The following is a 234,000-nucleotide window of genomic DNA, read 5'->3' as shown; positions in this document are numbered from 1 at the left end:
AAAATTAAATTTAAAAAGAATTATATTTAAATATTATTATTTATAAAATTTAATTTTATATTTATATAATATAATAAAAATAAATAAATATTATATTTTATTTAAAAATTATTTTATATTTATTATATATACTAATTAAATTTAAAAAAGTTAAAATAATAATATATAAAAAATAAATTTTAATTTTTTTAAATTTACGTAAAAAAAGTTAATTTATTTTATTTTTATATATAATATTTTATAATTTACGTAATATTAATATTTTATATTTTTTTAATTTAATTAATATTATTTTTAATACGTAAATTATAAAATTATAAAAATATATATAAAAAGTTATTTTTTTTATTTTTTTATAATAAATTATTTTAATATCTTTTTAATAAATATATTAATTTTAAATATAAATTATTTTTATTATAAATATATTTATAATATTTAAAATTTTAAAAAGATTATATTATTTATATATATAATAATATTAAATTTAATAAATCAATTTAAATAATTATAAATATATTTAAATATTTAAAACTTTAATATTAATATTTAATTTAATATTAAATATAATATATATATTTAAAAATATATTAAAATAATTTATTATAAATAAACTCTTTTATATATTACTTTTATAATTTTATAATTTATATATTAATATGTTTAATTATAATTTTATTATTTTAATTATAATTTTATATTTAAATTTAATATATAAAATTAAAAAATTAAAAAATTAATTTTTAAAATTATTAATTTATTTATTTAATAATTTTATAATTTTATAATAATATATTAATTATAATTATATTTCAATTAAAAAAATATTAATATATATTAATTTATTATATATTATTAATTATTAAATTATTATTTTATTATTAAAAAATGTGCGCGTCTTTATTTTTTATAACGATTGCGGGGAATTCTCTTTCTCGGATAAGCTTATGCTGGCCCAAGACACCAAGCCCTTGGCACAGTATGTATATAATGACAGGTTTGCCACCGCTCTAGCTCACTAGGAGAACGACATGGCCCCCCCTTACCATTCCGTCTGGTGTGATCATCCAACCTATCTCTGATTAAACGTCGTTACGCAACGCGGAAATGGAAGGAAAACGCACCGACGATCAATGCATCCAAGGATCCAAACAAAAACGGATCGAAGAGCTTGAGAACTCGACACCACTCGACACCGTTCGCAACGATGAAGCAATTCGAGTGCTAACTACCTATCAAGGCGACCAGACATGGACCGAACTGGAGGAGAAGAAGCTCGTACGAAAGATAGACCGCAGGCTTCTTTCTATAGTTGTGACAACGTACGGTCTTCAGTATTACGATAAGGCCATGCTTTCACAGGCTGTAAGTCGGGCCGTTTCATGAAGCTCGATATGATGAACTGATGCATGTAGGCTTTGTTCGGCTTAATTGAGGATTTGCATCTCAACACTGGAATACGATACTCGTTTTCCTCAGCCATCTTCTACCTTGGGTTCATTTGCGGTGCGTACCCAGCAATCTTAATGGCACAGCGATATCCAATCGAGAGAGTAATGTTCGGTATTGTTTGTCTCTGGGGAGTTTGTCTCCTGACCACAGCCGGCTGTGCAACGTACCAGGGCCTATACACGCAGCGATTCTTCCTTGGCATGTTGGAGAGTGGTGTTAGCCCGGCCTGGATGTTAGTCGTTGGAAGGTATATATTTTGCAACAGACCGCCATTCTCAATACTGACCGGTAATTAGCTGGTATAAAAAGCAGGAGCAGGCGTTTCGAATGGGGTGAGTACTATCTTAGGCACCTGGCAGTTTTTATCACGCTGAATTATATTTCAGAGCTTGGTATTGCGCAACCGGCTACGTGTCGATTATTTCGCCTGTGATTAACTACGGCCTGGGACATATCACCGGATCACTATCTCCCTGGAGGTATATGTATCTTGTAGCTGGCCTGATTACAATCGCTTGGTCGTTCGTCATTCTGTTTCTGATGCCTCCAGAACCGGTTCGTGCGAAGCGTTTCTCAGATCGCGTAGGTCTACATTCAAAACCCTACTTCCTCATGCCTCAAGCAAGACTGACACTTCCGTTACTAATAGGAACGCTACATCGCCGTGGCACGAATGCGAAGTAATAACTCTGGCATCCGCAATACCCATTTCAAGCGCCAGCAGCTCTTGGAGCTCGTTTCCGATGCTAAATTCTGGCTCATCTTTGCAATAGCATTTCTGGTCTTGGTTGCCAATGGACCAGTCTCGACTTTCACGCCGATTATTATATCTGACTTAGGGTTCTCTGGGCTTAACTCACTTCTCCTTGTCATGCCTGCTGGGGCGATTATTGGCACAATCGAGCTCATGGTGCCATTCGTTACGATGAAGTTCCCCGGCTCTCGTTGCTATTTAGTAGCTGTCACGGTATCATTGACGCTGTTAGCAAGCCTTTTGCTATGGCAGCTTCCAACATCCGCTGTTGGTGGCCGACTCTTTGCAGTGTATATCTTAGCAAGCTATGGAGGCGGTTATGCAGTTTTAATGGGTCTCCAAATCGCGAATACAGCTGGGTGAGAATTTACAGAGCTATGGTGCATCAAGTAAGATGCATGCTGACTGTTATAGCTATACTAAACGTTCGCTTGGGTCAAGTGGAATATTTGTGGGTTACTGTCTAGGTATTATACGTGTGGTCAAATTGTACCACGAAACGCTAATTGTAGTGGTAGGTAACTTTCTCGGTCCGCTTGTTTTCAAGGCGGAGGAGGCGCCGCACTACACCACAGGCTGGATCACTACTATTGCAACTTCTGCTGTAGCTGTTGTGCTGACCTTCGTGTACCGATGCTTGTGCGCGTGGGAGAATCGACGTCGCGATAAGACCGGGGAAATGGAAGCGTTCCAGCACGCTTATAACGACGACTTAACGGACAAAAGGAATCCACAGTTTAGGTATACCCTTTGAGAACACCTACTCTGATATGCGCCTTTTCTTCTGTGCTTAGTTGAAACTTTAGCATTACAGTATGGCTTGTCCGCCAGGTTGCTACATTCTTCGTACCACGTATGACGGCACACTATTAGCGGGGTTTTCAAATAGGATGCGAAATTTCCCAACTGTAGCCGTCTTTGTGAATGAAGTCTTTGGTGCAATAGGCTTGTCTTGAAAATTTAGAGGGCTTGTGCGAAGTTGAGCTGTTCTTATTTAAAGGACCCGGCGTTATCTTTATTCGAACATAGGTTGGACAACCTGACTTCGTAAAAACGATGCGCTATCAACCTATGCTGAACACCAGGACTGGGAAAGTTTCACAGATTTCCCTGCGGGCAAGTTACGTTCAGCGATGCGAGTCTGGCTTCTAGACCAATTAAACCACCCAAGCCGCCGAAACTAGGGCCGGCATCTTCGTCAAGCAGTGAGTCACCTGAATAACTGCCATGCCCATTTGCTTCCAAGGCGGAGAATATCCTGATTAGCTGCCCTGCATCATACAAACCCTCGTGCTTGCCTCTCATCCGTCGGAGCAAGGCCATCGCCCTTCGCCTAGTATTGCGATCGCCGCTGCCATAGAGGATAACATACAAGGCAATAAGTGGTCCATTGTCGAGCGTGATGGCTGGGTGCCCTCCAGAGTCCAAGCGAGGACGAACTTTATTCTTCGGTTCATCGCCTGACGGATAACCAAGCAGATCAACAAGTTCTTCTGCGAGTCTAAGAATCTCGTGAAATTCTGCCTCAAATATTTGCAGTTGCCGTCTGGTGTACGTCTCCGGCATGGCCTGGACAATAAGAAACGTGCCCCTGGCATGCATCTGGTCTAACAGCCCAGATATATAGTCCACCCTATTGATCTCGCGTCGTGGAGCCTTTGGGCCGGTCATGAATTGATCTGTAACCTCTAGGATGCGCCGTCCGCGATATAGAACGTTCAGGTGTGCCTGGACCTGTTCTGGCCGAGACCAGTATTCTTTGTCACCTCGGTGGTGGAAATTTTCCCATACTCGCGCACAAAGGTGACCAGCCCATCTCAAAAACTCCGCATGGCAGTCAGGCAGGCTTTGATAGCCGTCTAAAGGAACAATTCTATCCGGAGTGATCTCATAAAGCCGCAGGGAAAGAGCAGGTTTCAGAGGTGCCCCAACCTGCCGGCCCATTTCAAGATCATTGTAGCAGCCTAGCAGCTGGCGCATCTCTGACCTTGAAATCCTCCGCTCGAATCCATCAGGGTCTGGCATTTTCTCCGACATAACATGGACGAGCATCGGCGTCGGAAGGGGCTCAAGTATCTGAACGCCCTTCTTATAATGCAAGACAACGCCCTCACGGTTCTGACGCATCGCTCAAGACAGATAAAGATGAGACAGCAGATTAGTTTAATCTCAAGTTTATCTTGAGTTGAATCCGATGAAATATGCCGATTAAGTGGCTGAATTGCCTTGACATATTGTTGCAGTGTGAACACTTGTGATGTCGTATTAATCAGGCTGGGAGGCGATGATTCCTCGTGGACCTGCAGCAGATAAGCAGATCCAAGAGCCACCAATGTATCATTAACCGCGTCATTGTAATGGACGAATCTAGGAACCAGAAACTCCCAGAATGAGCCGAGATTGGCAGTGTGTAGTGCAAGGCCCTTAAAGGCCTCTGCGCGGAAGCGATGGAAGCACTGCTGCTCAGCCGCTGGACCTTGGATATCCGGACTAGGCTGCAGTGGTAGAGGATGGTGACAGAGAGCGAGTACTGAAGCTTCGGCACGGCTTGACTAGACCTTGAGACGGCATACTTCTTAGGCAGGCCTGTAGCCGTGACATAGCCGTCGCATTTCCGTCCCGTGGAAGTGCAACGAACACAGAAGGGTCTATATTCGTCACATTTGATGCGTCGAATCCTATATTCAGGCGCGTTTCACGTGAATTCTTGGTCTTGTATCCGAGAGCTTTCCCGCTTACTTGCTATATGGTCGAGGTCAGAATTTCATAGAGCACGCAAGCGGTGTAACTTGTTCCGGCTTACCAAGTTATGCAGCCAGTTTTGACCCGTGGCTTGCGAGTCATAGCCCGCCGCTCCTCGGCGCTAAGCATGTAGTCTGCTGTGATCGGTCAGTTCAATCAGTTTCGGTGCCGCTTGATTGCGGCTTCCTTACTGTATATTTAGCAGGATACGAGCACCGGCAAGATCTGTCATCACGACGAGGAGACAATCGGTCACGTGATGATTCTCTAAGCCACAAAAGACGTAACCCACACCCTTTCTCTATATTTCCGCAGCACTTGGTATTAAAGCTTAGGATTCTAAGTGCTGACCACCTCCAATTAGCTGAAAGCACATTCATATTCCTGACTATACAGCCTTGGAGACTCGGAAATCAAACGGGGTCTGCGGGTCTAGGCTGTTTGTTGGGCCCTGAGGTGGAGACCGGGCTGGGCATCTGACAGGCTCCATAGAAAGTCGGACCCGACGGTAGTTAGTATAAGTCACGGTACTGGCAGATTTCCCAAGACGGTAGCTAAGTCTGCTCAGCCCCTGCACAGAATAGCATACGTGCAATCAAGACGCACGCCTGCAGCACAAGCCCAAGGAGATACGAGTTCAGAGGTTTCAGTAAATATGGCTTCGGCGAATCTGGGAGCAGGGCTGTAGCTAGCAAGTGTGAGAATGGGGGATGCACGCACCTAGCCATATCTTGACTTGGTCGAGTAAGGACGGCTCTGATCTTCCGGGGTTGTTAGCTGGGAAGCACTGTGTCTCGCTTGTTTCCTTCTCTTCGCTCGTCTGTCTTGCCTTCTCGGTTCATTTGTATCCTTTCTCACATTCTTCTACACCCTCGAGGGGCAAGCAGTGATCTTGAACCAACATCAAGCTCTCGCGAATAGTCTCGTTCGCCCGCACCGCTTTTGAGGCATTTCCATCAGTAGAGAACCACCTTTGTGGTATGGTGCACCCAAAACTACTCCAGAACGCGCAACGCTGTTCTTGTGAGAACGTTTCCCGGTTTTAAGCCGACTCAAGAAAGGCTGACCTTCGTAGTACCGCCACGAACGGCGTATGCATGTGGCGATCCAATTTCCCGGCCTTCCGAGTAGAAAGTCCAATATAGAATGCTGGCCCAACGATTGATATTGACTCCACGGACCATTGAGATCATCTCCAGGGATCATCACCCGGACTGTTGTTTAGACGCCCTGGTCGAAGGTGTAAATGGGAAGCTTGTCTGTGTTGATGTTTACCGTCGGTAATATGGAACATGAAGCCCTGCCATGAATCACGGATGAAACTACCGACGGGTCAACAGTCCTGAAGCCTTGGTCGTGGAGGAACGCCTGAACCTCGCCGCCGCCCCCCATCCCCCAAAAAATGATTCTGATTGGCAGACCAGATGCCCTAAAGTAATGGGATCATATTGTTGGGCGCCATAGTGTTCGTCCGGTGCTGAACGATGACATCTACAGGCTGTGAAGCAATGGTAGAAGTTCGAACTAAGAAGTAGGACGGAGTTTGTTGTCTGCAGACAGAAGCCGGAGTTCAGGTATGCCGACTCTATTAAACACTAATCAGTCAACCAAAGGAGACTTAAAATCGACGAGACTGTACGTATGGAAATTCAGAAGCCTGCACCTGCGTAATTGTATTCCATACAGTATTATACCTTCAAACGCGGAGGCCAAGTGAATAGATAGACTTCAGTATCCGGGTGCATGAAATTCAAAAGCTAGCAAATATATGAAAATCAGTCCGCCTCAACTCATCTAATATTGATCGTTCGCCGACACTTCAATGAGGCTGACATTACTAGCATTCTCCACCGTTGGTGAGCCCGAAACATCAAGGCCTAAACCTGGATCCTGTAACCCAATTTTTTCAGCTTAGCGACCACTTCAACTGGATGGGAATAGCGCGGCTTCCTAGAAAATCTAGATTAAAGCCTAGCAGGCCAAGAAATTCGACCCATGTCATGCTAGAACCATTTGAAGGACTGTCGGCAAGCTGGCTTGACCTGGCAGCTACTGTCTCCTGTAATAACTCATAACAGTCCTTAATTGTGTCCAACAATGCATCCAACACCACATTCCGAGGACTGTGAGAGTTAGATTCGGTAGCATCAATTTTTGCTAGCATCGCGGAGAGGATGATGTAGCGTTTACAGCTCGGTCTACCGAGGGCGATGATCTGTCGGAGCTGGACACGGATGTGCCTCAGGCGATGAATAAGTGGGTGTCTGTTTGCCCTTAACAGTTCGACAAGAGGATCGACTGAAGCCTCAGTAGGTCCCCCAAGTCACCACCGAGAGGTAGACGCTCTTCTTCCTGCCAGGTGGAGATCTCTAGCCCGAGGGTGAGAACAACGTCCTGGCTAAGTGGACCTTTGAACAGGCCACTCCCTCGTACAGCAAGCAGCAAAAATCGTCCTTGACAGGAGATGGGGGACTAAAATCATCTGCCTGGGACGCAATGATCTGACAGCATTCCAGACAGGCTTTTTGCGCGAAAGAAAGCGAGGGTCTTCCCTGGCTTGGAGTGCGAACGATCGATAAACGAACAAGGAGTATCTCCGGATGTATGAGTCCATGAATCTGAAACTGAAGGTTCCTGTCGTCGAGTTTCTCACGCACATAGTCTGAAAGAAACTAGAGATTCCTCAGCAATGTGCTGTTGGTTCGCTTCCAAGTCCCGCCGTCTCTTGATGTGACAGCAAAGGGCCAACATTGTTCAATTTCCGGACTGCAATCAGGCGACAGCGCAGGAACCTTTGCAGTAAGCGCGAAATTGAGCAATTCGTAAACTCGGAATCTGGTTGAGACTCAGGCATGGCTTCGATATCGGGGTAGACGTCCTCGTCATCAAGGTTGGACGGATATCTACAATTGAAATCATCTGGTGTTATAAGAAGCGGAAGTGTTGAGTCTAAAGTTGCCATAGTCACTATCTCTAGAACTGTCCACCAAAGTTGTCGTCGCATCTCGCGCTGAAGGATCGAGAATGAAGGAAATGTGTCTGGGTCTATATGCAACCCTACTGTAAATGCAAGTTTGATAAAAGATTCGGTGTTTATAGAGGTGCAACCACCACTGAACTACATGCACCCAGCTCTTGGCCAGATCACGAATGTGCTCGGACTCTCCTCTAGGATGATGGAAAATCGAACCAATGGCCAGAACCATAGTGATTTTCCAGTCCAGACTTCCCAGCACTCTCCCGAAGATGTGCACGTCCCATCTCCAGCTTGCAAGGCGCTGGGTAGGAAGGGCCGTGCTCGCTGTACGCAGACTTCCCAAGGGCCTAAGTGATGGAGAACTCAGACAAGAGTTCAGTCAATCCTACTGGGGAAATTGTGCCGAAGACCAATAAAGGGTTGATTGATGTTCACTCAAGCACAGCACCGCGCGGGGCGTCAGACCAAGAATTTACAGATATAATTACAGTCATAGGTGGCAAGAGAATATGAGGTGCAATGGAATTCATTGTCATTCAAATATTGTGCGAGACGAGGTCTTCACTAAACAAGGTGGGTGATCGCTTCTATAACTACGAACAGATCCACTAAAGCGTACCTTGTTTATGGCACGACTTCTAGGCTGTTGCAGTATGTGGAGGAAGACGCCACACACTGAGAGGTTTCTAATCCCTGCTGCGAGCTTTGTTTTAATGGCATGAACGTAGTAGTTATCGCCCGCCGCGTGAATGAGATTAGGGACATGATGGGCAAGAGGACGACTTGACTGTCCTGTTTTCCGGCACGAGGGAAACCTCTCTATATCCAATGAAGGGTTACTCACCTATTATTTTATAGCTGCGTATGTAAACGAAACATATAAAAAGCTGAGTGTTGGTTCTTCCAAGTATCCTTAGTTCCAAGGGAGAAATCTTCAATCCATCAAGATCAAAATACTTCTCTATTTCGTGAAAGGCCCTGAGAGCAGAGACACGGACCAAAGTATGCACCAGTCGACGAGCATAATATCCTTACGTGGGCGAAGCTGGCTATGATACCGGAAGATGTGCCATCGCGAGTGACGACGCAAGGGAGATGCTTTCGCTGGAGTGCGGACTTTTCGGGGTAATAAGCCGGCAGCTAGATGTTGGGATAAGAACCGCCTGAGCTACAGCAATGGGGTAGACGGCCGGCAGCAGTTCACCAAGAGGATTTGAGCATCTCTGCTGTAGAGAAGCATGAAGAAGACATAGGTCGACTCTAACATCTCCCTTTCACCAACTGGAACGGGTTACTGGCTTTTATTGTGCCTCGCCACCCCTGCTTCGACCTCCGCTTTCCTTCATCATTCACCATTGGGCAGGGCTAAATCGGGATGTTAAGATGTCGGCATTTGATGGATCAGGCTCCACCCCGTGGAGTAGGGTCTGGTGGTCGAGTGGCCCACTCAACTGGTTAGACTGGAGTAACACATGCAACACAAACACCTGGTCCGGTATCAGCTGTTCAGCAGGTTACTTTCCCAGATGTATAGATAGATCACACGAAAGGTTCGTGCCCCGGAGTCGCCTGGGTCTTTCCACTTAGATGTGATCAATTCTTCTCGCTATGACTCGCGTCGTTATCCAAAGCTCTATTGAAAATGACGTTTCTTATGGCCCAACATTACTCCTGAGTCCTATATCCGAGCTCGATGTGTGAGCCGATATGTCGTCCTCGGTCGATCGTCTATACTGAATATCCTCACCCGATAGTGTGGGGTGTCCATCCACTGTCTGTGTTACAACAGTTGTCTTTTGGATCCCGTTCAAGGTTTCTAACTGCTGCCCGTGTTCCCGTTTGAGGTCTAGGTTCTCATGGCTACCGAGTTCTATATGTGTCGTGTGATGGCCTCTATAGGGGAGGTTTGCCCCACGTGTGATATTCGCGATGAAATTGTTGTGGTTCTGCGCCGGTGCGCTGCTATGGCTGCCCTTGGTCCTGCCTCCGGTCGACGACCTGTGGCCAATGCCGGAGGACTGCGGCTGGGTGCTGATGTTCGAGGCTCGTACAACCTTCTTGATCAGGTCGGCCATGTTCATCTCGATATGGAGCTTCCCGGCGTACGCAACTGATTGAAACTGAAGGTATCTGGTAGATTTATGAGTGTTGGCTCCAGACGAGTTGATAGGTTACACTCACAATAAGTCATTTGGCATAGACATCATGCCGATCAGAACCACCTAGCAAGGTGTGTTAGATATATTTAATCGACTTGCAGGCCAAGGTGGGGTAGACTGACATCCAAGCCAACTGATATCCCTATCATCGCCATGTTAAACTTGTATAATGGTACATATTTGGTAAGGCCATTGGCGATTAGTCGATGTCGGACCAGGTGGATGAAGTAGAAGTTCAGCGATGCATCGACGAGCAGGAAGATGCATTTCTCGATGCGGTCCCAGATGGAGTTGATGTGGATCCATGTGTCGTTGATTTCGAGCCGAGCCGGTATCCAGATGATGAAAACGCTGACATTGATGGCAGCCATAATGGCAAAGACTGACCACTTCAACATTTGGGCGTGACTCTTCACCAATATTAATAGCGATAAGCGATTGACGATGATTTGCACAATTAGTTGCGACTGGAACACCCAGAGAACCACTGTCTCGCCTGTTAGCTGGCACTGGCCATATGTGAAGCGGGAGCGAACGTTGCCATTCCATTTGACGTGGAAGAGGCTATCATCGAGACTCACAAATGAAAAACCATAACCAGAAACTATCAGAGCACACATTAGCTATCATATTGGCCAACACGAAAATACCAATATATCTGACGGCCTACCTGGCTTCGATTATATCCCGAAGGTAGAGAAAGCTGATCAGACCAAAAGTATTGTTGGCAAGCCAGTGCCCCCAGATCATGATCACATAAATGGTTGCTCGGTGGGATCGTTTCCAGCACTGCAAACACTGTCGGGCCGCCGTCCCCGCGGAGCAGACGGCCATCGCGATCGTGAAGCCGAAGAATAGACTCGCAATCATGACGGAGTGCTCCGACATGTCCTGCTTGTGGAAATGGTCCGGCACGAGAAAGCCGCCCATGTTTGCAGTTGTGTGTTGTTCGTATGCACGGTAGTAGTGATCGAAAGGGTTGAGTCGACGAGCGAGTTGCCAGACACTCCGGTCGGAGGGCACAAAAAGTCGACGCGAGCTGGTTTACATCGACCAAGTTGAGCATGAGGTCGCCGGCCGGGAAGGAGAACGCTCAGTCGGTAGTTACATGGTCGACGTAGGATAGTCCATAGGCATCTCCAGTATATGATGAGTCTAACAGAGGTCACACAAGAGGACGTGCGACTCAGATATCTGGGTTCCTTTCCTCCATAGTCATGGCGCAGCGGACTAACTGCCCGCGCGGTCATGAGACTAGTCGCGGTCGACAAAAGTTTAGGCCCTTTGATTGTCAATTTGTCAAAGGGACGTTTGTTCAAGGGCCAGCATAATTAAGTTTGGCGGACTGGTGATCTTCCATGCCGTTTTGGCGTCTGCGAGTCATGACTCAACGCCCATACCAGAATCCTGTTGGGGAGCAAGCCGCTAGCGAGGCTCTAAGCTCTATTCAGAGACGGTCCAGGGGAGCACGACCACACACTTGCCAGGGGCCTCAAACCAAGCCTGACTTTCCCAGCTCTGGGACCATTTCCCCAGGGTTCTACTCACGCCGTAGCCTTTAATCTCCCCTCACGGTGTTGGGCTGTCACTGCCCGATCCTTGAAACGGGTTGTCCTAAGGCGACCTACGTTTGCCTCTTTTAAGCTAACGAGGCGGCAAAGTACCGTACATAGTAACTACAGAGTGGTAAGTCCTCAGCTACCCTCCCTCTCAACTTTACTAGAGTTCCCGCCGCCTCGGAACCAGGAGCCACCACAATCCGATCTCCGAATCGGAGAATAATCCGATTTAAAGTCATGGAACAAACTTAGTAGCATAAAGTACTTGACCTTGTGTTTAGAATAGAGCACCTCCAACACTGGCTGTACATGGCACGACAAATTGTTAGTTATCAAGTATCCTTCTGGCTGGAGCCCGAACGATGAGTCCAGCTTGCGAAAAAAGTGCCGCTTTTCGGAGGGCTGCAGCTCTCGGACCCCTAGGGATGCCAATAGCTAGTGTAAAGCTCCTGGTTACCAGGGGTAGTCTGCAAAAATTTAGCTAGCGCATCCATGCATGGGACAAAAGTCCCTTATCATAACACACAGAAGCAAAAAGGAGCCAACTGATTTTCCTGAAGTCCCATCAAGCACAGGGAGTCTTGTGTCGGAGTCGCGGACAAGAAAATGTAACTCTCGCGCGGAGTTCCTACAGTATACCAACTTACAGTACAGATCGGCATTTAGCGATTATACCGCTCACTAGGCACCGCCGCTTGGAGACAACCCGTCAGATTAAGGTTGCGAAGCGGGTTGTGGGTGAACGCGTTCCCCTACTTCGGGACCCTTAGCCTGGCCTCTAGTCTAGGACTAGTTTCTGATTTCGGGACAGTTCCGACACGCTTTAGTGGTCGCCGAACTGGGTTCAGCTCGCCGAATGGAAAATGGGCAGTCCCGTCTGGGGAAGGGGGAGCCTTGAGTTCTCACTTAGTGACAATTCTTTCTTTTTTTTTTTCCCAACGGCGGAAATACTCGAGTGACCTCCCAGGGCATCTACTGGCAAGCCAGGCAAGCCAGGATGGTATTCTGGCGGCGAAGATCTAGTCATGTTCAAATCACATGTGAGACTCAGATCTAGATGTGGCTGGCGGCAAGTATATTCTGAGTGAAGCATAGTGCTGCAGAGGACTAGTGGCAGTTCCGTTCTCGTGGTTGCCACAGGCATTCAGGTATCCGTATCGGTGATTCCCTCAGGTACTATCCGCCGGCCCTCGATACCAACCCGAACACGCATGTAGTAGAGGTTTGGGGTCCCGTCTCTGCATAACCAGCTGTGCCATAGCTCCCTAGCACAATTCCAAGGCCGCAGAAGCTAGCAATCCACAGTCTCCTGGCGTTCTTCCCCCAACGCCTCCTCACTTGTTATCGCACACACCAGTCGTTAGGCAACAGCAATTGTAGGTCTGTAGTATAGGGTACTTCCATCTATCCCGCGTCAGATCTTGCATGAAGCAGGTACTACCGCTACCGTACCTGGGGACCTACGATGCTTAGGTCGAGTCTCTAAGCATGCGAACCTCGGCCTTGTAACGGTGCTCTATCTCGAAAGCTATGTAGACTTGCGCAAGCTTATTGTGTTGATATACCATCCAATATAAACGTCCTGTCACGTAGGTAGAGGTTGTTGGAGTCGATGTGCTTAACTTGGTGCGCCTCACTGGAGACGTCGACGACTCATGAGGGCGACTCGGGCGTGTTGCCGGAGAGCCAGAATTGCCCAAGGAGGCTGAAGAGGAGGAAGGGTGCCCGGTAGTACTCGCCCATCTGGGACTCGAGCTCTTCGACGCTGAACTCCCAGAGGTGCGATGACACCGGCGTTTTTCATCATCAAATTCAGCCGCCCGCTAGAGGCACGCAGTAACCTGGTCACAGGCACACGAACGCTCTGCAGATGGAAAAACCTGAATTGAAGTAGCTGTGCCTTGAACGGAAGTATGCCTGCGTGCACGCGCACGGCCTCCTCGAAACCACGCAACCCTAGGAAAAGGCTGGCGCATGTAAAGGCAAGTGCACGTGTTCTCTCCAGGCCCACTTCCCACGAGTTGGCTTTTCGGTAAGACGACCTTACCCTCGTAAGTGCTCTCGGCACCATAAATCTTCAAAGCGTGCAAGATGGTCGGGCCGCTGTCGCCCGGACCCTTCCGTTCTCCGGCTTGCAGGTGTCGGCATATGAAGACTGACCATGGACATTGGGTGTCATGTTGGCCAACATACGATTATGCGCTGCTGCACCCTGGAGAGGCACGGCATAGCAATACGTTGATATCGACGAGGTGTTTGAACCCAGGATTGGGCAACTTTCTGATCCATCATGCATGCTGTGCAACCGGGTAATGGTATTGCTGACGCCAAGTTCCGCGTGGGGCCCGCAACACGGATCACGCAGATGGCCTCGGGAGTCAATACATACATGTCGTTTTCCGTCTATTTCGATATTGCTTCGGTGGCCTTCACTCTTTGTCGATGAAAATTGGCTGGAAGCTCTCTTGGAGGAGGAAAGGTTTCCGCTGCTCTAGGTCCAAGATCATCTGTCCGAATAAACCATTGGCCCATGTGAACCTATGACTTGTCAGCTCCATACTTTCCTATAACTGCGGCAAAGGCCGCCACATACCATTGTCTAGTCCATCTGCTGGCACTGAAGCTATCGACGCTCTCGTGGATCAGACCCAGGCCGTCGGTGCTCTGCACCAACTCTTTCAAACTCCTGATGATCTCGCCATCGTTATCAGTGGTCATGATGGCCATGATGGCCGCCATCGGCCAGGCGGCGCCTGGTCTGATGTGTGGACTGCCAACCGTGTTGATGACAGGGCCGGAGCAATACCAAGGATTCTTCCGGCTCAGCACAAACTCCCTCGTGTTTTTGTAGATCTCATCGTCCTTCTCCAGGAAGCCAAGGAACGGCGCAGACAGGAGCGAGGGGATATTGGCGTCGTCCATGAGGATCCTTCCTCCGAAGCCGTCGACCTCGTACGCGTACATTCTCTTTCCGTGCGGCCCAGTGACGATACCATAGTCCTTGATTGCTTCCCGCACCTCATCGGCCATGTCTCGCATCTGCTGGGCCAGTCCTTTGGGCGCGTTGGGGAGCCGTTCCATGATGTCCGCCGTCGAGTTGAGATACCGCGCCATCATCATGTTTCCCGGAATTAGTAGATCGAAAGTGGCCGAGTCATCACTTGGCCGAAAGGGTGATCGGATGAGGCCGGTATCGTTTATGGGATTGCCCATGCCATTGTTCCCCAGCGTCCCGAATGCCGACATGGTCTGGGACTGGAACGTGTACGCTGGCTTGAGCCATTCACCACCTGGCCCATAGCTAGGCTGCCTCATGGCTTCCGACGCAGCCATGATAGACTGAATGGCGTAGATCCATTGAAACTTGCCGAAGAAGCTCACGTCACCGGTCGCAGTGTAGTAGTCATGAGACAGCTGCAAGAAACCCCCGAAGTCGTCCAACTCAAAGTTGCAGGTAAAGCTAGCCGACCAATGTTGGCATCAGACACGATTTGAGAACGGCGTAGATTATTGGATATATATGAACTTACACGAACTTGCGATCGTATGGGGGTGTGACGCTGTAAACGCCGCCACTGCCGCCGGCCGGCATATTGGCCTCGACTGGGGGGTGAAAGGCGTTGCAATACGGACTGACGACCAGATACCGAGCCTGGAGGTTGATGACGCCACGGAATACGGATGCGATGTCATCAGACGCACTCTTCATTACGGCCTTGTACGGTGCAATCTGATTCGCGCTATCTCTCACCCACATGGCGTTGATGTCGCCGGTAATCACGAAGCAGAGCTCTTCCTCGGTGTTGTTGGCGGCGACGCCCCTCCACTTGATGGCCGTGTCGAGGGTGTTGGGGAACGTGTTCTCAAAGAGCCGGAACAGGTCGGGGTCCCAAATTTGGCCCTTGAGCCGCTGGATCGCATCTTCGACGCCGGTCGAGTTGAAGGTCCGGCACGCCGGTTCCGGCCGCATGGAGCTCAGCCGGAACGCGCCTTCGGAGGCCGGCTCATGGTACGTTCTCGAGTAGTCGGCGTAGTTGGGGCATGATGCGGCGGCCGATGTGGCGGCGAGACACGCTGCAGCCGCAAACAGCGATTTGGCATAGCTCCGGGGCATTGGTTCGGTTCGCATCGAGTTCCGCGGCTGGAGCCCTGCAGGTGAGGCTGATCGCAGGCGATGCCCGAGCTCTTCCACGAGCCTCGGGTTGTTGGAGAAGCCTGCAGTTGGTCCTCGTCGCAGCTTCGGGATCTTTGAGGGTCGAGATCGTGGCCTTTACGGATAACCATGTGCCGCATCCTCGGGGTTGCAGTCGACAAGCGCGTCGGACCCCTTGGAAAATAGGCTTAATCGGGGAGTAGTTGCTTGGCATAGGGGGCCAGCGGCTTCTCCAGCACGGTCTAACTACAACTTCTCGAGGCGTTAAGGCGCATACGTCCAATCCGATGGTACTGTAGGACCCTTGGCCCCTGGTTGATTCGCGCAGGGGTGTTGCCGTGTTCAGTGCCGTCACTACCTAGGACCAATCATGGACAGCCTTGAAGTCCTCCTGGGCAAGCTTGGGGAAGACCGGCAAGAAACTTGTAGTTTAGGTACAGGCCGAGTTGAACAACGGCATTGACTGCAGTGGGCACATTTAGCCAGTTATCGGGAATGATGATTCTTGTCCATAACCAGCAGGCCGGATGCAGCCTTGTGGCGCTCTTAGCAGGCGCAGACTTGACACGGCCGAGCGTGGCATGGTCTACGCAGCAAGTCGGATCCAAGCGGCCTTGGAGACAAGAAGGCCGACGTGAGAGATGCTACAGCAACGAACTAAACATGGCCGGGTTGAACAAGGTCCCACCATGGTAGAGAAACATGGGCCAAGTTAGGCTTGTTGGCAGCAGATGACCTGGCTCGATAGGTGCCTATAGCACATTGGATCCCGGTAAAGGGAAGTAGATACCTTTCCACAAACGTCGAGTCCAGTGACGATGAGTCTGTTTACGATGGTGAGTTATCTGTCCATTGACGGAAGCCGGAAGCGCAATTCCGACTGCGATCATGGCCAGATGAGCGACATGATCCGGGTACGGCTGGCGTACGGCCGCCTAGTCACGTTTGTGTAGAGAGGAAAGGGTCCGAACCAGTCCACTTATAACACTACCTTATGCCTGCATCGGTGAACTTGAACTTGCATGGAATGAGGCTGCTCAGGGCGAGGATGCGTTATGGTAGCACAACACGGATTGGTTTGCCGGTACGCAAAGCTCGTTCACCTGGAGTCCACGGAGTACTACTAGGGAGACGCAGACGTTGTTGCTCTGCCCCTCTCTAGATCTGGACTCCTCGACGGGACGCACCTCTGAAACTGATGCTGGAGCTTGCATTGTGCCCCTGGCATACACCGACGAGGTTGAGAATTCACGGCGATCGAATTGGAGCAGGTACCTAGGTAGACCGGAGCACTGAAACGGGAATAAAAAGACGCGCCCCCCCCCCCCCCCCCCCCGTCGTCGTGCATCGTGATTCGCGATTCCGAGCTTCTGGGCGAGTGGACAGGGGAGGGGGCCCTGGCAGCCCCGGTAGCCCCGGTAGCCCCGGTAGCCCTGCCCCGTCAGGCCAGTTAGCGGGGGGTGGTAAGCTGCCGGCTGCCCCTCAAGACCCCATGGCGAACGTCATAGGCAGGCTTATCGGCCTGATCGGGGCGGGTCTCGTCTCTCTTATCGAGGCTGTAGCGCTGTTTTCCCCCCCATAACTTATTGGATGGGATGTGCATGAGGGATTTGAAGGAAACGAGTCTCCGCCGCCCAGCGCCCGGATCCTCGGATGCGCGCACTCGGCGAGTCAGAAAAATAAGTGCGTCGAGGTAAACACCACTCCAGCCTCTGCTCTGTCGCGGGCCTGCATCCAATCCCTTCGACTGGTGCTGAGGCCTAAGGCTTGAGGCTGTGGAGAAGCTGCAAAACTCTGTTCTTCCCCATCTCACTCCTGCTTTTCTCGCCCTCGCCCTCGCATTGCGCAGTGGGATATTCGCTTCTTCTCGCCGGCCATATCCTCCTGCCGCGCCTGATCTGATCCAATGCGAAGTCTCCGGTCGCCTGCCACTGCTTCTGCTTGAGACACCGCAGCTTCCGTGCCACCAGCCAGCCAGCCGCCTCGGGTATTGATAGGTATAGGTATAGGTATAGGTATAGGTATAGGCACAGAGGAAGACAAGACAACGAGCGCCGCCGCCTGTCCGCAGAGAGCCCGTCGAGCTCCTGAGCTCTTCGCCGTCCACGCACCAAACGAACACCCACACACACACACACACACACATACACACAACCATGACCATCTTCGACGCCCACGACCTGATCGTCCGCGACCTCGCCGCCAATGGCGACAATGCTACCGACTACGTGATAGGCAATGTCCACTTCAACCTCACCACCCTGAACCACTGGAACTACACCATCTTTGGCAATGGCACCATCTCCAACGGTTCCTGGTGCTTTCTCACCTTTGAGCCCTACGTCCCACAGCTCCTGTACCCCAACGGCACCTTCATCAACGGCACCTGGTGCTATACGCCCGTCAAGCACATTGGCGTGCGAGGCGGCGTCGGCGTGGCCTTTGCCTGCCTGTTCGGCCTGTCCCTCGTCCCGACCTTGATCAACCTGGCCAAGCATGGCAAGCTGTACCTGCCCGCCGAAAAGAGGTTCTACCCCATTGGCAGGCGTTGGCAATGGTACTGGGCCATCCTCGTCGCCGTCGCCGCCATGATTGGCTTGTTCACCGGCATCGACGTGGACCGTTACTACATCGCCTCGCTGCCCATCGTCCTCAACAGCTTCTTCTGGTTCCTCCTGCAGATGGGCGCCATGGCCCTGGTCTGGGAATCTGTTCGCCACTGGGGAAGCTGGATGGAGAGGCAGTACATCGACCCCAACCCCTTTGTGCTGCAGCAGACCGACAGGAGGGGCATGTTCGAGCTCTGGCTGCCCATCGTCTTCTACATGTGGCTGTGGCTCAATTTTTTCCTCATTGTGCCGCGCAACTGGGGGAACCTCGAGCTCCAACGCGACCCTGACCAGTCCGCCATGTTTGCCGAGCCGACCGCGACGGATTCCCGGTTCAAGGCCGCCACCTTCTGTCTGCTTGCTTGCTGGCTGACCACGCTCGTGTCGCTGTGGCACTCTATTCGCCACTACGAAGAGCGCAGTCGCGGGCTCTTCAACCGCGTTATTGGTGGCCTTGGCTACATGCCGTTTCGTTTTGTCCTCATGCTGCCCATCGCTTTGGGCCTCGTGGCTTACCAGGGCCTGGCAGCCTGGGATTTCTCCGTCTCCCCCCTGAAGCAGGACACCAACTTCGTGGCCATGTATGTGGGTGGCTACGTGCCAGCCTTGCTGCTCATTATTATCCTCAACGTCTCCGGCTTTATGCGCCCCAACGAGGACAAGGCCCTGATCCAGCAGCGCAGGGAGCGTGGCGCCGCCATCGATGCCGAGATGGGCATTGCACGCAAGCCAGCGTGGTGGAGGCGCGTCAATGGCGATCGGGGAGCCAGCAACATGAGAGACCTCATCATGCGCAATGTTCGGGAGGTGGGTGGCAGGAATACCAACGACCAGAACGTCGATGCAGTAGTCGACAGGAGGGCTCGCGAAGCAGACACAACCGCCAGCCCTGCCCCGATCGAGATGAACGAAATGAGACGCGCCAACAGCGGCACCAGCAGCATCAGGACCGCTCGCGCTCCTCCCCCGTACACCCCCTATACCGGTAAATCCGAAGCGCGGAGGACGGAGGTTGCCATGCAAGCTGCCGCTGGATTCTTGTTCCCCAATGCGGCACCGCCGCCCTCCTTCTCGGAATCTGTCACCACAGATGAGCCTAGAGGCCGCACTTCCAGTCAAGCACGCGCATCGAATGTGCGACCTGGTACGAGCGAGCGTAGCAACAGCACGCAAAGTAGCCAGTCGTTAAACGGGCAGCCTCAGCAGGTCCGGAGCATGTTGGATATTTAATGGCGAAGGCCTGAGCGCGGGCTTATTGCTGGCCACAGACCACTGACTGGTCTGATTATGACAGAATATCCTCTTACGCATTATGAATTTACATTGCATATGGAGTTACGGCTATCGGCAGATCTATTTGAAGGAACATAAAGCATGGCTTGGTCTTGGGACTTAAAGTCAAATGGCGGTAATCTACCATAGTGTTAAATAGTTAAAACATGAAGAATTTACTACTCCGAAATTGAAGCCGTACTTCGTTGAAGGGGATAGTTCTCAAGCAGGGGGGAAGAGGTTTCATTCGAGCGTACGAGAAGCTGGATGATGACTATGCAGAAGTATGCTGCGCTTCGTGTCGAAGCAGGTCTTTGTAACGTGGCAAACAGGCAAGTTGTCCCGTTCAACAATGCCACGCCGGTGAGACAAGTGGAGGTCATGTTTTGTAATAAAGAGCTCTCTCCTTGCATCCATACTATGCCATAGACGCCCTTTCTTCCATCTCTACGCCTACCTCGGGTACCTCAGACCCAAAGGAGATATCAGCCTTGTCTGATCTCACCAAGTCGTGAACAATGGCATTGACCCAGATCTTGGCCAACAGAACTGATGTACTTAATGGCAACGTTGTTCCACTAATTCTTGACTCGTCAAGTTCCCAGAGCCATAATTACCAGCACACTACCAACCTACACAGGCGATTCCATGAAAGATACAATGGCAGCCCTAGAACCCCTTTTCACACGTGAGGCCATCCAGACACTCGAGGAAGAGCTGGACCGCAACGGCTCGGATATCCTGATGCCGCGTTGCCGCGACGGCACTCGCGCCCGGCAGCGTAACGAGTGTCGCGGCCCAGTCAACCAGGACCCAGCGCCTGGTGAGGTGTTGAAAAGCAACAACATTCGGTTCCGCGGCGAGCGTGAATTCGAGAAGCTGAGCGGCGAGAATCGAGAGGGTGAGTACCGCTGCGTGCATCTCACCACCGTCACGCGCGAAGGCCCGGTCCTGTCCCAGGCCGAGTCGACGGCGTACCTCGCCGCATGCTTCGCCAGCTACTACCAGACGCCCGAGTTCGCGTGGGTCCGCGCCGCGCTGACGGCGCGCCACAACCAACTCCGCGATGTCGACAAGATCGTGTGCTTTGGGCTCGGCCGGCTGGACCAGACCGTAGGCGAGGATGAAGTGGTGGTGGAGATGGATTCAGATGACGAGTCGCTGGCGTACCCCAGCAACCCCATGCGCCAGCACGCCGCAGCCGTGGCTGTGGCCGAGCATCTCGAGGCGCTCAGGGGCGACGGGCACCAGGTAAGAGTGTACGCCCAGGACCCGCTGTACACCAGCACGGACAAGCACGTGGTGCCCGGTGCGGGAATAAGCATAGTCTCCGGGTTCGGGGGCAGAGCCCTCCTGCTGGTCGACGAGAATACGATCGTGATGGCGCGGCAGCCGGCGTTCCCGATCCGCGAAGTCGTGGCCGATCTTGCGCGGCCTGCGGCCATGTTCTGGACATCGATGGACGTGGGCGGCTTCAGGGACCCGCGCTCGGTCCGCACGGATCTGATGCGCGAGGACTACGACGAACAAGTGATTGAAGACGCCCGTGTGTTTACCCACACCACATTGTACATGTACAAGGCTCCTCCGCAGGCGGCTGATGACACGCTGACGCCGGGCCCGGCCGACGAGACGGCCAATGGGCCAGAACCCATGACACCCTCTGACGGCGTCTCTGATGATGCTGAGCCGGATGACTGGGATAATCTCGCCTCTGAAAACGAGCTCAGAGAGATAGATCCGGATGAGAATGAGTTCGACTTCCTTTTGGATAACTACCTTCCTGATGATGCCGAGATAGATGCGTGGAATATGGTCCGTAAGAACGAATTAAACTAGAGTTCCATTTTGTCAGTCTGAAAGGACATGACCCTCAGGCCGGTCGCAGTTTTGTAGCTGCAACAGGAGCAGTCGGCTCGACGTGATTTGCGGCTCTCTCACTTCCCGAAACTCGTCGCCCTTGTTCCGATTCCACTTTGACTTGAAATAGTAGTGCCCTCTTCATTAAAGAAGACGAGAGAAATCTTTCGTCTCTATAGGTTTCTATAGGACAGAAGACACGATTAGCGTTGTTACATTCATATACATAACATTTTGTAATTGTTCTCGATGCTGTTGACGTTGTTCCGTGTCCTAATTTTTTTTTATTTTTTTTGCTTAATCATTCTTCGACAGACTGCTCTCCGTGGATCCCGCCTACTCAAATGAGTCGATAGAGGTGTCCATATCGACCCAAGGCGTGGGGCGGTCCGATAATATACAGTGATAAGATTGATGACATGACTTCTCTTTCACGGTCCCCCGACGTCCCCTCATATTTTGAGTGGGATTACAGTTGGCCGTCCGCATGGTGGTGATCAGTGCATCTGGATGTCGAAGGCAGGCTTATGAGCAAGCCAACATAGCATACCGTTTGCCAGCATTTGTGTCGCCTGATTTCGAAACGAACAAGTGTAGCGGCCACTACACATCACGGATCATTGCTGACCCTTCAACTGTAGCCCGTCATCTCCCATGATGGCACGTCACAGAACTCCCCGGCAGCACGCCCATTACTAGATCATGATCATAACTCCCACATATAAGTTTCCGCGAAAGAATTGTTCTATTAGTATAGTGCTCGTACACTGTACCGACAAAGGCACTACACCACCCCACCGTACTGCCTCAAAATAATATAGTGCCTCCTTCAATCTACTACCGGGTACTTACGCCGCCAATTGATGTCGCAAAACTAATTCGTTCTCATTTTATAGTAGCGGGATTTGTTTCAAGTAATCTTGAACCTCGGAAAGATTTTGATTTTCTATCTACAAAAGGCAATGATTTGATATGTGAAGCTGACAAATGAATGAGGGAATGAGGTTGCAAGCAATCCCAAACGCCGCGAGCGGCTACATGATTACGCGAACGCGTCGTGGGAGAATTCACTTGAGTCACAATTTGCTCTTGTTGGCATACGCAACTTTGGATGGAGTTGGGAGGAAGATACAAGTACAGAAAAATCAGGCTTTGCCGTTGGTTGTAATGCTAACGAGAAGTACGACAGCACCCAGAAGGCATAATCAGTATCAAACAGTCCACCTCACAATGCACGCCGAGAGTAGTAGTTGCCCTCACTTCTTCGGTTGCCATTTCTCTATTGCTTTTTTTCATGAGCCGCCAACGAATTCCTCGTCATTTAAACGGCAACTGGGCCATCAGTGTGCGAACTTGAGTGGTTTTCACCCCCTACACCGTGCCTAGTAGTCGACTAATTGCCCTTCATCTGCTTGCCAGCACAGGGGCACCATTCAGATACACAGCTTTACGATGTTGTCGCCTACCTCGTCTAGTTTATTCTCCAGTATAGTCGGTGCAATGACAACTGAAGCGCTCGCGAAACCCAAAAGCCCAGCCCAAAGAGCCTCGGCTAATATTCCGCGTCCATGTTCTTCATTGACGGCAACATCTGCTACTATTCCTATCTGATCTCCGGGTATCGCCGGTCATGTCTTAGCGAAGTAGGAGGGTTCCCGCCTTGAGTCGAACTAAGGCCATAACCAAGCGACTTGTGTTGTTATTTGCTGACCATTTCATACTTTGAAAAAGGGTATCATTGCTTGTTGTGTATATGCACTTTGAAAATAAAATCAAGGCGCAATTCACGTTTCACGTTGAACTCGATTCGCGTTGGAAGACTTTATTAGAACGAAAGCTACTCATCTATCAGCTACTCATCTCCAACTAACTTGCATCTGCGATCATCTCCAACTAAATAAACAACGTAACCGTGTACCAGATTCCAACGATTGCGTGAAGCCAGAATGAAAACATAAAACGTCGGGTATCAAAGTTCCACCAGCATCCATCCATCAATCCATCCAGTCATCATCGTAGCAAAAATCCGTGGCAGGCTCTGTACAGTCTGCCAAGAGGGGAGTAGAAAGCATCGTAGTCACGTCCTCATGGGCAAGCCCGCAAGTGCAAACATGACATAATGTAGCCCGCGACCCTGTAGCCAAGTCGGGCTGTGTACCAGAGACTTTTGCCGACGAAAACCCAGGCCACCACTCATTACATTCCGCCCATCCTTGTGAACCCTTATCATCTTAGAATGAAGGGGTATCTGTTGTTGTCGTTCAGTCATCAAAAAGGAAAATCGTATATCAGCGGCTCGACCGCCCCTGTAGTATCTAGATGTCGAGGGGAAAGCCAACAGCAGCGCCACCCGAGATATACCATGAACCCATATCGATCGTAAAGGGAATTCGTGAGGTGAGATGTCCGATCCATGCAGCGAATGTATATGGCGGCGGGTATCTTCAAAAACCCACAAAAACCCAACCGAGAAATGCAAACCTGAACGCCAGCGCAATAAAGCATCATGTCCAAGCAAATGCAAAAGTCATGCCATAGAAAATCGTGGGTAACAAGACGTCAAATACGAAAAAAGAGAGGAAAAAGAAAAGGACCCAAATAAACCGGCGATCATATATCATGAGGGTTGAGTCGAGTTGACCCGGGAAAGTCGTAACAGCATGCATGTAGAATGACCGAATTGTGATCACCCTCGAAAGAAGAGTCCGGACGTAGGCGGTTGACGTAAGGGTGGGTTGCTGAGACTTAGTATGCGGTGGTTGCGTTATTCTCGCTTGTGGCCACTGCAACTAGAGCTTCGAGACGGAGCATATTATCTCTGTCTGTGCCAGTTTGCGCTTGAGGTGGAGGCTGCTGCGGTAGAGAACCCTCGTTTCGGGCGGGAAAGCCGGGGAATTGGCTGATGTTAGGATGAACCATCCTCTCTACCCGTGCCATCTTCTCCGGACGTGCTTCGCTGTGTACAGTCACAGGACCATGGTACCATCCGTGCCTCTTGTTCTCCCTGTGAGTAATCAACGGGGCCGACATGGTATGCTGGTGAAACGACCGACTGGGCGGCGCACTTGACGCACTAGTTTGCACGACGACATGGTCGTTGAAACGAACTGTTGGCGGGTTGAGCCTGACTCTATCAGCTTCGGCCTCGACGGCTCTCTGCGCCTCCTGAGCCCAGTTACTGGCACCATCTCTCGGTGGCGTGGTGTTGGAGGTGATATCAAGCCGGGTGAGGCCACGATGAAGCCCCATATCCCAATTGGCCGTACTTGGACGCTCTTCAGATACGTTCTCAGCAACGGGCTGCAGAGCCGAGTGGTGTGCGGACTCTGGGTCAATCATCATTGGCGACACATTGCGCCGTGGTGGAGATGCGGCTGGTCGGTGAGGTATCGGATCGAAAGACTCGATGCCGGGTAACCTGACAGAAGTGCTCTGGGAAGCTGGATTGGCAATAGGCAGCGGACCAGAGACCGGGCTCTGGAACTGGGATGGCGTAAGAACGTTACTCAGGCGACTACTGGCGTTGGCAGCGGCGAAATTGCTCGAGTCCGGATGCCACGTACGACGGCGCCAGGCCTCATCGGCAGCGCTCGTGATAGAGTCCCGGCGCGAGAAGATTGACGACGTAGGCGAGGCCATGACGCTGGTAGCAGGAGAAAGAGCACCGGGGTTGGAACTATTCATCGCACCCGGTCCGAAGAGTGGTCGTCCTACGTTGGCACCGTGAGGAGACTGGAAGGGATTACCAGAGGGCACACTGAGGCGACGGCCAGGAGTGCGCGATCCGGCATACATGCTATGCGAGCGTGCGTGGCCTGACGTTGGCGAGGCAATGCCAGATCCCCATTTCGGGCTGCTCTGTCCAGTCGAGAAGGTCGCGGATGTCGGGGTGCTAAAGTCGCTCGGCGACACGGGTCGGTACGAGTACTGGCTGTCTGCACCGCTGTGGTAAGACTCAAACGAAAGCCTCGAGCGAGGGTCAGCCATGACGAGGGGCGGAGGACGCCGCCGTACATCGTCACGGACGCTGAAGTTGGAGGTAATGGAGCCGATGCTGGACGTCGACAGCGATTTTCCATGGCCCCGGGCCGCGCCACCCATGCTACCGGCCGTCGAGGCGCGCGCCCTACCCGGTTGCCGCACTCGATCAGTCCTAATCTGGCGTTGGAACCTGGTGCCAGTGGCAGCCAAGGAATCCACAGGGATGTCCTCGTTTACATGGACGGTCTGCGCATGTTGGCGTAGGTTGTCCAGGCGAGAGAAGCGGCGGGAGCAGTGGCATTGGAAAGGCCGTTCTCCCGTGTGTTTTCTGTCTTAAGTCAGCGCCACTGCCCTGATGTACGACCTCTATCTAGCGAGGCGGCGTATGGCAAGCGGACATACCTGATATGCCGGGCGAGGTGCTCGCTCCGGGTGAAGCTCAGGTTGCATGGGGGGTAGTCGGTACAGTAGAACCTCTGAGACTTCTTCTTCTTGTTCGACTTGGACCCATCGGCGTTCACGCTTTCGTCGTCCGAGCCACCGTCGTCGCCATGCCCCTCGCCGTCCGAGTCATCCATGTCGACATCCTCCGAGTCACCTCTCGACCTTTTCGAGCGCTGCGAGTCCTCCCGGTGCGGGACTTTGTTCTCGTCTATACTCTCGGGGATCTGCACTGCTTGCGGGAATGGCGACGTGGGCAGCGGTCGCTGGTGGTTCTGACTGAAGGTGGCCTTGGTCGGGGTCGGGGTCGTTGGCGACGGTGGCCTTGCTGCCATCGGATCCTCCTTCTTCACCTCGATGTTGACGGGCCTGAATGTTGCCGCCATGTTGTGCTGTCAGGGATTGCTGGTCGCGAGACGGACCAGACTGCTGCGCGGGGTGCGATGGTCGAGCTGAGCGCTTTAAGTAGCCACAGCCTCACCGAACGCGCAACCAGGTGTCACTGGTGCGGACCACGTAAGGGATCTGTCTGAGACAGGGTGGGAAGAGAGAGAAGGGCGGAGGCAGGAGAGGTATGAGAAGCAGAAGGAGAAGGAGGGGGGAAAATATCAGTGTGCCGTTTCAGCTCATCCGCAGGCCTGTTCCACGCAGATAGATGCCCTGGCCCTGTCTTTCCTTTTTTTTTTTTTTTTTTCGATGGAGACTGACGAGGAAGATGGAGTTGGGACGTGATGGGCGAACGGCGCTATGGCTCCGGGACACTCGGTGGGGGGTTTCGAGGGCGCGGGCTGGCGCTTACGCTGAAGCTGGAGCTGGAGCTGGAACTGTGCAGTGCCCGAGAGGGTAGAAGAAAGCCACTTTCTACTTGAAGGGGCGGCACAGGTCAGTACGTGCGAGACGAGACGGCGGGTGAAATCTCGACGTCCAGGCGAGGCGAGATCATGGAAGAAGGCCGCGAATGTAATTATCCAAGTTGTTGGCCGGTGGGTTGACATTAGCGTCCGGACCTATTCATATCGCGGGCAAATCGTGCCTGGCAGCAAGCAGGTAAGCGGGCGATGACCAACCACCGCGAAGGCTGGGGGGGACGGGGACGGAGACCCAGATGCGGGCGGGCACTGACTGCACTGGGACGATCCAGTCGCAGCTAAGCAAATGACGACAAGCCAGCCAGCCTATTGTGTGCCGGCCGTCGAGAGAATAAATCGTACAGCGGGCGAGCCGATATTGGCAGGACAGAGAGAGATCACGAAATCGTTTCAACGGTGTTCGTCCCGAGTAGTATGGGACAAGATGGTTTGTCTGTCCGTCAGCCAGGTTTTGCAGGTGCAGGTGGCAACAAGAGTGAGGAGAAGTTGAGAGTTGCGATTGCGGTTGCGGTTGCGGAATGGGGGCGAAGTAATGGGCGCCGGAGTAGGCAGGATGATGAGATGGAACAAAATGGGATGGGATGGGATGGGATGGATGGATGGATTGGTGGATGCGGGATGGGACGGGCTGTCTTGTCAGTCCTGTCAATGATGATGACTTATTGCTTTGCTCTCTCTCCCTCTCCCTCTCTCCTCTGCCCTTGGTTGGGCCTGGCCTTAGCTGCTGTAAAGTCCGAGTGCAGTTACCTCGACAGGGGCACGACAACGCCGCTTGGCAGGAGGAGGATGGGTGGATGAGTGGATGGATGGGGTTACGGATGGTGTGTGCGTGTGTGTGTGTGTGTGTGTGTGTGTGTGTGGCCGTGCGTGTGGTGTGTCTATGTGCGTATGGAGTAAGTTATTAACTTATTAGTCTTGTAATCCTTACAGAGGGACCCGCCGCTGGGGGCGTGTGTGAGTAGCAAGTGTCAAGGAACTACAAAAGTGTGCCTGGCAGGCATGGTGCGCATAGCACAGCATGGATAGCCACCGGGCGGCTGCTGCTCCTCGCTCGTCTTCTCACGTCGCCGTTGAGGCAGTCTGGGCTGTGAGCCCTGCACTTCTTTCTCAGACCGACCTCGATGATGATGAAAATGCTTTGCTAGCTGTAGCCACGGCCGAAAGTCTCCGCCCTCGCTGAACTCACAAAGTGCAATCCACGAAGCCTTCGTGTTGATAGACTTTGAAGCCAGAGAAAGCCCACGCAAAGGCTCCAGGGGCCGTGACAGGCCGAGCCTTGTCGAGGCCAAACTCAGAAAACCACCCCAAGGGCGCTGAGGCCCCAGGCCCCAGGCCCCTCCCCCGATATACCCAGCAGCTGTACTATGTAGGCCCGAAGACGAGCCATGGCATGAGGACCTTTCGTCCATCCGGTGACTCCGCCGCCGTCATCTGCGTGGCTGGAGATGGCTGGTTGGGGCACGTCTAGAAGGGCGGCCGGCGAGTAGGCTGCTCGCTTTTCCCATCCCCGGGAGGCTGGCAGACGGTCCTCTGCTCAGCCGCGCCTCTCACGGCGCTAGGCCGATTCCTAAGCAACTGAGAATCACCCGCGCGACGCTAGCAACGCCTTCAGCAGGGGGCTTCCCTTACAGAAATGCGCCATTGGCCCTGCGACAGGGTGCCTGGCCCGACCACGGCCGCCCTGTCGCTCTGATGGATCTTGCTGGGTCGGGCACGGCATGGGCCTGCGAGCCTCGAGGTTCGCGCGCATGGATGGGAGCCAGCCCACACCCAGGGCCAAGGGGCCACCGCCGCTGGTCTATTGCCAGTGCGGCGCCCAGGGTAACTAACTTATCAGGACAACGGGCAAAGCGAAGTGGAGGGGGCTGAGAAGGAGGGGCAATCGATCAAATGTCAGCCCGCAGCAAGGCACCACGACATCATCGACATCACCCCGCCGCCGTGAATTCATATCATATGCCTTGCATTTTGGTCTCCGCTGCGCATGTTGGGATAGCGTTCACGAGCAGGTGTCATGGGAAGTTCCAACACTCCCCGCAGCCACCGAACACACTCGCTAGGTAGGTAAACTTGGGTAGCCCGTGGCCCAGTGTCTCCGTAGCAGATCAAGAGAATGGTGAATGGATATCCTTCTCTACCTAGTAGTAGTCTATTTTCAGACACCGCCCAGGCATAAATGACATGGCTCTCCTTGAAGCTTACGGGTCCGGTCCCTTGACTTGAGTTCCCAAAGGATGGCTTGTGAAACAAGATCAGACAGGCATTGTCTGCCGCAAGATGATACCGCTTTTTCCTGCTGATATGTCAGATGTCGCCGCTGGGTCGTCTCTGACCAATACCTCGACTGGTTACCTAGGTAGCAACCGGGAGGGCCATCGGGCTCTTGCGGCGGAGGATCGGCCGTGTCTCCGGAGCTATATGGCTGCATGGCGATGGAAATGCGACTCATGTTCTGGAATGTTGATTGCCCGTCCTATCCGCCCTCGTACCGTACTGTACACAGATATGGAATGCGGGCGGGAGGCTATCATGGCGCAGAGGATCTGCTAACGATCTGCGAGGCTTGGCGGCTCTGACGCAACTGCGCGGACCATTCCTGGTCGATCGGATCTAAAAATTGACACTGGCCTGGCCGTCCCCACCGCGGGGTACACTTGGTACGCTATCACGCGTGGAATTTCTAGACGGCCACCATCGCACCAAGATTTGATCCGTCCATGGACCTGGACATGGAGGTGAGCAACTTGGACGTCCCGGAGCAGCGACTGGCTGACTGTGCACACGCAAGTCACTCCCAGCCTCTCAGCCGCCTCTGCGATTCCTCGCCATATCCGACCATACCCCATCACAGTGTGCTCTTGTCCCGACTTGCCTGACTGCACACAAGCGTTCCGCTGGGGAAAACGGACTCCTCAGCCTCTTGCTCCTTGTGCGAGCGGTTGGAAATCTTGGAAACCTTCTGCATACGGCTAAAAGCACCCCCTAGCGCTGCCCGGCAGCCCAAGACCTCATGAATGCGCACCTGGCGGCACACCTGCTTCGTTCGGGACCCAGTCCCTGAGCTGCTGCAGTCCACCATCAAGCGCTAGCAGCCAACTGCAGCTCGCGCTGATGTTGGCCTGCATTAATAAGGCACAGAAGGCGTCCAGCTGACGACGAGGGACACCCACCTCGCCCACAAGCTTTCCATCCTCAGGTACTATGGTACTAGATACCCATGTCTGAGCGAGCATGTTCTCAGCCTTCGGCACTCCTGGCTGCCCCGTGATCGTATCGTCAAGCTACTTCTCGGCTTGTTCTGGTCGTGGCAGATAGGCGAGGCAGCCATTGTCGATATCGGAACCCCAACTACAGTATATCCATGCGTGAGTAGGTATCGTCAGGATCGCCGTTGCGGTCCCAGATGGTCGCGACTATAAATTCCGAGCCAACCTTCCTCCTCATCGTGCTCGCTCGCCTGGCGTCTCCACAGCATGACTAGCTTTTCGTATCTTCTGTACCTGGTGAGCAGTCACTCAACCCCGGGAGAACCTTTTCTCGCCTGCACGTGGTTGGCTGCTGTGCATGTACGTGAGCAGTACGTGTCCCGAGCCAGTCAGTGACCACTCTCAGCCCTTCCGACAGTACCACGTAAGAAAGATGAAACGGTATGGAGTGATCCCATCAAGGGACCCTGAGGAGCGGTCCTGCCAGTCAGGTCGCTGCAACTCATGGCACGTTTCTCGACGATTTCTCCGCGTGCGTACAGAATGGGCTGGGCGCCGATGCAATCCGGAAGCCCACGACCCACGTCCTCATTATGCCTACCTAGGAATGGAATATGCCGACCGACCTGTTCCGTGCTCCTCATTTTCTCGAAGCAGACTTAGTAGATCCAATCACAGTGCAATACAGCGAGGTTTCAGGTTTACGATGCCACAGGACTAGGCATGCAATACTGCTTGCCGAGACCGCGGGATCGATAATCGAGGAACCCGGCGTCTTACGGGGCGACAGGTCCCAGCTGCGAACCCCTCATTCCACTCCTCCTCTGAGCCGATTGGTATCGATCAGTGACTTACAGTAGTATGTATGTAGATGCACCGGCAGCGAAAAGCGGCGGGCTCCACTGTTCCGCGCCATTGCGTCCAGTCTCGCACATGCATTGATTGAATGGAAACAGCTCGCCACAGCTTGAACGAGACATAATGCCGCAAGATTCCAGGTTGCCTTCGAGCCGGCAGGGCAGGTCATATGGGCAACAGGCTTCCATCCAATGAGACTCTGAAACAGTCATCATGTCTCTGCATGCCCGCTCACGAAAGGATCTTGGAGACTTGCATCGTGGTTCCTCCCCGTGGTTGCGATATGCAGCCTCGTCGGGACCGACGTCAAGGCGGCTCTGCATCCTCTCCTCCTGTCGGTGCTAAGTATGGAAGGTTGGCTCCGTTACACAGTAGATCATAACTACCAGCATCACCAAAATTGCATATTGCCCGTGAATCATTTCCTGAACTGCCACAGCCAGAAAAAAATCTTGCAGCCCTTCGACCAGTCCACCATACATACCTAGGTAGCCTTCCATGTCCCGGTATGCCTCCCTATTCTGGGAAGTGCCTTGCATTTACTTGTGTTCCCCAGTTCTAATCGCCAGGATGGGCCGCTAACCCCCAACTCTATTGAATGCAAGGCACAGACAACATTGCGCTAGAACCCGTATGTGCGCCATTCCACGTTGCCTATTCCCCCGCTTATCACCAATTGCATCGGACTATGGGTTTCGTCTGGTCTCGTGCATGCGACGGTTTGCATACTCGAGGCAAGGGTGCGTCGAACCTCCACTCACTCCGACGAGCCCGTGTCTTCGCTTGTAGATGATGGATGTCTGTTCTGGTGCCTCATACTGGGATGGGAGACTCTTGACAGGAAAACCTTCTCCACAAACGCTGTCTCTTACAGTTTACTTTTGCATCTCACCAGTCGAACAATTTGGCTTCGCCCACACCGCTCTTTTTCCGATGACTCAACCTGTGCCTCACCTCAGCCCCCAAGGTTGACGCTAGAAGTTCCCCCATTGCTGGCCACGTTTTCCAAGTATTAGATTTTGCCCGAGAACGTCGCCCCTTGCCCTCGAGGCCTGGACAGCAGACCAGGCTCGAGGGTGCGCACCTCATCCCTGACAAGTGCTTGCGTTCACCAGCGCTAACCAAACGTCCGTAGTAAGTGCCGTGCAGCGCCACGGTTATTTCCTGAGCCAATACGAGCCATGCAAGCCCGAGGGTGCTTCCCAACTCAGCAACATGCATTCCTGCTAGCTACATATGTAACCACTTCGTAATCAAGCATCACCGAAACTTCAAGCTTCGGCTGCGTTACGGCTGGTGACTGTTCATGTACGATTGATTCCGAAAGGTTCAAGGTGCCACATGCTACGGAGTCGTTAATATATGATAAGTGTGTGTTGATGCTGTGGCGGGTCCATACTATTGCAGTAGGTGACCCGTGTGCCGATGATAGTTCTGTCGATGTCGCGTGTTCGGCCTTGTCAGACGCAAACAGGTAATAGGGCACATAGAAATATTCAGGGTAGCAATTATACTGTTTATAACATATACTAGATACAATATGTACTATGTAACCCAGAAAGGGGCCACTTGCTTCGTATGGTCTGACGTACGGTGTATCCAGCACTAAGCTGGAAACCACATCAGTCTCGTAGATCGCGTTGATGGCAGCAACATTCCTATGCATAATTACTGTTGGTATTTTCTACGAGGTGTATTTGTTACATGAAGCATTATATGTCATACCCACCTTACTCCATCAATAAGAAAATCCATGCTGTTATCATGGCCAGTAATGTTTGGAATGCATTGGGTCCGTTTATAACTAAGCTGGAAGAACCCAGCCCCCACAGTGAGCTCAATCGTTGCCAGAATCTTGGGTTCCGAGTAAGGGAAGATATGGTCGTTTGCAAGGGGTGTTGCCTCGAGCTGGATTGTGAAGTCAACAGCTTTGATCAGTCACCTGGGAAACTGGCGTCGGCCAGGGAGTGGAAGATGGGATCATGCGTGCACAGGGCAGTGGAATGAGACCAAGAACAGACGATGCTGTTCAACACAGTTTCAAATCCAAGGTTGGAATTTTCTCAGTTGTGCGCGAGGCCGGGGGAGGTGGTGGTGCAACCCGTGCGTGAGATGTTTGGAAAATTTCGAGCGAACTTGACATCTCGGGCACACGACACAGCAGGCGCGACTTCCTGCGAAACTCCACCACGGGCCCAGACTGATCACATTGGACACAGAAAATCTCCCGTCATCGAGATTGTTCGACTCCCCGTCCTGGGACGCCATTCATCCATACTCGTGGTGAGCCCGAAGGCCGTTTGAAGCCCATCTTACCCATCATGGAGCCACATACGGGCGATGTGCCTGGTACTCACCATGCGATTCTTTACCAGGACGGTGGCCACGCGCAGAGAGAGGCGCCTAAGTATGGACCTGAACTTCCGGTGAGTTCGCGACCCACCGACGTAGGCTCTCGGAACACACCGCTGTAGCTTGTCGGTAGCTGGGGATTCTCTGAATGAAGGCGAAGGAGATCTGATCTCGATGGTCTGAACGCAGTTTTGAAAGTACTGATAGGTTCTGCAGGAGATTTGCTGGCTAGAAGCAAAGTCAGGTGGTAAATCCATCCCACGTGCTGAGATCACAGCACCCGACGATGCTGTTAGATCACTGCTGTCGGACGCCAAGCACGAGCTCAAACACACGAGATATTTTCTTCGATCATCGGTATCCAGTTCATCTGCCCCCCAGTCGACCCGAGCTACGAAGAGAAACAGACCCAAGAAACAAGCCATGGTGATTGAACTCAAGCCAATCCGAGACGTCAAGAACAGGGTTTCCAAGAAGAAGGGAAAGGATAAGGAACACGAGTCAAGGCGCGTTCGCATTCTAGCAGGCTTAGCCAAGAGCCAGCTCGAGCGGACTTCAAACGACGCCTGCGAGGCCGGCAGTATCGACAAACCCGATGTAGAAGCATCTTGTTATCCTCGTATCAAGGTCAACGACCTCGTGGGAGCGGCCGAACACGCAGCGAGACTGATGAACCCTGAATACTCCTCGTCAGTACCTCGACTCGTCTTCTGGGCTGACGGGTCCTGGAAGTCAGTCAACTATCCGCTCTCAGGGGCTGGTGTTGCATACAAACGCTATCTCGAGCCTGAATCTCCTTGGATTTTTAACGCCTATGGCATGTACGGCTTGTGCAGCCCCAAGGATGCGGAGCTATTCGCAATCGAGCGGGCGCTACGAATCGCCTTCCAGGAGGCACAACTATGCTGCAGACCAGCTGCTGAGGGAGACCATAGCGGAGAAGAGTTATTTCCCACTGTCTTTGTCCTCACCGATTCACAGCCATCGCTTCGCGGGATAGACGAAGGTACCCGGGGTGCTAAACGGCCTAGTTGCCTCGTCAACAGCATTCTTGACGGCATGCAACAGCTGGGCAAGCTGGGTGTCCTGGTCGAACTCCATTGGGTCCCTGGCCACACCAACGTTGAGCATCTTCTTGGAAATAAATACGCGGACCAGCTGGCTCTACTTGGAAGACAGTGCGTGTTGGAGTGGCAACCCGAGATGGCGTACGAACACCGCGGGAAATTCCTTGAGGCCTTTCGGACACCAGTACCTTTTGGACTACAACTTGAGACCGGTGCTGTCAGGATTAAGCAGACGAAGAGGATGATATCATCGAATGGTTTGCCACTATCGCAAGAGACATCATTACCGAAACAACTGGCATCGTCACGTATAGTCGAGCCCGAGAACCTGGGTCCCTGCCTCATCGGTGCGGACCTGGGAGGCGAGCCCATATATCACCGTGGGCCGGGGCTAGATGTGAATGATAGCGTCACAGATGATGAGTTGGAAATCGTGATGTGACCCTTCCGTGGAGAAAAACTCGGCGGGCCATCCCGATCTCGGAATACGCTTGGACTTGCCAAGAAGGAGTTGGAACAACTAGGACGCAATAAAAGGGGATTAGGTATCAAAAAGGGACAGAGTTCAGACTCAACACCGTTGGATGCGCATCAAGTGCTCCAACGTTGGTACTACTAGCATTGGTCTGCGTCCCTTGAAGGCACCTCCGTAGAGTGTCGCGTATCAGCCTGAATTTTGACCCTCAAAGAAACAAACGATGTCCACTTACACAAGTAGCTCAGGACCTTTTGCTCTTCACAGGCAAATCCGTCTTGGGGGAAAAAAAAGCCACTAGATATGATGGGCATAATCGCTTAAAGAGCAGCCATTGATATACTGGAGCATGGCTACGCGGACTGTCAAACGCCAATTGAGAGTGTGTTGATTCCTGGGCTTGGCAAAGACATAAACACCATAGTCGAACGTATATTGTCAATCAGGCTTGGTATGAGGAACCTTCCAACATCATGACGGCATCTTCAATCAGCCAGTTTGCGACCTTTCCTGTCGTGAGATTAAAAAAAAGAAATAATGATACACACCGCTAAATTGGAGAGTGTCACTTGCACATTACAATAAGCGGTAATGAAGAAATGTTAGCAGCACCATTGCTTTTGTTTTTATACGGAAATGTGATACTAAATATTGAGTACTCAGGGGCAGGTGCGGCATTATGTCCAATACAACCAGACAACTGGATTCTACAATTTTCAAGTGACCACAGTGCCAGAGAGGTAGTGGGAACACCAACATAGGATCGGAGCTGTCTCAGAACAATAAGGCACAAGACAGTAATGAGTCATTTCACTTTAGCAGGGAAGCCATTTGATGATTTCAAGCTGCAATTTCGTTGCTTGAATGCTGGGACGAAATGCACAAAGCTCCTCGATGTCAGGAAACGCTGTGAATTGTGAAAATGTGCTGTTAAATCCAAGGCCATTTTTTGGGTCCAAAGAGGAAGATCAGTTACTTATCCAACGCATCTGATCCACTCGATGGACAGTCTGGCCAATTATCATACCACTTGTAAATGGTATAACTCCGTGCAGACATCAGATTGAACAGGCTAGTATATTGCGTCCCCACAGAAAGTGTGATGAGCGCCTAGAATTACTACGACCCAATAGATCATAGGTCTGTCTAAAATAAATATTCTTTGTATCAGCCAATGGTCCACTACCTGCTGCGGCGACTGGGTGAAGCGGCAAGTTAGGCACTCTCGGCACTTTGCCAGTGAGGGTGCAAGTACATCATGAGCGAAAAACATTTGCCGGAGATCTCGCAATCACGTGGGATATTTGCCGCGCACAGATACAGCCCATGCCCATACGGCATTGGTAATTCAATCTCCTTGTATCGCTGGATAATAACCCGGATAATTTCCTCACAAGCTGATTCGCAGGGGACCTGGGATATCTTGTACCCGTTCATCATCTGCTTCTCGATGTCGCCATGTTTAAATTGAAGAGAACACTAGTATGCTACGTAGGCCTTGGGAGAGCTGGGGAAGTCGGTGCAGCACGTCAAGGGAGACTTCATCTTAAAAGGGGTCGTGGGCCCTCTTTTGATGTGCTATTTTACTCGTTTCGATGAATTGTTAGACACCCACCACGATTACTGTAGTAATACCACATAATCAAAATGAGGTGGCTCTACGCATCCATCGCCCTCGTCGCGCCAGCTTGGGCTGGCCTGCGTTTTCAGTGCTCGACTTTGACTTACCAACGCCTCGACCCGGTTGTCCAACCAGGATCAAATCCATCAGCCCATGTTCACCATATTGTCGGCGGCAATGCTTTCAATGCTAGCATGACAGGCGACGTCAGCACGAGAGCTACGTGTACTACCTGCCAGATGTCAGAGGACTTCTCCAACTACTGGACTGCTGTGCTGTACTTCAAGCATCCTACGAATGGGTCTTACCACCGTGTATCAACCATCCCTGTAGTTCCAGGTACAAGCGGCACACAGGGTGGGCTTACGGTCTATTATACCCAGTTCGACTTGAGCAGGGATAATATAAAGCAGCAACCCGTGAAGTCTTTCCAACCAGTAATCCCACCTCCTGTGATTTCGTCGATGCGTGTCAGAATCTAAAGACTATACAGGGTTTCCGTATGACGGTCGGTAGCCCAAGTGTGACTTCACGTCCCCACGTCGGCCTTCGTTATCAGTGCTTGCAAAGCAACGGGAATAGAGGAGCAGAGATGCCTGACCTACCTACCAAGCCATGTCCGGGTGGCATATTTGTTACACACCATTTCCCTGCGTTAGTAACTTCTGCACTATAAAAGCCGGTTTAAACTTGCTCTAACTGGGTTTAGGTGTTGGGATGGCAAGAATCTCGATAGCCCAGACCACCAGTCTCATATGTATAACACGATCAGCTCTGATGGTTTCCCGAATGCGCCCGCATGCCCATCATCTCACCCTGTCCGTATGCCACAAGTTACATACGAAACCGTATGGGATACTGCGAAGTTTAACAGCATGTGGACATCAGGGGCTCCGAACCCCTTTGTGTGGAGCTTCGAAGGTACCGGTGGTGGAACCCATGCAGATTACATGTTCGGCTGGAAAGGTGATGCGCTCCAGCGCGCTATGAACAAGTCAGAATGCTTTTATGATGGGTGTGGCTCCATCACAAAGCAGGCAATGAATACGGCCAACCAGTGCACTGTTAAAGACATGGTTGGTGAAGAAACCGTCGGATGTAAGTTTCGAAGCGTCTATTCGCTAGCTATATATACTGACATGTAATAGGGTTCAAATCACTTCCAGGCATGGGGAGTTCGAGCTAGGTTGGGAAAGGCTCTTTCATAGTGCAGCTCTCAGATACTTCCGTAAAGCTTTAACGGGCACAGTCATAATTTGCAGCTCATGAATTAGAAAAACAACATTCTCAATCTCGCGCAGCCACTTTAATTTGCCATTTTCTGTAGATCATCCAAAACAAGTACAATTATGAGTATCCCCAATTCTCATTTAGCCAGTCCATCGCAAAGATATCATCTACTACCCCTCCTCCTCGTCCGACCATGGAACGGTGCTATACTGTTCCCATTCCTTCGGTATCTGAATAACGGCAGACCTCATGTATATATGCTTGCCGCCTTTCCAGTCAAGCCCCTCAATGCAGCCCCCTTTCACACTGACTGTTGGCCGGGGCTTGCCATCTTTCCCAATGATGCGGTGGAACATTCTGGATCCGCAATCAGGGCAGAAATAGCAGTCCATAGTACCCCCGCCATCGGTCGGTCGTGTGAACACCTTCAACTTTGATTTGAGCTCGGACGTTAAAGGAAACAAGCCCTCCGCAGGATAGATAGCTGAGGTGCCGTATGCGCTAGCTGACTGCTTCTGACATTCCGTGCAGTGACAGTGGAACAAGTCAATGTACTGGGCTGATGGTGTTGTAAAGCTGATGCTTCCACATTGACAACGGACTCTCAGTGGCTTGCTTTGCGTCGACATGTTGAAAACAATCGTGCGATGTGGATTATCACGGAGCGATAGTCCTGAACGACAATGCCGAGTAGTCAAGGCGCGCTTAGAAAGGTAAAGCAACGCGACGGAACTCCCTGTCACCTGACCTGTCGCGCGCTGGGCAGGTCGGGTACAGAATGGTGCTTGGTACGCCTCACTCGAAAATCGACAGGCTTTCTGCGTATGTCGTAGTGCGAGCCTTGTGGGTTGAATTAGCCTTATCGTGCCCATGGTGGGTGACAAGGCGTAGCCGCGTAGGTGAGGAGTCGACGTGGCGCTGAGGTCCTGCAGGTCTAAGACTACAGTACTGTAGGACGTCTGGTTCTGCACTGTACATTTTTGCGCAATTAGTCCAACTACCCAAGCGACGGAAAAGTCGCTGCAAGCTTATTAGACAGCTGCATTCCTGTTTGATATCAGCTCGCTCCATTCACAATCGGTTATCAATCTCCGTTACTATACGCTGGAAGGTCGCCTTGTTAAGGATTTTGCACGTGGATCATCGCGATGCTTCCCCTTCTGCTGCCTCGGGGATATTCGGTTTGGGTATCGAATGGGGCTGAGCATCAGGCTGCGTCAACTAGCGGGATGTAGTGCAACCACACTTGAAAAGGTTGGTGACTGCTTATTTAGGGAGAATATCTGCAGAGCTCACAGGATACATGATTCACCCGTACCCCTCTGATATTGTCTCAAAAGAAACTCGGGTTGTTCGAATAGTAACATCGAATCTCTTCTGCGTCGCTACTGTTTCGATTGCCTCGTGGCCATGGCGGATCCCTTTTCTATCAGCGCCAGCATTGCAGGACTTATTGGACTTGCCGATGTCATATTTATCAAAACATTGCAATGCCGAAAGCACTTGAAGCTAGCCAAGAATGCTGATGACGACGTGAAAAGGATAGCAGATCAAATCAGTGCAATCGCTGGGACCTTGAAAAGGCTAGAGCTTCTTGCCCAGGTTCTTGACGACGAACCGTTCGACGAAACCCCGAGTCTTGGTGTGGTCATCGCCTGCGACCGCACGTTGAGTCTTATTCAAGGAAAACTTAGAAAAGCTGAGAAAGGCCTTAATAGTCCGAATAAATTCAGCCAGTGGAAGGGAAAGCTCTTGTGGCCATTCTCGGTTGAGGAAACGAAAGACCTACTTGCCGACCTATCGCGACACCAGAACCATCTGCAATTGGCTATATCAGCCGATTCAATGAACGGTCTTCTTCTCTGTCTTTCCAGACAGGAGTTTCTGGGGAGGGCCATGGCTAAGATGGAAGGCCAAGTTGAGCGCATAAGCGATATCGTCGTTAGGGTAGAGATCTCCACCAAGCGGCAAAAAGTTCGCGACTTTTCCCTGAAAGTAAACCCCCAAGAGGCTCTGGAGACAAACTTGCGACTCCGTTATCCTATGACAGGCATATGGATCCGGAACTTGGCCAGCTATCAACGGTGGCTCGATAGTTTACATTGCCGACTGTGGCTCTCTGGTATTCCAGGAGCTGGGAAGTCGGTTCTAGCCGGGACTCTCATTGAAGACGCTTTACAGAGAAGCGGGACCGATACTGCTGTTGCTTACTTCTTTTGCGATTATCAAAATCAAGAAACTCTGGCCACCCTCAACATACTAAGCACGATCATTGCCCAAATCTCTCTGCAAAGTCCACGGGCCTTTGACATCGTTGAAGAATATTATGATGAACTGCATCCCCCCCAGAGTTTGGAGAAGGGGCCGCATATCGTGGGCCTCCAGCGTATCTTGCAGGAAACATCCTACGAGTTTGAGAGAGTCTTGATTGTGGTGGATGGAATCGACGAGGCTAATGGCCTAATAACCGAGCTTCTTCCATCCCTCTTGGAAATATTGACATGCGAAAAGATTTCCCTAGCCTTGATCAGTCGTGACGAAGTCGCTACAGATTTCTCCGAGATTTCTGTTGCAGCGACCGGCGACGATATGAAGCGATATGTGACGGGTGAAATCGAAACACGGGTGCGCTCGAGAAGGCTGCGAAACATCGGAATTCAAATGAAAGAGGAGATACTTGAGTGCCTACTGGAAGGTGCCTGTGGCATGTACGTGCTTACCGGGCACTACTAAGCTATGAAACCCACTCACTAACTCAACCTCAGGTTTCGATGGGTCGCGTGTCAGATGGATTACCTTTGCGAGTTCACCACTGATAAAAGGCGCCGCGAAGCATTGCAGAATTTACCGCGAGATCTTCCAGAGAGTTACCATCGCATCATTGAGAGAGTCCCCAAGTCAAATGAAGACATGGTTATTACAACCTTAAGTTTCATTGCCTACGCGCGACAGCCGCTAAATATCGAGCAACTTCGTGAGGTGGTATCCGTGCCCCCACTGGGTGAGCGGCTGGAAGTCCAGGACTATGAACCTACCGATGAAATTTTGCGCGCTTGTAGCAGCCTGATCCGCAAGTCGCCAGATGGAAAACGGCTTACCTTTGCACATGCTTCCGTTCGACAGTACTTGGAGAGTGGGGAGTTACTAAGAACGTCCCTCAACCAGTATCATCTCAATCCTTCGAACGTGTCCAGAATCATGGCCACACGATGTCTTCGGCTACTGCAGGTCGACAATTTCGTACGCCCGGCTCTTGGATGGGAATCAGAGCTGCAAGAGGTGCTCCAAAGGCATAAAAAGTTCACATTCTACGAGCATGCCTCTGCCTGGTGGCCAGAATATGCATATGAACACATGAGACATTCCGACGTTAAAGAACTCTCCATAAATCTACTCCGCGACGGTGGAGATGGTGCATACACTGCCTGGATGACTTCGTTTTCACTCCGAGCTGGGCTGTGGGCGGGGACAGTGCTCTCTGACTACGGCGGCAACAGGTTCATCAATCCCACTCGCGCGTTGACCGCCAGGTTCCTCGCACCGACTTTCACGCCACTGCACATGGCTGCGCTCCTGGGAATGTCTGACTTGTGTCGACAACTAGTAACCGGTATTGAGATTCAATCGTCGACTCAACTTTCGCCTCTCGACTGCGCCGTTATGGGGCCACAGCTATTTGCATCACAGTTGTTCTTTGCTGAGGACAATGTGGACATCGACGCGGATCTGGAACTATGGGGCGGCTGGAATAATTTCTGGTTATAAATGCCCCTAGTGGAAATACAGAAAACCGTTCAGGTGCTTTTGGGCACAGAAAGGACAGTCGGAGAATTGACAACGACTCGAATCGATCACTTACTAGCAACAGTGGTTAACAGGGCATCTTTTGAGCACGCAATAGTTCTCGGTGTCCTCCCTGATATCATTACCACACTTGGAGAGGCTGCCTTCAAAGTCTTGAAATCCGGAGCCAAATTATCCGCTGCTATTCATCAATGCTGGAAACTAGAACCTTGGCTGTTCTGCGACATAAAGGACATGCAAACAACAGAGGATTCCTTCCGCCGCCTTATTGAGTTATTGAATTCCTTTAGTGAACCGCACAGTATCGCAACTCAGCTGTGTACGCTTGTGTGGGAATCTGCTCTGGCTTGGAACCTTACTTTCGCGCGTGATCCATTCTTCGTGAAGTCAACCATCTCATTCACTGTGGAGGCATTGGTCACATCTACGTTTACAGGTGTTGAACAAGACAGGTTGGCATTTGTCCAATCTGCAATAAAAGACCCCCGGATAGACCCCACCAGTGTTATCTCAAACTCTCTTTCGTTGCTTGAGGTTGCTGTGGAGTATGCGTCTCTCAATATGGTCCAGCTGCTAGTGGAAGCTGGTTGCAGCGCTGCTCCACGCCCAGACCAGACCTCTGGCCCAATGCACATGTGGGCATTACGAGGAAAATTCATCAATAAGTCTGAATGTGAGCTCATTCTTCGTCTACTGCTACGTCACGGCGCTTCTACTTTGGAACAAGACGATGACGGGGACACTGCGTGGCATATTGCCTGTGATAGCCCTTCTGCTCTGGAGGCATTGTTCGCAATTGAGGATGAAGATATAATCACCAAAGCTATGTCGACTGAAAATAATAACCGCCGCACCGTCCTCGCCCATGCACTGGAGGGACAGAATGAACCATGCGTTCTTCTGATCATTTCCCATATCACCAATGACCCGGAATAGTTCCACCATTCGGAAGACTTGCTTTCAACTCTAGCTGCCAAGATGGGGAGCCATAGAGTCATTAATAGCCTTTTGGCTCTGGGATTTGACCTTCATCCCCACCAGGAAGGAACTCCATGTCCTTTGCTTCATGTTGGGACGGCATCGACCACGGAAGCTGTCAAATTACTCGGGTATTGCTGTGATAACTTGTGTCGGCTGCGAAATTCTAAACAAACCCCAATCGTTAACTTTGTCAGACGGTGCCTCTTGCATAAAGAGGGCGATGAATACCTGCCAGTCACGCCTTCGGAATCAATACTATGTGAGCTCCTAGAAATACACGCATCAGACACGGAACCTCGAGGAGCAGTGTATATCTGGCAATCTCTATGTTCCATGTTTAAGAATGATTTGCACTCCGTTTCGTTTCCCATTGCAGCTCTTGAATCTGCCGTGGAGGCTACGGTTATGAGCCTGATAAAGCTTGGACTACTGCAACAATACGAGGCTTTAACAGACCAGTGCAGCCTGGATCCTCTGTTGTCTACCTTTGGCTTGGCATGTACTACTTGGGAGCCTAGGTTTGTTCAAAGAAGAGCTCAGGTTCTCTACAAAACGTTCCCGATGCCGCCAGTGCTAATACTGCACATTTTGAAAGCTTCAACCCGGCGATCTGCCTCCAAGGACTCGACAGCATTTACAGCACTCTTAGCTATGGCCTTGTTGCAAAGTCCTTGGACTAAAAGTTTCCATGTTCTGGCAGATTATCTCATTGACCAAGGCGTTGATATTCAGGGTGGGGCTGGTAGATTCTCGCCCCTGGAATATGTCTGTATGCAGAGAGAATTCCAGCCTGAAGTCTTTGGAAAGATTTTAGACCGTGCAGACTGTACACGTCTAAATGAGCTCAACTCTTTCGACCATGTCGCACTCATTCACAGAATCGTCGCGGCCTGGGGACCGCAATCTAAGGCAAAGCGGAAAGAATTGGTAGATCATGGTGCCAACCCAGATGTTCGTCAGGGTAATGGATCACGCGTGACCGCGCTTGGCCAAAGTCTTTGTGTGCTAAATGTTGAAGCAGCATGCGCCCTTCTAGACTTTGGAGCCGACCCAACAGCAAAGGACGGCTTCGACTTCGATGCTCTTGGGGAAGCAGTCGGCCAAGGTTGTGTAGGCTTTCTGGAGAAGTTAGTTGCGTGGGATAGCGAACATACAGATCGATCGATCAATTGGCAACGGCATTACACCATCGCCTGTCGTCAGGATCGGTAATATCGATACCATTTGAATGTCTTACACCTTGCCTGCAGAAGTGGTAGTAAGGCGGTCATTGAATTCTTCCTGAGTAGGGGAATTTTTGGCATCGACTGTGCTACTCCTTCTTATGGTGCTACATGCATGCATTTTGCAGCCATCAGTTCTGACGATTGCGATACTCTGCAGATCCTGGCTGAGCTTGGGGCATCCATTGACGTCCCGGATGTAGACGGAGATACGCCTTTACACTGGGCTGTGAGTTTTGGAAAACCCTGCAATGCTGAAGGTCTTTTGAAGCTCGGATCGTCCCAGTCCAAGAATTCAAAGGGGCAGACTCCATTCCACCTGGCATTGTACATAAATAACACGAGGCTTATTCAGGTCTTTGAGGACCCCAACCGCGAACGCATTGAGGAAGCCACCGAGGCCGCTAAAATAAGTGCCTCTTCCGGCAAACTTTTGCTTGAAGATGCCATCACGGAGGGCTCACTGGAGAGGTGCCACCTGTTAATTGACACGCTCAAGCTCTCTCTCTGCTGTCTCCTCATGCCTTCCCGCGCGACACCTTTGCAACTTGCCGTCACTTGCGGCCAACGAGATATTACCGAATGGCTGCTTCGGAAGGGCGCATCAGTACTTAAAGACCAAGATCCACCGGCTCTTCTACGTCTGGCCATTGAATCTGTACGAGGCAACCCAGCACTGGCTCTCTTGCTAGATGCGTATATCGAATCAGGATACAGCGTGCTAAACCATCTACAAGGGTTACTTTCATTTGCAGTCCGCAAAGGAGATCTAGTGGCCATGGAAAGCATCATCAATCATGTCAGAGTCCATGCTAAAAGATACGAGTTAGTGGTCCTCCTTGCAAATTCGATCTCGTTTGCACTGCGCCTTTTGCTAATGCTAATGTTTCGTGTTAGATACCTCCTGAGACTTCATCCCTCTACTGCTCTTGCCGCTCTTCTAAATGACAGAAGTATAAAAGGGGAAGGATATGTTCCACTTCATCTAACAGCAAGTGACGGGTTGCTGCATGAAACCCAAGTTCTCGTACAGAGTGGCGCGGATATAAACATCAGAGATTGGCACTATCGAACGCCGCTTATCGCAGCTAGCTTGTCAACCAGACCAGGTACAGTAGAAGTTGTTAGGTACCTGCTTGATCATGGAGCCTTAATCGAACCACAGGATAAACTAGGAGGAACCGCGATTTTGTGGAGTGCAGGTACATCTTCGGAGAAGCTTAGATTGCTCCTCAAATATGGAGCTTCGACTTCGAAGAAGTTCTACAGTGGAGCCACTGTCTTGCACAGGCTGGCTTTGCCTCTGACAGAATTTAAGGGCAGCTGTGAATTGTTTGTCGATCTCGTCGCACATGGGATGAACCCTTATTCACCGAATGACTTTGACATTACTCCATTGCACATCGCAATGTGCAACAATCACTTCAAGAGTCTTCTTCTTAACGGCGACTTTTCAATTCAAGGACTGGTCAGTATTCAGCGCTGCAGCAACTATGGGAGAGCTCGAAGTGGTCAACAATCTTATTGAATGCGGTTATGATATCGACCGAGAAGATTGCCCCCAAGGCACTGTCCTCATGGCTGCCTGTGGTGCTGGACATATTTCCGTGGTCAAAACGTTGGTTCGTCATGGAGCAAAGTTGCGCTACAGAGACAAGAAAGGGGAGAAATCTGGGTTGCAGCTCTCATTATCTGGTCAGTATAGAGATATTGTTGACTGGATTCTAGTTGGCCAGCATAACGAGCAACTTCGACTGGAACGCAAGCCGGATACAGACGAGGGACTCGATAAAGAGCAAGTGTGGACGTGGAGTGGGCCCGTCAAAAAGCTGATGATCACCTTTGATTGCTATCGTAGGCCGGATGAGTCAACCAAGGACTACCTGTTCAGATTGGTGGACATTAGGAAATCAATGATAGGGCAAGTTCTCTTAGACACACCCATACGACGGGGAGACCTTGGCTGCTGTTGGACAGGAGACATCGAAGTTCAGAATTTTGATGCTCATATTCAGATGAACCTAAAAGGTTGAGATGAAATTCAATTTGTCACAAGATTTCAAGCACCTTCACTCTATGTTCAGCCGAGGAATGAACAGTCTGAAGCAAATGATTCAACATTAGTAGTAATCTCTGAGGGTACCCGAAACTTACGACAAACCCGCCGCCACATCCCGTGACACAACTACGAGCTTGATGACGCGTATATGGGCTTCACCGCAATCTATAGCTTTCAATGGAATGGGAAACGGTCCCTGGGCGCTCAAGCTCTAAGCCATTGGCCCGTCTCCGTTCCCAATGCAGAAAGGTGGTTGAATCAAGTAGACGCTAACCTTGGCGGCTAAATTCGTGCTCTGCTATATTGGCAAGGCATGTTATTGACCCCACAGTGCCCAGCCGGGAAACCAGGGGTTAGCATATCGTGAGCCCCTACCGAAGCGTAATAATCTCCATAAACCCAGACGAAACTATCAGGGACACCATGTACCTGGATCATATCGAAGCACTGGGTGCGGCGGAACCACATGATTCGCACAATATCCCGGGCGAAAGATCGTCCTTGGGCTTTTCCGTACGCCCTTGTGGCCACCGCGGTGCGGAATGTACTTAAATGTAGTGTTCTCGTCTCACTACGTGGTACGACAGCGACTGATCATTCGAGGGTCTGCAGGGGACGAAAGAAAACTTTCACGATGCTACTCAACTCATTAGTCCTCTCTCTATCTGTGGCGCTCGGGGCCTTAGCCGTGAGTGTACCAAGCCCTATTGAGGTCATTCGACGTGCCCATACAACTGGTGCTGTGATCACGAAGTGTTCCAAGCCAGGAGTGCTGGCTCTAGCTTTCGACGATGGCCCCTATACCTGTAAGCCCTGAAAAATCTTTGCTATAAATGTTTGAGACTCACATCTGGGTAGTCACATCATCGTTGGTAGACAAATTGGACGCTGCTGGGGCCAAGGGAACGTTCTTCTTCACTGGCACGCTCTATGGTTAGTGCGAAGATGAACACAAGAGTTCTCGAGTCTAATCCGTTCAAAGGTTGCATATATAACCAGAAGGCCGCCGTCAAAAAGGCATATGACAATGGTCATCAAATTGCCTCGCATACATGGTAAGACCCAGCACCGTTGCGGAGTAGAGCGGCGGATATGGATAGAGACTCTGACTTTCAGAAAATAGGACACACGCCAACCTGGCCAACCTGGGCACGTCGCAGATCCAGACCGAGATGACAAAGGTGGAGCAGGCGTTCGTTAACATCTTCGGCAAGAAGCCGGCGTATATGCGGCCGCCGAACCTGGCAACCAGCAGTAGCATGCTGTCGGTCATGAAGCAGATGGGCTACGTAGTCATCACGGACGACATTGACGCCGGCGATTGGAACCACCAGACAGCGCAGCAGAGCGAGCAGAAGTTCACGGCGGCCGGTGCCAGCGGCAATGGCCACATCCCCCTCATGCACGAGACTTACGATTCAACTGTCAATACCCTGGTGCCGTGGCTGATCAACTGGGCCAAGAGTAACAATCTCAAGATCGTCACTGTCGGTAAGTGGAACTCTCCCCTATGCACAAATCAATTCGTCTTAGGAGCTACGGTTGCTGATTACTTGTAATGCAGCCGAGTGCCTAGATGATGCTGCCAACATGTACCAGCCCGGCAACTTCACTGGAAACGGGGCATCGAGTTGCTAGGGCTGGTGGACATAATGCTTGGGACTTGGGTACTGCGAAATTTACTTGAAGCATCAGGCCATAGATGGAAACTTCTTCATGCATTGGTATGATTGGCGTCAACGTGAAATGGGAGAAATTTTTCGCTGCCAAGAGTATAAATCCCAAGGAATCCCTCTCGGAAGATGTCCATGGAGAGGCTACCTGCCACAGTTTCTGAAAGACTTTGCCAACAGTAATACCGAGTCTCTTCGAGTTGCGTGATTACGATGTGGCCTTGTTCAAGCCTGATCCAGAGGCGTCGTACTACGACACTCAGCCAATTCAATCCTCGATGACCTGTGTCTAGGGCGAAAGTCAGACGTGCTACTATTGCTAATATCAGTCGCTGGAGACGAAGTCTGCTTTTGAGCCACCGAACTCGATAATCCTCTCAAGTTCCACAGTCCGCGTCATTCTTCCTAACATATGTCCGGTCCCAGCTACTTCTTAGCCTCAAGGCGAGATGCTCTTGCATCGGCTACGCTGGCAATTTGGGCATGTGCCTTCACAGACATAACCCTTGGGCTGTCGTTCATCGTGAGGTACATGATCAGTGACTCTTGTGGTTCTTGTGCAGAACCCTCCAACCTGCGGAATAGACGACGTGTGATGGCAGCTTCTTTGCAATCATGACACAATCCAGCCTCACCGATCCTGTAGTGAGCGAAACTGTTGCATGGGGATAGAGTGGCTTGGAGAGTGTCAAAGACATTGGCAAGGGACTTGGGTAGATGGACATCCTCCAGCCATTTGTCGATGTTGCGCTGGTGTGAACGGTTGCAGAAGCCAAGATCGTGCACGCAAACGCCTTGGCTGACCTTGTCGGGGGTAGCTGTGGAACTGCCGGCACGGGCCCGATCTCGGGCAGTATAGAAGTGAGAGGCTACAAACGCGATGTATGCGCTTCGACAGAAGAGCGTATGATCTTGGAAAGCGTCAACTGTGATCCATGTGCGGCTTGATGCTGCTCTTACCGATAATGTCCGTGGGCAAAAGCTCCTCTGCGTCTGCGCTGATCTTTGGCATCTCAGCACCTGAGATGCAGTAGCTCAGTCGATATGCTGCCTGTCGAAATGTTATTGAGAAGCCAAGGAAACAGGCAACGGCAAGATATTCCCACTCGTTGAGACAGTGAGACGAGTGAAAGACCTCCTGTGATATGATCATTTTCCTCCTGTCCATTTTCGTCTGGAGCAGTTCCTGTAGATTGTGCTGTTGACAATGCCTCGCAAGCCAAATTAATAAATGGGTGTGATCAGGCTTGTCCAGGTCATCCAAGCCAGAGTCGACATCAAGTAAGAACTTGAATTTCTCGTGGTTGGCGATTGGAAGGTGTACGACGCCCAGCGCGCCTTGCGGCTTCACAGCGGAAGCTTGAGTGACGGCCTGCGCCCAGGCAGGAAACCAAGTGGTGAGGGTTTTTGACGAGACAATGTATGCTCGTTCGTCTATCTTGGGGCGTTTGCGGCGCTGTTCTTGGGTAAGGACCTCCCCGGGGGCCAGCTGGAATACGGGGAGGTCGAGATGGTCTCCAAACGCGAAGATCTCCGTGGCACCGTGGACCTCCTCTGTTTATAGGTCAGCTGCAGTCGCGCCAAATCGAAATTGCATCCAAGGTATCCTTCCTGTCTTGCAGCTGAGCCGGTGCGATGATGGGGAAATTCATGGCGGCTGAGGTATGCTTAGAAAAGGGTGAGCTGCAAGAAGGCCGCAGTAAAAGTACGAGGTGGAGGAGTCTCGTCACAAAAGCCAATGTAGAAGTGGAACAATCGAACGCGGATGACATTATTCTAACGGTACTACCTAGTCACACTCGCGCACCATGCCTCAAAATTTCATGGCCAATCCCGTGCCACATTCCGCTTTGAACTCCATACCGACCGCAATGTGATTGGGAATAAGGCCAAGTCTTCCCCAAGGGATGATGAAGCGGCCGTTGTGCTTCAGCCCGATCTCAGGCGAAAGCCCAGCAAAGATCTCGGTGTGCGCGCCTGCCTCAACGCCCTTGGATATCACACCCTAGTGAGGTCAGCTCAAGACCTGATTATTGATGCCCAGAGATCTTTCGATTTACTTACGATGACATTTTGAAAAACTGGGGGGAAATTCTTCTGTAGATATGTTTTCAGTATACCAGGATACGCAGGCTGTGTGCATCAGATCAGCACTGCGGTTCTGGCGTTTGGTGTCCCGAGAAGCATAGCTCACCACGCAGGTGATACCCTCCGAACCAAGGCGCTTGACATCTTGGTAGGCGAGGAACACCATGCCCGACTTGGACTGCATGTAATTGTCAAGTGTGTTCTCCAGCAACGTTGGTTGATTGTCGTGCTTGTGCCAGACCACACCTCCTTTGGGCGTGGCCAACCCGATCATGGATGAGACCCAGACGACTCGCACGCTGCCTAGCGCCGACTTTCTCGACGTGCTGATCAAGGTGGATGTTGGCCAAGTTGTGCTGGCGTCGACAGTCATGGCCGAATCACGGCCGGCACCCGTGGGAGGCGGCCGAGTGCTGGCTTGTCCGGACCAGCGACATGTTTGCAATCATTCTTCGGACGCGGCAGGCGAAACACCGTACACTATATTATTCTATGGGGCTATCATGCTGAAGCATGTCCGGCTACAAGACGGCCAGGACGATGTGGTTCGGCCGGGCCAGGTTGATATACAATCAAATAAAGCCGAGTGGGTTCCCCGCCACTCGACCGGGCGGCCTTTGGGTTCTGTCTCCGAGGCCGTGTGTGCCTGGCCGACATCATCTCTATATTGTCTGACCACGAAGGAGGCGCACAGGCCTGTGTAGGCCAGAAAATCGCCATGGATATGTATGAGGCCTGCTTGGTTCCTGGAAATGTTGATCGATGGTTTACAAGGGGACGATTGTGTGATTAGCCATAGGTCGGTCGGTATGTCTTTGAAGACCAATTGACACCGGCAAGTCCAGTAAGTCCAGTGAGTCCAGCGGCAGGACAAGTCGCCAAAGGGTGCCTTTATACTGCGCCACCCGAGTTGAGCAAGTCAAACTTGCACAAGTGCAGTGCCGTGCGGTGTCAGCCACAGCCAAACCCGGGCGCCCCCGCCCCCCCCCACATAAAATGAAAAGCGGGGTATGGGGGCTACGCTGACTGGTCCACGGGGTCGCTCTGGTCTGTCTGTCTGGTGCAGCCGCCCGGTTTGGATTCCCACTCAAAAACCCAAGCCAGAAGATCCGAATCTATACCGACCCGAAGACAAGCCGTGACCGCGAATCCAGACCCAGAGGCGCAACGGGCAGACGGCCATCATGTCGGCGCCCGACGACCTTCAGCCCTCCTATCCCGACCCCGGCCTGGTCGCTGCTGACACCGACGCGCAACAACAACATCAACAGCAGCAGCAGCAGCAGCAGCAGCTGGAGCAGGACCAGGTCGCCCAGCTTGCCGACGACCAGCATCAGCACCAGCAGCACCAGCAATCTCACCATCCCTCGCAGCTCCCGCCCGACCACGAGCACGACCACCAGCAACACCACCACCATCATCATCATCACCATGACCAACAGCATCTTGACCAGCAGCAGCAGCAGCAGCAAGGAGACGAGGACCCGTCCCTGCAGTATGATGGCATCCCGTCGCTGGCTGCCGCCACCGCCGTCGCCCACCATGGCCTGCAGGCCTTAGAAGCTGCCACCGCCGCCCTGCCCGGCGAGCCCAACGCCCTCGTCCAACAGTATGCCCAGTCGGCCTCCATGCATGTGGCCGACGACCAGCAGCAGTATGCCCCCGTCGTCGCCCAGCACCAGCATCCGCACCAGCAGCAGCACCAGCAGTCCATGATCAATGGCGCATCCCCTTCGCCGGCCACCCCTACGAATCAGCAGAAGGTCACCAGGCTGCGACGCGCCTGTGATATGTGCAGCCAGCGCAAGGTCAAGGTAGGAGGCCCTCCCCCCCATCCCCCCAAATCCGCCCCAGAAAGTGCTCCTCCATGGAAACTGACCTTCTGACGCTCGACCTCTAGTGCGACGAGAGCGGCCCGCCCTGCAAGCCATGTCGCGACCTCCACGTCGAGTGCACCTTCTCGCGCGAGATGAAGCGCCGCGGCCCCCCGAACAAGCACGCCGAAGCGGCCAAGGCGGCCAAGCGAGCACGACTGGAACAGGGTCTGGAGACCGGCCTCTCGCCCACTCCCCAGCACGCCGCCGAGGCCCTGGTCTCCATCGGGGGCAGCAGCTTCTTGGACGCCGAGACCATTGCCCCCTGGCCCGTCTTGTCCCTCCTCATAGACGACTTCTTCACCTACATCCACCCGCTCATGCCCTTCCCCCACGAGCCTACCTTCCGCCAGGCCTTCAACGCCCGCACCGACAGAACGAGCCGCGAGTTCCTCGCCCTCCTCGCCAGTATGATCGGCGCCCTGGTCGCCTCCTTCCCGCGGAGCGCCAGGGCTCAGCTCAAGTCCAGCCACAGCACGACCCTCTTCCCGACCGCCGTCACCATGATCGAGCGTTGTCGCCTGGTTGCCATGGATGCGCGAGGGTGCACGTACATGGCCAAGGACGAGTTGACGGTCGACGATGCCGCCACGAGCTACTTCTTGGCCATCGCCGCTGCGTACACGCTGCAGTGGAAGCCCTGCAAGAGATACATGGCCGAGACAATGACCTTCTGCCGAGAGCTCTCGGCACAGCGCCGCGCCGAGGCTCCTTCCAACATCGCCGAGATTGCTGCCGCCCTCACCGGGGCCAACAAACCCGTCGATCATGTGCGGGATCAGATCAGCAAGCGCATCTTCTGGGTGGTGGTCGCTGGCCTCAGGTCCATGACACAGCTGGGCACTTCAATCAATGAGATCCCCCTGCCCCCCCCTACGAATCAGGAGCCCTACCCGGACCTGCCCGTCGAGGTCGACGATGAGTACATCTACGCAGACCAGATCCTAGCGCAGCCTGCAGGCACCCCGTCCTTGATCACCGGCTTCAACCACAACGTAAACACGTACATGGCCATGAACGAGCTCGTGGGCGTCGACATGTGCTATGGCATCAACTTTTTCGAGTGGTCTGCACAGAAGTCCATGCTCAGCAATGCCTTGTCGTCGACAAAGGCTCATCTAGGACGGCTGCCCGACTCCCTGCAGGTCAAGGTCGACCTCGGCCAGATCGAAAACGGCGGTGGAGCTGTCGCTGACGATCCTGCTTTGCAGTACTGCCCGCCCGCATTCCCCGACACCCAACCCGTCAACGACGTGCGGCACACTCTGGCTGAGGACCCGCTCAGGCGGCGACGACTGCAGCTGGAGATACAAAAGGCCAACATCTACGCATCGCAGCTTGCGACGCGCTCCTACTTTGTGGAGCGTTACCTCAACCTGCGCGATTCCCATCGAGGACAGGCGGCTCTAGCAGAGGACGGCGAGGCCAAGGCTGACGGCGACGACGTCAAGGATGAGATAGACGAGATGGTCTACCAGGAGCGGGAGGACATCGTGGAGAACCTCCTGACGGTTCTGACATCCATCACGCAGCGCAATATGGAGCCGAACGGTGTTTCCCTGGTCAACAAGATCCGACAGATCGCGAGTACCCTGTTGAATGATGCCCCTGAGCGCAAGGGGCCCGTGGCCATGAAGGCTGAAGAATATCTCCACAAGTTTCTCGAGATTCTGATGAAGCTTGAGAGAACCGGTGCCAGTACGGCAACCGGAACAGGGCACATGACCCCTCAAGACGAGGAACAGGAGTTGCAACACTGGGCAAGTCTACGAGACTACCAGATCCAGTTTGTTGCCAACGGTGGTTTTCTAGGGTCAGACTACTGATTGGCAGATTGATCATGACAATCAATCAATCTTCTGTACGTAACATTGTGTATATTAGCTTTCTATGACGAGCCTACGTTATGCTCAGGCCCAGACGAAAGAAGTCTACAAGCCACATGGACAAAATCATGGAAGCCTCAAGCATTTAGCCGGAGCATCTAGCCCCTAGCCATCGAGGAGACTTTTGCCAGGCAGCTCTCTAGGAATATGCGATACCCCACAAAGACACTCGATAGAGCATCCCTGTTAGATGATGATCCATCTGTTGACCATCGCGATATGGCGCAGCTCTGCTTGGTGAATCTGTCTCGAGTTGAAGTAATGAATAACTTGATACAGAACCCTCATGCCGCCTCACCATGAATCACCAACGCGAAGCCTCTCACATCGTAGGTCTGACAAGCTGCCAAAAAAAAAAAAAGAAAAAAAGAAACCATATTTTCTACAAGATGTTTCTACTGTTTGTCTCTCGATGTTCATTGCCAAAACATAATGGAGCTTTTGACACACTGCAAACCGGCCACAGTCATAAGAAGCACATGAGAGGAAGCACCACAAACACAAACCCCGGCTCCGACGTAGTCACTCACATCTCGGTACCAACTTTCCGCTCTCTTCAAAGAGCTCAAAAAGCCAGTCCGGTCCTTGTAAAGCCTCGAAAATGGACACAAACTTCCCCATATTCCTAGGAGTCGCCTACAAAGGCTACATCTATATCACTGAGACCCTCGGGCCTGTATTACAATACTACGACGACTATATCAGAGCACCACATCGCAGCTCTCCGGTGATCACTGTCGTGCCGATGCCTAGACCCGACAATATGGCTTCCGACGCCTGGGCCGACCAGTACTGGCGGCCGGGCCTGCGGGCAGACCGACGCAGGTCCGAGAACGCGCGCCGCGTCTGGATCGAGCGGCTGCAGGCGGACCTGAGGAGGCAGCGTGACCGCGAGGAGACCAGGCAGTACATGGAGGAGATGGTGCGGCAGGCTGTGGAAGAAGTTGGACAGCCGACGGACGATGAAGCGGAAGAGGAAGGAGGCTTAGATGGAGTTCAACAGGACGAATTGCAGCCAGAACAGGGAGATAGAGGCCGTAACGGTGGTTCACAGAGAGAAGCTACTAGAGATGGTGGATCACCTCGTGTTGGAGATGGGCTGGTGCCAAGTCTCTTAGGTGAGGACTGGGTCCTCCTAGATTGAGTACGTGCTTGGAGACTCGGAATGCCCACAATATTATGGTAACATAATGTTAAATAACGTAGAAGCAATGGACTGCATTTCACACTAGATATACCCTTGCTTTGGTGTAGCTCACCAATCAACTGCAGTCATCCTTGTTCTTAGGTTCGCCACTCAGTGAACAAAGGCAGACTGGCGCCGGAACCGGCCAACCGTACCTCTGGAAACAAGGCAATCCATTTCAATGAAGCCAAATTCTGGACACCCGTGTCTCCCAATACTTGGGACTCGCGCGGTTTCAAAAACATATTCCCCTAGGAGGAGTTGCGAGAGGCTTCTCTCCAAAACTCAACACTAATCGCGATGAGCAACACTGTATATCCGAGGCCGGGACCCCATGCTTGGGACAACCAAGTTCCTTTATCACCATGGGCTTTGCGTTTTGGCAATAGCAGCGATGCGTATTTCTTATACGGTGCAGACGGGCTTCGTCATTCCGGATTGGCACCGTATGTCCCCCTTCTCGACCCAAGGTTCTACTATGACCTCGATTACATGCGACAACAAGGTCTCGGCTTGTTCCCGACGTACGAGCAGATGGACAACTTGTTCCGTAGCGAGCGTATGCAACAAGATAATCTGTCTGGTCTCAAGATCAGGCAGGCTGGTGCGTTGAACCAATTTGTGTACCCCCTAGAAGCGATGGGAGGGCATTCAACCCGATGGGATATCACAAGAGGTCATACAATGCTTTTGAGTCACCTCATCAGGAGAGATCCATCGAATTGGCTCCCTTGCTTTGACCGGAGTCGGTGGTGGACGCCAGCAGAGGTTCAGACGGCGTACAGAAGAACAACAAACTGGACTGTGGACAACAACAAGATATGGGAGAACCTCGCGGTATCGCTTGAGCTCGTGAACAGGATCCTGAAATTGTTATTCAAAGAGCAGAATGGATGGTGAGTTGTCGACTTCAAGGTGAATCAGACATGGCTTCATCCCTCCCGTCATATGCAACTGACGTAGTTTGGTACTGACCGATCATAGGCTCGATGCAGTCATGTGGGGAGATCGCCTTGAGGCAACACTACCTGGTGTAGGATCAGCTTCCCGAGACCCCATACTAACGCCTTATCCACCCGGGCAGTCGCCCAAACATGACGATGCTGTCGGGCTCAAGCAACGGCCAAAGGCCCAACGACCCTCGCCAGCGGAATACGTGCGCAGGTTCAATGAATTGTCGGAATCTCTCATTCTTACTTTCAAAGACGAATTCTCTGAGGACAACGAAGGCCAGCGGATGGAAGCACTGACTTGCTCAGTCCCTTGGGTAACTTTGAAAGGGTCTACAACCTCACCAATGCTGCTTGCAATCAACACAAGATTTCTAAGGGGCCTTGTAGATGGGGGTTTATCAACAGCCGAGTCATGCATGTATTGGTTCAGGCTAGCTGTTCTTGTGAGGGTCTAGAAAACAACATGGGGGACTTCAAAGACGCTGACTTCTCACAGATTTTGCATGAAACAATAGTTTGTCTTCGCGGTGTGCCTGCCGCCGTGGTGCAAATTCCGATAAGTACTGACATTTGTCGAGTATAGCATGCAATATGGCAATGCCGTTGGCCTCCCGTGGGATCACCGCGCACAAGAGAACCAGTATGTTGCCCTCTCTCTCTCTCTTCTCTCCTGTTTTAGTGCAATTTCTATATGGACCTAGATTCATGCATGCGTAATATACGACGAGACCAAAAGCTTACTCTGTGACGCCAAGTTTATGGAAGGCGAGTTCGCATCCGAGCTAGGCATATCCTTCGAAAACGAAATCTTTGGCGGAAAGGTGAGCTTCACCGGTAATTCGCGGAGGGCTGGGTTCTGGTACGCCCAAGGGCAGCTTGGCATTGTCTTTACCCCGTGGCCGGATCCGCAAGCGTCTTTCCGCTACAACGAGACAATTCAGTCGAATTCCCGAGTCACCGCTGGTGCGTCTGAAGATTACATGGTAAATAAAGAACAACGAACAGCCTACCACGTCCCCGTCTACTGGGTTTCAACTCTTCTGAACGAGGAAAGCTGGAACTGGATTGATGATTCGCTCGGGAGCCAGGCCCTCCGTATCCCTAAAATTCTATTTGCAAACTCGACACAAGTGGTGAATTATTCATTCAATCGGCAGTTCTCTTTGCGTTTGCTTAATGTCGCTGCTGAGGGAGACACTATGACCCGGAGACTGGTGGATATTTGCAAGAGGCTCAGGGAATGGGAGCGCCAATCCATCACTTCTAGTGGGTGGTATCCGCAAGGGTACCTACGGTGGCAGGAAAGCCCTTGGAGCTGGCAATACGCCCGACAAAGAATCGAGGACTTTCGCATTCATCACAGCCAACGAAATTTCGCGGGTGCTACATATTGCGCTCGCCGACTTTTGATGATTGCCGGCAACCTTGTGTGGAATCCCCAGCTGGGACATGAGTATGAGACTTTTTGGATATTTGAAGCGATTGCAAGGCTGATGTTTGCATCAATGCCATTTGCTACTTCCTACCCAATGGGTCAACCTGCGTCAACGTGGAACAGGGTGCACTTCCCGAGTGACGCGGCTAAACGCAGATATCCACAGTGGACGAACGAGACTTTTACTTTTCCCTCCATCATTGTAGCGACCCCTAACCACATACCCAAGATAAATGGAAATACAGTACAGTCACCTTGTGACTGGGTTGAGTCGGCGAAAGATACTATCCAGCACTTTGACCAACAACAGAGCTACGCGGCGATTCGCTGGGTCCGACAGGTCTGGGACGTTCTGTTGGATCTAAGAGAGATGCGATGTAATAGGAGGATTTCGGATACTGAGTGGGGGGAATTCAGCTTCCGAGTGCCGGATTACGATCCCGTTCACTGGGCTACGGCCTCTGGCCCATTGACATGGTATAGGCAATCAGTTTCGAAATACCAGGCCGAAAACCTGAGGGCTCTACAACTTGACGGAAGGGTCAACCTGACAGGCTACATGAAAAGCCCGAAGATCCAGAACGTTTCATTCAGGATGTCATCATCCAAGGCCGAAACTCGGTTTGAAGATAGTATGTCGACTAAATTCTTTCACATCGCAGAGGCAGCAGACAAGCACTGGATCGTGGAACCTAACGAAGATGGGACTTTAGATGTTTTTGACATCAAGGGTTAAGATGAAGCCTATATGAAAGACGGTTGAACCATGGTACTAACATGATGCAGGAATACTGAAGCAATTGCAGCATAAAGACCTCGAATTTGCCGAACTAGTTTCTTGTGGTAAGCAAGGGTATCGGTTGTATGATAGTGGCATTGCGCGTGAACTTCGCGCCTCGATCAAAACCCGGAAGCCCCGAGGCAAGCTTCTTCAATGGATAAGGCCAGAGGAAGTGGCGGAATTCAATGGCGCCAACGAGATGCCGACTTTTGTCTCATTTGGAGGAGACGTCTTTGACATCACGGGTATGATCTCGGCCAATAATTAAGATAAGTTGCTTTGACTAATAACCGGGAGACTTCCAATATGCTTCCATGAAAGAGAAAGAGCTGCTTCACATGAGGCCAGGTGGCGTGATCACCTTCGGTCGAGACTATGGCCAAGACGCGATAGTCGAACTGCTGCTCCGTTTGAAACCTTACCGATGTGGCCTTCTCATGCCAAGGGATCCTGCGCCCAGAAAATATCAGGATCTAAAACTCCTAACGCCAAATACGCTTCGCTTACACGACAATCCAAGCGATGGTATATATACCGCTATAGACGGTGTGGTATATGATCTTAGCGGTACGCATGTGTAATTTATCTCGCCTTCGAAAGAATACTAACCGTTCTGATCTGCGTAGGTTATGTCGATTTTCATCCAGGTGGGCGAAACATTTTGAAGGGAATATCAGGACGCGACGGAACATCAGAGTTCTACAAGTGTCATAACTCAGACCTTCTCTCAAGCCCCGAGTACGCAGGATTGAAGGTTGGTCGCGTTATCACTGAACGAAGCCCTGGCCAGATTCATGAGAATGAGATGGTCCTCCATGGACTGGTGTTCAATGTTCAAGGTAAATTATATTACGTGCGAAATTGGCATGGGATGCTAACATTGGCATCAGATCTCTCCAATGAAGACCAATTCTTGCATAACGCAATTTTGCCACTGTTCGGATCGGACGCAACTGAAAAGTTGGTCAGCGAAGTTGCCTCAGACAGTCAGATTTCCACTCGCCTAGCGCACTTCTACGATCTACAGCGTGGGCGAGTGGTCGCCAAGATCCAAGCACCCAGAGAGCTTGGAGAAGTGTCAACTGACGACTTGGCGAGGCACGCTGACCCTGCCACGTGGGATGGTGCATGGGTGGCAGTTGGGAATCAAATTTTTGACGTTACTTGTAAGTTACGCGAACCGGCTTGTTGAGCGTGAACATGGTCCTGATCATTGATAGCTCTTCTGAGGCACAGGGGTTGGTTGCAGACCACCTCGGCGCTGACAGAGAAACACGCCGGGAAGGAGGTTACGTATAAGCCACTGATGGAATGGCTTGTCAAGGAACAAAGCCACCGCATTATTGCGACGCTTCGGGCTTCGAAGGAGAGGGTACATGAGGATGTGCCTGACTATCGTTTATAACATGTCAAACCACCAATGAAAGTGCGCAGTTGTCAATAGTCCTGTCGATTTGGGGGTTCATCTCATGCAGTCACTACATGTTTCAGCACGGGACTTAGTATTGTATGCGATGTCGTTGGCTGCCTATGTAGTTCTAGTTGAGATGTGGCCCTAAACATTCAAGCTCCCAGATTCATGACCTCTATATCGTCCAAGATGCTTGCGACTCATGGGTCCCCTGTTGGTCTGGTCCCATGAATTCCCCTCTCCTGATTGTCTCATAGACTATCAGCGGGCAATTTGTCTGACGAGCCGGCTAGCAGGTTGGTGGTCTTGTATTTTCCACATTGTGACCAAGGCGGAAGCTCAAGCGGCGTCCTGTTTTACCACCACGGCTGCCATCGCGCCGCCGCCTCCCCGAGCATTGGCGATTGGAATTTCGCGTTGCCCTTCGAGGAGCATCACGCACTTTGGCATCCGTTCGAGATAATTCTCTCCAATTGGATCGACGTCGTTCGTCTGGGTGAGGTTATGGCCTCGCCGGATGCACCATCCCTATACGGCCACGAGAAGGTTCGGTCGTGGTGACGATGCCTTTACGGCGAGGTTCAGCTCGCCTGCCGAATAGGTACATGGGATCGGCTGTGTGACGCCGTCGAGATGCACGTCTCGCTGCTGCTGCCGGTCAGTACTGCCACCAATGCTGTCCAACCGGAGCCACTTCTCACGGCTGCCGCTCTAGACGCAGCCTCGGTGCTGGCGGTATGACGTGCGACTCATGCGGCATTCTGGTCGAGTAACGCTTTTTCGGCGGCTGGCGCGAGATTATTGACAAAGACACTTGGTCATTGTTGACACCTCCAGAGAGGCCAATTCGAGGCACTAGAGGGAGTATATCATTTCCCCGACGTGGTAATCCAGTAGAGTCTTTCCACAGCCGTAGGAAATATGTTGCCTGACTGTCTCTTCATTAAGTCTCGCCGTCGCTGCTGTGGTAGCGCATTGTTCTGGAATACGGCCGTTTTGTTCGAGCAGGGTTTGTAGAGAGGCTTCAGCACAAAAGATGAGTTACTAGGCAGTTGGGGCACAACGGAGTGGTATGGTAATGGGTTCGAGTGCTTTGGTCTCTTAATGCCGAGCTGTGCTCGATAAGTTCCACATACTACGAGTAGAAAACCGTTTGGGGGATGTAGTCGTCGACCTAACACACAACGAGACCATTAACTAGTGCGGCGACTACTACCTCATCAGGGCTCGCGACGACTGTCCTACCTTCCACCAGCGTTTCGGCCTAGACTTGGACCAGTTGTAGGATTATAACACGTGCTTGAATGGTGATTATCGAAATTTTAGGTCAAATATGGCATTTGAGTTGCCCTGCAGTGAACGAGACGGTGTCGATAGACGTGACTTGCACGGCCGGTGTGACATGCATGGGGAGTGACTTGGGTGACTGCTGCTCGCACCACGACTGGAAAGTGGGTGTCGCATATTCAGATTGCGTCAGCACTAGCGGCACGGAAATGAAGGACGGTAGCTGCATTTATTCACCCCTAGGTACTGAAGTTAGGACCGGGGAGTACGGTGGTGTAAGATAGCAGCTGTCGTCCGACCCACGAAAGAAGGACCTGTACAAGTATCTCAGTTTGGGAGATGCAGCACGTCCAACTATTGCGGCAGCAGTAGTGACTTCTATGGCGCTGGAACTGCTACTCGGAAGGCTGTTGATACGGAGAACGAAGGATCATCGTCAACTGATAGCGAGCGCGGGCCAAAATTTACTGGAAGCGAGACATCTGTCTATCTGTGCGGGCACCCAGTTCGGCGAGTGCTACTCGTCGTGTGGCTTTTTTATGAGCTCTAGCGACTATGGTTCTAGATCTGGCTGCCATAATGGCTGGCGTCTGGTCATCTTATTTGGTATGACTAATAATAGATATGAAAGGAAAGTGGAAAGGGTGAAAAAAAGAAGGAAAGAACTGCGCGTGGCGTGTTCGAACCCGCGACTTCTAGCAACTGAAAGTGGCAAAAGTTCAGGAGGAATCGTCCCTATGAAAACCCCCCTTCTGACCCAACCATCTTCAGAGCACCCCAACCCGTTTGCAGGTTGCCAGCCCCGTGCTGGAGTGCTCTGACAATGGTGGGATCGTCAGGTTTGGTGTAGGATTTTAGCCTTAATGATGCGAGGCACCCCAAGAGACACCGGCAGGTGCCACTACAAGGGATGTGGGTTGTTCCATAGCCCACGTTAACCGCTCGACCACTAACCGTTGGGGAAATATCAACCTAATGGGATTGATAAGGTCTCGAGTGTGCCAGCACCGTTTCTGCCTCAGGTCCAAACCATGCCTGGTTACAGTGGCCCAGCGACAGTGCGGACGACCCCTTACGGCGCCTCAGCGTCTGTGTAGTCCCTGAGTAGCCATCAATGCACCGCCCAACACACGGCAAGCCCCTGAAGGCCACTGATTTCTGACCTACTCTACCAAGGGCTTTGGCTTTTGTCGCCACGCAGCACCAGTCTGGGTTGCTTGCCGCACGACGGTCTTGCACTGCCAGTACAAGCTTAGGCCAAGCGACAACCTCACATGCGAGGATATTATTTCAAATGCGCCGAGAGTTCGCCATCAGGGGCAGGCATTGATGGCCAAGACTCAACAAGTTCCACTGGCAGTAGGTCGTACATGATAATGACCAACGATGCATCATACCGCATCGCCTGGGTCACCTTAGCGAGCCGATGGAGACCCATGGACTTTAACAGGCACTTCGCTGCGTGGCGCTCGTTCAAAGAGCTGCAGACGGCTCAATGGTGGTACACGGTTGTTCTTGTCTCAAAAATTTCCCGCAATGACAGACCTACCAATTGGGAGATGGCGACACGCCTCCTTGGCCATATTCTGGGTAGTAGTATCCGCCGGCGCAGGCAGCGACGATTATGGCGATAGACCGACCTGAGCGAGAACTCTGACGTATTGTTGGAGAAATGTGCCTGAGCCATCGCCACTTCCACAAGGCCAGTCCAGAACAGGTGGGCGAAGCTTCCAATAAGGAGTTTAGCGTCGTAAGGCCTTCCTCGGATTCGAGCGTCTTCTTCCATTCCAGCGGCAGTAGCGTCTTTCTGGGCTATGTTTAGCGAGATACTATTGGGAAGGGCATACTACAAACCAGGGCATTGCGCTCATTTCGGCGAGCGGAATTTAGAGTTGAAGATGGAAGAAGAGTCAGGCAGTTGGGAGTATACTGCTTCGTTACCCCTATTTTTCTCCAGATTACAACTGGCTGACACCCAGTGGTGTGGGAGCATACTTAACCTACAGTAACCCGTACGTGCCGCGGGACGAAGTTGGATTAAGGTTTGGCCCCTTAATTACCCCTGACCTGACGCCCCACAGCCAACGGGCACTAGGGTAGCACATACATACCACCGTGAGGTCCAAAAGCAAGCCGACCCGCGCCCATAGACAGTACCTAGGTAAGTAGTTCCCACGTCATGCTGGAAATGGACGCGTCTTTCTGACTTTTCCTTCTTGTCTGATTCCGGGACTTCATAACTCGTGTAAAACAAGAGACCATTTGTTTAGCAGCCATCCAGAAAGGCTGCTACACGCGAATATATATCACGTTACCTAAAAAGTCCACTCTCTGATATTCGAAATGCCCAAAAGTCGCGAAGGGGTGCGTGTATTGAGGAGCGTGTGTTGTTGATTGTTTCTTGCTGATGCGTGCAATTGCAGGCGTCCCGACCCGCATTAGAGGACGTTAGCGGTCGTGCCAACCAGTCTCCTGCCCTAACTCGCAGACATGCCACGAGCCAACTCTGCCCATCACGGCGACGAGAACCAGGTTGCTGGCAGCAAGCGCAAGGCGTCGGAGAATGATGATGAGCTCGACGAAACGAACAACCAGCGGCGGGCTGAAGACCTGACCAGTGCGGTCTTGCGTAAAGTCAAGGAAAAGAAAGCCCCCGCTCGCATGGCCAAATTGGAGGCGGTCACCCAGGGAAAGGACACCGAGGCCAAAGCAATGACACATACTGGCGAATCGTCAACAGCGCCATCAGCAGATACTACCGCCCCTCCCGTGCCGGCAAGCAAGAAGAGAAAGTCAGCCAAGAGTCTTGAGGAGGACATTGTAGAGTACAAGCAGAACTTGGATCACATCAATGTTGACGGCATGTATGTCGACCTCAACTGCAACTAGGTTCGCAGCAGAATCAACAAGTTGCTTGACAATGGCATCATGAAGAAAGGGGAGTTCTGCAGTGTTATTGGAAGTAGAAACAACTCTGTCAACAAGTTCCTGAAGAAGACTGGCCCATCGGAGGGTGCCAAGAGTGATGTATTCAGGACTGCCTGGGTCTGATTCAAGCGACGGGAGATCGCCGGACTCAAGAGGCCTGATGTGAAGAAAGGCAGAGGCTTGAGGCGTCGAATGGCACTGTTGCTGGTGGCTCTGGGGCGACCTCCAAGTCTACAACAATTCCTGACATAAGCAACATCTACATTGAAGGGGAGGATTCTGACGAGGTGCCCAGTTTCGACACTTGTGACGAGATCCGCAAGACGACCGACGCTTATCTCAAGACGCCAGGTCTGACGCAAGCCCAGTTCTGCCGTGATTTGTACGCGCAGTTGCGATGCCCGACGGTCGCAGCCATCCAGAGCAAGTCGCTCAATGACTTTCGCGGCAAGAAAGGTGCTCGAGCTGGATGCCCATCTACCATCTTCTACGCTGCGTATGTCTATTTCGAGAAGTTCAGGTTCGCATAGGGCAAGCCGAAGAGCAAAGCACCGACTCGAGACGGAGGACATATGGGCTTACGAGGGTGGTTTCGAGAGGGACAGCCGACGGGAGAGGAGGGCAAGACTGGCGTTTCCTTCTCATATGCAGCAACAGTCAAGTGATTTATTTTGCGAATATTCAGCAGCTTCGTGGTGTCGGCGGACGCCCGGCCGGTAATGGATCAGTACGGTCGAGTTTATGGATTTTAGTTCATCACCAGCATGGGCATCTTCAGCTAACTACATAAATTCTCTCTGTTTTGCTGCTGTACTATCGGGAAGGAAGAAATCAAGGGCCACGGCAAGGCTAAGGTCGGAACAATCAAGGCTCACGGTTCACATTACAGGTGATCTGTGACAACTCCCAAGAAAAATGACTTACGGCGTATCTGATCAGAAGTATCAGGAGATGCATGTGTCCTGATCAAATGCGCTGCCCACAATTCTCAGCACTTGTATTTACACGTATATTACGTCCTAGGAGAGTCTGTCATCATAGGCTTCATATCTGGGCTTACATGTCCCTTATCTCCAAATCACTAGTGTCTTTCACACGTTTTGCTCCCACTTGTCATCTGTAATCCCTCTGCTTTGGCATCTGCAGATCGTATGCCTCACTATGCACGCTTTGAGGGACTCATATTCGCCCTCCTCTTTCTGATCATGTCGTCTCTGAAGTCTTCATTCTCGCGCATCAGGACTTCGAGTGCTTTGGTCAGAACAGGGTCCCCATGTGGTCTCGCTCGAAGCATGGAGGAAAGCTGGGCGCGGATAACGCAATCTCGGTCTTCCGAGGTGTTTTCGAAAAAATCACCAATTGATTCCACGAATGTCTCCCAGTAGAATTAGCAGGCGTCCTTATCAACATGGGTCCCGAAATCTAGAATCTCTTCCGCAATGAGGAAGAAACGTTCGAGTGCGATGAGCCTCACAGTAGGGGTATTGAAATTGTTACCCGTCACGTACAAACGGATTGCGTGGAGAGGCTGACAATAAGGCATTCCCGGAACATATGAGGATCTTTCCAGCCATGCTCAATCGCCTTTCGCATAGCCACTCCGTAATTTCTGTCCAGATAATTAGGTAGGCCTGGAGATAATCGAGGCTGAACCGGATCCTTCGTTTGTTGATCTGTTTCAAGTGATGAAAAACAATTCACCCCGCTTTGGAAGACGGAAACCAGCGGTATGTAAGCAAAAGTTCAAGATTAACGATTTCAGTGGTGGTGTGCTCTGAGTTGGAAGACCAGAAGCAAAAGTGAATGAGGAAGCCTCAAAAGATGTACACAAAAGTTGTCCGCAGGGACGTCCAAGTGAGAAGAAATAGGAAGTTTTATTAATCGCGTCGAATGCCTCAATGTACGCCTCTATGACGAGATCTATGAATTGAAGCGTGGGCGATGGACCTCTATCTACACACGTATTGAGAATAGCAGTTTGTAACCCCAACAGAGTCTATCGACCACTTTCGCGTATAGTAATCGTTTATCTATCACTCCTGTCGCTTAACCCACCCGTGATTCTCTGCATGTATCATTAGTTTGCTGGAGAAATCTAAATCATCCTCGCTCAGCAACTTTCATGTAACTTGCTTGGGAAGATGACATATTCCATGACGACGGCCGTCAGAATCTACACCTCCGTCAACCTGAAGATAGTGCTAAGTAAGGGTTCTGAAAGATAGATTTGTTTCCTTTTACCTTTTGGCATTGAGACAGTGCGACAGGGCGAACATCCAATGAGAAAATATGGATAGCAAACCATTGCGCATGGCTGTGTGTACCTATTATTTAGTCACATTCCAAATGTTTCACTTTCTCGGCCACATTGGTCCTCTGGTCGTAGTTCGACACCAGGTGGTGGCAGGAAGTCGACATCCAAAGCAAAGCTCCTTTTGGTCACTCTGGCGATGGACCAGCCTCATTTCAGGACATGTTACCTTCCGTTCATTTGTAGGCTCCACACCGTGTCGCAAACGTCAGAAATGGAGGAGCTATTATTTGCAGGATTGCGTTCTCGCCTCGCGTGAATAGTCGACTCAGAACCGCTCTCACTGTCCGAGATCTCCATCACCTCTCGTAGGATCTCATCGACTGTTCACGTGTTATTCCAGTATTAGGCGCCTCACAGATAATCTGTCAAGGCCACGAGACAATAGCAGGGGCGATGGCTTAGGCCGTATATCTTCCGCGCTGGTTGGGCTTGTTTCGCCTCGGTTGTTTTCGCATATTAGTGTGGAGTCCAAGTGCGTACGCCAGTAATATGGCTAGCTGTGAAATAGTGACCATCAACAGCTTGTCCTTCTCATAGTGATGAGACTACGACGCGAAAGTTATTACGAATCCGTAACGATCCCTCGACTAGTGGCTTATGCCTCGCCAGTTACTTGAGCGCATAAAAGAGTTACCGAATCATCTAGCTTCGCCTCGAGTCCTGTACCAGACTGGAGACTGTTTAGGCCTAAGGTCCTCCTGGGGGGTGTTGCGCTTTCGTACAATGGCTGAGCGCATGCAAAGTTTCTTCAAGCGGTGGCATCTGAGACAATGCGCAGCGTGTTCAGCTGAGCAATGGGGAGTAGGGCAGTCATAACAGTACAGTACCTTTCATAGCCTGTAACCCCAGCCTGGTAGAAGCATTTGGTAGCACGTGCTGCACAGGCTTGTCCGCAAGGTGCGGGGCTGCACGACGCGAGCCAAGACGACTCGGGTGATGTCTCCGACGCCATATCAGAGAACCCTTCAACCCTGCCTAGTAAAAGCCCCGCTGGAACACTCGAGGAAAGCCGTGGGAGGGTTCAGATCTCAACCCCGCGGGCTCCCGCCGCGGTGGGGAAAGGGAATGTTGACTACGCACACATACCGCAGCTGATTAGTCTCACCCAGGTCGCGTCCCACACTTAGCCCCTTTCTATAGCGAAGTTTAAATCCATTGGACAAGTCCGTATCTACCCCTGGACTTAGTCAGGAAGCTGGACATATCCACAGTTCAAAACCTTATTTTTGATTTGAAACCGAGTGCCGGACGCAGTGATCTGGCCTCGGACCAACATCAACCGAACGTTCATTGCCTTCTATTGGGGCTATCTGGACATATCATTGCACAAGGTCTTGGAGCATCTTCCATCTGAACATGTCCGGGCGGCAAAGAAGTTTCTGGCCAGGTCCATAATATCCAGTCTGATGGCAGCTAAGTGATATTGAACTTTGTTTCAGAAGCGTCTACCGCGGAGCCCCTGAAACCTTGTCGGATCCGAGTCAAACGTCGATCCATCCACCTACATGGACTTTGTCACGAATGCCTGGGAAGATATATTGCACCTGTGCCAGTGATTTTGACTGACGGTAGTCCCATGAATTATGAATAACAGGAAGTTAGCCTACCCAATCCGCACTTTGGCCTTTGGCCTTTGGTTCAAGTTCCTTTCCTTCATGAAGCTGGCGTCTCTTCTTTCGCACCTCTCTGACAGTACATCGGTACCACTATTTTTCACGCTGGCGATCGGTGTGACAAGCTGCGATGCCTTTGGACCCGTAGGCAGCCTAGATAAGCCCCCACCACAAGCGCAATGGCGGCCATTGCCTGATACAACATTAGGTGCACCCCTGACCACCCCTGTTTCGCCAAGACATGCTCCGGCCCGCAAGTGCCAGTCACCTGGTGTAGTTCATCCAGCGGGCATTCCTCGTTGACCTCAACCGAGTTCCCAGGATTGGGAAACTTGACGCAGTTGCCCTGGTTCATGGTCCAGCATCCGTTTCCGTTGTTTGCTTCAAATACTAACGGTGCTGCGTGGAATTTCTCGAGCCGGACTGACTCTGGAACATCGGGTTCCTGAGGTCCTCCCAGCACCATGATCGGGGCGCAATTCATGAACATTTCGGGTACACTCCACCTCCCGTACCATGTCCAGGCCATGATCACAGGGCCGATAGGGACCCAGTTCGGTACCGTGAAGTTATATATGCTGGGAAGCAATACTGTCGGTGACTCGCCATAGTTTACCTCAGTCAAGTTTCTGATGGGGCAGCCGCCTTCGATCGAATGGATGACCCTCCACTGGCTTTGACGATTAGGCTTGGGGTCGAGCGTGATCGAGATCTGACAAGACCCTCCCCCATGGGTTGCGCCTCCCATTGCTCTGAAATTGGTCAGTAAACGTGATTAAAAGAGAACTATCGCTCTTCGACTTCATACTGCAGATACTGTTGAGAACCTCGTTTCCAGACGTTCGCAATCCCAGCACGATCGTATTCTGTGTCGCCTGAGCACGGCCAATTTGACCCGTCTTTTGCCACTGGTCCGTTGTCTAAATATTGGCTCGGAAAGGGCACCGGATTCTGCATGAATGTATGGCCGTGGGCAATGGGTATTTTCAGTCCTATCATCGCTGCTAGCAGCCTCATTGAAATCGCCATTTTGGGCTTGCCGGCAGTTTGACAATCAACCTGAGTACTAGGAATATGTGAGAAAAGGACAGTGTGAGAAATGAGATGGCAGGAATCAAGTTTACCTGCAAGGCAACTCACTGAAGTAGTTTGCGTGTTGGGCAACGGTCAGGGCCACGCTATATGCTGGCCCCACCACTTGTAGATCTAGGCCCTATTCTGTTAAACTTCCCATAAGGTCTGGGCCGTTTTGTGTCGTATCGCATGTTTCTTCTTGATAGCTTGCTACCTGTCCTTTTCTGTAGCAGTAAAGTTTAATTCATGCGGGTCTGAGGCCAGGACTGGCATCGTCGACAAACAGGGGTCATCAAACTCGACCCCTAACCAGATTACGAATCTGGCTCATTCGTAACATTTTCTGGGACGGAAAAGCATCACACACTTTCTGCATCGACATCGACAGAATCTTTCGAGGGTCTTGCAGTGCGACATGGTGTCAGCGTTGGGCTTTCGAGCTCAAGTTGGCTGCTTGGTCCTTGGGGGATCGCTTCTCACATTCATGACGATGCAAGTATTACATTTCAAAGTACCGCACCATCCCGTCGAACACGTTTTGTGGTCATTTTCTTTTCTTTTCATGCTAAACTATACGTGGACTGTATTTCGATGGGCTACGTATGCGCCGTTGCTGGGAATCAAGGACCGCGAGCTACTGCCACACATCAGTGTACTCATTCCCGTATACAATGAGTCACACTTTATTCGAAAGTCGATAGAATCAGTCATCGGCTCCGACTATTCGAAGGAAAAAATCCAGTTGGTAGTTGTCGATGATGGATCGACGGACGATTCATACCTTCACATTACGGAGTCTTCAGCCGCTGCCATTGGGTCTTCAATCGACTGCACCGTGGTGCGCCACAAACACAACAGTGGAAAGCGTGAGGCTCTAATCACGGCATTCAGACATAGCAAACATGAGATTGTCGTGACTCTTGATTCCGACAGCATACTTCGTCCAGGGACGCTTCGCAATCTCGTCACTCCATTGATTCTCAGCAGCACCGTTGGAGGTGTAGCTGGACATATTTCGGTACTGAATGTAGCTTCTGATGGAACTCACATCCTCAAAACACTGGTTCCTCGTCTCCTGGACATCCTGTTTGAGTATGGTGGCAACATACCAAGATCAGCCCAAACGAAGCATGGCTTCGTCACTATCCTTCCAGGAGCTATTTCCGCGTACCGACGTTCAGCTATTGCACCCCATATAGAAGATATGGCCACAAGGACGTTCCTCGGTCACCCCTTACGTCACGGAGAGGACATAGAGCTCACGATGAATGTCCTCAGGGATGGCTGGCAAACTATTTATCAGAGAAATGCTGTCGTACACACTACAATGCCCAGCTCGATTAGAGGCGCAATTCTGACGTATATCAGATGGGAGAGAAGCAGTTACACCTACTTGCTCTTGGGCTACTTGCAATTAGCAATTACGGAGGCCTGCAAATCAGCACTTGGGGCGTTCCCGGGACGGTTTCAGGAGAAAATGCTAGAATCTGGGGACAGAGAGATGGGCAATACGCATCAAATTGAACGCTCTGCTCGTGTTGGAGACATGTACCCGGTGCTTAGTCTCACATGTACCGCGTTGTCAAGTATCTTTGGCATTGGGACGATCATCTTTCGCCTAGTAGCATTGTCCACAGACCCATGGATAGTCGTGACGGATTTTTTCTGTCTGATTATCTTTTCGGTCTGGGGCAGCCTTCTCTTTGTCCCAGATGCAATGCAGGAGGAACTGGATTCTGCGGAGGCAGATTTGTATCGCATGTCAAACCACGATGATCCCGGTTGTTGTGACGGGCTCTCGCGGCTTTTCTGGAAACTACTATACGCACCCTTGGCCTGCATTTTCCAGACATGCTTCGTGAGTTGGTCATCCGTTGCTGGACTTGTGACGCTAAAAAGTCAGAGTTGGTTGACTAGATAGTCAAGCGACCAAATGTTAGATGGACTCAGAACATGCAACGAAGCGGCTGAAGCCATTAATACTCCGACGTCTAGCGTACTTGTGGCTATCCTCCGCCCGCCAAATCATGACACATACCCTACAAGTAGCTTCGAAGAGCGTGTGTTGGCTGTCCTGGCACCCCCAAGGATATCCGCTTTCCATCCGGCTTCACCAATTGAGAACGGCAGTATACCAAGAGCAGTTACAGAGTTGGAATCTTGTGCGTCAGTAGCGGGAATGATCACATAAAATTTTGTTTGGGGGCTCAGAAAGAGCTTTGCGTTGCTGTTAATGTACAATGACTTTTTGACAAGTCCTATCGAACTGAAGCGATCTTGGCAAGCGAGAGAGACGTCTTCTGGTGATGGTGCATATGGAAAAGGGGAAGGCGAGCTCAGTCTAGAGGTTGATGCAAGAAGAGAGAATTGGAAAAAAGAAAAAAAAAAAAAAAAAAAAGTCCAAACAATGAAGTGAAAGACTCTCGTACGTGGCTATTGCCAGGATTTTGCTCGGGGAACCTTGGGGCAAAAGTCCGTAGTGAATGAATTTCCGGCGACCAGAGTAAACCGTCGAGATCATTAGTATGCATAAAATCATCCTATCCACCGGGTAACTAGCCCGCTGAGATGGTTACCGACTCTTATTTGTTTATGCGAGGCAACCCGAATTGCAGGCATGTAGAAGAGCTGTGATGATTTCTTAGGTGGAAATTGGTCCATCTGCCAGCTTGAAGCTGTAGTTCATTCGCATTCGCAATCAAGTATGATTAGATAATCGGGTCTCGTCGTCAATATATGGGTGCATATTTGTAGCCCCCTTGGCTCCTGGAAGCACCTCAAGACTAGGGCCGCTAGGGGCCGCTTCAGTAGCATCATGGAGTGGATGCACGGTAGTAATCAAACGATGCGCCTATAAATACCTCCAACCGCAAGTGATGTCAAAGTAAGAATATCGAAAGCTAGGAACCGTGTGGCATTGCTGTCGTTGGATGCGGAAGAATACATGATTACTTCGTAGTTAGGTCTCATAGCTGCAACCACTAGGGCCAGCAATAGCACCAACTTCCATGCATACTTATGAAATGTGTTCCTAAACTGACAGGAGATGCAGCATTCTCCATCCCGCTTCATACTACCACAGCTTTGGTGTGCTGGCTGAGACTACTGATAAATGATTCTACAAATGATGGCATATACCTAGTCGGAAAGTCACATCTGATGATCCATGGTGGTGTCTCCCCTTTAACATTCCTATGCTGTCGCTGATATCATATCAGCAGAATTGAGGAATTTGTGATACTAAACAATGGCTACTGGAGGTGGCTAATGGTGATCATATATACAGAGTACGTGACTAACTGCAAAAGCTTGCTACTAATCTTCGAAGGTGCGAAGATGAGTTTTGCAATTGTCGAGCAAGTCATGGAATCGAGTCAGATGGGGTCGTACGGGCAACAGTTTGGCGAGTGACAGCCATGAAGTAACCGTGGTCGCGATTTGAAACCCTATTCCTAACCCGAAGATAGGTACTTACCTTCCTATTTATTATGTCCCAAGCCGAAAGTTAGGTTTCTCAATGGGTTATCATCCGTGACAACGACTAGGATGCTAGGGCTGAAATGATATCTACACAGCCTTTCATACATGGAATTATTGCATAGAGCTTTGCATTACCGATCGAAATATGATCGTAGACAAATAGTTTCACTAATATGCGTTCGGGGTCGCACATTACTGGTGCTGGGGGCTATACTAAAAAAAATGCTGATAGATGCGGCATTCCCCCCAATGGGTCGATGCTAGACCCACTTTTACGCAGCCCGATTGACGATGGCGAGCCGTAAACGTCACTCCTACCACTTAGTGCTAGATACTAATACGTCATGACTACAATGGTGAGCCAGTAGATCAGATGTGCTATGAAATCATCCTAGGCATCTATAGTAGAGTGCTGAGGAGAAAAAGCCTGACAAGAACCGTGATCTGTCTGATGTAAAGACCCGATCGAGCTCCATACATTCCCAAATAGGACGACCACCATGGCCCCATCTGAGAATATGGACTTCAAGTGTGCGCTTGTTACCGGAGGCGGCGGCGGCATCGGGAAAGCCATGTCACAGTACTTCATCTCGCAAGGCAAGAAGGTCATCATCGCTGGACGGACGGAGTCGAAGCTGCAACAGACAGCGAAGGAGATCGGTGCAGCTGGGTATTATGTGCTGGACACAGGAGCTGTGTCGGCGATTCCGGAATGTATCCAGAATATTGTCAAGGAACACCCGGAGCTGGATTGCCTGGTGAACAACGCCGGTGTGCAGCGTCCGCTGGAGGTGTTGAAGCAGGACCCAAGCGACTTCTTGCAGAAGGCAGACCAGGAGATTGACATCAACATCAGGGGTCCGATGCATCTTGCGTTAGGATTGCTGGAGCACTTCAGGCGCAAGCCACATGCGCTCATAGTCAACGTTTCGAGTGTGCTGGGCTTCATCCCATTCTCAACGGTCAACCCAGTGTATAATGGAACCAAGGCGTGGCTGCACTTCTGGAGCATGGCATTGCGGTGAGTTCTCTTCTGTGAAACACGAATTGTACAAGCCATTTCAGAGGTTAATTTTAATGCAGGACTCAACTCAGAGGTACAGACGTGAGGGTTGTCGAGATTGTGCCCCCGACAGTAGCTACCGATCTGCATCGGGAGCGTGACAACCCGGATGACAACAAGAAGGAAAACAACCCTAACGCGCTCACCGTGGATGAGTTTATGGAGGAGGTAGCTAAGAAACTTCAGAGTGGCGATGATACGATCGGTGCGGGTATGGGCGCGGGCATCGTGGAGGACTGGTATAAAGCGTTTGGCGCAAAGTACGACGAGATGGCGTGAGCAATAGAACGTATAAACAGAATGACTTTGTACGACTCAATCACTAGTCCATGGACGCGGTTTGTGAGCCACCGGGAGTAGGCGAAAACTCTATTTCTCTCACTGTAAGGCAAATTCTGACCAGAAAACACCTGGGCAAATGAAGTCATGTGCGTAGGATGTAGGTAGCCTTCCTAGTGCCTGGTGCAACCGAGCTGGCCACAACCAAACATCGAATCGGGTTATAGATTCCTACATGTTACGTAGTAATAATAATAATAATTAGAAATACGCTAAAGCGTGCATGCTTATCCCTCTTTCACAAGAACTCGAACGGATTCAATACTTACATTTACGTAGTGACGCAATGCGGTATAAGACTGCAACTCTCAAGTCTCAGGTCTCAGTAGTGACTCGGCGGGCCTAAGGGATGAGCTAGTTAACTTGCAGCGCAGTCGAAGCCGACACGATTGACAGGCTTGACGGGAACCCAGGTGCCGCTGACGGAGTGCACAGCCACACCCCACCAGCAACCCATTCCGTGAAGTTCCGCTGACGTACGACCCGTCCGAGTGCATGCCATCAACCCCAGGCACCAGTGAGTTTATCTGTATCAATCCATTTATCCACTTACAGAGTTGAACAGCCTGCGATGATGAGCATCCGTGGGTTTCTACACATCTGCGCGGCTCTGTGCACGCTTCTCCACTCAGACACGGTCAACGCCGCCCCAGCTGACAGTGCCAGCAAGAAGCCGGTGAAGCAAGTAGCCATCATTGGTAAGCTCTATCACTTACACATTACACCCACCCTCGCACATTGGGCCATGAGATAGATACACCTATGGAAATACGAGACATGGGGAGATCCGGGGCCAGAGGAACGTGTAAGAAGTGGGATTGAGATTAACAGTTGCTAGGCGCTGGGGCTGCAGGCTCGTCAACTGCCTACCATATCCGCAAATATGCCAATGAAGAGGGCATTGCGGTCAACATTACCCTATTTGAGAAGACAAGTCGGATAGGCGGCCGCACCCTAACAGTGAACGCCTACGATGATGTCGCGCAACCCGTCGAGCTTGGGGCGTCCATCTTTGTAGATGTCAACCACATCCTGTGCAACGCGACTAGAGACTTCAACCTTCCCGTCATAAGCCCCGGAGCCGACGAGGCTGGCCTCCTCGGGATCTGGGACGGCGACAAGTTTGTCTACCAGCAAGACTCAGAGTCGTGGGAATGGTGGAGCCTCGCGAAGCTGTTCTGGAAGTACGGCACAGCGCCCTATTACACCCGAAAGCTGGTGCATGAGACGGTAGCCACTTTCTTGAAGCTCTACCAGGAGCCGTATTTCCCATTTCGATCACTTACCACTAGAGCATATGAACTTGGACTGGCTAAGATTACAGGCGTCACCGGTCAGCAGTTCCTGGCGCAGAACAAGGCAAGCTGTTCCATCTATCCGACCAGAGCCGCCTCACTGACTCTCTGGTCTTTCTTTAGCTTGACGGTCTTTTCGCGCAACACATCGTGCAGACTAGCACACGAGTCAACTATGCATCCAATCTTGCTTACATCCATGGCTTGAGTACCATGGTGCGTGTCCCCTCCACGTCGATCAGCACCTACGCGGGCTGATATCTTCTAGGTCTCCATGGCCCCCGAAGGAGCCATGGCCGTCGCTGGAGGTAACTGGCAGATCTTCTCCAACATGGTCCTCGAATCTGGGGCTCATGTGTACTTGAACTCGTCTGTGGCTTCCATCAAGAGGACCGACGGCAAAAGCCCGGGCTCCACGGCTTCCAAGTACATGATCCAGACGACAGACGCCGCTGCGGTCGACGCTGAACCGGTGGGACAAGGCGTCGAGTTCGATGACGTTGTGATCGCTACGCCATACCAGTTCAGTAACATTGCCCATGAGGACGATTTGATACAGCACCCGATCGACAAGATCCCGTATGCAACCCTCCACGTGACTCTTTTCGCGTCGCCGTTCCGTTTCAGCCCGGCGTTCTTCAACCAAGAGCCCGCGACAGAGGTGCCGATCTCGGTCCTGACTACGCTTGGCGAGGGGGAAGAGCCACGCCCGGGGTCTGAGGGTGCGGGCAAGGCAGGCTTCTTCTCAGCAACGCTGGTGAAGGTAGTCATGAACCCGAAGACGCAGCGCAAGGAGTGGGTCTACAAGATCTTCTCGCCTGAGGCAGTCACACCTGAGTTTCTCTCTTCGCTTCTGGGGGTTCAGATCCCGGATGCTTTTGTCCGTGCGACCGATGTCGAGGACGAAGAAGAGTACGATGTGGTCGAACCGATTTCGTGGTACCACGCTGTTGTTTTCCACCCGTACCCGCAGGAGCTCCCACGCGTCACGTTCCAGGACCCCATTCTCCGGGAGGGTCTCTACTACACGTCGGGGATCGAGAGCTTCATCTCGACAATGGAGACGAGCGCTCTGATGGGGATGAACGTCGCCAGACTCATCGTGGATGACTACTTGGGACAGGCTGGCGCGAGAGAGAAGGACAAGGCTTCAATCTACGCGGACCAGGAGCGGGAGCAGAAGGTGCTGCAGGGGCATCAAAGTGGGGCGACGGCAGTGGGTGGTGAGCTCTGAATGAGGACGGGACGGACTGCCAGTGCAAAGCGCACAAGACTACTACTTGCTTCTATTAGATTGGATACCCATGAAATGTATTTAGACTGTGTATTTTTTAACGGTGCAACAAGTCAACTTGGTCATATCGACAGCGACGGAGTACCCGAATACCTGAATACCCCAGACCGCTCGATGTCCTCCTCAAGGAGTGACTCGCTCGCATTAAGGGGGGAATTATGTAACTACGATACCTACCGTACCTAGGTGCAGTACATGCTAGCAGTCGATAGCGCAATCTGCAGCTGACGGCCGCCATCTGTCGGCCCGCCTAGCGAACACAACCCCCCTTTGCCCCCTTAAGTTACACTGGACCCTAGTTACTCCTACCCCGACCTGCGCCCGACCGCCGACAAGGCTGCGCCGAAAAAAAGTTCGAGGCAAAGCTCCTGGAATTCGACAGCAGCGCCTGACGTCTGCACCACGACCTCGTCCACGACCACCGACAAACGAGACAACGCACTTCGGCAGCGCAACCCAACCTCGCACGACTCCGAAGCCCTGTCGACTCACCATGTCTGCCGCACAGCTTTTGAACCCGAAAGCCGAGTCCCGGGTACGTACGCGAGAGAACCGTCGGGAGGTGGGGTCCTCAGCTAATCTCGTCGCAGCGGAGGGGTGAAGCTCTGAAGGTAAACATCACCGCCGGCGAGGGCCTCCAGGATGTCTTGAAGTCCAACCTGGGTCCCCTGGGCACCCTCAAGATGTGCGTGCAAACAAAACCCCCATCCTCTCCTGCTTGCTGCTCGGCTTTGGATGCCAGCCAGCCCTCCCGTTTCTACCCCCCCTCTACCCCCAGGACCCGCAGCTAACCCGGGCCAAGGTTGGTGGATGGCGCTGGACAGATCAAGCTCACCAAGGACGGCAACGTCCTCCTGCGCGAGATGCAGATCCAGAACCCGACCGCCGTCATGATCGCGCGCGCCGCCACCGCCCAGGATGACATCTGCGGCGACGGGACCACCTCGGTCGTGCTGCTGGTCGGCGAGCTCCTGAAGCAGGCGGACAGATACATCTCCGAGGGGCTGCACCCGAGAATCATCACCGAAGGCTTCGAGATCGCCAAGAACGAGTCCCTGAAATTCCTCGACTCCTTCAAGCTGGCCAAGGAGGTCGACCGCGAACTGCTCCTGTCCGTCGCCCGGACGTCGCTCGCCACAAAGCTGAACGCCACCCTGGCCGCCAACCTGACCCCCGATATCGTCGATGCCGTCCTGGCCATCTACCAGGCCCCCGCCAAGCCCGACTTGCACATGGTCGAGATCATGAAGATGCAGCACAGAACCGCCTCGGATACCCAGCTGATCCGCGGCCTGGCCCTGGACCACGGCCCCAGACACCCCGACATGCCCAAGCGCGTCGAGAACGCCCACATCCTGACCCTCAACGTCAGTCTGGAGTACGAGAAGTCCGAGATCAACTCCAGCTTCTTCTACTCGAGCGCCGAGCAGCGCGACAAGCTGGTCGAGAGCGAGCGGAGGTTCGTGGACGCCAAGCTGAAGAAGATTGTCGAGCTGAAGAAGGAGGTGTGCGGAAACGACCCCAAGAAGAGCTTTGTCATCGTCAACCAGAAGGGCATTGACCCGCTGTCGCTTGACGTCCTGGCCAAGAACGGCATCTTCGCCCTGCGAAGGGCCAAGAGAAGAAACATGGAGCGCCTGCAGCTGATCTGCGGCGGTATTGCGCAGAACAGCGTCGAGGATCTCTCGCCCGACATCCTGGGCTGGGCAGGACAGGTGTACGAGCAGCAGCTGGGCGAGGAGAAGTACACCTTTATCGAGGATGTGAAGGAGCCCAAGTCGGTAACCCTGCTGATCAAGGGGCCGAACCAACACACCATTGCACAGATCTCTGACGCCGTCAGAGACGGCCTGCGCAGTGTCTACAACATGATCGTCGACAAGAGCGTTGTACCGGGTGCGGGTGCTTTCCAGGTTGCCTGCGCTACTCACCTGAAGAGCGATGCCTTCAAGAGAACCGTCAGGGGCAAGGCCAAGTGGGGTGTGGATGCCTTCGCAGATGCCCTGCTCATCATTCCCAAGACGCTTGCCGCCAACGCCGGTCATGATATCCAGGATGCCCGTGAGTATCGCCCAGAAGCCCTCGGCCAGTCATTTACTAACCTTGTCCAGTTGCGGCACTCCAGGATGAGCACGTTGACGGCAACGTTGTCGGATTGGACCTGATCACGGGCGAGCCCATGGACCCCACCCTAGAGGGCGTCTTTGATTCCTTCAGAGTACTTCGCAACTGCGTTGCATCATCATCAAGTATCGCGGCGAACCTGCTCTTGTGCGACGAGCTGCTCAAGGCACGACAGATGGGTAGACAAGGCGGCCCCGGCCCCGGCATGGACGGGCCTGAGGAATAGAGATGCGGATCACTTGCTGTACCTTAGACGCGACAGAAAAAAGGCGTTCGCGATAGACGTTATGAGATCAACTCTCCATGGAGGGATATGACCAAGTATGAGTAATCCGAATAAATTTCTACGCCCACCAAGTGCTCTAGCTGGGCTGAAAACGCCTTTCTACATGCCCTTTCTGGCCTGCCTCCGACTACCTGCACTCTGTACTCCCCGACTCTTGGGCGAAGGGTATACGGATCCTGCTCGTAGGCGAAGACTCTGGCATCTCCGCACATACATTTGGATCAGTCCAACCGCCGGCGGTTGCAGTTCCATCGTGCTCCCCGAACCCTCCAACAAAAAAAAAAAAAAAAAAAAGACTTGGCCATGTGCTCTCTAAGCACCGAGTACTCTTCTGTCTAGGTGATAATGTAATTTACAGTCTGGAAGGTGTCAGTAACCGATCACTATACTTGGCAATGGGAGTGGACCAACCTTCCACCGTCTAACACCATGCTAGATACTAATGGCCCCCGGCCCGTCGCCTTCCTGCCCTATTTTCCGAAGCCTGGTGTCGTGTTAGCATCATCGGAATTTGCAATGCACTGCGAGGCGTTCCCCTTACTTGGGTCAATGGGCGGGTTAGGCTTTGGCGGCTTTGGCTTTGAAGCGCTGCGGAAGTTGGAGCGCCCCTTGAGGTCTGTCATGGCGAAAATCATTGTTCGTATGGTTGTTTGGCTAGGTTGTCTGATCCCGAGTCGATATGGTGGAACACATGGCACCTATCTCGTCTCGACACGACAGGATGATTGCCATATATATACACCTTAAGAACGAGGCCATTTTCGCTGCCTTCAGAGGTGCCTCCTTGAGGCGCAATTGCGACTTGACTTTCTCACCGGGGCCCCGTATGTCGCGGGTGACTCAATTTTCGACTTCCCACCAGCGAGGCACACAGAGCACTGCCCTGTGCGCAACTAGAAATATACCAACACGGCCTCGCAGCAAGATCGCGCTGCGACTCGGGAGCGTCATTGCGCACAGTTGTGTGGGCAGGCAATCCGGCACGTTCGGTGGTCCTGCGCATTTGCGCTGGAGCTGGACTGGTGCCTGCGTGCGCGCGCGGTGGTGTCTGGGACAGAGGGCACACAGTAAATACACTTACTGGTCACTGTACTCGAGAAGGTTGCCTGTCGTATCAAGCCTCCAGTTCATCACCTTGTGCCAGGTTTGACTCCCGAAACTTTGGGGATGGCTCCATTTCAAGATTGATTGCATTCAAGAATGGAGATTTCCACACGTCCTACGCGACGCAGTGTCAAGCGCGTCTCGACCTCACATGATCTCGGCCTGCAACCCCCGCCCAACGAACCCCCAGGGGCATGCATAGCAACGCCATGCAGACCACATGCATCCCGTGGCCCCCCGATGGAAATTCCATCCGGCTGGACAGGTAATCACCACGCTGCAGTTCGATATTGGCTGCGATTTCACGCATCTGCGAGGGCTCCATGCTCACCCACGCTACCCTATTGGCCCCCCAGGCTGGGTGGTGATGCACCACGATGCAGCCATGGCCAATCCCGCAGGACTGCGTTGCAATCCGCTTCCCTTCCCGGCCTAGCCATACGCCAGACCACAGCCTTGTGCCATGATGTTGCACGCAGTTGCGTGAGATCGCAGACGGTACGCGATAGCCCTACCTTCGGGAGGAAGGTCGGTCAACATGGCTAGGGAAATCTGTCCAAGATGGAAGGCTTCCGTATATCCACCAATTTAAATCGTCCCATATCACTGCAAATCTCCTTGGTGTGTTCTCATATGTTCTAGCTCCAGAAACCGCTCCAGAAACCCATCTCAATGTCTTCTGGTTGCCAGATCTGGTGCAAGTACAATGTCAGGGCCCTTCTTGTCATTTACGTCTCACGGAAGAAGCAGCCCAGTGAACCATCTCAGGGCTACTATGACAAAACCGTCGAAAGAGCTTCCACTGCAACGCTTCCTTCACAGGCCTAAGTCGCCCGCTATCGACGAAGGAACAGAGGCTTACGACGGGAGAACGACGCGGTCAAATACACCCTCGTTGACGTACGAATCAACACAATCAGGATCGCCTTCTCTGAAGGAGGACCACTTCTTGGGATCGCCCCACACGGACAGTTGCGATATACCTGATTCTTATCCAGCACGGACAGGTGATTTCTGGTCTGCAACTGAAGCCCAGCAGGGTAGCTGTTTTGCGAATTCGGGTTATCGGGCCGCCCAGGAAACCTACCCCAGTGACAGCGAGACAGAAAGTGACGACGAAAGCTCTGGTAGCGACGATTGGAGCGGGCAAGAGGACGATATTGAGCCCATGGTGCTGGCAGCTGTTGGGAACGATCTGAAGCTGGCAGCATACCTGATTCCCATTATCTACCAAGAAATGTCGGCCGATGCGTCAAGACGCATCAATCGCAAGGTTGGCCACTGGCAGTCAATGGTAGCTTCTCATGGCGGCCAGTTTCCGCCGCAGTCAGATGCCCTCGGAAATGGAGCTCCCGCGCAGACAAACTCCGGCTCATTCAATCAGCAATCAAGGGGAAACCCACTGAAAAGAGCGAGAAGGTCAAGCTCAAGCGACTGTGGCAAGGACGTAGACGAGGAGGACGGAGATGGTGACGAGAAAGAAGACGGTGATGGTGACAGACAAGGCGATGGACCACCAGGAAAGTCTGCACAGCTGCCACGGTTGGCTTGCCCTTTCCACAAGCTCAACCCCCAGAAATATGCCATCCAGCATGAGGTTCAGGAGAGCCAACATTACAAGTCATGCAGTGGCCCGGGTTTCAAGAGCATCCAGCGACTCAAGTATGTTTACCTTGTGCTACGATTCTCTACTGGAGTCTAATAACGCATCCCGCAGGGAGCATCTGAAACGAAAACATTATCCCGTGCAGTGCGATAGATGCTATGAGATCTTCCGTGGGTCTGACAGATCAGTCTGCATGTCTCTCCTGGAAGATCATCGCCAGAAGGCCACTCCATGCGAGAGAGGCGACTCGACTCTCAGGGAGGGCATCAGTGATGCGCAGTGGGCAAAGCTGGACGGCAAGAGGGGCAACAAGAACTCCCAAGAGAAGCATCGCGTACAAAAGTGGTTCGAGATCTGGGTTGTCCTGTTTCCTGACGAGGAAAGGCCGGGCTCTCCTTGTATGTCGCATCTTCGAACCATACTGATGCTCGCTAACTGATTTCAGGGTATGAAGGGACCGTAGGCCAGCATGGAATTAAGGCCTCCAAGTCGCCGCAGAGCTCTGATTTTATGAGACTCTTCAATGCTATCCTGAACCACAAGGTTCAGCAAAAAGACATCATTTTCCCTGAAAATCTCAGGGAACGCATTGAAGCAGTGGCAGAATCAGCATTCAGCACATGGCTGGGTACTTCTTACCAAAGGGCCTCTACTGACTCCAGTTCGAGTCTGACTCGTAGTTACTTGTACCCTTCGATGGTCGGTGGGTCGTCCACCCATTTATCAGGCCAGCTCGGAGATTCTCGCTATTACCACTCGCAGCCAAGCTCACACAGCCGTAGAAGCCATGCATCTTCTGGTAGCTTTGGCTATCGTCCAGCGCCTCTAATGCTGAACCAAACTACGTCCCAAACGGTAGCACCCCCGCAGTTCAATATGGAATGGGTTGCTCCCATGACACCATCTTCACCAGAATACGTTCTCAACAACATCGCATCAATGCAGGGACGAGCATCGTCTTTCCAGCCTTTTGGAATAGGTACTAGGCACCCACCTGAAATAAGTGAGCCGATGTTCGCAAGCAGTGGCTTGCAGCCCTGGAACCAACCGCAGAGTGGTTACACCGATCAAAACGCCTTCCCAATGCCAGGCTCGGCGTTCGCTGTTCCCGTGTCCAATGACCCTCTTAGCCCAACACTCATGGAGGAGTCGATGGATAACCTCCGAGATATGAACGGAAATCTCTCATTCGAACGGGGCATGTGAGAAGTTAGATGCCCATATCCCACTAACGTGGATCTAGCCTACTTTTCTCCCTCTTTGTTTTCTTGAACATGTGGAATTGTTCGTTCCTTTTGGCTAGTCGAAAAGTCAAGGTGCAGTATCGCTATGAAGTCGCCGCGAGGACCCTCAAGTGAAATTGAACGGTTCCCAGCGTCGTCGCACCGAATACTGCCGGGTTGGAACAGCTGGAATGCGTCACCTTGACATTATACTATGCCTACCTGCCGCGACACGGGACGTTTTTCCTTGAGTGTCTTTCATCGTGATCTGGTTAGCAACAAAGAGATTTCTCGATTCCAATTCATTTAGAGCTCGGTTGTATGTCAGTGCTATCTGGTTCGCGGGATACCATTCTAGCGGCAGTTTGTTTCTTGTTTTCTTTTCCTTATTTTTGGCTTTTGAAACTGGGCACCTAGTTCTAGCGATTTTTTTTGCGGAGCAATGGAAAATGGCGTTGGGTGAAATATGTTTGTAGCTGTATGGGAGCTCAAGATTTGTCCACCCTGCGGACTCCTTTGCTTGGAGTATTGCGGGATAAGCGAAGAGGTAGTATTGCGTTCTCGCGTCCACTCTTTTACAATTTTCATCTCGCAGACAGACAAACATAAAACTATCCTTTATTCCTATCTCTGAGCTCTTTCATCACTCTCTCCTCACTCATACATACCCAGGCAAACGGACTTTAGTGACTTTAACACGAGTTGTGTATTGTTATACACATATCTGATGCTGTCTCTAAAACAATAGAATTTGAAATTCTATGGCATAAACTCTCTAAATTCAAAACGTGTTACCTGCTGTATGGAAATCTCCATTTGGTGGTGTGTGAAAGTTTAGCATATATACACAGAACTGATAAGCGAGTTTAATACATGTGTACAATAATCTCCACAATGAGAAACTCTGCAAAACTAGAGAAAATTTTGATGAGGATATTGTTTTCCTGAATCTTTCAAAGAACTGAATAGCTTGCTATAGTCTGAGACATGTATACGAGGGACTAGCTCGAGCTCCTTCGATGGGGCTAGGGTTCCTACAACTCACATTAGAAACCCAAACCACATCCCGCAAAAACGTTCCAGTGGAATTTTGAGAAAACCTGGGCTCTAAGCGCTTGTACGGTTCCAGATGTGCGCCCAGTTCCAGAAGGTGACACTTCAGCTGAACTGATACTTAAAGAGCTTGTTGTAGAAACACCTCCGACATAGGATCCGCTGTTAGTACGAGGTGCATCCGTCACCGTGCCTTCGGGTGGCACGTGTGTTGTTTGGCTGGGACCCGATTTGACGGTGAATTGCGCTTCTGGCATTGTCTGCCACATGACCGAGAATCGAGCACCCAAGCCAGCACCTTCACCTCTGGCCTCTGAAGTGAATGTTTCTTGGGCTGCTTCAAGAGGTCCAGGGAACGCTGCAGATCTTTGAAAGGCATAATCAAAGTCTCTCCAGTCTACGACGCCCAAAATGAGCTCATACCAGGAGCCTCTGGGGTCCGGCAAGATAGTGGTTGTGGGTGACACAGCCTCAAGGTGCTCGGGCGGATCGGATAGTATACTGAATTCGGGCAGAGGTGTAGTTGTCTTACTGCCCTCAGTGGTACTTGTAATTGTTTCAGTGGTCTGAGTGTAAGGCGTGAAAGTTCCGGAAGCTGACTGTTGAGAAGAGATGATACCTTCTGTGTCAATGTTGGTCTTCCATCTGTTCGGCACTTGGTACTCCAAATTCTTGAGTGATACAAAGTGAACGCACCTGACCATTTGATGAAGGCTCTTGGAGATGTTCTTGATACACGAGTTAGACTATGTCGATTGGAATATGCTCACGACAAAGCTGGTTCCTTTTCGGGAGGGTTTAGTTGGCTGACAGTATGGTGGTGGAAGTCCCCTGGTCTCGGTAACAGATCACAGTTGAGACTTCGTCTCCTGTGGCGCCCGCCTGTACAGGTTGCCATGCCCAGATAGATATAGAAGACATGGTCGCACTACACGCAGGATGACTGGAAGTGGACTGAGGACTCTCTTCTCAATGGTGTCACTTATATTAGGGGAACTTGGGATCAAGTTATTGATACAACCTCGGGCACAGTAATATGTGAAGAACCAGATATGGATCGTCCTTTCCATTTTTGCGTCAAGACATTATCCCTTGCCTAACCCTCAAGCAATTGAAGCTAGCAGCTAGTCTAGATCACTCTGCTGGCCGTCTGAGGGCATATCGCATATTGGGACTATTTGACGTTTCAATGGGTCGGAAACACGTGAAACAAATTTATAAAACGCATGCTTGGCTGATCTACGGGTCTACAATGGAAGGAGCCTCACATGTTCGTGGCAGTTAACTGTTGATACCGCTCGGGATTCTAACCACTACACGTCCAGTTACACCACCAAGCTTCAGTTGATCCAGAATTTGGGGTATATCATGGAAGTCCAGGACCTGAATCGACGGTTGAATGTCTCCCCTCAATGCATGCTCTAGTATCTCTTCCATTTGCCCCTCACTTCCCACCGCGACTCCCGTGATAGAGAGAGCTGCATGACATATTAGCTTCTGATATCACCCACTAGATGTAGTATGATTCGTGTAACATACCTCTGGCAGAACACAAGGATGCAGGGATGGGGATATTGAAATCGTTGGCCGGGAGCCCAACGCACACTATGATGCCCATGTTCCGCACCAAGAGAGGAGAAGCTCTGAAAGCATCTTCCGAGCCCGACACCACCACAATCGCATGGGCACCTTCACCCGTGATTTCCTTCACTCTGTGTTCCACGTTACCCTCGGCGAAGTCGATAAACTCAGATGCACCCGACTCAATACTCAGCTTTCTCTTTTCCTCGCCAGAGTCGATCCCAATGACCCGGAAACCCTTTACTTTGGCTGCAATCTGCACACCTATATGGCCAAGGCCGCCACCTGAGCCTGATATCACGAGCCAATCACCTGGGACTAGCTGGCCGTCAAGCTTTGAGATAGCACCCATCATGGTTAAACCCGCGCACAGTAGTGGTGCCGCAACCTCGCTCGCCAAGCCGTCTGGAATTCTGGTTACAAATCTCGAATCCGCCACGACATATTGCTGCAAGGTCCCGCGCACATTGCGGCCGGTGTTCAATTGCCTGCCACAGTTGTTTGGAAAACCTCGATTGCAGGCCGAACACTGGGTGCAGGCACTATAGAGCCACTTCACTCCCACACGCTGGCCAAGGAGCGAGTCATCTGCATCGGCGCCAGCCTTCACGACAATACCGACACCCTCATGACCGACAATTGGTGTGTACGAGCTCCAGCCTAGTAGAGCTCGGATTTCCGATCCGCTGTTGCATACATGGCAAGAGTCAGAAATACTCGAGAGAACGGTCACCATGGGACTTTACCAGACTCCGGAAACTTCTAACTTGACTAGGATTTCGTGTACGCCAGGCTCACCAACTGATACATCACCACGAAGAAGTATTCTTCCACCCGGCCCTGGGTCCTCGATAACAGCCGCTTGCTGAACCAAAGGTATTTGGAGGTCCATGATATCTCGGAGGAGTGATTCAGCGCATCAGATGTGTTTACCTGCCCAACTTGCTATCTTGTATGCAGAGAGATGCCAACAGGGAATTGCATTGAGCCGGCACTTCCGATCTGGAACCAGTTTATGGGGACCAACAAGGATATCCTGGAGTCGGCTAGGGAAGAGCGCGCGTCGAATTAGAGTACTTTCGGCAATAGTACGGGGATCCGGGCTTGCCGGGGTCTGGAGGCGCCTGACCGAATAAGATGCTCGCCATTACGGCTGAGAGGCCCATAGTAACCACGTCGTCCGCCATTTTGAAATCGCGCACTTCAGCAGGTTGACCTATGGCCTCCTATATAGAGAGTGCCGTGATGCGGTGCCGAAGTGACGTTGAGTTTAGCGTGCGCCGCCTCCACGTGGGGAACGTGGGTCGCGGAATTGACAGCAGCTTCTTGGCGGTCAAGGCGGAATCTGGAGTCTCCAGGGGACAGGGGTAAGATCCGTTCCCTGATCCGTGGCCATCTATTTTGTAAGTCAGTTAGTTTACCCCAGCCCAGGCTATCCCGCCTCAAGCCCACATCGTGGGTGTCTTGTGCATGAACAAGCGCCTTCGGCACCAGGAAACGGAGTGGATTTGGTGGCTTGGTCTTGTTGCTCGCCCTTTCGCCATTCGCTTCTCGCGCTCAATGCCCTGCAAACAAGCATATTCCATTGGATGAATGATGATCGATCCGCAACGCGATGTGGTCTCGTGCGCAACCCTGATGATACACGGGGCTCCTGGTAGTATACCTGGGTTCGTCATGGATATAAATATTCTCTGTGGGCCCGTAGCGTGATCCCCTCTTATCGTTTCTTGGTCATCTCGAATGTCAAGATGGCAGTGCTTAATGTCCTCCTCTCGCCCTGGGCGCCAGTGGCGGCCTTTGTCGCTCTGATTGCCTATGTCTTATATCCTTATCTTGTGTCATACAAGGACCTGAAGGGTATACCCGCTGTCTTCCCGGCTCAGTTTACAGACCTGTGGCTGTTCGCGGTTTGCAGACGAGGCAACCGATACGAGGTCGTCAATGAAGCCCACAAACGTCTGGGAAAGGTTGTACGGCTCGCGCCGAACCATGTCAGCGTGGCAGATGTCGATGCAATTCCAGTGATATACGGCCACGGCAATGGCTTTCTGAAATCGTCAGTACACGTCCAACTGTCTTGATCCGTGTCTAGTGAAATCCCATCTAACTTGAAGACTAGCGACTTCTATGACCCCTTCGTGTCAATTCGCCGGGGATTGTTTAACACGAGAAACCGGGCCGAGCACTCACGAAAGCGGAAGATAGTCTCACATACCTTTGCACCAAAGTCGGTTGTCGAGTTTGAGCCATACGTGCGACAGAACCTGGAACTCTTCGTCAAACAATGGGACTCTCTCAGCAGCACGCCTCTTCCTGATGGCTATGCTCACTTAGACTGCCTATCCTGGTGTACGTGCGAGGCCTGCAGTCTTCTCCGGATTCCGAACTGATTGAATGATTAGTCAACTACCTAGCCTTTGATACGATAGCCGACCTGGCCTTTGGCAAACCTTTTGGGATGCTCGCATCTGGCGCGGACATTGCCGAGATCAAAGCATCCCCGACGAGCCCTCCCATATACGCACCAGCATGTGAGATCTTGAATCGCCGTGGCGAGGTATCGGCCACACTCGGAGCCATGCCTTGGTTGAAGCCATACGCCAAGTGGCTGCCAGACCCATTTTTTGTGAGCAACTCAGGTTTTCTATTTGGTTTGGCGTAGGATGAAGAGTATCAGCTAACAAATGGGTGAATTTCAGAGCAAAGGACTAGAGGCTGTTGAGAACCTGGCTGGTATTGCCATCGCACGTGTTAGTGACCGTCTGGCCTCGCCGCCAGATATCAACCGCAAGGACTTGTTGGCTCGATTGATGGAAGGGAAGGATGAGAAGGGCGAGCCGCTCGGCAGAGAAGAGCTGACTGCCGAAGCCCTGACGCAGCTCATCGCCGGCAGCGATACGACCTCCAACAGCTCCTGCGCGCTCCTGTACCACGTCGTCCGGACCCCCCACGTATTCCCCAAGCTGCGCGCGGAGCTCGACGAGGTCATCTCGGACGACGCCGAGGTGCCGACCTTTGAGCAGGTCAAGCGGCTGCCGTACCTGGAGATGGTCATCAACGAGACGCTGCGGTACCACTCGACGTCGGGCATCGGGCTGCCGCGGCAGATCCCGGCCGAGTCGCAGGGCATCCACCTCAACGGGCGCTTCTTCCCGGCGGGCACCGTGCTGAGCGTGCCGACCTACACCATGCACCACTCCAAGGAGATCTGGGGCGCCGACGCCGACGAGTTCGTGCCCGAGCGGTGGGAGAACCTGACGCCGCAGCAGAAGAACGCCTTCATCCCCTTCAGCCACGGCCCGCGGTCGTGCGTCGGGCGCAACCTGGCCGAGATGCAGATGAAGCTGATTGCGGCCACGTGGGTCAAGCGGTACGACGTGTTCCTGCGGCAGAAGGTCATGGAGACCCGCGAGGGGTTTTTGAGAAAACCGCTCGGCCTTGAGGTTGGAATCAAGCGTCGTTAGAGTAGACAGCTTGGTCTAGTTTCAGATAGCTCTTCGTCAGAATAATAGAAGTGCCCTGATGCACGGGGAATATCAGTATGCGTAATCTGCCTGTGACCAATGCCATCATCGCTTAATGTGTACTTCCTATTGAATCACCTCTCAAGGTATACTATCTGATGGAGGGCATAGAATTTCACGGTTCCAAGCCAGCTCAACATCAATGATTATTCGAGATGGCATGAGTTTGTCGCAATTATATGCAGAGGGAAATAAAAAGCCTGTGAAGCAAGCAATGTGGATTGTGTTCTAAACTACCCTAGCTAGCTGGCTAGCACCGATTCTTCGTCTCACTTATCCATACCTCAAATGGCTCCTTGCCTTGTCAACGCCGGGGGAATATTGTGTTGGTCAAACCGACTAACTCTTTAGGCAAAACATAACATAGCAAACCCACCAGTCAAAGAAAATCAACGTCCTCCTCCGCAAGAAGGCCTCTCAATCTCGTGATCCGCAATCTCGTAAGATCTAGCCCATCGTTACCACAGCGATCTCGTTTAGGCTAGTATGGGGAGGCAACCACATCATCCTTGCCAAGCTTATAACGACCGCTCTCCCGAGTGCCTATCCGCCCGGAACTGCGTCGCGGGGTCGCCAGCCGAGCGCCAAGCCCTGCGATGCTCTCGCGGGTCGGCCGCTTCAACTGTTGCTTGCCAACCATGTTGACCTCGTTGGGTAACGCAACGATGACATTCTGGTCAGTACCGAACTTGAAGTCGTCAGCCTTGACCTCATCGGAATATCTCTTGATAGTGTAGGGAGCCTTGGCTCCACGGATGACCTTCTTCAGGTTCCAGTCGATGATGTATGGCCCCGTGGCAGTGATTATGGACGTTTCCTCGTGCGAATGTCCAGTATTGAAACGAGCAGGTGTGAAGGTGACGGGTTTGCCCGTCTCATAGGCAAACTGAGCTACGTGCTCGGGAGTGAGAGCCAGACGGCGAGGTTGAGGTTTTGCGTCAGCAGAGAAGGACTTCTCGAAGCCCAGCTTTCCTTCGTTCTTGCCGGTCTTCTGCATGGCGTCGATGAGCAACAGGTAGGTACGGCAAGTACCTAGGACCCAGCGACCATCGGCAGAGACATCCAGGCCAAGGATGGGTTCGCCAAGGGCTGGAATATGGGTCTTGGCGTTGATGCCCAGGCGATCAAATAGTCGAATATCACCCTTGTTGGATGCCACGGCCACATAGCCCTTCTCCGTGGTCGAGATGGCGCTGAAATCGTTCTTGGAGGCGTACTGCTTCAGCTGCGAATCGACGAGCTTGTTGCCAGCGAGACGAGGGTCCACTCGGAACAAGGAGTTGTGACTGACACCCAAGAAGGTGGGCTCGTGGGTCATCTGCGCGAACTTGTTCTCCGGGGCGAAGGTGACGACAGGAATATCGTCATGAACATTCCACTCGTCCACCACCTTACCATACTCGAGATCCATTCGGTAGAGCTTGTTGGGATCTGTGTCGTTCTGCAGGATCATGTTGCGGTCCTCATTGTGTAACATGGCCTTTTTGGGGCTAAACAGAGTGCCGCTGGGAGTCTTGACCTCGGAGATGTTGGTCGAGAACTCGAGATGGTTGTTGGGTGCATGTTTGAAGACGCCGATCTTGGAACCTCGGACCACAAAGGATCGGTCATGTTTGTAGCCAACGGATATGGACTTGTTCGTGGCACCGTCCTTTGGCTGCGTCTCGAGGTCATCTTGCTCCTCGTCTGTGTCGTAGTGTTCGCTCTGTGCGCCGGGGTCCTCGTCGTCATCAACCTCTTCAATCTCCTGCTCTTCCTCGTCCTCGTGACCCTCCTCGGGAACGTCATCCATCTTGAGGTCTTCGAATGCGTCGAGGACGTACTGGCGCTCCTGGTCCTTGACCTTGGTCCACTTGACTTCGTTCAGCTGCTCCCAGAGGGCTCGCATGAAACCCTCTTGGAACCGTTCCAAGGTGGGCTGGTCCTTGAAGCGCAGAAGCCACGAATACGCCGAGCCATCATCAGTGAACTGGTTGAAGATGAAGGACAGGAACTCAAAGTTGAATACAGGGTTGACATCGGCGACGACGGGGATGCCGATCCACTCCTGGTCCTTGCTGGCGACGTGCATCCAATACTGCCAGTGGCCAATATCCGAGACCTGGGCGGTGACGGAGGTGTCTTTCAGGACAAAGGAGCCCGAGGGATGGTCGTAGAAGTGCAGCTCTGCCAGTTCCATGGACAGAATCTCCAAGGGCTCAGGCTGGGCTGGGACCGAGGGCGGGGCGATATCGCGCGTCGGTGCTTTGACTTCCCTCTGTTGAGGGGGTGTCTCTGGTGGCTGGGGCTCGTCGTCGCTGGCGTTCATGGGCGCGACAGGTGCCCTCCGAGGAGTGGCATCCCGCTTCGCTCCCGTGTTGGCCGAGTGCTTGATGGAGAACATGTCGTCGGTGGATTCGAAGGTGCGGCCGATGGTCGGGCTATGGATGGGACTGGCTTGCGGGATGGGCTGCTCGTCCTCGAACTCGAACTGGCGCAGGTCGGCTTCCGAGGCAGTGGTGTGGGGCTTCCGGTATTTGCGCTCGTATTGGCACTGCTTCGCGATGCGCTCGAAGGCCTCGACCTGCATGAGCTGCACCGAGGCGTCGCAGACGAACTCGTAGAGGTCGCCGGCATCGCCGCTGAGGTCCTTCCAGGCCAGGATCTTGCCCGAGCCCTCCCGGGTCTCGACGCGGAAGTGCAGGGCCTCGTCCAGCAGGAAGGTCTTCTCGTCTCGCTCGGCGGCAAGAGCTGCGATCTCGGCGTCCTCTCCTTCCTCGTCGGCCAGCAGCTCAGCCTCGCCCTCCTCGTAGACGCGCTGGACGACGAGCTGGTACTGGAAGTCCTGGCCGGTGCGCCGGATGCCGACGGTGGCGTCTTTGAAGATGAGCTCGGAGTATCCCTTGGGCGAGAGCGGGCGAACCAGGTACAGCTGACCCTGGGGCAGCTCGATCATGGACTCTTGGCTGTTGCTGCCAAAGATCAGCTTGCCCACATTCTTGAGGACGAACATGGTGGCGGCTGCGGCTGCGACTGCGACTACGACTGCGACTGCGACTGCGACTGCGACTGCGACTGCGGCGACTGCGGCGACTGCGGGGTGACGATGGGCTCGAAAAGGGGGAAAGATAGGGAAAAGTGCAGCGCGGCCGCCGTTGCAGTGACGAGGATGACGAGGATGCCGCTCAAGCTCAAGATGATGGCCGGAAAAGAGGCAGGAAGTCGCAAGCTGGCATGCGGCAAACAAAGGGAGATGGGAATATCAGGGAAGCCTTGCCCGCGACACGCCTCGCTCGCCGATATCTTGGTATTGACCTTACTGACGGCTCGTCACGGAGAGCTGCGTCATAACAGAGCAAGCCTGACTAAGGTACCAAGTATCTTGGCCTGATAGGTCCAGTAGGTAGGTATCTTTTTTTTCTTTCTGGAGGGGGGGTTGCAAAGTACATCATAGTACGAGGGGTGGCGGGGCACAAGGGCGGATGGAGGACTGGATGAATGTGTGTGGATGGATGGATGGTGGGGGTGAATGTGGCTGTGCAGGATGAGCGCCACAGGCCCTTGGCGCTGCTTGGCTGCCCTGCGCCGTTGTTGCCCGTAACTCAAGGTTATTGGTGCTATCACTACACGCCCCCCTGCAGGGCAAATTGGCTCATTGGGACATTTTGAATGGAGGGATTCACCGCCGTCCATCGATCCCGTTGGGCCCGTATACCTGGTGCACTTTTGCCCGCGTTGTTGGACCTGCTTTTTGTTTTACGATGAGCTGAGGGCTTGAACATTCCGCTCGACTCAACACGCAGAATCGAGATTGATGGGGAAGCAAGTCGCCAAGTTGCCATCTATGGACACCATCGGCAGAGGATATGAGACTTTAGATCCCAAGTCCTATGAATCTCGCGTCACGACAAAGCTCACAAAGGGCGCCGGATATTGAATGGGAGGCCTCAGGCTTTGTTGCCTAGGTCTCTTTGAATACATCGCTCAGAACACCAACTGCATGCACACGTTTTGAGAGAGAGGGAGAGAGATAGAGAGAAAGGACCCCAAAGTTGAAAGGATGTCGATCTCTGTTTATTGTTGCACATCCATGGATCGGAACTCGGATGATGAACAAAGGAAGACATCCAGCTTCACTGCCTGATCACAGCTTCGGCTGAGGCCTTACCGGTTCTTACTTACCGCTAGCATATAAACCAGTGACCTCCGTGGTTGTGGACTGCCCAGTCTATTGTTTTCGCCGCATACTTCGCCAGTCCGTTGGTCATACATCATCCCTTCTCGCCTTCTACAGACTCTAACCCAAACCGTATCCAAGCCAAGCTCGATTAAAATGGTCAAATTCGAAGTCGAGGATCCGATATTTCGGAAGGAAGAACTCCTATGGATGGAGGCACAACTGGCTGCTGGTGGCAAAACTTGTTCTTCGTTCCCAACGCCAGATAGAGATAACGAAACATGGGAAAACGAGTTTCCCGACTCACGTCGGAATGACTTAGGTCCAGAGGAGATGGGGCGTGGGAATATGATTACAATCACTGGGGAGCGTCAGCAAGAACTATACCGGAGGGCGGACCAACTCCATCGATACCACCCGGTCCGCTTTTCGCCGGTGATGCATCAAGGACCACCAGCAGCATGGACGGAGCAGACTGTGATTCGGAAAATAGCAAAGTCGTGGGTCGAAATGAGTATTCAAAAGTTTGACATATCTTTCATTGATAACCTCTTTCTCGCAAAAATCAAAGAACCCGTTGAGCAAGTGGTATGCTTTGGGCTGGGACGCCTTGTGCCGTTACTCCAATCGGGAGACAAGCTCTACGACGACGACCCGGATATTCATATGCAAAGCTGGGACAACACCGCCGTAGTTGCGTATCTTGCGACGCACCTCCGCAAAGTCTGGGGCAGACGACCACGAGTTGTTTGCCAGGACCTACAGTATACCAACGCGTGCAGAGAGGCACTTGCAGCATACAAGATTGAAGCAATCGACTGCTTTGGCGCCACCACGTTCACTATGATTAATGAAAAATCTATCGTGGTTGTGTTTGGTGAGCCTGCGGCTCCCGTGCGAGAGATAGTTGCTGACCTTGCACGGCCGCTTGCGATGTGGTGGCGCCCTCGATGGACGCATGAACAAGTGGATGATCCTGAACATGATCCAGAGACCTGGAACCCTGATTCAAAACGCTCGCTTCAGATGTTGGATGAATGGTATGGGAAGGACATCAGATACAAAACCCGGATAGACACGAAATTCATCGGACGCCACGTATGGTGCTTTAGGGGCAAAGGACCGCGGAAGCCGGAAGACGAAGAGGAATCGGAGGGTTGGTATGATGAAGAGGGTAACTTTTTCTATGAAGGCCCTAAAGACGATGAAGAAGATGAAGACGAGGATTCTGATTCTGACAAATGGGACTTGTTTAGCGACTATAGTTCTGATGATAATTAAACTAATTTTTATTTTATAAAGGATGAATCGTGTATCATTATTATTATTATTATTATGGCACCACAAATAAATCGAGACTCTGCTGCAAATCCTGTGTTATTATAGAAAATCTCAATCTAGGAAAGAGGGGAGAGAAGAGCTCCCTCCACAGTTGTGGTGTGTGTTGTTTACAGGTGAGGTGGACCACCCTTCGTCCCCTTGCACTGGCCAGTCCGTGACAATTACTGGCTTGAATTTCCTTTTGACTATTTTATTGTTCCAAATCCGGTCTACCTTCAAAAGCATTGCTTTGAAAGTATTCGAAGTTCTAAAGGGCTAGGCCATAAAGAATGTCTAAAACTAGCCAGACAAGCCTAAGTCAGACCCTTAAGGGAGTCGATCAATGCTTATATAGCAGAGGCTTCTACTGCCCGTAATATCGGAGATTTTAGAACCATCAACCCTTCTAGTATCTTCTACTGTTGGTACTCACACAACGGTCGTTTTGAACGACCTGTTTAATATAAATCTAAAAATGGCCAATCCGAATGAAAAACACCTCCATGAAGAAAGTATTGCAGCGCAGGTCGCCCGCGGCATCGAGCTAGCTAAGAATAATGTCAATCTCGACGGCATCCTACTGACAACCAAGGGCACCGATGGAGAGCTTAGGTCGGAATTGCTAAGTCATTTTATTAGCGAGGAAGGTCGGAAATACGCGTTAAGGATACCCTCAAACTACGACTTGGAGGCTATTCAACGCTGGTATGCGCAGCACGTTGAGGTGGAATGGCGAGCAAACATGACCTTAGTTATGGCTGGTGATCTGGTCTCAATTCGTAAGCCGGAAGAATTTCGCATTCTCCTGGCCAGGATTGAGCGTGGAAAAGTCAAGCTGCTCGAGGACGAACAAGGTAGCGGATTGCCCGTGCTACATATCATGAACTCCGAACCGGCTCGCCAGCAAAATGCCCCAGGGATAGGACAAGCTGGTAAAGAGAAGGCCACAGACAAGACCGCAGACAAGACCGCAGACAAGGCCGCAGACAAGGCGCCAACGATACCAGCGAAGGGAAAGGAGACGGCCCCAGGCAACGTACCTATAACACCCGCAAAGGGAACGGGGACGGCCCCAGGCAACGTACCGATAACACCCGCAAAGGGAACGGGGACGCCCTCAGGCAACGTACCAATGACACCCTCGAAGCGCAACCGCGATGAGAACTCGAATCTTGATGATTCTGCTGATCCTGCTATACCAGGGAAGGCCGCGTCAAAGACGCCGAGACGTGAGGGCTCCACCGGACGCAGGCCTAGAACTGGCAACGACCGACCCGAAACGCCCAAAAAGAACGATAAAGGAAAGGAAGTTGCGCGCCATCCCGCAAGCGACAGTGAAAAAGACTCGGACCCAGACGATAGCGAAACAGACGTCAAACTTCCTGATAACAGCGTTATCATTGACGCGATGATTGACAAAATCGACTACAAGTTCTCCTGGGAGAATATTTGCAACTTTTTCCAGTGCGAAAAAGCCACTTTGGAATTGAAAATCCCGGGCCTTCTACGACCCGTCAAAGACCACCAGCTTGTTGCAATATGGGCCATGCTCACTCAAGTGACAAGGACAAAGCTTTCCACTTTCCTCCTTGGTGATGCCCCCGGCGTAGGAAAATCTCTAGAAGTTATTGCAACATTCGTTATCTTTCATCAAATAAAGAGCAGGTGGGCCCAGGTTGTTGCGGACCGAACTGCTAAACGTGGTAACCACCTACCTTGGAAGGGTCAGGACGACGAGTCGTTTTGTCCATCTCAAAACCCTTTCTGTTTTCGCTGTCCGTGCATCAATAGCAGCGATTCCGGTCGGATTGCCAGAAGCCTTCCTTATCTTCCTACAATAGTTGTTGCCGAAGCTGGTGTTATACCGGTTTGGGCGAGTGAGCTCGAGAGTCATCTTGACCACGACTTTCAAGTAGAAGGAGTGCCTTCAATCACTGCCACTATCGATCACAATCAATATGCACAAATGTGGCCACAGTACAGCAGGCCCCAGTTTATCGCAGAATCAAAAGCCAGCGTCATCGAAGTTCAACGCGAAGGCACAAAAACCAGGCCAGTCTTTAAGCACAAGATACAAGGGAGATCCGGACTGACCAGGAATATTATTGTGGTGTCTAGAAACTCGCTTAACAGATTTTGCCAACGATTTACGGAGAAACGGGTACATCAAGAAGCAGGCATTTCAAAGAGGAACGCAACGTACGATGCGCTTTGCCTCGGTGCAAGCTTCATCTTCTTTGATGAGGTTCATAGATACTCGGGAGCGAGGCAACCCAAGCCGGGCAAAGGCGCAAAATCTGGTGCTAGATCTAAACAAGCGGTCGGAGAACGTTCCGAGACTTTGAAGTTTATGGAGAGGTTGAGGAAGATTTCGACGCGGCCACTGATGGCGGTAGCCGTATCTGGCAGCATTCTGGACGATGGGCCTCCTCTCTGGTGCCGATTTCTGGAACACGCCATATATCAAGCATCATCTCTCGATTGGAGTTTCAACCTGGGAAACATCAAGACAGTAGATGAACTCCTAGAACTCGAGAAAGACTGGCGGTTCCTGGAAGCTAATTACCCCGACGCTGATGCTGCTGATACAGAAAAATTAAACGATATCAACAAGCGGATTGAGGTTGGCAAGAAAGCCTACCCTAATCTGCTACATGCTATAATGATAGCTCGTAAGAAGGAAGACCATTTCAACGGGCATCCAATTGTGGACCTTCCACCCTTGCAATACGAAGAGATTGTGCTGCCAACACCCGCAGGCGCACATTTGAACGCATTGAAGCGATTAACCGTAGAGGTGAAAACCTGGATCTTGAAACAGCTCAGAAAGGAAAGAAACAAATGGATCCAAGATGGAAAGAAAACAGCGGAGCCTACCATCGAGACCGTGTCGGCGAAACATTTGGGCCAGGCTGCGCGTAAAGGACTGGGAGAAGATAACCGACCATATCTGACGATACAACGAGCCATGTCATTCCCAGCCCTTGCTCGCATCATTACAGAACACAGTATAAAACCAGAGGCATTGGCATCAGAGGAGATAAATAAGATTGCTTTTGAAATTACAAAGTTACTGTGTGCGAGGGCCCCGAAACACAACATTCTCGCTGTCCTACAGAATTGCTTTCTCTGGAAATATAGCTCAGAGCTCAAAAAGTCTTTGAAATACAAAAAGATATGTCAGATATTCAACGAAGTCATCGAAGCCGGAAACCAAGATTTTGAGAAAATTGAGCATTCGTTGCTCTTCATGGACGGGCCCCTTCCAGCTTTTGTTGCCTTCATGCTACTTTTCCCAACATACTGCGATAAGATTGACTTCTATTATTTCCACGCCAAGTTGCCACAAGGCGCCGCCGGTACGGGACGCAGCGCAAAGTCCAATCACTGCAGAAATTGGTGCATGAAGGAAATCAACAAGCCTTCTGAGCCGGGAAGCAAACCTCGAGTTTTACTATTGACCTATGTGCTGGGCGCTGTCGGACTCAATCTCCAAGGTGCAAACAGGGTTATTCTCTGTGAGACCCCTCCAAGGACAGCCGATTTTGACCAGGCTATCGGCCGGGTCCAACGGATGGGCCAGGCAAAGGAACCGAAAGTTGTGTATCTTACGGACACCAAAAACATCTTTGAGTTACAAAGACGGATCAGGATCAGGACCAAGAAAGCACTGCGGGATATGCCAGAATATAGGGAGGCAAGGATTGAGTTCAACGACTTCGTGAACAGACCAGAAGATAAAGACGAGGAAATGGTCGACATCGACTCCTTGCAAGGAAATGTCTCAGGCCAGGACGACTCGGGAGCGGATGGCGATGATGATCTCAGCACCCCACGCCAATCAAACCAAATGCCTGATGCTGGAGACCCGACTAGCTCTTCATCGCAAAGACCTTCAGCTCCGGGATCAAGACCCAGTTCGCGCCAGGAAACGCCAATCGGATCACGATTGCTGTTAATGACGCAGGCCCGTGGCTTGAGAAACCAATCTTCCAACAGCAACCTGTCATCTCCAATTACCGGACCAGGGCGCAGTCCGGTTTCCCAGAACCTTGGCTCTCAAAACTCAGCTCAGTTTGGTGAAGGTTCCGAGAATATCCCGTCTTTACCATTGACTACCAGTGCGTCTGGCCAAGATGGTCCACAAGCAGCTCAAGGCCCTTCAACAGTCCCTGAGCGGGCGCGAGCTTCAAGACCAGGGGGTGTTGCAGGCAATTCCCAGGCTGGGTCCAGTAGAGACACAAGGCCACCTCCGGGAACGACTTTTAGGTCAGGAACTATTGAGGAACCTATTGATCTCTTGATGTCAGATCTTTCAGACTTCCTACAATCAGATAGCGACGGTGACGAGAGTTAATCTCGGATGACGGGGGCATTGATGACAAAGAATTGCTTAAAATGCGTACAGATAGCCAGCGGTTAATCAAAGAATTTTCTAGAGACTCCATAGGCGATGTTGAGATACCCTCATTTAGTACCGAGATTAACAATAGAACTTTTGGTGAGAGAGTACAGCAAACCACTGTCAGGATGATTTTCAAGTTATTCGAACCTTCCCAGTAGAATATAGCTCACCAACCAGTGATCATGACTGACACGGCACCACCAGTGAATCAATGCCCTGCTGCAAATCCTATGATGTACGAAAAACTCAGATTTACCAAGTGCTTAGATATGAGTCTTGATCGCGGCAATTGCGGCATACCAAATGAGGATGATTCGCAAAGACCACAGAGAAAAAGACGAGGGAAAGAAAAGAGATTTGAGGAGTCAGAGAAAATACACGTACTTCTGGCTCACGAGCATCTCGAACGTCTAGTTCGAGAGCACTCCTTGGCCGGGGGTTTCATTCGGAGATCATTAAGCAGACAAAGAGACTGGTCTAAAAGTAGATTGAGAAAGGAACGGGTGCTTCTCAGGGGAACTCTGTCGCTGGCGGTAACAGAGATCCGCCCGCCTCCTTCTCCATTGCGATACCGGGACCGGAGGGAAACCAAAAGTGCCCTTAGCAGTCCAGAGTGGTTAAAAGGAGCAACCACTTAGCTTTCGGCTTAGCTGTAGTTGAACGGTGTGGAACTGGTTGGAGTCGTTGGTCAAGAACATATTCGAAGAAGGAGGCAAGACATTGGGGCAAAAAGGGGTTTTGTGTATTTATATCGCAGGGCTTTAAAACAAAGGAATCAAGTCTTCATTGCTCCCACAAGTGGATTATTATAAATTGCAAGATATGTTGGCAAGTGCCACAAATTTCCGGAAATTCCTCTATATGTATATGGTCTGCAATGATTAGCTTGAAAACAAACCAATGCAGTGCCACAAGAAAGCAGTTGAATTGTTGATGAATTCTATGGAATTATGTGCATCTGTAGCTAAGAGTTGAAGCATAAGACGAAAGGCTGGACACCAACGTATTCTCAACTTTGATTTACAGAGCAAATTCACGTCGCTTCGAACTGATAAAGTTTGCATATAATTTGGAACAGTAGAGCACTAACCTTAGTCCCGTGGCCCAGCTCAGAGCGCTACTCCGATACGACATAAATGCTCATGTCAATTATGTCTTATTCCTTTCTGATCTATTCCCTGTGCACTCATCTCAACATTTCCCATTGTCTACCTAAATCTACCCTTGCCTCCGTTGTCCACCTGTACCATCCTATTCCACAACGAAGCCGCCATGGCATCAGGTAATTTTGCTATGAGCTCCGCATTCACCGAGATAGATGCGACGATATCAGAAGGCACACTACAAAGACTACCCGCAGAGCTCTTCCTTCAAGTTGTTGAATACCTGAAATACGACGGCTGGCCCCCATCAGCACGCGACATCAACATATCCAGCGTGATCAAGCTATCCCAAACGTGCAGATGGCTCCACCGCTTCTTGACTCCCCGACTATGGGAGGCCTGGGCGCTGTCTCGGGAGGACATTGACACGCATCCTGAGCGGAGTCCGTTCCGACATTTTCGCAATTTCATACAGACCGCAGCCCTGTACTGTGATGAAGCGGCCTGCCTCAGAGCATTCGATAACGGTGTAGATCTCAAGAATACAATCTTCTCTTTCCAGTAAGATCGCATCGTCCTCTCAACTTTCGAATCGGTTCCCGCGCTGACAGCGGCAGAGATCACAATGAAAATTCATCTTCGCCCTTTTCGGGCCCCATCACCCTTATACAGAGAAGCGTCATGTCGAACATGTTTGAGTCCAAGGAGCGCCGAGGCACTTTGGCCCACGTAGCTGTTACATCCCAAATGTCGGATTCAGACCAGAAGATCCGCTTTCTCAAGTATCTCCGTTGTCAAGGATTTGACATAGTGCGTTCTTTGGAACGTGGCGCGGGTGGTACGCGTCGTCTACCGCGCCTGTACGTGACGACAGTCTTTCAGCAAGCCGCGCTGCTAGGAGACATCAAGATCTTGCAATACCTAATGGACGATATTGGCGTATGCATGCCGTATGAGAGTTTTCTATTGAATGGCGACAGCCTGATAACAACCATGGTGGTGAGAGCGATTGACCAGGAGGCAATCCAGCTCTTGGTACATTCGGGTGCGGTTATCAATCGCCTTGGATGCCGAGGCCCCTTGGCAGCCGCGGTGACTCTCGGAAAGAAAGATATGATTCAACTCCTGATCGACAACGGAGCTCATGTGGACGAGGAGAGCGCTTCGCTGCCTCACCTTCTGGGAGAGATGCTCCAGTGTATTACGGACTGTCTCAGAGACGGGGAAGAGCAATTGGTTGCTGTCTCTGTCGATATCGTTACCATCCTCCTTGATGCCATGGCGCCTGGCGCGCTGCTGGAGACCGACATGCGCTGGTTCCTTTTCGACAATATGATGGAGTGTACAAGCTTTTCACCCTACCCGGCAGCCGGGGTATTTGGTCATCTGTTGACGCTTGTTCCTCGGGCACTGGAACAAAACAGCCCCTGCACCTGCGAGGACCCTCTCATATTTCGATTCTTCAACAGACATTCCTCGCAAGGGGCTGATGGTTTCACGAGACGGACGACAGCAGGGAGTCAAACGTGGCGTAACACCACCGCCCAATGTTGCCAGAGCAAGAACCATCTCCCAGACTGGCTTAGAGTTGTCCAAAGTCTCGGCGTGCAGATAGACGCGTGCCGCCCTTCCTTTGGTGATGACCCGTCGTGCTACGGTGTGCTGCACATGATCGTCGACAACGTTTTCAAAGACGAGCAGAGACTCATGTGCCAGTGCGAGACCGAGCTGCTGGACTGCATGCTGGCTGCGGGCTTGGACATCAACCAAGGCGTCGGCGCGAACCCCGGCACCGCGATCCACCGGTACTGCCAAAATGTGCTGCGCTTCGAGGCCGACTGCGGCTGCGAGAACGGCCCCTTCGACCAGCTGGAGTATGACGAGGTCGCGCCCATACTGGATTTCTTGCTGTCCAGGGGCGCTGACATCAACGCGCGAGATGCGCACGGTCATACGCCGCTGAAGATGCTGGAGCTGCGCTACCAAAAGCTGGATGAAATCGACCGAGAATCTCTACGGGCGAGTCGGCCAGGCCTATATGCGAAAGTCCGCCACCAGCTAGAACGTGCCGGAGCAAAGATGCGTTAGAAACATAGAAATCAAAGCCGCTGCTCAGTCTTCGATATCGTGGCCAATTCTTGAAGGCGTTTTGATAACAGCAGCTCAAAGTATATTTCCTGTATGTTATTAAAATGCTCTGGTTAAGGGTGAAAAAGTGATGGCCCAAATGTACTTGGATAATCGGCGTTGGCAATGGCACCGAATATTGCTTAAAGTATACAAAGATGGCACACAAAGAATGTAAATAGGTCAGACTTGATGTCGTAAAATCTATTCATCATATCATGCCGTGCCAGAATACCATGACGCCTAGTCTATCTGATAACCACGAGCAGCCTTGTAAGCCCATTTCCATACCTCATATACAGGCTCAGGAATTTGCCATGATTGCCCTTCAATGTCCCGGTAGCCTCATGCAAATTTAGAGCCACTGAGACTCCTCTGTCCCGCGGGCCCAGCGTCGATTCCCTTCGCGGATCCTATCGGCCAGTATCTTTCTGTCCCTCTCCGCAGCCAACGCCATGACCTTCGCGTACCTATTCGAAGCGTCGGAAATTTTTACAGCAGGGTCGCTGACGCTTTCTGATTTGTTCCCCAGAAAGCCGAGGCTCTACTTCGAGCTTTCATCGTCACCATCGATTGCCGAGCTTGCGGCATCCTTCAGCGTCTGCACAGCACCACCGATCTTCTGGCCTACTTCGCCGATGCCGTGAAGAGACTGCTTCTCGCCCTGATCTGCACTGACCTTGGCCAGCTCGGAAACGAAGCTCTGTCCCCACCAAGCGCTGGTGTACTTGAACACGTAGCGCTCGAGCTTGCGGAAGTTGGCTTCGCGCAGCTCGGGGGACATGGTGACGGCATCGTGGATGGCGTTTGCAAGCTCCTCGGTGTTCCAGGGGTTGACAATGAGCGAACCATTCAAGGACTGTGCAGCTCCAGTGAATTCGGACAGGATCATGACTCCGTGGCGGTCGTGCTGCGTAGCAATGTATTCGTAAGAAACCAGGTTCATCCCATCTCGTGTCGACGAAACAAGACAGACATCGGAAACAGCATACAGTGCGCAGAGCTCGTCAAAGTTTACACTCTGGTGCAAGAAATGGATGGGCATGAACTCGATGGTGCCGAACTTGCCGTTGATGCGGCCGACCAGCTCGTTGACCACGGCTCGCAGGTTCTGATACTCCTCGACATCCTGCCGGGAGGGCACGGCGACCTGTACCAGGACGATCTTGCCGATCCACTCGGGGTGTTCGGTCAGGAAGACCTCGAGTGCGTGGAGCTTCTGCGGGACTCCCTTGATGTAGTCCAGACGATCGACACCGACAATGAGCTTGACGCCTTCAAACTTGCGCGACAAGGCTGCAATGCGCTGTTGCACCTTGGGCTTCTTCAAGCCCTCGACAAACTTCTCGGGGTCGATGCCGATGGGGAAGGCGCCGACGGTGACAAAATTGCCGCGGTATTCGATGCCGTTCGGGGTGGTGGGGGTCTCGAGGATACGCGAGCACGAGCTGAGGAAGTGGCGGGCGTAGTCGTAGGTGTGGAAGCCGATGAGGTCGCACTGCAGAAGACCTTCCAGGAGGGCCTCGCGCACGGGCAGGATGCGGTAGATCTCGCTGCTGGGGAAGGGGGTGTGGAGGAAGAAGCCGATCTTGACGTTCTTCCGCTTGCCGCTCAGCTCCTGGCGCAGCAGCTCGGGCAGCAGCATCAAGTGGTAGTCGTGGACCCAGATCATATCTCCGTCCTGGACATCCTTGACGACCTCCTTGGCGAACAGCAGGTTCACCTCCTTGTACGCCTCCCAGGCGCCCTCGTCGAAGGTGATCTCGCCGGGGTGGTAGTGGAAGAGCGGCCACAGGATCGAGTTGGCGAAGCCGTTGTAGTGCCTGTCGGCGAGGTCGTCATCGATGAAGACGGGGAAGGCGCTGTACTCGTCCTTCAACTGCTGCTTGACCTTGTCGATCTCGCCCTCGGGCACCTCGAGGCCGGGCCAGCCGTACCACTGGAAGGTTGTCGTCTTGCTCAGGCCGCTGAGCCCGGTGACCAGGCCGCCAGACGACATGGAGAAGTCGTACTGGCCATCCTCTTTCCGCTTGATGGTGATGGGCAGACGGTTTGATATCAGCAGCAGTCTGCCGGGCGTCGTGTCCTCCTGCGCCATGACGGGCGACTGGCGATGGTGGTCTTTTGCGTGTCTTTCCGAGCTGCGATCGAGGCAGGAGAGTGACAAAGCGGTGTGCCTGTCAGATGTTGGCCGATGAGGCCAGGTCGTGCTACGGGAACTGGTTGGGCAGTTCAAATATTCACTGGCAGTTTGCGGGACAGCAGTGGCAGTGGGCGTGGCAGCTACGGTGGTCTGCCCGTGGACCTTCTTCTTGGGGCCTGGAGCTCTGGGTTGACGATGGCGGGGTAGTTAAACGTTAGGTAGGCGTTGGACGTCGCTGCGCTGTTGCTCTCTGGCGGGGTGGTATTTTGGCCCGAGTCTTGAGGGCAACGCAGATGGGGGTTATGTCTTGGTCAAGAGGGCAGCGTGCGATGGGCCGTGGAACGACAGAAATAACCAGAGGGAGCAGACAGAGGGAGCAGAAGCCACTGCTGCTTTTCATTCGACGCTTACGTGCATCATGGACATGGACGGGACACAGAAGGAGGAGGCTTGTGTCCAACAAAGAATTATGCCAGCACTTCTTCAACTTGCTGAACAAAATCCTTGCCGATCCCTGTCAGCCCAACTTCAGACCCGCAATCCAGGTACCTCCCGCCTCGGAAACCTTGGCCGTCACCCCTGCCTTCCCGGCGCCAGCGGCACGCCCGCGGATGAGATCAGACTGGCGTAGATGTCTGGCTCTGTCGATGTCGCTGCACCCAGCCGTCGAGCACAGAGCTGGATGCTCGCGCCGCAATACCTCCGTTTCGTCCACGACCGTGGCCGAGGTGGTACGCGGGTGCGAAGGAGCTCTCTCCGCCGACTGACGTAACTTGCATCATGTTCGGCAGGGATCTTTAAGGTGTCAGGGAGCCAAGCGACCGCCTAGCCGCAGCAACGCTCGCCGGCCCCCAATCAGAGAATCGCGTGGGAATCGTGTCTAAGGGCCGCAGGCCTGTGGTGTGGCTGGCCCAGCTCAATCGGCCAGCCCTGCCTATTTTTAACGTCTTGAGCATCGTGGAACATTTCTATTCTGCGCCTGTCTGGGCCTCTGGCCTGCGGGCTGTGTCTCTTGCGAATGTTTCAACAGCAATCCTGCCTGTCCTCCCTCCTGTGCTACCTGCCTGTCAGGCCTGTCTGCTGAAACCCCGGCATTCGTGGGCTATGACGTTCCTGGGTCTCACGGCCCGTGGTGCGTGGCATCTCAGTCTGATGGCGCCGTGACTTTCCTCACGCATTGTTGGCTACGTGGGTACGTAGCCACCTGGAAGCAAACTCGGCCACTGGCAACTGGGATGTGTGGTGGTGTCTTGAAGCAGTGGGATGCAGAAAAAGGCCCCAGATCAGCGCCGCAGGTCCCGGCTTTTCCTACATCCCAGCTCTGACGACGCAGGTTTTGGACAACAGCCACCTGCCACCGCCTCGCTAGCTTGCAATCGCATCCATGATGGTAGAATGACAAGACTGCTTTCTTACTTCATGATCTCGCATGTTGCGCAAATTTGCATCCTCGCGCATGACGTGTGCAATGTACAGCGCTCACCTGATTGTGCATATCATCCGGGCATACACTCAGCGTTGCATACCGGACGAACCTGTATCGTTCCATTTTGTCTATCGAACGCTGCAGATTGCGCTGCGCTATCTCGCCAAAGCACATGAGACGATCAAGAAACGACCTGTTCTCTTTACCCGCACGATATTGGCGGCTCTTCACGAATTTGCGATATGCTGCCGTAATTCTTCCTTCCCACTTCAAGGTTGACAGGTTATGCCACGAGCATGGTCAGTCTCCGGAGCAAATCTTCCGTCCGCTTCTTCGCCCCACCAGGGCTCCCAAGATACCTACCTGACTTAGCTGCACCGTCACTCCAGGACATGCACGGGCTGCCATGCGTTTCCCTGGAAAATGAAATGACATTTCGCGATCATGTGGAGTCGCCACGAGTATTATTCAGCGCTTTCTACCCTACCATGTGAATCAAAGTCAACGTCCCGATAAGCCGCACTTTGGTGGCCTGTAGTTCGGTGACCAACATGGTTTCCGGTCGGCACCCACCTATACCCTCGACTGCCTACCTACCTACCCAGGTATATAGTCGCGATGAAGGTGGGGCTGGCCACGTCTGATGCTACAGACTTCATGGGAAATGTTCCATCGTCCGCGTATAGACTGCGTGTAAACCGTCCCTTCATGAACGTGGCTCATCATGCCAGTAGGGGTTGGTTCCTATATCGCGTCCTGTTAGTATTGCCATCCGTGTCTTCGGGAGGAAAATCCATACCGGTCTCAGGGTTCACAATGTAGTCTTTCCGGAAGACGTCGACCGACACCGACGCCGCGAAGTCCATGACCTGGTTCCAGTCCACACATTGATGTGGCGCGCTCTGATTGACGTGAGGCAGCAGGTCGCCATCCACCCACCTGTGTGTCAAGACTGAAACGTCGCCATGGCACATTGCTGACATTCTAAACAGCTCGAGACAATGTTCTAGAAAGAGCAGCTCAGTTAGCCATACAGAAACCATCTATCGGCATGACAGATTCTGCCAAGAATATCTTACCGGCATGCTCGATCATCTCCTTGTGCACTTCCGCAGTGGCGTTTGGAAAGTAGTAATCCGCATGCAGCGTTCGAAATACTCTTTTCTACCGGCGCGCATTGATTAGATAACTGTATGGCTGGCAAGAGGGATGGAGGAACTTACAATGCAATGAAGCTCGTGAAATACGCTCAACACGCCCAGGTAGCCCCCATCGGGAAGCTTAACTGCTTGATATTCTCGGTCATGACTTTTTACCCATTCCTCCGGTATCCGCATGTTGTTATCTGTATTTGAGTTCTCATATCAGAATAGTCCACACCAGAGGAAGGCAGAGTGTGCGATATCAATTGTTTCAACATACATTGTAATAAGTCAGCCCAGACTCTGTCGAGTTCTGCTCCAGGTTCACCAGTGTATGGCCCCTCAAGGAATTTGTCCAGTGGGAAAACCTCGAGGTGCATATTGGATCCAACTTGTTTCGCAGGTGCTAACGGCAAATCAGTCATGAGATTGACTCAGGGTGCAAAGAAACCTACAATCCACCAAGCTGAATACGCCGCCCCCGTCATCCCACGAGCGATACATTGCTACAACGAATATAAGAGTATAGACGAGGGGAAGCCCTAGGTGAAGTAGCCAGCCTCGCCATGACCGCCACCGGCTCTGTTTCAGATGTGAAAGTGCGGCCATCCCTTCTTCATCGTCGAAAGACTCTTGCGACTTCTCGCCGGAAGAGCGATCAACGTATAGTCGCTCGTACTCAGCACTCCTGTTTGTCTGATGCATCTTGGTTGTCGGCACGAAGTTTTGTGCAAGACTCTGACAGGATTTGATATTGGATTAACGATGGTAAAAGCAAGCGACTTTCGCTGTCAGCAGGCTGCGAAGATGCATGTACTGAACCAGGCTGCTCCACTCCCCAAGCCGACAGTAAACGTCTTATCAAGCATCATGCAGCAGGCCGGACTATACCCATGTCTCCTGAAGTGCATTCTGTAGTGGCTTGGCTCGAATCCTTTAGAAACCCACCTGCCAATGCTGGAATGGTTTGCAGAAACGACATGCATACTCGGTTCCAACCCCTGGGAAAACGCCATGTCACCCCTTCTCTCATAGGATGAGAACTGCGGAGGGTCCGTGAGTCTTACCTAATCACACCTGCGGGGATTTCTATACTGCGGGCCTAGGTCATCAGATCCACGGGCCCTGGAACGGGCAGAGGGCCAGAGTGCTGGGCCCGTCAATTGCTCCGGCCCTCCCGATTGATGGCAATAATGCAAGATCCGACCTCAAATCGCTCGCATTCGCCCCATCGGCAAAATCCGACTAAATGCTCACCAATGCGCAACCAAGAAGCAGGGTCGCATGCAGCGCCAAGACACCGTACACGGCGGCAGCATATGGCGAGGAGGAGCTTGTGAGACGTTGCGTCGGCCCCAGCGGGGACGATCCGTGATCGTGACCGTACGATGGGTCATATCATAATCCTGGCCGGATGCCGCGATCGACGCCAGTCAGAAACTGGGGTCAAGTACCCAGGTATAAGTGTAGGCTTGGTCTCCGGCTCCCGAACTCCTCGTCGAATGATAGTCATGCCATTCCCAACATTTACCACAACAGTCGCTTTTTAGCCACGGAAGAATAAAGAAACAATGAAGTTCTACTCGGTCGTCGTTCTCCTCATCGCGGGAGCCACCGCTCTCCCCGCTCTCCCACGTGGTAAGTCCGAATCCTCATAGCCTTCGGCCTCTGGTCGTCACTCCTGTTTCTCTAATGTTCGGACCACAGCGGAGACCACCGCAGACGAGAGCTATCTACCCAGTAGGCGTGCGGAGACCACGGCTGATGAGAGCTATTTGCCTTCGAAGAGGGCTGAGACCACGGCCGATGAGAGCTACCTTCCATCCAAACGGGCTGAGACCACCGCAGATGAGAGCTACTTGCCTAGCAAGCGAGCTGAGACTACGGCTGATGAGAGTTACTTGCCTAGCAAGCGAACTGAGACCACAGCCGATGAGAGCTACCTCCCTTCTAAGCGGGCCGAGACAACTGCAGACGAGAGTTACTTGCCTAGCAAGCAGTAGGGTGTAAGCTACTCAACGTGTTGTCCTGAACAGTTTCCGAACTATGAGGATGCCACCAATCCAGATATGGACCGAGGCGGTTGCTTTTAACAATGTTCAGTCACACACGACTGCCAGTAATTGTTTCTATAGCCTTTCGTATCTGCACCGAGTGTTGAAAAATATACATCCGCCGAGCCCGATCCTTAGAAACTACAGAGGGCTTGCTTGTAATGGTGAGGACATGCTAACCATATTGTCTAGTAAGTATCAAGAACTGTGCAAAGACCGAAAAAGTGCCATGTTTACGGACAATCCCGCCACCAATACCAAAAAGCTTAGCCCAGTCACTCAAAAAGCGGAACTGGGATTTCATAAATCTACACGGGCTCTCAATGGATTTCGCATTGATCTTGCGTGCAGCCACGTTGAACTATAAAGCTGTCAGCAAATATTGATCGCCAAAAGTGTACTTTGCGGCGTCGGATAGTCTTTTGGGGGACTTACAACTTGGATATGCATCGCTGTTGGCGCTCATGGTACCGGAATAGAAGTCCCGACGGCATGGCTGGCTCGCCTCTCGAAGCCAGCTCGTAGATGTCGATTCCCGGCAGGAACTTGACTTTGGTGCCCTTCCATGGCAGCTGCTCTAGCAACTCCAACTCAAGGATGTCTTCCATCAGTCGGTTATACAAATTCAACTCTCCCAGAACTTGCCTCAGCATGGCAAGAGCCTCATCGTGCTCGATCTCAAACACGTCGCGTAAGTGCTCGTGATATTGATACACTGCGGGTTGCTCATCGACCGAGGTGAAGAATGCCGATAGCCCAATTTCATCGTACATTTCTTGCAGACCAACTTTTAAGGCCTGATAGTACGCGTGTTTGATGTCTTTCCCGTAATCTGGCATGATCATGGCTCGGCTGCGCTCATTGAGTATCCCGAGGAAGCCGTACACCTTATCTCTCGGATCCGTACACTCCAGTGATCCGAAAATGCGGATCAACTGATAGAGTAGATCGGGTAGATGTGACTGATATATATTTATCGACGTAATAGAAACCCGTAGGTCTCTGAGCAGGCTTTCCATCGTGTCGACTTTCGTTCCATGTCCCAGAGGGCATAGTAGAGGACTGGGTACGTAGCGCAGGCGATGTGTGATAATCTTCGATGCAGGGCTCTGTAGCCTAGGAAGCACCTTTGACACAGCTGTCGGCCTTCCGTAGTACGAGCAATTGGATGTAGCCCCGTGAAACGGATTGGGTTGACCGCCAAATAGATTTAGAGGGAACGAGGAACTACCACACCATATCGTGACATGGGACGCCAACAATACTTCCTGAACGACCCATACCCGCCGCCAGTACTGATGATAGCTGAGATACTTGAACCCAGCTCTCTGTTCAGCGGTCCAGTTGACAGAGTCGTGCATTTTTGCCCGACTCAAGGCCCGCAAATTGCTGGATTGCGCCCTCCCCGGAACTCCAAGCCATGAAATAACTTCATCGGCGCACCGGTACACCCGGGTCATCTCTCGAATCTGGCATTGTCGTTCCTCGACATCAAGCTGATTGATGCAAATCGCATCGATGAAGAATAAACCGCCTTCTCTCCTCGACCTAGCAGCAGCTAGGAAGTCGTGTAGGTTTCGGCGGACATAGAATTCCTGGCCATCGATTAAAATCTGCCGAGCGTCGCTGGTGGTGTGGCATGATCCCCATATGTACGACAGTGCTCTATAGTGCTTGCGATGCAATCTCTCTAGTGGAACCACTTCTAGCGTGTAGACCAAGCCTGTGGCGGCGCTTGAAGAACACCGGAGCAACCTCACTTGCCTACTTGCGTCTATACACGGAAATTTGAAGTCAACCTTTCTGTTCAGGGCTTTGTCGATGTCCCTTTCCACGTTGTCTAGCATGTTGAGGAATCAATATTCAACAGTGAATTGATGGCCAACGAAAGGCGGGGTTGCAACTGGACTTGATAAATATTCGAACACCTGATAGATCGCGTGGTTATGGGTGGCGCAGCTAGGCAGCTGCTAATGTGACAAGACCCAATCAATTTTTTAGCGCTCCATATTGTGCAGAAACTCATGCGCGTGACCGGAGCAATGGAAAGCAGACCTATTGGAATCTGACTGCGCCAACCGAACGAATATCGGTCGGGTGCGGCCCACAGGAGCTGGGCATTCACTTCCCTGCAAGCTAAGGCATATATACTGCATTTTCACTTACTCAAGGCATACAAGGCGGCAGTGATCGTGTCCAGGAATATACTAGTTTTATGTGCTTTTCTTATACCAATACAGTGCGGTCAATCACTTGCTTTGGGATAGGTAAGCGCGTCCTAAAGGACCAGTCGGCCTTTGTATTTAACTTGCATTTAACTTTGGTCTGTAGGTTTTCCGACCTGGCCTCTACTCCTCTTTGTGTAAGACGGCCTGCCCGGTCTGGTCTCTCAGCATATCATCCATCTGACTAGCATCGTCTGGTAAGGCCAGGTTGAGGAAAACACCTAGCACTGCCGCGATAATGAATGGTGTTTGTACTATAAGATTAAGACCCTGCTCAAACCCAGAGAGGGCAACGTTAGAGCCCGAGTATGTCAAAATGCTGTCCCACCAGTCTGGCTGCGTGATGTCCACGAAGCCGATGCCTAGCGCAACGGTAAGAATGAAACGGTTGCGCCGCGTATATCGGACTAAGCCTAACACCCTCAGGCCTGCAACTGCGATTGTGCTATATAGGAAGACCTGCATGCCGCCCAATACAGACGGAGGCATGGAACCGAAGATGGCCCCAAACTTGCCGAAAATCCCCATCAGTATCAGAAAGACGGAGGCGCACCAGCCAGCACGTCGGGATGCACAGCCAGTTATGACGATGACTCCGTTGTTACCAGCTTGGCTACATCGGAGGTAATACATCAGTTCTAAGATCAAGCGACATACCAGGTAGTAACATGATGAGACAGAGCGGGCATGGCCCGATGAAAGGACTTCGGGTTTACGTACCTGACCATTGGGGGGCCTGTGCCAAGAGCGGCGATCAAGCTGCCCATACCGTCGCACAAAATTCCGCCCTGGACACGCGCGTTGAATTCAGTGCCCTCAATGTCGACATCGCTAATCTCTGCAGTAGCAAGTATGTCCGGCATGCATGACACGGCCTCGCAGATAAACATGATGAGTAGCGGTAGTATCAAGGCGCCGTCGACTGATAATGGAAAGGTATGGACCCAGAGAAATGTCACAGCCGGCGCGGCGTAAATGTTACTCATTGACCAGTATCCTGTTAGTCCAGACACAAGACAACCGACAAAGAGTCCGATGATGACAGAGGCCGATTTCATCAGGGGTGAGCCGAACTGCTCGACGAAAATGATTGCAACGAAGACAGTAAAGCCTAACCCAATGAGTTTGGGATCTCCCCTGTAGTTTTGTTAGCCTTTTAACCCATAAAAACCCAATTGCTACTTCCGCCGGGCTATTGAACATACCAAGGTAACGGTTGGGGAGACGACACATCCGGACAGAGAGCGTAGAACCCCGTGCCAGCATGGCAGTTACTGCTGCCGCCCCAGTTGTTCATTCCATTTCCCACCAAGTAAATACCGACAAGCAGCAGAAGACTTCCCGTGACAACCTTTGGAAATATCTTGTTGAGCGTTTTCGGGGGCACAAAGCTCATAAGAATCTGCACCCAGACGGTGCACAGAATTGAGCCAAGGATAGCACCCCAAGCCTCAGGGCAAGGCAATTGGGTGCCGTCCTCCGCGGTCGGGCACGTCCCATTGGCGTAGCGCATACCAGTGTACGTGAAAGCAATAGGCAATATGTCGAAAGTTGGGCCGACGACGGACAGCAGCCCAGTGCCGATATAAAAGGGCGTCTTGGCGATGTGGACCCGCGTCACCTGCAAGGCTGTTGCAATTCCCGTGGTGATGAACGCAGCTGAGACCAGGTACTGTGTCATTGCGGAATCAAAGTAAAAAGCACCGCCGGCAATGGCCAGGGGCGGGGAGACGATAGAGCCGATCATACACAGTGCGTGCTGCAGCCCGAGGACAACGGTCAGAAGTATGGGCACCTCATCGTTCAGGCCATAGAACGGCGCTTTGTAGCCTTTATACTTCTTATTCAGTGGCCATATGTTGGGCGTAATGAGGTAAAGGTAGTCCTGTTCTCTTTTAGTCTATCCGCTGGTAGCGTAGCCCAAATTTGAATTGAGATATGCTTGCCGAGGGTTGAAGAGGGTTTTCAACTCGACTATTCACTTACATAGTCCCCGACCCAACCTTCTTTACTCGTGACATACCGCTTCAGATATGACAGCTTGTCTTTCCATATTGGATCAGCTGACTGCCCAATTTCGAGTGTCGCACCCGCAATCTCGGGTTCGATACTCTTGTCGTTCTTCTTCTCCTGTGAAAATGACGCCATGATGGATCTTACGCCAGTGATATATGACTCCCTCGCAACAGCAGAGCTTCATTTGGAAAGAGACGCGCGAGCGAACGCGGACGGCGAGGTCCTTGGACATGTTAAATGATGGCAGTAAGCCTGGCTCTACCCAATCAGAGGACGCCTGCCTCGGCAGATTTGGAATCCGGGGCCTGCCTATCTTGCTGATGGTATCTCCAGCTTGCAATCCCCGTAAAATGGTGCCTCCACCCTTCTGAGCTTATTTTATCGGTTATTTCAGCGAAGCCCAAGGAATTGATTGGCTCGTGTATTCACTTCCCGACTTCCACCCTATCTGACCGGAGGTGCCCGACTGTGGAGAGAGGATCCGGGGATACGTCGTAGCTGTGATAACCTAGCGGCTTATCGGCACCGGGGGCGGCCGCTGGCACACTGGCCACTCTCTATCCGCCGACCACGACAATAGAGTCACGTGGTGAATATGGGCTTGTTCCATCTTGGGTCCTCGTATTGTCTAGAGACGAGAAACTCGATTTGCCTCTTGAGAAACCAACTATCTAGTTTGCGGGCACTCAAGACTCCGACAAAAGACCATCTCTCTGTTCAAGCCTAGGCTGATTTACCTTGGTGAGATGACAGAACAACCAGGGGCTGTTCTTTTCAAAGATGTCACAATAATCACTCTGGACTCCACCAGAAGGGTGATTTTCAAGGGATACATCATCACTAGAGGTTCGCGGATACTTGATGTATCGCCGGGCAATCCAGAATCTGTTCAACCGCACACCAAAGTTATATCATTACCTGGCCGCATAATCATTCCTGGACTCATAAATACCCATGCGCATTTGGCGCAGTCACTGCTGCGCGGACTAGCAGAGGATTTGCCTTTGCATTCCTGGCTCTGCGATCGGATATGGCCTCTCGAGGCGGCATATACGGGACAAGGAGTCTCAGCCGATGGTTACGTCGCTGCACGTGCTACAATTGCCGAGATGCTCTTGAGCGGAACGACTTGCTTCTTGGAGGCTATGTTAACACACGGAAGTGGATTCGCCAATGTGGCCAGCGCGGTGTCTGAGATGGGCATTCGGGCTTGTCTGGTTCGTCACGGATCCTCGAAATGTTGCTTGGAAGTCAATGTTGACCACCTACACAGGGCAAGCTGGTGAAATTCGTAGAGACCAACCCGGCCCTCAACATTGCGGACGCGCGTGACAAGGATCTATCGCATATGAGCATCGAGTCCCTGCTTTCAGCGCACACCACGTTTCACGGGTCCAGCAATGATCGTGTCCACGTGTGGGCAGCGTGCGGTACGCCGCGTGGCGCTCCCATCTCCTCTTTCGCCGAGGTCGGCCGCATCTGCCGCGACCACGACATCGGCATTACCATGCACTGCGCCGAGGCGCCGCGGGATCTGCCGATCTTCCGAGAGGTCTACGCAGGGAGGTCACCAATGCAGTTTTGTCGCGACGCAGAACTGACAGGGCGGAAAACCGTGCTGGCGCACATGTGTCACCTCGACTTGCAGGCAGATCTGCCAATCTTGCTCGAGACCAATACGACGGTGGCGCATAACCCGACCAGCAACATGAAACTGGCTTCGGGTGTCGCGCAGGTCCCAGCCATGCTAAAGGCAGGCGTCAACGTGGCGTTAGGGACGGATGGCGCGCCATGCAATAATTCCTATGATATGCTACGAGAAATGCACTTGGCTTCGATAGTACACAAAGGAACCACACTGAGCGCTGGCTCCATAGGTGCCCACGAGGCTCTGGAAATGGCTACCATACGAGGCGCCAAAGCATTGGGTCTTGAGAAAGAGATAGGGAGCATTGAGGTAGGCAAAAAGGCCGACCTGGTTGTATTGGATGTCAGCGGAGCCTGGGCGGCGCCATGGGACCAAGATTCACGTAACGGCATGGACCCCGTCAGCTTGGTAGTTGGGTCCTGTACGGGAAAGAATGTGACACATGTCATGGTAGATGGCTCGCTTTTGGTTGAGGATAGCAGACTGATGTGTGCAGATGAGGCTGATATAGCGATGGCCGCACGCGCAGCAGTGAAAGGCATACAACAGCGTAGTGGAGTGAAGACAGTCCCTAAGGCCGGTTGGACTTATGTAACATGACAGAATAATGCCATACTATTATCATGGTCCGTTGATAGTGATTGGTAGCCACCAGGGCGGAAGGGGACACAATTATCCTAATGTTGCACCCTACAAAGCCTGCCGTTTTGTGAGTGAGGATACCCATCAGCGGTGCGTACCTCCCAATCCTCACTGCCAGCGGTGGTTGGTGCCCAGAATACTCCCCATGGGTCTCTGTCCTTCTTGATGCTCAGCAGCCGGGGATAATGTTCCCCAAAGAAGCTCTGTTGCCAATTCGGCTCAGCAGGATCTGCTTCATTGATGTACGCTCCTGAACCGGGTGTCAATTGGCGCCAGGTGTCCATGTATCGATTGATATCTGCTTCGCTTTCTCGAGCTTCCAATGCTGTCTGGATCCCTGTTGTATCTTTGTAGAAGAGCATTGCGTGAAGCACAGCCACACGCCAGGCCGGGTTTACTGCACTATCTTTACCCGGCCAGCCAGCAATCTCCGAGCCAGGTCCGTTGAGAGTACCGTGGAACGTATATCCGGCTTCCACGGCTGTCTGAATCGCGGCCATAGACTGTTGGAACAGCTTGGTGTCATCCCAATGTGTTCGCGGGAAAAGTCGCGATGTATATCGTCGATTGTTTGGAACGGCGCCCCGCCCAGAACCACGAGACCCGTACGGAAAGGACTGCGCTGCTCTTACGTTTCTCACAGCGATCCCCGTTTTGTTAAGGTCATCATACAAGGGTTGCATGAAATTATAGGCTTGGTCCGGAGTTTTTCCTGGTAAGGAAGATGATCCTGTAAAGCGAAAACTGCCGTTGCCAAGTGGATATATGTAGCTGAATCCAATTCCACCGGCCTCCACAACCTTCTTTGTGAAAAGGTAGTATAGGCTAGCCCCCCGCCAGAAGGTCTCAATATCCTTGACGTAGTACCCGAGAGCCGAAGTTCCATTGCCAAAGCTGACATTTGAAGCTGGTGGATTGGGGTCGAAAGCAAAATTTAGGGATGATGAAGTTACGTTGATTCGTGGATGCACCTTGGCGGTAACAGAGGTAACGACGCCGAATGTGCTTCCAGCGCCTCCACGGAGGGCGAAGAACAAGTCCTTGTTATTGTACGGATCAACCGTTATAAAGTTGCCATCGGCAGTCACAACGTTGATCGACAGTGCTTGGTCGGACCCGAGGCCGAATGTTGAAGTGACTGTTGTGTGCCCACCACCACTGAGCCAGCCGCCCACAGCACCCACTGTTCCAACCCCGGGGGCAATGATCGTAACATTAAGATCGACCATCCGGTTCATCAACTCCCATGATTCAGTTCCTGCGGCATATTGAGCCACCGGACCGTCATACTCGCCGATATTGTATTCCTGAGCATACTGGAATTCCTTTAGATTGTGAGTCCAAATGCTGAGAGCACCAGCTCCCGTTGACCTTCCTCCAAAGTCGTGGCCTGTGTTCCTAGTGCCGTGTCAACTCCACCGTTAAGTTATGCCGTGTGGACCACTTACTTAATTACTAGCCTGAGATTCCTATTTCTAGCAAAATTGATTGCTGCTTGAACGTGTTTGACCGTTGTAGCATTCACTACGTAGCTAGCCAAGCCTCCTAACGTACAGTTGCCAGTCGGCGACAGATTGGGTAAGCATGTGCTACCAGTAGGCCATTCCGATAGCACCGTCAATGGATCATCGATGTAAAACCGCGATGAGGTTGCATTCCTGAGCAAATATTGGCATTTCTGTTCGTCATAAGAAGAGCCCTTATAACAGACAGCTCCGGGCGGTAATGGCTGGAGTAAAGCGCCGTCGATAGAACCGTTGAAGCGTCTCCAGTCTTCTGTTGACGGCCATTTTGAGCTTCCAGGAAATTCTCTGCAGTCGGAAAGAGCATGCACGTTGGTTGTATTGTTTGGACTTGGAAAACCTATGTCAGGGAATTTCTCAATGTCGGTAGCATTAAGCTGGATAAACTCAAAAGGTAAAAGAACCGCCGCTAGTCTGACAACGAAGATGGCTAGCAGTATAAAAGACTGGTATAGTAGCATGGCGGGTTGCTTCAGAGTATCGGTTCGGACAGAATCTTGTGTGAATATAAACGAAAACAAGCGACAGTTGAAGGGTGAAAATAACATAATCTGCAAGAAAGTTGAACGTTTTAAGTACCTCAATCTTCAAAGCCTTCCCCCGTACAGAGCGACTGTTACAGTATTGCATGACGGGAATAAAAATGGGGTGTTCTAATTGACCCTCACCCAATAACGACCCGACTCGGGTGACACGGCAGATTCAATAGTCAGTAAATATGCAACGGCAAGCCTACAAGGCAGCTGCTAGACCTGTTGTCTCATTTTAGGATTCGAAATACATTTAACACTACAGGATGCAGCAGCGCCAATCACGCAGATACTCATTTTGGCTAAATGTAGAAGCCCGTGTGCCCGGTGGAAATTGGTTGCTTTGGTCTGGATTCGGACCATGCAGCGTGATATCCTGAACTACAGCATCAATTTGCCTGCCATATTTAAAGATGATTTGATTTTGAATAAGTATCTTTCACTGTTGAGCCTCATGATAAGGCAATACAACCCAGACTTACCCAGAACGAGGCGTGGAGGCGCTCTGTGCACGAGCTATATTGTATACGGGCATGCTACTGGGGCCAAACCTCCAATCTCGTCAGCTACTTGACATGTATGAACACCTGTTCGCACAGTCATATCTCTTGGCTAGCGCGAATGCGTCTCGTCGCCTGGACCTCCACCGAGTGCTTATCGAACACGAAACCACTTCATCCAATGTTACTAGCCTGACCCGTCAATTGGCAATTTATCAGACTAGCGGGCTCGAGCTGGAGGCCTTCAAACCGGCGGTGCGGAAGTAGAGAGTAAGATGCGGCTTGCGGATAATGCAGGCGGCAGATAGTGGATTTCCGCGAGTGATTGGACACCAACTTATCACTTTACATATTCTGATGTTATCGTTCAGTTGCTGTAAATGAAGCCATTAAGTCAACGCACTAACAGGTTTCTGCACAGTTTATCAGTTTGCGGCAACAAATAGATTCGCGCCGCCGGTAAGTGGGTTGAACTCCCGGTGACAGCAATCTCAACGAGTAGGGCGCGGTTCCTGACTGACAGAGATCGGCTAATGAAAGCTGAAGACCACATATTCTCCGCACCAGTCTGCTTCAACTCTCAAATGTCAGCGGATATAACTTGCTTAAACCCGCCCAAACCTTGCTCGCTGTTTAGGGCCAGTGCATCTAGGTATGATTGGCCGCATTCTCCGCAATCACGTGGAGTTTACGAACCCCTTACAGCCGCTAAAGGAAGCTTTTGTTATGATGGGCTAGTGTGATACAATGATGAGAAGCGGACTTAAGCAAAGTGGCCATTATTAATCCGTCAAGGAACGTTTGCATGATTATATTTATAAGTTGGAACTTGATGGCGAATCTTGATTATCGGAAAGCTCAGTCAATCACACCATGACGCTCTTATTGTCAACTCACATTCGAACAACCAGCCTGCGATGGATTCCTCCGCATTATTCAGAGTTGATGGAATTGTTGCCGTAATAAGTGGCGGCTGCACTGGTAACTCTCCAGGGACCTTTATATCTCTACCATGTCTAATACCATCAAGGGCTGGGGCTGATGATGGCGAAGGCTCTCGCAGGAGCTGGCGCAAAGAAGGTCTACATTCTTGGTCGACGTCAAGCACCGTTGGAAGCAGCAGCTACTACCCACCCTGCTATCAGTCCACTGGTATGTGATGTCACCTCAAAGCAGTCACTACAGGCGGCTGCAGACGTTGTTGCCAAAGACTCTGGCTACGTGAACCTCGTTATCGTGAACTCAGGAGCATATGGACCACCACAGGGTTTTGACCCTCAAATGAACATCGACGAGCTTAGAAGGCGCCTATTTGACGACGTTGCAATGGAAGACTTCACAGGCGTACTTCATATCAATATCACGGGGGCATACTTTACGATGCTTGCTTTCTTGGGTCTTCTCGATGCCGGCAACCAGACTGCGCTAAAGGGAGGGTTCGGAGCGCCCCTGACTGCAGAGAGCACGATTCCCTCGGTGCAGAGCCAAGTTGTTTTCGTAGGAAGCGTGGGGTCGTTTAGCCGTGAGCGGTCAGCGCCTCCAGGGTACGCGGGAAGCAAGGCGGCGATTGCGCAGTTGGCGCAGCAAGCCGCAACCAACCTGGCGCCTTATCAGATCAGGGTCAACACCATAGCTCCCGGATGTGAGTTTCCTGGGCCTGTGAGTTGTACGAGACTAGGCTGACCAGCCGTGCAGGGTTCCCGTCGGAAATGGCCTCGCCCATCATGGACACTCGCGACCCTGAATCCGAGGCAGTGGATCATCCAGCATTCATGCCGGCAAGGCGATTCGGCACGCAAGAGGAGATGGCCGGGTCGATATTGTACCTTGCAAGCCGAGCTGGGGCTTACTGCAACGGCTTCGTCCTCCTGAATGACGGAGGCCGGCTTTGTGTTGTCCCATCCACATATTGATGACAGACATCGTTGGGCCGAGGGGCTCTGTCTACGCTGCATATGCCTACCTGATGTGTAGTTCTAACATCATAACCCCTGGGCGAGAGGAGTTGTTGCGTACACAGGTAAGTATACATACTTAGGTACCTAGGTGTCTTTAGCGCATTCCGTACCTACAGCAGGTGGTAGTTGTTCACAATTGAACATGCCAAATTGGAAGGGCGGGGAAAACGACTGTTTATTGTTCCCCCTCCACGGCATAAATTGAAATTGCCATGTTTTGTTTCGAGGACCCAGCGACGCAAAGGGCATGACTCATAGGACGATAGGGGAGTATAGCGTGTCGAGAAAGATCGTATCGGATGAGTTACTACAAGGCGTATATAGACTTATGAGATCCACACACCTATAACTTGGTTTCCATGCCTTATCTGCTGTGTGATGGGTGTGAGCCCGCCTCGTCCCGCATCCTGCTGATCGGGATGGAATCTAGAACGGTCGGCACAAATGCCAACCCCTGCTACTGCGTGCATGGAAAAGTAACAGAGCAAGGTGCTTCTGCAGGCTAGGTCGCTTGAGGGTAGGTCCGGGGGCCCAGGCGACGCTGTGATTGGGCGGCACCAAGGCGCCGGAGCAGCGCTAGCATTCACGCCTCAGATCCCTCAGTTGCCGCCGCTGGCTGGGCCTCCAGGCCTCGAGCCAAAGTCTGGCAGCTAGGGCTGATTCTGGGAAGCTTTGGGAACGGGACCTCCTTGAACCCCCCTCTTCCCCAAGGGCCCATTGGTCCAGACAGGAGGACCCTTATACATAGTAGTTGCTGGGAGGCCCAGTCCAGTCAAGCCGGTGGGCAATTTAGGGCCCCGCTGGTGAGGGATCGACCATCGGCTTCTGCTGGTCTGCAGGTGAATCCCATCTTTCAACTCCATCCCCCAATGTCACGATTTCGACTTCGCCACCACCACCGCAACCTACCTGCCTACCAACCTGCCCCTACCTGCCCGCCGCCTTCTCCTGCCCGACCAAATGACAACGACCGGATTTCGCTGCACTTGTCGCGCCTGATGCGACCGCTTGCGTCCATGTGACCATCGATAGCTTTCCGTCTGTCGAGCCCTGGGCCTCGGGACCTGCCCGTTGCCCCCCCCGCTAGAGCCATGGCTACCGTGTCAGAAGCCGCCCGCGGCCGGGAAACATTCAGGTCAGTCGCCCAAGAACCTCGTCGCCGGGTCCTCTCCTTCCTGGCAGCCCTCTACCAAAGCTGGGCATCTGCCTGACCTCCAAGTGCGCCCGTTTAGATATGCCGCCCCGCAGCTCATGAACCTATCCTACCAGACGGGACCGACGCTCCAATCCTCGGCGCATCTCACATCCAGCGACACCGTCCTGACCGGCTTGGCCCAGCTGGCAGCGCTGCGCTTCAACGCTTCTCGCGCCATCATATCCCTTTTCGACCAGAGCTGGCAGTACGTGGTTGCCGAGGCCACCCCTCAAGGTCCCCTCTCGCCGTCAACACTTTGTCGCCAAGGTTCTGATCGGCTCCTGCTATGCGGCCTCGCTGTGCCCCGTTCGGTCTCCATGTGCGAGCATGTTCTCCAGAACACGCTTGGCGCGTCCCAGCCCACCGACCCCAGATCTTTGCCTGTGTCCGTCATCTCGGATCTGTCCGAGGAGCTGCGCCTGTCCGAGAATCCGTACTTCAAGGACTGGCCACATCGCTTTTACGCGGCCACCCCCCTCCGGACCGCCAGGGGCATCAACATCGGCGTGCTGAGCGTATATGGCGCTGAGGCCAGAAAGGAACTGGACGAGGCCTCGATTGCGCTGATGCAGGATTTGTCCCAATCAGTCATGACTTACTTGGGCGCCATACGCTCTAGGGATGGCCATCGTCGCGCCGATCGTATGGTCCGCGGTGTCGGCTCGTTTGTCGAAGGCCAGGCTAGCCTGGCCGGCTGGCAGGAGGGCCCTAATGTCGACTCGTTCAAGGACGACTTCAGGCTCGAGGGCTCGCTCAACGCGAAGCAGCAGACCCTCCAAGAGAAACAGCGGGTTGAAGTAGACAGCCCTGACGGGAGTCTGAACGGGATTCTGGACACAGAGACGCCGTCTTCCCCTTCTGTGGAGACCAACACCACTCTCAGCCGGCGTCTTGAGGCTGTCGTCATAGTAGATTCCCCGAAACCGGAAGAAAACCCCGAGATGAGCAACCTGAAACATATTCTCTCCAAGGCGGCAAATGTGTTGAGAGAGTCTGTCGAGGTTGAAGGCGTTCTGTTCCTGGATGCAGCGATTTCGTCCTTTGGTGGCGATGTCACTCGCACAGATAACATGCATGGTACCGAGTCGTCGAGCAGTGATGAGGGAAGAGCCTTTCAGTCATCCTTTGCCCAGGATGCGCCTTGTCGTGTGCTTGGATTCTCCGATTCTCTGCGCTCCAGCGTCGATGGTGCACCGGGGTCGACAGTCATACCCGAAAAGTATTTGAGTAAGCTTCTCCGACGGTATCCCCACGGCAAGATTTTCAATTTCGATGGGAACGGCTCCTTGCAGTCATCAGACTCCAGTGATGATGCCTCCTCGGTTCCTTTGACCCCCTCTCCGTCTACACAAGTCTCGCAGCCTGAGAATGCTAGACCACAGCCCGTTAGAAGCAAATCATGGTCTAGAAAGAACGACGGGACGAATATCATCTCACTTTTCCCGGGGGCTCGGAGCGTGGCATTTTTCCCCGTGTGGGACGCACACAGGCAACGCTGGCTCGCCGGCGGGTTTGCCTACACCAAAACAGCAACCCGTACCTTCACAGTCGAAGGCGAGCTTAGTTATTTGATCGCATTCGCGAGCATAGCAACGGCCGAAGTCCAGCGCGCACGCGAAATGCTCCTCAACAAAACAAAGACGGATCTCCTTGGCTCCCTGTCCCACGAATTACGCTCTCCTCTTCACGGCATTGTTCTCGGTGCTGAGCTCCTCCAAGACACAGAGATGGATGTATTCCAGAAGGACGTTCTCAACTCGATCGAGAATTGCAGCCGCACCCTTGTAGATACCATCGATCACCTTCTCGACTGGACTAAAATAAACAAGTTCAAAACATCTACCACAGACCGCCGGAACAGTATCCGGGGGAAACGTGGCGTCTCTTCCAGTAACGACGTGTCCATCGAGACTGGCATGATGAGTATTACTTCAGATGTCGAGGTCGATGTTGTCGCAGAGCAGGTTGTGGAAAGCGTCTTCGCGGGCCATTGCTTTCAGACTCAGTCTGTAACACGGCTCGTCGATGGGCAGGGGTCCCAGGACGCGGATATGGATGCCATGCGCAGACTTGATAGTGCGAAGGCTATAGAGGCTTTAGGTATCCGCGGTAGGTCTGGCCAGATTCAGGTTGTGTTGGGAGATGTTGTGGTCAGCCTCGATATCAATGCTAATTCGCGCTGGGCATTCACCACTCAGCCGGGGGCGATCCGGCGGATACTGCTCAATGTTTTGGGCAATGCACTGAAGTTCACAGCACGCGGATCCGTCAAGATTACCCTACACCAAGAGCCACTGGCTGGGAAACCACAAAACAAGCGCATGGTCTGCTTTACAGTGGCAGATACCGGTTGTGGCATGTCCCAAGAATTTTTGCACCATCGCCTCTTCCGGCCGTTCTCACAAGTAGATAGCTTGACTCCCGGCACGGGTCTTGGTCTTAGCCTGGTGCATAAGATTGTCGGTGCCATGGGTGGTTCGATACATGTACGAAGTAAACTCGGCGTGGGATCGACAGTGGTTGTAAAAGTTCCACTCAGAAAGACGCTGCCGCCAACGCCCGGGGGCTCTTTGCCAACTGATACACAGGCTGAGTTTCGGGCCCAGGTGTGTGAACTGAAGGGACTGCGCGTTGCCATTACTGGCTATTCGTCCGTCGAAGGGATACCCTCTACCGACGTTGCCATGCAGGCCCTGACTGACGAACACGCCATGTTGGTAAAGGTTTGCAAAGAATGGCTACATATGCACATCATTGAGCCCAGTGAAGCCAACCATCTTCTACCGGACCTTATTCTGTGCGGAGCGCACCATTTAGATCAACTTGTGGCGCGGGACCATACTTCAACCCCGACAGTCGCGATATGTCGCAGCGCTCTAGCTGCACGACAATTATCTACATCTCCTCGGTTCATGCGTAAGGATGGTGTGGGTGTTGTCGACTTCATTTCACAGCCGTGAGTATCATCATGATTGTCCTCCCAAAACTCGCTAACCTGTCACTTCTAGCCTTGGTCCTCGAAAGCTTGCGAAGATCCTTCTCCAGTGCTTTAAGCGCTGGTCAAAGCTCCAGGAGTCCGCTCTATCGACGCAAGTACCATCCGAATTCGACGTTGCAGAGACAGCAAGCCCTACGGACACGTCGAAGACGTCGCCGGATGTAGGCCCAGAATACCTTCCCGAACCCGACGTCGAACCTAACGGAGTTGTCGACGACCATGCAGCGGAGCTCCCACCTTCTTTGCCGAAGGGCCCAACAGAACCTTGGTCGATATCGACTGAGCAGCAACCCAAAGAGTTGCAGCGCACAGAACCACAGCACATGGAGCTGGAACAGTTCCCCTCAGAGGGTAGTACTCCTAGAGGGAAGACCGGATCACCGGTCGTTCCTGTCGCTCGTTATTTACTTGTCGAGGATAACGCAATCAACCTCAAAATACTCACCGTATACATGAAAAAACTCGGTCGCGTGTATGAGACAGCCTCAAATGGTCTTGAGGCCTTGGAGACGTTCAAAAAAGGCAACGGCCAGTTCAAGTGCATCCTTATGGATATTTCAATGCCTGTCATGGACGGCTTCGAATCTGCTAGGCACATACGCGCGTTCGAGCGTGACAAGCAGCTTCCCCGCTGCGCCATTTACGCCCTGACGGGATTGGCTTCCGATGATGCGCAGCAAGAGGCATTTGCGAGCGGCCTGGACCTGTTTCTGACGAAACCGGTCAAGCTCGCAGAACTCTCTCAAATTATAGGAAGGGGAACGAGGGACGATCAAAGAGGCACACCGGATATGATTTAGGGTTTATGTTCTTTCTAGCATGGCGCAACCAGAGCAATCGTTTTCTAGAACGGGCAAGGCTTCACCAGCAAGGCGTCAAAATGGATCAGGAGATGACACATGAGGTTATATATCATAGGATTTTTCTCCGGGTGGGGGATACCGATACCAGCCAGCCATTGGCAACAACGTCAACAGCAGAGACATGTTCTGTGAGTACACGAGGAAATCAAGAATATTTCAAAAGCCCCATCCCGTCTTGATCGTCTGTAATCACTTGGCTTTTGAAGTCTGACCTGTGACTGTTCGTAGCCGCTGTTGAGAAGTTAGGTGGCACCTTGACGCATCGGCTTCTGTATGTGATGTGACTTATATCTCAATGACAGTGACCAATCCCAACCGCTGGCGGATGCGGGGAATTTTCAGTGAAAGGGTCACTATAGAGAGAATCAGGTTTGCTGAATTCGTATGGAACCATGAATATGCTGAGCCTTATCCGGCGAGGATCGACGTTGTCCGTCATACAGGTGGTCTTGACACAAGGGACATAATAAGTCTAATGCCTTCCGTCCACGTTAGCTTCTACTACCGACAGGGGCTGTCCGGAGCTGTAGCCGAAAGAAAACCCTTGCAACGCGGGTGGCCAAGTATATATCCAACCGAGACAACTGCAAAGCACCCTATAGGGGGCGACATCGTATGGTTGCGGTACGGGGCGGACCGTTGTTATCAGTGTTTGCACGCGTGACCAATTCGCTTGACCGACATGATCGGCTCTGCAATCTCTATATGGAACCTCTATGCGACAAGCCTCGGCGACGGCGTGGCCCGCAAACGCTGGGACGACCTGTCAATCGGACCGCTGTAGGGACGTGAGGCGATTTCTCTTAGTCAGGCCGGGCGCTGATTGGCCGCGCCGCCCTGGCCGGTGGGTGCAGAAAATTTCCTCCCGCTCCCTAGCGCGCCTCCGGCCGGGCGCTCTGCAGGGCCCGGATTCCAACGTCACCTCACGAAGATCGCGTGGTGAGGTTTCAGCGTGCTCCCATAGCTCTCTTTGCCAGTACGAGAAAATTTTCATGGGTGATGGGCGGACCCGCGATATGGAGCTCGTCCAGGCTCCGCGACCGCGCGCGACGTCGCCGCTCGCGCATAGCGTCGGTAGGTACAGATTTCCATATTAAAGCTTTGGAGCTCCAGTGAGCCCCCGAGCCCGAGGAGGTGTTTTCTGTCTTTCTGTGGTAGTAGAGCTGCTTTACAAGTCGAAGAGCGTGTCCCCTTCTCCTTCACACGACCACCTCCCATCTTCCCCGTCGTGACTTGTGCGCCGTCTGCCCGCAGCGGACGCTCCAGGAAGAATCAATCATGATGATGGAGAAGTCAACGGACCTCGAGGTCAAGCCGGCCAGCGACGCCTCGGGCTCCAACTCGCTCAATGGCTCCAAGGACATCGAGGCCGCCGACACCCAGCTCAAGCGTGGCATGCAGAGCCACCATCTCCAGTTCCTCGCCATCGGTGGCACGATAGGTACCGGGCTTTTCCTGGGTAGCGGTACCGCCCTGTCGACATCCGGTCCGGTCGGCACCCTCATCGCCTTTGTCTTCGTCGGCACCATCGTCTTCTCGGTCATGGTGAGCTTGGGAGAGATGGCCAGCTTCATCCCCGTCCCCGGCTCGTTCACGGTTTACGCCTCCCGATTCGTCGACCCGTCTCTCGGTTTTGCCATGGGTTGGATCTACTGGTTCAGCTGGGCCATGACATTTGCCCTGGAACTCACGGCGGCCGGTATCATCATCCAGTACTGGAACAAGTCTCTCAGCATCGCTATCTTTATTGCCGTCTTCTGGGTCGTTTTCACGTGCATCAACTTGCTCCCGGTGCGGTGGTTCGGCGAGATTGAGATGTACCTCTCGAGCATCAAGGTCGTGACCATCATTGGCTTCATCATCTTCGCCATTTGCATCAACGCCGGTGCTGGCGAGCAGGGATATCTCGGCTTTCGCTACTGGGTGACTCCTGGCCCGTTCGCCGAGTCCATCTACACGGGTGCGACCGGCAAGTTCGTGGGCTTCTGGTCGGTCCTAGTGACCGCTGGATTCAGTTACCAGGGTTCCGAGCTTGTGGGTGTAGGAGCCGGCGAGACGGCCGACCCCGCCAAGGCCGTCCCTTCGGCTATCCGCTGGACATTCTGGGGTATTTTCAGTCTCTTCGTATCGACCATCTTCTTCATCGGTCTGCTCGTGCCCTACGACAACGGTGGATTGCTGGGAGATTCCAGCGATGCGTCTTCGTCGCCGTTGGTGATTGCCTGTAACCTGGCTGGCGTGTCGGTCCTGCCCGACATTATCAACGCCGTCCTCCTCACTGCCGTGCTCTCGGCCGCACAGTCGAACTGCTACAGTGGCAGCCGAATCATCGTTGCCTTGGCCGACGAGAGTCACGCGCCCAAGTTTATGGCACGCCTCAACCGAAACGGCACCCCGTACGTCGCCGTGTTGTTTACCTCGGCTTTTGGCTTGCTGGCTTTCCTCAACCTGTCCTCGAGTGGTGCCGATGTCTTCAACTGGTTCATGAACATCACGGCAATCGCCGGTTTCATCACCTGGTCTTGTATCAGCGTCTGCCACCTGCGCTTCATGAAGGCTCTCCGAGTCCAAGGCCTGTCCCGAAACGACCTGCCATACCGAGCCCCTTGGATGCCGTACCTCGCATGGTACGGGCTGTTCTTTTTCATCCTGATCCTGCTTACTAACGGGTTCACCGTGTTCATCGAGTGGAACACCAGCGACTTTTTCGCTGCCTATATCAGCTTGGTGATCTTTGTAGTGTTGTTCGTGGGACACAAGGCCGTACGCCGTACGAAGCCTATTAAGCTTGCCGAGATTGACTTGAATCGTGGCCGGGTAGATCAATGATCAGAATCTATGGGTTCGGCCACTGTAGTAATGTAGGATTATAATAATGATTGATGTGTGACAACATATCTCATGGTTTTGATGGCTGTGGTGAGCTGTGAATAATTTGAATTTGGTGTAAAGAGATCTGATGTGATGTAGTATAACTACCACGAGATACCTATGCAGCGCCCATCGCTGGTAGTGGATCATATATAATCCTAAATGACACCTTTCCCAATGCAACGCCAATTCCATATGTTTGTGATGATTCCGATGATGCTGTTGGAAAGAAGAAAGAAACAAAAACAAGGAACCACCCGAGAGATTGATTGCTGCTTCCATGTGTCCATGTGGAGAGCATCTTGTCACCACCTATGCTCAAAACGCCAATGCCCTTGTTCGTAAATCATGATATCGTAAGTCGCAAGTGCTATAGTAGCTAATAACCCTCAAACATACTCGCGCATGGAAGAGCGTCCTTTTGTCAGGGAGTCGGAGTTGTGTCTCGAAGACCTTGGGGAGGAGCTCGGCGATGCCACAGGGGACGACGCAGGTGAGCTGATAGGGGATCCTGCCCAGTCGGTCTCGACCGAGCTTCGTGATGGGTAGGGATAGTCCTTGGGCCACTTCTCGTTAAGAGAAGGCTGTGGCTTTCTCTGCCAGCGGTTGGGTGTCACCCGGGCGATGATTTTCTCCCAGCCAAGTGCACATGCCAGGATGCCGCCGCCGAGAACGACGACTAACACAACGACCACCACGATGGTGACGATCAAGGAGCTCATGTTGTTTTTGGCTGTGTGTGGTGGGTGTAGGGTCCAGATGGTGGAGGTCTTGGACGACGGCAGGGGACAGGGGTATCAGAACTTGTGTGACAGGGTCACAACGAGTGAGAAGCGGGCCGGTAGCTCGTGGTATTCTGGGGTTACAACGAAAACACGACCTGCAACTCTACTCGGGGTCCCGGGTCGAAATATATCGTGCTACGCATTCCGCGACCGCTACTTAGTATCCGAAAGATCCGACGTCATGCCCCGCGAAAGCAGCGGTGATGCCGCGCACGCAAGCGATCAGTGCGAACTCGCGGCCCTAGACCAGTGTGTCCCACTGATCAAAGCGTCGAGCCCGCCATGCATCCCTGGGCATTCGGGTAGCACGAGGACTTGCTAAACCGTAGCGAGCTTGGGCTGAAGCCATGCTCACCATGGTGTACGGGAGGCGGCTGACGATTCGCTGTGCGTGGCGCGCTAGCCAACGCCATTGCGGGCGCCGGGGCGTCCCCTCCAGTCCCGGATCGTGCGGCTATGACATCTGAAGTCTAAAACGACGCAGAAATGGGTACCCAGGCCCCAGTTGCCAGCATCGTCCCGCTGCCAGCACCCGGGTATCAAGTGCCCTATCGAGACCCTTGCTGTCGTCATTGACTTTTATGGAGTCTGTAGGGTCCCTGCTGGGGAGCCATGGAGCCATGGAGTAGGACTGGCAGAGACGGGGGTGTCTAGAAAAAGTTCAGCCCAAAGGAAGCCCTGTGAGCCAACCACCCGTTTCCCCCAACCTCCCACCAACGGACCCTGCTGAGAGTTCTTGCTACTGGGGTTGGCACACGCAAACACTCGACACTCTGTCAGCGGGATCGTGCATTAAGCGCCCGCTAAAGCCCTTGCGACAACTCTGGCTCGGGACTGCGGCTCATCAGCGCAGGTGAGGCTGCGGACATCGGACTGCCGTTGGATCCATTGGATCGCAGGCTTACGACTCTTCTCGCCCTTGGCTTTTCCTTGGCTGGCTCGTGGGTTTGCCGGGAACTCCGTCTGTGGCTCCTGTGAGCGAATCCCCTGAGAATCACTGAATATCACCGAAACGTCTCTTGAAGATCAGACGGGGCTGCAAGCTGAACAAGTTTCTTGATTTCGGTGTGACATGATGCTTAGCGTAGATCGAGTCGTGACTTGCTTTGTCTGTCGCAGGGATTGGCCGATGCGATGGAATCAATGCCCTTACTCAACCATCAATCATCGAACTAAAACAGCCAGCTCGACGCCTATTTGGGACATGAGATGCTCTCGTCCTCGCAGCTTATTGGTCCAATTTCACGTGCATTTCGATCCGACAGGCACATGTCTCTACAGGGATTGAGACCATGAAGTAATTGCAGATCACCGCGCATAACTAGTTCTATGCCACTTTTGCAATGGCAAGTTGACCGCAGCACCCACAAAATATGCGAGATTCCCTCACAAACAGCTGCATCGAGATCAACGTTTCCATGTGAATCGACCAAGAATCATGTGCTCACGGTGAATACTGCGGGGTGACGAAAGCGCAGCATGTGGCTTTTATTTCATCGAGGACTGAGGCGTGGTGAAGCCAACTGATGGTAACCTCTTTCCAAGAGTGACAAAGCCCCACGGAAGATGCAGCCTCCATATCTATTGTATTGCGACGATTACACAAGCATGATTGAACCAAGACCCTCCGGAACATTTCCACCACTCTAGTGACCAGTACGCCGCATATGCATCCCTTTCCCTTACTCATCGTCGTTGTCTTCGTCGTCTTCCTCTGAGGGTGAGTCGAATATCTCTGGGTGAAGGATTTCCGCCTCCTGGGGCGCGTTCCTCATACGTTCGATCCCCGCGAGGATTGACTCCAGTGCCCAGACATGGGAATTCGAGTCTGACAAGACCGGGTCTTCCTTCAGCTCCTCGAGCTCTGCTTCCATCAGTCGAACTCGGTTTGCGAAGTCCTCCTTCAGCTCCTCGTACTCGTCGGCGAATCTGACAGCAGCCAGTGCCTCTAGGGCTGGGGACAAGTCGCCGGGTTCAATCATGTCCCAGTCAGGTCCTTCATGCTTGTCAAAGTCACGCCGAATTTTCAGAAAGCGACGGGATCGCGTTTCCCTCTGGCATGACAAGCATTCAGCCACCATCAGATCAGCCTTGAGAACGTTTCTGGGCTCCACAAGGCGATGCGCCTCCAGGGGATGACCGCATGCAGTGTATTTGAACTCTTCACGACACTTGGGGCAGTGTACCTGGGGTCCCTGCTGGTTGTAGAGTTGCTGGAACCATGTGGTGATACACAAAGTCATGAACCTGTGTCCATGCTCGCAAGGGAGGGTTGTGAACTGGGTAGAGAGGGCATCGTCGAAGCAGATCTCACAGTTTTCGTAGCCCTCGATGCTGGGCGGCGGTGACTCTGTGGCTGAGACGCGTTGGCCATCCGATCCTGCCCCAGTACTACAAGCCTCGGCGCGGGTGATGGAGCTGGGCTCATCATCTACGTCTAGGGTGGTAGAGGTGTCGCTCGAGTCGTTACTGGCCATAGCTTGGCTTGGCTTGGCTCGCCCTGAGGTCAGCTGGTGGACAGGTTCTTCGAGGAGGAATTTGAAAGGCAGCCCCAGATGTCTCGCTGCTGTTCCTGTAGCGAGGCGTGTTCTTGGTGTTTCAAGGCGCTCGAAGATGAAAAGTCCACAACGAGTGTGATTGCCAGGAATCCAAGACGCCTGTGGCGTTGGGTTCCTGAGGTTCCCAGCAACCGATAGCGCTCAATGGACCGTGTCAAGTCCAGAGAGAACGCGCCACGGGTAAAAGTCTCCAAAAGCGCAGCATTGCGGTCGAAGGGACAACGGAGTTCCATGGTTATTCCATATTACGCCAGCGGCATCTCATGGTGAGTTGAAGCCTACGGCATCGTAAACTTCGCCGCTGATGCCACAAACACTCATGGAGACGCAAATCTGTGAAGAAATAGGAGGCCGATCAGGTATTCCTAGCTACACTACATACTACGCCGCTCCGATGCTTGTGCGTTATAAAGGTGGAAATACAGACCATGTTTGGTTCATTTGGTGCTTTGATGGTTTGCCAGAGGCGCTTCGTCCTCCTGGGCATTAGTGGCTCTAGACAATACTTTTGCGTCATGTCCAAGACAGAAAGGACAGATGATTGAGCGTATATTTTGTAGACTTCGACGTGTGCTTGGAGAATAAGAGAATAATACCAAGACCTGACGTTGGTCTCGGTCCCTAGATCACCACGTTGCTCCGATGTGACCTCGAATTGGACGCCCAAGACCAAATGGCCCGTGCTGATGACGTACCGGCAAATTGGAGCCCGGGTCGGTACCGCATTAGGAAGCTGCAAATGAGGTGTCAAGAACTGGTGAATTGGGACTGGAATACATATATTGCAGCGATCACTCAACCTACACGCCGACGGCTCATGAAGCAGTTTGCCAAGCACTTGCGCTTGCTCACAAGATACCAGACAACCATGGCGCGCGATATTGCCCTCCAGCAGAGCCGCGACGCGAACAGGCAGATCAACCCGCGGATCCTCGACACGTTTGGCGACTACTTGAAGTTCTCAAGCTCCAGATCTACAGCCGACGCGGCGCAGGTAATCGCCAACAGTGTCGTCGAGAAGGGGGAGGATGCAGCTGAGGGAGCATTGTGGTCTGCCTGGGCCGACCTGATTAGCATTGCGGAGCAGGTACCCCACGACCACCCCGCCCAAGATAAGCTCGTGAGGGTCGTTCGGGAACTGGCTCTCTTGCCCGACGCCGGCATCAAAGTATGGGATGTAAGAATTCAATCTGTTCTCGCGAGGGGGCCATGGTTGTGTGTACTAATACGGGCTGCTGCAGTCACGTTTATGGGCGGATCTCCCCGTCCTGAGTGCGCAAGTGAGGGAATGGCTCAACGGACCCAAGACCCCAGAAAACGATGAAGAAAAGGCGGAGATAACCAGAAAGTGGGTCAACTCCAACGCCTTCTTCGCCAGACTAAATGCTGCCGGTGTTCTTCGATCCGAAGACCACTCCATCTGGATGCTGCGGGCCGCTCTGGAGGAAGACATCACCACGACCCCGCTGCTCGTCGACTGCCGTATCATGACGGCTGCTCAAATCATCGAGCACAATGGGCCCCTGTTATACCAACAACTCCAGGCGGGTAGAAAACTGGACGAGACAGAGGAGCGGATGTTCAAAGGCGGCTCGCTATTCGACGGCGATTCGGGCCTGAATGCGAAACGGTGGGAGTTCTGGATTTCTCGGTTCAGGGACTTGGCAGGGAAGACAGCGACAGAAGACGTGAGGGCAGCATCTCTTCGTGCAGCCAGGCTAATGGAGATATGGCATGGGTGAGTCAGGCAGGCAGGCAGGCAGGCAGGCCTGTGTCGGGTCTCATGTTTGCGGCGTCATATCGAATACACAGATGTAGGCGAAAGGAGCTACCATGTCGAAGAGCACCGATAACAGGTTGCCTTACATTAGTCGTCTTGACTGTCCCCTACCTCCGCAAAGGTAATGAATAGCAAGACATTTCGAATCCCGGCCGAGTTCTTCTATACTCATAAACAGGGCATTTCATATGATCAGACACCGAGGAGATATATCTTAGGTGAAGTTTCGAGTAGAAGAACCGCGCTGGTCGCAGCACATGCGACAACGTATGGTGATGGGGACTTCTCAATACGACAAGGTCGACTCATTCTGCCTCACCGAATTTCGGCCTATGCATTTACTCATTTACAAGCATCTTTACTGTCTAAGCGGATTCCAAAATTGGCTGAGAAAAGGGAGAGTGGTATACATGCCATCGCTCAGGTGATTATAGCATGCGCCTTTCTCGGTAAATTCCGTAGCATCAAGTTGGGTATCTGATTTGCACTATCATCTCTATGTGGCCATTGGCTACAATTGTCTGATGTTCCAAGCACAGCCACCCAGCTGAACTGGCGATCAAAGTCGAATTACCCCGCGCTCAGCCTCGCATCATATGGCGAGCTGAACGCCATAGTCTTCTGATGAGGTACTCTTACTTTACCTCTGAAGTGGCATTGAAACGGCTGCCGTAGGGTACAGCAGCAGATCTCACCAAGCATGGCTGCTACCTCTAGGAGACCTGGACAGCGGCATGGCTTGTTTGTGTTACATATCCCATCAGGCTCCCCCAACGTCTGCAAGGTCGAGTAGGTTCTCATTCATCGTGAACTTCTACCACACCCGCACAGCACAGCTTACAATCCCCTTAGTATAGTTGCTCTTCATGGGCTGAATGGCGATGCATTCAACACCTGGTCTGAGAAAGATGGTCACTTGTGGCTGCGTGACTCACTGCCAGCTCATGTCCCCGAGGCGCGAATATTCACTTATGGCTACGATTCGGCTGTCTTCTTTAGCAGTTCGACCATGACCCTTGACGGGTTTTCCCGGGACTTGCTGTCGAGTCTTGATCATGAGCGGCGCCGTGACGACAGCAGACAAAGGCCCCTTATCTTTATCTGCCATAGTCTTGGAGGCTTGCTTTTCAAACAGATGCTGATCTCGGGAACTCTGGCTGGCGAAGAATACAAGGACTTGATTAATAGTACCCAAGGTGCCATTTTTATGGGAACACCGCACCGCGGGTCCATCTCAGCAAGTTATGCCAGCATATTTTCCAGACTAGCGAACGTGGCGACATTTGGCAGCGGTGTCAGGTCAGATTTGCTGGCAGCTCTAAAGACATCATCACCGATTCTGGAACAAATCACGCAGCAGTCGAAGAATTTGCTCAAGTCTCTGTCGATTATTTCGCTCTACGAACAGAAGCCACTCGGGCCTTCGCTGATTGTCGAACCGTTCTCCGCCATCCTCGGTCTCCCGAATGAGCGGACTATCCCGATCAATGAAGATCACCGGCAGATTGCCAGGGTTTCGCCTCGGAACGAGCATCATTTCAATGTTGTAAAGAATGCGGTCGTCGACCTCGTGGAGGAGTGCATTTTAGGGGACGACGAAGCCAAGTGCAAGCCTTTACTCGATGCTTTGTACTGCTATGACTACAGATCATCTCAGCTCCGACCCCGACAGCCACACACGGGAACCTGCGGGTGGCTTTTTCGCCACGAAGCATTTCGGAAATGGTCCAGATCAGATCAAACATCAATGCTGCTCCTGTCGGGCCCTCCCGGCGCGGGCAAAAGTGTCCTAGCTAGGTATGCTGTGGAGGAGATCCAATCAGGCTCTCGGGATACCGGTCTAGTCGACGATTTCAAAGTTGCAAGCTTTTTCTGTTCTCATGACCCGGATGGTTCCACAACAGATGAGACAGTTCTTCGATCCATCCTCCACCAGCTTCTGCAGCTTCTTCCTCAAGGGCAAAGTCTTGTGCGGAACCGGCTGGAGAAACGGGTGAATTACATGGTAACGATTTCAACGACAACAGATAAGTTGTGGCCAGCAATTGTAGACCTTCTAGGTATGGAGAAAATGAATCGATGTGTTATTGCGTTAGATGCCATCGATGAACTCGCAACAGACTACGCTATTTCGCTCCTTTCTGGATTCTGGAACGTCGTGGCAGAACTCAAGACGCAACATCCTGGCCACCAGGTAAAAGTATTATGCTCGAGTCGATATAATTTTGCGCATTTGCCAGAAATGGAGTCCGTTTTGGTGGTCCATATGTCACCTTCATTAAACCGGCCGGGGGTGGAAAGCTATATCAAATTCTGCATCGAGGATTTCGAAAAGAAGAATAGGAGCTTCGCTGACTCTGTCGGACATCATGACAAACAGCAGATACTGAAGAAGATAACAGGCCGTGCATCTGGCATGTTTCTGTGGGCGGTTGTGGCCTGGGAGTCGTTCAAAAAGGGTATCCTTTGGAACAATGAACAGGTCCGGAAGAAACTGAAGCAACTGGATTCAAACCCTGCTGGAATCGACGATCTTTTCGAAGAGATGATAAACAGGGTCCCAAAGGATGTACGACAACACATGTGGGCTATATTCACAATTATCGCCATTGCAAGACGACCACTCAAAGAAATGGAACTCACCATTCTTCTGACCCTTTTCTTATCTGACGAATCTCCCTCGTCATCCACAGATATCGATCTGTTGAGAAACGTTGCTGAGTCCATCAGTCAGCATTTCCCGGAGTTCGTGGTCATCCAGAGCGACGGGACTTTCACATTTGTTCACCTCTCGTTTAATGAGTATTTGTATGCATCTTGGTCGAGGAAACACCCAGGCTGGCTTGATAAAGCACACTATCAAATGGCACAAGCCTGTCTCGATTACCTCGGATTGGAGGATTTGGTTCAGGCTTCAAAGGTAACTCCAACGGAAGGTAAACTCTCCACCATGTCTCCAGACGTTACAAAACACGCTACTCATTCTGCACAGATATTGTTTTCGACCACCCCCTCCTCGAATACTCGGCCAACTTCTACTTGAATCATTTGCAAAGAGTCAATCATCGGGATGATATCTGGCTCAAATACGCCGCAATGGGATCGTCGCAAAGTGTATTCGCGGTGACAAAGTTCACAGGCAGTTCCCTGTTAGGTGTGCCTTATATCAGTCCCCTCAACGTGGTAGCGCTCCTCATTGGCTCTCAGGAACTAGTGAGGAGGTTCCACGAGAACGGGTACGATATCGATGACAAATGGAATGCCAGATCAGGCGAGTGGAGAGCCGTTCAAGGTTGCTCATTCCGTCTCCACGAGAAGAAAATGAAAGAGATGATGCTGCTGTTGCTGGAACTTGGCGCCAACCCGAACGACCCCCATGAGTCAGTATCGGAAACCATCTTGCAGAGCACGATTCGCTCGGGAGAATGGGATATCTTCCAAATCATCATGGACAACCCGAAGACGGACCTCGACCGACAAAACAGAAGGGGCCAAGCGGCGTTGCACTCGCTGATACCGCATGGCACGGATGAAGTCTTGGAAAAGTTTCTTGAGAATGGAGTGTTCGATGTGAATGCACAAGATGCTGTGGGTTATACCGCACTTCATCTGGCCACATATATGCGTAAACTTAGCCGGATGAAGAAGCTCCTCCAGGTACCAGGAATCCGTATCGACATCATTGACAAGCAAGGCCGCACTCCTTTGGCGTTGGCAACGTACTGGGGCCATGCCGATGCTGCTCGGGTGTTGATTGGAGCTTCTGCTGCGTCCCCGCTGCCAGAACCAGGGCAACTAAGTCCCCTGATCTGCGCATTCATCCAGGATAATCAAGGCCTAGCTGATATGCTCTTGAATCACTGTGGTTTCACCGGACTAATAAAGCATATTGACCTTTCAGGGAAAGGAGTGCTGCATCACGCTGCCTTAAACAACTGGCCCAACGTCATCAACACATGCATACTCAATTGTAACGACGGTAGCATCCTGGACCAGATTGACCACTCCGGAAGTACTGCGCTCCACTATGCAGCTGCCAAAGGCAATACTGTATGTTGCAGGGTCCTGAAGTCTCATGGTGCCAGCTCCATCGTGCAGGATCGAAACGGCCGCACGGCGGCTCAAGCTGCCCTGGACATGGGTTTCAAGGATACGATCGCGGCTTTGCTCGACTACTCGGATGTCGACGTGAACCAAAGGGACCACCAAGGCAGGAACCTTGTCCATTGGGCGGCTTCGTTGGATTGCTTAGATATCATGCAGAGGGTCGTGGGGTTTCCGGGGGCGGATCTGTACCGAAGAGACAACATGAGTCTAATGCCAGTCGACATAGCGTTTCGGTGTTCGAGCGCCAGGGTTGGGCGCTTTCTGTCAGAAGAGATGCGCAGGCGGTTCCCCAGCGTCCCCTTCACGTACTATCCTTGGGATTTGCTCTATCAAAGCCCCGTCGTCACCGATGTTGAGGACTACTGGAAGATCGAAGACAGAGACAAGGACCTCCTCGACAGGGAGGCACGAAGGAGGCAGATTACGGCCCAGGAACAAGCACTCATATATCAACAGTATCCTCCAGATTTGTGGGCACTAACAGAGCAGGCCCCACCCGAGTCTAGGATACAGGCACCTCTGGTAACTCCCGCGCGAGGAGGCGTGGAGCTTGCATAGATTCGACTGTTCCTTTGCACATGTGTTCAATTCGCTATGATCCCGTAATTCTACATTAGAGGATGTAATATTGTCTGCCCTTACTTTGAAATCCACACGTGTTACAACATAAAACCAAAGTATATGGCACCCTCTCTGAAGAAGAAAAACCGACTCACAACGCTTTCTGTCATGTGTGTGTGACTTTGCCTTCTGATTAGAACCTTCAAGAGCTCTTTCCATTGAATGCTTTTACAACTCTGATATTTGAGATGAAGAGTCTGCTTGAGTCAGAAGTTAGGACGATGATACCTATTCCATTGGTCACGAATGAAAATCCAGGGGTGAATTTCCAACCGGCGGCAGCTGGTCAAGAAGTCCAAGCTCCTGCACTTGTTCCATCCTCGGGTTCCCTCTATGGGTAGCTCTACCCCGGATCCTGTATGGGTCTTGGATGAGATGGAGTCTCCAGTATCGACTTCCATCTTGCAGCACCTCGCGGTGTTTGCCAGATCAAAATCTCAACCTGTCTTATTGATGTGCTCAAGACTGTAATTAAGTCCATGTCGATCGTTAATTAGCGTTAATCTTCAGCCCAGCGCACAGGCCCCTTCCTGTTGGCCCTGAATCTTGGAACCCCAACCCATGGGGATTCATACTCTGGAAATAAACGGGTTGTGGACCGCTAACTACCCGAGACAGGTCGTTCTGCAGCCTCTTGTGAGGGGTACAGAAAGTTCCCAGCGGCATGCTGCCGTCCAAACAGCATTGGTCCCAAAGGCGATGGACAAGCTCACCAGACCTCGAGATACGGCCGTCCTTTCTTGCCCACCGGCAGGTTCCATGGGATTGTTTGGTAACTTACCGGTGCTTTACAGTGCCCTGATGATTGCGGTAGCGGCAGCAAGTGATGACCTACCAGCATGCCTGGCTGGCTGACTGATCGGCAGCCATATTGTTATGCAACATGATAGCAATGCAGAGATGAAGCATCTCTGAAGCATCGGCAGAATGCCCTCTTACTCTTGCGCACGTGGATCGTCCAGGATGAACCCTCCATCGAGCTGCGTCGAACGCTTGGGCGAGTCAACAAGTGCCTGGAGAAACGGACGCGGTCGAGCCAGCTGCTGATCCATAGCGACGGAACCCAAATTGATCGCCGGCCTCCAGGCTGGAGACCTCGGAACTTGGCTCCAAGAATTGGAGTAGTCCCGTTGACGACTCGTGCATTCAGCTCCGCAGCCACCGGCCTCCAGGGTGACCGTCTATCCCAGTCTTGCTGATGCCATCGCAACCCGTAAGGAGCAAGTTCAATTGAACTGGCTGTACTTGCCTCTGGTTATGCGCTTACAATCCGCATCTGGCAAACCTTATCGGCTGAGGCCAAACCTGCAATTCCCAGCAACCTGGCACGGCTCAGCTCCTCTCCCGTCCGAAAGCCTGCCGCGAACTCTATGTCGCAATTTCGACTGTGTGCTGAAATCAAGTGAAGACCTAGCTAAGGTTGCCCGCTACGAGGCCCGCCAGGCCAGAGGCTAGCGGATGAGTTAGTTGCGTTCTTCTTGGACGGCTCGCCAGCCTGGGTCGCAGGAAACCTCGTGGCAAACGGCGAAATCGACCCTCCCTGGCTCCCTATCAAGTTGATTCCCCTGGGCCCTGGGCCCTGGGCCGAGCCCCCTGCGTCGGCCCAACGAGCCAGCCAGGGCAGTCCAGCGCCAATTGGTGCATTCCTCTCAAGGGGTCCACGCGACGCAAGCAGCGTATCACCGGCTCAATGCACTATCGGCCATGATCACAGTTTCAGCAGGGGATTTCCTGGCAGTGCTAGAGCGGCCCTTGGTCCTGATCTGTGCGCTCGCATCGCAATTCAACACCACGCGGTGCTAAGACCAGCGCCAGCAGGGTTTACTGCATGATGCTAGCTGGATCAGGTGTGGAGGCCACCTGGGGGCTTCCGCCGTCCGGTGCCATGGAGAACCGTTCCAGCAGCTGGGCGCACCACCTGAATGGCTGGCCGGTTGCGGCTCCATTTTTCTCGCTGCAGAAGATACCTGCAGGTGCTTTCATGGCCGCGAGCTCATCCAGTGAATCGACTCATGCCCTGGAGCGACCATACCCACCCATCCATCTCGATTCGTTCTCGACATTCTGGAACCTTTCCCTACCTTGCTTCCCCCCTTCTCTTGGCTACACTCTGGGTTTTTCCCTCTTTTTCAATGCTATTCCGTCCCTGTTTGTCTTCCCAACCCTTCCAATTGCTCTTCTACCGATAGGAGCTCGCACCGAGGATATACATCCACCCTGTCCGCTCATTTCCTCCTGGCGCAGAATCCACTCCTTTTGACTGCAAGCCACCGATATACGCACTCTCTTTACCACTCCTTACTACGGAGAAAATAGACATAATCCAACATCCCGTCCTTGTGCACCGGCCCAGCTATCTAGATCAAATCTGTGTCTCAGAAGCGCGCAACATATTACGAAAGGCAATCGCTTCGAAGCATACGACCCCGTCTCAACGGTGTGAAGAAAAAGCAACTGTGCAATCGTGCGAAACCGCCATCAATATGCCTAGCCTTTTCGATAAGATCCAAGCCAAGCTTGAGCTGTACAGGCTCGAGAAACGTTACACCCGCAACCGCAACAGACGCACCACCTTTATCAGCGGCGCTGTCTACGTTGATGGCGAGTACGTTTACAACACACCGAACTCCACTGGCTCGTCGGCGCAGAGTTCGGCAGCATCATCGCCCACAACCGAGTACGGCAGGCACAGCGTGGAGGAGGCCAGGTCACGCTCTTATACGACCGAGCCCCAGACGCCCGCGCAAAGGAAGAAGTTGAACAGATTCTCGTCCATGCCTGGATTTGGTTCGCTCACAAAGACCAACCAACAAGACTGGAGGTCAAACACGGTCGACGTTCACGAGGTCCGGTAAATGACACATGTCGCCATGATACATACGAGAGGGGTTGGGAGGTAGCTGTACGAAAGGGGATTCTTTGCATATATGAACTTTATTATGGGCGGTAGCAAGCCTCGGTCCCCTAGAAGACCAGTTTTGGGCGCTTGGTTAGCACGCTATATCTGTTTCTTGGTTTACGGTGGACGAAATTCAGCTTGGGGAGGTCTTCTGGAAGGTCTCATTCAAGACTCGCAGGACCCGGAGGGTTCTTTGGCACTGCCACCTGTTGAGGCATGAAGACGGATCTAGGCTTACGGCATGGTTTCACGACTTTCCATGCACGGCACCGGTTTGGGTGGAGGGATTCACATCACCAAAAGCACTGCCTGTGTAGACCTTGTACGGCTGCATATGGATGTTGTACTGTTGTACATAGATGTTTCACGAATGAACATGAACATGTTGATTATGCTCGGTGCAACTCATGACTCGCGTGATAATTCGCAGCGACTCGTATGTAAGAACGAAACGAAACGGCACCTAAATTGGCAACGCAATCCCAAATGGAGAAGAGATAACTGGTAGAAGATCTATCCTGCTCCATGCCAATGAATCATTGCTGGGTAAATACAACTCAGTTCGCCACGCCGCTAACCTGAACCTGAATTCTAGTGAGTGCCTCTCTGCAAGTACCGACGACTTCCTCAATCCTGCCATGGAAATCAGGATCCTGCTCACTTTCCGATGCCGCATTCTCCTCCCGAAAGATATCCAGCGTCTCTTGTAGCCCATCAAACTGAATGCGGACAGCGCTCTGGACACTGCTTTGGAAACCATCGGCGAGGCTCTTGAACTGTATTCTGGTCTCTTTAATGACAGTCTTGAGAAGCTCCTGGTCTCTCACCCTCCTATTCATGATGGCTTTTCGGCGGGCGTGGCTACCGGTACCTGAACATTAGTATGTTAGCGAGTCCGAGCCTTGGTGAAATAGAAAAACAAGGAGATTCATGTACCACACTCCATATTGCAATGGTCATAGGTCTCCTTCATGGCCTGGCCAATGTAGGAGGTTTGGATACCTGACAAGGAATCAATCTTTAAGGTACTGAGGTAAGGAGTGTCAGCAGTGTCAGTGCAACTGGAGCCTGTCGCCCTTACGAGAGGTCCGATTCAAGTTTATCGTATATGTCTTCTAACTCATCGGACAAATGGCCCAGTCGCGATGCCAGAGCTTCGGTGAGGGTATCGACAAGTTCAGACGATCCCTGAATCTCGGTTTCTGATTGGAAAAAGAGCGAGTTAGCAGGCGCTCAAATTCAGTAGCATCGGGATTTACCTAGATACTGTATTGCCCAGTCGATCGATTCTTGAACGGAGCTTAATAGATCCTCTTGGTGACTTTGGACGCTCTCAAGCAGAACCTGCCAAGGTCTGTCAAGGTCGTTGGCCATAGTTTCGATCATCTCCGCGTTCCAACAGCGGGAGCCAACCGCTTGGGTATAGTATTCTCCATAATTTCGGCAAAATGCTGCGTAGCTAGCTATATACAGTATAAGCATCTCAATCTTATTGAAGATTAGTCGTGGTATGTGACGCACCCCAATGCCACTAAACAGGATATTAGTTTGGATGACTTGAATGACATGCGTGTATCTCAAAGATTACATACCCCTGACCACTGGGTTGCTGCATTTCTTGCCGCCTGGCTCCATTCAAAAATGTTTGCTCCTTTGATCGGTCAGCTAAGCATTCGTCCCGTGGTTCAAGACTACGTACGCTGCAGAATACCTTCATTGAAGTCATTTCTTAATGCTTGGTTGATAGTCCTGCAGCGAGATGAGGTTCCTATCAGGTCCTATATTGATTCTCAGCTTGGTTTGTGCAGCAGATTGGTTTGTACGGATTTACCCTTCTCAGCCGTCCATCAATTATGTCAAGCGCTTCGCAAATTACCTGTTTTCGTTCGGCATCCAAACTGGGTGCGCCAGCTTGGGCCCACAGCTCGACGTCGCTGATCAAGGCAGAAATATCATGTTTCATGAACTTGCTTGCCCCACGGAACTGACTTTCAGATACAATCGAAATGCAGTGCCGTCGCAGGGCCATTATACCACTCAGTTCCAAGAATTTGGCAAATTCATCGGCAGGCAAATCACGATTTTGCCAATAGTTGTCGTTGCTTACACAGAAAATCCTCAGCTGGCCATCAGGGACCTCGTTTTGATAGAGATCTAGTAGACTCTGGGACGTCTTTTGGTTTCGAGTTTCCATAAGGTACTTGCTGAGCCTGTTGATATTATGAGCTCACCACACGCTTCTAGCTTGCTCATGAATTTGTTACTCACCTGAACCTTTGCCGGTTTACCAGTTTCCTAAGATGGAGTAAGTACTAGGTGTGGTTTCAGAGGGGTGGCATTTACGTGAGCTGAGACTGCTTCCTTCCTAATTCTCCAGCACGCACAAGGTCTTCCTCACAAAGTTCATCATCAGTATAGTCATTGCATTCTTCTTGAACTTTTCTAAGCTCCTTTTCTGCGTTGTTGACCATAGTTGACAATTTTCGGATATTATTCGCAATTTCGCCCAGCCAATCTTTGATGGCCTCATCCGCTTTGATGATCTGAGAGACATTTAGCATCATTAACCACCATGTGGAACGGTAATTACTCACATCAGACTTCGTGCAGATGATGCCAACATTGGAGAGGCCAGCTCGCTTTGCTAATGCGACAACATGTTTGACACCGACATTCGTTGTGGCACGATCGATGTTTGCAACCACGAATATTTCGTCGCATTCAATAATATACCGCTCAGTCAGATTCCGCCTAGCGCTATTCATATCTCGAAGCCCTGTGAAATGGTTTAGCATCTATCCAATGTACTCTTGCATGTCAGAGATTGACGATCACTTGTACCTACCAGGAAGATCGACAAGGACAAGCCCGTTCCTTAATATATGGGCCTTGACGAAGACCCTACATTCTGTAAGTATACCTTCACTTTCTTGTGGTGCCTGGAACGAACAACATACCTAATACGTTTGATGCGCGGCCAGTAAGCTGAAACCCCGGCTGAACTCGGGTCCGATGTGAGATTTACGAGATAATCGGAACACTCGCCAAGAGTGTCCATGATTATTCGTTGGGCGTCGTTTGTGATCCCTAATTCTAAAATCCAAGACTGCAAGGTGTTGAATGCTGACTCAGTTGATCCTGTGGTCAATGACGGGTTTCCGCCCTCCCAGCGACATGGGAATAAGGCTTGAAAGGTGTCATCAGCGATCTTGGAACGCTGTGCGAAATCTTGTTTCTCTTCTCCAGCCATGTCATCGCCATTGGCGTAGTAATGCCTATACGCTTGGAGCATATCCATCAGCAGACCGTGTAGTTCAACCGCATTATACCAGTCTACCTCAACGATATAGTTATCGTTCACATTATAATGGTACTCTGTGGCGACGCAAGTACAAGCTGCACCGCCGCCGCTCTGGAGATCATTGATTAGTACCTAGATGGTATTCTCAACGGAAAATAGTAAACTTACTGTTCGAGCCAGTGATTGTGAGTCCAACAAGGAGTTTAGCAGACTTGACTTGCCTTCATTATTTGGTTGAGTTATCACTTTCAAATTATCAGGGTATAAAAAACTAACCAGCGCCAGAGTCTCCAACAAATCCTACAGTACGGCGAGCAAGGCATCGAAACTCGCTCAACTCCGTGGCCTTCTGATACAACCGACCAATGGTAGAATCCTCGTCGACATGGAGAGTGCTACTCCCAAGGACAGCCTTGAGGCTAGCCACCAATTCTATAGCCTCAATATATGCTTGCTGAAATCCTGGCGCATGGAATCGATCATCCGGTGGTTCTTCGTCTTCTACAGCGTGCGGTGGCTGCTTGGTGCGGGAGCTTGACCGCCTTCTAGGAACCGCAGGAGGCGTAAGTGACTGAGCACCTGCTTGCGTCGTAGAACTTGACAAGGAGGGTCGTCCGGATGATTGAATCAATAGGTCGCCAAGTGAGTTGGTCACCAAGTTTGTTGTGATGGTGCTCGAGGAAGGCGTCAATCGCAAACGTCCAAAGTCTGACGTGGCACCACTACTCGTACTTCCTCGTCCTGTCGAGTTTGGTGTAGTGACGCCTTGGTAGAGAGACACATCTCCGTTATTTGCAGCAGGAACGTTTGTCATGAAGAGTCTACTAGAGGCACTTCGAGTCGAAGGGGTGAGGGCAGTCGTCGTTGACGATGAGGTAGAAGACCCGGCCGCAGATCTCGGCATCGAATGCTGCGACTATATCTATTAGTACTCTTGGATGCGTCTACAACAACTGCGAATGATCTCTTACTGTTCGAACCATTTTGGATAATATTTATATAAAGTAAAAGTAAATAGCGATAGACATGGAAACACAAATCGAAGGCGGACAAGGGAGACGTGCAGTGGAGGATGTCGCCAGACTTATAGCTGGGTACAACCCCCACTCTGCTAAGCGTATCGAGGCTGTGACCCGGCCAAAAGAGGAGCTAGAGATAAACCAATGTAGAATAACCAGTCCAACCAATTATTTCGGGCCGGGCCGAGGACTGTGACGCGGTCTGCGCGTAGCGATGCCTCGTGATTGGTCAGTTGAGATTGTCACACAGCTGGAGTCCTCCAGCGGCCCTAGTGCGGCCTGAGGCTGAAAGATTGTTGGTTTCAAACCTGCACAGCCTCAGCATGGCACGACAGAGTTCTCGTAGTCATTTTGCTTAATCATTGAGACGCTGAGAAGAAGCAAACGTACATTGTGGCAATGGTTGAAAGTTTCAGGCCTCGTTTCGGATAGCTAGGTGCAGGCTCAAGCGTATTCCTTCGAAGCGGACAGCCAATCATCATCTGAGATGCCTTCAATTGAATGTGTAGCTTTAGCTGTCTGAGAATCCAACAGCTGGGCCGAAAACTGGGAAAATCCCGCCCTGATTAAGCTTTGACATTAACAGGTATTATAGCCATATTATATTTGCAGCTACATCCTGTAGGTCCACATTCTTAGGCGTATATTCAAAAATCTTGAAGCTGAATCCAGAATTATTATTATCCACTGCCACATTGGCCTGATGGTAGTTTGTTCCGCTCCACCAAACGAAACTGCCGGTGAACCAAGCTCGGTTGGCCCAGTTATATACGGTTCCTTTTTCGACTCCATGGAACACAAAGGGGATGTGTTTCACCCCACGGGGGCTTTGGTTGACGTCGCTATTGGACAGGGCAAAAGTATGATGTCCGGGGCCGTTGATGAAAAGGGTAGCATCCCAACCAGCCATCATCCTGTCCTGGTGTGTGCCGAAGAGACAACCATTCGACTTAATATAATCCTGTACATGTGCCGGGTCGCCACCCCTACGAAGGCGAAGGTCTGCAAGGCAATACTTGTTGCCCCAACTGCCATTGGCGGAGTAGACGATGTGCAGCTGTCCGTTCGGGTCAACTATAACCTCGGGCCCCTCGTTGACCAATGGGTGATCACCCTGCTCCCATCTCTCACGCGGCTGAGAGATAATGTATCGGCTCCCAGTCGGTTCAAGTGGGCTATTCATGCGGCATATGTATAAGTTCTGTTCCCCGTTGTCAGCGCCTGCCCAACCAGACCAGACAAACCAGCGCTGTCCCTCGAAGGTGAGAAGTGTACCATCAATGCCCACCTATCGTCGGGCAAGGCCAACTTTTGGTCTGCTGAGTAGGGCCCTAGGGGTACCCTTGCACTGATCACGTACATACGATGATTGGAGCCAGTTCCAAAAGAAAACTAGATGTATGTCTTTCCCCCGTCTGTGGTGATCTCGGGAGCCCAGACTTCACCTCTGCCAGCGCTATCAAACCAGACTCTGTGACCATCAGAAGCGCCAAGGCCCTCCATTGACGTGGCATCATGTACCCAAATGGACGCGCCATCCGAATCTGCGGAGTAATATGTGCTGCCGTGTTTCATGATCGTTGGATCTGATCCGTCCCTGATCTTCCTGGCAATTGTGCAATCAATAAAGAGGCCAAGTATGACCGGACTTGTTAGCAGTAAAAAGCGAAAATCCGCATAGTCCCGCCCTGGTAAGGTATTAGGAGTTAGCATCTGGGAAGTGGAAGTATTTAGACAAGAAATAGGAATATGTATCGATGTAATCATATATATGTCTGGCAGTCCTCGTTATCTATATGTACCCAGGATATCTATGCACAGCCGCACACCGTCTATCAACGATCTCACGCCCAGACTCCACCACTGATGATTTCAAATCCATCCACTGAAGGCTTTGCTCAAATAGATTGATGACGCAGCTTAGTGACTCTGTCGGTTCATACAAGATTGTAGCTACAACCTTGCTTGACACCTAAGCGCTGCCTGAGCCAGCTTAAGAATACAACACTTTACAAAATATTCTTGTAAAAGGAGTTGAATATTACACCGCGGAATTCATTCTCAGCCTTTCTAGAATAGTTCTGATAAATGTAATAGTAATATTATATTATAGTGCTAGGCGGCTATGCAGTGGGGCACATCATCAATGCGTGGCGAGGCAGGTTTATACGAATAGTGGTCAGCACCACGGTCCTTTTGACTAGAAGCAATTGCGCGTCGTAGAACCCTCACGGTAGCCCAACATTACTATTTGTATGAACTTCTCAGCCGTTTGACCACAGGGTCTCAGCCCTAGTAATCTCACTAAGCAGGTTCAGAGTATGCAACTAAGAGACAAGTTGATTGACAGTGCACTATCTAGCGAGTAGGAGACCATGAACTCGATTAACGGAACCCTGGAAATGCAGGCTGCTCCAAGCAAAACGTACACACACACGAGGGTGCTCTCCGTAGCAAGGGGCTTGCGGCGCACATCTCCTTGCCTGAAGGTGGTTTAGATTGGGACGACGCGCAAAGTGTCCTTTATTCAGAAACTCGAATCGTAAAACGAGCCAACTCTGCGAAACGATATGCTGTAGACACCATTGATTGCCGGTCCGGAATCGATGTCACTCAGCTACGAGCAGATTCAGAGTCACTGGCTAGGAAGTTGCAGCAAGTTGACCCCGAGACGTTTGGGCTCCTGGCTAGCTACGGCATTGTCAAGAGAAAGCTCCCAACGAAAAACCAAATCGCATCATTGAATATGATTTTCAGTCTGCCAGCAGAGTCACGTACGGTGAGAAGTCTACGGCAGAGTTTGATGCGCCCGCAAGAATGTAGCCTCTCACGAGTATTGCGCTTGGCACGACAGCTTACGGAGGCGATTAGTTTCATCCACACCTGCGAATTCGTTCACAAAAATATCAGGCCCGAGACAATCCTCTCATTTATGGATGAAGAATCTCATAACCGCGCTTTTGGATCTACGTATCTTCTGGGCTTCGATTCATTCCGCAACGTCAACTTCCACACCATGCGCGGTGGCGATACGGCTTGGGAACGGAACCTCTATAGACATCCTTTCCGGCAAGGACTTCTTGCGCACGACAAATATACCATGCAGCACGATGTGTATAGCCTGGGCGTGTGCCTCCTTGAGATTGGATTGTGGACCAGTTTCATCGAATATGAGAGTAATCACAGTAACATAGTCGAAGATATAACAGGTCCCATCCCATCAAATACCTTAGGATTACAAGTGGAGGATTTCAAGCCGAGGAAGGCCGAACTATTGGGCCCATACAACCACATTAAAGATCACCTTGTCGAATTGGCCAAGTCAAGACTGCCAATGAGAATGGGGGACAAATACACGTCCGTGGTGATTACGTGCTTGACTTGTCTTGACGAAGGCAATGAAGATTTCGGAGATGACTGTGGGATGCAGGACGAAGACAGAGTTCTCGTTGGTGTGAGGTTCATAGAGAAGGTGCTTTTGCGACTGGATGGAATCTCCTTTTGAGAGATGATCTGCGTCGAACCACAAGCTGAAAATGAAATGCGTATGGCAATACGAGGATTGTGTTATGCTGTAGCGCGATACCGTAATCACTGTGACACATGGCGGCGTCGTTGTGGCAGCTATCCTCAGACATGAAAAAGTCCCGACGTACAGCATAGTACGGCATGCAGAGTCTTTTAGGTGCAATAAAACTTAGATGGGGATTATTCGGATGTGTCAGCTAAGTCATCCTTTACCGAACTATTGGTCACTTGCTTTCGAAGAACGGCTCTCGGAACTGACTGATAGGAGGGGCAATGTCAGCAAGAGATGGTTTGAGTTGATAACTGTCACTCCGGAGACCCGTATTTATTCCTAGTAGCAGCGTGGTCGTCCATTGCTGTATTCGCATAATGCTCCCTCGCAAACTGAGCCGCGAAGAATTACGCAGATGCTATCACTGATCTGTGGCTTGATTGCGGTACGGCATTTTGGTTACCCACAAGTAACACCCAGAAGAACCCCTCAATTCGCCTGAACTGCATGATCCATGTCAGCGAATGAGTACGTCACTATTACTCAATGGGATCCTTATGCATTGGAAAATCGGGTCTCATTGGGAACATTGTAAAAGATTCAGACTTGACTGCCTCTGCGCTTCTATACTCCGTGCTTAGAGATGGTAGTGACTTGGTAATGCTACTCGATAAAAATTGTTTGTCTAAGTGAAAGCGTGCCAGCAGCGGTCATAGGGGTCAAACTACACTTAGTTATCATTGTATCAGCGTCCTTCAAGGATGGAAGCTTCAGGCTCTTGTGGCTTACTCCTGTTGGGGGATTTAATGGCCAAGGGTAATGTAAAAGTCATCTGCATCTCATATAGATCAGAGTATTGGAATCAGTTCGTGACAGGTTTCACGTAAACAATTACTGCAGTGGTTCTTGCGTTCTGAGCCTTCCCCTTGGCACAAAAATTGTCGGTAAGGCAGTCGGGTAGCTATATAGATAGGTATTGTCTTGATGATCAATATCAGGTTTATCTTAGAAATCGATTTTGTCCTAACTATCTGCCCAAGGCCATGCTAAGATGGTAGTGTACACTGTGCTCTTTATATGATGTTTGTGAGGAGTAATATAGGCAGGAAACATGCTACCAATTTGCTGCAAAATGATCGTGGTATCTCTGTGTCTATGAGCCGGGTATGCCGCTGCGAAATTCACCTTGTCAGGTAGCTTTTAGTAGCTGGTATAAGGCCTTTGCAAATCAAAATTTTGACTGGAATTCAGTGGTGATAAACTGGCCGGATCAATTGAGACTGCAAGATCCCCCCAGTAGGTAGTTTATTACACGTTGCAAAGTGGGACTAGTTATAAATATAATTTCTCTTTCCGGAGAAGGGCTAGATGAGCCTTTGAGTATATGTCACATGTTCGTAAATGTGGTTTTGTTCGTTTTCCAACCATTGAGTGTTTTCCTCTGAAGATTCTTGCGGACAAGCGTCCACTAGACTAGTCACGACTGACGTAACCAGAATCATGTGGTAGACGGTAAAATGGCTATCGATACTCCACATATGAATACCGAAAATGTGGCTTGCAGGCCTTGGCCGGACCCATTTTCGGACATCCTTGCCGCTATTGGAATGAGACCAATGATCACCCACGGCAACACATCGTGGCACATCCGAGCTTTCCGTATATTCCCCAATGGATGGGACTTTAGTCAATGACTCTCATGATTGATCGTAGATGGAAGGTTCTGTGGGAATGTCTAAGCTGACTCAGGGTGGGCTAAAATCTTGCCGCGCTTATCCAAGCCCATGGAGAGCAAGGAGCTGGCAGATTATATTCCTTCACCTTAGCGTAATTGGAGCCATTGGATGTGGTAGGTTGTTCATGTTTAGGTCTTGTCGTAAGGGGGTATGTAAGGCAGGGAGTTGAATACTTAAGTCCTACGAGACTAAAACGCGGCAATTTATATTCCAAACATGGACTTGATGTGTGTAACTACCTGGTATAGTGCAGTGTATAACTTAGACGCGCCGGTGTAGACTGCCATCGCAGCCGAATTCAACATGTGCTTACGTTCGTAAAGATTTTCGATCTTCAACGAAATCACATGCACCCCTATCAAAACAGTGCATGTTCTAGCCCATTAGGCATCCGGGCCCCTAGTGGTTGCGTTGCTGATCCTTGCCTCTACATACAATCAGTTTCGGAATAAATAGACCTTTCCATCGTAAACCGATATACCTTAGTCCCCTTAAGGCATAGGCAAATCCTCCTCGCGCTTACACGCAGGGCACTAACAACGACTACACCGACTCTCGTTTCTTAGGTTAGTTGAGACGCAGTCGGTTGGATCCGCTTAGAGGCTGGAAAAGACTATACATTTTTCATTGCAAAATTTCTTATATTTCAATACGAATACATACAGTCATGAACCGAGCCTGCTGATATCTCTTCACAAATATCTTTTCCTCCGTGTACTAATGTGTAGAGTAGGTAATAGTCCTAGTCTCGGCACTAGAAGACCCGGGCAAGCTAGGGGCGTCCGGAATGGCATCCGCTAGTATCTTGTTAATCGGTCCGTGCCGAAAAAGTCTTGTCGATTGCGTGCCTCAACGGTAAGTGGCCTTTCCCACTAATAAGCTTATGAAATGATGTGACTCACTGGGCCTAAAACACGGGCGGTGGGCCAGTCCCTGCAGGGAACACTGCTTGGTACTTTTGAACAATACTTTACTAAGCTAAGTCAGCCCCTTCTCAAGAGCCGGAGCGGAGCGGCATGCCTCAGGCCCCCGATGGTGACATAGACTTATTGCGTACGCGTCAACTGTAAGGCGCGGCCGCTTGACGCCGGACCATCATATCATCCAGAGGCAACCATCAAAGTCCTTGAGATCCTTGAGCACTTTGATACGGCTCCCCACGTCCCTTCATCATTAGCTTGGCGGAGCCTCCATGATTGAACCACTAACACGTCGTTGTGTAAGTAAAGCGGGACGCCAAGAATGAGAGGAGACCTCGCAGGCCCAGGAACTACGGCACGGGAGAATCCTTCACGGCTACGTTGCAAGCAAAAACGCGGCGGAGGTCAAAGCGGCCACATTAAACAATAGCAGGGTACGATGTTGCAACCTGTGGCTTTCCAACCACCAGCTTGTGCTGCGTCGGGGATGCCAATTCAGCTGGCGTCAAAGAGAGTTGTATTTTGATGATTAGGTCAGCAGGGCGTTCCGAGGCGCTGGCAGGTCCCCGCGGCAGGCGGCCCGGGCCCAGGCCCTAAGTTAGACCCTTCAGCGGGCAGTGTATTTGAGCATGGCGTACCTTGTGTGTTCTGATCTAGGGTCCAAGACGCCCTGACACGGACTTTAGCTGACTACCTTGTTCTTCCGCGTTGGCAAGGGTGAGTGCGGGCTTTGTAAATTTGTTTTTTGGTCCCCATGTGTTCATCTTGCCCCTCGCTGGTGAGATGCTGGCAAGAACAAAACTATCTTGTCCGTTCTGGCCTGAAAATGCCTGCGGTCAGCATTTGGTGTCGAGGCACGTAAAACGGCTGGACCCCTAATTGGCTGGCGCCAGATCCCAGTCGCTGCATGCCGGAGGATCCTGCCCAATCCTACCGCCGCTTTGCCTTACCTATTTGGCCTGTGTTCCCCGCGTCGGCGGGCAAGGCGGGTGGGCCCAGGACCGACATCTAAAGGCATATGTCGCCGCGGGCGTCAGTAGATATCCCGAGGTACGGCAGGTATTTCATTGCTATTCCCCGCCTGTGTCCGGCTGAGTTGGCATTTGAGCGAGCAATGTCAACCATGCGCCTGGGCCACTACCGCCGATCTTGCGACAGGTGCCACGACCAGAAGCTGCGCTGCAGGCGCGACGACAACGAACAGAGCTGCCAACGATGCCAGCGGGCCAAGGCGAAGTGCACCGTCTCGGGCGTGCCCCAGGGCCCCCGTGCCGCCAACAGCGCCTTTGCTGGGCAAGGCTCCGTCGCCGTTCTGAGTGACGCAGACCAAGAGATCGCCGAGACAATGGCCTTGGCTAGCGCCAACACCACAGGTCAGTCCTCTCCACAGGTCTCTCTCCCCCCTGGGGTCCGGGCATGGTGGTGATATAGCCAAGAGCCCGTGGCCAAGAGCCCGTAGCTAAGTCTTCCGTAACTACTCAGATCACCGACTTCCAAGAACCCCCAAGTCGCACCAGGGCCTGCTGCCCGACCTCGCCATGGGTCGGCAGGCCCTGGGACTCGACTTCTCCTTCGCCGACGCCCCTCTCCACGAGAGCGACTTGAGTTGGGATAGCATGATCCACTCCGCCTTCCCCGTGGGCACCAGCTCCGAAAGCAGCATTGTCTCTTCTGTCACGAATGCCCAGTCGAACACCATGGGCATGTCCACTTACGGCGGTGGCTTGGGGAGCATGTTCCACCACAAGGAATTCACAGACGGCAGCCTGCTGGCGGCGACCACTCCCCAGTCGTTAGATATGCCCAGTTTCTCGCCACCCGCGTCCGATCTGGCGTCCGGTCGCACAGCGGCTGCAGAACGGAACCAGGCAATGATCAGTCGTGGAGTGCGGCAGCTTTCCGATCTGAGTCTCGAGCTGTACAGTTTTGCGTCGCTGATGCCGCCCGCCAGCGCGTGGGACCGTCCGGGCGAGTACAGCCCACTGGAGGGCAAGGAGTTTGCGCTGGATCGAGTCCTCAAGATCTCGCAGCTCTTCATTGAGACGCTGGACCGCCTGTTTCCCAAGTCGCACAAGAACGACGACGACGTGACGGTAGAGCCGCCGTCTCTCGACCAGCCGTGTCAGCTGATCGTGCTGTCGTCCTATCTTCGCATCATTGAGATTTACCACAACATCCTGGAGCACGTGGCGGCCTGTGCGCGTCTAAAGAGGTCTACGGCAAACTCAAATCCAAACTCAAACTCGAACTCTGTCCCGTCCAATCGCTTTATGCACCTGCCAAGCCTCGCTATAGGCAGCTTCACCATGGAGTCGTCGACCACGACACAAGTGCTGGTGTTGGTCCAAGTAATCGAGATCATGATGACGCGGTCGCGATACTTGATCCAGTTCATGGTCAATGCTGGGAAGGATGGAGACGCTACCAGCATGGAGGGTGATTCGGAGCGAGAACGAAGGCCCACAGCTGGTGAGGCATCTCTGGAGGGACTCAAATCTACCGAGGACGCAACTCTAGCTATGGTAGAACAGGTCAGGGGACTGCTTTTTGAGCTCGTCTTGTCACGGTCATGACATGATGAGATTCTGATTACGACACGGTGCATTCCTCCGTTATGAACTGGCGTTTCGGGGTCCATGAAGAAATGGCAGGAGGCAAATTGATTTACTCAGCTACTTGTTCTATAGATCTTACCTGATAGACTAAAACTATTGCTGCACAGATTTTGAGACGCATGTCAGCTGTCCCTTAGGCTAGCACAAGACACCTATGGGAATGTACGCCTTGGTCCAAGTACCTCGAATTTAGCCTACCTCCCGACAATGTCTGAGTCTCCCTCAACTTGCTTCTTAGTGACCTTCAGTTTGCATGAATTGTTGTCCCCACTACCGTCGACTACTAATTGGTCTTTGTCTTTGTGTATCACAATTCAATGCCGTTGGAATAACCACTTATATCTACTTGCTGTCCATGAACTGCGCCCAAGCAGCTCCACGAGGAAGCGGTGCCTATGCAATCTGGTCCCTGCACTTCCAACGGGCAGCTTACAACGGGGGAGCGCTCATCTCCTCAAAGCTCAGGAAGTCGGGCTTGCCATCTGCTGTGACATTGACCACCTTGCCATCGGCAACGTACTGCTCTACCCAGCCGAGACTAGCTTCGACGTGGATCTTGCTGGCATACGGGCCCTCAGCAGCCTGGAGCTTCTGGAAGTCAGGGTCCTGCGCAGTGGCAGAGAGCTGCTCCATGTCGCGGAACCAGAACTCGACCCACATGTCCTGGTCGCGGACCACCCAGCGGTCACCCAGGCTGGCATTCAGGGTCTTGGCGGCGGTGCGGAACGAGGACGGAGACCAGTGCTGTAAAAGTCGCATTAGGACGGGCTACTCGGGGTTGGTATATATGGGGAAGAAACATACGACAGCGTAGCCCTCGATACCGTGTCTGGCGTGGACAGCAGCAGCGTGGACAGCGTGCTCCTTGGTACCCCACTCGTACATGTCCTTCTCGCTGCAGTTCTCATTGCGGTAGTGGGCAATGGTCAGACGTAGGAGTCTCTTCTTCTGGACCTCGGGGGATGTGGTGGAGGCCGACATCTTGTTTTGTGTTACAGCGGAGTGTTCTGGAAGAGAAGTTTGTGTAAGAGAGAAGGGAACTGGTAAGAGACAGGACTCGTTTTTCTTGGGGAACAGAGGATAGCCCGTGAGTCTGACGTGGGAAAAGCTCAGCTTTCATATGTAGGGTTGGAAGACGCGACTTGGGGGCATCGTCGCTGCCCCTCACTAGGCCCGAAACATGTCTGTATGCAAGCGACAGGCACACGCACACGACCGAGACCCCTCCATTGCCTCGCCTCGGAGGGAAGCTCAGCCCTGTTTGGGTATGACCGATATCCCCGGCTTCACGATCGTCGACCCTAGCCGAGACGGGGACATCCGCCATTTGCCGGGCTGCAGCAACCTTACACGGCTGAGGTAAGAAAATGTTCGGTGTTATAGAGCCACCCCTTGGGGCGCCCCTCTGTCGAACCGCCGAATTTCCCACCGGGCAACCATTCTGCGAATTGCTTTGCTTTATAATCACTTGTTTGCTGGAAATTGCACTGCCGGCATGGAGATATCGACGCCCTCTTAATTCCGTTCTTGATCGACGGTTTCACCCGTGTGCTCTGGTCCCAGCGAACCACACCCCTCGCCCGCCCAGGGCTATTACCACCCTTCTTCACTTCTGGTCCTGGACAACCATTTCGGTGTCTCGGATTTAGCATTCACGGCATTTCTCAATTGGGATAGCACATGGTCCTCTTTTGCTTTTTTTCATTCCCTCTAATAAGAACTCGGCACACAGAACTCGCAACCTCGAACTAGGATCTCCCTCATCACCTCACCTATCAACCGCACAGGACACTGACTCTATCATACAAAACAAGATGGAGAAAGACGCCCAGAGTCAGTCAGAGACTGACAAGCCCAGATCGGATCTTGAGCCTCCAAGCCCTACGAAGGAGACCGCTGCACCAGCACCGCCAGCGCCAGCAACGGTGAACCAAGCCAAAGGATGGCGTTTCTGGGCAGTCTTCCCGGCCTTGTGCGTCACTACGCTTCTAGCTGCGGTAGAGAGCACCGTAGTTGCTACTGCCATGCCTTTCATCGCAAATGAGATAGGGGCCGGGGATTCATACGTCTGGATAGTCAATGTTTATCTTCTGACGAGGTGAGTCCAGTCAGCTTCCAAGTCCACTAAGGCCTTGACCTCTGGCTAACCAAGCACGAAGCTGTGCGTTCCTTCCATTGATCGGTCAGCTGGCCAACATCTGGGGTCGCCGGTACTTGATGATTGCTGTCATCTGCTTGTTCGCTCTTGGTAGCGGCATTGCGGGTGGATCTACAAACGTTGCCATGATGATTGCTGGACGTGCTATCCAAGGCATGGGAGGTGGCGGTGTCAACTTGGTTATTATGTTGATCGTTGGCGACCTTGTCCCTCTCCGAGAGCGTGGCAAATACATGGGCGCCATCTTCATGTTTTTCACTCTCGGCACCGCTATTGGCCCGTTCATCGGCGGTGCCATCGTCGAGCGCTCCAACTGGCGGTGGGTTTTCTACCTTAACCTGCCGATCGCCGGCCTTGCCCTCCTATTGCATATCCTCTTCTTGCAGGTCAAGTTCAACCGACAGGGTTCACTGTCGGAGAAGTTGCGCCGCATCGATTATATTGGCAACCTTATACTCATCCTCTCGATCGTCTCCGTCCTCATTGCACTATCGTGGGGTGGCGCGCGCTATCCTTGGGCCTCTTATCAGGTCCTTGTGCCTTTTATCCTCGGTTTCGTTGGGTTGGCGGCCTTCCACTTCTATGAGGCGGCCCCATGGGTCAAGGCGCCAGTCCTGCCTGAGCGACTATTCCTGCGCCGTACCCCCGCAGCAGCTCTCATCATTGCCTTCATCGACTTTATGCTGCTTTACTGGCTCATCTTCTTCTTCCCAGTGTACTTGCAAGCAGTGAAGGGCCTGTCTCCCATCCAGAGCGGTGTTCAATTCCTTCCTTCCTCGGCAATCAGTGTATTCACTGGCACTGCGTCAGGCTTTCTGCTCAGCAAATGGGGAAGATATAGGCCTATGCATTTCGCTTCCTTTGTGCTTATGGTCATTGGACTCGGGCTTTTCAGCCGCTTTGACAAGGACACCTCGAAAGCCGAGTACATTGGCATTCAGGTCATTTTTGCACTCGGTCTCGGATTGTTGATGACCTCCAACCTGCCGGCTGTACAAGCTGATCTCCCAGAGGCTGACGCTGGTGTTTCGGCTGCTGCATTCAACTTTATGCGCAACTACGGTGCGATCTGGGGTGTTTCAATTCCGGCAGCCATCTTCAATGCGAGGTGTGATGCCGAGTCTTGGCGCGTCAGCGACCCTGCGTTGCGGGCCCAGCTGAGCGGCGGCAAAGCTTATGATTTCGTCACTCGCTACGCAGATGCCGCACTCAATGCCACGTCCAACGTACAGGGCGAGATTGTCGAGGTCTACACCCGCGCACTGCGCATGACGTGGCAAGTCTCGTTGGCTTTCGCGCTCCTGGGTTTTCTCCTGGTGTTTGTCGAGAAGGAGATCTCCCTGAGAAAGACGCTGGATACGGAATACGGCCTGAAAGAAAAGAAGAAGCCAGGTGCCGATGTTGAAGCTGTGCCTACGTCGACAGAGCCCAAGGCCTAAGAGAGGGTTGCAAAAATGCTGCGAGGTTGATTACAAAGGCTTGCGGGGAAAATCGAGGTTGCTGGGAGTTCACAAGTACAAATAGTTTGTTGCTGATGTACATGGTAGCTTAGACTTGTAGCTGGCTCAAACGGCCATATATCACTGTACTGCTACAGAAGGCATTATGGGGCGCTATGGTAATTTCTTTGACTTTGATACATATATCCATAATAATTCTGGGATTGCAATTTTCATAGCACCTTCGCTCATGCGTAAGGGTATATATATTTGACTGACAATTCGGGGATTTCGTCCTGCGCAATCTGTAGCCATGTTACGCAACTCATCTTGGGTTTCCTAAATGACAAACTCAAGGAAAGCCCATAGGCACGCACGTCAACGGGCGCCTGTCCTATCCATTGCGTCCAGCCCGTTCTGTAACATGCAGGCCTTGAATAAAGTGCTTACTCGTGATCGCCGGGGTGTTAAATAGTCGAATCTCACTTCGGTGTGGCACCGGCCTACCACCGAAAATTTGGCGTCCGACCGAATTGTAGATTCGCTAAGTGGACTCGTTTATAGCTTACTCATATCTATCAGCGTCGAGTCAAAGCATGATCAAGTCGTGTTCCCAGTCCATCTTTTCACGGCCAGGCTTTACTTAGTCATTGTCGGGCTGACATCTAGACTATTGGATCTAAATTCTATCCCTCCAGGTAGATTAATAGCCTCTTCAATTCTACACAACTAAAGGCATCAAGCAACGCGCAAGCACTCTTTGTGTACTTTCGGTGTGTCACACTGCAGTTCAATCACGAAGTACTATGTCCACCCTAGAGAAGTCCGCCGAGGGTGGCTTTTCCCGAGCAGCGCGGAAGATCTATAATCCCATAGGCTTCTCGAAAGGATACAACTTTGTGCTGTGGTTCATATTCTCGGGTGCATTGATGGGCTTCACCCTCGCCCGACTGCCCTTCCTAAACTTCTACGGCTTCTTTTGCGGCCCGGCGGCTCGGGTTCCTATCGATCTGCACACACCCCCGGGCGAGTGCTTCTACTATCTGCAGGGTCACACAAAGGTTGGCATCCTCCTGCACCTCGCTACTATCCTGCCCGCCTCTTTCCTGGTGTGTTTCCAGTTTGTGCCCATTATCCGACATCGACTGCGGATCTTTCACCGTATCAATGGATACCTCGTCATTTTGTTATCCTTGGTATCTACGGCAGGTGCATTCATGCTTGTCCGCCATGCCTTCGATGGGGAGCCCGAAACCCAGATCTTTTTGACGCTTCTGGGCATCATGTTTCTCATTGCCACGGCTATGGCGTACATAAATATCAAGCGGCTTCAAATCGAGCAGCATAGAGCTTGGATGTTGAGAGCTTGGTTCTACGTGAGTGTTCCACGACATCCAACCGGTCTATGATAACGGAATGATACTCATGTTCCTGTCTACTCACTAGGCTGCTTCCATCATTACTCTTCGAATCATCACAAAGATAGCCGCACCAATCATCAGCCAACAAGGGGGGTATTACACGACCCGTATGTGCAGCCAGATTGCGAGCATCTACTCAGGAAGCCAGAATATCACTCTTGCATTGTACCCGAACTGCGCCCCATACTTTGCTGGCGGTCCCCCTGATCTGAGGGTGATGGTGCGAGCAGACCTCGGCGGCAACGTGGCAGAGAAAGCTGCCGCGGCAGGCATCTTCTTCGGTTCTGCCGGATGGCTGGCACTGACCATACACGCTATTGGCATCGAGATCTATGTAAGTGATGCACCGCTCATGCCTGCGCTGCGAAAGGACATCACTGACTGGTGTGCACCCCTTTAGCTTCAGATGACACCCGCCGAACACGAACGACTTCGAAACGTCTCGTATCAGCGACAGGTAGAAGCGGGCATGAGAAACCCTGGGCGAGCTGGGCTTACGGTAGACCGACTGGGCGATAGTGCAAAGTGGGTGCCAAACACCGACTCATGAGGCTTCAGAGAGTCACCTGAAGAAGAGCTGTAGAGAGAAGAGCGATAGGAGGCGTGGCTTCTGGCATATTCAAATCTACTGGCTTCGACTGTTATACTATTGACTGTATAGTCACAGCTCAACATCAGACCAATGCAAAACTGAATCCCCTGTGAATTTATCTCCTGACTTGTGATTTGGAGGTGCGAGCTACATCAAAATTTGCAAGTAGCATTCGTATCACATGTCCATCGCGACTTTTTTGCAAGCTCGGATCTGACCAGGGAGAAAGGAGCCAAATGGAGATTTCAGCACTCGGCATCATGGTTACGGAGTTAGTTCCATAGTTGCACACGTGGGTGTCGGCCTATTCATGGCTTCAGGGGTATGCTCAGGGATCATTCCTGGCGCTAGGCAGGCTGACAGCGTCGCGCCAGCGCCGCCTCGGAGGCTGACCCACATCTATGCCGAAGACCCACAGCTGCGCCGAAGAGGATCCACACCTGGGCCGAATGTCATCAATGTCAGATGTGTCAGCAACCGGCACTGCCTCTTGATCGTCAGGGAGGCCGGATTACGACGTGTAACACTCGTATCCCGAGTCCTTCGAAAGTCTACACCAGGGCCAGCCAAGATGTGCACGACCCCGAAGTGCATTCCTGTCGCTCCATATCGTCGGCGATACTATCACCATGCGATCAAAAGCATCGTACCATTCTCACAGCAAGTGTTCGAGCTTAGTGGTAACAGTCCTCATGATCCAAAGGAACTATGAGGTATAAGAGGCTTGTCAATTGAGTAGTCTTACATCGTGAAGCAGTCTGTCATAACATCGTATCTCTTGAATCGACCCTGTGTTACTGTCTACAACAGGACTGTTGCACTGTTACATCTCTCACTACAAGACGCTGACAAGATGGCATCTCAACTTTCTCAATCCGGCATCGATAGCCATACGATCGGCCTGGCGCTTCTGCGCCTCGCCCCCCTCTCCGTCTCCTCGGCCTCTCTGATGTTCTCATGGGCGCAGGATCTCTTCATCTCAGGCTTTGTGAACCCCAAGCTAGCCAACCACCCTGACCACTTGTCGGGCAAGCTGCTTCCATACTACATGCCTGGCGTATGGATCACAGGGACCACAGCCATCTTCATTGCGTACCCTGGCACCATGCTCCTTGCGCTTGCCAACAGTGTGGGCAGAGGCGCCGTGGAAAATCAGCTGGCCCGCCGCCTGTACCTTGCCGGCAGTGTCATGAGCATCGCTCACTTCTACTACGGCCTGCGCAGCAAGTCTCTTATGGCAGCCATTGGATCCCCTCAAGACCCAGGTGTGAAGAATGAGAATGTGGTACGCACATGGCTCTCCATGCACTTCCGAAGGTCTTTGCTTGTCAACCTTCCGGCTTGGCTGTGCCTCGTCAGCGCCACAGCTGTGGTCCTAATTAATGGTCTGGACTCAAAGCACTAGCCAGTGGACATATACCTGTATTGATGTTCATCAATATGCAAAATTCCCTCACCAGGTCCGTTCGTGCTGGTGCTGAAACGGCGCTGAATGTGCCGGCTGAGAGAAATTTGAGAACGCGGGTGGACTGATATGTGTAGACATCCCAGTGATAGGCGTGGAAAAGGTTGAGATTCTTCGCCGCAGCGAGGGCGAGCTAGGTGATAGACTTGATTCGTATTTACACTTAGGACATGAGATATGAAATAGTAGAGCAATATTATTGTTAGCACTCACACGAAAATAGCATCTTATCACGGTCAAATTGTACCTAGTCTGTGATGGTCAGCACTAGAGGTCGACAGCCTGACACAGTGTACTATAGTGTAAGACATATACAAAGTTAGGGCACTCGCGACAAAAGAAAGGCACTTCCGGCCAAGTCAACTGGGAAGAGGAAATATAGATGATGTATGCCGAGCGTTCATATACTTTCCACATAAGCGTATTGCACCTCACAACAACACGTACTGCTCTTATGTCGAAAGTGCAGCCAATCTGGTTGCTGGCAAATAGTATAGCTTACAAAATCCTTTCATGAACTGCCCATGTGTAACTGTACGTATTACGAAGTGATGGTCTACGGCTGCAACATTGCATATCAACTGTACTTGCATGCCAGTACCCCATGAATTTTCAATGAGACAAGCCAGGAAAAGGACATTTAGCCAACGCTATATAAGTCTCAAAGCTTGGAACCCAGCGTGTAGTGTCATTAAGTTGGTGTGGATCGTGGTATTAAGCTTCACGGATTCATTGCAGTTAAGTGTCACCAATATAATCCACAGTTTGTAACGAAATGCTCAGTACGTCTATGTGATATAAATAAATATAAAAACAAAAGTATTGTAGGAAATTGAAATCCGTGAGAAGCAAATAATCTATACTAACGCCAACCAACCCTTTTTCAAAACTTTTCTCTCTTCCCCAAGTTTCCGTGTTCTAGAGAACTAACCACCGGACGTTGCACCTCCGTCTACCCCTGATGATACCATCTACTAAGCCTTTTCTAGCAATGGCATTTTCATGTGCTCCACTGATGCACTCAAGAAGCTCGCAACAAGTTCGTCTAAGCCTGCAGTCTTTGCAGCTAACACCCATTCCTGGTTGGGTAACACCTTGAACGGGGTTTGGTCTGAGTGGCCGAGATACTCCTTGAGCTTGGCCGCTGGCACGACTGTCTCTCCAGACTGGTGCCTGTAGGTGATCCGCTCGCCACTGGTCAATGAGGGGTTTGATACGGCAACGTCAACAACGTCCTTCACGATGTTCAGCGCTGCCGTCTGCACTCCGATAAGATCAAATGATCCAAAGTCTGGGCCTAAATCTGGCACGGCATGCAGAAGCTTCGAGTATCGCAGCACACTGTGCACGATGTCTTGGCTTGGGACGCCCTCGCCAGTGATATTGGATGGACGGTGCACGACCACTCGCAGACCCGCAACTCCCTGCGTCACGTTTTCGAGGAGTCGTTCGCTTGCCCATTTGCTGCTCACGTAGCCGTGCGACCCGTCTGTAGGTGGGAAGGCACTCGAAGGGATTGGTCCCTCGTGCAATGAGTCCTGGCCTGTTAATGTGGCTACACCACCTGTGGAGACGAAGTGGAATGCCGCCAGGCCAAATTTCTCGTCCTGGTACCGAATTGCCAATCGCAAAAGCTCCCTTGTCGACCCTACATTGGGTGCACGCAAGCTGTGGTAGTTCTTCATGTGCGAGACCTCGGCGCCGTTATGGACAATAGCATGTGCCGACCCGAAGATCTCGGCGGCCATCTGCTCATTAGGGAGACCTAGCAGCGGTTTCGAAAGATTACCTGCGTGAATTGTGACCTTGGGCGAGTCTGTTTCAATGCGCTGAGGGTTGCGGACTGCCACGCAGTGGATGTGGCTGATGGTTGGGTTGGCGATCAATTGACGCAATAGCTCAGCACCAAGGAAACCTGTGGCTCCCGTGAGCACAACCGTGAGAGCATCTGGTACAGTAGTTCGTGCCAGAGATTTTGTTTGAAGAAGACCTTCTGCAAGCTTGCCTGGGTTTGCCTCCTCTTTCCAGTCAATGGCCTGTGCCGTCGGGTCCGACGAACCTTCAAGTCGTGCAGCGAGCCCTCGTAGCGTGCTGTTCTGAAACAGTTCTGGTAGTTGTACAGTCACGTCAAAGACTCGTCGGATCTCCGCCTTGAGCTGCAGCAACAGCAAAGAGTTGCCGCCAATCGAGAAGAAGTCAGAGTCCCGTCTGATTGCCACCGGGATGCCCCCAGCTCGTTGGACGATGTCTCTCCAGATATTTTTCAATAACACTTCGCTGTCAGTCATATCCTTTTCATCCTCTTCACCTTCGAGCGGTGCACTTGGAAGCGTGATCTTTGCAAGAGCGGCTGAGTCGAGCTTGCCTCTTTCAGTGAAAGGTAGTGTGTCGAGTGGAATTGCAAAGCTGGGACGCATATACGGCGGCAAAGGCAGACTCTGGAGCAGAGACCGTAAGTATTCAGATTTGTCTGTAGCGTCGAACCCGGGCTTGAACACGACGAAAGCGACGAGGAATTTGTGTTCTGCGGCCTCGCCTCTCACAACGACTCGAGCGTCAGTAAGCAAACCACCAGATGATTCGACGAGGCAGCTTGCGACCTCGTCGAGCTCAACGCGGAATCCACGCAGTTTAACTTGGCTGTCGCCATCAATGCGCCCCAAAATAACAATAGAACCATCCGCAAGTGTTCTCCCACGGTCACCCGTGAGGTAGAGACGGTTCCATTTCTTCCGGCTGCCGGCTTCGTGGCCTGCTAGAAACCGGGCTGGCTTCCATTTCGTGCTGGTGAGCTCCGCTCTATTGAGATATCCGGAACCTACACCGGGTCCACATATGACTACCTCACCCACCCACCCAACTGGTACGGGTTTGCCTTCGGCGTCGACAATGTACATGCCATAGTCGGGCAGCGGTGCACCAATGGGCACTCTGTCAGTGTTACTCCGGTTTAGTGGAACATCACCCAGTGCCGAAAATATGGAGGTCTCTGTCGGCCCGTACCCGTTGAAGACGCGCAAGCCTGAAAGGTTGAGAGCTGCAAGCTTATCGACGAGATTGGGTGTGAAGTTCTCGCCAGCGCAGATGGCCACGCGCCAGGCATCACACTCAAGTAGGGACTGTTGCCCGTATTGTAGCAGTGAATGTGCCTCGGAAATGATCAAGAGTGTGACTGTAACACGTTCGCGAGCCATGAGAGCGGCCAAGTCGGCTGGATCGCCGTGATTGTCACTCATGATGATGGTCCCTCCATTTGCAAGCGCCACAAAGATCTCCCACGCAGCTGCGTCGAATCCCTGTCCTGTCTGTTGGAGCACTACCTCGCGTCCGATCGACAGTCGCTGGGTGCTCGCTGTGATAACAGTGCTTACATTCGCGTGTGTCAAAGGTATGCCCTTGGGTTTTCCGGTGGATCCACTGGTGTACAAGATGTATGCATCCTCCGTCGAGGATGATGCATCAGAGAAAGGCTGTACACTTAGGTCCTTTGCTGCTGCCAGATCGAGGAGTCGCACTTTGCGACCCACAGCCAGCGTTGATGCGCGGCTGGCAGTGCCTGCATGGTGGACGAGTATTGTGGCGCCAGACTCGTCCAGTATGTCACTGAGCCGCTGTTCATTAGCATAGATATCCAATGGAACATAAACCGCACCGGTACGATGGATAGCCAAAATCACTGCTATCGTATCAACCGTGGGCTCGAGAAGCACAGCGATACGAGATCCCTTCCCGGCACGAGTGGTATGTAGTGTCAAAGCGATTGCATCGGCGCGCTGACTAGTTTGCAGGTATGTCCGTGATAATCCCGACAGGTCTTTGACTGCTGTCGCGTCCGGATCTTTGGTGACCCAGGCACTGAACCTTCTTGACAAGGTGTCTAGCTGGGGCTCCAGTACTCCCGGCCCAGTCTTAGGACCCGTCCCCAAGTCGATCGCTTTCTGGACCGAAGAGTTGTCGTACAAAGGAACATCACCTACCACCCTAGAAACGTCCGCTGCTAGCTCTGTCAACAGCAGTTTATAGGTTGTGATCAGCAAATCGATTGCCTCCTGGTCGTAGAGGTAGTCTTGGGCTGAAAATGTGAGGAAGCCGCTGCCGTCTTCCTTCTCGTCTACAGAGACGGCGATATCAAAAGGAACCTTGGCGTCTGAGTAGTCCAGGAAGCTCATGCTAGTATCGCCCATATCAGGAGTCTTGGTCGCGCCCATGCGGTAGTTGAAAATGACCTGGAAGAAAGGTGTCTGGGTCTTGTCGGCTGCAACGCCACAGGCACGTGCGATCTCCTCGATGGGGACGCCGGACTGGGACAACGCCGAATAAGTCTTAGAACGGGTGTTTCTTAGAATATCAACAAAGCGTTGGGTTTTGGACACTTGGAAGCGCAATGGCATGATCTCGAGAAGGAACCCAATGGTCTCGCTGAAGGTCGGGTCAGACCGGTTTGCGTCGACAATACCTATGGATAGATCGTTGATGTCGAGCAGCCTCTGAAGCAGGACTTGGTATCCGGCGAGCCAGAAATGGAAAGGCGTCGTGCGCGACGCTACACTCGCTTTCTTGATGCTCTCGATGAGTGCGGCATCGACTGACACCATGGTATCACGCATCGAGTAACGGTCCATAGCTCGTCTAGCTCCGACTTTGGCGAAGGGGAATAGAGGGAGTGGTGCAGGGGGTTCCGGGTACATTTTCTTCCAGAAGTCCAATCTGTCGCTATAAGCTCCTGTCTTAATATCTTGGCGCTGCTTCTCAACGAAGTCGCATGTCTGTGCTGGTGCAGGTAGCTGCAGCGAAGGCTCCCTGTAGTATCTCCCAAGGTCTTGCAAAAAAAGCTGCCAGCTGACGCCATCAATAATGATATGATGGTATCCAAAGATCAAAGTGTGCGACACCGGTGAGTGCGACAGTAAAGTGGCAATGAAAGTCTCTCCAGCTTCCAAATCAAAGCTGTAATGGTGAATGCGCTGAAACTCGGACTGGATATCGGTCATCTCATCGGTTGAATTCTGAACTTTCAGTTTCATTCTGGAAACATCAAGCACTGCTTGCATAGCTTTCCCACTCAACTCGTCTGTGTAGAAGGCAGTCCGGAAGATCTCGTGTCGTACAATAATCGATTGTATTGCTTCGGCCAACCTTTTAACATCGAGGTTGCCGGACAGGCGATAGGATGTTGTGCAGTTGAACGGCGCGATGTCGTCCAAATACAGGGAGGAGAAATATAGCCTTGACTGTCCGAGAGATAATGATTGCTGCTTCACGAGATGTGAGGTCTCAGTGTTCTTCAGAGCATGCTGGACGACCGAAGGGCTGAGTGACGTCCCCTTGCTTGTCCCAACTGGGGTGGACATTGTGGAGGATATAGAAGACGACGAACTATCGTTTCGAGCTTCATCGTGCAAAGAAACTTGGCGTTGATGTTCTGTGGCTTTAACAGGGGGTGCCATTGGTTGTTCCTGAGATTTGACGGCAGCCGCTGGCTCAGTTTGGCTGGTGGACTTTCCCGCTTTCGATACAAAAGTCATCTTTGATACTGCTTCCTGAGATACTGATGAAGAGATTAGTCGAAATCAATCACTGCTTACAAGCCTAAACTTACATTGTTTGGTAGATGATCCACCCAGGATCTTCAAGACGGGCACATCTACTTGGTGCTCGGACAGAAGCCAGCTCCGCGCCGATGCTGCCACAAGGGAGTCGATTCCCAGGTCAATTATTGGGCTATCAACGCTAATATCCTCGGCAGGTATCTGGTAGTTAATGTAGCGTCAGTTGCTATGCTTCAGGTGCCCCGCATTCATCAGAATATCTCACCTTAAGCTCGGATGCCAGATAGGCTATCAAGACTGCTTCAAGCATTTGGCACGCCTCTTCAGCATTCTCCGCATTTACGACACTTTGTGCCTTTTCGTCCTGCGCAGATCCGTCGTTGGCCTGACCCGCGACCCCCTCGATCACTAGATGGGAGAACCGCGGGTTTTTGTACCACAATGGACGATTGGGAGATGTAGACACGTAATATTGTAGACCAGTTATGATCTCCACATCACTGTCCCGTGTGCCTGCTACAATAGCCTCAGAGAGAATATGATGCAGGTCGCGTTCTGAAATGGGTGCCAGATTCTGTTTACGTAAGTTCGTCTCGATAACACCAGTGCCGGCATCACCTTCGGTACGCTGGATGACACCAATACCGATTACCATGCCGATATCGATAACCGAAGCGGCCAGGCCGCGAGCTCGTCGATCGGCCGCCAGTCCAACCATGAACTAAGCTGGGAGTTATTATAACAGTTATTTCAATAGGCGCTATAGTCAACACTTACCATATTTGCAGCTGCATAGTTTGCCTGGCCGATCATGCCGGTAGCGGCGTTGACCGATGAAAGCATAATGAAGAAATCGAGCTCGGGGCCAGAGAACACGGCATCGAGATTACGAGAACCGCCCACTTTGGGTTGCAGCACCTTGTTCATGTTATCAAAACTCATGTCAGCAAAGAGGCCGTCAGCTAACAGCATGGCGCCGTTCATGACTCCCGCAATCGGTGGCATATCCTTGGCAATATCTTCACGAAGTCGCATAACGTCATCATATTTTGTGACATCAGCAGCTTTGATGGAGATTCGGGCCCCAAGAGACATCAACTCTGAAGCCCAGGTACAGTTTTGTGATGGATTCCTGCGAAATAATCAGTCTGGCTGTGATTTCAAATGCAACCTATACAGATATCCAACATACCTGCTTGTGACCACGATATTGCGGGCGCCATTTTGCACCATCCACCGGCAGATAGACTGACCCATCTGGCCCGTGAGGCCGACTAACAGATAAGTCTTCGCGGAATCAAAGAGCGTCGAAGGGTCAAGCGGTGTACGCTGGATTTTGAAAGTCTGGTCCCCAGTCCAGTCAACAACAGTTCGAGTCTTGACCGAGGATTGAGCTGAACCAAGTAGATCTGCAGCTCGAATGACAGTCAAAGGCTTTGTATTCGTAAGACGAGATACCGTGTCTGTGTTCAGAAATTCTTCGATAGAGCGCATCGCCGAGGTTCGTGCTGACACGGTAGTGGCATTCTTGTGAAAGAGCACAGACTGCAGCTTGGAGATAGGCAGCATAATGCTCTTCTTGGGAATACAACTTTTCAAAATAGAAAGGTTTCCATTTTCGTTCGTTCTATTTTCTCCAAAGTGAGTCACAAAGCTGATATCCGCCGGGAGAAGGGCAGTGATTTCACGTCGAGAAACGCCAGAGCGCACAGCAATAGTGCGGCCATGCCGGCCCAACAAGGCAGGGGAGGAGGTTGCAGGCAAAAACCTGATGAACCAAGTTGAATTGTCTCCTTTCTCCTGTAGGCATTTGTCGAGATAGCTGATGAGCATTTCATCAGGCTCATAGATAAGCGTGCCGTTCCCTTCGGGAATGATGTTGGACAACACTTTGGCCTGGAGATAGCAGGCAGCTTCTCCCACAAGCCGAGCCAAGTCGTTTTCACGACCTTCCGGACTTTTCACCTCTACAATCACTGCTAATTCCTTGGGGACCATTATGCGCGATGTGATTGACTGTGTGAGTGCAAGCACGTGGGTACCCTCTGGCGTACGACCGGCGCAGAGAAAGTAGCAGGTACCTTTGTGCCCCGATAAGACAGGTTGCTCAGAGCAGTACGCCACTTGGACTGTAATAGAATCCGTCAAGGCTATGGCAGTAGTCGCACTAGCGGACCTATCTTGGCAGGCAACATATTGACCATCCTCTGGCTTGACCAACGTGATGGCGGTTGTAGAAGATGACAAGTCGGCATCAATTACTCTTCGGACGGAGTTAATGTTATCATTGCGGGCTTTATCCATGACTACGCGAGGAATCAAGAACTTCCCGCCGCGGACTGCCAGCTCGAGTTCGTCGGTCCATAGTGGCGAAAACGCCGAGTTTTGACTCTGGAGGCGGATCGACGCAATCAAACGTAGCAGACTCTCTGCGACGATGCTCTCACATCCATCTATAGTGTCAACGTCCACTGTTTGGAGGATCAGATCCGTATCCTCTGCGATCACTGTTCTGGCAAGTCCCATCATTGCGCTTTGGTACGGCCCCAAAGACGAAGTCGTTTTGGTCACCCAGAGTATTGTCTTTATGTGGCGCAGCACCTGCTGGAGTCTAGCAAATGAGCCGCTGTCAAGTTGTTCGAACACCGGGTGGTCAAGTTCTGTCAAGCTGAGAACAGCGTGGATACTCTCAAGGGAATAAACATCGATATCGTCGAGAGACTCGATAATGTCAATGTCTCCCTTCCAGACACTTGCAAGCTTCGACTGCACTGTCTCAGCAAGGTGCAAGGTCTTGAAGGATCCTCCACCTAGGATAATGATCTTGCCCTGGAAGATGCCAGCCGATTGCGAGGAAGCAGACAAAGGATGACGCAAGAGGTCAAATGAAGCATCAGTAGCTTGCGCCACGACCACAGAGATTGAGTGGTTCTCAGGCTGGGCGCTATCGAACAAAATGGAGAGTGCACCGGAGAAGCCACCCTGCCTGAGCTTCCTATGTATCTTAACGGGCGACATCCTCGTGGCAAGACCGTGATTAGAAGATTCCCATCCAGCTTGTATCATGGCCAAATGGAGAGTGTTTCCTGTGGGCGCTGCCATAATCAAGAACCCACCCAGGCGGAGCAGTTGCCTTGCATCCTGGATGCTCTCAGCAGCTGCCAAAGGGTCTTCAATAACCACCAAATCGAAAGAACCAGGAGCAAAGACATCCGTAATTGGTTCATTCAGCACACTGAACTGAACTCGGACATCATGAAAGATCGATTGATCCTTCACCAGCTGAATAGCTTCGGCGGACCTATCTGCGACGGTCAGAGCAGCGAATTGTGTACCGAGTTCCGCGGTTAATCGGTCGATAAACTGTAGTGCCGAGGCTCCGATCTGGAGGATCTTCATTCGAGGAAACCGATGAGCTATTTGCTTTGTAGTTGATATGATATCCCTCTCTGTTTGAGCAACACCGAGCCTTCTGGACTGCCACTGTGCGTACAAGGAATCAATAGAAAGACTGGCGGACTCTTTGGATCGACGCAATAGCCTATTCCTCGGGTTTCCACTCGCCAGCAGCTTTTCTCCTATTGCTCGAAGGAGCTGTAAATCAACTGAGTGGGTAGTGGAAATGTGTGGTCCGTCGTTTGGTTTGGTAGGCATAAGGGGCAGCTTGTCTACGATTTGAGCAAGCATAGCATGCTGCTCAGCAATCGCATTGACGTGTTTAGACGACCGTAGAGCGTCAAGGTACTGGTAGGCCACCTCCTCGCATGTAGCAAGCTCTTCATTCTCCAGACGGTTATCGCGATATTCGCCGGTGGCAGGGACACCTGATAGAATATCTTGAACCCATTCAGTACGCTGATAAACGTGACGATCATCTTTGGATGTGACAGGAAGGAAGGCACTCATAGTCAGATCCTGAATCTCGATTCGGCACTGACTAGTTGCACTGTCGAAGATGTTCAGATCAGCCGTAATCTTGGGCATTGCCCCAGGCAAAGCTGGTTCGAAGCACGACATATAAGAGTCAACCGCGATCTCGTTGGTAGCATGTCCAAGCCCTGTGTCATGGCCTGTAATGTCCGCCGAGGGGTAAAATAGCTTCATAGAGCCTATCTTGGTTGGAAGGAAGGCGGTCCACAATGAATCGTCATTCGTAGCGGCAAAGGCAGCAAAAACGGTCTGAAAACTGACGTCAAGCCACGTGGGGTGCACGGGAACCGACCTGGCTTCATCGTGAACGGAGATAACGCCGGAGGCCTTGTCCATCGATCGCTCTAAGGAAGAGAGACCACGGAATGCTCCAGTATAGCCCAATCCTAGATCTCCCAGAGCCGAGTAGAAACGGTCAATGTTCATAGGCAGTAGATGTGAGTGCTTTTCTTCGATCCATGACGCGGAGCCGCTGTAAAGTCCGCCATCTCCGGTGTATATAAGCACGTTTCCTGTACAAACACGTCTCATGATTCCATCCTCAAGAGAAGCGGCGCTTAGGGAAAAGTCGGCAGTGATCAGCCCGCCAGAGCCAGTCTCCAGCGTCTTGAGGGAGAACAGAGTCTCTGTACCCTCTGAACCTTCGTCTAGTGAGATTGCTTTGACGATCTCTAGGTCTCTGAGTTCAACCTGATACACATTCTCACCACGACTGCGACCCAAAGCGGACGCGGCCTCAAGAGCCATGGCACAATAGGCAGCTCCAGGTACAATGGTTTGTCCCTGTATTCGGTGGTCAGATAACCAGGGCAGCTCTTCTACCTTCAAAATGTTTCGCCACCTCGGTTCGTGCTCGCTGTCGTCTGTCGTCCGCGCACCAAGGAGTTCGTGTGGAGGTTCGCGCCGCGACATGAGTTGCTTGTTAATGCGGGACTCCCTCCACAGGAAGCGGTGCTCCCATGGATAGATAGGCAGGTCCCAAACAGGAGAGATATTCTTGCGGCGCCCTTCGTCTTCCTCAAAAGCGGAAGAGTACCCAGCGAAGTCAACAAAGCCCGGACCAAAGCTCATCCAGAGTGAGCCCAGTGAGCTTGCAAATGCAGCAACATCATCGCGCTTCCGGTCCAGTGCGCCTTCGTAAGGAATACTATCACCAAGCTTGGCCTTGATAGTCTGCAACGCGGGACCCTTTAGCGCTGGGTGAGGGCCTACCTCCAGACCAAATGCGAACGGGCCATCGTTCGCGGTTACAGCGGCCTCCAAAGCCTGAGAGAATAGAACAGTCTGTGCCATGTTATATTTCCAATATGGCCCGGCAATCTCTGTGGCCATCTGCTCCCATGTCATCTTCCTGCCGGCATGGACGCTCGAAAACCAAGAGCAGTCTGACCTGGGCTTGCGAACTTGGACTCGACATTGCCGCAGAGATTCTAGATATGCTTCTGAGCAGGGGAGCATATGGTGAGAATGGTATGCCGTATCGACTTGCAGGACTCGGTTGAAAACACCGTCCCGGTCCAAGAGCTCCTTAGCAATCTTCACAGCATCCATATCACCAGAAAGCGTAACACTCCCCGGCGAATTGCTGGCAGCAACGGAAAGCCGGTCTCTCAGTTGGGGTTCAGAGCGACAGAAACTTGCGGCCTGGTCAATGCCCCAGCCGACTGCCATCATTGACCCCTTTTGCCCTTCGCGACCAGCTGCAAGCTTCGCATGCAGGCCACGATAATACGCAATCCGAACGGCGTCAACGCCTGAGATGAAACCCGCTGCGTATGCTGCCGCGATTTCTCCTGACGAATGGCCGACAACGGTGTGGAATGAGACGCCCGCCGCGGTCAGCACATCTACTAGGGCAACTTGCAGCGCCGTGCAGGCAGGCTGGGAGATGGCTGCTTCGCGCACGCGGGACTTGGACGGTGGTGCCATCAATTCCTCTGCAAGGCCCCAATCAGGTCCATCTGGCAATGTCCGCAGTGCTTCGTCTAGGGCGGCGATTGTCTTTCGGAACAAGGTTGATTTGCGCATCAGACTGGCACCCATCATCGGCCACTGGGCACCTTGTCCCGTAAAGATTCCCAACATTCTCGGCGCGCCAGAGAATGATGACTGTGTAGGTCTCTTACCAAAATCGCCTTTCTTGTTGCGTGCCTCTGCAAGCGCCGCGTCCATCTCGCCAAGTATTGCGTCGCGAGTGCCACCAGCAATCGACACCTTGAACGGTAGTACAGATCGACGGGAGTGGAGGGTAGAAGCTAGTTCATGCAGCGGACTGTTGTTGGCAGTCAAATGCTGCGCGTATCTTTCCACCATGGACTCCAAAGCGGAACCAGAGTTTGCGGATAATAGAAGTGGAAGGGGTGTGAAGTCTTTGTCAAGAGTTGTCGGAGTAGGAGCTGCTGTCTTGCGGCCCCAGGGTCCAACATCATGGACCTCTGGAACATAGCTTTCCAATATAGCGTGAGAGTTGGTGCCACCAAACCCGAAGCTATTCACACTGGCACGCAGAACTTGGCCAGGTTCAGATGATGGGAAAGGAGTTGGGACGGTAGGGATGCACAGGTTCTTGTAAGAGGGTGCCACGCTGGGGTTTAGGTTGTGAAAATGTTGGTTGGGTGGAATAGTCTTATTTTTCAAAGACAAGGCCACCTTAAGCAATCCTGCAACACCAGCACAGCCTTCAGTATGGCCTATGACCGTCTTTATGGAGCCAACATATAGCTTTTGATGTTGTACATCCCCGTTTAAGCTGTCTGGAAAGAATGCTTGACTGACGGCCGACGCTTCTCTAGGGTCTCCCGCTTGGGTTCCAGTTCCTGGAAATCAAAGATTGTTAGATACATACGCATGACCAATAGTCAAGCATAAATCGACTAAACTCACCATGGGCTTCGAAATACTGGCATCGGTCTGATTCATTGTCCAAGTCCAGACCGGCGTTGCGATAAGTCGAGCGGATCAACGCGGCTTGAGCTTCAGGATTCGGTAGAGTAATTCCCTGAGTGCGACCATCTTGATTCACCCCAGACTCTCTGATAATAGCATCAATTCTATCACCATCCTCAAGAGCTTTGGACAGGGTCTTGAGGAAGACTGCAGCCACTCCTTCTCCACGGGCGTACCCGTTTGCAGAGGCGTCCCACATCTTAGATTTCCCTTCTGGAGAGATCATGTGCAAGCTGGTTTCGCCAATGAAACTATCGGGGTTGAGAATAAGGTTTGATCCAGCTGCGCAGGCTACGGTGCTCTCACCGCTACGTAAGCTCTGCACGGCCAGATGTACGGCAACAAGACTGGATGAACAAGCCGTGTCAATCGTCATGGATGGGCCCCTCCAGTCAAACACGTACGACACCCGGTTTGAGATGAGGGCACGAGACGTTCCCGTGGCCATATATTGTGAAAAGTTCTCAGGGTCCCGCGTCACCACTTCGGCATAGTCTCCTGTCATGACACCAACGTAGCAGGCCGTATCACTGCCACGCATAGGTGATAAGCTAAGGCCAGCCGAGTCCATTGCCTCGTATACTGTTTCGAGCAGCATTCGCTGTTGGGGATCTATAGCTTCCGCCTCTCTGGGCGCAATGCTGAAGAATTTCGAATCGAACAGGCGTGGATCGTCTTCGAGGAAGTAGGCTTTGGTGACATTGCTGGCACCGTGGTGCTCGCCATCGGGATGGTAGAAGCCATTCGCATTGAACCGCGACTCGGGAATCTCCTTGGTAAGATCTCTTGGCTCACAGAGAAGTTTCCATAGTTCTTTGGATGAGCTAGCATTTCCAGGAAATCGACAACCACTACCAATGATGGCAATGGGCTCTTTGGGAGAATGTGTATAACCCATCTTGTCTGTGATTCTAGCCCTCTAGATGTTGACGAGGGTAGCAAAATGCAAAAAGATGTGCACCAGTTTGGCAGCTTTCAAAGAATTATTGAAAGGGCATTTTACAGTAAGCTGTATGGTCTCTTTCTATCTCAATAACTTTCCTACGGGGAGCTCTTTCAAGTCCTAGCCATTGCGCAATAAACAAGGTATAATTCTCACTTCTCTGCGCGTCCCAGTGGCCCATCCAGGTTCCGCATACTCGGCATACCCTTATTTCTGACTCCGTCGAATCCTTTCCGAGCAAGACCGAACACAAATCGGCGTCTTGCATCGCGAAGGCGCTCGAGACCGTCGTCGACAGTCAGCATTATCCACAACGCACAGCCAGCCTCATAACAATCTAAGACTATTGCGAAAGGTGTATAGCGACAGTGCAACTATCCATTGCCGAGTCTGGCATTTTTCGAATCCTTTCTAAGTGACACCGAAGATAAATCGGCAACCTGCATGCAGAAGCCAGTCTTCGGCAGTCAGCTTTATCCACAGTTCTCAGCTAGCCACTCTACTACCTAAGGCTTTTGTGAAAGAAGTATAGCGGTACTACGCTTATCCATCGCCAAGACTGACTGTGCCGCCAACAGGCCGTAGATTCGGCGGTGGAGCCGCATTAATCTTTAGAGGCAGATGCCGAACGAAGGAATAGCCCCCTGCAGTAATATCGGCGTCTTACACCGAAAAGTCCCGCCTGGTCCCTGGAATCCTTTAGCTCTAATCGGAGAGCAGGAAGAGCCCAATACGCTACTCATGGAGGTGGCGCCCTCAATGTCAACATTTGAACAAATATGTAAGCTTTCGACCTGTTCGACCAGATCTGGGCAGAGCACTCTGCCCACATCTTCACAAAATGCATAAATTTTTCAAGGGCGATTTTTTCAACTTTGAGTACCTTCGCCTGCTCGCTATGGCCCCCCATGAGGGGGCCGAGATAGGCGAAGCTCTCGAGGCAGCGGGCAGGATCCGCGATGGTGACCCAGAAAGTTGGTATAGTGCCTTCTTAGATATTGGCAACGTGGCTGAGCGGATTGGTCGAGAGTGCGAAGAAGCGGGCGACCGGGCCGGCGCTCGGCGTGGTTACCTGCGGTCGTCAAACTACCTCCGCGCCGCTCAGTTCATGCTGAATGATGGGCCAATCGGTCATGATCCTCGTGTCCTGCCGACTATTGAGCGCGCCATAGCCAACTTCCGCAAGGGTATTAAATACCGCGACGGGGCCACTTTCTTCCTCGACATCCCTTATGAGAAGGGGGCCCAACTGCCAGGCTATCTTTACATGCCAGAAGCCTCCAAGCGGCTCCCCGGGCAGAAGGTGCCAGTCTTGATCAACTCGGGCGGTGGCGACTCGACGCAGGAGGAAATCTACTTTATCAACGGCGCTTATGGCCCTGAGGTGGGCTACGCGGTGCTCACTTTCGAAGGGCCAGGTCAAGGCATCGTCCTCCGCCGTGACAAGCTCATTATGCGGCCAGACTGGGAAGCAGTAACGGGTAGGGTACTGGACCACCTACACGCCTTTGCCGCAGCACACCCTGAGCTCGACCTGGACTTGGACCACGTGGCGATCGTGGGAGCATCTATGGGCGGCTACTTCGCTCTGCGCGGTGCTGCCGATCCTCGCATTGGTGCGGCCATCTGCGTGGACAGTTTTTATGATCTGGGGATGTATGCAGGCGGGCGCATGCCAGCTCCGTTGTTTAACGGCTTCATGAGCGGCAGGATTCCCGACTGGTTGTTTGATGGCTTCCTGCGAGTCTTGCAGAGTCTCTCATTTCAGGCGCGATGGGAATTCAACCACATGCGCTGGGTCACCGGCGAAACCTCCGAAGCCGCTATCATGCGCGCCTGTCTACCATTTACGCTGCAGAAGGCAGATGGCACCGAATACCTCGCCGATGTTAAGTGTCCAACTCTGGTGACTGGTGCGGCCGCCAGTTGGTACTATGACCCCACGACTACAACGGACAAACTCTATGACTCGTTGCAGAGTCTTAAGCCCGAAGTTGAGAAGGAGAAGTGGGTAGCAAGCGAGATATCGCTTGGAGGGCTGCAAGCTAAGGTCGGGGCTTTCGCTTACTCCGCGCAGCGAACATTCCATTGGCTGGACAAGGTGTGGGAAATCAAGCGAGAGGAATTAGTCCAGTCGTAAAACTCATTATAGTCACTCTTATTAATGCCATCCATTATGATCAACAGCTTACTATATATCATCCGTATATCAAAACCATTATTCAAGTATTTACAGTGAAATAGTTAGCTAAATTTGACAACCCCAGCTAGGTATCTGAAAATTCTAGTTCTGTGCACATCTAAATAGTCCCAGTAATACACGATGCTGGGGCGCTGGTGGGGAGCAAGCTGGATGGCGGGGCGTAGTGGCCGCGAAATGTTCCAGTTTCCACACCTTTCGTTGATTAATTCTGAAGGCGCTCAGCATGGTTGCTGCACAAGATCCGTGAGATCATGTTAGGCAAGGGTGTGTCGCCAAATGGCCAGAGGCGCACTTTGTCATCTCCATCTCATGTGGTTGGCCTGGGTCAGCTTCGTGTCTCCGCAAATTGGGGCTCAGTGCTATCGGTGTCTGGAGTCATCAGACGCTCCACCCAATGCACGAAAGCTTGTATGTATGGGCCACTTCGCTGAGAATATCCCCGAGATACAAACAAGATGGCAGCGAGAATCCGTGGGGATGCACAGAATGAAGTCTAAATTTCGATGGGGCTTGGCACCGATCGGTCGGCCGAACGCAGTGAGTATTCAACACGGTTCGCAACGCCGATGCATCTGGCTACCTCTCCAAAGGTTTGGAGAGTATGTGGACTTGACCGTTCAAGAAGACGGCAAGGTTTCGTATCCCTAGGTTGCTTAGAATCAAATCATCTTGATCACTTAATATTTTCTCCCTAGGTCGAGGGGCTGACACGAACTGGAACCGTGACTATGCGAATGCCAGCGAGTTGTATTACGGGGTCTCAAAATTTCATGTCAGGAACATGCTCCTAATTCCTTCTATCCTTCTTCTTGATCACCGAATAGCCTGTCTTATAAAGTTTGCAAACACCATGCCTATAACTATTAGCTACGTAAGATCTTGCTATGACTTGACGTAGTGTATGTGAATGAAAGTTTAGTATTTACAGCTTAATTAACCCTTCTACTAAAGCCAGAAACAAATTGTCTTTGTCACGGAAAATAGTTTGGCAAGCGGGAAGTTGAGCTTTGTGGGAAGTGTCCTTGAACAGGGCTGGGGTCGAGGGTCTAAAAGTCTGAACAAGCACATTAGCTAAATAGGCGATTCAATCTAGTCCTATATTCTTCTTGTCCTTACACAATCGCTGTTTCGGGAACTTACAGTTCCGTCAAGTCACAATCGCGTAAGCACTAGCTGTTCTGTCCATAAGCCCAATGCCCGTCAGCTGCTTGACACAATGCTGCCACACAATGCTGCCACAGCCCAACTGTTCGGAGATTCCGAACGCACATCACCGCCTCGGCGAGGGCGGCAACTTTAGTTTCATAATCCATCAGTTACTTCACCGCTTCTCTAAGAACCGTTCTTGATGCTTGGCGTGCTCAGGGACAGGTCCAGAGCCACAAAAAGTGCCTATGAGACAACATCATGATGTCAGAGCCGTCTTACAAGTGGAGGTAATTAGCACAACGATGATTGCTGACCCTGGAAATGCAGTTACAATGGAATCACTCATTCGCATAACTCTCTGTTAGTTAAAGTAGAGCTTTCGTACAAACTACCTAGTATTATTTTTCTTTTGAGAATAATCCGAGACTTATTTTGAAAATGAACCGGTGAAAATCGAACTTCAAAGTGTAAGCAAATGTGGCGAAGCGTCCATAGCCAACGTAAGCGAAAGCGGCCGAACCTTTCACACGAGCGGGCATGACCGAATTAGGCTAAAGAATGCTGACCACTACTCTTCTTTTCCAAAGGGGGAAATGAGAAAACATTTCTGACATTCGCTAACAAAGGATACTCATTCACTTTAGCTGGTAATACTCTGCTAAAATGCCCTTATATAAACAGCAGGCCTTCGTAGAGTTTATCTTTTCCTACAATTCGAATTTCGCTGAGCTTTCTCACTCACCAGCCACATCTTATTCCTTTGCATCCAACCTCTTCATCATGTTGAAACTTTCATTCTTGGGTGGTTTCTCTATTGTTATGATGCTCCAAGCAGTGGCAGCGCAAGCTTGTGATCCGGCATGCCAACAACTTATCGCACGAGCCTCGGCTTGGGAACAGAGCCAACGTGCTTCTGAAGATGATTCTTTCTACTCTGTGCCCTCGAATTACTCCACCTCACTGAAACCAGGGTCTCTTTTGAAATTAGAAATTGCAACGAATTTGACAAATTACACCGTCCCCGCCAGCCTTACCGTTTCCCGATTCATCTACACTACCACTGATCTCAGTGGCACAATACTTCCCGCTTCAGCGTACATCCTCTGGCCTTTTGCGCCACTTACGTCGCAGTCCAGCCAGGCCGGTTTTGAAACAAGCAGTACTGCTCAGCTTGAGACAGAGCTTCACTATCCATTTGTAGCCTGGGGTCATGGGACAGCGGGTACCTTTGGACCGTGCGCACCCTCCAATTACCGCGCCCTGCAGTATCACTTTCAAGTGCCATTTGCTTTGGCGTCACAAGGCATCGCCGTCGTTGCTCCCGACTACCTCGGTCTGGGAGTCAAGCAACTTGCCAATGGCACCCGAATTCCACATCCCTGGGCCAGTGGGCCTTCACTAGCTTCCGATTTAGCGAATGCGATTACGGCAGCGAGAGTTGCGTTCCCGTCGATGATTTCACAGGATGGTCCTTTCGTAGCCATGGGCCACTCACAGGGGGCCTTGGCAGCGTGGAGCTTCGCAGAGCGCATGGCAAATGACGAACTCACTCTACCAGGTTACAAAGGAACGGTCGCGATAGCACCACCACTACGAGTGTTGGAGTCTATAGACCGGGCTTCACAGAATTTGAGCCTCCCATGGGCATCTGCCATTCTTGGCATCCAGAATCTGTTGATGCATTCTATCACGACGGTGTACCCACAATACGGCATGGCAGGTCTGACCCAGGATGGGATGTCGAGATGGAATGCCATTACGGAAGTTGATGGCTGCCTCCCAGTCAAGACTGCTGCCGGCATCGGTCTCCTGCCATCTAACATAGCACACGCGAACTGGACGCAGAACCGATACGTCCAACAGTTCAACAAGCGCACACTTACAGGTGGCAAAAAAATCAAAGGACCTTTGCTGGCATTGGTAGGAGAACTGGATCCCTTAGTTCAGCCGGACAGCCTCAGTGAAGTGATAGATGAAACATGCAAAGCGATCAGCACCAATGATAGCCTGGAGTTCAACGTATACAAAGGGTTAAGTCATTTCCCTCTCGTCCAAGGATCACAACAAAAGTGGATGGGTTGGATCAAAGACCATTTACTTGAGAAGACTGACCAAAACTTATCACGACGTGGCGGTCTCGAGCCATGCGATAGGAAGACCATTCAGGGGCTTCAACGGGGAGCGACCAACCAGGGGGTGTTCCCCAACTTCTTGGTAGCTAGCGCGGATGTTGGGGCAGCCTGGGAGTACGCTCTGTAATCCAACTAGAGCTGTTTGACAAGGCCAACTACTTCAAGAATGATATTTCCCGCAACTATTCAGATTGCGGTATCTATATCGAAGTATACTGAGCTCGCATCGATTCATAAACTACGAGAAATTGGAAATGCTTTACGGTGGACGGATATCACGGCCCATTGAAGGAAACTTAGAGGCAGATTTAGCATCACTCATACTCTTCTTTAGCTAGAATAATCTAATGAACTTCATATCTGATACTACAATGCAGTTGTTGCGCTAAAGTTCTAGATAATGCGTGGTAATTATAGGTAGTCTACGTAACAGCCGAAAGTGACATGGGCAACCTCCTGTGTTATGACAAGATAATTCCCAGTAGCTGAGTTACTCGACACCGTGGAACAACCGAAGATGAACTCCAGCTAAGCTAAGTCATTGTTTAACTAATGTGTCTCTTATGCATTTTCTTGGTCCATGCTACGTAATCTTATTAAAAGGCGAAAAATAATCTGAAGAAGATAGGTTTATAGAAGAAGAGGGCGCAGGTTGCAAATATTGCTGCAGATATAACTTTTTTTTCATTCTCCTGTTCATTGAATCATCTGCACCCCCAATAGCTAGATATACAACTACAACAGCTTATAAGTCAAAAAAAGGCGGCTAAGGGTAGGACACTCGCCCGTCATACCTCAGGTCCACGATTGTAGTAGCTGACAGACCCTTGGACGAACCAGGTAAATCATGGTACCATACATGTTTCACTGGCGTTTCCCAGATTTAGAATTGGGGTGGCCGTTACAACCTGAGGCGTATTGATATGTGAAAGGTAAGATGCAGAATCCTCCAGCCCGTTGATTGGGCTGAGGTTGGAGGGCTTATAGGCCCGTCCTACGTGATAAGGCAACATGATACCAGCCACAGTGACATCAGCCACTCCGTGGCGCATCAATGGCCTCCCTACTTGACTCTGTGGTGATAAGGTGTCTTGCATTCAAGGTTGTACTATCACTGATCGAATGTAAGAATAACCATCGAGAGGTGTTAGTCTGGAGGTCGTACAACCATTACACGATTGAGCAGAACGACGTAGTTCCGAGGCATCACTGTACACAGCAAGCTCGTCAGCTGTTTTTCATAACAGCTCGAGCAGGAATGAGTGTTTATGCATTCGCGTGCTGCAGTATCGCATCATGTCAGGCCGACAATTCCCAAGATCAGGTGTTCTTAACTTAGCCAACTTACGTTAGCCAATGCAGAAAGCCACAGAACCGCAATAGCCGGGCATCCAGCTTGTACCATAGTCCACGGTAATAGGCAATGGTATGGCGGGGCCGCAGAGATAATTTTCCGTGTTGGATTCACAAACTAGCCGCTCAAGTGAGTGGCTCGTTTCAATTTCGATATCCCTACTCGTTTACGTGCCGCCACGCAGAGTGCTAATTTCTCACGGATCATATTCCTGCGCTGCGGCTGTGCTGCAGCGCAGCACATGCGCTATCACCGGTCGACAGGGGGAATGGAGGATCGTGATAGAATCCATGCTTAGCGTGGCAGACCCCAGTGTGCTACCGCGCCGGCACGTCCCTAACTTATATGATTCGCCCATTGCAGCCTTAGCTCCTGGGGCGAAATAATGAAAAATGACCGCACCGCCCATCGTCAATCGAAGTCACACCAGAACGCCGGACGCGTTAGACCGACTGCTATGGATCTTAATAACGCTGAGGTCGTGCAGCTCGATCAGCCGCTGCCGTTTCGCACGGCACGCAGCGGGCCTTCAACTGTAGAATGGCAGGAGTACAAAGACAGAATCGCCTTCTTGTACCTGGAGGAGGACAGACCGCTAAACGAGGTCATGGAGATCATGCTCACAAACCATGGGTTCAAGGCTTCGTAAGCACAATAGACTGATGAGAACCACTGAAAGTTGTTACTGACGTGGTTCCAGAGTGAGGATGTATAAGTTTCGTTTTCAGCAGTGGGGATTTCGCAAATACTTGTCGAAAGAAGAATCCAAGCGTTTCGTGGCCGAGGCCGTTACTCGCAAAGACGCTGATCTCCCAGTTGTCCATGGGCGCGAGCTCGGGTCTAAACGGCTGAAAGCACGGCGTACGAGATTGCACAGGCAGTCGTCACGTGTAATGGCGACAGAGAGCAAGGGAAACAACACCCAACTTCCCATGAAAATCGACCCTCCAGACGTGTTTCGCCTCGCAGACAACTCCCTGCGTGCCGTCATAGCTCTATCAAAGGAACAGCTGAAGCTCTGGGGCTTGACATTGCACGATGACAAGAGAACCGATACGGCCAATTGGGCAAGCAAGACGTATCTCGCAGCCTATAGGATCTACAAGCGGCAAGAAGTGGCCTCGAACTTCCAAGTTTTGAACAAAGCTTGCGATGAATACAAAGATGTCGTACGGAAACAAGAGCCTCACTTGATATATGCGACGTATACCGCCGTCCTGCAGCTTTTGAGAGCCGGCAATGAGTTAGCGATGTCTTTCCTAAGGCTAGCCATGGGGTTATGTTCAATTTACTTCGGGCGCTCCCACCCTTTGACTTTACTCTGGGCCAACTTACTGCGGTTGGATCCGAATGAACTTCGGCAACTAGCGATTCCTTTAATGGACGCCCAATTTGAGCTTTTCCTTCGCGAGATGCCAGAGGGGAACACGTTCCTACCTTTATATAGCATTGACGTGACCAAGCTCCTCGGAGATCTTAATGTCATATCCAACGAGGCGGCACTTTCGAGATACGATAGCACGATCGAATCGCTCCGCCACCAAATAAGATCGGGCCTTAATGCCAAAATGGCCGAAGCGCGACTAATCCCGACTCTCATATTCACAACGCTCACATGTCTCGACACCCAGGAGTATGGTCGAGCTGAAGCAGCTCTGGCTGAGGCTGAGGAGTTGATAGATGCCCGCGGCGAGGTGACCCTTCAGAAAGTTAACCTGCTAGAAACTAAGGCGGAACTTCTATATGAGACTGGCAACTATGGGGCTTCGGAATTTCATTACAAAAAAGCACTTGAGACCGCCCAAAAGCTATTTGGAACAAGCGAAGCAGGTCGTATCCGTATTGGTCATTCATTCACGGCCTTGGAAAATTTCTATATACAGAGAGGAGATATGGAAGGGGCTGAGCTAGTCCGATCAGGCTATGATGAACATTTGAAGCATATTGTGGGAGAAGCCATTTAGAAAGGAGTCTTCTGCAGCAATAGAAGTTGGGCTTTACATAGAAACGTCAGGGTTCTTGGCAGTTGGGGGTGTCACTATGAAACCAATATCTGCCAGAAATAGAAGAACTCCTGGCCGCCATCCTGTTACGCACTAAATCGTCTGCTCGCGATTCAATATCTCATGCCAACAAACACATGACTAAACTTGTATTTCATGCTTAGAACTCTAATCATCTGAAAAAGGAAAAAAGACACAGCTTAGAAACACTGATCCGGGCAAACAGCCTTTGCACCGCATTCTACAACCTGGCGCCTGCAACCAACTTTCCCAATGAAAGACATCTAATATCCAGTCTTCTTGTTAACTTTATTCACCAACTCCCCCTTTCCCTCACTAAGCTTCTGGAGGTTCAACTCTAGAATATCGTACACTCGATCCATGTACGCACTGGAGTTCCCACTGATGTGAGGTGTGATGATTGCGTTGGGCTTGGACCACAAGGGATGGCCGTCCGGCAGGGGTTCAGGGTCAGTCACATCCAACGCAGCCCCGCGGATCATCCTGTTGTCCAAAGCATCAATCAATGCATCGGTGTCGACGATAGGGCCCCGAGCAATGTTCGAGAGAAAGGTCTTTTTCTTGGAGAGGAGCTTGAACTGAGGTCCAGAGATGAGACCGGTGGTACTTGGTGTCAAAGGCACTGCAACAACCAGTAAATCCAAGTCAGAGCTCAGAAATTCTTCAAACTGATCATCTGCTCCAGATAGCCATCTGGATGGGAAAATGCCGTCCGGATCACCAGTTCCAGGAACGATGTATCCCTCGTCTTTGCGTGACTCAGGTGTGGGTCGGCGGCCGTTAGTGTAAGCAATCACATCCATGCCGAGAGCTTTGGCAACTCTGGCAACTTGCCTTCCAATGCTACCGTATCCAAGGATACCCCTAAGAGCACAGGTCAGTCTGGTATCGAGAAGCCTCACGGATTGGTGCGGCTTACACTCGCGCGCCGACGCCGTCTTGAACGTTGGCATCAAGTCGTTTCCAGGTACCGCGATTTTGAAGCTCTAAATAGTCGGGAACTATGCCCACGTGAGCTAACGCCATTATGTGTCCCGAATCAACTTACTGTGATGTTGGCTTGCCAAATACGTAGTAATTACCCATTCCGCTATCTGTGGCCTGCAATATGTATCAGCATCAATGACAGCCTGGCTCGAGTCAACCGAATGAGGACTGCGGTACTTACCCGTGCACACCGTTTGCTGTGCAGAAATTCACATCGGTATCTTTGAAGAGAGGGTTGTCTAGGAGGTAGTTCACTCCTGCACTCGAGACTTGCACAACCTGTAGTTTTGGCGCCTGCTCAGGGCGAGGAACCAGAGGTCCAGTCAGGACAATCGTGACATCCGACCAATCAATATCACGCGGCACTGTCTGGCCTGCCTCCCAGGGGTTCTTGTTGTAGTGTATAATCTCGAGGGCCGGGTACTTCTTCTTGACCTTCTCCACCCACTCAGGTGCCGGTGGCGCGGGGGCAATTACGAGGAGCTGGTGCCCTTTCAGCGTCCCGTTGGCTGAAGACCACCAGCGGCCCAGAACCGTCTGTAAAGACATACCAGAGCAATACGTTAGCGTGGCGGCGGATGGCAGATGATATTATACTGGTATGGTGTGGCTGCGGTTTGGAAGAATACTGACATCGATGGAGGATGCAGAGAGATACAGGGCGCATGTCGGCCGGCAGACCGCCCCACCACGACACCAGCTCAATCGCGACGTTCACAGTTACCTCAATTAGTAAGACGCCGGATCATGCCATACCAGGGTCAACTCGCCTCATCATTTGGAATTAGCGCATCGGCGTTAAGTCACTTCTCCATCAATTCATCTCTACGAAGCGACTATGATGGTCCATGTCGGATGAAATATAGAAAGAGTATCACCTGAGGTCGGAACTCCCATTCTGAGACTGCGCACCAGGCGTCCTGATCCGCTGGTGCAACGGGCGCTAGGCCACTAAAGATAGTGCTATCATTATGAATCATTCAGGTGGCAGTCAATCTCTTCAAATTTCCAGACGACGTGACAAGCCCTATAAGTTGCGTCTCAAACCGCAATAGCAATATGCGAGAGTCCAGGAAGTATCGCAATTGATCACTTCAACAGGATGGCCGGATTCAAGATCCCCAAAACAGCAACAGGCCTCCGCGAAGTGCCTGACTCGCACCTCGACCTTCGTGCTGAATCAGACATCATTGCAGAGCTCCAGTCATTCCGTCCTGTTACCACTGAAAAGAACGTATGGGCCTTCTGGGATAAGGGACTAGATGCCATGTATCCGAGCTATCGGTGCACAGTGTTCAATTGGGTACGGAAGCTCGGCCCATCCTGGACCGTTCGCATCGTGGACCTTGCTGAGGGTTCCCCAAACAACATATACAACTTTGTGTCTAGGGATTGGTTTCCCGATTGCTTCGTCCACAGGACCATGGATGGGAATCATGCGGCACAACACGCTGCAGATCTAGTGCGTCTTCCTTTGCTCTACGAGCATGGAGGCGTATGTATGGATGTTGGAAACATGCTGCACACGCATCTAGACCATCTGTTCTGGGACCCTCTCACGGCTCCAAACTCGCCCTACGAGATGGGTGCATGGATCATCACCGGCCAAATCAGGAAGCAGTGGGGCAGTTTTGGCAACTACATGTTGGCTGCCAAGAAAGGTTGCACATTCATTAAGAACTGGCACGACTGTTATAAGGAGTTATGGAAGAATCGCACCAACGCCGACGGCTTCCACAAACTGCCTCTGGTCCAAGATATCGGTCTTGCTGAAGGCATGGCAGATTGGAATTTCGCTGACAAGATCCGCGAGATGAGTGACTATGTTGCCCATATGCTCATTGCGGACCGCACAAGGAATCTACTTGACGTCAGCACTGGTTGGAACGGACGCGAATTCTTCAAGAACAATGTGTTCATGGTTGAAGGCATCAACAATGGCGTTCTTGGTGCGATCAAGACAGATTACGATGGCTATAAGCAAGTTCAGCTTTTGACCACCCGGCTAGATGATCCGGATGCTGGAAAGAGGCAGGCAGCGGAGGCCTTCGTGGTGGAGATGCTGGAGAAGAGTCACATGTATAAGGTGTATCACAACTCGGCAGGTGGTCTGCCAGCACTGGGAGATCTCGTCAAAAAAGAAGGATTTCGGGATGCTGATCATAGACCAGGAACTTTTGGTGAGATGTACAGATACGGGACGGTGCATTGGCAGTCGACACGTGGAGTGGAGCGCTTGGTGCCGCAACTAGATGAGGAGGACTTGATTCAGGCTACACCGATAGAACCAGCAAGACGATAGATATTTAGAATGTATAAATTCAACCCACGAAATGCCAAGCTAGTTCTCCTGGATGGCGATATGACGCGCAGAGGTACGAACGTGCAGAAAGTGTCAAAGAATCAGACGCTCAATTGGTTGAGAAAAGTGACTCTGACAGTAATGCTAGGAGACGTGGTAAGCCTGTGATTTTCGCCTCCTCCAGCGGTTGCTGCTGACCCAAGCTTGCAAACTTGGTGATACCTAGCGCAGAAATGGACTCTACGTGCAGCACGACATTGAAGACACGCCGTACCTGAAGATGGCATAGTCGCCTGTGAATCATAATGACGGGGCGCACAAGTGCTTCCCAGCCCCACACCGGTAAGCAAGCCGTCTGCCCAAATCCCAGTGTAGCAGGCTTACAGGAACAGAAGAAGCCAATCGCAATTTCGAATAATGGATGCGGGCAATGAAAAGTATGCCATGTTGACTGTGTAGTCATAACGGCGACCGCCTGTCCCGCAGGTCGTATGAGCCTCGAGTCCGCAATTGATCTATTCAGCCCCGTTCTATCGAAGTGGCTCATCATGATGCAGGCTGGGCGCCAGATCATTAATGTAGCCGAGCGATATATAAGAAGCTATGGTCAGCATTGTACGAGCTATTCTAGTGCTTCGGAATTGACATCAATCAGCCAGAAACCATGCCTTCCGAATACAAGCCTAAGTATGTCGAAGTCGACGCCGACTTCAAGCCACTCCCCAAATATGGCCACCTCTCCCAGAAAACACCACAGTTTGCTGAAGCTGAGCCCGCCATTAAGGCCGCCTACGCCCCTTTCTCGGATCTAATGCCCGATTGGCCCACCATTCGCGCAGGCGCTGGCGACCCTGATGCCCCAATGCCCCCAGGTGGACCAGACCCATACCGCGACGTAGCGACCGAGTTACTGCAATTTGCTGCGCGCGACGGCCATATGATCGAACTTAAGGTCTATAAGTCTCTGAATGTCAAACAAGACGCGACTCTGGTGTACCGCATGCACGGCGGCGGTAAGTAGTTGTGAAAACACTCCGGGCATTGGCTGAGTATCGTCTGCTGACTCTTCTACTTTCTTGACGTCAGGATGGGTAGTTGGACGCCACGAAGTAGATGGTGCCGAGAACGTCTATGCCGCTACTCACAAGAATATCGTGGTTGTCAGCGTAGATTACCGACTGTTCGTCGGTCACGTCATCTAACTTTTGAGATGCAAGCCACTAACATTTATGCAGGGCACCAGAATATCCGTTCCCATACGCAATAAACGATAGCTATGACGGGCTCCTATGGGTAAGTCTCGGTTAACTCAGTTACCGGAAGAAAATACAGATGTTGACTTTCAGTCTCAGTGTAAGAAGAATGCGAATACTCTTGGGTTCAACCCAGAGAAAATCATCATCACTGGTAGCAGTGCGGGCGGGAACCTTGTAAGTCCCTGCCTGTTCCTATTGATACCAGTTATGAAGTCTAATACTTTATATCATTGACCAGGCAGCGGCACTAGTCCTCGAGGCTTGGGAAAACAGAGTTACGGGGATTGTGGCTCAAGTTCTACACTTCCCTATAACCTGCCACCCAAAGTTTTCCCCAAAGGACAAATACGAGTTTGGCAGCTACGTCCAGAATCGCGACAACGCTGTTATCGGCATCAAGGAGATGGAGACTGTCTTCGATGCATACGCACCTAATGCCACACCCGATTACCGTCATTCACCACTCCTTGCTAACTCGTTAGCCGGCCTACCTCCAGCTTGTAAGTGTCCATTCCACTGATGTCATACCATAGTCTATCCATTCTTGCTCTTGGTTCGTGCGGCTGACCATTTGCCTCTCTGTTCCGCACATTTAGTGATACAATGCGGAGGGTGTGACGTATTGCGCGATGACGCTTTCGCCTACGCCGAAGCTCTGCGAGCGGCAAACGTCGAGGTGGAAATACACGGGTACCAAGGCGTTCCACACTGCTTTCCAGCCGTTCTTGCTACCCTACCGGAAACTCCTGAGTTCTACAAGCGATACAATGCATTTCTAGACAAATACGCAGGTCAGGTTGCATGAGCCATGCGTAACATGCGCGAACACAGGCGCAACTTGATATGTACTGTCAGTCGTTGGGGCTACCGGAAAATAGACCATTCATACAATATGCATATCATGCTAAGATTTTTATTGAACTGCGTGGCTACTTCGTTTTGTTTACTAGATCTAGACCATGGCGAACCAGAAAGTGTATAAGCCAACATAAATAGTGCCAGTAGTAAACGGCTTGACTTTACGGGCAGCACCTTGAAAGGGACATTCTTCTGGTCTTCTTTTTACTAATTTTGAGGACCTAAGCATTTACCATCTCTATGTATCACTTATTGAGTGCACCTGGACTCGGTGGGATATCTCCAGTATCCCACAGTGTGGCGTCGGCACCCATTTCAAACTCCAACAAAGCGCCTTCACCGCCAACTCCAACTAGGTCATTGTGACTCGACCAGCTTTGAGTCCATTCTCTGCCATTGACCTTCAAACTTTGAATGTAAGGACCCTTGTCCAAACCAGATGCGGTGATTCTCAAGATGCTGCCTTCGTCTCCAAGCTTCAACTTTACCTCTTCAAACCATGGGGAGAGGATCAGGTAAACAGGTTGCGTAACGACAGGATATAAACCGATCATATTCCATACCAGCCAACTCGACATGGCCCCCGCATCATCATTGCCTGGAATACCCGAGCGTCCGTTGTTGTAGTACTGGTTGACGACCTCCCGTGACCGCTGCACAGATTTGTACTGTTTTTGTGGAAGATAGTTATAGAGGAAAGGAGTCATGAAGCTTGGCTCGTTTCCAGGATTGAAAATTGTGGTACCGGCGCTGTTACCTCCCTGGTTAGAACGTGTCAGGCCGGGAATGAACATCGTGTCAAGGCGTGATTCAAAGGTCTCTTGCCCGCCCATTAGGGAGATGAGTGTTTTCATATCGAAGGGGAAGCTGAAGCTGTACTCCCACGGTACACCCTCGTAAGAGTAAGAGGTCCAGTCGCAAGCACCGCAGCTCAACGGATCGTAACTGAGAATGCTGCCATTGGCGTAGGTCGGGGCCAAGAACCCAGTGAAGTTGAGAGATGTCACATTGTTGTTCCAGGTTTTCTGCCACCCCCTAGCAAGACCATCAGTAACTGGCAGCCCTTTTTCAGTCAAAACGGCACTCTCACCTAGACCTGTTGAGGTATAGACCAACATCATTCGGGGCCTCTCCTTTTGCAACCTGGGCAAGGCTGAAGTCGTTGTGAGAGTACTCCGTAGTTTTGCTAAGTGACCGGCCACGGTTTGGGGTAACATAGCCGTACTGTTTCCAATCTTGTAGCCCGCCGCGTCCTTCTTTGGTGCTCCCAGTCGGATCCTCAAAGTCAAAATTGTTGTACGGTTGTAACTCCGCGTTCGTTTTCATGGCACGATACGCATCGGTCCAGTTGATGCCTCCTTGTAGCCCCTTAACATACGCATCGGCCAACACATTGTCGGCATTTGAACCTCCCTGTACTCGGCCATTGGTGTTGTGACTTCGTCCGTCAGGCATGAATCGCTCGAACCTCCAGATGTCAATGAGTGCGCGTACGATTCCTATGACTCTATTTGGCAAGATCAAAGTTGTAAGCGCGTGTAGACATCTGAAGGTGTCCCAGATGGTGTAGAAGTCGTCATAATATGGCTCATCAGATATCCAGTTCGGGTTCTCGCCCGTGCGGTCCGAGGGCAACAAATGCGAATGGTAGAGTCCCGTATAGAACATCTCCAGCTGTGTCTGATTCTCAGTCTTAATATCGATCTTGGATAGCACCTCAGTGTTCCATTGGTCCCTGGCTGCTTGGATAGTTGCTTCAAGATCCCAGGCGGGAATCTCTTCGATGAATTGGCAGGCTTTATCTGCGGATACCCACGAAATGCCGACCTTGGATGTAACCATCGTGGTATTGGGCGGGAACTCAAAAAGAGAGCCGATGCGATCGGCGTACTGATAGCCTACCGTACCACCTTGAAGCGTTGTGGCATCGGTAAAACTGTGTCTTACATCTGTCGTATTCGGCCAGTAGGGATCCGTTGCCTTGCCCGAGAAGAACTGAGTCTTTAGTGGCTTAGTGTCAAAGTGGCCACAGAAGTATACCCTGTACTCCCCACCTGCAATCAAGTCAGTCCAAACCTCTTTCACACACGTGAACAGGAAAATTTACCCCACGCCCATCCTTCACGGTAAACCCCGTAACCCGAGTACCAGTCCCCATCTTCGCTCCTCTCGATCAGGCCATTGCTGTACCATTGCTCCTTCTTCCCCGTGCTAGGAATGAAGTGACTAAGGTCTACCAAGACAAAGCGCTGACTGTCATTTGGATAATGGTATCTCATAATACCGGCGTGGTGAGAAGCACTCATCTCGGCAGTGACACCATTGCCCAGTTGCGTCTTGTAGTATCCTACCGTGGCAATGTCCTCAACGACACGTGGCTGCATATACGTGAGGTTATCCAGGAGATTGACGCCCTCCAATGTTGTGAGAGGCATCTGCGGGATAAGACCATATGTAGGCGCACCGCCAGTGCCACTTTCGTGAAGCATCGTGATGGCTGTGACGTTACCGTCTGGGGTATAGCCCGCATTAGCTGAGAATGACACATTCCATCTATCCATATTAGACATTGTTTACAATCACAAGGAGCGGTTAAATCTGTTTGGCTCACCTTGTGGTGTCGATGCCAACCTTCACGGCGCCGAAGGGTAGTGAAGCTCCTGGAAAGACATTGCCAGCGCTGAAAGCTGTCCCCGGCACTGGCCCTTCCGTTCCAATGAATAGATTGACGTGCTTGGTATAGTCTGGAGTTGGCTCGTTGGCTTTTACTCGTGTGGCAAGCAGGCCAACCGCCAAGGTTAGCGGTACAAGCATGCTGGAGGCACGGAGTAAAGCAGACTCTCGTGGACTCAAAGTCTCCTGAGTCTAGAGGAAAGTTGCACTCACGCCGTATCATAGCGTCTATTTATGATCGGTGAGGCCGGTGAAAGTTCCCCGGAAATTCCCACAAAAGTTCCCATCGTCGGCATTATTGCCGATCTCCATCAACTCCAACCTCCTTGACCCTGGAATAGTCTTGCTCAACTCCCCACAAGGGCCTTGGAAGCTTGGAATTGCGGAGATACCCCGCATTGTTGGTGAGTGCAAGGCGATGGAAGACAAGGGCATGACATAAAACTGTCCATACTCCTTCACCATGTTGATGAAGTATGTCATTGATATGTACTTGAAAGAAAAAGATAATAGAAATACGAGCTGTGTATACAGACCTCTGACGAATCATAGTTGTGATTGATGTTGAAGCATACACTGGCCAGCAACCAAACCAAAATCCGGGGCAGGCGTCGGCCCCAGCTTCCCCGCGTGCGGTGTAAGATCCCTTGTCCCGGGCAAACCAGGGTTGTGACTAGGCCTTGCTTGTACTTACCCCGAACAACCGACCCAGCTAACTCAGTTGGTGACCACAGAGATCCACTGACACTTCAGATATTGACGTCTATCCAACCAACGGGGTAACGTTCGAGTATTTCGATATTCGTTGAGAATTCCGTGCAATAATTGCCACCGCTCGCCTGTCATGAGTTTATCTTCAGAGTCTCCAGTCTCACATCTCGCGTCCCGTCCCTCAAAAAGGCCAAATTCTTGCATACTGCCAGCTCAACATTTGCACTAACACTCTCATATTTGCCGCCAGTAGGTTGAAGCCGCAACGTTAGCAGACGTGAAAGTAGTACAGCGTATTCGCCTGCGTCCCAGTCTGAGAGTACTCTTGTCGTTGATGGTCACGATTTATATAGATCCTTGGTTTTATGTTTATGGTTGCGAGCAAAGAACAATATGTGCCCCGTTTCCCTCCACTCAATTGCACTACCTCCTTAAGGTCAATACCACCCAAGCTGCTACTCGATAGCCGACCACAATAGCCATCAGAATGCCTACGTTCCGTCCCATGTGGCCGGGTCGGTACCCATACTGGTCCAGGACGCCTTGTCCTTGGATGAGGCACTGTTGCTCGAGCTTTGTCGAATACATGCAATGACATCCACCACCGGGAACTTGCGCGCAGTCGTACACTCTGTCGGCGAACTCGTTGACCATCATACCCTCGAATACCCACTGAAACATACGTTGTTAGTGATACTGGGCGATAACAAGCATCTTGGATCTGACCGACCTTCTGGTAGTCCCAATAATGGAAGACGTATTTGTAGAAAACGTTGAGGATATCCGGTGACACTAGGAAGCCGCCAACACTCATCCATAAACCGTTGGCGAATGCGACGAGCGCCAACGAGATCACGAACGACGGAAACAGCGATGTGAAGAAGACGACCAGAGACTCAGCCGCCAGCAGATCCAAAAACAACCACATCAGGTATGTAAAGAAGGCCGGTGCACTAGGACGGAAGTTGATGAGCCAGTACGAAATTGCAGAAAACAGTAGCGAGATGATGACTAGATTAGCCTGGAATTAGAACGAACAGATGGCAGGTTACCGTTGTCATTACGAGACTTACATAGATACGGAATTCCGATGAGGAAATTCGAAATGATCAGCTCGGTAGCCCCATATAGACCATTATGGTGCTCCTTGACGTATTGCAGACGATCTTCCAGAAACGCGGGCACGTAGGCAACAGCCATAAACGACATGAACGCCGAGCCAAAGAACTGATTCAAAGTGTTAATATGGAGATACGAGGAGTCAATCGGGATGCAAAACTTACAAGACCGTTGGTGAATGGCTGGATTGACGACTGGTCGGTATCCATACGCACCCATACCGTGCCCATCATGATAGCAAGGCCGAGATACATTGCAATCCGTATACCGTAAGCTACAACGTCGCGATAGCTTTTAATCAAGGACCGGTGAAGCAAGGTCATGATAACACTCGGCACGCTGGGCTTCTGGTGTGCCTCGTCCAGCACTATCTTGCCACAGTCAAAGGTGACAGCTGCCATCTCAGATCTTGCCCCCGCGCATTGCGGTGACGCCTCCCAGGCTCGCTGCAGATATTCTACTTGCTCCGGGGCAAAGCCTCGGCTGCTAGCGAAGTCGGTGTTGACAAGCTCGAGCAGATATTCTGCGGTATTCATCTCCAATGGGATGGTCTGACCTAGCTGAGCATAGTATTGCCTTACTAGCGGCACAGGACCGAAATAGTGAGTTTTGCCCTTTGAAAGCAGCAGAAGCTTGTCGAACAAGTTGAAAGTGGAGGTGGAAGGCTGGTGGATACTCGCTATCACAATCAGGTTGTTACGCTTCGCAACCCACTTCAGATAGCTTATAACTTCGTAGCTCGCGGTGGAATCGAGGCCGCTGGTGGGCTCGTCGAGAAAGAGAATCTTTGGGCTGGTGATGAGCTGACTTGCAACTCCAACGCGGCGCTTTTGACCACCACTGATGCCCTTTCGTATCGGGGTGCCGATCAGCGTGTCGGCCTGTTCGCGTAGGCCAAAGGCTTCGAGGAGGCTGTCGATTCGGGCAACACGATCCTTCACAGGGAGAGATCTACTTCATTGTTAGTCGCCTAACTCTCGACGTTGATTGATGCGTCATGTACTTAGTGTCCGTCGATAGCCGTGAGGCAAAGCTCAATGTCTCTCGCACGGTAAGTGATCCGATGAGCGCATCTTCTTGCTCGACGAAGCAAGATATCTTTCTAAATGTTGAAAGGGGCATCTTCAAATCGTTGACCAAGACTGTGCTGTCGACAGTCTTTGCATTTGTTTCTCGGTGAGCCAGGACGTTGAGAAGTGTCGTCTTTCCGCTGCCCGATGGGCCCATCAAAGCGCATAGCTCTCCTAGAACAAGATCAGAAAAACTTCCACAGTAGAGAGCATTTATCCGAACATACCAGCTCTGACGATGCCTTCGACATTCTCGACCAGACTTCTAGGAGACTTGGATTGTCTGTCCTTGACCGCGACCGTGACCCCGTACCATGATATGCTCTCGACTGTAGTATTTAGGAGATGAGCTTCGGTCACTGAGCCTTGCTCCATGTCGCGACTGGACGGGGAACTGGCAACCGGGTATCGCTTCTCTTGAGTGAAAGCGCGGCGAGCGAAACCCTGAAACGCTGTGGTTTGATCTGCTACTGTATACGATGCCATGGCGCAGTTTGGATCAGTGTAACAGAAAGAACAGGCTTCTGTTTTTCACAGCCAGAACACAAGGTAGTATACTGGACAAAATCAAACAGGAGGCTTCCATTATAGCATAGGATTCGCTGTTGTTTATGTACTATCAAGATAGTATGTGAATTCTATGAGCTTGGTGCCCGGGGAGCCCGCATGTCAGAGGCTGAGAACGGCGATTACGCGCAGGAATGTTGAGTGGATCAAGTAAGAACACCAACTCATTGGGCAAGGTTACGGGGCGCAGTAATCTGACACTGCTATCCTACATTTGAATACTCAAGACTCATAGTGCAGGGAGACCCAAGTTGATTCTAAAGTATTTCCCGACTGGTATAGAAGTCACCGATGCCTGGGGGCTTTGGAGGACCTGCCATAGTCATGGGATGGTACCACCGACATCCCCAAAAATCTGGTAAACAAAACTGTTAGCCCGGGGCGATGACTTGCATAAGAGCTCCATTTCTAAGAAAAGACCCGTTCTTTGCAATCCACTCGACCAGGGACCACCTGAGTGAAGCAAGGGTCAACAACGATGGTGCATCGGCGTGCTCGCCAACTACTGTACCCCTTGTGCTCGCCGATTGAGTGGAGCCCGGGGGTCGCCCTGTAAGGCTGACCTTGCCGGCGGATGGAGTGTGCTGCGAGCTCGGAGCCATTTTGTTGAAGCCAGCTTTTGGAATTAGAAGTCAGCAGTTCGTTTCAATCGATTGCTGACGCTATCCAGCCAGCTAGGACGGCGATCTCTTCCATGACGGCCCAAGTAAGGTGAGCCACAGGCATGCTTGAGCTAGCGCCACCGTCCAACTCCATGGCCAGAACGCGGGGACCTGAGAACCCAGATCCCCGGAACGACAGTTGGGGCTTGGCGGCAGACTGTTCCAAGGTCGAAGGATTTAGAGCATGGGTGCGCGAATAGAGTTCTGATGCTGCGGGCTACCCGTAATTATAGCAATTCGTACGGCGGTGCTGAGGCGCCCCCAGTCTGTCGGCACCGAAGAAGCTCAGGTCGGCGACCAAACTCTAGGGGCGTCTAAAGGTGACCCCCGGACTGGAGTCGATGATTAATCCCTTGCAATAGCAGCGCCGATTGACAAATAGGGTTTCACTAAGGTCAAGGGAGCCAGTAGTCTAGCGACGCACATGTCTTGAACCGTTATTTATTAAGTTGGCAGTATCATATATAATAATGATTACCCCAGTGAGCACGGACGAAGTGAATGACATGTCAGTTCGTGTCTGACTGTTTGATGCGTACATCATAGCATGGCGCCCCTTCAATTACAGACCTTTTCCAATATCCAAGTACACCTGCACACTTCCTAAGACCCCAAGAATCTGAACTGGCCCAAATTACAATTTTCCGCGAGTATGTCCTGACGCCCCATGAAGCAAGCTTTGACTCCGTCCGCGTTCGCTATATATTGGGCCAATAAGTCAGTGAAGTCGCAGAAACTCAGGAGACATGTCACCATGGCACAGAAAGCCCATTAAACCCAGCACTCATTTTCCCGGCCATTCACATCGGGAACTATATCGTTCTAGGAGCACTCATTATCTCGCGGTCAAATTTCACGCCATAGTCGTGCCCGGCTGCAGCATGGTGTTGATCTCGCTCATGATGGACTCATCAGCAGACATGCTGCTGATGATCTCCTCCTGAGTATATCCGACCCAGAACGAGGCATTGTTCTGCTGGGCAGCCTTCTTGGTACGGTAGATCTCTTGGGCAACCCCCTTGACTTGGCCCGAGGCCCTTCCCGCTGCCGACCATACCGAACTGAGCTTGTTGAGCGCGCCAATGTTGAGCCGGATGAGCTGTCGCAGATCGTCGTCGTTCTGGACAAACCACAAGGCCCACTTGCTCAGGTGTACGATTGACGACATGGTCAAGACACAGGTGAAGAAATGGGTGTGGCATGTTATGGGCACAGCATACGTGACCATCTTGCTAATCGCAGACGCAGCGGTTACGATATGTCGAGTATGAGTATTGAAGCTTTCGCCGCTTCGCACAATCTGGTGTGGCGCACAGGCATTCACGTCCCGGGCAGGCGAGGAGTCGAGTTGCGAATGGGGTTGATGCAACATGATAGAACAGGCGTGGTTGATCATGTGGGCCTGGAACATCATCTCGTCGTGTTGGCAGTCTTTGTTCAGACTGTCGCGCTTCGACTCGGGGAGATGCATACGCCAGTTTGACAAGTGCGACTCCATCCTGTCAACATTGTCGTCGCCGGGAAAGACGCTATCCGGCAGCCGCATCATTCGTCCTAGGTTGCGGATCGATGCAACTCTGTACGCAAAGGAGGAGAATTCCAATTCTTCCCCACTGAAGATTTGATCGTCAAAATCTTGGAGGAAGAGTGGCCGAGGAATGGTCTGCAGATTTGTTAGACGGCCAGCGCTGCAAGAGACTTATAGTTGAGCTTACCCCGGAGATGTACTGATGTTCTTCACAGGGGAGGCCAGCGTCCGACACGATATCGAATAGGAGGAAATTGGTTGCTCGATGAACTCCTGCGACCATGCCATCTACCACGAATAGGTCCCACCAAGTCCGCCGCAGGCTTTCCTCGAGCATCGGATTGCCCTGCCCATTATTGATTGCGTAAGACCTCTGATACAGTCCGATCTCAATGGCGATTCTCTCGGCATCAGATAGAATGTCTCGCGCCTTTTCCTGCTGGCAACTGCCATCCAATCCTATGAGTAGAATGAGCATGGCTTGGACGAGGAACCCGTCTCTTGCAACGTCCTCAGCATAGATGAGCCGCATGGCTGCCTCGAAGAAAGTCGCACGCTGAGGCCCAACTTCGAAATACAGGGACCCGGCCCATCTCATTGCCGCCAAGAGGTGTTCTAAGTCCCTGTCCTTGGCCATGCGTAGCAGGCGTTCTTTGGGCAGAACAGTAGGATGGCCAGGATAGAAATGGTAATAGAATGAATCGATGCACCTTTCGGGTATCGACTGCGGCGGCTTGTGGTGGTTCAGTTCCACCACCGCGTCGTTCGCACCGCCGAGGTATGGCTGTCTATAAAGTTGAAGGCCAGACACGGTCGGCGTGGCACCAAACGGTGAGCCTGTGATGTCCGGCATGCCCATAGCCGGGTTGAACATGGCGAGGCTGGGCGCCGCCGGCGTCGATACGCTGGCGCCGAGTAGCATCGGGCAGCTATCACTGCCATTGGAGTTTGGTGAATCAGAAGCATGCCGCTTATTGGGATTCTGGGCCGGGTTCCTTCGAGGACCTTTATATCCACGTCGCGACGCTACGTATTGACATAGGGAATCGCTGGCCTGGCACCGCGAACATGGATTTGCGCCGTCACACTTCAGATGCTTGGATCGCTTTTGTCATGACCCGTTAGTCCGTGGGGTCCGAAGACACAGCCTCTGCGAGGGAAGACGATTTGACTTACACAGGCCAAGCAAGCGGCTGGAGTAGTAGGTCCAGCGGCTTTTGAGTCAGCGCTGCTATTTGACACGGCCGATGAGCTGACCGCAGGCGGGCCGCGAGATCGTTCAGTTGGGCTCTCTCCACTAACGCTGGTGCTATACGGCGGCACAGAGCCAATTGGGGGGGCATTCGGCAGCGGCGCAAGCGCCAGCTCTGGTAGTGACGGGTCCATTAGAGACGGGTGTCGACAGCGGAATGTGGTATCAGTAAAACACAGGGAAGGAGTAGTCGCTGTTGTCGTCGTTATAGTCGATCGTATCTCCGGGTCTATTACACTACGGTCTGAGTGAGGAAAAATCGCGGCACATGGGTTAGACTGTGTGTGATGTGATGTTTCTCAGTACGAAGAACCCGAACCGAGAGGCTGCAGGTCGGCGGGGTCTTCTTAGAACAAACCTTCTTTCAGCCCCCTGCTTGATGTATTGGTGCGTGCAAGGTGACCCTGCAAAGCCCTACATGATAGAAACCGCACACGCTGCCGTAGATCAAAGACAAGCCATCCCAGCTCTCACATGCATTGCGCACGCACAGAGATACAGTATGCCCACGCGTGTGGCGTTGCTAAAGCAAGTCGAGACAGTCAACGTGGAGCATTGGCACCCGCACGGGGGCTGCCGTGCTCGCCATTCACGTCGGATACTAATTTCTGAAAAGGAAGGCCGCCCACTCCACATGTCGGTTATAAGCAAGCGAGCACAGTCGAGGCGCGAACTTCAAGCAAGCGCTTGGTGACTTGCCAGCCATCAGAGCTGTTCCCCATGCACAGGCTGGTAGGCCTCGGCCTGGGAGAGACTGATCGGCAGTTCTGCGAGATTTGATGACTTGCTCGATACCACCCAGGGACTGAGAACCTTTCAACCTCAGCTGGCTCTGTGCTGCAAGCTGCCTAGGGACATGGTGCGGGTAGCCACTTAGCAGGCCGGGACAGGGATCAAGCGGCTAACCTTTTGATGAATCGCTCCCGAGATCTGATGGGATGGGGCGCGCCAGTGCGAGCTCCCTCCCCGGTACAACGGCTGCTACCGGAAAGTTTGGTCCACGTTGGCCATGTGCGCGCACCACATGCAGGGGCAAAGTCAGAGTGTCGAATGTTTAGCCCGCGGTTTCTGTCTCAACTGGAGCGGCCTGCCTGGCGGAACGAGCGAGCCTCGGGCTAGGAAAAGCGTGCTGCGTAAGCCGCCATCAAAGTAGATGGGGTGGGACCAGTGCCATGTGGGAATTAATCCTCACCAAGCATCCAATCCCTCCCTCAGTTGGGGGCTGGACGTCCTGAGATAGTCGAGTGCAGATCCTACATGGGGGTGCATCCTCATACTAGTTCTTGCGAATTGGCAACTATTGCTCCAGGGTGTCTCGACCTCACAGCGTCGTACTTTTGAAGAGTCCCTGACTCGTACCATATCAATATCTATCTTTAGCCACATTCAGCTTGCGGTCCCTTGAAATGATGCGATGCACCGGACTGATTGATGTGTCTCGATTGTATCTCGTACCTAGCTTATTCTAGCGTAGGGGTTCAGATGCACGACTTGTATGCCATGGCATACTACGTACAGTGGTAGTCTGTGCGGCGCAACGCAGACTGACTATCAGCGTGAGTCCATCGATGGCCCTTGAAATTGCGTATGCCATTGTAAAGTTGGGGGATTGCAGAGACAAACCCAGTATAATCGACTCTGCAGAATCAAATACCGATGGATTTTTACGCAGAGGTGCGGGCGACGGCCAGCTGGCGAAACGAAACGGCAGTTGACAGCTCACGCGGGCTCATCTCCGATTTCGTCATTTGTTCACAGTTGAGACGCCACGGGTTGCACGGTTCCCAATAATGCTGTGAATCCATGTAACACTACTGTGCAGGTCTTTTCCGAGGATTTCAACCAACCGACAATTTGCATGCCATAGACGCCACTCAGCTGTAACCCCAATTACACCCATGAGAGCTGAATTGATACTAGGAGGTAAAAGGGGGCCAGTCTTAACACGAGGACATGGATCCTGTCAGTGCCGCAGGGTTGGCTGTAGGGGTTGCAAGCATCGGCTTTCAGGTCTATACAGGCTGCGTACAAGGTAAGCTAGGCTCGTGTCTTCCCAGAGTTCCTTTGGATTCCATGAAGTCAACATCCATGCAGGCATCCAGCTGTTGATCACAGCCAAGAACTTCCCGGATGAATTCAAGTACCTGAACCTCCGGCTCCGGATGGAGCAACAGCGGCTCTTCGCCTGGAGTGAGACGTCTGGCTTGGCCGACCTCGATAAGGAGGATAAACGAAAGATACTGGAGACTAACACTTTCATACTCCATCGGACGATTGTCCTAGACCTGCTAGTCCAAGTTCAATGCTTGTTCAAGGAGTTCCAAGAACAACAGAAGGAGTATAAAAGACTCGAGGCCGTCAGGGAAGCCGATGATGCCCTGGAAAAGCCGGAGAAGGATGCATCGGACGCCAACTTCCCGTTGCCCGAAAGGCGACGCGATTTCATCAAGAAGGCAATGCAGGCGCTCAAGAAGAAGTCTACAGAAGGGGCCCTTCGGTTGAAGTGGGCCACGTTTGACAAGGAAGCGTTCGAGAGACTGATATCCAAGTTTTCCACTCTGAATGACAACATGACAGACATCCTCGACGCGCGGCTCCAAGTCGAGATTCACCATACAGTCCAAGACACCAACCGGGGCATGCTGCAACTTCACAGCAAGATCGCCGACCTCTCCCGCCTGGTAATGGCTTTGAACATCAAATTGGAGTCAAATGCACCACAAGTTGAAGTCTCCATGTCCAAGTCCCAGCGCGACGCCAGGACTAAAGACGCCAAGGGGCTTACCCTTCTGTCGCAACTAGCTAAATTCAAGGCCTACAATGCCATCGAGTCGGAGAAGCAGAACCCACCCGACGAGGCTACTGCATTGCGTCTGGAACTCGACAAGCCAGGTGAGCGGAAGGAGCTCAAGCTGGACGCCGCCTCCATCCAATTGCATTCAGAGGCATATGGGTCGCAACGTTGTGAAGCAGTCCTCACCCACGGCAATGGACAACACAGGCGAGTGTGGGTCGAATGGAAGGAGTACGATAAGCAGGCATCGACCGACACTCTACCACCGAAACAGGTCATCCTCGACAGAGTGGAAAATCTGGCAGCACTGTTGAATCACAGTCCCAAACCAGAGGCGTTCAGGACGCCGCACTGCCTCGGGTACTTTGATCAAGCAGACCACAACGATGATGACAGTGACGACGACGACATTGCAAATCTAAGAATAGGTCTCGTGTTTGAACGGCCTGAGGAGGATGGGTTACATGCCGAGATGCCTCCTGTTAGTTTAAGGGAATTGCTGGAGCGAGACCCCAAAACATACCGCAGGCCCAGGGTTACGGAAAGAGTTCAGCTCGCCCGCGCGGTCAGCAACTGTCTTTTGGTAAGTCTATCGTCGGATCTCCCGAGCAGCTACTTACACGATGCAGAGTCTTCACCTGGCGAATTGGCTTCACAAGTCACTTCGGTCTGATAACATCATCTTCTTCCGGACCTCGCAAGGGCACATCAACTACCACAACCCGTACATCTCAGGGTTCGACTTCTCTAGACCGGCCCGGAAGGATGAGATGACGGAAATTGCTGGCGATGATGTCGAACACAACCTATACCGCCACCCTTCGGCCCAGACAGCAGGCTCAGGCGAGCGGGCTAGGTTCAAGAAGAGTTTCGACATCTACTCCCTAGGGGTGGTCCTCGTCGAGATAGCGCACTGGGCACCGGTGGAGAAGGTGCTCGGTATAGACCTTAGAAAGGCACGGGGCCAGCCGTCCATGATCTCCAGAGTCCGGGACAGACTGCTGGCGCAGGACATGCTTGCCGAGTTGGGAGGGCACATGGGCGAGATCTACGAGAAGGCGGCGCGGCGGTGCATCGCGGGCGGCAAGTGGCTCAACCTTTTGGAGACCGAGGAGGAGACCAACGACGATGTTGCGGCGAGGCTCTCGATGGCCTTTTATGAGGATGTTGTTAAGCGTCTTGACAGTATACAGGTTTGAAAACGCATCGTATCGGCCGAAGACAGTAGCCAACGAGCCATCTTCAAAAACACCACCCATTGCCGTCGTGATTCTGATCGGGCCTGGGTACTCGTTCTGGACTGATATGACATGGCCATGGAAACCCTAGCGCTGTGGTCCACCAATGTGTAGATGTGGCAGGGGATATAGACCATGCATCGAACCCAAGTGCTGATAAACAGGTCCTGCCTCACTAGGTAGTCTAACTATAAGCAAGTCGGTGCTGTCCGAGTCGGGTCATGATTTATCGGGCAAGCAGCACGATGGTCCTGAAAACAATCACATAAACGGGGGAAACGGTGCTATGGCTTTTTCCCAGATTCACGGGTCGCCCCAAGTTAACTCGTACCGAGGTGGCAATTGTCGCCGCCAGTCAGGGCGGATACGCGCAAGCCTTTGAACAAAACGTGGGGTACAGAAAGTACAGCGCATCTACGGAGTACAGCAGGCTAAATCAACCTGCTAGCAAGCCTGACAACCGTCCGTCATCTTTGGATGACCTAGCTGAAAGTACACCGACGACTGTTCCCGTGCTTGCGAATGAATCACAGGTATCCTCGTCATGATGCACAGCCACTGGGAAACGATCCGCCTGAGGGGCGAGGACTTGGTACAGTACCTTCGCAAGCTTTCGAGTATTGTTCATTGTGGTTCCTGGGCCAAAGGCATCCAATCTGCGATAGCGTTTCAGTCCGCTTCTTGGCCCCGACGTCAACGCGCACACGCGCGTGCGGACTGCCGGCATGTGTGTAAATCGATCAACCTTAACTCGAGCAATTAAGGTGAAGCAGAGGGTGACAAGGCATCTCGAAAACTTGGTTCGCTGGTGGCTCAGCACCCCCGTGGTGAAACTCTCGTTAAGCAGACTTCCAGGTTTTCTGCAGAGACACGACACAGACTGGCCAGGTACACAACCAATCTCGATGCGCGTGCAAGAAAAGAAGGGTGTCGCAAATAGTCACAGGCGGACGCGCGCCCAGCAATTGCCAACCAGCCAGCACCAGCCAAGGCTCGAGCCAGTCCGCCAATGGGCAGCTTGTCTGTCGACGGGAGACAGGCGCAGGTGTCCTCTCCGGGCGTTATGGTCCGCCCAGCGGTGGACAACGGTGGTGGACAACGGTGGTGGACCTCCGGCTCAAATAAGCCGAGGAGGTGCTGTGGCCGGGGCCACGACTGGCATGGCAAATCCCCCTACCACAATGAGTTGCCCGATGAACCTGGAGCCCACCTGCATGGCAGCCCCAGGCGGCCGCTGAGCCTGGGGACCCGAGTCCAATGGATGGCTTGCAGAGCTCCCGGGGGGCTCCCGGGGCTGCAGTGGGCTGCTAGCGATTAGCCCCTTAGCCCCTACCTACACCTCCTAGGTAAGTCAAGTACCTAGGTAGGTACCAAGAACTGGCCCGGACGGTGATGTCATGCAATCAGCAACAACTTTTTCGATGGCGCCCGCCGCTAGAGCGTTGCATGCAGCTAGTTACCGTCCGCCTCTCTCTTCTCTAGTTAGATCTCGACCTCACCACTCTTTGTGCTGCTATTATCACCGCTAGCTACAACCACAAGCGCGCCCAAATCGGGCTGCCGTGACTCGCAGTAGCCATTGTCAAACGAGAGCGCCGCCTTCTAGTTTGCTACAGCACACCCATCAGTGATCCTCTGTTCCCCCGAACTTTGAAGCGTGGAGAAGCCCCTACTCTGCAACACACCTACATAGTATTCTTGTATTCTTGCTACCTCGTGCTGTGCCTGGAATGACTCGTTCTCTCCCGAACCCAAACCTCCAACAACGCCAGGTCCTTCCTTGTCGCTTTGCAGGGAACGTACCAGCCTATAATACCTACACACGAAGCCGTCGACTGCGACTATAACCGTGGCACAAACCCACCAGACGTTTTCCTCAGCGCCGAGGGAGCATTCGCTCCAATGCCTCTCCCCGTTGAGCTCGATAAGCCATCTACGGCGCCCATTGACGCCGACCCGTCCGACGAAGAACTTCAGCTGCATGAGACCGAGTCAGATGCCCGCAAGGCCGCTCTGTTGCGCGATGCCCACGGGCGTGTAGCTTATCCCGGCCTGGTGCCCCCGGGTATCGACTCGCCTACCTCGCCCACATCGCCGAGGGTCCCCAGGTCGGCTAGTGAGGCCGATCATGCCACAAAGACACCAGATCCAACCCAAGGTCCGACCAAGACACGCTCGGAACCGCTCGAGGCCGTCGCGGGCCGGCGAGAATCCCAGACGGACCGCCCCTCCGTCGAAGGGACAAGGAAGTTCGTCTCCGAGGCCCCGCGCCGGGTCGCCCGCGGCACATCCACGTTTCCTCTCGTGAAGCGCGCCGGTACGAATGTATCCGAGTTGAACCGGTCAATATGGAAGCAGGCCGAGCAGGATCACGACGACTTGTCCACTTCGGAATCGGAAGACGAAGCTGAGGATGAAACGGCAGAACGAGTGGCCTCGGGGGCCAGTGGGACGCGACCCAAGCGCGCCGACAGTGCTGATCAGTATGGGCGCTTCAGTGTGGCCAATGACAAGTACAGTACCAGAGGCAAGGTGTCCAAGAGAGACGGACGACTTAATATCACTGTCAACGACACGAGCAACACCGGGTATCTGGCCAAGGCCTTGGGCTCGGCTGTCAAGAAGGTCGTGCCTACGACGGCCGAAAAGGCCCAAGATGGAGTGGGAACCCAGCGGCCTACGCCCTCGCGGCTCTCTTCGGCTACTACTGCTACGTCGGAGAAGGCGAGACGCCCAAGGCTGAACATCGTGATTATGGTCATTGGTTCACGAGGGGACGCGCAACCTTTCCTCAAAATCGGCAAGGTCCTGAAGGAAGACTATGGCCATCGCGTGCGAATTGCCACCCATCCTGCCTTTCGGGAGTTTGTTGAAAAGGATTCTGGTCTTGAATTCTTCTCAGTCGGTGGCGATCCCTCCGAGTTGATGGCCTTCATGGTCAAGAATCCTGGAATGATACCCAAACTAGAGACGGTCAAAGCGGGCGATATTGGTCGCCGGCGAGCCGCCATGGCCGAGATGTTCGACGGGTTTTGGCGCGCTTGCATCAATGCCACTGATAACGAAAAAGATGTCCAGAACGTCAAAATGATGGGTGACAAGGCCCCTTTTGTGGCAGATGCCATCATTGCCAACCCGCCCAGTTTCGCCCACATGCACTGTGCTGAGGCACTTGGCATTCCCCTACACCTTATGTTCACCTTCCCTTACACCCCGACCCAGGCCTTCCCTCACCCACTAGCCAGTATCAAGAAATCAAACGTGGATCCGGGCTACACGAACTTCATGTCTTATCCTCTGGTGGAGATGATGGTGTGGCAAGGACTGGGCGACCTCGTTAATGATTTCCGGATTAAGACGTTGGGCTTAGACCCCGTCTCTACATTATGGGCTCCCGGCTCGACCTACCGGCTTCACGTACCTTTCACTTACCTCTGGAGTCCGGGAATTGTTCCGAAACCCGAGGATTGGGGTGAGGAGATCGATATCTCCGGCTTCGTCTTTCTAGACTTGGCTTCGACTTTCGAGCCGCCTCAGGACCTGGTCGAGTTTCTTGACGGAGGCGACCCCCCAATTTACATCGGCTTTGGCTCAATTGTAGTGGATGACGCCGACAAGTTCACTGAAATGATTTTCGAGGGCGTCAAACAAGCTGGCGTGCGAGCCTTGGTCTCAAAGGGCTGGGGAGGTCTCGGGGGAGAGAATGTCCCCGACAACATTTACATGTTGGAGAACACGCCACATGATTGGCTCTTCCCAAAGGTCAAAGCTTGTGTTATCCACGGTGGTGCTGGTACTACAGCAATCGCCCTCAAATGTGGTCTACCGACCATGATTGTCCCCTTCTTTGGCGACCAACATTTCTGGGGCACTATGGTTTCGAACGCAGGTGCGGGATCGCCAGCCATCCCGTACAAGAAGCTCGACGCCGAAAAACTCGCCGAAGGAATCAAGTATTGCCTTAGTGACGAAGCGATAGAAGCTGCGCAGAAAATTGCCAAGGACATTGAGCTTGAGGGAGACGGGGCAAAGAATGCTGTCCGATCCTTCCACCAACACCTCTCACTGGACGGTGAGGGCTCAATGCGTTGCTCCATTTTGACTGACCGTGTCGCTGTCTGGAGGGTCAAAGATACCAGCCTGAAGCTCTGCGCCATAGCTGCTGATATCCTGGTGGAAAAGGGGTATCTTTCGTGGCGGAGGCTGCGTCCGATAAGGCACAAGGAGTGGAATGACTTCGAGGGTCCTGGTGAGCCCATCACTGGACTCGCTGGTACAGTAATGGGTTCAGTCGGTGAATTCTTCACCGGGTTTGGAAGCGTGCCCTACCGCCTGGCCAAGACGTCCAAGAAGCGTGATGCGCGTAGAGAGAAGAAAAAGGCGAAACGAGCACATAGGCTGCAAGAAAAGAAGAAGGCTCAGGAGCCGAAGCCATTGGCAACACATGGGGCCAATGGGTTCCCTTTCCCAAACACGGACACTGAGGCGACCGACCAAGACCCAGGCCCCGACAATAGGCGACCGACTGTAGCCACCCAACAAACGCAAAACTCCATCTTGACTGCCACGACCCCTGGCACAGGCAACGCGGCGGAAGAATATGGCAATGAAGTCTCCGAGGGGTTTGGGCAGTCCGGCCGTGCTATTGCACATGCTCCCGTGGACCTGTCGATGGCTATCGCTCAGGGCTTCCATAACGCACCACGGCTCTACGGCGATGATACAGTGCGCCGGCCTGTCCGTGTGACCGGCATCAAGTCTGGCCTTCGTGCCGCCGGTTCCGAGTTTGTCTTTGGCATTTACGACGGAGTCACTGGTCTGGTGCGACTTCCAATCAAGGGAGCCAAAGAAAGCGGCGTTCCTGGCGCTTTTGCTGGCGTCGGCATGGGCCTTGGCGGCTTCGTACTCAAGGACATTTCTGCCTTTATCTCACCGTTCGGGTATACACTCAAGGGCGTGGCGAAACAGATCGAGCGGCACAATTCACCCACAAAATTCATCCGTCGCGCACGCATCATCCAGGCCCAGCGGGAAATGAAAGATCTTCCAGAAGAGGAAAGGAAGCAGCTCTGCGAGGAGACGTACCACGGCTGGGACGTCATGCGCCAGCTTTCCGAGGTCATTATGCGTGAGAACGGGAAGAAGGGCTTCGTGCGCTACTTTGAGAAAGGCGGCGGCAGAAACGGCAAGAAGGGTAAGCACCTCGGCAAATGGGGCCGGGGCCGGGCCTTCGAGAGTGTCGACATTGCCGGCAAGGCGATTGCGGCCATCAACAAGGGTGAGAACGTCAACGTTGTGCTCGGCAAGAGCCGGAAGAGCACGGACGCCCGCAAGAGCGTAGATGCGCGGGCGAGGGAGAAGAACCCCTCCGCTGAGGACACGGCCGCGGCCAAAGAGATAGACGACAAGGCCAAGAAGAGGGCCGCCAAGGATGTCGAAGAGGACGTTAGACAGAATGACATCCCGCCTAGGAAGCAGGAAGACCCCCCGCTGCTCGCTCAAAGCCCGGACACGTAGCGGTCGTTGCGCCGGTCAAGAAAGCGGGCTCAGGGCTGCTGTTTTCCCTAACCGGGGCACGGAAACGGGGAGTGCTTTCTGATCAGAAGTCAGGGAAGGGGCTCGGAGGCTTAGCCTCCCTATTCGCATCAACAACTCTCGGGCATCCTGTTTCCCCCGCGATATCCCACGCAAGAGAGAGTGTACAACAACATACGCATAGCGGGTTACGGCGTCAGTGCGGGTTTAATACGGTTCGATTCAATATTGGGCGCGCTGCGGTTGCAGGCCGCCACTAATTACCTCCTTTTTGGTCGCGCACGATTGGGAATGATGTGGGCATGAATGGATACCCCCTTTTGTTTGCTTCGGTAGTACTCTTTGCTAGAACACACATACACATAGTTGAGAGAGAGAAAACATCGCTAGATGTCTAGGTCTAGAGCATCTCTTTAATAAAAAGACTCGTGTTCTTCACATTTTGGACTTTATATGACTGGGGTAAACGCATAAACGTGTGCGCCTGTTAGGATAGCAATCGACACCTTGTTAGGTGATGTAACTCGACTCTCTCGCTCTACTGGTAGACTAGATGGCGGCACGGTAATCATATGCTGAGCCGAGAATCTAGTGATTCGGCAACGAGCAACGATGCCATTATGTGCGGTAAAGATATGTGATCATAACTAAGAGTCAGAGTCTTCATTGGAAACATACACGGTTACAAGCACTAAACATATCAAGGGCCAAGTGGTTTCCCTAACTCAATCTACCATATCAAATCCCTTTCAAAATTATACGACACTTCGTTCCACCAACAGGTTTTAGGTCACTGCGTTCAGTGAGAAGTTCAAAGCCATCAGAGCAGCAAAGTCAGATGAGACTTGAGATCACGGAGCCAGCTACGACGTCCGCCGTGTGCTTATGTAGATAACATGCCGCAAGGAGAGGGGCAGTGGAAGACAAGCTCTTAGTAATCATACACAAACCTCCAAACACCACAGATGGTGATTTTTCACAGGGAACTCTACGGTGACATGTCCAAAAGGTTTTGCATGGAAGATTATATTTGGGCATACGTGGCGCTGGTCTCGTAAGTTAAGTTTCTTTATATAAATGTTTACTTTCTGTCTTTCTCTGCGGCTGAACAACTCGTCAACCCAGTTATCATCAAGTCCACGCCCCCTATCAGTAGGGCGAGTGCGTCTACAACGGCAGGCTCTTCAGCCGGTCCGTCAATATGCTCAGATCCATCTTGTCGTGGCCCGCCAGCTCGTCCGCCTTGAGCAGCCTCTCGGCGCCCTCGACCAGGGGCTCGACGAAGCGCTGCTCGATAGCGGCGCCGACGCCGGCGGGGACCAGGTCCGCGAAGCCGGCCGAGAACAGGAAGAAGGCAAAGTTGGCGACCTGCAGCAGGAACAGGCCGTTCTGCCCCCAGTAGTCCAGCAGCTCGTCCGTGCCCATCTCCTTGACCGACAGCATGTCCGGGAAGATGAAGTACTGGAGGCGGTCGATGATGTCGGGCGACGAGAACTGGTTCGAGGCGCCGCTCTTCTTGGCCTCGATCAGCTCCTCCTTGAGCCACGTCACGGCGCAGGCCTTGAGCGAGGCAAAGATGCAATTCTCCAGCAGGTCCTCAAGGATCTCCAGGCGGCCTTGGTCGTCGGGGTCTGAGTGGAGCATCGCACCTGCGAATGTGGTTGCCGCGTTCCTGACTTGGATGTCGGGGTGGAAGACGGCTATCAGAGTCAAGTGGTGATGGTACGCCATGATGTTCGGTTCTGAACCCTCTGTAATCAGATCCCGGTGGTCGAGGCCCAGCCCTATAGCGAGAAGCGCATCGGCAACCCCGGGGTTTGTGGTTATTTCATCCTGCGCCACGGCTCCGAGGAAGCGTTCCAGCAACGTGAGATGGTCAGGGAAGATATGCATCTCGGGTGTCGAGTTGTCTGCCCCGAAAACGTCTGCCGAGAACAACCAGTACGCAATCAAGCCCACCACGCCGCCAGGGGACAGATGGATTTCCTCCGCAGAGTTAAAGTCGTCGAAATTCGCTAGGGGGTCGAACCCCGTGGCTCTTTCGTAGATACCCTTTACAAAGGAAGCCGACGCCTCCCTAAGACCAAGATCCCGTGCCAACGCCTGTTGCGATCAGTAAGACATTCTTGGGTTTCCAATACCAGACGAGGAGTTCCAAACTTACCACGAGTTGGCCGACAACGGAGTCCCTTTGGTGCAGGGTTTCGTCCTCGGTATACGACTGGGTGATGGTCTTCTTCCCAGGGACTCTCTTGTCCGGGTAGTACTGCTCCAGTAACCTGGCCGACCACTGCATCTCGTTCTCGTTGACGTACCTCTGCAGCACGCAGGTGACAAAGGACTGGAGGAGGCGCTGCTGCATCTCCTCCTCGGTGGGGTCCTCCTGCTCGGCCTCGGGGTCGGGCGCGTTCTTGGAGGCGTCGCCGTCCTGGTCCGGGTCCGCGACGTTGATGCTGGACTTGCGCGTGGGCAGCGGCGGGCGCTTGCGCCCGGACAGCGAGCGCACGAGGTTGATGACCGAGGCCGTCATCTCGGGGTCCGGCCGGTACGCCTCGTAGACCTTTACCAGGGACGAGCCCAGGAAGCGCGAGGGGTACTTGGTCTTGATGCGCCGGTGCAGGATGGCCAGCATGCCGAGCAGCAGGATGAACTTGCCCTGGACGTTGGCCGGGGGCTCCGGGGCCTCGGCTCCCGCCAGCAGGGCGGCGTCGTCGGCCGAGGTCTCGGCCAGGCCCTCGAGCGCCTCCATGACCTTGATGAGGACCTCGCGCGGGTTGCCGAGGCGGGCGACGGTCTCGAGGCAGGCCTCGGAGCCGTCGATGCCCACAAGCATCTGGACCAGGTCCCAGCCTATCTCCTGCGTGAGTTTGGCATCCTGGGCGAGGACGTCGTTGAGGGCGGGCAGGACATTGGGCGACGTCACATGATACTGCAGGATGGTGAGGTAGGTGAAGGGATCCTCCTTGGCGCCGTCCTTGATGGCGGTTATCGACTCCGACAGCTCGGGCATGGTGGCAGCAGGAGTGAGTGGGCTGTCTGCTTGTGCTTGTGCTTGTGCTTGTGCCTGGAGCACCTGTTGTCAAGTAGTCGGCACTCGGGAGCCTCTTGTTTTTTTTCTTCTTCTTCTTTCTTTCCCTGACGACTGAATAGCCTGAGATGGGCTCTCGTGATGTGGAGGATTCCTGGGGACGTCGTCGGATGCGAGTGGGTTTGGATCGTCCCAGATTGCTTGGCTGGGCGCTCCGGCGATTATGCTGGGTGACGTTGCTGAGGGGCAGCTCTTAAGGCAGCTGCGCCTCACCCCACATAATACTCCGTACCCAGGTAGTAGCTAGTTGCCTTTGTTAGTTAGCAAAGCGACAGCCCTGTTTCGGGGTATCACAAGCAGCCCACCAGCTCCGTTCGATCCAGCTGCTCGCAAACCCTGGAACCACTTCCTCAAGGAGGCAAAAACGGGTTGGCAGCTTTGAACAAAGACTTCAAAGCTTCATTGAATGACTGCTTCCCACGCCTCACGGGCCGCTGGCTTGTGCAAGCACCTGAGAGTGACGCCGTTGTCTTGGATATATAGTACCTAATACCTGAACTAGGCGTAATTTAGGTGGGGCAACGTTGGTGCAAGGAGGACCCACCAGAGCATAGAAACCTCCAGCTGTCTTCACGGAGTAGATACAACACTTCGAGCAACTTTCCAAGAGATCGCCCTACAAAACTTTTAAGCCAAGACCTGGCTTGTTTCCCTTTAAATAACAGCAACGTGTGCTGGATCAGTCTCGTCGTTTTCACAACTTCAAGTACAGCTGGAGGCTTGATATACACTCTATAAATAAGAGCTTTATTATAATTTGGTGGTTCCATATGTACATAGTGTCCGAACCAAGCCAACTTACAAGCCCGGACGGGAACCCAAAACAATGTGCACTCAGGAGTATACGTGATCTAGAAACTCCGCTATGAAAACTCAAATCTAGATGGGAAACGTGCACATATCACGGACTTCCAAAAACTGCTCCCGAAACGCCATACCAACCAAAACACCTCGTGATGCACTACCCTCATTCCTTCCTTCCCTCACATGCACGCATACATGCACACAGCCAGCCAGCCAGCCAGTCAGCCAGTCAGCCAGTCAGCCAGTCAGCAATCAAGCATCCCGTGGTTGCAGCGCGTTCGCGGGGCGATCAGATGCCCGCGGCCGTGAAGCTCAGCAGGCTGCCAAACGTGAGGCCGGCGACGAGGCACAGGCCCATGAAGCCGCCGGCGGCCTCGCGCTCGCCGTCGTCGACCCACTCGCCCGAGGCCATCATGCAGTTGCTGGCGAGCCAGCCGTTGGTGAGGCCGAAGGGGAACTGGACCAGGACGAGGTAGAAGAGGTCGCTGGGGACGGCGGCGCCGCGCCCGTGGATGTTGCACAGGGCGTACAGGGGCAGGAACAGCACGCGGGCGACGCTGAAGGCGAAGAGCAGCGCCGGCCGGCTGCGGAACGGCAGCACCAGCGCGCTGGAGCGGCCGCCCAGGTCGCCGAGGTTCCAGAAGAAGAAGGCCAGCGGGATGAAGGCGGCGGGCCGCTGCAGGGGGCCGGCCACGTCGGGCGGCGCCACCGACACGACCTTGGGCGTCAGCACGGGGAAGAACATGGCGACGGCGAAGCACATGAAGACGGCGGCCGAGAACCAGTGCAGCTTGCGGAAGAGGCCCGCCATGCTGACCACCTTACGGGCAGCGCGCTCGGCCTCCTCGACGCTGTTGAACGACGCCGCCATGTGCTCGACCATGCGGCTCTCGACGATGTTGTTGTGCCGCCGCACCAGCGGGATGAAGCCGAGGATGGCGGCGACCGAGACCAGCACCGCCGTGAGGAAGTAGATGAAGGCGGCCGTGCCCGCCTCGCGGTCCTCGCCCGCCACACTCCCCGCCGCCGGCTGCTCCGGGGGTGCCACGAGGACCGAGATGATCTGGGCCACGGGGGGCAGCACGCCGGCGACGCCCTGGCCGGCCATGATGGCCTGCATGTACTCGGGGCGGCCGAAGCTTGCGGCAAACGCGAAGGCCCCGTTCTGTATCAGACCGGCGGCCCACGCGGTGAAGGCGACCATGACCAGCAGGAAGCCGAGATACTGGCCCGGCGAGGCGTCGAGAAAGGTCGCCGTGGAGAATGTCAGGAGCGCGAACACGGCGACGTTGATGTACAGCGCCAGGTTGATGCGGAACGGGTAGGACGCCGTGTACTGGATGTTGGTGAGGATGAGCATGGCGCCGAGGTTCGTAATGGTCGAGACCGAGATGATGGCCGACTGGAAATTCTGCAGCACCCAGTCGTCGGCCTGGAAGCGGCCCTGGAAGTAGGGCGCGGCAGCAAGGAACATATTCCTGGAGTGAGGCGACGAAGATCAGCAAAACTGGAAGTCGTGCACAAGGAAGGAATTGTGGTGGATGGAAGCAACTTACCAAGCCCACAGCATGGCCACGCCCAGCAGGGCAAAGATGCCGTACTCAATCCATGAGAACGGTACGGCGCCGCTATCGTCCCCGAGGTCGCTCGTCCGGTCCAGGAACTGGGTCTCCTCGTTCAGCGGCGCGTACTCCTGCTCGTTCTCCTTCTTCTGGAAGAAGGACCGGAGGCGGTCCATGGCGGGCAACGGAGGTATGGGGGCGTTAGAGATTCCGTGTGCGGAATGCCCCAATCACGTCCTTCCGTCGATCGATTCTCGCGCTGGTGTTGCAAGCTACCTCGGCGACCGCAGGTCCATGTATAAGGTCGGAGGGCGAGGCGCTGTGAATGTGCCGGGAGCAGCGATGTGGTGGATTCCGGGACGAGGGTTCAAGAGGCGCGATTGGAATCGCAGGGCGCGGGATCGGGCTACTGTTGAGGACAGCTAACCCCGGATCGGGTCTACCTGGGCATGACTTGACTTGTTGAGGGCACCGTCGAACGTCCTATCACTGCAAGTCGCGTGGGTATCGCGGGTGTCGTGGTGTGCGGGTTGTGGTCGGGCGCTGCGTTTGAAGGGTCATTCGTGCATGTCATCAGCAAGATAAGGGACGGGGCGTGACTCGCTGGGACGGCGGGCCACTCAACGCAGCATTAGCGCCTAGCGATCTGTGGGTGGGCTGGGGCTGGGGGAGGGGAGGGGAGGGGTGCCGCCCAGCAGGCGCCAATGCCGATCGCCTGGATCTGCCGGCTCCGGGGAACGGCTGCATTTTAAGCTTGTTTGGCCCAACCCTGGGAGAAGAAAGTTCGTTCAACTGTTGTACCGCCATGAAAACGCCTCTACACTGGCAGCACATGCCGTGGCACAACCATTTCACTCTTATACATGGGCGATGTAGACATGGGATGCAGCTGGTATACCAAAAAAGCTGCAAATCTCGACGCATACCCAGGTACCCATGCTTGCTCACACTCTGTGGTCAACATCAAGCCAATGTCTCTCTGTGCAGCGGAACCTCACCACCACGAGCTACTGACATTTTCACACACAAAGAACACCTGACAGGCCCAAACCGTGATTTGCAAAAAAGTCTATAGTGAGCAGTAGTATGTGGTATCAGCACCGACGACATCTCAAGAACCCAAACCAAAATTTGCAAGCCAAATCCACCAAATGCTTTAATCGCAGTTTCGTCTCGCACAAGGACCAAGCGTACTTATCCGCCGTTATGTGTGTGTGCGTGTGTGTGTTTGTTGGAGGCGTCAAGTGTGTTTTTTTGTTTCCATTAACCACGCCCTTGCCAAGCTTTCCCGCCGCGTTGATCACAGTTGGTACAGTAGGTATCACAAACGTGAAACTGGACACGGGCTGCCCTGGCTGGCCCCTCCTCTCTTTCACCCCCAATGCAAGTGGCCCCCTGGTTAGACATGTTCCGGTCCTATAAATGCCCCAAACGGGAGACACGAGCTTCTATATGCTCCAGATGATGGCCATCTCCTTTCCATGCAAATCATGCCCGACATTCATTACCCCGCAACATGCCCGGCGCCGTCCCCTTGTCCATCTGGCGAGGGGACAAAAATTGGGTCTCGGCCATCCAATCTCACCGTGATCCGCAAGTAACCCCCCTTTTTGGGGGGTAGTAGTGTGTAGTCGTCCAGAAAAGAAGGGTATAATTCGCTGTGCAATCTCTTCACTCTATTTCGCGTGCTTGCGGAAGGCGAGCAACTCCGACAGGCTTCCGATGGGGCAGCCGTGCTTCAGGAAATCATGCTGCAAGAGCTCGTCCGACGACGCTCGGCTCTTGACGTCCACACACAGACAAACCGACAGGAATGCCTTCAGCTCCTTGCTGAGCTTCTCGGGCTTCTTAAGACGGGGCGTACCGTTGGTTGCGATCAGGTAGAGGGCCTTCAGCGGCTCCTCGTTCAGGTAGGGAGGCTCGGACTCGATCATCTCAATAGCCATGATGCCCAACGACCAGATATCGACCTTGGGGCCATACTCCTTCTGCTTGACAACTTCGGGTGCCATCCAGTAAGGCGTTCCCACCATGGTGGCGCGCTTGGACTTGGTCTCGGTGAGCTTGGCACAGAAACCGAAATCGGCTGGAACCATTTCGTTAGCAATGCATTTTGACTAGGCAGCTCTCCAAGATCGACTCACTGATTTTAACACTGCCGCGGGCGTCAAGGAGAACGTTGTCACTCTTGATATCACGGTGAATAATCTGCTGCGAGTGCAGGTGTTGCAGACCCCGGCATGTCTAATACGTGTTAGCAAGTCAATCTTTGTAATAAACCGATTTTACGAACCTCGAGGCAGATGGTCGAAATCTGCTCCTCTGTGATGACCGGGTTGTTGTCAATGACATCCGTCAGAGCACCACCCTCCATGTACTCCATGACGACCCACAGTTCCGCGTTGTTGTTTCGCAGGAAGGCGTCCAGGAAGTTGACAATGTTTCGGTGCTTGCTGTCCTTCATGACCATAATTTCGTTGACAATGAGCTCCTTTCGAGGCTGGTGCGCCAAGTCCATCTGCTTGATGGCAACCTGAGCCCGGGGACCCTGGGCGCGCAAGACCTCGCGAGCAACTCCCGAAACGGCGCCTTCCTTCACCTTGGCCACGTAGACAGAGCCGGATGCGCCCTGGCCGATCTTCTTCTGCTTCGAGTAGGACAAGTTGGGGTCGTCCTTGGAGACGGCCTCGATCAGCTTCGCCATAACCTCCTTCTCGGACATGGTAGACATGCGGACATCCTGCTTTCGCTCGGACGGCGACGGCTTGGCTGTGAGAGCAGCCTCGGCAGCCTTGACACCATCATTCTGCTGTGGTTGCGGCTTGGCCGGGACGTTGAGCGGCTTGACCGCGGCTCCCGGTGGCGGCGGTCGCGCAGCCTGGCTCTGTCCCGGGGCCTGGCCGTTCATACGGGGCTGAGAAGAGCCATTAGTGCCGTTGGGGTAGCGCTGCGCAGATGAGCCAGGCTGGTCTGGTCTCGGGGGTGCACGCTGTTGAATCGAGGAGGAACTTTGTTGCGATGCCAAAGGCGGCCTTTGGGCACCAGGCGTGCCCGGGGCCGGCGGCGCAGGTCGCTGGGCCCGGAGCTGACTGGCTGGCTGATTCCCGGGCTTCGGGGCCGGCGGTGCGGCACGGCTTGGGTTGTACCGATCTGGCGAGGCACCTCCGTAGCCGCCGCCGCCGATCTCCTGCTGGGCCATCGGAAGCTTGTTCTTGGGCAGGGAGGCGTTGTATTCCTCCATTTCCCTGCGCTCCTCCATTTCCCTTTGCCGTTGGAGCTCGAGCTGCTTCTGTCGCTGTTGCTCACGAGCGGCGTCGGGGGAAACGTAGTTGGAGGCCATGGACTGCATCTGCTGCCGCTGTTGCGTGTTCTCGTTGGCACTTGGGCGGGTGGCATTCGCCATGCTCTGGTTAGGGTTGACGGGGAAGCTGTTATTGCGTTGGGCCTGCGTCGGTGGCATCGGCCTCGGCGGCGCGACAGACGTCCCTACGCCATAGCCGAGCTGCTTGTTCGCCTGGCTGCTGGCGGGCGGGGTGGGTGTGAGACTGGGGTATTGCTGGGGGTTCTCTGCGCGCTTGGTCAGGTCCGAGTAGAAGTCCAGGACCTCGAAGACGGCCTGGGGGTTGCGCTCGTAGTCCTCCTTGGTGATGGCCGACGAGTTGAGCAACTTGGACCACTCCGGGGGCAAGCCGACGAACTGGCCGGTCTGGGGGTCGAAACCGACGTGTACGGCGTGGGAGAAGTTGGTGGGGTTGCTCACACCGCCCATGGTCGGGCAGCGGCCGTAGAGCATGTCGATCCAGTCGTAGAGGTCATCGTCGCTCTTGGTCCGGATCTGCAGGGTCCGGATGCCGCCGTCGTCGTCGCCGGGGCTGTTCGATTGGCCGCCCTGCTGCCTCTTGATCTCGAATATGGTGCCGGCGGCCTCGACGCGGCCGACGCCGACGACGTCCTTGAGATAGAGGGTGTAGGAGACCTTGCCGCCCTCGGTCTTGTGGAAGTCGAGGGCCTCCTTGCGCAGGATGAGGAACTTCTGCTTCCAGGGCTGGATGAAGTTCCGGCTCTCCTTGACCTGGGCCCAACCCTCCTTGATGACGGCGACGCCGCCCATGCCATCGGTCTGGTTGGAGCGCTCGCGGGCCAGCGGTAACGATATGGTAGAGCCGGTGTATGTCGAGGTGGCAGTCCGCGGGACGGGCGATATCGTCATGTTGGCCATGCTGCCGGGCAGGTTGGTATTAGGGGTAAGGTTCAGGCGCGGACGGTCAACTGGCGGACGAGGGGCCGGGCCTGGGTTCATGAACTGGCCGGAGGAGTAGAGACTGCCGTTGTTCGCCATGATTAGTTACGGGTGCTGCTGCGTCGCATGGGACGCACGCTGGCCAGTGGAGGAGGGAGGAAAAAGAGGAACAGGCTTTCAGTCTGTCGCCAAGGTTCGGGCATGAAACATCAAAGAGCAGCGGTGCACCAGGTTTGGCGACTATCCAAGCGGTTGCAACAAGAGTGGTTGCGGGTCGGCGTGCGACCCTCTTTGACTTTCAGGCGGCGCCTATGTCGACGGGGGGGGAGAACAAGAACAAGGCCCAGGGCAACAGGGCAACAGGGCACATTGGCCCAGGGCCCAGCGGAGGAGGCCCAGCAGCAGGCCCAGCTAGGCAAGTAGGAGGGAGGGAAGGGCAAGGAGGTGGGGTGGGCCCCCCTCCCCCCCTAGGCTGCTAGGTGTGCACTATGCGCTAGGTCGCGCTGGGTGCTCGCTGTAGCTAGCCCCCTAGCCCTGCCCGCCAGCCCGCCCGTTGCAGGGAAAGTCAAAATGCCCCGCCGCCACTGGACCGTCCTGGCCGTCAAAGGGGAGAGGGAGGGGGGCTCTCTCTCTCTCTTTCGCTTCCACCAGCCTGGCGCTGGGCCTGCTGGACCCCTCGCCGGCATTGGATGGCGACCGTTGGGTTTTCGGGGTGCAATCAGGGCCAAGTGGTATGTGTGACAAGAACAAAATGCATCAGGGCGGCCGCGTGAGAGAGCGCCAGTAGTCACGTACCTGTTCTGCGCCGCCATGCTGGGCTGGCTGGCTGCTTTGGATTTTTATGAATTACAGTATGCGTGTACTCGTAGCAGGCCAGAGGAAACCCCCTCCCCAGTTCGGGCAATGTAAGACCTGAGTAAAGTGGTACACGAGCGACGTAAGCGTCGAGCTCGGATGAGAATGGGCCCAGACTATCGAGCGTCGGTAGAATGCCGCAGGGGTCACTAACGCGCCACCTGTGTTAGTCCTAGATGCTCGCAATTTGATGAGTGCGCCCGGCACTGAGGGGTTCACATTTGACTCACGGCGAGACTCGAGAAGAATCCCCAAAGAGCGCGCAGTGAAGCCCTCCAGATCTGTCTCCCGGCCACTCAGTCGGGCGTCTGGAAATACAAGGCCGCAGACTGGGACTTCGCTCGATTTGCCGCGGGCACAGCGCTCGCTCGGAAGGGCGGCCGGGCTTGCAACAGCCACTTCGTTGTTACCCGCCCGCCGAGGAGGAGTCGGGGCAGGGGGAGGGGCTCGTAGATTTGGTGTCTTGGATCCCGGCCTGGAGATCGCACGTGTACGTATCGTTGCTCGTCCTCGAGAGGGCAGGGTCGTCATATACTGGAGCAGAGTCACTCGGTAGCGGCCGCGCACAATTGGCAAGGCTCCCGACCGTCCTGTTCGTCCAGAGTCGATTTCGCAAGCCTGAAATGGTTGGGAAGAAGAGGTCAGGTTTGGCGGCTATTGTGCGGTGCGCGATACGCAGAAACCGCCGGTGATAAGGCACGCGCAAGGGGCCCCAGGAATACAACAAACGGATTGCGTCCATATGTATGGTCAGGTCACGGCGCAAACGCATTCGGGGGTTCATCATTGGCCTAGCACCGCAGTCCGGGTATCCTGGCGGCTCAAGGTGCCCCGTTGCCTCGAACGGCCCATCCGCATTGGCAATGGGCCTCGAGAGGCTTACCCTCGACGCAGAGCATGGGCAGCCCGTTCCGGCTAGACTGTCTGCGGCCCAGCGTACCCCGGGCGAGGTCGCCCAGCAATCTGCTCCAGCGATCTGCTTGACTCCTTGTTCCAGGAGAGTCGCATGGGCGAGAAAGTCAGGCCATTTCCCCTAAGCATGGCCGAACCGTACTGCTAAGATGCCGACCGTCCATTGCATATGGCGATCCTCAGTTGCCATCTTTACCGCAGGGTCGCCTCCTGATTGTCCTGCTTGGGAGCCATTTCAAGTTAGTCTGCCGTCGAGGCAGGCTACTACTATATATGGATATAGCTAGAGCTAGCATCAGATAGTATACATGTATACCCGGCTCAGCCAACGATGCGCACAGCCTTAACTAGCAGAACTCGCAGCACTATTATTCGCCTGCTGGGCTCTGCACTCCTGAACGCTGAACCCAGGAACCCCATCTCGACCTTGTGTGGGTTCGTTCGCCATGTAGAGTTTGCTCCCGCCCAACCTGTACCAACTCTTCGGGGCAGGCTCAAATTGAACAAGGATAGTCGAGGCGAAAGGACCGGGTATGGAGTCGCTTCTGGCGTAACCTGAAATGCTCGAGATTGGCCTACGAGTGCAATATCTATGTTACAAGCTCATCTGTTCCTCGGCTCCCCGACGCCTTGGCTGACGAAGTTGCAGTCTCTTACACAGCAGGACCCTGGGTGCTATGAAATTGGCTTCATATCAGTGCAAGTTGGCTCTCCACGCCTTTGATACACGGGCTTGACGAGGTAGATCCTGCGGCTGCGGTTGCATTTTTTTCACCAGCGCCGCAAACGCCTTCAGTATAGTCTCGTTCGCGGGGTTTCATGCAGCCATCGTTCTCTTTCATTCCATATTTGGGTAGTCCAAGACACGCAAAGATCTGCCAAGGGCATGGAAGCCGCCAAAGAACATTCTTCGTAGCGTTGGAAAAGAAAAAGGGGGTTTTCGCCCCGTCACGACCGTTACCCACTTCAGTCCATTTCCCAAGCCAACCCCGCCATGCAGGTGTAGCGCAGGGATTCTGTGACAGGATCCGCATATTGGAAACATCACACAAACGTCTGTTCTCGTGTTTCGACGCCGGCGATCCGCTCTGCGCGGGCCGCTCAGGTGACGGTCCTTGAGACAACCAGTCACCAGCAGCGCCTCTCGAGATCCCCGGTTGCCCAGGGTTCCGTCGAGGTGTTCTGTTCCCGACGTTAAGCCTCTGGTGACGTCGCTGTCGCAAAACTCGCCGCAGAACGAGTCGCATGCGACGGGTCGGCGGCCTCTTCATAGTCGGCTACCTAACTTATAACAAGGCTGAGTTCCGAGGCTGAATTATTCCAAATTCGTGCATCTTCGTGGAATCCATGAGTAAACAATCTGCTTGTCGTGGCGCACGTGCGATTGTACACAGACGCACGCGTCTGGCTAGACCGCAGATCCGCGTCCGGTTACAAGCCAATGTCCACCTGTCAAGTCTTGGGGCTATCGTAAATCCTCGACTTACTTCACGCCGAGCCCTGGGCGTTTGGAGCGATCGTCATTGGCAAGCACCACTGTATTGGATAGCTGCAGGCGAGGTGCATCTAAGAATACGAGCTGGGATGAAACTCTACAGAACCCTGGCTGATCTTGCGCTATCTACCCCCATTTTTGGTATCCGAAAGGTTCGTCTGCGTGGTCCATACATGTAGTATTCTCTCTTATTCTATGCCTCGAGAAATTTCTTGGTCTACTCGCGGGTAGGGAGCTCAACCTCCTGGCCCGAAAACACAGGCAGCTCGGCTTCAATGTCCTTCCACGACTTGCTGCCGTCTACCATGGCCTGAATGGCCTCGATGATCTTGTCCTCATCCGCACGGACCTGCTTCGTCGAGTCACGATCTCTGAGGGTAATGGTCTGGTCCTTGACGGTCTGGAAGTCGATGGTGATACCAAGCGGTGTGCCAAGTTCGTCATTGCGGCTGTAGCGCTTGCCAATGGTTGCCGACGAGTCGTCAATGCGGCTCGAGATACCCATCTTGCGAAGCTTCTGGGAAAGCTTGCGGCAGAACGGTCTGAACTCCTCGTTGCTGGACAGAGGCACGATCAGAACCTTTGTCGGCGACACGGTAGGAGGGAAGGATAGGACCTGCTGATGTGTTAATCGCCATGCATATGTTGTTCGATCAGTAGATACTTACACCGCGGGCCTCGTCGCCGCCCTCGCTCGCTCGTGACCAGTAGCAGTGCTCCATCAGAGCGTAGAGAATGCGGCCAATACCGAATGACGGCTCAATGACGTTGGGGGTGAATTCTCTCACGTTCTCGGTTCTCTTGCGCTTGGCAACAGTAATGAGCTCTTTCGGCACAGTGACCTCGCCGTTGCCTACACCTTCAACCTTGACCGTGATGGAATCGGCAGACTCCAGGGTCTTGGACAGTTCTTCCCTGTCGCACTGCGTCGTAGCCAACAGAGCAGCCTCGACTGCCTTGCCGTCCTTCTTGAAGTGAGGGCCAAACTTCTTCTTGTCCAACTCGACCTGGTACTCTTCGATCGTGATAGGTTCCGGGAGGCGCTCACGTACGATAAGCGGAGCGCCCGTCTTGGCGGCGTGCACACTCAGATCGTAGGCAGAACGGTCAGCACAGCCGACACACTCAACCCAGCCGTAGGAGGTGAACAGCTCGGCGTCCCAGCAGTCCGCGGCGTAGTGAGCCATCTCGTTTGCCATGTGTTGACGGAAGCGGATCTTGGACTGGTCGACACCGATCTTCTTGAGGAACAGATGAATCCGGGCGAGGAAGTAGCCGAGGGTCTCGTTGTCGACAGTGCCGTTGGCGACAGCCTTGCCAATGGATACCTTCTCGACGTGCGTCTTGCCAGACAGCTGGGTTTCCCTGTTGAGCAGGACGAGCTCGACATCCTTGACCTCCTCGAATCGAGGGTGCTTCTTGCCGCCCTGCGGGTCGACAAAGTGCTCAATCTCGGCCATCAAGAACTCTCGCACTCGGAGGAGGCCAGCACGCGGGGAGATCTCGTTTCTGTAGGAGCGGCCAATGGAGGCAGAGGCAAAGGGCATCTGCTGCTGGTTGTACTCGAGCAACTTGGCAAAGTTCAAGAACTGGCCCTGTGCGGTCTCCGGTCTGAGGTAGCCGGGCGTGTTGCTGCTGGGACCAATGGCGGTCTGGAACATGAGGTTGAAGGCGACGGGGGGCGAGGGCTGGACGCCGGTGGCGGCGTTCTTGAGGTCGTACTTCTTGATCAGCTCGCCGAGCTCCTGGCCGTTGTAGTTGTCGATCTTGGCCAGGATCTCCTCGTACTCCTGCACAACGGCATCGTCGAGCTTGACAGCCTCGACGGCGCCCTTGCCCTTGCGCTTCTTCTTCTTGGGGTCCTCCTCCTTCTCCTCGATCTTCTGGCCGCGGGCCTCCTTGTCGCCCTTGAGGCGGGTCTCCAGCACCTCCTCGACGAAGTGGTCGGCGCGCAGGATCTCGCCGTTCTTGGGGTCCTTGCACATCCAGTCGGCAAACTTGTCGACGTGGCCACTGGTCTTGAGGACGTCGTGGGGGGTCAGGACGCTGCAGTCGACCTCGAGCATGTCCTCCTCGAGGACGAAGTGCTTGCGCCAGACGTCGATGATGTTGGCCTGCAGACTGCAGCCGGGCGGGCCGTAGTCGTACAGACCGGCGACACCGCCGTAGATCTCGAACGAGGGGGTGTAGAACATGCGCCGGCGCAGCATCGAGTCCAGTGCTGGGCGGTCGAGGGGCTGGCCCTTGAGGGTCGTGGCGGCGGACGTCATCTTGGGGGGCTGCTGCTGCTGCTGGTGCTTGGTCGAGTTGTGGTGGACGACGTAGCGACTGGCGGCGGCAGAGACGTGGAAGGGCCGGCGGGGTGGTTGTGGTGGCAGTGGTGGCAGTGGTGGTAGTGGTGGTGGGTGGTGGTGTAGAGGCTGGAGGAGGGTGGGCGCGAGTGCGAGTCCCGATCGTGGTGCGGTGCCGACGAGTGCTGGCCGAAAATGCTTGTTGTTTACACCACCTGTGAAGGGCCTTTTCAAAATCTGAGGGGCCCTCATTCACCTGGCGGCTCCGAGTATGCGATTAGACAAGGTGAGTCACTCCACTCACAAGAAATCGGCCTAGAAAATGCCCCAATTGAATGGCGGACGCAACCTGCAGCTCGTCCTGTCCGGCAGAGGTGACTCTGGAGGGCTGGAGCGGGCAGGGCGGCCTTTGCGACGCCGGACAAATTGAGTCAGTGGATTTCTGGCAGCTGGAGACGGAACCTGGTCGCGCCGAGAGAAGAGCCCCCAAGACCCCCAAGAGCCCCTCCAACGAGCCCCCGGCCAGACAGGTTACCCCTCCAAACAAAAAAAAGATGGGAGAGAGCACTGTTCCTCTTGGACCCCGCCAAGTGGCACTGGTACCTCTGGCTGGTACCTCTGGCTGCTGCCACTGAGCCGGGGGCCTCCCCTGTCGCGGAACTAGTCCCCTAGCATCCCTGCAGAGAAAAGCAAAGTCAACTTTTTTTTTTTTTCCCTTTGTCGCTGCTGGGTGAGCTCGCGATCTACAATCAGCAGTGTCGCAGCAAAAACGACCTGCGCACTCTACCCAGGAGCACCCTTTCTACACCATCGCCGACTCGCACGCGCCTGGTCGCTCCTGTCGCCAAGATGCCCAAGTCCAGCACCAGTCTTTCCAAAAAGACGGGGAACAAGCTTCACCGCAAGGATCTATACGTCAGGCAGAAGAGGGAAAATGAGAAGGAGAAGAGAGAGGCACGTTTCCGTCGGAAGAAGGAAGAGTCCAGGGACCCGGAGCTGCGGAGGGAGCGCCTCGAGAAGAACAAGCCCCTGACCATCGACCGGAAGCGAGTCTGGGACGACGTCGACGATGACAGCCTCTACTCCAGCGTCAACATGGAGCAGCTGCTGAAGCGCAGGCGCATGGAGCAGGAGGAGGCCGAGGAGCGGCAGGCCGCCATCGCCAACGGTGAAGCCGTCGACGAGGAGGGCGACGCCAGCGGCGACGACAGGGACAGCATGCTGGGCTCCGACGACGACGACGACGAAGAGGGGGACGAGGAGGACAGCAAAGCCGCCGTGCAGGCTCGCGCCCGGCGTGTCATGAGGGACGACAGCGTGGCGCCGTCGACGACGAGCACGAACCTCGACCTGACCCCCGAGGCACTCATCGCCAAGTTCCCCTCCCTCTTCGCAGACGACACTCCCCCCGAGCCCAAGGTCCTGATCACCACCTCGCTCAACTCTACCCTCCACGACGAAGCCCACAAGCTGTGCACCCTGTTCCCCAACAGCGAGTACAAGCCGCGGTCCTCCCACAAATATGGATACAAGTACAGCGTTAGAGAGATCAGCAAGTTTGCCGCCAACCGAGGCTACACGACAGTCATGGTGCTCCGCGAAGATCAGAAGAGGCCTATCGGCCTTGATGTCGTCCATCTCCCTGTTGGACCGACATTCCACTTCAGCATCAGCAACTGGCTGGATGTCAAGAAGATCCCCGGCCATGGCAACCCCACGAATCATTATCCCGAGCTGCTGCTAAACAACTACACGACACCGTTGGGCGTCTTGACCTCGAGGCTATTCCTCAACCTCTTCCCCAAGAACCCGGAGTTCCAGGGAAGACAAGTTGTGACGTTCCACAACCAGAGAGACTACATCTTTGTCCGACGCCATCGCTATGTGTTCCGGGACAAAAAGGCAACAGAGAAGAGCGTGGTCGGTGCCGACGGCAAGGAGCTGAAGGGTGTTGAGAATATCCGGACTGGACTGCAAGAACTCGGTCCGCGGTTTGTGAGTACTGCTCTACTCCCGACTTATCGCGAGACACTGTTGACTGACTTATCTACTAGACCCTGAAGCTTCGACGTATAGACAAGGGCATAGGTCGGGCAGGGAGCGAAGGGGACGATGCCATACAATGGGAGTGGAAGGCAAAGATGGAGAAGCAGAGAACCAGATTCAACCTTTAGAGTATTGCTTCGGCGCTCAAGACAGGACGGTATACCCCGGAGAACGAATGTACAAGTCTCAACCATGGCATACGTGCTGTTCCTGCTTTCACCTCGTTGCCTGAACATGTGACAGAGAAGCTTAACGGTTGCTACGGCCTAGAGAACTCGTAACATCGTAACACAGCCCGCCATCATCCGTCATCAGTGTCAGTCAACAGTTCGCGTGGATGCTACCAAGGCAGAAATGCAGCAGGAGTGGAGTCGCTGGAGACTCGGCCGGGATACATGCATTGATAACGCCCTGAGCTATTATATCAACACTGCCTCACTGCCTCTCCCAACTGAGTTCGCTGCATCATGTAACTTGTCGCCCATGGGTAAACGATTATACCAGCGTATTTGTAAACTGGTCCGGGTGTTCAGTGTTCCACTGCGCACCCAGTTCTAACAAATGGGGAAAAGCCAATGAACTGGCAGTGGAGGCTCTGTGCGCTCGAGCGCATCCAATGCCAGTGAGTTACCCCAGGCCCAGGGCCCATGCTCTCCCGAGGAGCCTCCCCCTTTCCTTGATTTAGGCAAGTGTAACCCGAAATCCTGGCACAGGGCGACGAAGCACTGATGTCAATTCTCCAGCGCATCTGGATACTCTCGTGCCCTCGAACCTTGCTTCTCACACAGATATACTGGTGCCAATGCTATGCATACAACTGCAACCCCTCGCGGGGAGGACTGCAGAGGAAATAACGGGCCGTGTTAAAACCCAGAAGAAGAGGAGTGCCACTTGACCAAGACCAGCGGGAAAATCTCACGGCCACATCCTAGGCTCGAGGTCGCTCCCCGAGTCCCCGACCGGTCCAAAATGGAATGGGACGGGAAAGCTCTTCGACCTAGGCGCCCGCCGCGGCGCCTGCGTCGCGGCTGGGTCCATGGATGATGCTACTCAGAGTTGCCTCCCTCTCCGTGATTCAATGCGAAACCCTGAGCTCATCGCTTTTGGGGGCTGAATCTTCCCCGTTTGCGCGTGACTGACTCGAGGGGCTACCTTGGGGCTTTTGACTTGAGGCGGCTTTGTTCTTCGACGCGTGTATCATCCAACCAACATATACCAACAATCCCACTCGTTGCTTTTTCCCCAGGCAGCTCGTTCGCTGGATCTCAAACCCCCATCTTTTCTCTCTGTCTCTCTCTCTCTCTTTCCAGCTCGCTCTCGTTCAGGTCTGCTGGATGCCGCCACCGTGAAGGATACAAGACTCGTATTATAGGGGGTGGTCAATCACCTGCCGCTCGTTTTCCCCAGAGGCCACGCGACATTCGTGTCGTCTGGGCTTCGCCCCTCCCTGGTCGACTTCTAGATCGCTGCTGCTCTCAGGAGACAGGGGGAAAGTAAGCAGCCGCGACTGTGGGCACGGTGGGTTACAATCGGGGCTGTGTAAGTACACGGCAAGGACAGCAGCTTCATTAAAGACGAACGACACTCGGGACGTGATCGCCAGTTCTCGACCATCGGGACAACGGAACCATCTTCAAACGTCTTGAAATACTACTCAAGCCCGCCGCCAAGCCTACGTTGGCGCTACTTGAAAGTCGGCTTGCTACATATACATTCACATATATATAATTACCACGCCCGACTGCTGGCCCGGTATTTTCCCTGCTCACCACATCTGACAAGATGGCTTCTTCAGGGGATATTCCTTTGGGGAATACCAAATTGAGCCGGGCCGAGTGTCGAGCGGCAGTACAATCTCTTCTCAAAGGCTCGCCCACGACCAATGGAAGCCATGGGGTCGACGCAGAACATGGGAAGCGACTGGACTTGCTGAACGTCATCCTACACAGGCATACACAATTTGTGTACATGGCAGAGGGCCGGGCCAATGTTGTTTTCAAGCTGATAGAGCCAGAGATCGGGGTTGGGGAAGAATATGAAGGTCAGCACGTCCTCGCAGGTCTACTCCTACGGGTTCCGAAGATAGTCAAGGGCACCGAGCCTCACAGCTACGAGGAACTGCAACGCTATCGGGAGCGGCTCGTCGAGCCCAAGGTCGGCGCTCAGCATCTCGTCCCCCAGCTTCTCGTTAAGCTCGAGCCTCGCATCACACAGCAGATGAACCTGGAGCGGGACCGCAACTCGCAGCGAGATACTGCAAGCACCCTCGCCGAGGGCCACGCCATGCTGATAGAGGACATGAGCACGCCCCCGTGGCGGAACGCCATCGGACTCGAGTTCAAGCCCAAGTGGTTGGCGCAGTCCCCCATCGCACCAGCCGACGCAACACGCTGCCGGACCTGTGCCCGAGAGGGGTTCCGCAACAGCGAGAAGCGCGCCGAGGGCAAGAAGACGAGCCCTCCGGTCTGCCCGCTGGGTCTCGTGCACGGCAATCCGGCCGTCGTGCTCGAGACCATCCGCCACCTGACCCCGGGGTGGGCGGAGGCGGACCGCAAGCGGCTCGAGCAGGCGTTTCAGAAGACGCAGATCTTCCAGAAGCTGCGGACGCTGCAGGTCCGCGGGGACCCGGGCGACACCATGTTCACCAACCCGCAGGACGAGGACTTTGGCCTCGCCATGACGCTGAGGGACTGCACCTGCTTCGTCCGCATGCCCAAGGACGCCGGCGGCCCGGGCGAGACCGAGATCAGGCTCGCCGACGTCGACAGGAAGAACTGGGAGTCCAAGGCCGAGTACTGGCAGAACTCGCACACGAACCTGGTGGAGAAGGGCTTCTACCACGGAAGGGAGGAGCCTCGCATGGAGACGCACTGCCTGCTCCTGAAGCCGGAGTAGGTTGATGCGAAGAGGCTGGGAAGCTAGCGATTGAGGTTCCCGCGATGGGGACAGGTAATGGTGGTGATAGGACTTTGACGAATGAGGTTAATCGAGGCAGGATTAGGGGTTGCACGACAGCATGTGTTTTTAGACATGTGTGTGTACCAGTAATACTATCGGAAGGTGTATAGGCAGAGGCACCTGGCAACGACAGGCATGAGGGTATGAACAGCACCCGCAAGTAATGTTTTTTAGACGAGTGTCACTTGCAAAGAGGACTGATCGCAAGATCATTCTGTAATGAGACGTCGTTGAGATTTCACGGGACCGACCGAAGCGCGATCTTTGAATGATGTGACAATCATGTGAAATAAGACTGGAAAATATTGTTGCGTCTGGCTTATAAGAGGTTATCTAAACTACTCCCCGGGTTGTATCGCAACATATATACGCATCTATATAGATACCATCGTGGCCGGACTTATGATGGTGGTAGGTGAATTAGACAATATGTAGCATAGTAACGTGCTCAGACTCGTCGTAACGACCTGGCGGACAAAGGGGGATTGACATACCTCAAGGGCCCCGAATGAGAATTACGATGGGATCTCATCTGACAACCGCAAGTTGCACAAGCAATGGAAAGGAAGGCTGCATGCACATGTTGGTTCGGAACATACCAGCGGTTTTCCCCTCAGGAGCATGTGGCTTGGCGATAGCGCCGCACGCACCGTTGGATGGTCATGCGACACAAACACGACACCGGCGAGGCGGACATGTGCAAGTTGAGCTAACAGTAGCTAAGGAGCAGCAGCATAAGGAGACATCACACCACGCAATGGGATGACTGCACTAGACGCACCAATGAAGAGCTGAGCGATTGCGAATGCTGTGCCGGCAATGCACGCGAGAAGGATTCAGAACACTGCTTACGATCTCGGTTCGTGCGGGCATTCGCTGCCATCATCATCGACATGGACGTGGGCCGATGGGCCGAACCCCGCGGAATACCAAGGGAGCGGTCGCACGGTATAGCATCACAGCCTGGAGCCGGGTCGGACAAAGTCGGGGCCAGGACGACACGATAGGCTGGGGGCCCTTCGCTGCTCGCGTGAGCGGACGCCTGTGACAGCATCATCCGCGCCGCATCAGAGCGGGCAGAGGGGACCGGCGACGAGCACTAGCCGTTTCCAGCGAGCGCGTCGTCCATTGTCCCCACCTGCCCAAGTGTTTCGCAGCTTTTCGCTCCACCCGCCTGCAGCGGGCACAGCGGACAGTGTGGAAGCTGCGAAAAAAAAAAATTCTGGTTAGCTTGCGCGCGACGCTGCTGCGCCAGTCCTCGGGCTAAAAGCGACCCCCGAAAATCCCCAGGGGAGTCGGGGGAGATTTGCATCAAAGCACCCATAGCACCCCCCCTGGGCCACCCAGAAGCCCAGAAGCCCAGAAGCCCAGAGAGCATCCGCTGCGCATAGCGTCATATTTTCCGCACAACCACCACCTCCAAACTCTCTCGCCCTTCCCTAGCACACACCCTAAGCTACCATCCAAACAAAACATCGCCCTCTCTCTTCCAACGCCGCAGAGCTTCAACGCCATCTGCCTGCCATTTCGCCATCACATTAATACCTCGACATCAATCTAGTGCTGCCGGCGACACACGACTGCAGCTTCGCACTCGATCGCGCGACTCCCGGGAGCTGTTCTGACTCAAGGGGTCCGAGGGACGAGAGGGAAAAAAAAGTAGCAGAAAGCTCCCGTGCTCCGGATCACCCCTACTTTCGACCCGCGACAACACCATCCAGTTCAACCCACGTCTACGATGCGACTATAAGACGACAGGCCGGTTTCCAACCCCTCCCGAAAAACAACAACCACAGAAGCCATGGCCTTCAACTTCAACTGGTCGCCGCTGGCGGCCGACGAGGAGTTCTACCAGCGGGCCCGCGACCTGCTGACCACGGCCCTCAACAAGAACCCGAAGCCGCCCATCATCGTCGACGACATCTTGGTCACCGAGCTCAACCTGGGCTCCGTCCCGCCCGAGCTCGAGATCCTCGAGATAGGCGACCTCGCCGAGGACCGCTTCCGCGGCATCTTCAAGATGTGCTACTCCGGCGACGCCTATCTGACGCTCAAGACAAGGGTACAGGTATGTGGTGGTCATTTCTTCTTGTTTACAGTACTATCCACACTCTACACTGCGGTGTTTCTACCTCTTTGCTTTGACTCCTGGGGCCGCTCCACGACGAGAGCTCGTCTATTATGGATGGCCAAGGTTTGTTCTTTTCCGATCGGCCAATTTCTCCCCCAGATTATCTCGGGAAGAAGTGGGCTCCTGATTTTCAGGGTCGGGGAGTATATCGAGCTTATCGCCAGAGCGAGTGCTCCTCCCCCATTCCAACCCAACCCTGGTGCAGCCTCAATTGCTGCTACCATTTCCATCGCCAGCTCTCCTTCAAGCTCCTTTCCGCGGAGCTTTGTTTGGATCTGCATCGCGAATGTTTGCTGTTTTTCGTGTTCTGCCGCGGTTGTGGACCGTCGCATGAACATGGAAATTGTACCGCAGGGGTTCGCGCTTTTCTCCAATACCTCGTGCAGCTTCACCCAGGCGCTCGTGCCTCCATAACAGCGACTAATATAGAGACATCCAGGCAAACCCCCTGAACACCTACTTGTCGGCTAAGCCGTCCTTCACGTCGCCGCAACCGCTTGCCGCCGCCGCGGGGTTGACGATACCTCTGTCTATCACCCTGTCCGAGATCAAGCTATCTGCTTTTGTAATATTAGTCTTCTCCAAGCAGAAGGGCCTCACCCTGGTCTTTCGAAATGACCCGCTCGAGTCTATCAAGGTCTCCTCGACCTTTGACTCCATCCAGTTCGTCCGGGATTACTTACAACGGACCATCGAGGGCCAACTACGGAACCTGATGATGGACGAGCTCCCCGCCATCATCCACAAGCTGTCGTTGCGACTCTGGTGTCCCGATCAGCTGCCGAAGGACGAGGCCGACGTACCAAAGGAGAGCTCGGACGACGAGGTCGCTGTCGACCCCTTCGCCGCCCAGCCCGTGGATGCTGTCGATTCACGCGGTCACGTGCTTGATGCGAATGAGTTGGCATCATTATCTCTTGAAGGCGGCTCGGAAGTGCATTCGCTCTTTTCTCAGAAGAACCTCCTGAGACTGGCAGCCCTCAACGACTCGCATCGGACGCTGTCGCTATTCACCCCTGGCATCCAAAATGTCATGGTTCGGGCCTGGCTTGGACCGAACGAACGTGGTGATGCCGGCAGATCGACACCGCTGGCCGCACCGAGTCTTATGCGCACGCAATCTGTCGAGGGAACCTCCACGACGTATACTTTCACAGAAGCTGCAAGCATGGACAATGGATCGATATCATCAAGACCGTCCTTGGTCAGTCTGAACTCCGCTACGACCGGTCTGGCTTTGGGCGCGGGTCGCCATCCTCGCATGTCTCGCAAGAAGAAGACGCGGGTTGTCAACCTTCGTCGCTCAAAGACCGGGACGGCCAGCGAGACGACCAGCGAGATGGGCGAATCCATGTCCGATACAACCTCGGTTGCAGGACCGAGCTCAGAACCGGTCATGTCTGTCTCGATCCCCGAGGAGACGGAACACGAGATCACACAGCACCAAGTCACGTCTCCGCGCTCAGTCCGCTTCAGAAATGGGGACGAGAAGGCTCTCCCCGCGCGCAGCCCCCTGAGCATGGATATCTACCAAGAACAGGCTGCATCGCCTGAAGTTCCGGTGGCTGCGGCAGAGAAGGACGAGAGGTATACATCAGCCCAGCAGGAGAAGGCTGCGGAAGCTGCTGCGATCTCCTCTAGGAGTTCTTCCAGAAGCCCCTTCAACCTCGACCGAAAGCGAAACAATGGATCCGACACTTCCTCCGTAATTCTGGAGCAAGCTTGGATCTCAAAGATGGCGGGCGAGATTGCCCGCCGCGTGTACGATGAGAAGCAACGCAACTCGAATTTCTGGGCGGATCGGGACGACATCCCGCCGCCCGCCTACGAGGCCACGCAATAAATGTACCAAAACCAGTAACAACATACACAACCCCCCACCACTCACTTCCATGTTGAAGATTATTTCCTTTGTTCATTTGTACGACACGGCATGGCGTTGCGAAGCGGGCTGTTTTTGGTCCGGATCGGTGATACTCCAATGTGTAATGTGTATTGTGAGATCACAAGCACGGCGTTCAAGGCGTGGGACACGCTGAAAAGGGTATTTGCTTTATTTTTGGGCATTGTTTTCAGGGGCAAGACGGCCCCTCGGTAAAGCCGATCCGGATGTTCTTGTTGGATTTTTGGATTACTGGAACCAGACTGATTCCGCCAATCGCTCTTTGGGAAGTCTAGAGAATCTCCTTTGTCTGCCGGATCTGCTCTCCTCTAGAGATAGAGCCGAAGCGTGGTTGTATTAAAAAGGGAGAAGGGGCGGGAGGAGCCGGGACGGAAAGAGAAGAGAAGACGAAAGCCTTTCCACGAGACCAACGGGAGGCGTGAGGAATATCCAGCGAATTCACTTGTCTGTTTGTTTGGTTCTTGTCACCAACACAGGATGACCATCCCGAGTGGTTTCTGGAGACCACTTCCGCGAGGTGGCATTCTCCGCTCGAGGCAGGAAGACCTTAGAGAGAATCTCTCCCATCTTGACACAAACAAATTACTATCACAGTATAAATACAATACAATACATTTGAATGATATGTATCGATACTTAAAGAGTCTTTTCTTGTGAACGTGATGTTAAGCGCAGTGGGTGGTAGAGGTGTACAAGACAATAGACAGGGAGTATACGCAATAGTGATGAGGTGATCATACAAATGGCTCTGGGAGTCTTCGGACCATAGAATATAGTAGTCAGTCGGACAGACCAATCGGGAAACGAGGCTTAGTTAGCCATTCGACCTCCTTTGCGTGGGCTAAAATTGCAGTGAAGGGTGCCGGTGCCGAGAAAGCTCAGTTATGGCCCCAGCTATTCTTCGGGCCCCGGCACGCAGAGAGCTGCTCATCCTCGGCTCTCCGGCAACACGAAATAAACGTAGGGGATCTCGGTCGCTAGAGAAAGCTCTATAAATGAGGGTTATAACTGTCATCACAGGCTTCCTACTGCGCCTGGGTTTTTTAATGCTTAGTCGGGATGGTTTATAAACAACATCTCCCTCCTCATCATTCCTTAACAGAGCCTAACCCTAACTTTAAATTAACCCTAACCCTAACCTTTAAAAGGGAGAAAAGGGAAGGGGGGGGGGGGGGGGGGGGGGTGTTTAAAAATATTTATTACGGTATTATAAAAAGGATCGAGGCTGTGTTATAAATCTTATAATATTACAACACTATAAAGTAGTCTTTCGGGTTTCGTACTCACTTGTAGATTTGGCCAGGCTCATAGAGCATCGGCGTTGCCGCCCGCCAGCTTGAGAGAGATGGGGTACGTTGTAATGCACAATGAAAGGATTGCCAAGTCATAGAATTCATATAGCCATGACAAGACAATATAAGGAGAACCCAACATTGGGTTTGTCTCTTTTGGAAATCCTAAAATAATAATAACTGTAAAGGACATGTTCCAGCCTTCCAGCCCCGTGGCATTATTAACGGGCCTACAGGAGTTATATCTGAGAACACGTCATTTCACATTGTGCAACGCAGCTCCGTTAGACAAATCTGAATTCAGTCAATTGAGAGAAGCAGCCGTATCTTGGTCAAATCTATCTATGCCATCATAACATCACTTGAAAATGTTGTTGTCACTTGAGAATCTGTTCATTGCAATGCAATGTTTGCAAGAGTGGTCCAGTGAGTGCAAATTTATTCGTTGGCGCGAAGAGCAAAGCGAAGTATATACAAAATCACCGACGCGGACTGCATTTGCGGGTTGAGTTATCCGCGCCGTTTTTGGCCTTGGCCACCAGGGGGTATCTTTGTGCACTCCCCGTATTTTGTTTCCCGGCTTTCTTCTTCACCTCTCAAGGTCCATCATCCTTCCACGACACTCACATGGCTGTTGCATCATCAGTCCTTGGGGTTTTTGCGCCACACCGCGGTGTCCAAATCCCAACAGTCGGCAGGCGGTGGCTCCATCCAAGTCTGAATCAGAATTCGATACGTTTCGCCCATCATCCCAACAAAGTCCCGCCAACCCGCTTGAATCGGCCCTTCATGTCGCCGACGCCTCTTAGGTCAGACTCACAAGGCGTTTCGAAGTCGATAGGGATGGAATGGTACGATCTCTCTGAAGCGCGCCAGATCCAGTGGGCGCTATGCGACAGCCCGAACGCCAAATGGGGCTGGGCTATTTACCGATGCTCGTATAAACCCGAGCTCGCTGGCATTTGGGAGGGCCTCAAAAGCAGGATTATCGAAGACTCGAGGCGGTTTATCGCTGAGTCGGACGCCCCCGACATTGTCGAAAAGCTCGACTAAGTCCTTGTCGAGGACCCTGCGCTCGAGGACGCTTCGCGAGAGGAGCTGAAACGTAGGTTTAGGACTTGGGCAATCACAGAGAGTCCGACGGAGGAAACGCCCCCGCCGGATGGTCCCAGCCGCTGTGCGCGGTACGCGTATTTTATCCAGGTCGACGAGGAGGCGTTGTCAAGTTTGACAAGTTCGTCGGGTTCTTTAAGTCGCTACGGCTATGTTGATATTGTTCAGGGCTGGAAGGATCCGCTGCCCCCCGAGGAGGCAACGAATGAACTTGGCAGCCCTGTCGATAACGAAGACTGGATACATGTAGAGGCTGGCATGGTGGCACCCTATTTCGATAACGACCTAGACGGCAACGGCGAACGATGGTATGTACATGACAGCCCGCCGCCGGATGGGGTGTGTGACTGGTAGTCGGCTTGATGACATAGGAAATGCAACAGTTTGGCGGCCGCCACGTCTAATATTTGGACTCACGTTCTTCCCGTTATAGTGGAGCACCTGCAACTTCAAATCACAATTCTATCACGCCTCCTGCTTTCTCAAGGAGGACATCTATGTGTAAAAGCAAAAACAGAAACGCATAGGCGACAAGCTCATTCTTCGGCATTCCTTGGAGGTGGGG

The 234,000-nt window shown here is 52.5% G+C and overlaps 68 protein-coding genes across 68 annotated transcripts; 42 read left to right on the top strand and 26 right to left on the bottom strand.

Moving 5' to 3' along the window:
- Positions 1 to 1,107: 1,107 nt before the first annotated feature.
- JN550_010721 (uncharacterized protein) lies at positions 1,108 to 2,960 on the top strand (the record flags this gene model as incomplete). Its single annotated transcript, XM_049309006.1, has 7 exons — positions 1,108 to 1,365; positions 1,416 to 1,684; positions 1,749 to 1,784; positions 1,839 to 2,034; positions 2,102 to 2,565; positions 2,621 to 2,673; positions 2,725 to 2,960. The coding sequence occupies 7 exons, from the start codon at positions 1,108 to 1,110 to the stop codon at positions 2,958 to 2,960; spliced, it is 1,512 nt and encodes a 503-aa protein (XP_049167377.1).
- Positions 2,961 to 3,304: 344 nt separating this feature from the next.
- JN550_010720 (uncharacterized protein) lies at positions 3,305 to 4,333 on the bottom strand (the record flags this gene model as incomplete). Its single annotated transcript, XM_049309005.1, has 1 exon — positions 3,305 to 4,333. The coding sequence occupies one exon, from the start codon at positions 4,331 to 4,333 to the stop codon at positions 3,305 to 3,307; it is 1,029 nt and encodes a 342-aa protein (XP_049167376.1).
- Positions 4,334 to 9,577: 5,244 nt separating this feature from the next.
- On the bottom strand, positions 9,578 to 11,014 carry JN550_010719 (uncharacterized protein; the record flags this gene model as incomplete). Its single annotated transcript, XM_049309004.1, has 5 exons — positions 9,578 to 10,055; positions 10,107 to 10,147; positions 10,207 to 10,571; positions 10,666 to 10,688; positions 10,755 to 11,014. 5 exons carry the CDS (start codon positions 11,012 to 11,014, stop codon positions 9,578 to 9,580), a joined length of 1,167 nt encoding a protein of 388 aa, XP_049167375.1.
- Positions 11,015 to 14,072: 3,058 nt separating this feature from the next.
- On the bottom strand, positions 14,073 to 15,757 carry JN550_010718 (uncharacterized protein; the record flags this gene model as incomplete). The annotated part of the gene is made up of 3 exons (XM_049309003.1): positions 14,073 to 14,181; positions 14,237 to 15,103; positions 15,174 to 15,757. The coding sequence occupies 3 exons, from the start codon at positions 15,755 to 15,757 to the stop codon at positions 14,073 to 14,075; spliced, it is 1,560 nt and encodes a 519-aa protein (XP_049167374.1).
- Positions 15,758 to 17,952: 2,195 nt separating this feature from the next.
- Positions 17,953 to 19,635, top strand: JN550_010717 (uncharacterized protein; the record flags this gene model as incomplete). Its single annotated transcript, XM_049309002.1, has 1 exon — positions 17,953 to 19,635. The coding sequence occupies one exon, from the start codon at positions 17,953 to 17,955 to the stop codon at positions 19,633 to 19,635; it is 1,683 nt and encodes a 560-aa protein (XP_049167373.1).
- A 702-nt stretch (positions 19,636 to 20,337) lies between these two features.
- On the top strand, positions 20,338 to 21,516 carry JN550_010716 (uncharacterized protein; the record flags this gene model as incomplete). Its single annotated transcript, XM_049309001.1, has 1 exon — positions 20,338 to 21,516. The coding sequence occupies one exon, from the start codon at positions 20,338 to 20,340 to the stop codon at positions 21,514 to 21,516; it is 1,179 nt and encodes a 392-aa protein (XP_049167372.1).
- A 2,766-nt stretch (positions 21,517 to 24,282) lies between these two features.
- Positions 24,283 to 26,345, bottom strand: JN550_010715 (uncharacterized protein; the record flags this gene model as incomplete). The annotated part of the gene is made up of 2 exons (XM_049309000.1): positions 24,283 to 25,846; positions 25,921 to 26,345. 2 exons carry the CDS (start codon positions 26,343 to 26,345, stop codon positions 24,283 to 24,285), a joined length of 1,989 nt encoding a protein of 662 aa, XP_049167371.1.
- A 6,868-nt stretch (positions 26,346 to 33,213) lies between these two features.
- Positions 33,214 to 34,753, top strand: JN550_010714 (uncharacterized protein; the record flags this gene model as incomplete). The annotated part of the gene is made up of 2 exons (XM_049308999.1): positions 33,214 to 33,318; positions 33,461 to 34,753. 2 exons carry the CDS (start codon positions 33,214 to 33,216, stop codon positions 34,751 to 34,753), a joined length of 1,398 nt encoding a protein of 465 aa, XP_049167370.1.
- A 1,680-nt stretch (positions 34,754 to 36,433) lies between these two features.
- On the top strand, positions 36,434 to 37,593 carry JN550_010713 (uncharacterized protein; the record flags this gene model as incomplete). Its single annotated transcript, XM_049308998.1, has 4 exons — positions 36,434 to 36,844; positions 36,901 to 37,061; positions 37,117 to 37,505; positions 37,556 to 37,593. 4 exons carry the CDS (start codon positions 36,434 to 36,436, stop codon positions 37,591 to 37,593), a joined length of 999 nt encoding a protein of 332 aa, XP_049167369.1.
- A 1,454-nt stretch (positions 37,594 to 39,047) lies between these two features.
- JN550_010712 (uncharacterized protein) lies at positions 39,048 to 42,377 on the top strand (the record flags this gene model as incomplete). The annotated part of the gene is made up of 3 exons (XM_049308996.1): positions 39,048 to 40,345; positions 40,403 to 41,395; positions 41,516 to 42,377. The coding sequence occupies 3 exons, from the start codon at positions 39,048 to 39,050 to the stop codon at positions 42,375 to 42,377; spliced, it is 3,153 nt and encodes a 1,050-aa protein (XP_049167368.1).
- Positions 42,378 to 43,073: 696 nt separating this feature from the next.
- On the top strand, positions 43,074 to 45,678 carry JN550_010711 (uncharacterized protein; the record flags this gene model as incomplete). Its single annotated transcript, XM_049308995.1, has 6 exons — positions 43,074 to 43,383; positions 43,444 to 43,549; positions 43,673 to 44,470; positions 44,543 to 44,598; positions 44,821 to 44,977; positions 45,075 to 45,678. The coding sequence occupies 6 exons, from the start codon at positions 43,074 to 43,076 to the stop codon at positions 45,676 to 45,678; spliced, it is 2,031 nt and encodes a 676-aa protein (XP_049167367.1).
- Positions 45,679 to 46,338: 660 nt separating this feature from the next.
- Positions 46,339 to 47,342, top strand: JN550_010710 (uncharacterized protein; the record flags this gene model as incomplete). The annotated part of the gene is made up of 5 exons (XM_049308994.1): positions 46,339 to 46,510; positions 46,563 to 46,637; positions 46,687 to 46,759; positions 46,828 to 47,195; positions 47,269 to 47,342. The coding sequence occupies 5 exons, from the start codon at positions 46,339 to 46,341 to the stop codon at positions 47,340 to 47,342; spliced, it is 762 nt and encodes a 253-aa protein (XP_049167366.1).
- Positions 47,343 to 47,803: 461 nt separating this feature from the next.
- On the bottom strand, positions 47,804 to 49,838 carry JN550_010709 (uncharacterized protein; the record flags this gene model as incomplete). Its single annotated transcript, XM_049308993.1, has 5 exons — positions 47,804 to 48,288; positions 48,338 to 48,931; positions 49,241 to 49,382; positions 49,442 to 49,510; positions 49,572 to 49,838. The coding sequence occupies 5 exons, from the start codon at positions 49,836 to 49,838 to the stop codon at positions 47,804 to 47,806; spliced, it is 1,557 nt and encodes a 518-aa protein (XP_049167365.1).
- An 811-nt stretch (positions 49,839 to 50,649) lies between these two features.
- On the top strand, positions 50,650 to 53,165 carry JN550_010708 (uncharacterized protein; the record flags this gene model as incomplete). The annotated part of the gene is made up of 2 exons (XM_049308992.1): positions 50,650 to 51,279; positions 51,366 to 53,165. The coding sequence occupies 2 exons, from the start codon at positions 50,650 to 50,652 to the stop codon at positions 53,163 to 53,165; spliced, it is 2,430 nt and encodes an 809-aa protein (XP_049167364.1).
- A 661-nt stretch (positions 53,166 to 53,826) lies between these two features.
- Positions 53,827 to 58,985, top strand: JN550_010707 (uncharacterized protein; the record flags this gene model as incomplete). Its single annotated transcript, XM_049308991.1, has 10 exons — positions 53,827 to 54,343; positions 54,830 to 55,307; positions 55,396 to 55,669; positions 55,948 to 56,004; positions 56,066 to 57,431; positions 57,586 to 57,825; positions 57,878 to 58,147; positions 58,207 to 58,419; positions 58,471 to 58,746; positions 58,801 to 58,985. The coding sequence occupies 10 exons, from the start codon at positions 53,827 to 53,829 to the stop codon at positions 58,983 to 58,985; spliced, it is 3,876 nt and encodes a 1,291-aa protein (XP_049167363.1).
- Positions 58,986 to 62,768: 3,783 nt separating this feature from the next.
- Positions 62,769 to 63,736, top strand: JN550_010706 (uncharacterized protein; the record flags this gene model as incomplete). The annotated part of the gene is made up of 3 exons (XM_049308990.1): positions 62,769 to 63,142; positions 63,230 to 63,323; positions 63,383 to 63,736. The coding sequence occupies 3 exons, from the start codon at positions 62,769 to 62,771 to the stop codon at positions 63,734 to 63,736; spliced, it is 822 nt and encodes a 273-aa protein (XP_049167362.1).
- Positions 63,737 to 67,233: 3,497 nt separating this feature from the next.
- Positions 67,234 to 68,162, bottom strand: JN550_010705 (uncharacterized protein; the record flags this gene model as incomplete). Its single annotated transcript, XM_049308989.1, has 2 exons — positions 67,234 to 67,885; positions 67,942 to 68,162. The coding sequence occupies 2 exons, from the start codon at positions 68,160 to 68,162 to the stop codon at positions 67,234 to 67,236; spliced, it is 873 nt and encodes a 290-aa protein (XP_049167361.1).
- Positions 68,163 to 68,769: 607 nt separating this feature from the next.
- On the top strand, positions 68,770 to 70,178 carry JN550_010704 (uncharacterized protein; the record flags this gene model as incomplete). The annotated part of the gene is made up of 2 exons (XM_049308988.1): positions 68,770 to 70,065; positions 70,125 to 70,178. The coding sequence occupies 2 exons, from the start codon at positions 68,770 to 68,772 to the stop codon at positions 70,176 to 70,178; spliced, it is 1,350 nt and encodes a 449-aa protein (XP_049167360.1).
- A 2,009-nt stretch (positions 70,179 to 72,187) lies between these two features.
- JN550_010703 (uncharacterized protein) lies at positions 72,188 to 73,029 on the top strand (the record flags this gene model as incomplete). The annotated part of the gene is made up of 2 exons (XM_049308987.1): positions 72,188 to 72,708; positions 72,771 to 73,029. The coding sequence occupies 2 exons, from the start codon at positions 72,188 to 72,190 to the stop codon at positions 73,027 to 73,029; spliced, it is 780 nt and encodes a 259-aa protein (XP_049167359.1).
- Positions 73,030 to 73,660: 631 nt separating this feature from the next.
- On the top strand, positions 73,661 to 75,618 carry JN550_010702 (uncharacterized protein; the record flags this gene model as incomplete). The annotated part of the gene is made up of 4 exons (XM_049308985.1): positions 73,661 to 73,787; positions 73,928 to 74,495; positions 74,546 to 74,600; positions 74,653 to 75,618. 4 exons carry the CDS (start codon positions 73,661 to 73,663, stop codon positions 75,616 to 75,618), a joined length of 1,716 nt encoding a protein of 571 aa, XP_049167358.1.
- Positions 75,619 to 76,171: 553 nt separating this feature from the next.
- On the top strand, positions 76,172 to 78,028 carry JN550_010701 (uncharacterized protein; the record flags this gene model as incomplete). The annotated part of the gene is made up of 4 exons (XM_049308984.1): positions 76,172 to 76,213; positions 76,269 to 76,363; positions 76,481 to 77,739; positions 77,790 to 78,028. The coding sequence occupies 4 exons, from the start codon at positions 76,172 to 76,174 to the stop codon at positions 78,026 to 78,028; spliced, it is 1,635 nt and encodes a 544-aa protein (XP_049167357.1).
- A 1,939-nt stretch (positions 78,029 to 79,967) lies between these two features.
- JN550_010700 (uncharacterized protein) lies at positions 79,968 to 82,004 on the top strand (the record flags this gene model as incomplete). Its single annotated transcript, XM_049308983.1, has 3 exons — positions 79,968 to 80,854; positions 80,910 to 81,196; positions 81,244 to 82,004. The coding sequence occupies 3 exons, from the start codon at positions 79,968 to 79,970 to the stop codon at positions 82,002 to 82,004; spliced, it is 1,935 nt and encodes a 644-aa protein (XP_049167356.1).
- A 1,063-nt stretch (positions 82,005 to 83,067) lies between these two features.
- On the bottom strand, positions 83,068 to 85,547 carry JN550_010699 (uncharacterized protein; the record flags this gene model as incomplete). Its single annotated transcript, XM_049308982.1, has 5 exons — positions 83,068 to 83,719; positions 83,771 to 83,802; positions 84,386 to 84,552; positions 84,614 to 85,341; positions 85,402 to 85,547. 5 exons carry the CDS (start codon positions 85,545 to 85,547, stop codon positions 83,068 to 83,070), a joined length of 1,725 nt encoding a protein of 574 aa, XP_049167355.1.
- An 859-nt stretch (positions 85,548 to 86,406) lies between these two features.
- Positions 86,407 to 88,122, top strand: JN550_010698 (uncharacterized protein; the record flags this gene model as incomplete). Its single annotated transcript, XM_049308981.1, has 4 exons — positions 86,407 to 86,714; positions 86,778 to 87,007; positions 87,061 to 87,284; positions 87,358 to 88,122. 4 exons carry the CDS (start codon positions 86,407 to 86,409, stop codon positions 88,120 to 88,122), a joined length of 1,527 nt encoding a protein of 508 aa, XP_049167354.1.
- A 541-nt stretch (positions 88,123 to 88,663) lies between these two features.
- JN550_010697 (uncharacterized protein) lies at positions 88,664 to 91,174 on the bottom strand (the record flags this gene model as incomplete). The annotated part of the gene is made up of 1 exon (XM_049308980.1): positions 88,664 to 91,174. The coding sequence occupies one exon, from the start codon at positions 91,172 to 91,174 to the stop codon at positions 88,664 to 88,666; it is 2,511 nt and encodes an 836-aa protein (XP_049167353.1).
- Positions 91,175 to 92,494: 1,320 nt separating this feature from the next.
- JN550_010696 (uncharacterized protein) lies at positions 92,495 to 93,619 on the top strand (the record flags this gene model as incomplete). Its single annotated transcript, XM_049308979.1, has 1 exon — positions 92,495 to 93,619. One exon carries the CDS (start codon positions 92,495 to 92,497, stop codon positions 93,617 to 93,619), a length of 1,125 nt encoding a protein of 374 aa, XP_049167352.1.
- Positions 93,620 to 94,133: 514 nt separating this feature from the next.
- JN550_010695 (uncharacterized protein) lies at positions 94,134 to 98,015 on the top strand (the record flags this gene model as incomplete). Its single annotated transcript, XM_049308978.1, has 1 exon — positions 94,134 to 98,015. One exon carries the CDS (start codon positions 94,134 to 94,136, stop codon positions 98,013 to 98,015), a length of 3,882 nt encoding a protein of 1,293 aa, XP_049167351.1.
- Positions 98,016 to 99,335: 1,320 nt separating this feature from the next.
- On the top strand, positions 99,336 to 101,254 carry JN550_010694 (uncharacterized protein; the record flags this gene model as incomplete). The annotated part of the gene is made up of 2 exons (XM_049308977.1): positions 99,336 to 99,727; positions 99,784 to 101,254. 2 exons carry the CDS (start codon positions 99,336 to 99,338, stop codon positions 101,252 to 101,254), a joined length of 1,863 nt encoding a protein of 620 aa, XP_049167350.1.
- Positions 101,255 to 101,837: 583 nt separating this feature from the next.
- On the bottom strand, positions 101,838 to 103,391 carry JN550_010693 (uncharacterized protein; the record flags this gene model as incomplete). The annotated part of the gene is made up of 1 exon (XM_049308976.1): positions 101,838 to 103,391. One exon carries the CDS (start codon positions 103,389 to 103,391, stop codon positions 101,838 to 101,840), a length of 1,554 nt encoding a protein of 517 aa, XP_049167349.1.
- Positions 103,392 to 105,568: 2,177 nt separating this feature from the next.
- JN550_010692 (uncharacterized protein) lies at positions 105,569 to 106,709 on the bottom strand (the record flags this gene model as incomplete). Its single annotated transcript, XM_049308974.1, has 6 exons — positions 105,569 to 105,606; positions 105,662 to 105,868; positions 105,942 to 106,026; positions 106,086 to 106,207; positions 106,285 to 106,410; positions 106,460 to 106,709. The coding sequence occupies 6 exons, from the start codon at positions 106,707 to 106,709 to the stop codon at positions 105,569 to 105,571; spliced, it is 828 nt and encodes a 275-aa protein (XP_049167348.1).
- Positions 106,710 to 107,575: 866 nt separating this feature from the next.
- JN550_010691 (uncharacterized protein) lies at positions 107,576 to 108,007 on the top strand (the record flags this gene model as incomplete). The annotated part of the gene is made up of 2 exons (XM_049308973.1): positions 107,576 to 107,642; positions 107,712 to 108,007. 2 exons carry the CDS (start codon positions 107,576 to 107,578, stop codon positions 108,005 to 108,007), a joined length of 363 nt encoding a protein of 120 aa, XP_049167347.1.
- A 482-nt stretch (positions 108,008 to 108,489) lies between these two features.
- Positions 108,490 to 109,905, bottom strand: JN550_010690 (uncharacterized protein; the record flags this gene model as incomplete). The annotated part of the gene is made up of 1 exon (XM_049308972.1): positions 108,490 to 109,905. The coding sequence occupies one exon, from the start codon at positions 109,903 to 109,905 to the stop codon at positions 108,490 to 108,492; it is 1,416 nt and encodes a 471-aa protein (XP_049167346.1).
- Positions 109,906 to 110,406: 501 nt separating this feature from the next.
- JN550_010689 (uncharacterized protein) lies at positions 110,407 to 112,431 on the bottom strand (the record flags this gene model as incomplete). Its single annotated transcript, XM_049308971.1, has 4 exons — positions 110,407 to 110,896; positions 111,004 to 111,420; positions 111,489 to 112,168; positions 112,270 to 112,431. 4 exons carry the CDS (start codon positions 112,429 to 112,431, stop codon positions 110,407 to 110,409), a joined length of 1,749 nt encoding a protein of 582 aa, XP_049167345.1.
- Positions 112,432 to 113,045: 614 nt separating this feature from the next.
- On the top strand, positions 113,046 to 114,547 carry JN550_010688 (uncharacterized protein; the record flags this gene model as incomplete). Its single annotated transcript, XM_049308970.1, has 2 exons — positions 113,046 to 113,516; positions 113,573 to 114,547. The coding sequence occupies 2 exons, from the start codon at positions 113,046 to 113,048 to the stop codon at positions 114,545 to 114,547; spliced, it is 1,446 nt and encodes a 481-aa protein (XP_049167344.1).
- Positions 114,548 to 114,624: 77 nt separating this feature from the next.
- Positions 114,625 to 116,573, bottom strand: JN550_010687 (uncharacterized protein; the record flags this gene model as incomplete). Its single annotated transcript, XM_049308969.1, has 3 exons — positions 114,625 to 115,987; positions 116,038 to 116,080; positions 116,144 to 116,573. The coding sequence occupies 3 exons, from the start codon at positions 116,571 to 116,573 to the stop codon at positions 114,625 to 114,627; spliced, it is 1,836 nt and encodes a 611-aa protein (XP_049167343.1).
- A 1,613-nt stretch (positions 116,574 to 118,186) lies between these two features.
- On the top strand, positions 118,187 to 119,055 carry JN550_010686 (uncharacterized protein; the record flags this gene model as incomplete). Its single annotated transcript, XM_049308968.1, has 2 exons — positions 118,187 to 118,784; positions 118,838 to 119,055. The coding sequence occupies 2 exons, from the start codon at positions 118,187 to 118,189 to the stop codon at positions 119,053 to 119,055; spliced, it is 816 nt and encodes a 271-aa protein (XP_049167342.1).
- A 1,136-nt stretch (positions 119,056 to 120,191) lies between these two features.
- Positions 120,192 to 124,093, top strand: JN550_010685 (uncharacterized protein; the record flags this gene model as incomplete). The annotated part of the gene is made up of 3 exons (XM_049308967.1): positions 120,192 to 120,235; positions 120,333 to 123,251; positions 123,304 to 124,093. The coding sequence occupies 3 exons, from the start codon at positions 120,192 to 120,194 to the stop codon at positions 124,091 to 124,093; spliced, it is 3,753 nt and encodes a 1,250-aa protein (XP_049167341.1).
- A 1,341-nt stretch (positions 124,094 to 125,434) lies between these two features.
- JN550_010684 (uncharacterized protein) lies at positions 125,435 to 126,985 on the top strand (the record flags this gene model as incomplete). Its single annotated transcript, XM_049308966.1, has 1 exon — positions 125,435 to 126,985. One exon carries the CDS (start codon positions 125,435 to 125,437, stop codon positions 126,983 to 126,985), a length of 1,551 nt encoding a protein of 516 aa, XP_049167340.1.
- A 431-nt stretch (positions 126,986 to 127,416) lies between these two features.
- On the bottom strand, positions 127,417 to 127,749 carry JN550_010683 (uncharacterized protein; the record flags this gene model as incomplete). The annotated part of the gene is made up of 1 exon (XM_049308965.1): positions 127,417 to 127,749. The coding sequence occupies one exon, from the start codon at positions 127,747 to 127,749 to the stop codon at positions 127,417 to 127,419; it is 333 nt and encodes a 110-aa protein (XP_049167339.1).
- Positions 127,750 to 129,494: 1,745 nt separating this feature from the next.
- Positions 129,495 to 130,289, bottom strand: JN550_010682 (uncharacterized protein; the record flags this gene model as incomplete). The annotated part of the gene is made up of 1 exon (XM_049308963.1): positions 129,495 to 130,289. One exon carries the CDS (start codon positions 130,287 to 130,289, stop codon positions 129,495 to 129,497), a length of 795 nt encoding a protein of 264 aa, XP_049167338.1.
- A 400-nt stretch (positions 130,290 to 130,689) lies between these two features.
- Positions 130,690 to 136,815, top strand: JN550_010681 (uncharacterized protein; the record flags this gene model as incomplete). The annotated part of the gene is made up of 7 exons (XM_049308962.1): positions 130,690 to 130,770; positions 130,996 to 131,547; positions 131,612 to 132,108; positions 132,690 to 132,779; positions 132,826 to 132,939; positions 133,003 to 135,086; positions 135,143 to 136,815. 7 exons carry the CDS (start codon positions 130,690 to 130,692, stop codon positions 136,813 to 136,815), a joined length of 5,091 nt encoding a protein of 1,696 aa, XP_049167337.1.
- Positions 136,816 to 139,361: 2,546 nt separating this feature from the next.
- On the top strand, positions 139,362 to 139,733 carry JN550_010680 (uncharacterized protein; the record flags this gene model as incomplete). Its single annotated transcript, XM_049308961.1, has 1 exon — positions 139,362 to 139,733. One exon carries the CDS (start codon positions 139,362 to 139,364, stop codon positions 139,731 to 139,733), a length of 372 nt encoding a protein of 123 aa, XP_049167336.1.
- A 601-nt stretch (positions 139,734 to 140,334) lies between these two features.
- JN550_010679 (uncharacterized protein) lies at positions 140,335 to 144,061 on the bottom strand (the record flags this gene model as incomplete). Its single annotated transcript, XM_049308960.1, has 16 exons — positions 140,335 to 140,648; positions 140,714 to 140,805; positions 140,859 to 140,979; positions 141,037 to 141,240; positions 141,299 to 141,308; positions 141,370 to 141,428; positions 141,477 to 141,555; positions 141,654 to 141,987; positions 142,046 to 142,072; positions 142,121 to 142,320; positions 142,372 to 142,553; positions 142,623 to 142,678; positions 142,735 to 143,189; positions 143,247 to 143,299; positions 143,355 to 143,994; positions 144,050 to 144,061. 16 exons carry the CDS (start codon positions 144,059 to 144,061, stop codon positions 140,335 to 140,337), a joined length of 2,838 nt encoding a protein of 945 aa, XP_049167335.1.
- Positions 144,062 to 151,396: 7,335 nt separating this feature from the next.
- On the top strand, positions 151,397 to 152,846 carry JN550_010678 (uncharacterized protein; the record flags this gene model as incomplete). Its single annotated transcript, XM_049308959.1, has 2 exons — positions 151,397 to 151,646; positions 151,756 to 152,846. The coding sequence occupies 2 exons, from the start codon at positions 151,397 to 151,399 to the stop codon at positions 152,844 to 152,846; spliced, it is 1,341 nt and encodes a 446-aa protein (XP_049167334.1).
- A 471-nt stretch (positions 152,847 to 153,317) lies between these two features.
- JN550_010677 (uncharacterized protein) lies at positions 153,318 to 153,869 on the bottom strand (the record flags this gene model as incomplete). Its single annotated transcript, XM_049308958.1, has 2 exons — positions 153,318 to 153,632; positions 153,693 to 153,869. 2 exons carry the CDS (start codon positions 153,867 to 153,869, stop codon positions 153,318 to 153,320), a joined length of 492 nt encoding a protein of 163 aa, XP_049167333.1.
- An 833-nt stretch (positions 153,870 to 154,702) lies between these two features.
- Positions 154,703 to 156,485, top strand: JN550_010676 (uncharacterized protein; the record flags this gene model as incomplete). Its single annotated transcript, XM_049308957.1, has 2 exons — positions 154,703 to 154,986; positions 155,048 to 156,485. 2 exons carry the CDS (start codon positions 154,703 to 154,705, stop codon positions 156,483 to 156,485), a joined length of 1,722 nt encoding a protein of 573 aa, XP_049167332.1.
- Positions 156,486 to 157,291: 806 nt separating this feature from the next.
- Positions 157,292 to 158,456, top strand: JN550_010675 (uncharacterized protein; the record flags this gene model as incomplete). Its single annotated transcript, XM_049308956.1, has 3 exons — positions 157,292 to 157,861; positions 157,932 to 158,240; positions 158,307 to 158,456. 3 exons carry the CDS (start codon positions 157,292 to 157,294, stop codon positions 158,454 to 158,456), a joined length of 1,029 nt encoding a protein of 342 aa, XP_049167331.1.
- An 895-nt stretch (positions 158,457 to 159,351) lies between these two features.
- JN550_010674 (uncharacterized protein) lies at positions 159,352 to 159,903 on the top strand (the record flags this gene model as incomplete). Its single annotated transcript, XM_049308955.1, has 1 exon — positions 159,352 to 159,903. One exon carries the CDS (start codon positions 159,352 to 159,354, stop codon positions 159,901 to 159,903), a length of 552 nt encoding a protein of 183 aa, XP_049167330.1.
- Positions 159,904 to 160,937: 1,034 nt separating this feature from the next.
- On the bottom strand, positions 160,938 to 173,286 carry JN550_010673 (uncharacterized protein; the record flags this gene model as incomplete). The annotated part of the gene is made up of 6 exons (XM_049308954.1): positions 160,938 to 165,511; positions 165,563 to 165,713; positions 165,778 to 166,233; positions 166,290 to 166,644; positions 166,705 to 172,258; positions 172,326 to 173,286. The coding sequence occupies 6 exons, from the start codon at positions 173,284 to 173,286 to the stop codon at positions 160,938 to 160,940; spliced, it is 12,051 nt and encodes a 4,016-aa protein (XP_049167329.1).
- An 886-nt stretch (positions 173,287 to 174,172) lies between these two features.
- Positions 174,173 to 175,471, top strand: JN550_010672 (uncharacterized protein; the record flags this gene model as incomplete). Its single annotated transcript, XM_049308952.1, has 1 exon — positions 174,173 to 175,471. The coding sequence occupies one exon, from the start codon at positions 174,173 to 174,175 to the stop codon at positions 175,469 to 175,471; it is 1,299 nt and encodes a 432-aa protein (XP_049167328.1).
- A 1,992-nt stretch (positions 175,472 to 177,463) lies between these two features.
- JN550_010671 (uncharacterized protein) lies at positions 177,464 to 178,942 on the top strand (the record flags this gene model as incomplete). Its single annotated transcript, XM_049308951.1, has 1 exon — positions 177,464 to 178,942. One exon carries the CDS (start codon positions 177,464 to 177,466, stop codon positions 178,940 to 178,942), a length of 1,479 nt encoding a protein of 492 aa, XP_049167327.1.
- Positions 178,943 to 180,626: 1,684 nt separating this feature from the next.
- Positions 180,627 to 182,133, top strand: JN550_010670 (uncharacterized protein; the record flags this gene model as incomplete). The annotated part of the gene is made up of 2 exons (XM_049308950.1): positions 180,627 to 180,814; positions 180,870 to 182,133. The coding sequence occupies 2 exons, from the start codon at positions 180,627 to 180,629 to the stop codon at positions 182,131 to 182,133; spliced, it is 1,452 nt and encodes a 483-aa protein (XP_049167326.1).
- Positions 182,134 to 182,456: 323 nt separating this feature from the next.
- Positions 182,457 to 183,729, bottom strand: JN550_010669 (uncharacterized protein; the record flags this gene model as incomplete). The annotated part of the gene is made up of 4 exons (XM_049308949.1): positions 182,457 to 183,057; positions 183,113 to 183,194; positions 183,242 to 183,294; positions 183,362 to 183,729. 4 exons carry the CDS (start codon positions 183,727 to 183,729, stop codon positions 182,457 to 182,459), a joined length of 1,104 nt encoding a protein of 367 aa, XP_049167325.1.
- Positions 183,730 to 184,282: 553 nt separating this feature from the next.
- On the top strand, positions 184,283 to 185,482 carry JN550_010668 (uncharacterized protein; the record flags this gene model as incomplete). Its single annotated transcript, XM_049308948.1, has 1 exon — positions 184,283 to 185,482. One exon carries the CDS (start codon positions 184,283 to 184,285, stop codon positions 185,480 to 185,482), a length of 1,200 nt encoding a protein of 399 aa, XP_049167324.1.
- Positions 185,483 to 186,146: 664 nt separating this feature from the next.
- On the top strand, positions 186,147 to 187,543 carry JN550_010667 (uncharacterized protein; the record flags this gene model as incomplete). Its single annotated transcript, XM_049308947.1, has 6 exons — positions 186,147 to 186,495; positions 186,569 to 186,662; positions 186,718 to 186,775; positions 186,835 to 186,912; positions 186,977 to 187,238; positions 187,335 to 187,543. The coding sequence occupies 6 exons, from the start codon at positions 186,147 to 186,149 to the stop codon at positions 187,541 to 187,543; spliced, it is 1,050 nt and encodes a 349-aa protein (XP_049167323.1).
- A 298-nt stretch (positions 187,544 to 187,841) lies between these two features.
- On the bottom strand, positions 187,842 to 190,410 carry JN550_010666 (uncharacterized protein; the record flags this gene model as incomplete). The annotated part of the gene is made up of 4 exons (XM_049308946.1): positions 187,842 to 188,631; positions 188,687 to 189,650; positions 189,704 to 190,149; positions 190,208 to 190,410. The coding sequence occupies 4 exons, from the start codon at positions 190,408 to 190,410 to the stop codon at positions 187,842 to 187,844; spliced, it is 2,403 nt and encodes an 800-aa protein (XP_049167322.1).
- A 993-nt stretch (positions 190,411 to 191,403) lies between these two features.
- JN550_010665 (uncharacterized protein) lies at positions 191,404 to 193,655 on the bottom strand (the record flags this gene model as incomplete). Its single annotated transcript, XM_049308945.1, has 6 exons — positions 191,404 to 191,652; positions 191,711 to 191,991; positions 192,054 to 192,207; positions 192,264 to 193,050; positions 193,103 to 193,343; positions 193,397 to 193,655. The coding sequence occupies 6 exons, from the start codon at positions 193,653 to 193,655 to the stop codon at positions 191,404 to 191,406; spliced, it is 1,971 nt and encodes a 656-aa protein (XP_049167321.1).
- Positions 193,656 to 195,251: 1,596 nt separating this feature from the next.
- On the bottom strand, positions 195,252 to 197,312 carry JN550_010664 (uncharacterized protein; the record flags this gene model as incomplete). The annotated part of the gene is made up of 3 exons (XM_049308944.1): positions 195,252 to 196,061; positions 196,114 to 197,031; positions 197,103 to 197,312. The coding sequence occupies 3 exons, from the start codon at positions 197,310 to 197,312 to the stop codon at positions 195,252 to 195,254; spliced, it is 1,938 nt and encodes a 645-aa protein (XP_049167320.1).
- Positions 197,313 to 199,131: 1,819 nt separating this feature from the next.
- JN550_010663 (uncharacterized protein) lies at positions 199,132 to 201,171 on the top strand (the record flags this gene model as incomplete). Its single annotated transcript, XM_049308943.1, has 3 exons — positions 199,132 to 199,210; positions 199,273 to 200,555; positions 200,602 to 201,171. 3 exons carry the CDS (start codon positions 199,132 to 199,134, stop codon positions 201,169 to 201,171), a joined length of 1,932 nt encoding a protein of 643 aa, XP_049167319.1.
- A 1,941-nt stretch (positions 201,172 to 203,112) lies between these two features.
- Positions 203,113 to 206,727, top strand: JN550_010662 (uncharacterized protein; the record flags this gene model as incomplete). Its single annotated transcript, XM_049308941.1, has 1 exon — positions 203,113 to 206,727. The coding sequence occupies one exon, from the start codon at positions 203,113 to 203,115 to the stop codon at positions 206,725 to 206,727; it is 3,615 nt and encodes a 1,204-aa protein (XP_049167318.1).
- A 1,185-nt stretch (positions 206,728 to 207,912) lies between these two features.
- JN550_010661 (uncharacterized protein) lies at positions 207,913 to 209,755 on the bottom strand (the record flags this gene model as incomplete). The annotated part of the gene is made up of 2 exons (XM_049308940.1): positions 207,913 to 208,848; positions 208,910 to 209,755. The coding sequence occupies 2 exons, from the start codon at positions 209,753 to 209,755 to the stop codon at positions 207,913 to 207,915; spliced, it is 1,782 nt and encodes a 593-aa protein (XP_049167317.1).
- Positions 209,756 to 210,926: 1,171 nt separating this feature from the next.
- JN550_010660 (uncharacterized protein) lies at positions 210,927 to 212,375 on the bottom strand (the record flags this gene model as incomplete). Its single annotated transcript, XM_049308939.1, has 2 exons — positions 210,927 to 212,115; positions 212,194 to 212,375. 2 exons carry the CDS (start codon positions 212,373 to 212,375, stop codon positions 210,927 to 210,929), a joined length of 1,371 nt encoding a protein of 456 aa, XP_049167316.1.
- Positions 212,376 to 213,875: 1,500 nt separating this feature from the next.
- JN550_010659 (uncharacterized protein) lies at positions 213,876 to 216,538 on the bottom strand (the record flags this gene model as incomplete). The annotated part of the gene is made up of 3 exons (XM_049308938.1): positions 213,876 to 214,285; positions 214,344 to 214,443; positions 214,493 to 216,538. 3 exons carry the CDS (start codon positions 216,536 to 216,538, stop codon positions 213,876 to 213,878), a joined length of 2,556 nt encoding a protein of 851 aa, XP_049167315.1.
- Positions 216,539 to 219,918: 3,380 nt separating this feature from the next.
- Positions 219,919 to 221,971, bottom strand: JN550_010658 (uncharacterized protein; the record flags this gene model as incomplete). The annotated part of the gene is made up of 2 exons (XM_049308937.1): positions 219,919 to 220,317; positions 220,370 to 221,971. The coding sequence occupies 2 exons, from the start codon at positions 221,969 to 221,971 to the stop codon at positions 219,919 to 219,921; spliced, it is 2,001 nt and encodes a 666-aa protein (XP_049167314.1).
- An 870-nt stretch (positions 221,972 to 222,841) lies between these two features.
- Positions 222,842 to 224,166, top strand: JN550_010657 (uncharacterized protein; the record flags this gene model as incomplete). The annotated part of the gene is made up of 2 exons (XM_049308936.1): positions 222,842 to 223,987; positions 224,047 to 224,166. The coding sequence occupies 2 exons, from the start codon at positions 222,842 to 222,844 to the stop codon at positions 224,164 to 224,166; spliced, it is 1,266 nt and encodes a 421-aa protein (XP_049167313.1).
- Positions 224,167 to 225,820: 1,654 nt separating this feature from the next.
- JN550_010656 (uncharacterized protein) lies at positions 225,821 to 226,933 on the top strand (the record flags this gene model as incomplete). The annotated part of the gene is made up of 1 exon (XM_049308935.1): positions 225,821 to 226,933. One exon carries the CDS (start codon positions 225,821 to 225,823, stop codon positions 226,931 to 226,933), a length of 1,113 nt encoding a protein of 370 aa, XP_049167312.1.
- Positions 226,934 to 228,797: 1,864 nt separating this feature from the next.
- On the top strand, positions 228,798 to 230,970 carry JN550_010655 (uncharacterized protein; the record flags this gene model as incomplete). The annotated part of the gene is made up of 2 exons (XM_049308934.1): positions 228,798 to 229,064; positions 229,567 to 230,970. 2 exons carry the CDS (start codon positions 228,798 to 228,800, stop codon positions 230,968 to 230,970), a joined length of 1,671 nt encoding a protein of 556 aa, XP_049167311.1.
- Positions 230,971 to 233,111: 2,141 nt separating this feature from the next.
- On the top strand, positions 233,112 to 233,375 carry JN550_010654 (uncharacterized protein; the record flags this gene model as incomplete). Its single annotated transcript, XM_049308933.1, has 1 exon — positions 233,112 to 233,375. One exon carries the CDS (start codon positions 233,112 to 233,114, stop codon positions 233,373 to 233,375), a length of 264 nt encoding a protein of 87 aa, XP_049167310.1.
- Between the last annotated feature and the right edge of the window lie 625 nt (positions 233,376 to 234,000).

Source organism: Neoarthrinium moseri, assembly GCF_022829205.1.
Source record: "Neoarthrinium moseri strain CBS 164.80 chromosome Unknown scaffold57_Wmoseri_CBS_16480, whole genome shotgun sequence".
In the NCBI taxonomy this organism is placed as follows: domain Eukaryota; kingdom Fungi; phylum Ascomycota; class Sordariomycetes; order Amphisphaeriales; family Apiosporaceae; genus Neoarthrinium; species Neoarthrinium moseri.
Note: the sequence above shows the minus strand (reverse complement) of the source record. Positions and strands in the feature narration are given on the sequence as shown.